The sequence below is a fragment of the Podarcis pityusensis genome (genome assembly GCF_964106645.2).
Source record: "Podarcis pityusensis genome assembly, chromosome: 13".
Lineage (NCBI taxonomy): Eukaryota > Metazoa > Chordata > Lepidosauria > Squamata > Lacertidae > Podarcis > Podarcis pityusensis.
Window position 1 is genome coordinate 51,472,833 of NC_138038.1, and position 271,137 is coordinate 51,743,969.

General features: G+C 49.4%; 7 protein-coding genes and 2 long non-coding RNA genes across 13 annotated transcripts; 5 read left to right on the top strand and 4 right to left on the bottom strand.

The window, feature by feature from the left end:
- Positions 1 to 6,476: 6,476 nt before the first annotated feature.
- On the bottom strand, positions 6,477 to 24,088 carry TNFSF12 (TNF superfamily member 12). The gene is made up of 7 exons (XM_080979990.1): positions 23,854 to 24,088; positions 17,568 to 17,606; positions 15,389 to 15,473; positions 11,943 to 12,005; positions 11,652 to 11,687; positions 9,821 to 9,945; positions 6,477 to 8,023 (listed from the first exon to the last, which is right to left on the bottom strand). The coding sequence occupies exons 1-7, from the start codon at positions 24,031 to 24,033 to the stop codon at positions 7,772 to 7,774; spliced, it is 780 nt and encodes a 259-aa protein (XP_080836116.1). The 5' UTR covers positions 24,034 to 24,088; the 3' UTR covers positions 6,477 to 7,771.
- Positions 24,089 to 39,920: 15,832 nt separating this feature from the next.
- POLR2A (RNA polymerase II subunit A) lies at positions 39,921 to 76,603 on the bottom strand. The gene is made up of 29 exons (XM_080979588.1): positions 76,264 to 76,603; positions 74,971 to 75,103; positions 74,635 to 74,771; positions 72,806 to 72,979; positions 70,578 to 70,859; positions 68,794 to 68,955; positions 67,609 to 67,829; positions 67,385 to 67,517; positions 64,726 to 64,850; positions 63,319 to 63,529; positions 62,157 to 62,366; positions 60,670 to 60,838; positions 59,473 to 59,567; positions 58,285 to 58,488; positions 57,891 to 58,113; positions 55,121 to 55,304; positions 53,992 to 54,163; positions 52,578 to 52,683; positions 52,086 to 52,291; positions 50,736 to 50,960; positions 49,140 to 49,386; positions 48,914 to 49,014; positions 47,352 to 47,456; positions 47,034 to 47,216; positions 45,388 to 45,591; positions 44,077 to 44,263; positions 43,433 to 43,546; positions 42,336 to 42,485; positions 39,921 to 41,993 (listed from the first exon to the last, which is right to left on the bottom strand). Exons 1-29 carry the CDS (start codon positions 76,351 to 76,353, stop codon positions 40,837 to 40,839), a joined length of 5,910 nt encoding a protein of 1,969 aa, XP_080835714.1. The 5' UTR covers positions 76,354 to 76,603; the 3' UTR covers positions 39,921 to 40,836.
- Positions 76,604 to 94,237: 17,634 nt separating this feature from the next.
- Positions 94,238 to 103,639, bottom strand: SLC35G6 (solute carrier family 35 member G6). 3 transcript variants are annotated; one of them, XM_080979879.1, is made up of 2 exons: positions 103,563 to 103,639; positions 94,238 to 95,851 (listed from the first exon to the last, which is right to left on the bottom strand). In XM_080979879.1, exon 2 carries the CDS (start codon positions 95,809 to 95,811, stop codon positions 94,744 to 94,746), a length of 1,068 nt encoding a protein of 355 aa, XP_080836005.1. In that variant the 5' UTR covers positions 95,812 to 95,851; positions 103,563 to 103,639; the 3' UTR covers positions 94,238 to 94,743. The 3 variants fall into 3 exon arrangements, with proteins under 3 accessions (XP_080836005.1, XP_080836003.1, XP_080836004.1); XM_080979877.1 differs by lacking the exon at positions 103,563 to 103,639 and adding an exon at positions 103,041 to 103,087; XM_080979878.1 differs by lacking the exon at positions 103,563 to 103,639 and adding an exon at positions 98,537 to 98,854.
- ZBTB4 (zinc finger and BTB domain containing 4) lies at positions 101,601 to 133,847 on the top strand. 3 transcript variants are annotated; one of them, XM_080979627.1, is made up of 3 exons: positions 101,601 to 101,764; positions 115,630 to 115,712; positions 125,279 to 133,847. In XM_080979627.1, exon 3 carries the CDS (start codon positions 125,294 to 125,296, stop codon positions 129,008 to 129,010), a length of 3,717 nt encoding a protein of 1,238 aa, XP_080835753.1. In that variant the 5' UTR covers positions 101,601 to 101,764; positions 115,630 to 115,712; positions 125,279 to 125,293; the 3' UTR covers positions 129,011 to 133,847. The 3 variants fall into 3 exon arrangements, with proteins under 3 accessions (XP_080835753.1, XP_080835755.1, XP_080835754.1); XM_080979629.1 differs by lacking the exon at positions 101,601 to 101,764 and adding an exon at positions 113,496 to 113,641; XM_080979628.1 differs by lacking the exon at positions 101,601 to 101,764 and adding an exon at positions 113,499 to 113,677.
- LOC308462422 lies at positions 107,215 to 195,131 on the top strand. Its single transcript, XR_013979139.1, has 2 exons — positions 107,215 to 108,519; positions 194,696 to 195,131. It is a non-coding gene; the product is annotated as an uncharacterized lncRNA (long non-coding RNA).
- SHBG (sex hormone binding globulin) lies at positions 138,748 to 163,438 on the top strand. Its single transcript, XM_080979822.1, has 8 exons — positions 138,748 to 138,920; positions 142,408 to 142,523; positions 142,964 to 143,153; positions 145,522 to 145,683; positions 151,611 to 151,779; positions 158,765 to 158,898; positions 160,194 to 160,413; positions 161,499 to 163,438. The coding sequence occupies exons 1-8, from the start codon at positions 138,819 to 138,821 to the stop codon at positions 161,675 to 161,677; spliced, it is 1,272 nt and encodes a 423-aa protein (XP_080835948.1). The 5' UTR covers positions 138,748 to 138,818; the 3' UTR covers positions 161,678 to 163,438.
- On the bottom strand, positions 167,700 to 188,254 carry GRK1 (G protein-coupled receptor kinase 1). Its single transcript, XM_080979792.1, has 7 exons — positions 187,541 to 188,254; positions 176,294 to 176,421; positions 174,746 to 174,903; positions 174,425 to 174,508; positions 174,142 to 174,266; positions 171,000 to 171,201; positions 167,700 to 169,092 (listed from the first exon to the last, which is right to left on the bottom strand). The coding sequence occupies exons 1-7, from the start codon at positions 188,228 to 188,230 to the stop codon at positions 168,797 to 168,799; spliced, it is 1,683 nt and encodes a 560-aa protein (XP_080835918.1). The 5' UTR covers positions 188,231 to 188,254; the 3' UTR covers positions 167,700 to 168,796.
- On the top strand, positions 192,534 to 193,415 carry LOC308462420. Its single transcript, XR_013979137.1, has 2 exons — positions 192,534 to 192,591; positions 193,091 to 193,415. It is a non-coding gene; the product is annotated as an uncharacterized lncRNA (long non-coding RNA).
- Positions 195,132 to 238,020: 42,889 nt separating the features above from the next.
- Positions 238,021 to 258,504, top strand: ATP1B2 (ATPase Na+/K+ transporting subunit beta 2). The gene is made up of 7 exons (XM_080979976.1): positions 238,021 to 238,344; positions 246,621 to 246,749; positions 248,436 to 248,540; positions 250,655 to 250,857; positions 251,944 to 252,000; positions 254,881 to 254,979; positions 256,446 to 258,504. Exons 1-7 carry the CDS (start codon positions 238,233 to 238,235, stop codon positions 256,608 to 256,610), a joined length of 870 nt encoding a protein of 289 aa, XP_080836102.1. The 5' UTR covers positions 238,021 to 238,232; the 3' UTR covers positions 256,611 to 258,504.
- The last annotated feature ends 12,633 nt before the right edge of the window (positions 258,505 to 271,137 follow it).

Here is a 271,137-nt window from a genome sequence, read left to right on the forward strand (position 1 = left end):
TTTCTCCGAAACTATTCCTTGAGTGTCTGTTGACTCCCACTTCCCTTTCCCGGGTGCAATATTTTTCCCACCCGAGGGCAAAGCCTCATAAGGCTACATGGGCACCCCCAGCTTCCCCTCACAGATCTACAATTCCCAGAGTGGTTTGACAACAAGTCCCTCTTCTCCAGGAACTGTGAGGGGGAACGACGGGGGTCTCCGAAAAACTCCGGCGCCCTCAGCAAAACTACGACTCCCAGGATTCCTTGTGTTATGTACTGAAGTTCTCACCCTGGGCCAGCAGGGGGATACTGTAGATAGTTATGCAAATGAAGAATCGAAAAGTGACGTTCAGTGATTGGATAGTTTTGTATGCAAATGAAGGATTGAAAAGTGACGTTCAGTGATTGGATAGTTTTAGAAAATGGCAACAGTTGCATTGTTCTGGAGCTCTATATAAGCAGGCTGACTGAGCTCCTCCGCCTAGTTCTGTTCTGGCATCTGAATAAAGAAGAGCTGTTTAAAGAATCGCTGTGTCGTCTGACATGTTCGCCCACAACATAACACCTGGGGGGGGGGGGAGCCATGGCTGTTTTAACAGTCCATTCCCAGGGAACTCTAGGAGCTGTGAGGGGAGGGGAAAGGGTTTTCTCCCAATTCTCAGCGCCCTCCTTAAACTACAACTCCCACGATTCTTTGTGGCGTTTAAAGGCACCGAATGTGGGGTTTGAATGCGGACTACGAAAGAGTGAGAGGCTCAATGTAAGGGATGAGGTGGGTGGGGAGGGGCAGGGTGAACGTTGCCCCGTGAAGGGCTGGGCACAGACGCAATTAATAAACGCCTATTAGTAGGCGGGCAGAAAATCCTGTGGCAATGAAAGAGGAAAGGGAAAGGAAAGGTAGCCTCCGCGGCGGCAAGACCTACAGACCCACTGGGTGCAAAGATCAGCAGAAGAGGCCCTCTTGTAGATGCAGCTCAGAACAGGGCCCTCTCTTAAGAAATATATATATTATTGGTTTTACATATACTGTAATCACATGATGTAACACCGTCTCCTCTTATTTTATCTTTTTGGCTCAACTGAGCCTGGCGGCTTCCCTCCCTCCCTCCCGTCTGACGGTTTACAAAATTAAACTTGGCATCTTTACATTTCGCTTTGTTTCCTATCCTTGTTATATCACTACCGAAAATATTGTATTACTCAACCCTGGATAGGTAGCAATTTCATCTTACAAATCTTTAGATAACCCTGCTAGTGATGGTAATTGCTGACAGTTGTCTTTCACATATAATATAAATAAAGAAAGAAAATCTTTAATGAAAAAAGAAAAAATATATAATATAAATTTGTTCCAGTCCTTTTGGAATGCTTGGTCTTGCTGGTTGCGAATTCTTCCCGTCAGTTTCGCCAGTTCGCCAGTACCTCTCTACCCATTATCCCCAGTAAAAAAGCTTCTTCTTCTTTTTAACAAAAGTGTTTTCTTTAGCTCATTATATTATATATATTTCCCAGAAAGCTTTTACCTCTTTATGTGTCCACCACAAAAGTATCTTCCTTTTCCTTACATTTCCAACAGTCATTTTTTGTTCTGTACATTTTGGCCAATTTAACTGGTGTTAAATACCACCTGTACGCCATTTTCATAACATTCTCCTTAAGTGTATGGCATGCCAAGACAGGGCCTTCTCAGTGGTGGCCCCTAAGCTTCGAAACTCCCTCCCCTCAGAGGTGCGCCTAGCACCATCGCTGCTCAGGATTTGGCAAAGGCTGAAGGCGCCCCTCTTTCCATCTTGGCCTTTGACCCCTGAGATCCTCAGCCTTTGAGGATCTCAGGGGGCCTGGCGTGTTTTGGTCCATGGGGTCACGAAGAGTCGGACACGACTAAATGACTAAAGAACAACAAACAACAAGAGGGCTGAGCTGGCTGTAGAGTGTTACAAGAATTATAAGGTCTCAAATATAGAATAAATATTCACAAATGCGCACATATCTAAATATATGAACCATGTGTCTGAAATGGTACGGGGGAACAATCCTGAAGCCATTTGGACTCTCCCAATGACCTCAGACATTTCTCTGCAGTAAGAGAGGCAAATGGGGAAAGCCTTCCCGTTGTCTTTTCGCTTTCAAATACTGTCTTAAGGGCGTATTTGTGTGTGAATAGGGTGAGCCTGTGACCTGGACTCAGGAACTAAAGTATTAACCACCACAAAAGAATGGCCAGGCTGCCCTGGTAATGCAGTCAGTGACCATTATCAGGTCTCCTGGCAGACAAGATTTCTGCTGTAGACCGCCTCCTTCTGTGATGTAGGTATGATGTCTTGGGCTACAGGGTGGGCAATTTCTAGAGTCTATATAAAGGCTTGTGCACCATTGTTCTGGGTTCTCCTCCCGAGTGAGGACCCTGTTGCAACAGTTCCTTGAATAAAGATCAGGCTTACGAGCCACTTTGCTTCTCAATATACTCTGGTTGGCGTCTGTTATTTTCTCCTACTGATAGGTACGTAACCCACTTAAGGACTCTATATGGGCTCCGGAATACCCCACAAGGGAAAGGGGCAGTTTTTTCTTTTAACAAGAGTAAATAACGCACTCAGGTTTATCCGGAAGAGTTCCTTTCCCCCCACTTGTGGAACAAAGATAGGGTATTCCACCCCTTCGCCATCCTCCAAACTGCCATCACCATCAGGGCAGTTTAACAACAAAGCAAAGAGGCGTCATCTGGCAGGACAGAGTCTCAAAAGAAGAGTCACAAAGAAAGGTGTTGTAATAAACATACCGGTAAATCTGCCCTTATTCCCTTATGGGGGACACAAGAGCCCTTATAGAGTCCTTTGCAGGTTCTCCAGCGGTCAGAGAAAAGAATAGAGGCCAACCAGAGAATATTGAGAAGCAAAGCAACTCGTAAGCCTGATCTTTATTGATCTGTTGCAACAGGGTGCCCCCTTCACACGCAGGAGAAGGAGGAGGACCTCAAACAAAGGTGTGCCCGCCCTTATATAGACATTTTAAATTGCCCACCCTGGAGTCCAAGACCACCCCCTGAAACATCATACATACATCACAGAAAGGGTGGTCTACAACAGAAATCTGAGTGCATTGTTTACCTCCTGTCTGGCAGGTTACCTGTTAATGCTCACTTGATTAGATACCCTGGGGAGCCTGGCCAATCTTTTGTAATGACAAATAGTTCCTGAGCCAGGTCACAGGCTCACCCTATTCATAGGCAGACATACCCTTAAGACGGGATTTGTGAAGGAAAAGACAATGGGGAGGCTTTTCAATTTTCCCTGACCTTGCAGAGAAAACATTTGGTCAGTTTGGGAGTCAAAATGGTTTCCGGGCTGTTTTCCTGTGCTGCTTCAGACATGTGGTTTATATATAACCTTAATTTTTTTATTTCAGTGTGTTCTCCCGAGCCCATGTTCTCAGCATGTTCCTACAGAATGGAAGACAGCAAGATCCCCACCAAGGCGCTCTATGGAGAGCTGGCTTCAGACGCCAGGCCTGTTGGCAGATCAACTCCGCATTCCAAAGAGGCAAATGGGGAGACTTCCGGGTTAGCGCCTCCGGCAATGGCGGATTTCCTCTGACTAGGAGGAATCCGCTTCGTGAGAACTAGGGTCTGGACCGCCGCGGCGAGGCGGAGACCCACCAAAAACCACAGGCGGGAGAAGCCTGTGGACGTGGGATTTGGCTGGCACCTTTTGCGCTTCCCCTACTGGTGGGGAAACCCGATTTCGGGGATCCGGAGCGACATGGGGTGAATGGCGCGGTGCTTCGAATCGACTGCTTCCTTCACGGAGTGAAGCCGCATTGCTGTTGCCGGAGAGCGCTGACTTTTTCCTGTGGACAATTGGATTTTAAACAACTGCCCTTGAGTAGAACGGAAAATTGGATTAAGAAACTTTTTAATTTGGCATCCGCTTTTGTAAATAGATTGAAGCAAAGACATTGCAAGCTAGAGCCTGGAAAGTCGTTTGTAAAGGACTAAATTTCCATCAGCTAAAATTACTAACCCCCCCTTGGAAGCAGGAGAAGAGGGGGGAATCTTTTTAGACTGTTTAAACCTGCAGGAGAGAGAGTAAAGAAAGATAAATTTCCACCGTCTTGATCCTGGGAGCGGGGTGTCAGAGACAGACACTTTGGGGAAGTTCATTGACTGTGGATAAAACGTTTTTGACAGATGGTTAAAAAAGAGAAACATATTGATTCCAATGTTCCCTTTTGCACTTAAAAGGAACAAAATATCTGGAAAACAAAAGGAACTTTGTTGCTAGATCTGCTTTTAAAAAGACGGATACAAATAGAAATTGTCTCCTCTAGAGGGAGCCTGTGAAACTGTTGCTGGAGTCGATCTGGGGAATTTTACAGCTGTAGAGATAAAAGATCGTGGGAACTAGACACCGACCTTGAACAAGAATGTGCCCAGAAGAAGCTTTAGTGCTTGCTCTTTGCAAGACAAGTGCTTTACTGGAACAGCTACATGAGAAGATGGATTTGATGACTGTTGCAGTTGGAAATTTTGGACAAACAGTGAATAATTATATAGAAACCACTCCGGAATTAATCCAGGAATATGCTTCGACAGAGCAAGTGGTGAAGAAGATAAAGGAGGAGGTAGTTGCTGAACCTCAAGTACCAGAAATGGAGAGAGCTGCGGCCTTGCAGGAACATAAGTTGCTGTTTTTGATGACTGAATCTGGAGAAAGTCAGATTTGGAGAGATGGAGTACTGTTTGGTCTGGAGATGGGAAGTTGGATAGATCCCCCTATGCAGGGATGTTTTGACTTTTCGGATCTGGCTTTGGGCCAGGGGGAGTTTGGAGTTGTGGGGGCCCTTAACCTTGGAGGGACTTTGAAACATGCCTTCAAATATCTTTTGGATCTCAGTGTTGACTATGGAGAATGGGCTGACTTGTTGAGAAGGGATAAAGATACTGCCAAGTTGGAGTCCCCCCGAGAGAAAGGAAGGAAATTAAGAATAAGATCAGCAGAAGATAAAGTAAAGTACAGGTATAAACATGAAGAAGACCTGCAGAAGGGACATGGAAAAGACTTAAGAGCCTCGGATAGAAGGTCACCAGGTTGATGGACTAGATGGATGGGACAGAAAGGACTGACAAAACCCGAGACCAGGAAGAAGAGACGACGGATGAAGATTGGAAGAAAGTTTTAAAAATTCATCTAGAAAATCATTGTAAAATTAATGAGTATTAGAAAAATGTTGGAATAAAACTATTTGGCTTTAGTAGAAATGTTAAAAAGAATTATGTATAAATATGTTTTGTTAAAAAGAATTAAGTATAAATAAGATTTAAGTTTTAAGCTTTAGGATTTTTTATGGTAAGATAAGGTTAAAATAGATTAAGGCAATTCAATGACAGAATATTGTGAAAGATGGAAAGGATTTGCTGAGATAATTAAAAACTAGAATACAAAAAAGGGAGGTGTGAGAAAGTCAATGAAACAAGTTAATGAAAGATAAAGATTTGGGAATATTGGATTTGCTTTTAATTTTTTTGTTTACAGTGGTGCCTCGCAAGACGAAAAGAATTCGTTCCGCGAGTCTTTTCGTCTTGCGATGTTTTTCGTCTTGCGAAGCACGGTCCGTCGCAACTGCGCCTCTTCAAGCGGCTTTTAAAAAAAAGCGCAAGACGTTTTCGTCTTGTGAAGCAAGCCCATAGGGAAATTCGTCTAGCGAAGCAACGCAAAAACGGAAAACCCTTTCGTCTAGCGAGTTTTTCGTCTTGCGAGGCATTCGTCTTGCGGGGCACCACTGTATTTTTGTTTTTTGATTCTGATGTATTGTGTGTTTTTTTATTTTTTGACTTTTGTTTTTATTGACTTATATTGTTTAATATTTCTTTTTGTCTATCTTTTTTTCTTTTCTTGTTTTTTTTCTTTCTTTTTCTGTAATTTTAAATTCTCAATAAATATCATTAAAAAAAAAAAAGATGCAAATGGGACAACCAAGGCCGGAAACATCAGCCCCGTTGTGTGGGAATCCCTTGGGGACGACTGGAGACAACCGACCATGAATCCTCCCTGTTGCCCCCTGAAACGTGGGGCTCTGTAATGAGGCGGCGACATGGAATTGCGGCATTTGGAAGGGCCCCAGAGAGCCAGCTAGTCCAACCCCCTGCAATGCCCTCTGCCCATGCTCCATAGCACTCGGAAGCTCCAAATCGTGTGGGTCTGAGGCATTTGGAACAAGCTCATCCTATTTGAGTGGTGTCCAAACTTTTTTCAAAGAGGGCCAGATTTGATGAAGTGAAGGGCCCGCGAGGGCCGACCAAAGGGCCAACCAAAGTTGTTGGCCTTTTTTTTAGGATTGGAGTTGTTGAACTTTTTTTAGGGTTTTACCCCAGGAAATAAACAGCCACAGGGGCTGGATTAGGCCCTCAAAACGGACTTTGGCCTGGGGGGGTGAGGTCTGAGAACTAAGCTATGTGTGTTTGTGTACCCCACTTTGCGACTGAAAAGGAAATAAACATGTTCATGTTATTTTTTTTTTAAGGCTTTTCTTCTGTTATTAACAGGTCATTAAAACCCCAGCCCCTCCCACTGCCCCAGGTATGAACAGGTAATGTAACAGCAGCATCTCTTTCCATTCAGCAGGATCAGGCCCTCCTCCCCCGCCCTCCAAGTCCGGCACTGGCTAGCAGAGATTATACTGTATATCTATCTATCTGCAGGGACAGAGACGTCAGCCTATGTGTTGTCCTTTGAAAAATCCCCTTTTGCTCTCCGCGGCCAATGGGAAGCTTCTTTGAATCCCATTGGCCCTCGACTGGCTGGAATGGGCGGGATCCACCAAAGCAGGCCGCTTCCTGTTCCTGTGTGTGTCTATGTCGCCTCCTGCTGGCCGCTACCCGAACTGCAGTCTCTATGTACAAGATGTGCCTCTAAACTTTGCGTTATATACTGCGCATGGCATGAAGCAGTATATATGTCAGAAGGGCTGAAGCTGGCAGGGTCCTCAGCAGCGTCTATTTCTCTCCATGCTAGCAGGACGGCTTTTGAAACAATCGTAGAATTGCAGAGTTTTTTGGGGGCGTCATCTAGCCCAACCCACGGCAAATGTCCAGCAGCTTCCAAGAAACAAAATCGGAAAACAAAACAGAAAACAAAGCAGAATAACGTCGGAAACACGAGGCATCGTAAACTTAGGAAGGCACAGATCCCGGCAAAGGCAGAAGTGTAGCAGCGAAAAATACAATTCCCAGAAGGAAAGGCAGCAATCGTCTAGGGAGCCCATGCAAATGACCCAGTTCCTCTTTCCTTTCTCACTTTTTGGTTTGTGGCTTCTGTTTTCATCGAGTTGGAAGGGACCCCAAAGGTCATCCAGACCAACCCCGGCAATGTGACGCAGGAATCACAAATCGCAACGGCTGAGGCCCACCTGTTCGCAACAACGGGATGCCAAGCCTGGGACGGGTGGCAAGGCGGCTTCTGGCCGCAGGGGGGTGATCAGCTTTCCCCCGCCGCAAAAATGGACCAAGGCGTCTTTAAAAGGAAGTTCCAGATCGGGAGCAGAGGGGGAACGAATCGTCGGCGCTGCTCCGATCTGGGAGCCGGGAAGGCCGAAAGACTGAACGCAGGGAGTCCTACAACCGTAGAAGTGAAAGGGACCCTGAGGGTCATCCAGTCCAACCCCGTACAACGCAGGAATCGAGTCCGTAGCGGCTCCTGCCCCCTTCCTCTCTGAACCCCCACATCCAGCTCCCCGAAGGGCGAGGGCGCACCATCCAGCTCCTCCCTCTCGACGGATCCCCAGCGCCCTTCATCTCAGTGGACTTGGAAGAGACCGAAGTAGGTGAGGTAACGGTCAGCCTTGAGGCGGACGTTGGCAATGGTGCGGACCCGGATGGACTCGTCGGGCCGGAGCAGGACCAGGCCGGAGACCTGGCAGACGCGAAGTTCGGGGTCCTGGGGCCCAGAGCTGGTGGGGGGGAACTGCTCCAGGCAGCGCAGGGCCAGCTCACCGTCTAACATGATGTCCAGCTTCATGTAGATGGTCTTCCCTTCGTTGAAATGGACCTGGCAAGGGGTGACACGGAGAATAAGCTCAGAATCGCAGAAATGTCTGGGAACCCCAAAGGCCATCCAGCCCAACCCCCCTGCAATGCAGGAATCTCAGCTAAAGAATCCCTCGCAGGCAGCCGCCTGAACTCTTGCCAGAGTGGTGCATGCTCTGGTTATCTCCTCCTTGGAGATAAAATTGAGGTGGAATCCTGACAAGACAGAAGTACTGTTCTTGGGGGACAGGAGGCGGGTGTGGGGGACTCCCTGGTCCTGAATGGGGTAACTGTGTCCCTGAAGGACCAGGTGCGCAGCCTGGGAGTCATTCTGGACTCACCGCTGTCCATGGAGGAGCAGGTCAGTTCTGTGTCCAGGGCAGCTGTTTACCAGCTCCATCTGGTACGCAGGATGAGACCCCACCTGCCCGCAGACTGTCTGGCCAGAGTGGCGCATGCTCTGGTTATCTCCCGCTTGGACTACTGCAGTGTGCTCTACGTGGGGCTACCTTTGAAGGTGACCCGGAAACTACAACTAATCCAGAATGCGGCAGCCAGACTGGGGACTGGGAGCAGCCGCCGAGACCACATAACACCGGTCTTGAAAGACCTACATTGGCTCCCAGTACGTTTCTGAGCACAATTCAAAGTGTTGGTGCTGACCTTGAAAGCCCTAAACGGCCTCAAAGACCCAGTATACCTGAAGGAGCGTCTCCACCCCCATCGTTCTGCCCGGACACTGAGGTCCAGCTCCGAGGGCCTTCTGGCGGTTCCCTCCCTGCGAGAAGCCAAGTTACAGGGAACCAGGCAGAGGGCCTTCTCGGTGGTGGCACCCGCCCTGTGGAACACCGTCCCAGCAGATGTGAAGAAAATAAGCAGCTATCTTGTCTTTAAAAGACATCTGAAGGCAGCCCTGTTTAGGGAAGTTTTTTAAATTTAATGCTGTATTGTTTTTAACACTCAATTGGGAGCCGCCCAGAGTGGCTGGGGAAACTCGGCCAAATAGGCAGGATATAAATAATAAATTGTTGTAGTTGTTGTTGTTGTTTTTTCCCAAACCTCTGAGTTCAGCTGACCCCTCGATCGGCTTAACCTACACCTTTCACCGGCCCAACCCAAATCCTCGCGAACTCGCAACAAGAAAGAAGTCAAGAAATGTCAGTACAGTGGTACCTCGAGTTAAGTACTTAATTCATTCCGGAGGTCCGTTCTTAACCTGAAACTGTTCTTAACCTGAAGCACCACTTTAGCTAATGGGGCGTCCTGCTGCCGCTGCACGATTTCTGTTCTCACCCTGAAGCAAAGTTCTTAACCCGAGGTACTATTTCTGGGTTAGCGGAGTCTGTAACCTGAAGCGTCTGTAACCCGAGGTACCACTGTATTTACAATTCACATTAATCACCCGTCGCCGTTAGCTAGCAATTATAAAATGTGTATTTAAAAAAGAAGGTCAAAAGAATGACGACGCTGTATTTTTTTTTTTAATCTCACCTAAAGAGATGGGATACGGAGGGTCCCTGTTGGCCAGACAGGGGCACTCTGTACATGCTCGTGCCCTTTATTGCTGAGACCTGTAAACCCCCTTTTGACCTCTAGACCTTTATTTGCCCCTACGCAGCCCACCAACTCCGGGGAGATCAATACTGACAACTTTGGGAAATGTTCTTTCTCCTTCTTCCCCCTGCCCCCCAAGAACCAAAGTTCACCATTTCCCAGGATGCCTTGCTCTTTTTACCCACAAGTCTCCGCTTCCTCCCCCCTGAGAACACCAAAACCACCTGGACCCTCCCTGGCCCCAGATTACCTTTCACGCCCTCACCTGGCAGTACAGGTAATATAGGCCCCTCTTGGCCACTCTGAATTCGCCCCGGCTGCTGTCGTAACGGAGGGGGCTGGTCGTGTTGAGTTTAGCTTCCACCCACCCGCGGATGGTCCCGTCAGCATCTATGGGGCAGGGTGGGGGGAGAAGGAAACGGTTGAGGAGTTTGTGGCTGGCAAAGCATCTCTCCAAATTGCCCCCCTTTGCCTCGCTACCCCGGTTAGATTACCCAGCGGGGTCCTTTGTTATGTGAATGGTGCCACACACACACACACACACACGTGTATATGTATGTATGTAACAACTGCATATAGGGACATGGGTGGCGCTGTGGGTTAAACCACAGAGCCTAGGACTTGCCGATCAGAAGGTCGGTAGTTCGAATCCCCGCGACGGGGTGAGCTCCTGTTGCTCGGTCCCTGCTCCTGCCAACCTAGCAGCTCAAAGGCACGTCAAAGTGCAAATAGATCAAGAGGTACCACTCCGGCGGGAAGGTAAACGGCATTTCCGTGCGCTGCTCTGGTTCACCAGAAGCGGCTTAGTCCTGCTGGCCACATGACCCGGAAGCTGTACGCCGGCTCCCTCGGCCAGTAAAGCGAGATGAGCGCCGCAACCCCAGAGTCGTCTGCGACTGGACCTAACGGTCAGGGGTCCCTTTACCTTTTTTAACAACTGCATATATAAAAAATAAGAACGGATCCACATGGATCCTCAGGATTTTTGCATTGGGTCACCCCAAATTCACCATCAGATCACATGTCTGTGTCCACAGAATGAACCGCAAAAAACATACATCTACTGTTTCGTTCAGAATATATATTTTTTCTTGTTTTCCTCCTCTAAAAACTAGGTGCGTCTTATGGAGCGAAAAATACGGTAAAACATTTGTGGATATTTAAAAAACTACACACACACACACATTCACAGCCGTACATTTAAAGTGCCTTGATACCCCTCTGAACGGCCGTGGCTTCCCCCACAGAACCCTGGGAGTTGTAGTTTGCCAAAGGCGCTGTGATACAATTATCAGAGAGGTTTAGCAGTTAATCCCTCTTCCCAGGGAATTATAGCTCTGTGTGGAGAACAGGATCTCCTATCAACTCTCAGCACCCTTAACAAACTACAGCTCCCAGAAACCTTTGGGGGAAGCCATGACTGTTTAAAGTGGCCTGGACGCTGCTTAGGGCCCTTGTATTTAAGGGACCGCCTCTCCTGGTCTGCCCCAAAGAGGACCTTAAGGTCCATGTATAATCATAGTTTAGAGGGCCCTAAGGAAGCCAGACTATCCTCCACCAGGGCCAGGGCCTTCTCAGTGGTGGCTCCGACCTGGTGGAATGCTCTGTCCCAGGAGACCAGAGCATGCAGGATTTAACCTCCTTCCGCCAGGCCTGTAAGACAGAGCTATTCCACCTGGCCTTTAATTTGAATCCAGCCTGATCTTTTATTTCCCTTCTCTTCCCTCCCCTTCCCCTTTTATGAAGATCACCTGCTCTGAGACCCCACAACTAATTCTCCCCTTGTCTCCTTGCTGGCCCAAGTAGGACCAATTCAGCCAGCTAGCCCTGGGGATTATTTAACTGATTTTTGAATTTTATTGTTATTCATGTTTTTATAGTGTATTTTATGCTGCTTTTATAATTAAGTGTTTTAAAGTGTTTTAAATTTGTTGTTAGCCGCCCTGAGCCCAGTTTTTGAACCAGGAAGGGCAGGGTATGAATAAAAATATATTATTATTATCATTATTATTATTAGGGTGCGGACAGGGTCTCAGAAGCCTTCCCCTCTTCTCCCCACCCAGCCATTAAAGAAGCCCCAGCCCAAGAAGTGTTACCTGCCTGGATCCCAGCTCGTCCTTCAGTGGGCTGCACTGAAATAATAAAAATAAAAGACGGGGGTCAGGCAGGACTCCTGGGTCCTCTAGGGGATCGCGAGCGGGTTCCTGAGGGCACGAGAAGCACCGTTTGGCGAGAAAGAAGACCCCCCCCAAAACCAAAGCAGTCCCTCCCAAATAAAAGCAGGGGGGGCTGTGGGAAGGGTCCCTGCTTTCTTCCCCCGATGGGTGAGCTGAGTGGGGCCAGATCTGGGCGCAAGGCGCAAGGGAGCGTGCCACATTTTCTCTCACCTTCGTAGTGCGCAGCTGAGACAGTGCTGGGTCTCCGAAGCCGGGAGCGCTTCCCTTTGGCTGCTGTGAAATGGGGAGAAATAATAATAATAATAATAATAATAATAATAATAATAATAATAATAAATTATTTATACCCTGCCCCACTGGTTTCCCCAGCCACTCTGGGCGGCTTCCAACAAAACACTAAAATACAATAACCTATTAAACATTAAAAGCTTCCCTAAACAGGGCTGCCTTCAGGTGTCTTCTAAAGGTTTGGTAGTTATTCTTCTCTTTGACATCTGATGGGAGGGCGTTCCACAGGCCGGGAGCCACCACCAAGAAGGCCCTCTGCCTGGTTTCCTGTAACTTGGCTTCTCACAGCGAGGGAACCATCAGAAGGCCCTCGGAGCTGGACCTCAGTGTCCGGGCAGAACGATGGGGGTGGAGACGCTCCTTCAGGTCTACTGGGCCTTTGAGGTCGTTTAGGGCTTTCAAGGTCAGCACCAACACTTTGAATTGTGCTCGGAAACATATTGGGAGCCAATGGAGGTCTTTCTGGACCAGTGTTATGTGGTCTTGGCGGCCGCTTCCAGTCACCAGTTTAGCTGCCGCATTCTGGATTATAGAGCGCATTGCAGCTGTCCAAGCGGGAGATAACCAGAGCATGCACCACTCTGGCGAGAGAGTTTGCGGGCAGGGAAGGTCTCATCCTGCGTACCAGATGGAGCTGGCAGACAGTTGCCCTGGACACAGAACTGACCTGCTGTGAGTCCAAAATGACTCCCAGGCTGCGCACCTGGTCCTTCAGGGGCACAGCTGCCCCATTCAGGACCAGGGAGTCCTCCACACTGCCCTCCTCCTGTCCCCCCAAAACAGTACTTCTGTCTTGTCAGAATCTCAATCTCTTAGCCGCCATCCATCCTCCAACCACCTCCAGACACTCACACAGGACCTTCACCGCCTTCACTGGTTCTGATTTAAAAGAGAGGTAGAGCTCGGTAGGGGACGTGGGTGGCGCTGTGGGTTAAACCACAGAACCTAGGACTTGCCAATCAGAAGGTTGGCGGTTTGAATCCCCGCAACGGGGTGAGCTCCCGTTGCTCGGTCCCTTCTCCTGCCAACCTAGCAGTTCAAAAGCACGTCAAAGTGCAAGTTGATAAATAGGCACCGCTCTGGCGGGAAGGCAAACGGCGTTTCCGTGCACTGCTCTGGTTCGCCAGAAGCGGCTTAGTCCTGCTGGCCACATGACCCAGAAGCTGTACGCTGGCTCCCTCGGCCAGTAAAGCGAGATGAGTGCCGCAACCCCAGAGTCGGCCACGACTGGACCTAATGGTCAGGGGTCCCTTTACCTTTACCTTAGAGCTGGATTGAGCCTTGCTAGGTCAATAAGGCACAGCTGTGAATGCACGATTCCAGCCAGCGCCTAGTTATAGGATGGCGGAGAGAGTTGCGGATTCCGGGAGCTGTAGTTTACTGGGAGTTGTTAGGAGACCCCTCCTGTTCCCCTCAGAGAGCTACGAATCCCAGGGTTCCCAGTGAAGAGGGACTGGTTTTTACGCCACTCTGGAAACTGTAGTTTCAGCAGGGGAACAGGGGTCGCCTTATGACTCTCAGCAAACCTTAAAAAACTACATCTCCATGTATGCCACAACTGCAGCAAGGATTTTGTTAGCTAAGAATTGGAAAACACAAGAAGTTCCAACAGTGGAAGAATGGCGGATGAAGATGATGGACTTTTCGGAGCTACTCGACCTGACTGGAAGAGTCCGCGACCAGAAGGAGGAGGAGGACCAGGAGGAATGGATGAAATTTAAAGACTATTTAGTTAAATATGTTAAGATAATTTAATTGGAGAAGCTTGCAATTATCCGATAGGCTTAGGATTTAAATATGTAATGTTAGGAATTAATATGTTTAAATTAGAAAGAAAGAAAGATGTTAATTTTAATTTTATGAGAAAGTTAATTTATGAGAAAAGTTAATTTTATGAGAAAATTGGTTTTGGAAAACTGTTAAAATGATATACACTGAAATTCAACTAGGGGGAAGCAAGGAAGTCACTTAACAATGTTACTAAGATTGGTTTAATTACGGTTGAGATTTATGTTTGTTTGTCTGTTTGTTTAAAATTTTTGGAAAATCAATAAAAAATTTTTGAAACAAACAAACTACATCTCCCAGGATTCTTTGGGGGGAGGTGGGGGAGTCCTGGCTGTTTAAAGTGGCGTGGTGCTGTTTCAGAAGTCCAGTGTGAATGCGGCCTAGGTCAGCCTTCGCCGTCCCGTCTCCCCTTGACTTCACCCCCCGAGGTGAACTCCATTGTTTTTCAAAACAGGTGGGTTTGAGACCCGTCGCCGACCCTCGCCTGGTTTCACTGGCCTGCTGAAGCCGTTCCTGGGATGTGAAGACTTTGCACCAGAACACCCTCCAGCCCCAGATGCCCAGCCACGTCGGACTACAACTCCCATCGTCACTGCACGGCGGTGCTAGCTGGGGGCGGCTGGGAGTTGCAGTGCGAAACATCCCCAAATCAACACAGACTGGGGAATCTTCACACTGGACTTCAAGCATCTGGCATTGTGTGTCTCCCCATTCTTCCTCCAGACTCTGGGTCCTTGGTTTCCAAGTGAGATGCAAAAGCTGCTCTCATCAGAAAAGAGATTTGGGGAGCCATGTCATCAGCTGGTGTTGGTCCACTGTGCTCCGTTAAGTCCAGGGTCAACACAGCCGTCTACCAGGAGATTTTGGAGCACTTCATGCTTCCTTCCGCAGACGAACTTTATGGGGATGCTGATTTCATTTTCCAGCAGGACTTTGGCACCTGCCCACACTGCCCAAAGTACCAAAACCTGGTTCAATGCCCATGGGATTACTGTGCTTGAATGGCCAGCAAACTCGCCTGACCTGAACCCCATAGAGAATCTATGGGGCATTGCCAAGAGAAAGATGAGAGACATGAGACCGAGCAATGCAGAAGAGCTGAAGGCTGCTATGGAAGCATCCTGGTCTTCCATAACACCTCAGCAGTGCCACAGGCCGATAGCATCCATGCCACGCCGCATTGAGGCAGTAATTGATGCAAAAGGGGCCCAGACCAAGAACTGAGTATATGTGCATGCTTCTACTTCTCAGAGGTCCAATATCGCTCTATTTGCAGCCCTTGTTTTGCTGATTTCATTTAATATTCTAATTTTCTGAGATTGTTAATTTGGGGATTTCATCAGCTGTGTGCCATGATCATCACAATTATAACAAATAAAGGCTTGACATATCTCGCTTTGCATGTCACGAGTCTATCTCATATATTAGTTTCGCCTTTTAAGTTGAATTACTGAAATAAACGAACTTTTCCACAATATTCTAATTTTTCGAGTTTCACCTGTACAACTCCCACATTCCCTGACCTATCAGGTGCCTCGCCTGCTCCCCTCCCCGTCCACTCCATTGAGGGAGACACTCACCCTGCCTCCTTTGCCGCAGTGCCCCCTGCTGGGCAAAATGGTGCAGGAACTTGCCTTGGCTGCTCCAGCCGGTAGACAGCACCACCTAGAGGGAGAGAGGAACAATGCAAGACACAGAGGGCAGGCAAAATTGCAGGTACCTTGGTTCTCAAAAGCTTTGGTTCTCAAACTCCAAAAACCCAGAATTAAGTGTTCCGGTTTTCAAATGTTTTTTGGAAGCGGAACGTCCGATGCGGCTGCTGGCTATAATTTCCGGGGCGCCTGCACCAATCAGAAGCCGCGCCTTGGTTTTCAAACAGTTCGAAAGTCAAACGGACTTTCAGAACGGATTAAGTTTGGCACTTTTGGTTTTGCTATTTATTTTGCGTTTTTGAGGTTTTTTCCGGTTAATTAGTTTTTTGTGACTGTGTGGAACCCAGTTCAGCTACTGATTGACTGGTTGTGTGACTGTGGAAATGGATAAAAGCCCCCCATCAAACAATGACCATCATCAGTGCAGGTAAGGGGAACAAAATTATTTAAATATTTATCACCTACAATACTGTCTTATTTATTTTATAGTACAGTACATTGATTATTGCTTTCATTTTATGGATTGATGGCCTCATTAGATAGTAAAATTCATGTTAAATTGCTGTCTTAGGGGTTGTTTTTAAAAGTCTGGAGCGGATTAATCCGTTTTGCGTTACTTTCTATGGGAAAGCGTGCCTTGGTTTTGGAACGCTTTGGTTTTGGAACGGATGAAGTTTGAGAACCAAGGTACCACTGCATCTGGGTTCTCTGTAAAAAGCAAATCCCTAAAGGATGGCAGTGCCAGGCTCACCTGAGGCATCAGCCTGCTGTCCCATTACCAGGTAATATTTGGATCAAACATTTTCTTTTCCAAAATCAGCACCCCCACCCCAGCGCAATCCATCCACCCACCTGCTATTGTAGAGTTGGGAGAGGGGCAGGGAAAGAGGCGTCCAAAATGACCGAGGGGTTGGAGCAGCTGTCCCACAAATAAAGGTTACAGAGTTTGGGCATTTTCAGCTTGCGGAAAAGGCAAGGAAAAGGAGACACAACAGGAGCTTATAAAACGTAGAAACGGGATAGAGGAATACTTTCCCCCCTCTCCCGTTACGCGAGAATTCGTGAACACCCAGCAACACTGAACGTTGAACGATTCAGGCGTAGCTGAACTATGGAACTCCCTGCCACTTGAGGCAGCAAAAAGAGGTTTAAATAAATTCACGGCGGAGGAAAGAGCTACTAAATTGATTTTTTATTTTATTGTTACTTACGCTTTATACTGTATTTTATGCTGGTTTTTTTGTAACATCAGTTAAGTGTTTTAAATTTGTTGTTAGCCGCCCTGAGCCTGGTTTCCTTAACCGAGAAGGGCGGAGTATAAATAATTTATTATTATTATTATTATTATTATTGTTATTACTAGCCAGGATGGCTGTTCTCTGCCTCCAAGGTCAGAGACATTAAGTACCGTATTTTTCGCTCTATAACACGCACCCGACCATAACACGCACGTAGTTTTTAGAGGAGGAAAATCCGTAGGCATGCCACCCATAGGCATTTCCTCCATAACACGCACAGACATTTCCCCTTACTTTCTAGGAGGAAAAAAGTGAGTGTTATGGTGCAAAAAATACGGTATTTATGTTTGACGTTCTCTTGTGTTTTTATTGGAAGCCGCCCAAATGGATGGCAGCATTATTATAATTACTATTATTATTATTTCTCTGAATACCAATTTCTGGGAATTGCAAGAGGGGAGAGGGCTCTTCGGCTCGGATCCTGCTGGTGGGTTTCCCGGGTGGCCGCTGTGAGAACAGGGTGCTGGACTAAGTGGGACCATGGTCTGATCCAGCCAGGCTCTGTTCCCTTGTACCAGGGACCCCCAGATATTCTTGGACTTCAGTTCCCATCATCCCCAGCTGGCCCATGGTGGAGGGTGATAGGAGCTGGAGTCTTTTCCAGAAAACACCCAGAGAGGGCTACTGGTTCCTCCCCATTGCCTTAGACAATCTGTTTTCCTTGCAGAAACCGCTGCAGAGGAGAAGGGGTTTTCTGGAATCCCTGCTCCAGAGCTGTTCCAAAACACGCGATGAAATGGAAAAACATACACCCCTCGTGCAGGCAGCAGTTCAACCGGGTCAGACCCCTGGGAGAGAGAGCCACATACCGGGTCCAGCTCTTCGGCGTCATCCTCAGACAGCAGCTCCTGAGGACCAAAGGGAAAGAAAAGTGAAATAAAAAATTTAAGGTCATATATACAGAGTCCTTTGTAGGTTCTCCATCGATCAGAGAAAATAACAGAGGCCAACCAGAGAATATTGAGAAGCAAAGCAGCTTGTAAGCCTGATCTTTATTGATCTGTTGCAACAGGGTGCCACCTTCACACGCAGGAAAGAAGGAGGACCCAGAACCAATGTGTGTCCGCCCTTATATAGACATTTTAAATTGCCCGCCCTGGAGTCCAAGACCACCCCTCCATACATCATACATACATCACAGAAGGGGTGTAACCCAAGACCACCCCCCACAAACATCATACCTGCATCACAGAAAAGGTGGTCTACAACAGAAATTTGAGTGTCATTGTTTTTCCTATCTGCCAGGTTATCTGATAATGCCCCATCTGATTGCCTTTCCTGGTAGTCTGCCCATTCCTTTGAGATGGTGATTACCCAATTCCTGAGACAATGGGAAGGTTCCCTCACCCCCTCCCTCCTTGCAGAGAAAACATTTGGTCAGTTGGGGAGTCAAAATGGTTTCAGGGCGGTCTTCCTGTGCTGATCCAGACATGTGGTCCCCATATCTATGCACATGCTTTTTTGGTACATTTCTGAACATTAAATTTTTTTTAATTTCAATATATAAACCTGCAGATTTAACTCAGGGATGTTAAGAAGATAGCGATGCAAAGTTCCAGGCTGATTTAGTGCTCCGTACCTGTGGGAGACGACGGTTTTGGGAAGGGTTCAAAAATGCAGCCCTGAGATGTAATTTTTTTTTGGAGAGCAGGGAGTTCAGCCTGGAGATGGTTGCCCCGGAAACCCAGAAAACACATCTCTCCCAACATCCCGGCTGCTAACGCCTTTCTTAAAAGTTGCATTTCTGATCCTCCTCTCTGCTGTCAAGGGGAACATCAGGAAGGGGGGAAATAGCAGGGTGGGGAGTACATTTGGGAGAGAGGAGGTGTGAGAACGGCCAGTCACCGTTTCAGGAACATAGGAAACCATCTGATATTGAGCTCAGCGCTGTCGAGTCTGCAGAACAGACACGCTCAAATTTAAAGAAATGGGAGTGCCTGATCACTTCACTTGTCTCCTGAGAAATCTCTATGTGGGACAAGAAGCTGCAGTTAGAACTAGAAATGGAACAACTGACTGGTTCAAAATTGGGAAAGGAGTACGGCAGGGCTGTATATTGTCTCCCTGCTTATTTAACTTATATGCAGAATTCATCATGCGAAAGGCTGGGCTGGATGAATCCCAAGCCGGAATTAAGATTGCCGGAAGAAATATCAACAACCTCAGATGTGCAGATGACGCAACTTTGATGGCAGAAAGTGAGGAGGAATTCAAGAACCTCTTAATGAGGGTGACAAAGGAGAGCGCAAAATATGGTCTGAAGCTCAACATCAAAAAAACGAAGATCATGGCCTCTGGGCCCATCACCTCCCGGTAAATAGAAGGGGAAGAAACGGAGGCAGTGAGAGATTTTACTTTCTACGGCTCCATGATCACTGCAGATGGTGACAGCAGCCACGAAATTAAAAGACGCCTGCTCCTTGGGAGAAAAGCGATGACAAACCTAGACTGCATCTTAAAAAGCAGACATCACTTTGCCGACAAAAGTCCGTATAGTTAAAGCTATGGTTTTCCTAGTAGTGATGTATGGAAGTGAGAGCTGGACCATAAAGAAGGCTGATCGCCGAAGAATGGATGCTTTTGAATTCTGGTGCTGGAAGAGACTCTTGAGAGTCCCCTGGACTGCAAGAAGATCAGACCTCTCCATTCTGAAGGAAATCAGCCCTGAGTGCTCCCTGGAAGGACAGATCCTGAAGCTGAGGCTCCAAGACTTTGGCCACCTCTTGAGAAGAGAAGACTCCCTGGAAAAGACCCTGATGGTGGGAAAGATGGAGGGCACAAGGAGAAGGGGACGACAGAGGACGACATGATTGGACGGTGTTCTTGAAGCTACCAGCATGAGTTTGACCAAACTGCGGGAGGCAGTGGAAGACAGGAGTGCCTGGCGTGCTCTGGTCCAGGGGGCCACGAAGAGGCGGACACGACTAAAGGACTCAACAACAAGAACAACTCAGGAAGGCCTGTTAATTTTACCCTGAGTAGGGCTAGCTTTGGCGGCACTCCAAATTTCTGAAGCGGGGTTGTGCACAGCCCACACCTGTCGCCACTCAGCACTCAGAGCATGCTCAGAGGTACCCTTGCAAGTGCCAATGCCACGATTTGCCCGAGGGAATCTCAGGACAAAAAGCAGCAGCATCCTTCATCAGTCAATTAAAACATTTCTGCTCCAGTATGGCTAGAAAAAAAAACACAGAAAAGACAAGCACTGTGCGAAATGTATGTTTTCTTATCGCATCCACGCAAACCTGTCTCTTACTGTAATTTTCAGAATGTAGATTCATCTTCATCCCATTAGAAAAAAGAAAAGTTTCCAAAGAACCAGTCAACTGCATTAACTGAGGAGGTCATTCTTGCAAAGTACTCCCAGATGAAGCTTCGTAGGATGTGACCTTTGACCTGGAGAAGAATGTCCGTCCGTCCGTCCTCATCTCATGGGCGGAGGATGAGCAAGACGCAATTGTTCTATTTTAAAGTAAAACAACTCTGCGCATGCTCAGAAGCTCTCTCTCATTTGCCATCAAGCATACAAAAGAGAAAACATTTTATCATCATCAGGACAGTTAAACTATTGGGATTCCAAGAGGCAGGGATGGCCACCAACTTAGAATCGGGAGAATCGGAGAGTTGGAAAGGGACCCCGAGGGTCATCTAGTCTGAAATATAAAAATTAAGGTCTTATATATATATATATATATAATAAATGTACCAAGCAAACACGTACATAAATATATAAACCACATGTCTGAAGCAGCGCAGGAAAACAGCCCTGGAACCATTTTGACTTCCAAACTGACCAAATGATTTCTCTGCAAGGTCAGGGAAAATTGAAAAGCCTCCCCATTGTCTTTTCCTTCACAAATCCTGTCTTAAGGGTATGTCTGTGTATGAATAGGGTAAGCCTGTGACCTGGCTCAGGAACTAAGTATTTATCATTACAAAACACTGGTCAGGATCCCCAGGGTATCCAATCAAGTAAGCATTAACAGGTAATTTGCCAGACAGGAGGTAAACAATGCACTCAGATTTCTGTTGTAGACCCCTTTCTGTGATGTAGGTATGATGTGACTGGGGGTGGTCTTGGACACCAAGGCGGGCAATTTAAAATGTCTATATAAGGGCGGGCACACCTTGGTTTGGGGTCTCCCTCCTTCTCCTGCGTGTGAAGGGGGCACCCTGTTGCAACAGTTCAATAAAGATCAGGCTTACAAGCTGCTTTGCTCCTCAATATTCTCTGGTCGGCCTCTGTTCTTTTCTCCGACCGATGGAGAACCTGCAAAGGACTCTATAAGGGCTCTTGTGTCCCCCATAAGGGAATAAGGGCAGATTTTCATTTATTACAAGTCCAGGAATCTCAACAAAAGCATCCATAACAGATGGCCCCCAGCCTCTGCTTAAAAACCGCCAAGGAAGGAGAGAACCCACCACATTGCAAGGGAATCCATCCCTCCATCAAATGGCTCTTGCTGTCAGAAAATTCTTCCCAATGTTTCGTTGAAATCTCTTTTCTTGCAATTTGGATAGATTTAAAAAGAGGATCGGGCAAATTCATGGAGGAGGGGAAGGCTATGGGGTGGGTTGCGGGGCTTCTGGGCCCCACCGTGGAAGGCAGCAATCGTTTTGCATACTAGTTGCTGGAAACCACAGGAGGGAAGAGAGTTCGAATCCTGCTTGCGGGTTTCCCACAACGCGCATCTGGTTGGCCGCTGTGAGAACAGGGTGCTGGACCAGATGGGTCTGATCCTGCAGCCAGGCTATTTGCATGTGCAGACAGGTGGGAGGGCTACAAAGAAGTCCTGGGGCTTCAGCACGGCCTCTGCGTTTTCGAGGACTCTGCTGGGCCTCGTTCGCGTCTAACAGATGGGAGCACTCAGCGATGGCTTTTTGTTTTTATTTGCAAAGGCCTGGGAAGGGAGCGATTGGGTGGTTGCTACGGAGAGGCAGCCAGGACAGGCCGGCCTCCAGCCTCAGGGGGGCCAGCCCAGCTGTTGGGCGTGTGGGTCCAGTGGGTGGGGTGGGAAAAAGGTGCACCAGAGGCTTCACCTCTGAACCACACGTCACACCCCACTCGTTTGGGGGTTTCGGCTCCAAACAAAAGGGACCATTTCCACAAAACCGCTGCTCCAACCCAGCCTGACTGTTTTATTACTAGTACATGGCAGAACCATCTGGAGGGCACAAGGTCGTCAAAGGATCCAGGCTGCCTAAAGAGATTTACTCGGTTTTCAGAGCATGCAGTTCTGGCAAGATCCAGGTTCGAATCTCGGGCCAACGACTGAGTCACTTGGGTGGGCTTGGCCAAGCTGTGAAGGCTCTCTGCTTTCCCCACCTGAAAGGCGGGCTGGGGCCGGGGAGATCTCTCTCGGGTGACCTCTCCCCACCCGAATCTGACCCCATCCTCGCGCCCGGCAGCTGGGGCGGCCTCAGGATTTCTCTGCAGCAACCCCCTGGCAGTGTTAAAACAGAGCCATTTGCACAGGGAAACACGAATGGGAGGCGTCAAGATTAGCATCTGGAACGCTGGTCTCTCCCAGGCCCTAGTCCAGTACTCTAACCACTACCCCACCCTGCCTCTCTAAGTAAACGCATCTGTTGTTTCAAACATGGTATGTTAAATGGGGTCCCCTGCTTTTGCCCGGTTTCTCTCCCCAACGCACCAGCATGCTGAAGAGAGGCTGCACCGGATGAATTCCCGCCTGCTGTGCAGCGGTTTCTGAAAGGTGCGGGAACGTGACCCACTTAGAGCTATTTAAAGGACTTGGAGGAAGTGTTATGCCCACTGTGCAGACCATAATAACTACTGGGCTGCTTCCCACAGCCCAGGGCTCAGCAGGGGTTGGCAGGCATGTGGCGGTCTGTGGTCGGGCGTTGCAAGCCCGCAAGGCGGCAAACAGTGTGCTTTGCCTCAGGGGTCTAGGAATGTTTCCCAGCAATGCAGAGCTGTGCACTGTTTACTGGCTGGGTACAGACCAGCCTGCTCTGCCAACCGGGCGCCCTCCAGAGGGGAGTCGTAGCCCCAACCCATCTGGAGGGCACCTGCTTGGCAGAGGCTGGTCTAGATCTTATGCCCATTGTTCTGCTCTGACCCTGGAGGTGCGGGCAGCCTCCTGACCATTTCCAGAGGAATCAGTTAGTGCCGGGCCTCCCAAAATGGGCAGCATCACCCGGGCAGGCGGCAGTGGGATTGCCAAGGGGCAAAGGGGCAGGCGTGGGGCACCGAAGTTGTAAATGACTTCCACAAGCTGGAATCGCTGGGTCAAATTAATCACCGCAGTTCAAGAGTTTTAATTGGGTTGCAATTAATCGTTGCTGTTTGGAATCTGAGAATTGCAGAGTTGGGGGGGGGCAATGGTCCCCCAAAAAGTTTGGTACCCACTGAGTTAATTTCTTCCTCTCCCACGACAGGATTGGAAATAGCAGAGCAAAGCTAAGAAGGTTGTGCCTTATCGCTCGCTGTCAAACGCTTATCTTGGGCATATTTGAGGTTTGCCTTTGAGCTCTTGCCTGGGCTGGCCTCTTGGCCTCACTTGTTTACAATCTCCCTCCTCCCTTCCATTTATTTATATATAGGACTGTAGAGTTGGAAGGGACTTCCAAAGATCATCCAGCTCAACCCTCTGCAATGCCTGTTCAGAATCACTCTTTGTGCGTGTGATTAAGTTCCTGCAACCATAAATCTGCTCACCTCCAAAGTGTCACACGTGTGTGTGTGTTGTTGGCAGATATGCATCTTGCAAGGCAGGCGCCCCTCCCCTCTGCCTTGGGTCTCCTGCTTTTACAGCAGGTGGCCGGATTATCGCCGACTTAAAGTGCGCACAGCGGAGCGCATTCCTCAGCCCTCCCGGACGCACGCCCTGCGCTGCTTTCGCCCAGCCCTGGGTGCGCCTTAGGGGTGCTGCTGGCTGCACCTATGGGTGCCTTCCCTCCCGCTACTCCCCGCCCGTCCGCCTCGCCGCCCTCGGTGCGAATCTCTCTGCAACTCTGCGATCTGGGGGGCCCCGAGTTGGGTCCCCCCTCCTCCTCCCCAAGGACCTTTCCGTGCGCCTCGCTGGCATTACGCGCGGCTGGAACCTTGCGCGCTGGCCGTGCGCCCCTCACCTGTGGCACCGCGGCGGCGGCGGGCGGCGCTTCTTGCTGGGCGGCGCGGGCGCTGGATCGGGGCCAGGCGGCCAGCAGGAGGCTGAGCGAGGCCAGCAGCAACGCCGAGCCGGAGGCCAGCGCCAGCGCCAGCAGCACCAGGCGGGCGGGCGGCTCCCGGGCCCGGCGGCGCCTCCCCATGGCCGGGGCAGGAGAGGGCGGACCAGGCCGGCGGCGGCGGCGGCGGCGACGGCGACGGCGAACGGCGATTGCAAGCGCGGAAGCGACCGGGCGCGGAGAGGCGGCGCCGGAGGACGAGCAGGAGGCGGCGGCGGCGGCTGCAGCAACAGCGAGGCCGTCGAGGGGAGGCCGCGCTCGGCCGCCTGCCAGCAGCAGCCCCGGCGGCGAGAGGCCGAGGCGGAGCAGCAGCACCAAAACAGCAGCATCCGGACAGGAAACGCCCGCCGGAGCTGCGGCGCGCCGAGGGCGGAGCAGGCCCGGCCGGGGGCGCCGGCACAGGAAGCCGCGGCCGCCGCCTACTGCTCCAAGCGCGCAAAGTAGAGCCTCCAGCTTCGGTGGCAGTCTATCTTAGGGAATGGAGACGAAGCCCAGGGACCGGTGCTGGTGGAGAACTATGGACTGCTTGCCTGGCTGCTTTCCCCACCCAGCTTGGCAGCTTTTGGATAGCCGAAGCTGCCGGGCTGGATTGATCTGCTGGGGACCACGCAGCAGGGAGTTCCGCAGGTTAACGCGTCCCGAAGAAGGAGAGCGCGCGCGCGCGAGTGTCGCCCTCTTTTCCCCCCCAAAAAAGTTTTTATTGGTTTTCACAACATTATAAACAAACAAACACATAAGACAAACAAACATCAATCATAGCCTTATTGAAAATTACACTTGTTAACATTGTTAAGTGACTTCCTTGCTCCCCCTTGGTTGAATTTCATTGCATGTCCTTTTAACGGTTTTCCAAATCACAGTTCTTATGAAATTTAACTTAAACATTAACATCCTTAGACCTTCACATTATGAAATTACACATATTAATTCAACACTTAACATAAATAAAATCCTAAGCCAATTAAGTATCTGCAAGCTGTTTTCAGTTAATTTAACTTAACATATTTAGCTAGATAATCATTAAATTTAATCCACTCTTCCTGATACTCCTCCTCCTCCTGGTCGTTAGGTCGGCTAGCTCCGAAAAATCCATCATCTTCACCTGTCATTCTTCCACCGTTGGTAATTCTTGGGTTTTCCACTTTTTAGCTAACAAAACACGGGCAGCAGTTGTGGCATACAAAAATATTTGAACATCTTTCTTGGGCAATTCCAAACCTGTTATTCCAAGAAGAAAGGCCTCTGGTTTCTTTATAAATGTATATTTCAACATTTTTTTCAATCCATTATAGAGCTTGGCAGCTTCTGGATAGCCGAAGCTGGCGGGCTGGAATGAACTGCTGGGGACCACGCAGCAGGGAGTTCCGCAGGTTAACGGGTCCCGAAGAAGGAGATGGCGCGAGTGTCGCCTTCTTGGTTGTGTGTAACTCCCGCACCTCTACCCAACACGTACTTAGATTGCCTGGGGGTGGTTTGCGAGGATGTAGCTTCACACGTTACGGGTTTGGGGTTTTTTTAGCGGCCGGGGTGGGACGTCAATTAAACAAACCCGGAGTTTCTGCCCAAGCGCGCGATCTCACAGGACTTGGGAATCAACGATCGAGCCTTTCCCCGCTCCACTTTTTTTCAAGGTGTAGGTTTAAAGTTGAGGCGTCGACACGTGTTAGCTATGGGCGTGTGAACGTCGCGGAATAAAGCACGGGTCACATCGGAAACAGCGAGGAGTCTTGTAACACCTTGAAGGCGGAACCGCTTAGTGGTGGCAATAGCTTTCGAGGAATACAGTCCGTCCCAAGAGGGAAGTGTTACCACGTGTGTACACACACACACGTGTTGCATGGAGGGGAGGTTGTCAACAGTGATGTCAGAGGGGAATGAAATGTCGTGATCGGAACCCGATTACGTCACTTTCCTATACATCCTGCGAAGTGAGGATTTGGAGTTGCAAATGTTACAAATTATCCTACTTCTCGGTTGAATCTTTCTCTGGGAGCGGACAACGTGGAAAAAATTAATTCATTTTTTAAAAATGCTTTTATTTCGGATTTTTTTAAAAAATGCACAATTCCTGCGCTAGCACGAACCGAACCCGGCTCACCCCGCGGCTCCATTCAGACGACCATCAACCCAGGAGAGAGATCCCAGCTTGAAAAGGGGCAAAATAAAATAAAATAAAATAAAGCAGGCAATTTCTTGCTTTCACTTCTGCCCAACTCTAGCAAAAAGACGGAGACATCCCGTGCAAAGGGAGCTTGCAAAAAAAATGTCTTTTGCTCCGGATGTTGCAAATGGTTATTTAACAAAAAACCCCGCAGCTTCTCCTTTGCTCAGCGTGCAAACCAGAAGGAAGTGAGTCCGCTTTCCTCGCACGGCATCCCTGTCTGGAAAGAACGGGGGCATCTGGGGTCAACACGTGTCGGCGTGTTCACACGTGCATAGGTGCATCTTCTCCTTTTTTTTAAAACCGCTTTTGTGGTTTCGTCTCCCTTTGCCCTCCCCCCACCCACCACTTAAGGTAGCGTGGCCGAGCGGTCTAAGGCGCTGGATTTAGGCTCCAGTCTCTCCGGGGACGTGGGTTCGAATCCCACCGCTGCCAGATGTTTTTCGCAGAGTTTTGCTGAGTCGGCGGCGCTTCCCAGGCTTGGAGGGGAAAGGCAGCTCACTGTTTTCCTGGCTGGCTCCTCCTCCCTCCACCCCCGTCGCATTCTTTTCCTCTTCTGCAAAAGGAAAAAAGGAAAGAAAGAAAAACCACAGGCGATTCTTCCATTTCTGGCTCCCGGCAGCCTCTTTAATCCCAACAAGCGTTGGTGGTATAGTGGTGAGCATAGCTGCCTTCCAAGCAGTTGACCCGGGTTCGATTCCCGGCCAACGCAGCAGATTTTTAAATTTTTATTTCATGTTTTTTTTTTTTAATTCCACTGCTCCCGTAGCCTTGATGTTGATTTTTTGCAAAATGCAAACGCCCCCCACCCTCCCGAGATGCAAACAAGGATAATCGAGGTTTTCTCCAACGCTTCCCACATGCTTCAATGAAACAATTGGGGGGGGGTGCTTATCTATTGTTAAGGAAATGCTAATAATAATAATAATAATAATAATAATAATAATAATAATAATACCACCCCTCTTCCCATCGCACCCGCAGACCCCCTGATGCATCAGGACTAAGCTCGCTTGGCCCAGGATGCAACTTGCAAAAAAGCCACACCATGCAGCCCAATATTATGGTTGCACAGAGTTGGGACACCCAGGGTCATCTAGTCCAACCCCTGCAATGCAGGAATCTCAACTAGACCATCCATGACAGATGGGCAGACAACTTCTGCTCAAAAACCTCCCAGGACCATTTGCTCCACTGCCCAGCTGCTTTTAACTGGCAGAAAAAGTCTTCCAGGTGTTCCCTTTTTATTTTAAGTGCTGATTTTTTAAAAATTGGTTTTCACATATTGCATTACAATACCAAAGCCAACACTATTTCCTCCCCATCCATTTCTATTTCCTCAATCCATCATATTATTCTTTTCTCCTTCCTCCCACTTCCCTCCACCCCCTCGATTTCCTCCACACTATACAATTTACAATAATCTTTGCATTCTACAATCTTCTCAAATCATCTATATATTCTTTCCTTACTAATTTTTCCTTAGTAATCTTTCCTTACTAATTTTTCTTCCATCCGTCTTTTCACATTTTAATCTAGGCATATTAGCGTATCTTTTTTAAAGCAATATTTTGCCATATATTCATCAAAACATTTCCACTCCTTTTTACGTTTTTGATTCGACTGATTTCTGATTATAGCAGTTGATTTTGCCGAAATTAAATATTCATTTAGTTTAAAAATCCATTCCTGTCATTTAGTCACATTGAGTCAAAGGTCTTCCTGTCATTTAGTCGCCTTTCTTGCAACCTGAATTGAGAAAGGAGATCATTGGGCACGAGAGCATTTCAGAGTACAAAAAGGACTCTGCCCTCAGGAGCTTACAATCCGCAATTCAACAAGGGAGGCTGCAGAGCAGGGATCAATTGGGAACCGGCCGGAGCGATAGACCATTTGTTGGACTTCTGCGGCCACTGGTTGCGGCCAGCATGGCTAACGGTTAGCGAGTTTTTGCGCATGGATGTCCACAAATCCCTGTCTAATAGGGATTATAAGAGGGTCATGTTGAGCCAGGGGGCTTTGAAAACAAGGAGAAGGAATCTGATCGCCGGATTTCAGGCGGGGTGTCCTGTGATCAGAGTGACAATAATGGTTTGGGGCAGAAGACTGAGGGGGGAAAACCACCCCATGCTAGATTACTTGTGTTCCGGGATAGACTGTTCCTGACTTTGAAGGCTCCATCATGGATTCGAAGTTAAATCCTTCGAAGACAGAGGTCCTCTGGCTGGGTTGGGACGGTATGGGATTGGGGGGGGGGGGCAACTCCCATCTCTTGCGGGGGTGCAATTAGTGCCAGCACCGTCCGTTAAGAGTTTGGGTGTCATCTTCGACACCTCCCTTTCCATGGAGGCGCAGATTGCAGCTATAACAAAGGCGGCATTTTTCCATCTCCGCCAAGCTAAGCAGTTGGCTCCTTACCTCTCTCGCCCTGACCTAGCCACAGTGATCCACGCGACGGTCACCTCCAGACTGGATTATTGTAACTCGCTCTACGTGGGGCTGCCCTTGAGACTGACCCAGAAACTCCAGCGGGTGCAGAATGCTGCAGCGAGACTCCTTACGGGGTCCTCGCCGCGAGATCACATTCACCCGGTGCTATACCAGCTGCACTGGCTCCCAGTGGGGTACAGGATCAGGTTTAAGGTGCTGGTTCAAAGCCCTATACGGCCTAGGACCCTCATACCTATGGGACCGCCTCTCCTGGTATGTCCCACAGAGGAACTTACGGTCTTCAAACAAAAACATCTTGGAGGTCCCGGGCCACAGAGAGGTTAGGCTGGCCTCAACCAGAGCCAGGGCTTTTTCAGCTGTGGCTCCAATCTGGTGCAACGCTCTGCCACAAGAGATTAGGACCTTGCGGGACTTGACATCTTTCCGCAGGGCCTGCAAGACAGAGCTATTCTACCAGGCCTTTGGCCAGGGCACAGCCTGACTCCCTCCTTTGGCAATCTTCACAGAACTTTAGCCTAATGGTTGCCATCAATTTGAGTTGAATTAATTTTATAATGAAATGATTTTAGAATGTTGTACTATTTTATTGTTGTTAGCCGCCCTGAGCCTGGGTTTGGCTGGGGAGGGCGGGATATAAATAAAATTTATTATTGTTATTAGCCTTCCTCACCGAAGGTGTTCAACTCGCTTTTAAAGGCTGCCAGCTCTTGTGCGTATATGATGTTACCGCAAACTCCTAAACAGAACAAGCATGTTTGAAGGAGACAAGCCCAGAGGAATTGGTTTGCAAAGAGATGCGACAGGCACCCTCCTTAGAAAGCGCACGACTGTGCCTATCTGGGCCAGGAGTTAAAGAGATGCTCCAATCTCTCCCAGCGTAGGGATGAAGGGAAATTCGCCACACTCAGGGGCACAGACTGATAGAAAGGAGCAGGGACTCACACAGAGACGCAACAAGCAGCCTCTTCCTTTTGGGGGCCCTTTGACCTCACAGAAACCATCCTTTATTTAGAATGATTGCATAGCCTGCTTTATACCCTATACTTGGGGTTCGTCCCATCCTTTTCTCAAAAAGAACCTGCAGCCACCTCCAGTTCTTCTATGTTACTTCTGGACCTGATTTCTTAACAAAATAAAAAATATTGGGTTTTCCACAATTATAACAAATATCACATAACAAGACAACAAACAAAAACAAAAAAGTACATCAGAGGAAAAAACAATACGAGAAACATTATCCTACCCACCACCATAACAAATAAACAATAAAAACGAACTTAATCCTTTACAGGCCCAGCTTTGTTTACATATTGATTGACTTCCTCTAGTCCTCCCTTCTGAGTTTCCTTGTATCTGCATGTAACAGCTTTCCAATATCGTTATTAAACAAAAATAGTTCCGATTGTAATCGGAAGTTTTCTTACTCTTCTGAATCCCATTTATTTAATTGAACCCTAATTCAGTCCTAGGCCTATGTGGTACTTTCAAGTGATTTCTAATTTTTTTATATTACAATATTTATTCAAATAATCCTTAAAATTCTTCCAATATTCTTGATATTCCTCTTCTTTCTGGTCGCGGATTCTTCCAGTCAGGTCAGCTAGCTCCGAAAAGTCCATCATCTTCATCTGGACCTGATTTCTTGACGCTCTCTTCTGAACGCACAAACACAATTTGTTGAACCTAAGGCCAACAGCTCTGGAAGTTCTGCAAATGCCATCTTGGAAGTCATGATAACCGTACAGTTAATTGGTAGCTGTTGTAACCATGAGCCAATGTAAGTTTATATCCCCTTGTTTTGATATGAAGGATAACATCAAAGTCAGCCAATTAGCTTGTCTAGGGTCTTGGGGAACTGGGCTCTGAGCCCAGAGAGAGGAACTATCTGTTATATTTGGGGTTTTGCCAGCAATGCCCTCATCTGGGCAGGTACAGCAATGGGAAGTTCTGGCCAAAGGACATGTTATGGTGCTCTGTGCATAATATACAGATGTTTGCTTTGTCTGTCCCGAGTCTACAAAGGCTGGGAAACTTGGCAGGCCGATTTGCTGCTAGATAAAGCACTAGATAATGTGGGTGGTGCTGTGGGTTAAACCACAGAGCCTAGGGCTTGCTGATCAGAAGGTTGGCGGTTCGAATCCCCGCGACGGGGTGAGCTCCCGTTGCTCGGTCCCTGCTCCTGCCAACCTAGCAGTTCGAAAGCACGTCAAAGTGCAAGTAGATAAATAGGCACCACTCCAGCGAGAAGGTAAACGGCGTTTTCGTGCACTGCTCTGGTTCGCCAGAAGCGGCTTAGTCATGCTGGCCACATGACCCGGAAGCTGCACGCCGGCTCCTTCGGCTAGTAAAGCGAGATGAGCGCCGCAACCCCAGAGTCGGCCATGACTGGACCTAACGGTCAGGGGTCCCTTTACCTAATGGGAAGGGACGACGAGTGTCATCTAGTCCAATTTCATGCAATGCAGGAATCTCAGCTAGATAATCCATCCAATCTCTGCTTAAAAACCTTCAGTGGAGGAGAGTTCACCAAAGGGAGTCCATTGCACTGTCAAGGAGCTATTACTGCCTGAAAGTTCTTTCTAATGCTTAGCTGGAATCTCCTTTCTCGTAACTTGAAGCCATGGGTTCGAGTCCTGCCCTCCGGAGCAGGAGAAAACAAGGCTGCTCCGTATCGTCCATGAGGCAGCCCTTCAGATATTTGAAGATGGTTGTCTGATCTCTGCACCCAACCTTTGGGTCCCTCCTAATTCTAATTATGGGTCCCTCCTAATTTATGATCTAAGGGCTGCTTTTGCAGAGGCAGAACATGAGGAGCCAAAGTCGAAACAAAATAATAATAATAAAAATTCCTTCCAGTAGCACCTTAGAGACCAGCTAAGTTTGTTCTTGGTATGAGCTTTCGTGCGCATGCACACTTCTTCAGATACACTGAAACAGAAGTCACCAGACCCTTATATGTAGTGAGACAGGGAGGGGTATTACTCAGAAGGGTGGTGGGAATGGGTGATTGGCTGATCCGTGTGGTAAACCTGTTGACTGCAATTGGTCTTACAGGAAAAAGCAAGGGGTGAGATGGCCAAAAATAGCTTTATCATGTACAGTGGTACCTCAGGTTAAGTACTTAATTCGTTCCGGAGGTCCGTTCTTAACCTGAAACTGTTCTTAACCTGAAGCACCACTTTAGCTAATGAGGCCCCCTGCTGCTGCTGCGCTGTCGGAGCACGATTTCTGTTCTCATCCTGAAGCAAAGTTCTTAACCTGAAGCACTATTTCTGGGTTAGCGGAGTCTGTAACCTGAAGCGTATGTAACCCGAGATACCACTGTACAGGGGTCAGCAAACTTTTTCAGCAGGGGGCCAGTGCACTGCCCCTCAGACTTTGTGGGGGCCCGGACTATATTTTTTTGGGGGGGGGAATGAACGAATTCCTGTGCCCCACAAATAACCCAGAGATGCATTTTAAATAAAAGGACACATTCTACTCATGTAAAAACACACTGATTCCCAGACCGCCCGTGGGCCAGATTTAGAAGGCAATTGGGCCGTATCCGGCCCCCGGGCCTTAGTTTGCCTACCCATGATGTATAATGAGAGAAGAATCCAGCATCTCTGTTCTGACCTGGTCTCTGCATGGTTTTAAGTTTGGTAATAAGTTGCAATTCAGCAACTTCTCTTTCCAGTCTATTTCTGAAATTCTTTTGTAATAAGACAGCTACTTTGAGATCTTGTATAGAATGTCCTGGGAGACTGAAATGTTCTCCTACTGGTTTCTTTTGTCTTGTGATTCCTTTGTTTACCTGGTGCATTATGTACCCAGCTTAAACGGACGTTACGGACAGGGCCGGATTTAGGTTTGATGAGGCCATAAGCTACTGAAGGTAATGGGACCCTTTATATGTCCAGCTGTCCTTTGTGAACAACAAATTGTCACTGTTTTTTGTGTCGAATGTACGCTATATGGTCATTTATGGACCTAATAGGTATCTAAAGCCATTTGCACATAACAAAATATGTATTTCATCAAAGTACCGTATTTTTTGCTCTATAAGACTCACTTTTTCCCTCCTAAAAAGTAAGGGGAAATGTGTGTGCATCTTATGGAGCGAATGCAGGATGAACAGCTATCACAGAAGCCAGAACAGCAAGAGGGATTGCTGCTTTCACTGCACAGCCATCCCTCTTGCTGTTCTGGCTTCTGAGATTCAGAATATATTTTTTCTTGTTTTCCTCCTCCAAAAACTAGGTGCGTCTTATGGTTTGGTGCGTCTTATAGAGCAAAAAATACGGTAATGGTTGAACTGAAATACAATTAAGAAGTATATTAATAGTGAAATACAATTAAGAAGTATATTAATAGTGAAATAATGATCAAGCTCTAACTTTAAATGATTTTTTAATTCATAACTAACTTAGTAATGCAAACACATTGGCATTTGGCAATAACAAAAGTTCCTTTAGAAACACCATTTACCAAGACTCATAATCTAGTCTCGGGAAACTTGTTATAACATGAAATAATAAGAGGTGTAAATATATGATGCAAACTGCTAACAATTATTAATAGCAGAATGTAGGCACCCTATATATAGAAAGGAGGAAACCAGTGATATTTTAGGGAGCAGGCTAGCAGGCGGGACCCATGACTTACATCATAGGAGCCTACACAACACAAAAAGCTGTTGCTGTATGTAGGTTTTATTTGTTTTTTATCTTATATTTTGGAAATGTACATCCAGTTTTTTCCCCTTTAATTTTTTGGGGGGCCCCCAAGAGAGTGGGGCCCTAAGCTATAGCTTGTTTAGCGTATACGTAAATCAGGCACTGGTTACGGATGTGAGGATGAACATGGCCAGTCCACTTCCCTATCCCGGGGAAAAATCTCTCTGCCCTCTTTCTGCCACAAAGCGAGTACAGTAGTACCTCGGGTTACACACGCTTCAGGTTATATACTCTGCTAACCCAGAAATAGTACCTCGGGTTAAGAACTTTGCTTCAGGATGAGAACAGAAGTCGTGCTCCGGCAGCAGCAGGAAGCCCCATTAGCTAAAGTGGTGCTTCAGGTTAAGAACAGTTTCATTTATTTATTTTAAAAGATATTTATTAAGATTTTCAAAATGTTACAAAACAGAAAGAAAAAAAGAAAAAAGTACGAAAATAAAAATGGCTAAAAACAACTCAATCTTTCCATTACTTATTTTTCATTAGCTTATTTCCCGGACCTCCTCACGCCTCCCTTTTTTGTATTCCAGTTCAGCTTGTTGGTTCAGCAAATCCTTACCCTCTTTGTTTATCCTAATCTTTAATCTTAAAATTAAAGTTTAATTTTAGGTTAAATTTTTACCTATTAATAATCCATTTTTCATATTCCCTTATAGTATTACAGCTGAAAGCCACTTAATTTCTATCCAACATCATTCTAACATTCATTAATTTTACAATATTTCTGTAGATAATCCTTAAATTTCTTCCAATCTTCTTCCACCGACTCTTCTCCCTGGTCTTGGATTCTGCCAGTAATTTCCCAGGTTAAGAACAGTTTCAGGTTAAGAACGGACTTCCGGAACAAATTAAGTACTTAACCTGAGGTACCACTGTATACGCAGAAAAGGAAATTTGATATAAGAGGGGAACGTATGCCCCTCCACCACTGCTTGGCACCCTCCCATGCCAAATAATAAATAATAATAATAATTTATACCCCGCCCATCTGGCTGGGTTTCCCCAGCCACTCTGGCTGGCTTCCAACAAAACACTAAAATACAATAACCTATTAAATATTAAAAGCTTCCCTAAACAGGGCTGCCTTCAGATGTCTTCTAAAAGTCAGATAGTTGTTTTTCTCTTTGACATCTGGTGGGAGGGCGTTCCACAGGGTGGGCGCCACCACCGAGAAGGCCCTCTGCCTGGTTCCCTGTGACTTGGCTTCTCACAGGGAGGGAACCGCCAGAAGGCCCTCGGAGCTGGACCTCAGTGTCCAGGCTGGACGATGGGGGTGGAGACGCTCCTTCAGGTATAGAGTGTACCTCGGGTTAAGTACTTAATTTGTTCCGGAGGTCCGTTCTTAACCTGAAACTGTTCTTAACCTGAAGGACCACTTTAGCTAATGGGGCCTCCTGCTGCTGCCACACCGCCGGAGCACAATTTATGTTCTCATCCTGAAGCAACGTTCTTAACCCGAGGTCCTATTTCTGGGTTAGCGGAGTCTGTAACCTGAAGCGTCTGTAACCCGAGGTACCACTGTACAGCTAAAGTGGTGCTTCAGAGAGGCACAAATACAAGATGGGGGACACCTGGCTTGAGAGCAGTACATGTGAAAAGGATCTAGGAGTCTTGGTTGACCACAAACTTGACATGAGCCAACAGTGTGACGCGGCAGCTAAAAAAGCCAGTGCAATTCTGGGCTGCATCAATAGGAGTATAGCATCTAGATCAAGGGAAGTAATAGTGCCACTGTATTCTGCTCTGGTCAGACCTCACCTGGAGTACTGTGTCCAGTTCTGGGCACCACAGTTCAAGAAGGACACTGACAAACTGGAACGTGTCCAGAGGAGGGCAACCAAAATGGTCAAAGGCCTGGAAACGATGCTTTATGAGGAATGGCTAAGGGAGCTGGGCATGTTTAGCCTGGAGAAGAGGAGGTTAAGGGGTGATATGATAGCCATGTTCAAAGATATAAAAGGATGTCACATAGAGGAGGGAGAAAGGTTGTTTTCTGCTGCTCCAGAGAAGCGGACACGGAGCAATGGATCCAAACTACAAGAAAGAAGATTCCACCTAAAGATTAGGAAGAACTTCCTGACAGTAAGAGCTGTTCGACAGTGGAATTTGCTGCCCAGGAGTGTGGTGGAGTCTCCTTCTTTGGAGGTCTTTAAGCAGAGGCTTGACAACCATATGTCAGGAGTGCTCTGATGGTGTTTCCTGCTTGGCAGGGGGTTGGACTCGATGGCCCTTGTGGTCTCTTCCAACTCTATGATTCTATGATTCTAGGTTAAGAACAGTTTCAGGTTTAGAAGAGACCTCTGGAACGAATTAAGTACTTAACCCAAGGTACCACTGTACAGAACTCCAGGGAGACATTTCCAGGAAACTGGGGAAGACTTGACCATCCTCCTCCAGAACACGAGAGATAAGTTCCGCTTCTCGGTCGCCAGCTCAGCAATATTCTTGCCATGCCACTCACCAGCTCCAAAACACTTCCCTCTTCCTTGGAACAGGGATGATCTCAAGAGATGCAGTGCATATGCACCCCCTCTCTACTTTTAGGCCGATCACGAGTTAACTGTTGCGTACATTGACCTCTCGAGCCGGGAGCCTTAAAATAGGACTTTGTGGAAGCAAATCGTCAGAAAAAGACTAGAGAAATGCCAGCTGTGTGTTTTGCAACAGCTTGGGGTTTTTTTTTGGGGGGGGGGCACATTATTCAGGGAAGTTTTTAATGTGTGACATTTTGATGTATTTTTAATCTTTGTTGGAAGCTGCCCAGAGTGGCTGGGGAAACCCAGCTATATGGGCGGGGTACAAACAAACAAACAAACTAATAATAATAATAATAATAATAATAATAATAATAATATCATCAAATCACAGGAGAACAGGAGCTGAGGACACCCCTCCCCAAAAACCCCCCCACACAACTCAACTGGAATGCTAAAACTTAAAAAATATCCTATATGCCACAGGAGGTAGGCCTGGAATCATATTTTGGACTGCAACAGTTTTTTCTCCTCTATTCAAAGTGCGGAAGTGGAAGAGAGAGGGAATCTGTGGTTCTTCAGGTGTTGGAAAACTACAACTTCCATCATCCTTGGTCACTGGCCCGTTTGCCTGGGTTGATGGGACTGGGAGTACAGCGGCACCAGGAAAGCCACACGGTCATTTTATAACGCTTGGTAGAAGGATAAAGGGACGCGGGTGGCGCTGTGGGTTAAACCACAGAGCCTAGAACTTGCCGATCAGAAGGTCGGAGGTTCGAATCCCCGCGACGGGGTGAGCTCCCGTTGCTCGGTCCCTGCTCCTGCCAACCTAGCAGTTCGAAAGCACCTCAAAGTGCAAGTAGATAAATAGGTACCACTCCGGCGGGAAGGTAAACGGCGTTTCCGTGCGCTGCTCTGGTTCACCAGAAGCGGCTTAGTCCTGCTGGCCACATGACCCGGAAACTGTACGCCGGCTCCCTCGGCCAGTAAAGCGAGATGAGCGCCACAACCCCAGAGTCGGCCACAACTGGACCTAATGGGCAGGGGTCCCTTTACCTTTAGAAGGATAAAAAAGCTAAAAAATATTGGACACAAATACATTCATTGACACAGGAGATTTTGAAGGTTAATGTTCAATGGAAACTAGAACTCTTTCTACTGGGACTAGTGGATATACAGTAAGGTTACCAGACATCCCCGTTTCCCGGGGGAAAGTTCCCGGATTTACAAATCAGTCCCCTGACAAAATCTATTTAATAGGAAGTTGAAAAGTGTCCCCAGATTCATTGGGGGGGGGGGGACTGATAACAACTAGAAAAAGAATATGGAAGGTTCTTGCAAGATATGATCAGAGAGGCGAGATTGTACAGTTATTTCCCACATATTCAATAAACATTTCCCAATCTTCTTTAAATGTATGTTCTTCTTGTTCTCTTATTCTATATGTTAAGTCTGCGAGTTGTGCATATTCTGTCAACTTAACTTGCCATTGGGACCTCGCTCATTTTCCATTTTTGGCCTAACAAAACACAGGCCGCAGTTGTTGCAGACATAAATAACCTTTCCCGACACCGGGGGATTACATTCTGAATTATCCCCAACAAAAAGGACTATGGGTTTTTTTTTAAAAGGTTGCCATACGCCCAGAATTGCTTCTTCCTCTTTTAAAGCTGTCCAAGTTGGGTGGTCACCACTGCCTCTTGTTTTAACTATTTGCTATGCGAAAGGCTAGGCTGGATGAATCCCAAGCCGGAATTAAGATTGCCGGAAGAAATATCAACAACCTCAGATATGCAGATGACACAACCTTGATGACAGAAAGTGAGGAGGAATTAAAGAACCTTTTAATGAGGGTGAAAGAGGAGAGCGCAAAATACGGTCTGAAGCTCAACATAAAAAAACCCCTAATATCGTGGCCACTGGTCCCATCACCTCCTGGCAAATAGAAGGGGAAGAAATGGAGGCAGTGAGAGATTTTACTTTCTTGGGCTCCATGATCACTGCAGATGGTGACAGCAGTCACAAAATTGAAAGACGCCTGCTTCTTGGTAGAAAAGCGATGACAAACCTAGACAGCATCTTAAAAAGCAGAGACATCACCTTGCCAACAAAGGTCCGTATAGTTAAAGCTATGGTTTTCCCAGTAGTGATGTATGGAAGTGAGAGCTGGACCATAAAGAAGGCTGATCACCGAAGAATGGATGCTTTTGAATTCTGGTGCTGGAGGAGACTCTTGAGAGTCCCATGGACTGCAAGAAGATCAAACCTCTCCATTCTGAAGGAAATCAGCCCTGAGTGCTCACTGGAAGGACAGATCCTGAAGCTGAGGCTCCAAGACTTTGGCCTCCTCATGAGAAGACTCGACTCCCTGGAAAAGACCCAGATGTTGGGAAAGATGGAGGGCCCAAGGAGAAGGGGACGACGGAGGACAAGATGGTTGGACAGTGTTCTCGAAGCTACCAGCATGAGTTTGACCAAACTGTGGGAGGCAGTGGAAGACAGGAGTGCCTGGCGTGCTCTGGTCCAGGGGGCCACGAAGAGTCGGACATGACGAAACGACTCAACAACAACAACAACGTGAAGAAGTCTTTCCTTCCTTTCCATCCTAAATCTTTCCATGCTTCACTGAATTTCCGTGATATTCTAGCGTTAAGGCAAGAGATGGTCTGCTGCTCTTACAACTGGAATCCAGAGGAACGGTGCATTTGATCCTGGAGGCTGATTTAAGAGTCGCCGTGACCGGCGAGGCAAAACACAGGCAAATCTTGTCGCTGGCGAATAACCTTTAAAAACCTGCCTTAACTTGGTGGCTGTCACACCAGCTTGCAGCATGGATTGCCATGTGTCTTGCCAAATGCAAGATGATTCTTTTAAAATTAAGATTCAGAAGCAATACTAACGCAAGTGGTGAGAAGGTTACAGGTTTTATTCCAAACAGCAAGCAGTATATACATTACCAAACTTCAATCTGCCTCAGGGAGACTATCCCCCAGATAGTCTCGGTCCATAGCACTGCGGCCAAACAGTCTATGTGGAGCGTTTTGCTTGGCACGCTCCAAAGCGAGATTTTTTTATAGACCTGTGTCCTTTTTTAAAAAAATATTTTTTTTCCCCAATGCAAAATTACAACAAAAATTACAAAAATAAAATCCAAAAAAACAAAAAAACAAAGCAAAAAACCCACACACCTAGAGAGAAAACCATGCCATCATCTTTACGTACATATATACATATACATATTGACTTCCTTCCTCTGTTTTGAGACCTCAACATTTTTAATCTTTCTGAATTGTTGTGTCTATATACCTTTTGCACTGTTTTTGAATTTCTTTAACCCTGCAAAACTTCGTTTCATACCAATATACTTACTCCAGAACAATGTTTTTTCATATATTCTTTAACAGAATCCCAATCTTTTGCTAATTTTTGGTCCGATTGCCCCCTGAAGAATGCTGTGAATATTGCCAAATTTATATATTCACAAAGTTTAATTTGCCGTTCTGTTATTGATGGGATTTCCCCCCCTTCCAGTTTTTTGCCATGAGCATCCTGGCAGCTATTGGCGCATAGAGAACTACTTTCGCGTAGTTAGTCCTATTGGACAACAACAAAAAATGCCAGGGTATATATCAAAGGCTTTGCTTAACAGCGTCATCAACACATAAAAGGCCTTTTCTGAAGGGATATTGAAAGCAATAAAACACAGAAACCAGAGTCAGGAAGGGATAACTAACTAACTAACCAACTAACTAACTAAATAAAATAATAATAATAATAATAATAATAATAATAATTATTATTATTATTATTATTATTTATACCCCACTCATCTGGCTGGGTTTCCCCAGCCACTCTGGGCGGCTTCCAACAAAATATTAAAATACAACAGTCAGTCAAACATTAAAAGCTTCCCTAAACAGGGCTGCCTTCAGATGTCTTCTACAAGTCTGATAGTTGTTTTTCTCTTTGACATCTGGTGGGAGGGCGTTCCACAGGGCGGGTGCCACCACCGAGAAGGCCAGAGATGGAAGCTGACTGCATCAGATCATCATCTCCTCAAGGTTACAATAATTCTTCCCCAATATCCCATACACCGTGCAGCTCTACGTGTGCAGAAGCCCGTGAAGACATGCTCAACTTAAAAAGAATCTGACAAAGGCACAAAGCTGGGAGTTTTTAAAAATTATTTTATTTTTTTGTCTTTCAGAAAGTTACAGAGTTTTTGAGCTCACAAGAAAAAGCAAGGATTCCAAAACACCCAACAAAATGACAACGGTTTAATTGCTGTGGCCCCGCTCCAGAGGCATACGCGACGAGAGCCAGGGAACAGTTCTGAACTTCCAAACATGCTGTGAAAAAAGGGAGGCAAGCATCAGCCCCCCGACAAAAGTATAAGACTTAAAAACAACTTCTCTCCAGAGGTTCTTAATCATCGGATTTTCCCCTCCCCTCGACCCCCCCCCGCAGAAAAGTGAACACGTTAATGCAATGCACTTTAACCAAGAAACTTTCTCTAAGGTTTTTAAACATAAATAATTCCTGACGGACACGTACGGAAAAAGGTACTATTATCGCCGAAGCTGGAAAGCTGACGGGAGTCGTCGCAGCTTCCAAATCTCGCGTTTTCGCCTCTCCCGAAGCACGGTTTGCGAGAGGTGGCAAGACGGGCTCCGTCTTGCTGGGGGGGGGGGGGGGCTGCGCCCCCAACCCCCCCTTCACATGTGAGCTACTCTCCCCCCCTCCGAAACAGGGTCCGTGTTTGCTCATTTCACTAGGTAGTCTATGCGATTATTTACAGTATTTTCTTTTTAAAGATAAAAACGACAAGAGAACGGAGATCAAAACGTTCTCTGTGGGTTTGCGGGATGAAGAGAGAGAAATAGAGAGAGAGAGATAGGTATTAGCATTGCAGAATTTCCTTCTGCGCCTGTGTTTTTTTTTTCCAGGCCCCTTGCAAATAGGAGGTTGCCAGGAGCTACCGGAGGTTTCGCCGCCTCCCGAAAGCTTCTGAACGTTTCATCCAATCGCGCCACTCGGAGGTCACCCGCCCACCGGTCTCCGTGGCAACAGGCGTCGCCCGCTCTCAGTTGTCCTCGTCGCTGTCGTCCGGGCTGATGGCCGGGCTGGTGAGGCTGTAGGTGGGCGACGTCGGGCTGTAGCCAGGGGAGGTGGGCGAGTAGGTGGAGCCCTTCGGAGAGGTGGGCGAGTAGGTGGGCGAGGTGGGGCTGTACTTCGGGGAGGTGGGCGAGTAGGTGGGGCTGGTCGGGCTGTATTTGGGGGAGGTTGGGGTGTAGACGGGAGAGGTGGGCGAGTAGGTGGGGCTGGTCGGGCTGTACTTGGGGGTAGTGGGACTGTAGGTGGGCGACGTTGGGCTGTACTTGGGCGACGTTGGGCTGTACTTGGGCGACGTTGGGCTGTACTTGGGGCTGGTCGGGGTGTACTCTGGGGAGCTGGGGCTGTAGGACGGGCTGGTGGGGGTGTACTTGGGGCTGGTGGGGCTGTAGCTGGGCGAGCTGGGGCTGTAGCTGGGCGAGGAGGGGGTGTATGTGGGCGACTGCGGGGTGTAGCGGGGGCTGGAGGGGGAGTAGCTGGGCGAGGTGGGGCTGTAGGAGGGGCTGGTCGGGGAGTAGCTGGGCGAGGTGGGGCTGTAGTTTGGAGACGTCGGGGTGTAGTTCGGCGACGTCGGGCTGTAGCTGGGCGAGGTGGGGCTGTAGCTGGGCGAAGTCGGGGTGTAGTTCGGCGACGTCGGGCTGTAGTTGGGGCTGGTTGGTGAGTAACTGGGCGATGTTGGGCTGTAGCTGGGCGATGTGGGGCTGTAGCTGGGGCTGGTCGGAGAGTAACTGGGGGACGTGGGGCTGTAGCTGGGGCTGGTCGGAGAATAGCTAGGGGACGTGGGGCTGTAGCTGGGGCTGGTTGGAGAGTAGCTGGGCGATGTAGGGCTGTAGCTGGGGCTGGTTGGAGAATAGCTAGGCGACGTGGGGCTGTAGCTGGGGCTGGTGGGGCTGTAGCTGGGCGACGTGGGGCTGTAGCTGGGGCTGGTCGGAGAGTAACTGGGCGACGTGGGGCTGTAGCTGGGGCTGGTGGGGCTGTAATTGGGGCTGGTGGGGGAGTACGACGGAGAGGTTGGGCTGTAGGAAGGCGACGTGGGGCTGTAGCTGGGGCTCTGCGGTGTGTACGCTCCTGGGGAACGAGGCTCGTAGGCAGGAGAGGTCGGGGAGTAGCTGGGAGACATAGCCCCACCTAGAGGAAGGGAAGAGGAACAGCCGTCAGTCCAGGATCCCGGTCTGTTTGTTTTGGATTTGATATCCCGCTTTATCACTACCCGAAGGAGTCTCAAAGCGGCTAACATTCTCCTTTCCCTTCCTCCCCCACAACAAACACTCTGTGAGGTGAGTGGGGCTGAGAGACTTCAGAGAAGTGTGACTGGCCCAAGGTCACCCAGCAGCTGCATGTGGAGGAGCGGGGAAGCGAACCCAGTTCACCAGATTACGAGTCCACCGCTCTTAACCACTACACCACGCTGGCTCCTTACACACACTGTTTTCCTTACAGCGCACTGAAAGAATGAATTCTCTCGCTCACCTGGTGATGGGATGTACGGGCTGGAGGGTCCTGGAGATCCAGGGGACCCCGGGGTGGGCGACCAGGCTGGAGAATAGCCGGGGCTGAAGCCGCTGGCGTCGGAGGCAGCGCTGGGTGAAAAGCCAGCTGCCCCCGGAGTCATTCCGCTACCTGCGCAACCGAGGAAGGAAAAAGGGAGTAAGAAACAGGTCCCAAGTCGGAGGGAAGAGTTGCAGCAAAAAGTTCAGGTCGGGGGCAACTTGTACAACTGCGAATGTCCTGAGTAATTGCTGGTGCGGTGGCAATTATCGCAACCCCGCTTTGGAAACTGAAGTGGCAAGCGCAGCCTATAAACAGAAATAATAAATAAGGAACCACGTGGTTTCCCCCCCTCCTGCCTGGGTTTTGACGCCATTAGCAGTTGGAATTTGTCTTCAAAGGCCAAACTGCAGTGTGTGTGTGTGTGTGTGTGACTGTGAATCAATCATTTGCTGTACATAAGATCCCCAACAGCCTGTACACACATGACGTTTCCTGCAGGTTATTTCCCTGCCTTTTGCAATTGGGGGTGCAAGGCCACACGACGCACGTGCGCAGCTGAGGAACCGAATCTCCAGTTTAGGAGCCCAGCCAATGTTTGCAAAGCAATGAAAGGTCAAACACACAGAGTTCATCTATGTGCCTTTTTTTTTTTCATTTGGCAGGAGAAAGAACATCGCAAGAAACCCACAAAACCTCTTGGGAGAATATGCAGGTCTCCTTACTTCCCCTAATTTGCGATTTCCCACGGCACGGTCCCAGAGATCCTGGGAAGGAGAGATCCCAAGGCAGGGAAGATTTAGCATCATGGGTTGGGAGCACTGGACGAGGGCCAGAGACAACCATGTTCAAATCCCCAATTCAAGCCATGAAAGCTTACTGGCCAACGGCTTGGCCTACACAACAGGGACTTTGGGAGATTAAAACTGGTGCGCGTCAAAAAACACAGGCATGTTGTTGTTGATCAACTTGGAACGTAAAGCAATATTCCAACCATCTGGGTCAAGCTCAAACCTGCAGCTAATAATTCCAAGAGGGGGCATTTGTGTAGGCGGAAGACCCCCCTCCCTGATACGTACCAACGCTAGGAGACCATGCCCCATAGGCTGGTGTTGCGCCTTGGTTCCAGGGGGTCATGGCGGGCGACATTCCCCCCATGGGGCTGGGAGCAGACCCAAAGAACATGCCGGTAGCTGTAAGGAACGGAATGGAGTTAGAGAGGAGAGGAAATTGGCCCCAACAGAGACCCTCTTGCTTTCACTTACCTAAATCTACTGCCCTAAACTCTCACTTTTACCCTTTGCTTTATAATCTGCAGAATCCTGCCCTCTCAAACACACACATTTCTAAAAAGAAGATGCCCTGCTTTCCTCGATATTCAGCCTCACGAGCCTGAGCACACCTCCCTCGCCCCAAAGGAAACGGCTGTGAAGCAAAGCGTCACACGCTTTCAGCTGCCGAGACGCGAGCGTCTGTTTCAGGGAAGCGAAGAATTCCTTCAAGGGAGGAAACGGTCGCTTGGAGTCATCTGCCCATGTCTGCCTCGCTCCTCTACTTAAGTCCTCTGTGGTGCTGGCTTGCGCATACCCTGTTGTGCCAACTCCCAGAATCCCCTGCTCCGCCCATGCGAAACCTGCCTCTCCCCTCTCAAGAGGACCCCAGATTTCCAGGCCTGCCGCTGCCTCCTTGCTCCCAGACCGGCAAGCGTGGCAGGTTGACTTACGTCCGCCCACGCCCAGCCCCGGGATATTGGTGGGGATCTCCATGCCATATTTGCACTTCTCAGCGTCCAAGAGGAGGTCGAAGCAGCCGGTGCCCGCCGGGGCCAGCTGGCCCAGCATGATGTTCTCCGAGACGCCCTTCATGGGGTCGCTTTCGCCGTGGGCAGCCGCTTCCATCAGCACGTCAACCTGCAGGGGGCAGCGGAGGGCAGGGCGAGTCAAAGGGTGGCCCGCTAGCTCACATTCTCCTTTCCCTTCCTCCCCCACAACAAACACTCTGTGAGGTGAGTGGGGCTGAGAGACTTCACAGAAGTGTGACTGGCCCAAGGTCACCCAGCAGCTGCATGTGGAGGAGCGGAGACGCGAACCCGGTTCCCCAGATTACGAGACTACCGCTCTTAACCACTACACCACACTGGCACAGCACAAATGTGGAGGCAGACCATAGAAGCATGGAATCGTGGAATTGGAAGGGACCCTGAGGTTCATCTCATCCAATGGCCTGCAAAGCAGGAATTTGCAGCAGCCTCATACGGGTATCAAACCTGCCACCTTTGGTGTGGTGAGCGCCATGCTCTAACCAACAGAGCCGTCAATAATAATAATAATTTTTATTTATTTATACCCCGCCCATCTGGCTGGGTTTCCCCAGCCACTCTGGGCAGCTCACAGCATACATCAGAACAAACTAAAAACATCAAACACTAAAACTTCCCAATACAGTGGTACCTCGGGTTACATACGCTTCAGGTTACAGACTCTGCTAACCCAGAAATAGTGCTTCAGGTTAAGAACTTTGCTTCAGGGTGATAACAGAAATCGTGCTCTGGCGGCGCGGCAGCAGCGGGAGGCCCCATTAGCTAAAGTGGTGCTTTAGGTTAAGAACAGTTTCAGGTTAAGAACGGACCTCCGGAACGAATTAAGTACTTAACCCGAGGTACCAGTGTACTGTGTTCCATGAAGTGGGACTGTTGTCCTTTGTTCTTTCCCTTTGCTGTCTGATGCTAGAGAGAGGGAGCCATGTTGCAGTGCTCCGTGTGTGTTTATATGTAAATAAAGTAGATTAGCCAAAATGCTGAGTTGCTGAGGTCTGTCACGCAAGATGAACAGACTCTGTGGATCCCTAAGTGTGCCGATGCCTGTTGGCATCGGTCGCTGTGATGTTCGGGCTGAAGAAAGCTTTTGAAGCTCCCAAACAATCGGCCAGGAGGGAGAGAACATGCCAGTCGGGCATGTGTCTCTGCCAGGGTCCTACTCGAGTGGAGGCTGAACCCGACAAATTCCTGGCCCTTTCCCTCCCCCAGAAAACTCACCGTCTCTTCGAAGGAGCACTTCATGAGGGGCCCCGTGTCCTGTCGGTTGACGCCGTGCCGGGTGATGGCCATCAAGTGGCCGCGGCAGGTCATGGTGTCGCAAAGCAGCGCCAAGTGGCGGTAGTTGACGTAGGAGCCGTCGAAGGAGATGACGTGGTACAGCTCCCTCTCCAGGGCTTTCCTGACGGCCTCAATGCCCAGCACCTGCAAGGGTGAGGAGAGGCAGGCTGCCACAGTTGCAAAGAGGGGCCCCCCAAAACTGCGCTCCCAGATCCCCTCCCTTAAATCTTCATCTTGGAGGGAGCTCCTTCTCCCTTTCTCTCTCTCTCACACAAACACGAGATCGCCTTGCCCCATTATGAGCCAACTTGGCCACTTCAATTGGTGGAATTGGCACCTGATACCCGTTCCACATGCGCAGAAGAACCATCTTTTAGTGCGCTTCGGAACTCCCTGCCTGTTGACTGCCTTTCACTACACTGCCTTCCAAAGGCATTCCAGTTTAGATAAGCCTAGCCAGAAAGCTGGTGCGAGAGCAAATCTGCTTTCGATCCATTGTTATTTTAAACACCTTAAATTACTGTTAATTTTGCTCTGCAATTATGTCAACCTTGCATCTTTTCTGTAAACCGTTTTTGAAGTTGTTATTGTTGCTTTTGCAGTCAAGTGGTTGTTATAAGAATTTTAATATAGAATATTCTCAATAAATAGTCTCAAATATATAATAAGTATTCATTAATGCACACATATCTAAATATATGAACCATGTGTCTGAAATAGTATGGGAGAATAATCCTGAAACCATTTTGATTTCTCCCAATGACCTCAAATATTCCTCTGCAGTAAGGGAGGCAAATGGGGAAAGCCTTCCCATTGTCTTTTTGGCTCACAAATCCTGTCTTAAGGGCATATTTGTTTAGGAATAGGGTGAGCCTGTGACCTGGACTGAGGAACTAAAGTATTAACCACCACAAAAGAACGACCAGACTGCCTAGGTAATGCAATCAGTGACCATTATCAGGTCTCCTGGCAGACAAGATTTCTGCTGTAGACTGCCTCCTTCTGTGATGTAGGTATGATGTTTTGGGGGGTGGTCTTGGGCTACAGGGTGGGCAATTTCAAGTGTCTATATAACAGCTTGCGCACCATTGTTCAGGGTTCCTCCTCTTTCCTGCGTGTGGTGAGCGGGGGACCCTGTTGCAACAGTTTAATAAAGATCAGGCTTACTAGCTGTTTTGCTTCTCAATATTCTCTGGTTGGCCTCTGTTGTTTTCTCCTACCGATAGGGAACCCACTTAAGGACTCTTGGATACACCATAAGGGAAAGGGGGCAGTTTTTCTTGTAAGAATAAATAACTGCACCCAGTTCTATCAGGCTTACTAGCCACTTTGCTTCTCAATATACTCTGCTTGATCTCTGTTATTTCCTCCTACCGATAGGGAACCCTCAAGGACTCTATACAGGCTCCACAATACCCCATAAGGGAAAAGGAGCAGTTTTTTTCTTCTAACATGCCGCAGGCATCATATAAAATTAATAAATGAATGAACATGCCCTATTGCAGAGGAAGGGCTGCTCCCCCTCTCGCGAGAAACCCCAGAACGAGCCCCCTCCTAGCCGTATATCCCCCCCCCCAGGTACCCACCGTGAAGATCTCCACAATGTCGTTGGAGGTCGTGCGCACGGGGTCCACATCCTTCTCACTCAGCACCCGCATGAGGCTGACGCCGTCCGTCTCCAGAATCCACTCCTGCAAGGCCTTGAACTCCCCGTCCTCCGTGATTATGATCTTCTTCTTGTTGTCTGTCTGGGGCAGGTGCATGTAGACCTAGAGGGGGAGATAGAGGGCAAAAAAGGGGGTCAGGGTGCGCTCGGAGGGAACCCCTCATCATGCCTAGGTGGGGAGGGGATTGTGGGAGCCAGCTAGGACCTCCCGAGTGCGAATCCCGCTGCCCAGGCTCACCTTGCTGATCTGTTCGATGCCCTGAAGCGTCATGTCCGTCAGCATGTTGGACTCAATGCAGCGGAGGAAGACGTCGTCGTCCATCTTGTCCACAACTTCCTCCTCCTATAAGCCGCGCAAGAGGGAGGGGAGGAGGCAGAAAGTGTCAGCCCTGTTGTGTTCTCAGGACCCCAACCCTGCCCCGGAAAGGCTGCTAGGAGCCTGAGGAGCCACTTTGCACCAGCGTGAGTGCATTTGTGTTTTGCAGGAGCTGTCTCCGGGGGTGTTTTTTGCCCAAAAAGCAGCATATTAAAAAAAGAGTCACAGAGCAATAGCGATAGGTCTGCCCGCCCTTATCCCCCTTGCCAGCTCCAGGCCTCGCAGGCCATGGCAAGGCAGAGACACTGCCATTTGCAGTTGGAGTGGCTTGGGTGTGACTCTGGAGAAGGGCAATCTCCTCAACCAGCCTGTGGGATAAACGTAGGACCCACTGGGCATGTGGCATGCCACTAACCTCTACAGATACTCTCCTGTATTTCTGATTATGTAAAAGGGCCTTCTGTGGCTTTCCCATTTTCCTCGATAATAATAATAATAATTTATTATTTGTACCCCACCCATCTGGCCTCCTTCCTTCCTTCCTTCCTTCCTTCCTGCCATTATAGTCTTCATTCTTGGATTTTGGGTGGCTCTCTAGTCCAGGGGTCAGCATACTTTTTCAGCAGGGGGCCAGTCCACTGTCCCTCAGACCTTGTGGGGGACTGGACTGTATTTTGGGGGGGGGTTGTGTGTGGGTGGAATGAACGAATTCCTATGCCCCACAAATAACCCAGAAATGCATTTTAAATAAAAGCACACATTCTACTCATGTAAAAACACGCTGATTCCTGGACCGTCCACGGGCCGGATTGAGAAGGCGATTGGGCCAGATCCGTCCCCTGGGGCTTAGTTTGCCTACTCATGCTCTAGTAGTATTAACTAGATAAAGGGACGTGGGTGGCGCTGTGGTCTAAACCACTGAGCCTCTCGGTCTTGCCGATTGGAAGGTCGGTAGTTTGAATCTGCTCTACGGGGGTGAGCTTGCGTGGCTCTGTCCCAGCTCCTGCCAACCTAGCACCCCACAGTCGAATTCGACTGGACTTAACGGTCCAGGGGTCTTTTACTTCTTACCTATTAGCTAGATGTATGCCTTAACACTTAAAAAATTGTATTTTTGCTGAATGAAGATACGTACAGGGAGCTGTCAGAGAAGAGGAAGGGGCAGTATGAGAGGCAAGTCAGAGGTGTTTTTCTCATGGTGTGTGACTGATTAAGAGGAATTAAGAGGTGGGAGGATTCAGAGAAGATTAAAACGCTGACTGAGGGCTACACAGATCTATTTATAATTTTGTGTTTTATGAAGATCATTGCTGGTGATCATTAATGCATCTTACTTTTTCTCTTCTGTTTGATATATTATTTTTCATTACTCTATTTTGCTTAGTTTGAGTTTTATGGTATTATCAGGTTCAAAACCTTTAATAAAGTAGATTTAAAAGGCTTCATTCAAAGCCATCTTCTACCAGGACCACCCCCCCTCTCACCTCTTGCATCTTGTTTTCGTCGCTGTTCATAATCCGGATCCGCAGCACCAACTTCTCTGCGTTGTCATCGTTGAAAATGCAGTTGAGGTCGTCCCCAAAGCCTGCAAAAGGAGGAGGGAAGAAAGGTTGAGCTCCTGGGCTGAAGAGGAAACCGCAACACCTTCTCTAGAATGGGGTTTTTTTTGGGGGGGGGGAACCTAATCCCAACTCTGCCCCTCCTTCTCACCAGCATTGATCTTCTCAGCAATCTGCTCCATAGTGAGCTTGCGGTCAGTCATGTGCTTGCGGTCCAGCTCCACGCGCAGCAGCCAGGGGGAGATGCGGGTGACGTCAAAGTCGGGCATCTCGTAGTAGACGTTCACCCACTCCTGGTCCTCGGCCACCACCGTGTTCTGCGGGTTGGGGTCGTAGTAGATGGCGGTGTTGGCAGTCACCTTGCGGAGGGTCGTGTGCTCCAGGCGGCAAAGGATGTCCTGGGAAGAAGACAGACCCCCAGGAGAGTAGGGGGTAGGGGAGAGAATGGGGTGAAGATGCCTGGCCATGAGAGCGCCTAGTCTTACCCTCCTGCCAACCACAGAGCTGCCCCTTTCCACTCAATACATTTGTTGGAGGGGAAAAAGCAAGCTCTGTGCATAAGAAGCTATACTTGGCACAGTGAGCTAAACTTTGGCCATCTCCTGCAATCCATCAGTCAACCTGCTGGGATCCAAGAGCGAGGGATCAGGCACACAGGGAAACCTCGCTGTCCACGAAACAGCAAATGGATAAAGGAGACCGCACAGAGCTTACGTGATGCTTCAAAATCCTTTGTGTTTGAGATGTATCAATAATAAAAACACATTCTATTTTATTGGGCAGTTTTGGAATGATTCTCCCAACCCTTGTTTCTTTCTCTGCTTACGGTACAATGTATTTCCGCCTGTAATGTGAATTTAACCCTGTAGGAGTATGTTTTTATTGATGTAGACCATTAAAAAAGTATTTTTTTAACGACACGATGGTACTAAAAAGTTTCAGTAAATACTAAAGGAACAGGAAGGTTTGCAGCTTCTACTGGAAAGGGACCCAGAAGCAGAAGGAAAAGACCATGAATGTGAGTGTGGAGTCGTTTGAGAAAAAGGTCTTTGGAGAGGCTACAAGCGGGTGCAGAATACCACGGCGAGACTCCTTACGGGGTCCTCGTTGCGAGATCACATTCACCCGGTGCTATACCAGCTGCACTGGCTCCCGGTGGAGTACAGGATCAGGTTTAAGGTGCTGTTTTAACCTTTAAAGCCCTATACGGCCTAGGATCCTTGTACCTACAGGACCGCCTCTCCTGGTATGTCCCACAGAGGAACTTACGGTCTTCAAACAAAAACATCTGGAGGTCCCGGGCCACAGAGAGGTTAGGCTGGCCTCAACCAGAGCCAGGGCTTTTTCGGCTGTGGCCCTGGCCTGGTGGAACGCTCTGTCACAAGAGACTAGGGCCCTGCGGGACTTGACATCTTTCCGCAGGGCCTGCAAGACAGAGCTGTTCCACCAGGCCTTTGGCCAGGGCACAGCCTGACTCCCTCCTTTGGCAATCCCCACAGAACTCTAGCCCAATGGTTGCCATTAATCTGATTTGAATTAATTTTATAATGAAATGATTTTAGAATGTTTTATCATTTTAGTGTTGTAGCCGCTCTGAGCCCGGCTTCGGCTGGGGAGGGCGGGATCTAAATAAAATTATTTATTTATCATTATTATTATGACGTGAAAAAGGCTCAGCCAACAGGCAAAGTCTCCATTTGCTCCACCCCACTCTTTTCCTGCCTTTTCTCCTCCTCTGGATCCGTACCTTGGCCCTCTCAGCATCTCGGGCGGACTGCCCCAGCAGGAAGACTGTCAGCGAGGGAGTCTTGGGCTTCTTGGAGATGTTGATCAGCTCCTTGAGTCGGGGCACGCCCAGCGTCACGTTCTTGGCCGAGACACCGGCGTAGTGGAAGGTGTTCAGGGTCATCTGAGTGGCTGGCTCGCCCAGGGACTGGGCAGCCAGCGCCCCCACCATCTCGCCAGGGTGAGCCTGTGGGAGGATGGGCAAAGAGGGAATGAGCAGCCGCTGACCTCAAGGGGCCGCCCAGCCATGGCTTTATACGGTAAGCCAGTCTGGACCCTGGCAGACCAGGGTTCCAATCCCTGCCCAGCCAAGAAGCCCAATGGGTGGACTTGGGCCAGTCACTCACTCACTCACTCTCAGCTTAACCTAGCTTCTAGGGTTGTTGTGCGGTTAAAATGGAGAGGAGAACCTAACAGTGATATTCTTATGGTGTGGCTACAAGGAAACCCTTTTTGCTCTTGTTTATCATTAACCGCAGTTTAGCGTTACGCCTAAACCCTAAACCACGGTTAACCTAAACTATGTTCGAACAACCTGCAACGCTGGGTGGATAAAAATCAATGATTATATATATATATATATATATGCATAAAAATGGATTTTTAAAATTTTTAATTAAATGCTTTTGGGGGGAAAATGTTTCTAAAGATAGTTTTCTATTTAAGTTACATTATAGTCAAAAGGCTATTCATCAGGAAATAAGGATTTGTTTTAAGTTTTTCATGTGTGCTAAAACTGTCTTAAGCTTTTTTTTATTAAAAAGTTTAACCCCACATCAGTTAGCAAACATGGATACATACGCTATAATGTTATTGTTTTAGTTAAATAAATTATTTAAATTGTAATTAAGGGAATGATTATTTTTCTCCTTCCAATAAAGTACAGCAGAAAAGTTGTCCGAATATAAAGCTAACTTCTTATACCTCACAATAATTTCATAAGTATTTCTAATAGCATAAGCAAATCAATAATTTTTGATACAACTGCAAAAACTACTCTGAAAATTTATTATTCCAAAAACGAAACCTTCATCTGGCTGCAAGTATTAAGGTTATACCGGCAAGCATGAGTCTTTCTGTAAAAAAATGATTTAAATCAAGTCTTGCTGACGAGTGATTTAAATTGATGTGATTTAAATCAAACCCACCCCGCTGCAAAGCCTTGAATTTCAAACATAGCTCGGCTATAAATCTGAAAACGATCTTGTTCAACTGGTTTGGGTTATGTCCCTCAAGAGTCCCTTTAAAAACATTTTAATTTTTCCCCTGGAGGGAGCCAAACATCCAGGACGGTCCCCAGCCAGGTACTCACAATGGCCTGGTTGAATTTGGACTCGATCTCGCCCAGCAGCCAGTCAAAGGCTTCCCCGCTGAGGCGGAACTCCTCAATCATGCGCCGGCTGCAGAGAGTGGAGCGCAGGTGGATGTTGAAGAGGAGCGTGGCGTTCTCCTGCGCCTGCTTGCTGAGGGGGTCGTCCCCGTTCACAATCACCAGTTTCTTGCTGAGCTCCTTGACGCCTGTCGCAGGAAGCAGAGAAGGGCAGGAGGGGGTGAGCTGAGAGATTGCGGCTCGCTTGTTCTCGGCAAGTTAATATATCCCGGCCTTGTTCCAGCCGCGTTCTACATCTTTCCCCCCCTCCCGGGAGACCCGGCTGAATCATTCACGTCGGAAAAGCGTCCCTGGATTTGGCAGCCGGCAAGAAAGGAGCCTGGCCGCAGATTTCCCCTGGCAGGCTGGTGTGTGTGTGTGTGTGATCCTTCCCTCCCCTTGCCACTGGTTTCTGCCCCTCCCTGCCAAACTCACCATCCACCACCTTGATAGGATGCAGGTCAGAGGGCAGGCGTGTGTTGATGTGGAAGATCTTCTGCGCGTTCCAAATCATGCGCAGCAAGTTGCATGGGAGAACCACCTGTGTGGGAATGGAGAGTTAGGAACTGGGCACTGCCAGGTGCGGGCGTCGACCAACGCTGCCCCCTCCATCACCAGCAAGACTCCTCCTTTTAACCTCTTCTTGCTTTTCCAGCAGGGCGTATCCTATGCCACCAAGCTTATGACGGCTTTTCATATGGTAAACAAACAGATAACCATGAAAATATTGTACAGTCGTACCTCCTAAATGTCTTCGGAGACAAATGTTCCGGCTCCCGAACGATCAAAAACCAGAAGTGTTCCGGTTTTTGAATGTTCTTTTGGAAGCTGAACGTCCAACGGAGCTTCCGTGGTTTCCGATTGGCTGCAGGAAGCTCCTGCAGCCAATCAGAAGCCAAGCTTGGGTTTCCAAATGTTTTGGAAGTCGAATGGACCTCCGGAACAGATTCCGTTTGACCTCTGAGGTACGACTGCACTGCCAATACGTAAGTTGATCTCCAATTTTATTAGTTTCTATGGTTTTCGTTGTATGGTTTTCTATGTGTGATTGCTGCACACCATATCCTGGATGTTTTTAAAAAATAAACTGTATATTCCTTTTTTTTTAAAACCGAGTAATAAATATTCCAGGGCAAGGCGAAGGAAAACAACAAAATGGGTTGATTAATTTTGCTATGGATTTATGAAAAGAGGGTGGTTTGGGGGGCGAGAAGAGAGGCATGAGTTAGAAAACCCTAATTAGGTCCAGTAATCCCTGCATCTTTGCATATTACAATTTATTACATGCCTTCATCCTAAGGTCCTGGGGGTAGGCCACAGCCATTAAATCACAGCATTAGCACTGAAACACAATTATTAAAAACAGCTTGAAACGACTTAAAATTAGTGCTCCAACATTTTTCTCGCTTTCAAAATCAAGATTTGCTCGTGCCACACCTAGTTTTTTTTTACTGGTAAGAAATATATTGGAAAACGCAACTAGGATGGGTCCTCGCTATCCCTGGATGCTTCTAGCTCTCGTTCTGAAAATCTATCCGTATTATGCAAATAAATGAAATTATCTTGATGCTATGCTACATGACACTGAAATGTTCAAATGCTGCTTTGACTGCCCTTGAATCTTCCTGCCACGCCAAGGTGGAAGACCACACCCTTTGAGAACCACGGAACTAGCGCATCCAGGAAGCGGAGAGGGAATGTCCACAAATGCAGGGTTGGGGGGTTTTTTGGGGGGGGCATCAAAAAAACACCCTGTTGAACCAGACCAGAAACACGATCTGGACTAGGAGTCTCCAGGGGTGTCTTCCTGCCCAGCCTGGAGGTCAAGACAAGGCCAGACAAGCCTCACCTTGCTGTCTCCCGTAGGGAAGATCACCCTCAGCACCTCCCGGTCAGCCTTCATCTTCTCAAACTCCCTCTCCAGCTCGTTCTGGATGTGGGCGTTGCTGAGAATGTCCTTCACCATCTCTTCCTGCAGGGTGCGCCGCAGAGCCCGCTCGTTGGTGTAGTCGAATTTGAACCTGGAGAGGGGGGAGAAGGAGGAGAAGAGACCTTCAAGAGGACAGCTGCGATGCTCTGGATATTTCCAGGACACCCAAAGCCTGGACCGAGCAACAAAGCGAAGCCACGGTCTACTGGGAACAGGGGCTCTTGATGCAATAGAGTGGCGTTGTGTTTGTTTCGCCAGCTGAAAATAATTCATTGCATGTGCCTGACTGTTGCAGCCCATCTGAGATTGCAGTAAGAAAAGACAGAATTTCAAGAGGCATCCTATAGCTTGGCCTTCCCCAACCTCAGTTCGTCTCCTTTACAGGCGACTCTACTGACACGGAAGCTGTTTGCACTGAGCTCCCTCGTTGCCCAGCGCAGATCAGGACTCTCCAGCCTCATAAGCAGGGGGCAGAGAGGAAATCCCACACAACGTGGGAGCAACGGAATAAAGGCGATGCACGCAGAAGAATGATGGACTACATGGAATTGGCGGAAATGACTGGCAGAATCCGAGACCAGGGAGAAGAGTCGGTGGAAGAAGATTGGAAGAAATTTAAAGACTACTTATAGAAATATTGTAAAATTAATGAATGTTAGAATGATGTTGGATTGAAGTTAAGTGGTTTCTAGCTGTAATGGTATAAAAGAATATGGAAAAATTGGATTTTCAATACGTAAAAACCTAATGCTATAATATATTAAGATTAAAGATCAGGATTAAAAAGGAGGGAAAGGAATTGCTGGACTAATAAATTGAACTGGAATACAAAAAAGGGAGGTATGAGGAGGTCCGGGAAACAAGTAAATGAAAGAGAAGTGATGAAATGATGGAATTGTTTTTAATTGGTTTTTTTTTTTGTATTTTGTATTTTTCTTTTTTCTATTTTTCTCTTTCTTATTTATGTATCCTTCTTTTGAAACCTTAATAAATATCATTTAAAAAAACACACAAAAAAACAGAAGGAAACCCCCGAGGCAAGACTCACTTCTTCTCAAAGGCCTTGTTGGAAGGCTTGAGCGTGGCCAGGTTCTGGAACTCCACACTCTCCCCCGCCAGCCCGTCCTCGCCGTAGCGCAGCTGCACCACCTGGTTGATGGAATTGCGCACCGTGGCGTCGTACTTCACCATCACGGACTCCATGGACTTGATCAGCCGCCGCTGGATGTAACCTGGCCGTGGGGCAGAGGAGGAGGTTAGCGAGAAACCCGGTGCGCCCCACAGATCCTCCGTATCTATCTATCTATCTATCTATCTATCTATCTATCTATCATTTTTATTAAATTTTCTGTTTTACAATTCAAAACACTCATTTAAGCATCCTTAAAATATCAACAACTTCCCTTCCTCTCTTTCCGTGGTTCATTTTGCGTATCACAAATCCCTGCATATTTTACAAAACTAAACCATTCAATATCCCATTATTGCATCCATCAAAACTTGTGTACACTGTTGAATTTATCTTAATGCTGCCAACGTTTTTCCAAGTGTACACAATTTACCATGTATTCAATAAATGTCTTCCAATCTGTTCTAAACGTATGTTATTCTTGTTCTCTTATTCTATATGTTAAGTCGGCAAGCTGCGCAGAAGAATATCACCGTTCTTCTTTAGTTGGGACCATGCTTACTTTCCATTTGGGGGCTAACAAAACACGGGCCACAGTAGTGGCGTACATAAATAACCTTTTTTGACAGCTGGGAATTGCTGTCTGAATCATCTCCAACAAAAAGGACTCGGGGGTTTCTTTTGGAAATGTACTTTTAAACATTTTTTTCAATTCATTACGGATTATTTCCCCAATACTCTTTTACAAGTCCACCACATTCAAGTCGACACAAGTGCTGCTTCTGTCAGCAGCTCAGACTTCTGGGTGAAGAGGGGAGCTGTTCTTGCCAGTGCTCTCTTTTTTTAAAAAAATGATATTTATTAAGAGTTTAAAAATTACAGAAAAAAGAAAAAAAAAACCAATAAAAAAGAAAAAAAACAATAATAAAACATATAAAACATATAAAAGCAATACAGTAATACAACAAAAAAGAAAAACACGAAAGAAACTAAAACAAACATCCAATATTCCATTCCTTTCCTTTCCTTTCCTTTCCTTTCCTTTCCTTTACTTGTTTCATCGACCTCCTCACACCTCCCTTTTTTTGTACAGTGGTGCCTCGCAAGACGAAAAGAATCCGTTCCGCGAGTCTCTTCGTCTTGCGGGTTTTTTTGTCTTGCGAAGCAAGCCCATTAGCGGATTAGTGCTACAGTATTAGCGGCTTAGCGGGCTTAGTGGATCAGCTGATAAGCGGCTTAGCATCAGCTGTTAAGCGGCTTAGCCATCAGCTGATAAGCGGTTTAGCGGCTTGGGAAAAAGGGGGGGGGGAGGAAAAAACCCCCGCAGGAACTCGCAAGACATTTTCGTCTTGCAAAGCAAGCACATAGGAAATTCGTTTTGCGAAGCACCTCCAAAACGGAAAACCCTTTCGTCTAGGGGGTTTTCCGTCTTGCGAGGCATTCGTCTTGCGGGGCACCACTGTATTCTCGTTCAATTCACTATTTCAGCAAGTTCTTCCCATCTTTCTCAATTTTTATTCTACAATTTATCTTAACGATCTAACCTTGAATTTTTTCATTTTAACCCATTATCAATCAGCTTTTACCTAATTCTTTGTTACATTTCTACTAAAACCATGTAACTTCATTCCAGCATCCTTCTAACACTCATTAATTTTACAATGTTTCTGTAGATATACTTTAAATATTTTCCAGTCTTCTTCCACCGACTCTTCTCCCTGGTCTCGAATTCTGCCAGTCTGTTCTTGCCAGTGCTCTCATGGACCACACCTGGGCTACAATATCTGTCCAAGAGCCAGAGAGCCCCACCTCTGGAAAACGAATGCCTGGACATCTCCCGGTTTAGGCCAGTTACTAAGCAAAAGTGTTTTAAGTTTCCCAGATTGCTCTCTGTGTGGCGACCTCTCGTCTTTACCTGTGCTGCATCTTCATGGGGCAGTGGAATCATTGGCATTGTATAAGGGTTCTTGGGTCCGGGTTCTCGAGTTCCCAAGGGGTCCCATTTTGCTAAAAGTATTTTCCTTTCCTAAATAGCTTTCATTCTACACTATGATTAATCCAACTAACTTCTTCATTTTGGGTTTGTATGTTTGGGGGCCTCCTGTGGGGCAACGGGTCAGTGCATTTGGCTGTTAACCAGAAGGTTCGTGGTTCGAGCCCACCCAGGGATTGCTGTGGGGAGAATTCTTGCATTGTGGGTGCGACTAGATGACCCTAGGGGTCCCTCCCACCTCTAGAATTCTGATGTGGGTTAAAGCCTTGGTTCTAAACCAGTGTCTCAGACACATCTTTGGTCACATCTGTGATTGTACAGTTTGTCTGCCTTGACGCCCCAGAAGCAGAAGGTGGCACTTTAACTCTTGCTCCTTGTGGGGTTTTGGGGGTGTACAGAGCATAGCCTGAGATCTCCTGGATCAGATTGGACGAGCAAAAGAAGAGTGGCGTAACAGCTGTCCTACCTAACAGGGTTGCTTTTAGCCCCTGGGTGCTGGCGCCCCGTCTAAACCACCAAGGAAACACTGGCCTGGGTTTGGGGGTCAGGTTTTCTGAATTCCTGGATTGAACCTGATTTTCCCAGGCAGGATGGGAGGATGAATCCCGGTTGCTGAAAGAACAGCACTAAACCACCAAGTGGAGCCATGTACCCCTCTCTCTTCTCCCCCCCCCGCCCCCTTCCCTCCAAACCCACCTGTTTCAGCTGTTTTGACAGCCGTGTCGATCAGCCCCTCTCGGCCTCCCATGGCGTGGAAGAAGAACTCCGTCGGGGTGAGACCAGCCAGGTAGGAATTCTCCACGAAGCCCCTGCTCTCGGGGCCGTAGTCATCCTTGATGAAGTGGGGCAGCGTCCGGTGCTTGAAGCCAAAGGGGATGCGCTTCCCTTCCACGTTCTGCTGCCCCACCACGGCAATGACCTGTGGGGAGCAGGGGGGAAGAGGCGGGGCAGTCACCCAAAGAGCAGGGGGGAAGAGGCGGGGCAGTCACCCAAAGTGCCTGGCGTCCAGCGGAACAGGAAGGCCGTCTACCATGCCTGGTGTCCGTTCAACCACCCACCGGGTTCCTGGAAGCGGAGGGGCGAGGCCTACCTGTGAGATGTTAATCTTGGAGCCCTTTGCTCCCGAGACCACCATGGACTTGAAGTTGTTGTACTCGGAGAGGGACTTCTGGGCGGACGAGCCGGTCTTGTCTCGGGCGTCGTTCAGGATCCTGTTGACCTGGTTCTCAAAGGTCTGCCTCAGTGTGTTGCCAGGGGTGGGCTCCAGTTCGTTGTTGTGGGCCTTCTCGATCACCTGGAGTCAGGCGGGGAAAAGAGGGGGAGAGAGTCTCAGAACGGGCCCCTTCCCCCAGGACAAAGCCAAGCCCACCCAAGGCTATGGGATTGCTCTCCCCTTCCCTCTCCATCCTACCCAAACACAAGCCTCCCTTCCCTCGCCAGTGTGGTGTAGCGTTTAGAGTGTTGGTCCAGGGTTCAAATCTCCACTCGGGTGCGAAGCTCACAGGGTGGGCCTTGGGCCTGTCACTGCCTCTCTCAACCTAACCTACCTCAGAGGGTTGTCGTGAGGGAGAGAGGAGGGCTAGGTAAGCCACCCTGAGGTCCTTGGAGGAAAGATGGGCTATAGATACAATGAATAAACAAACAAACAAACCCATCTCTGCTGGATCCCACAGAGCTCTGTGAAAACCATCTCTATAAAGAATAATAATAATAATAATAATAATAATAATAATAATAATATTTATACCCCACCCATCTGGCTGGGCCTCCCCAGCCACTCTGGGTGGCTTCCAACAAAATATTAAAATACAGTAATGCAGCAAACATTAAAAACTTCCCTAAACAGACAGTATCCCCCTAACTCCACCCTGACGCACCCCTTGAAAATTGCCAATGGTTTTGGTGAAGCACCTGGCAGTTTTTCTATCTGCTGTAGCAATTGTGTGTGTGTGCTCTGCTAGGTGCTGTGCGACTTTTCACCGCCTTGTTTTCTAACACACGCGCTGCAGGCCACCCAGATGAAACCTGCGGACCACAGTTTGGGAACCTTTGGTGTCGATTTCCCCCCAGCTCCCGATCTACAGGCCAAGGGCAACCAGCCTGAAGCACTGCTGGTGGAGTCAGAAGGAAGCACGCCGTGGCCTTGAGCTCCGGTCCTTAACTGCTGTGGCCAAATAATGATGAACCCCCACCCACTCTGCCCTCTTTCCCCAAGAGCTCCTATCCCCCTCGCCATACGTTCGTCGCTTTGGGTGCAGAGTTCTGCTCCCTTCCTTACCTCTATGACATCCTGCTTGGCCTTCTTGATGGTGTTCTGAATGTCTTGGTAGGTCTTGGCATCAGCGATGGAGTCCCCGATCCCAATGGTGTGGCCTGCCAAAGAGGGGGAGAGGAGGCTCAACACCAGAAAGGGAGAACAAGAAAGCCGGCGTGGCCTAGCGGTTAGCGTCGGGCTACAGCCTGGGAGACAAGGGTTCAATTCCCTGCCGGGCCACGAAGCCCACAGGGCAACTCATAGCCTACCCTACCTGACAGGGCTGTGGGGATTAAATGAGTACCACCAAGTAGGCCACTTTGAGCCCCTCAGAGAAACAAAGAGATTATACAGGAAATAAATGAGGGTTTCCCAAACTCGGGCCTTCATCTGCTCTTGGAATACGACTCCCATCATCCCTAGCTAGCAGGACCAGCGGTCAAGGATGATGGGAATTGTAGTCCAAAATCAACTGGAGACTCAAGTTTGAGAAATGCTGCATTTTAGCCTTTGGCAGTGGAGCTGGAGCACAGCCCTTGTGTGTGACTTTGGAGTTCCAACAAAATAAATACAGTGGTACCTTGGTTTACAACCATAATCCGCTCCGAAGGTCTGTTTGTAAGCCAAAACAGGTTGTAACTCAAGGCGCGCTTCTGCCAATGGACCTCCAAAAAGTATTTAGTTGCAATCCAAAAAAATTGGTTGTAATCCCAAAAAAGTTTGCAAACCGGGACACACACTTTGGGGTTTGACGTGTTTGTAATCCAAAACGTATGCAAACCAGACTTTTTGCAAACCAAGGTACCGCTGTAATGGCAACACAGGGAACCAGTTCATGCCTAACTGAGGAGGCCCAAGGTGGGTCTAGTCGAGCAAGTACAGTGGTACCTCAGGTTAAGTACTTAATTCGTTCTGGAGATCCGTACTTAACCTGAAACTGTTCTTAATCTGAAGCACCACTTTAGCTAATGGGGCCTCCTGCTGTTGCCATGCCGCCGGAGCATGATTTCTGTTCTCATCCTGAAGCAAAGTTCTTAACCTGAAGCACTATTTCTGAGTCTGTAACCTGAAGCGTATGTAACCTGAGGTACCACTGTAAAGAGTTAAATCAGAACCCCAATGCTGCAACTGCCAGACTCCTCTGGAGGAAGAAGAAACCACGGGGGGGGGGGGAGACACCCCCCCCCACCAAAACAGACCAAGTTGCACCGTCAAGCTCACCTTCAATCAGAAGCCAGTTGTTGATAACCGTCTGGATGTTGCTGTAAAAGAGGCGGGTGACGTCGTGGCCCATCTCCAGGTAGGAGATGTGGACCAGGGAGCCGGCAGAGGTGCCCAGCGACTTCTTGCAGAGGATGCCCATGATCAGCTCCCCGTTCTCCACGATGACCTGAGGAAGAGAGGGGAAAGGAGAGCGACAGAGGAGCGTGAGGCTGGTGGGGACGGCTAGCAAATCTGGCCACAGGCAGGAAACTAGGGAAGCTCAGCTGTAGAGACCGGTATATATATGTGTGTGTGTGTGTGTGTGTGTGTGTGTGTCTGCTGCAGCTTTGCATCTCCATCCACCAGCCTGGCACCCTTTGAGCCGTGCAATTTTGACTTGCAGCAGTGGGATGTTCTGCTTTGCTCAGTGTGTTGCTCTACAAACGTTCCATCCTCTACCTCCTCCCTTCTTGTCTCTGTTAGTTCCAGCTAGTGTAAGAGGGGAACTGAGGATCAGGTGGGGAGGTTTTAGGTCTCCACCCCCATCATTCTGCCCGGACGCTGAGGTCCAGCTCCGAGGGCCTAATGGCGGTTCCCTCCTTGCGAGAAACAAAGCTACAGGGAACCAGGCAGAGGGCCTTCTCAGTGGTGGCGCCCGCCCGGTGGAACGCCCTCCCATCAGATGTCAAAGAGATAAACAACTACCTAACATTTAGAAGACATCTGAAGGCAGCATGTCCTAGGCCATAAAGATAGGAGGTAACTTTGATGTAGATTTTGTTAATCTTTAGGTAGATCTTAAGGGCCAGCAAGAGCGTTCACAAGGAGATGGTAAATGCTATCTTTCCTTGCCATCCTTCCTTTCCTGCTTACTGCTTATGAACTCCGGGATTTGCTAAATGCATTCCTCCTCGATTCCTGTTTTATTTACCCTAAAAACATGTATGCATGCTCAAAGTAGTCTTTGTAGTTAAAAGGATTTCTCTGATCTAACTTTGTCCTATGTGGGGTTTGGTTTTTTTAATGCTCAGAGGACATCTGATTGGCCCTTACAAGTGCTGTGTTAAGAGTTCTTTTGTTAATAAAAGGGACCTGGGCCAGGGAGTAACAAATTATTATTCGCACTTCCTCCCAGAGTCTGGCTGGCCAAGCCTCATGTGTATTAATCAGGGTCTGATCCTTCCTTGGCCTTTGGAACGCACCAGGCCAGGCTGGTGAAGAAGAAGAGGTAGAAGAGTTTTGGATTTGATATCCCGCTTTATCACTACCCGAAGGAGTCTCGAAGCGGCTAACATTCTCCTTTCCCTTCCTCCCCCACAACAAACACTCTGTGAGGTGAGTGGGGCTGAGAGACTTCAGAGAAGTGTGACTGGCCCAAGGTCACCCAGCAGCTGCATGTGGAGGAGCGGGGAATCGAACCCGGTTCCCCAGATTACGAGTCCACTGCTCTTAACCACTACACCACACTGGTGATGTCTGCCTTCCCCCTGCCCCACCAACAGTACCTTGGTGTCTCCGGGAGAGATGTGCTTGTAGGGCCCGCTGTCCTCATCGTCCGGGTGGGTGCTGTGCGTACGGATGCAGTTAATGTGTCCTGGGATGATGAGGGAGAAGATCTGCTTCCCGGTCCAGAGCGGGCGAGGCTTGAGGATGGCCGGCTGGGGCACTTTGCCGTCCCAGGTGGAGAGGAACATCAACAGGTTCATCACCTCGCCCTGAAGGGGAGATCAGGAGAAGGGAAGCGGAGTGGTTATTGCCTGGGCTTTCCCCCATGAAAAGGGAAGATTTCATGCTTAGAACCCGACGTCTCCCTCCCCAAAACCACCAAGCCTTACTAAAGCAGGACTTGCTACAAGTACAGGAAAAGGGGAGAGCGAAATTGCCCCCCTTTGTGCAGAAAAATCTGATAAAATATGGCATGGTTCTAGTTCCGACACTAAAACCCGCCGGAAGATTCAGGACAGGTCAAAATAAAACCCTGCTTTACACAGTGCAAAGTCAAACTATGGAACTCTCTGCCACAGGATGGCCAACTTGGATGGCTTTAAAATAGGATTAGACAAATTCACAGAGGAGAGGGTTATTGAAGACTGCTCTCCACCATCAGAGGCACCAGTGCTTCTACAACAGCAGCAAGAGTATTGTTAGTCCAGCAACAGAAGCAAAAAGAAATTCCGACAAAAGAATGGCAGACGAAATTAATGGACTACGCAGAATTGGACAAAATGACAGGAAGGATTTGAAACCCGCGGGACCAGAGATTTAAGAAGTCTATGAATTATTTGAAGAGCAACTGTAGCCAACAAATTACGCAAGAAGTTTTGTAAGGAGAAATATACAAAATGTTACAAAGTAGAAAAAGAGATACTGGTTATGAGTCTGAAATGTAATAGGGAAAATAAGAAATGCATACTGAGAGATTAGATTGGAAAATTTTCAGACAGGATTGATGGAAGTCAAGAAAATTGAATAAGATGTAAAAGTATGTTCAATTACTGTTGAAAATGGTATGTTAAAAAACTAATAAAAATTATATTAAAAATGAAAGAGGCAGCGATGCTTCTGAAGGCCTGTTGCTGGAAACCACAGGAGGGGAAGGTGGTCTGGGGCTGGACTGGCTCTGAAGCCATGCGCAAGTAAGGCTGCCTCTGCAAAACCTGCCCTCACCCTCTCTAGGAAGACGTCTCTCTTGGTGAACTTGCGGACGGCCGTCAGGGTGTCCTGCACGATGCCCATGACGGGCCTGTTGGACTGAGGCGTGACAATCATACGGGGCACCATGGCCAGCTCTTGGATCTCGGCCCGCGTCTCCAGGGACTGGGGGAGGTGCAGGTTCATCTCGTCGCCATCAAAGTCGGCATTGTACGGGGTGGTCACACTGGTGGAGAGGAAGAGAGAGAGGGAGATTGAGAACAACGGAGGGCAGCGCTCAGGCCGAGTGCCAGGAAGGAAAGTGTACGGATACCTGCCTGAGTTTGCAGAGAGGGAAAACCAGGGATGGGGAGCAGCTGGGTCAGGCGGTCTTGGAATCACAGCTGTCAACATTTCCCTTTTTTTAAGGGAAATTGCCTTATTCCGAATAGGATTCCTCGCAAGAAAAGGGGAAAGTTGACAGCGATGCTTGGAATTGAGGTTGAATCCTGACAAGACGGAAGTACTGTTTTGGGGGGACAGGAGGCGGGCGGGTGTGGGGGACTCCCTGGTCCTGAATGGGGTAACTGTGCCCCTGAAGGACCAGGTGTGCAGCCTGGGAGTCATTCTGGACTCACAGCTGTCCATGGAGGCGCAGGTCAATTCTGTGTCCAGGGCAGCTGTTTATCAGCTCCATCTGGTGCGCAGGATGAGACCCTCCCTGCCCGCAGACTGTCTCGCCAGAGTGGTGCGTGCTCTGGTTATCTCTCGCTTGGACTACTGCAATGTGTTCTACGTGGGGCTACCTTTGAAGGTGACCCGGAAGCTACAATTAATCCAGAATGTGCCAGCTAGACTGGGGACTGGGAGCAGCCGCCGAGACCACATAACACCAGTCTTGAAAGACCTACACTGGCTCCCAGTACGTTTCTGAGCACAATTCAAAGTGTTGGTGCTGACCTTGAAAGCCCCAAACGGCCTCAAAGGCCCAGTAGACCTGAAGGAGCATCTCCACCCCCATCGTTCTGCCCGGACACTTAGGTCCAACGCAAAGGGCCTTCTGGCGGTTCCCTCCCTGCGAGAAGCCAAGTTACAGGGAACGCGGCAGAGGGCCTTCTCGGTGGTGGCGCCCGCCCTGTGGAACACCCTCCCACCAGATGTCAAAGAGAAAAGTAACTACCAGACTTTTAGAAGACATCTGAAGGCAGCCCTGTTTAGGGAAGCTTTTAATGTTTAATAGGTTATTGTATTTTAGTGCTTTGTTGGGAGCTGCCCAGAGTGGCTGGGGGGACCCAGCCAGATGGGCGGGGTATAAATAATAAATTATTATTATTATCATCCCTTTCCAAAAAGTAAGCCGAACCTTCCCCCCTCTTTTTCAAGCCTGCCCCTTATCCACGCACTCCGTGACACGCGCAGAGAGAACTGCGCCTTCTCCCCCACCTGAGATTGAGGCGAAAGGTGGACCACGGCAGGATGCGGACCCTGTGCCCCATCATGGACATCTTGTGCAGCGTCGGCTGCCGATTGAAAATGACGATGTCGCCGTCGCACATGTGCCGTTCTACCTGGAAGGGGAGATCAAGCAGGAGAACCTGCTGGTTTGCTGCCTCGAAGGATGGGCAGGAAGATTGGAGGGAGCCAGGGGGGAGGAAGACTGCGAAGCGCACATGGAATCTTCCGCAGCCAAACTTATTCAAGTGCTGAATCCGCATCAGCGCGAATTCTGAAAACTTTTGTCGTTTGCACAGATGCACGTTGGTATCGCACGAGGAAGCACCAGGGAAATAGGACACAACCCAACTTCAAGAAGCCTGCATATTTATTAAATAGCAACACCCTAGTGGTCCCGGGCCCTAAGGAAGTCAGATTAGCTTCAACCAGAAGCAGGGCCTTTTCAACACTGGCCCCGATGTGGTGGAACGCTCTGCCTCATGAGACCAGGGCCCTGCAGGATCTGATTTCTTTCCGCAGGGCCTGTAAGACAGAGTTGTTCCGCCTGGCCTTTGGCTTGGAGCCAATTTGATTCCCTTTCTTTTTTCTTTTCCTTCTCCTCCTGCGAGGAGGCTACATTTCAATATTTTAATGTTGTATTTTAATTTTGTTTTTAAGTTGTAGTCATTCAGCTTGTTTTTATTATTGCTTGTAAGCCGCTCTGAGCCCGGCCTTGGCTGGGGAGGGTGGGGTATAAATAAAAATTATTATTATTATATAATGGAGCGAAGGGGAAATATTTTTTCAGACCAAGGGCCATATTCCTTTCTGGGGGAAACTCCCAGGGGCCACATGCCAGGGGCAGGCAGGGCCAGAGAAAAGCTGGCAAAGCAACAAATTTAAGTATTTACCTTTTTAGGCTATGCTAGTTTCTATGCTCACTCACTCATCCCTCTTTATCCTCTCTCCAGGAAAGAAAGAGGCATTATCAGAGCTCAAGGGCACCAGCCCAGCAAGGCAAAAAGACCCAAGAAGCGGGAGAGGGAAGGTCAGTGACAGGGGTGGCCTGTACAGAGTCCCGAGGGCAAGACACCCGAACGCCCGCTCTGCTTGCTGCACTGATTTCTAGCTTACTACGTAATAATGTTAAGCAAAGCCTGGATTCTGGAGCAGGTCAAGGGCCACCCAAGCTGAGCAGTCTGTTCTCACAGTATCCAACCAATGCCTATTAATAAAACAACAACAACAATAATTTGCATTCCGCCTTTGATATGTAGACCCAGGGGTGCAAACCTGAATAAAATATTGGGAGGGCCCAGGGAAGCCCCACCCTGAATAACTGATCACAGCACCATTTGAATGGTAATGCCTATCATCTTTTGGGGGGGGGGCCTGGCCCCCTCAAATATTTTATTGGGGGAGGGGCCGAAGGAATGTCAGCTCCTGGGAGTTGGCTACTATGCGTAGACCGCAGGGTGGTTTGCAAAACATAAAAATACAGTATCAGATGTCAAAGAGATAAACAACTACCTGACAATTAGAAGACATCTGAAGGCAGCCCTGTTCAGGAAAGTTTTTAAGGTGTGACATTTTAATGTATTTTTAATTTTTGTTGGAAGCTGCCCAGATTGGCTGGGGAGACCCAGCCAGATGGGTGGGGTACAAAACAAAACAAAACAAAACAAAACAAATAAAATAAATAAAATAAAATAAATAAAATAAAATAAAATTATAAAAAACACAACGTTCATAATGAAAAAGGTAACAAAAACCAATAACCCCCTCCCATTTAAAAGGGCATCGGGTGTTAATCAGCCAAAGGTCTGGTTGAAAAGGGATGTTTTTGCCAGGCGCTTAATGTTAATTAAGTCACCAGATGAGCCTCCCTGGGGGGCAGCATTATCTTACCCGGCCTGCCCCACATGGGAAGGTTTGCAAAGAGCGATACGTCCCCAAACCCTTTGGTCTCTCTCTCTCTCCCCCTCTGGCATTTCCCAACTGTCCCATTTGCTGGAATTTGTCCAACTTTAAAGGAATGCTTGGCGTGGTCACTTACAAAAAAGGCCACTGGAGTCTATTGGAATGGAAGAGGCTACAAGACCTGAAGCTCACACAAGGCCTTTCTTTTAATGCTAGCAGATGAATCAAAGAATTGTAGGGTTCTGCTGGCGGAACAAGCAAGGCACAGGTAAGGTAAAGGGACCCCTGACTGTTAGGTCCAGTTGTGGCCGACTCTGGGGTTGCGGCGCTCATCTCGCTTTATTGGCCGAGGGAGCCGGCGTACAGTTTCCGGGTCATGTGGCCAGCAGGACTAAGCCGCTTCTGGCGAACCAGAGCAGCGCACGGAAACGCCGTTTACCTTCCCGCCGGAGCGGTACCTATTGATCTACTTGCACTTTGATGTGCTTCCGAACTGCTAGGTTGGCAGGAGCAGGGACCGAGCAACGGGAGCTCACCCCGTTGCAGGGATTCGAACCGCCGACCTTCTGATCGGCAAGTCCTAGGCTCTGTGGTTTAACCCACAGCGCCACCCGCGTCCTGGAACAAGCAAGAGGGCTCCCCAAATCCTTCTTTGGTCCAGTACCACTGTGGGCTTACTCCGGGGTGGGAAGGGACTGTGATTCTCCTACCCAACTTTGTGCCCTGTCCCGCCCCCAGCGGAACTGACCTTGTACCCTATCTGCAGGTGGAGGTCGCTGGGCTTTGGGTGGAAGCGGAGGTCAATCCGGTCGCCGTTGTCCCGAATAATGTATTTGGCTCCGGGGTACTGGCTGTTCCCTCTGCGCACCAGCTCCTGCAGCCTAGCGGAGGCGGAGAGGGGTTAGCCGGCATTCGGGGCGCGAGGCACCTGAGTACACCAGACGCGGGGTGGGGTGGGGAAAGGGGGCTCACCTGTCGATGTTGAAGGGCGTCACTATCTCGGCGAAGGTCATGTTGGCCGCGATGGAGCGAGGCACGCCCACCTGGTCGATGGAGAGATTGGGATCCGGGGTGATGACCGTCCGGGCCGAGAAGTCCACTCGCTTGCCCATCAGGTTCCCTCGCACGCGCCCCTCTTTCCCCTTCAGCCTCTGCTTCAGGGACTTCAGAGGCCTCCCCGATTTCTGCATGGCCTGGAAATCAAGAGGTTGGAGGAAGCAAAGCATTACTCTCTTGCAAAAGCTGGTGTGGAACATGAAAGTGCAAAGAATGGCTTGCTTTTGCCTGTGGAGCAAGGAGGAGCGTCCTATTCTGGACACTGGTCCTCCCACTGACTGGGAACCGCTCTTAAGACTTCTAGGTAAGGGAAACAGGTCAACTTTCTAATCTAATTCAAGGCAGGACAAGCCGACGGATTAAGAACCGAGTGAAATTCTGCTATCCTGTCCAACAGATATGTGATTTTGCGTGTCTCTGTGTATCAATCTCTTTCCTAATCAACTCAATGTATTTTTGTGTCTCAGGAGACAATGGAAGAGTTATGCCTTTAGGGGGTGAAGACAAACTTTTGGAGTTACAGCACTGCTGAGCTACAACTCCATGCCAACAGGGGCTGATGGGAGCTGTAGTCCGCGTGGGTTATCCCTGCCTTATGCGCTACATATATTCCACGTCAACCACCATCAACTCGACTGCCCTCCAGCTGCTTTGGACAACAACTCCCATCAGCCACACCCAGCACAACTGTGCCGTTGGCAGGGGCTGATGGGAGTTGTAGTCCGGAGCGCTGGGAAGGCAGCCAATCAGGTGAAGACTGCTCTAACGGAGCCTATTTGCTTCTAATGAAATGTGAATCAATAACAACCACCAAACTGAGACAACTTTTGGGTTCCCACTCCCCATTTCTGTCCAAACCGCAGAAGGGGGGGGGGGGCAGAAAGTCTCCTGTAATCAGAATGAACGTAAATATTGCTCCAGACCAGCAGACCTGGGGAGGCCTCCGCCAAAAGAAGCTTAACTGCCTGCACTCACCAAGATGGGTTTGCCTGTGGAGGGAAGTGTCGCAGCCACCTAGGGCTCACTGACTCCTCTGTGAAAGAGGGGCAGCTGCAGATTTCTACCCTGCTAGGGGCAGGCAGAGGCCCCCTAAGCACTTACACGGGGCAGCCCAGGCAGCTCATTGTCCACCATGGTGGCCACGTGGAACTGCAGCAGCTTGACGTCTTCAGCAATGACGTGGGCGGCTGCTCCGTTCTGCTCGTTCCTCCGCAGCTGGTTGTTGATCTTCACAATGTCAGCCAGCTTGTGAGTCAAGTCGTCCTGAGTGGGGAGAGGAAGGAAACAGCCTGTCAGGGCAGACAAAATCAGCCTACCTGGACCCCGCAATCCTCACCGGAGGCGCTTCTTCGCGTGCTCCCTCCACAGGAAGTCTGGAGGGTGGCCACACCACAGCAGGCCTTTTCAGTGGTGGCTCCCTGCTTATTGAACAGGGACCTGGCATGATCATTACGTATCTGCAGGTGCCCAGCAAAAATATTTCTTTGTGCTAGGCCTCTGGCTTTCATATATGGTCTCTCATAAGTGAGTTGGATGTTTTAATCCAGCTTCTTAAGCAACAGAATTGTCTTTTTCTTTTCTTCCCCCCAGTTTTAATAAATCTGGCTGTTTTCGTTTGCTTAACATTTCACATTGCATAAGAGTCACTTCATTAAAAAAAAAAAGTAACTAACAATTGGCAAAGATGAAAGCAGAGGAAAGTTGGCCCTTTGATACGTTCTCCTTGCAAGCCACTGGCTAATTGCCATTTGAATGGCTGCATATGACATACAAAAAAAGAACCCTGCAGGATCAGGCCAATGGCCCACCTAGTCCAGTATCCTGTTCTTACAATTGCCAACCAGATGCCTGTGGAAGACCTGCATGCAGGATTCGATCACAGGAGCCCTCTCCTGCACCTGTGGTTTCCAGCAAGCAGTATTTGGAAGAATTACTGCAGTTTTCCCCAAACTTAGGTCCCCGGCTATTCCTGGACTACAACTCCCTTCATGCCTAGCTAGCAGGACCAGTCATCAGGGATGATGGGAGCAAGAGCTGAGGACCCAAAGTTTGGGAAACGCTGCATTTCTGCCTCTGGCGGTGTGCCTTTTGAGTTGGAACGAGGCTTGCTCTCTTCCCCAGCCCCCGCAAGTCCACCCTTGTATCAACATCTCTCCTAGTCCACTCAATGTGTTTTTTGTGTCTCAGGAGACAATAGAAGAGTTCTGCCTTCAGGGGTGAAGACCAACTTTTGGAGAGTGAACAGCGCTGCTGAGCTACAACTCCATGCCGACAAGGGCTGATGGGAGCTGTAATCCGCATGGACCACCCCTGGCTTATGCGCTACATATATTCCACGTCAACCACCATCAACCTGGCTACCCTCCAGCTGCTTTGGATAACAACTCCCATCAGCCACACCCAGCACAACTGTGCCGTTGGCAGGGGCTGATGGGAGTTGTAGTCCGTAGTGCTGGGAGGGCAGCCAAGCAGGTGAAGGCTGCTCTTTCTGCAGGGCCTGCAAGACGGAGCTGTTCTGCCAGGCCTTTGGTCGGGGTTCAGTCTGACTCCCTTGCCCCTTTCATAAGAACTTGCATGAAAGCGGCCTCCCAATTTTTCTCACAGGCTCATATAAGTTCAGCACAAACAGTTGGGCCTCGTGAGCATTTAAGGTCATAGAATCAGAGTTGGAAGAGACCACAAGGTCCCCAACCCTAATCTGCGGGTTGCCATCTAATTGGATTTTATTCTGATCCTGATCTGATTTGAGGATGTATTTTAATTGATTGTCTGATTTTATGTTAATGTGTTAGCTGCATTTGATGTTAGCCGCCCTGAGCCCGGCTTCGGCTGGGGAGGGCGGGATATAAATAAAAATTATTATTATTATTATTATTGGCCCATACCTGATTCCTGGCAGAGCCCTGCATGACGACAGCGGGGCGGACAGACAACGGCGGGACCGGGAGCACCGTGCAGATCATCCACTCAGGCCTGGCGAACTTGGGGTCCATGCCCAAGATGAAGCACTCCTCGTCCGAGATGCGCTTGAAGATCTCGTGCACCCGCTCCGGGCTCAGCAGGATCTTCTTCTCCTGAGAGTCCTCGTTCACATGCTTCCACTCAGCGTAGAGCTCCAGGCCCGAGCGCCGGATCCTCGGCTGGTAGCGCCCGCAGCCGCCGTGACCCTGGATAAAGAGGCAGCAACGGGGCAAGGCTGTCAGGTCAATCAGGGGTCCCCTGCAACTGCCGTAAGCCTAGGGCAGTATTTCTCAAAACTGGGTCTCCTGCTGTTGTCGGACCAGAGCTCCCGTCATCCCTGGCTAGCAGGACTAGTGGTCAGGGGTGCTGGGAGCTGTAGTGCAACAACAGCAGGAGACCCACTGCCCTAGTGGCACATTTGAAACTCTTAAGGAACCGTCGGAGGTGGTCCCTTCCAACTCTACAATTCTGGGATTCTATGATCTGGGAGAGCATCCACAACGGTCCAGGAGGCAGAGAAGAAAAGCGAGTGTTAAGATAGCACGTAACATCTTACAAGCTCAACCAACCAAAGTGTTGGTGCTGACCTTTAAAGCCCTAAACGGCCTCGGTCCAGAATATCTGAAGGAGCGTCTCCACCCCCATCTTCAGCCCGGACACTGAGGTCCAGCTCCGAGGGCCTTCTGGCGGTTCCCTCACTGTGAGAAGTCAGGTTACAGGGAACCAGGCAGAGGGCCTTCTCAGTGGTGGCGCCCGCCCTGTGGAACGCCCTCCCACCAAATGTCAAAGAGAACAACAACTACCAGACTTTTAGAAGACATCTGAAGGCAGCCCTGTTGGGGGGGCCACTAGGGGCGCATCAGAAGATGGCTGACAATAACATCTCTCCGACCCACACGAGGTAATTTGGAGGCTGTGATGGGAATAAATAGCCTCCCTACCCCCCCAGGATTGTGGGGGGGGGGACTGCCCTTGCCTGCTGTGCCCTATACCACCCCCGAATTTGTGGGGATGGGGGCACTAGGCACAATGCCCTCCTGTGGGATTTCGGCGCTCCTGGACGCCGTCTCTGATCCGTGCCAATAGCTGCAAGAACTTCAAAAGAAACAATTTGGATGAAGCGAATGCACATATTTCAAGGAAGGAGGGGGAGTAAAGACTGCTAACAGAAGAGATCTCTGATAAAACAAGACGAGTCGGAGGAACAAGTATAAATCATGAGAAGATACGCCAAGACTCGGTATGGCAAAGGGACTGATGGGGGAAGGGGGGGGGAAACCTTTCTTTTCTTTCCTTTATGCGATTAAACAAGAATCCCCCCCCCCAGTCAGAAATGTCGTTTTAAGGACTTAAGCTGTGGATTTAAGGCTGTGTGGAGATAAACTTTCGAACCAAAGCATGTTTTGAGAAGAGCGTGGAATGTTTAAGGGCTTTGGAATGACGCAGTTAAAAGTGCCGTCGCCATATTGGGAAGTTGTGTCGGAGGACTTAAGTCTGGGAGGAGAAATAGAGCTGTTTTTATATTGTGGGTGAAACTCCTCAGAGGGACTTAAGAACGACAGTTCTGTAATTAAAGATGGAAAGAGCGATGTTATCTATGAAGGCGATGATATATGGAAACCATCTCGATTTGAGGAATGGAAGAACGGAAAAATTCACACAGGATTATTATTGGTGTTTATCGGCTTAAGGAGACTATCAGAAGAGATCATAAAGAAAAAAGAGAAAATATATGAACAAGATGTGATGTGGAAACAGCAAGATAAGACTGAATAGAATTATGAACTTTGTTTGGACTGATTTGGACATTAACGCAGTAGCAAGAAGATGATCAGAATCCCCCTTCGGATCTTGAAATATGGGTCCCCTCAACAAAATTTAAAATTCGGCTTTGTAATTCGGAATTTATGTGATGTGATTTGATTTGATTTGATTGGCCGGTTAATAAAATTTATAAAAAAAAAAAAAAAAGATGGCAGCCCTGTTTAGGGAAGCTTTTAATGTTTGATGTATTACAGTATTTTAATATTTCTTTGGAAGCCGCCCAGAGTGGCTGGGGAAGCCCAGCCAGATGGGCAGGGTATAAATAATAAATTATTATTATTATTACTATAACCCCAGTGGGCTTGCGCAGCCGATTTGCGGTCCTGACCTTTTCCTTCGTGATGTCCTCGTCGCCTTCGGTCTGCTCAACTCCAAACTTGTTGTCCATCTCCTCCCCGCCTTCGCAGATGTTCTTGCCTTTGCAAAGGTCGTATACGTGGGTCAAACGCTTCTTCGGTTGCCCTTTGGATTTAGCCAGGATGTCTTTGATCTTCGGGTTGTTCTGCGGCAAAAAGAAGAACGGGGCGTTCCCCCCAAATAATCAAGGGTGTGATCAACCGTGCCAGATTTTGGGTTCTTTTGAATGACCGCCCCACCCCAACATCCTCAATACTACGGGGTAATAGAAAAAGCCAATTTACACCTAGTGCAATTGTAAACGGGACTATAACTCCCCTTATCCACGACTACCAGCAAATGTGAGAATATCCCAATATTCGCCATAGCTCTTGGGAAGTAGGCCTCACATCAGAGGGGACATGGGCAGGCTGGGAAGGGATGCAACGGGCCTTTCTTGCTGCAATGACAAGAACACTCCACAGATACCAGTATTCTGTTCTCTTAGGATGAATCCATATTATTCTGCCTTCCTGAGCGGTTCAATGTGGGGGGTTCGTACACCCAAAGTGTTTGGAGTCAGAATAGGGGGAAACAGAAGACCTTTGAACTCAAGCTGAACAAAGGGAAGGGGAGGGCTGACACAAACAGGGCCTTCTTGGGAGTGGCACCTATTCACCTTGTGCCATAATGGCTCATTTTTCAGAACTAGGTAAAAAATGTTTTTATTTCCCCTATTTCTGGTTCTCAGTGGCTACTAACATTGATTATTTCAAGTAACCCTTAAGATTTCTGTAGCTGGTGGAACTGTTTTTTGAGTTGTAGGTTGGCGCTGTGGGGCAGCTTAAGAATTATATACTGAAAGGTGAGATTAAAAACAAAAATGGATGATTGCCCACAAAGAAGCCACACAAGGCTTCACTAAGAGCAGAATGTAGAGTTAGGATGAAAATATATTGGTCAACCCTAAGGCTTGTCAGCATGCACTCACCTGGTCACCTGTGGCAAGTAACCAAGAGCCAACAAGACAGGAAATTGTGGACAGAAAATTAGATTATTTCTTTTCTTTGAAAAGCCACAGGGCAGCACAGCCAGGAAAACTGGACAAAGCATTCCCAGTGTGGTCTGACCAAGGCAGAATAGAGTGGGACTATTACAGTGGTACCTCAGGTTAAGTACTTAATTTGTTCCGTAGGTCTGTTCTTAACCTGAAACTGTTCTTAAACTGAAGCACCACTTTAGCTAATGGGGCCTTCTGCTGCCGCTGCGCCGCTGGAGCACGATTTCTGTTCTCATCCTGAAGCAAAGTTCTTAACCCGAGGTACTATTTCTGGGTTAGCGGAGTCTGTAACCTGAAGCGCCTGTAGCCTGAAGCGTATGTAACCCAAGGTACCACTGTAGTAGCTAATGTCGCAGAAGGCAGAATCAGGATTCAAAATGACCTTTTGACAGATTGGAGAACTGCGCCCAAAGTAACAAAATGAATTTCAATTGGAAACATTTGAATTGAGCATCCTCTCAATTCCTTCATAATTTATATTGATGTTGAACAACAACAGGCCCAGGACAGAACCCTGCAACACCACACTTGTCACTCTCCCCCCCCCCCCCCGATGACCAGGAACCATAAATGAGTACACTTTGGGTTCGGTCAGCCAACCAACTACAAATCCACATAACAGTTCCCTCGTCCAGCCCACGTTTCACCAGCTTCTTTGTGAGAATATCACGGGGGACTTAGTGAAAAGCCATGCTGTTTTCGGCTATTCACTGATCTGAGCTTGTTTCTAAAGCTGTCCAGTAGCTCCAGCCATTACTCACAGAGTCAACCAGCAGCTTGGAGCAGAAAAAGCAGACGCAACGGAGAACCTTCATCGTCTTGCCCAAGAAGCCGACGTGGAAGACAGGCTTGGCCAGCTCAATGTGTCCGAAATGGCCGGGGCATTCTGTCATGTTGCCTGCCAGAGAACAGAAGGACGGGGAAATCATGAGCCCCTCCGACTCCCCAATTGTGAGACTGGCCCCCTCATCCCCTTCCCAAGAACCAGTTTTCCTAGTGAGGCCCCAGCATAGTCTCCCCCAGCCTGTTACCGTGGGGCTGGGGCTGCCGGGAGTTGTAGTACAAAGCGCCTGGCGCGCACTGCCCTAAGAGCCCACCTGCACAGGTCTGGCACCGTCCTGTCCTTTCAATGACACCCTGTCGAGGGTCCATCAGGCCCCCCAGCTTGGGGCGACCCCCTTCTGTTGTCTCAGGGTATTTGATCCCCCCTTCCGTCACCGACATCCGTTTCTAGAGGAAAAAAAGAAAGCAGACGTCAAGAATGGGGACCCAAACAGCATCAGAAGCCCTAGAAGAAGAAGAAGAAAAGAATGATATCTAGGTTTGGAGATACAAGGAACAGAAGCGCAAAGGGCGTTTTATTATTATTATGTCACGTCCCTAATGGTCCTCTAAAAACCATTGCTAGGAAAACAAAGCGTTTTTAAGTGAGTGAAGACTATCAGGAGGATACCTTCCATTCAGGAGAGAATTTACTGCGGGGATAAAACAGCTTCGCAAACTTTACAGCCTGCCCTAGCTCTCCACATCAACAAGATTACAGGCAAAAATGAAAGACGACAGCGAAGCTCTACTACGTACAGCAAGACCCATTTCATCGATTTTCTCTCCCCACACAGAAGGAGCTTTCTGAGATTTTAATGGGAGACAAGCAACAAATGCCACTTAAAACGCAGGATCTGTGAGCAAGTTTTAAGGAGAGTGAGGCTAAGGCCAGCTCAACCGAAACTTACTTGCTGTGTGTTTTATATGGAAACAAATAAAAACTGCAAAGTTCTTTCAAAATGCAGTTTTGGAGTCAGTGGAGCAAATGTGTGCATGCCTATAATAGTCTTCAGCATAAAGATGCCAACATGGACTGTGCTGCCACTCCTTTGAAAACAAATTGGTATCTTTTGCTAAAAGGCGGCATAAAAATCAAATTAATAATAAGAGTCCCAGCAGCAAAACTAGCCAATTATTAAGAAAAAAATGATAAGGAAATCCACTTAGGTACCCCGGGGGGGGGGGTCCAAGGAACAGAGTTTTGTGGCACTTTTAACATCTGCAAACTGGTGGGAAAATTTGTCTTGCAGGAGCGAGCACGCTTCTGGCTGCCTTCTTGCAAACCAACATTTTTTGGGGGGGTAGGGGGAGAGAACACTGTGCCCCCCCCAGGAAGGTGCAATCGATCTCCCTTTCTCCCACAGGAAAGCCAAGCACACCCGCCTTTTTTTCCTTCTTTATTTCAGCATTGCCCTTCCAAAATCCCAATGCGATAAAAAGTCTGGAGAAAGTTCTTCGAAAGACCCCCCACCGCCCACCCGGCACTCTTATTTTTCGCACCACCACCACACCTTCTTTAAATCATAAAGAAAAAGATATAAAAAGAGAGCGGCGCGCGAACCCACCATCTCATCCGGGCTCAGGATGCCGAATTGCACGCGCTTGATGGTGCGCAGCGGGCACGCGCTGTCCCCGGACGGCGCTCCCCCGTGCATCTTTGCACACTTTTTTTTTTTCCGCCTCTCTCCGCCTTTTGGGGTGTCACGTGACGCAGACGCGGCGCCGCCTCCGCCTCAGCCAGGAAGCAGCCGCGGCCCCTCCCCCACACGCTCCGGTTTCCACCGAGGCCTACCGAGCTCGCCGCGGGTTCAGGGACTGGGTCTCCCTCGCCGCCCCGCGGACCGCGAGTCGGGGAGGTGGCGGCAGACTCAGCCGCGTCCCCCAACTCCGCCCCACCCGCGCGCGCGCGCGCCCTCGCGACCACGTCCGGCCGCCTATCCCCTTCCCTCCCTTCTTCTCCCTCCGCGCTCTAAAGCGCGACTGAGCCAGCAGGCTCTCCGGCGCCGCCTTATATAGACTCTCCCCCCTGCACGGGGCTACAGGAGCAGAACGGCAAGGGCGAGGACGCGGAAGTGGGCGGCGCCGCGGCCTGCGTCCCCCTCCGAGCGGAGGAGAGACGGAAGGGGGCGTGGCTAGAGCGAAGGGGTTGGGAGAAGAGAAAAGCGGACAGGGAGGCGCCGCATTCGGTGGGGGTGCGGCCATACCAATTGAGTAAAAGGGGGGGGAGAGAAAGAGATAAAAGGCGTTGGGTGAATTGTCTGGCTGTTCGCCTTTGGCAAATCGATAGATCGCCTGTTTTTAGTTTGTGCATCTCGAGGCCTTACGTGTTTCCCCGGGGAGGGCGGGGGGGGAGGGCCATTTGGTTTCAATGGGGATTGTTCCCGAGTAAAACGAGTAAAACCAGCAGAGACATCATCTTGCCAACAAAGGTCCGTATAGTTAAAGCGCTGGTTTTCCCAGTAGTGATGTATGGAAGTGAGAGCTGGACCATCAAGAAGGCTGATCGCCGAAGAATGGATGCTTTGAATTCTGGTGCTGGAAGAGACTCTTGAGAGTCCCATGGACTGCAAGAAGATCAAACCTCTCCATTCTGAAGGAAATCAGCCCTGAGTGCTCCCTGGAAGGACAGATCCTGAAGCTGAGGCTCCAAGACTTTGGCCACCTCATGAGAAGAGAAGACTCCCTGGAAAAGACCCTGAGGTTGGGAAAGATGGAGGGCACAAGGAGAAGGGGACGACGGAGGATGAGATGGTCGGACAGTGTCCTCGAAGGGACCAGCATGAGTTTGACCAAACTGCGGGAGGCAGTGGAAGACAGGAGGGCCTGGCGTGCTCTGGTCCATGGGGTCACGAAGAGGCGGACACGACTAAACGACTCAACAACAACAACAAAAACGAGTTTAGGATGGCAATCGGGGTCAAGGAAATGGGGGAAGTTGAGGCTCGCCTCGACCAAAGTCAATCAGAACTTGTTGCAAATGTCAGTGACAGCAGGATTTTGCACTTGAAGGGGGTTCTGTTTCACACAGAAGCCTGTCACTCGTTAATGCTTTTTTGTTTCCAAAAATAAATGCAAAGCGTTTGCAAAACAAATAAAAGAGTAACCAGCTTTTTCCACAATTTTGAAACCTTACTGCTTCCAGCAGTGGTTTAAACTGGGAAATCTGACCTTACTGAGTTAGAAAGCTTTGTATGCGCAACCTCATCCTTTGCATCGGAATTGATTTCAATGGGACATGCTCCTAAATCGGATTGCAAATCCGAAATATACGTTTTCTTGCCGAATTACTCTCTCCTCCTCCCCCTACTAATGGTTCGGTCTGCAAAGAGGGCGGAACCTCGTCCCAGTTCCGGCTGCTTTCGCGGGGGACTCCGCGTTCGTCATTGACTATTCATAAGCCCGGGAGGGAGGGAGAAAGAAAAGAAGTGGGTGTGGTCATGTTCCGAAACTCGCCGAAAATGGCCGAAGGGGACCGAGGGTGGAGGAGCGGGGTTTCTCTCAGAGCCAGCTTTTGTCGAGAGCGAAGGGGAGGCGGATGGAACGCTCCGGGGAGTGGCCTTCAAAGCGCCGGGCTCGCGCATTTCGCTTGGCCGGGAGGCGGCGCCAGGCTGCCCCGCCGCTCACCCTTGGAAAGCCCGCGGCTTCGGGGCCTACCTCCGGAACTGAGGCCTTCGTGGGGGAGGCACCTAAAGCAGACTTTGGGGGTAACGAAGGCTAGAACTGACGTCGATTACGGGGGCGGGGGGGTTAGGAACACGGAAATTTTTTCCCGACTAGATGTTGGATGGGGGGGTTTCATAGTTGGGGTCGTGGGATTGAGTGGGGGGCCTTTACTTACGGGGGGCCCTTTAGCGACATGGGGGGTGAGCCTGGCCCTTGGGGGGGTCGGTGTGTGGTGGTGAATGGTTTAGATTCGGTGTGTAGGAGTGAAAAAGGGGGGAAATAATTGACTGGACGTGTGGTTTTTTTGGGGGGGGTATTTGTGTTTTGGGGGGCCTTGGGAGAGCGAGGGGTGGATCTTTAATGTGTGTGGGGGGGGTCAAATAAATGTTTAAAATCTAAAGTTTTTTATTGAGGGACGAAGGAGTATCTCTGGAGATACTTGTGGGGAGAGAATAGGGTGAGAAAATGAGAAAAATCGGGGGGGGGGAGCCCTGGAGAAATATTGGGGGGGGCAGGGAGGGGGAAAGCAAGGCAATTTCTCTGTGTCGGTGCCCAAGAAGACTTAAAACTTGGCATTTTGGACTGAGGAGATTAAGAAGAATTCATTAGATTTCTGGACCTTTTTTTGGTGGGGGGTGGGTAGGTAACAATGTGGGAATTTGTGGTTTTTAATGGGGAAAATTACTTGGGCAGTGATGGGGAAGGGCTTATGTGTGGGTATTAAAAGAATTCAGGTTGGCGGGGTTTTCGGTCTGGAAGCCAGCCAGCTTTTGGATGCTGCTGCTGCCCCCCCCCCCAAAAAAAAAATCAGGAGAAGGTGAGGTTTAATTGGTAGGGGAATGTACCTGTGGGTGGTGGTGCGAGAATGGCCTTTAAGTTTTTGTGGAGTTAAAAAGGCTCCCTTGAAAGTTCAGGGTGTGTCTTTTTTGGGGGAAGCCAGCTGCGTAAATGGGGATTTTGGAGACAAAAGCTGTGTGTGTAGGAAGCAGACTAAGAACTGCTTGGTGTTTTTGGTGCTGGGAGTGAGTGGAGGAGGGGATATTGGCTGAACATTTTGGATGGGAAGTAACACATCAAGTTTATTTGGATTTAAAAGATTATATTCCACCCTTCAGCAGAGCTGCCTGGGCAGGTTACAAAACTGATAAAATATCACATTGTTTTGGGGGTTTTTAATTACAAAAATACCAACAACAACAACCCCATACACATTCTGAAAGCCCGGAAGATTTAATAGCACCTTTTTGCATGGAACAGTGTTGGCAGTAGATGAGACTCACTGAAGTAAATTCACTGAATGGGCCATCGCTTCTGAGAAGGTGCTCTGTGGGCAACTGGAGGAGCGTGGAGATTACCTGAATGCACAGATAGGTTCGTAAAGGGGAGCAGGTTTTCCTTCAGGCACTTGGTTCCTACGCAGGTTTAGCTGAAAGAGTGATTGGTTGTTTACAGAACTGAGAAAACACTCCACATTGTCTGTTTATGGTAAACCTTTATAATCCTAGCTGATCTTCTGGAACACGTCTGGGTTTGGGGGGGGTGGGGAAGGAACTTGTGGATAACATACTGAGAATCAAAAGAAGTGGGTTGGTGTTGATGACATTGGAATTAAATATCTGGAGAGCAGAGAGACCCCAGAGGGAAGGAAGTAAAAGACAGGAAGGGAGATCTATGGTTGTGTAACTCAGGTGTGAGTGTTAGAAGCTGGGACTACAGATGAGGTAGGAAGAAGACAGTTCAGAATGTGGAATGCGGGTGATAGCAGCACTATCTACTTTTAAGATGCTACAAGTCTTTATTTTTGCTCTAACTTCCAGGGGTGGTTTCACTGTGGTTCCTGCACTGCAGGGTTTTTGAACTGGAGGGTCCCTTCCAACTCCACTATTTTATGAATGTGACTGCTCTTCTGGAAGAGCTTGCCATCCACTTGCACGCACAGGTTGTGTTCTTGCAGAATGCTTGCCTTTCCCAGGTGCCATACTTGTGGTCACCAGTGCAGGTTAGGAGCCTTGCTTGACACACAAATCTTCACTGGGGAAAAAATGGAGACGAACACTCCTTCCCCTCCACATATCCTCTTTTAATCTGTAGGGTGATGTCCTACAAATGTGGTTGGCCTCTGTCTCCCATCATGGAGAGGGCACCACATTAATTTCCCCTCCAATACAGCAGTGTGCTTAAGGTAAAGGTAAGGGGACCCCTGACCATTAGGTCCAGTCGTGGCAGACTCTGGGGTTGCGGCGCTCATCTCGCTTTATTGGCCGAGGGAGCCGGCATGCAGCTTCCGGGTCATGTGGCCAGCAGGACTAAGCTGCTTCTGGAGAACCAGAGCAGCGCAGGGAAATGCCGTTTACCTTCCCGCCGGAGCGGTGCCTATTTATCTACTTGCACTGCGTGCTTTCGAACTGCTAGGTTGGCAGGAGCAGGGACCGAGCAACGGGAGCTCACCCCGTCGCAGGGATTCGAACCGCCGACCTTCTGATCGGCAAGTCCTAGGCTCTGTGGTTTAACCCACAGCGCCACCTGCGTCCTTCTAGTGTGCTTAAAGGATGTTATTGCAAACCACCTTGAATATATTATTTGGGGTAAGACACAATGGATGGGGCCTGTAACAAGAAACAGGTCTGAGGGACAGCAGAGAGTGGCTTGCATGTGGTGGCAGGGAGTGTGGTGACAAGGGGGCAGTAGGAGGACTTGGGGTAGGAAGGGGGAAACTGAGGTCCCAGCTGGATGCAGTGTGTGTGGAGCCTTGAACACAGGAGCTGCTTTAGTTGGGGAGGCTGGGATAAAGGCAGGAAGCTTGCTTTGCTTTTAGCAAAGTGGAAATAGCTATGTCTGTGGTGCCGAAGGGGGTGGCAGTATCTCGGAGGGAGCCTAGGGAACAGGTGGCAGTCAGTGAGTCTTTGTGATGATGTCAGGGGGCTGAGTTGGTCGTAGCTTCCTTTCTGCCAGGCACCTCCTGCGCATGTTGCTGTCCGCTAGGTGGCGCAGCTCCACCGCTTCACCTCCGTGCTGTGCTCGCGGCCATCCCATCCAGATTGGGATTTGAGCCAGCCAACGCTGGAAATGGCTGCAAGGCCTTGGGCCTGCCTCAGCCAAAAGCAGGGGGCCGGGCTTCCTCCTTGCCCGAGTGACACAAGCGCCTCCTTTCCTCTCCCAGGCTGCCTTCATCTAGGCCGCTGGTAACGCCCCAGCTGGCACTGGGTCTGGCTGCCAGCTGTTTGGTAACGCGAGGCCGGCGGGGGCGTGGGGAGGCATTCGCAAACAGGGAGGAGGCTAAGCAAGCAAGCAGATCCACAGGGCGGGGCGAGAGCTCTCAGGCTGCAGAGGACTTGCTGAAAGTCAGAAAAGAAGAGGTTGCTAGGAATGGGGAATGTCCATGCAAATGTTAACGCTTTAAAAGAAAAACCCTGTTTGGCGTAACGTGTGCATGTTATGTGGGGGTGGTGGGGGGTTGTACATGATGTAAAAAATGAAATTGGCTGTTCAGCTCTGGAGGGTGAATTCCAGTTCGCTGGACTAGCAAGGTTCTTTCCCCCTAGAAAAAGAAGCAACGGCCTTAAAAAGTAATCTCTGTGAAGGGGCAGTCCCCATGCCCTGTTATGTGCCCTTTAAATTAAAGACAGAGTGATTAACCTGTGGCACCTGCAGACACAGCCAGATTCCAACACAACAGTCAGTCATCCAACAACATTTGGGTTCTCTCCCCATTCCCGGCTTACAGGTGATTCCGCAAAGGCTGAACGCCTTTTTGTTCCCTCGAGCAAACTCTCCCCCCCCCCGCCCTTCTCCATGCAAACTCTTCCATTCTCCTGAGGAGCCGAATCTGATTTGGGCTCATAAATACGAACGCCATCTGGTTGTCACCGAAGTCTGATGCCTTAAAGTGCCTCTGATTACATTTGCATTTTAATGAGCTGATTGGAGCACGAGAGCCTTCTTCTGGGGCCCCCGCGGTGGCAAAGCCCACTTTGCAGTTGCCCCGCCCGTGTCGGAGTCTGTTTTTATAATCAAATATTGTGAATAAATTGCCTTTAAAAAGGAAAAAACAACAACCTGACTTAAGTCTCCTGTGGTGTTTTTGCTTGCAAGTGTGTTTTTGCTGCAGAGAGTGTCAGCTTCCTGGATCACACCCTCAGCGTGCTGCTCATGTAAGAGGCCGTTGAGGTTTCTGGTCTTCACGCAGGAAAACAGTACTGCATGAGGCTCTTGCCATAAGTTTAGTTCCAGAGAACGGGGAAATGGAGGGCAACTGGAAGCCTTCGGATTCTGTGTTGTGTTGTTTTTCAGGTCTGAGCTGCTGAGTCACTGCTTAGGAATTTAGAAATATCAGCACTTGCGGTCAGCTCAGCTGCTGAAAGCCAGGCTGTTTGCACTGTGCAACCTGCCAGGAATTGTCTCTTAAAACTGGAAAAACCGCACACGATTTGCGGTGCATTGTGTTCTTACCGTCTGTCTTGACTCTCAAGCGACCAAAGATGGAAGAGGGCTTTTGTCAGGCCGCCCTCTTCAGCGTGCGTCAGGGGGCTCTGAGTGGAAGTGGGGAGAACACCTCTCACCCCAACAGCTGCTGTGCTCATAGAAGCTAGCCTCAGGTAGCGGTCAGGAGGGTGAGCGGAGCACTCCACTGTTGCTATAGACAGCCTTGGGCAAACCACTTGGGCATAAGACCTCTGAAGCTGCACTAGGTCAGGAGCCCATCCTGTTCTCACGGTGGGCGACCAGGTAACCCCCATGTGAAGCAGATCACCCCTGGAAGCAGGACCTGAGCACAACATCTCTCTCCCCACTTGTGGGTCCCAGCAGCCGGCGTTCAGAGGCCATTCCCCAGCCCCGAGAGTAAAACCATAGATCACATGGGCTAGTAGCCATGGACAACCTTGTCCTCCACGATTTTGCCCGTCCCCTTTTAGAGCCATCCATAGTTTATGCACTGTATGAATAAGTTTCTTTCAAGCTTGTTTTCTTCTGCTCTGGAGAGTGGGACCCGAGCCAAGGGATTAAAGCTACAAGGAAGGAGACTCCGACAGCAAGGAAGAACTTTCAGGCGGCAAGAGCGGTTCGCCGGAGGAACAGTCTCCCTCGGGAGGTGGTGGACTCTCCTCCTTTGGAGGTTTTAAAGCAGAGGTTCGATGGCCCTCCGTTATATGATCCGTTTGGGATTCCTGCATTGCAGTGGTTAGAACAGAGTTCCTTCCAACTCTAAAATTCAATGATCTGAATCTTCCAACATTCTACCTCGTGATCCCCTGAGTTCTTGTGCTAATTTTATATGCTGGCCCTCTTTATTTTATCACATTTACAGTCATATCTCATGTTGTGTCTGCTTCAAGCTGCGTTTTTTTGGGTTGCGGACTGCCGAAACTCGGAAGTACTAGAACAAGTTACTTCCGGGTTTCGGCAGTCGCGCATGTGCAGAAGCACAGAATTGCAACCCACAAATGCGTAGACACGGGTTGCAAACGCTGCGGGTTGCGAACATGCATCGCGCACAGATCACGTTCGCAACCTGAGCGTCCACTGTATAATGTATACCACTTTTTATCTTCCAAGGATCTCAAGTCGGTGCACGTGGTTCTCTTGCTCCCCATTTCACCCTCGCAGCAACCCTGTGAGGTCAGTTAGGCTAAGAGATGGTAACTAGCCCAAGGTCACCTAGTGAGCTTCATGGCCGAGTAGGGATTCGAACCCTGCTCTCCAAGCTCCTAGGGACCCAGCGATCAACTGCGATCCACCAAAACCTCCCCAGGATCTACCAGTAGATTGCGATTGACCTGTTGGACACCCCTGTCCTGGTCCAATACTCCAACCCTTATGCCACACCGGCTCTCTAAACTAAAAAGCCCCAGACCTTTCCCCCCAGTCTGTAATATGGGGGTAATACATACTGATTTCCTTTAAAGAAGGTGCAAAGGGCTTTGAGCCAACCAAGTAGGATAATCTGCACGTTCACCCCTTTAGCATTTTGTGCTGTGGAAACAGGAAGTAACTTCCTGCAGTTGCTAGAAAGGAAAAGTAGGCAATGTTTCCTGCTGAGATGACAAGCCTACCTTGCCTAGACCTGTGCCCTACAGTGAGACAAAGCTGCTCTTTTAAGGTCCAAATCTCTCTTCTTGCTGGCAGCCTCCAGACCACATCTTGCCCAGGAAGTATCACACTCTCCATCCAGCCTTGCAGCTCTTGCCCCTGGTGGGCAGTGGCTCTCCAGGGTCTTGGGTGGTGGTCTCCAACAGAAGATCCATTTTATTTACATTAACATCGGTGCCATTTTAATACGGATTGGAAATTCAAAGCCCAGGGAGCCAGAACGCCACTTGCTCAGGCGAAAGGCCATTTTACTATATACTGTTCTCCCAGTGGCTGCGATTCCTGCATTGCAGGGGGTTGGGCTGGATGACCCTCAGGGGTCCCTTCCCTTGACAATTCTATCACTCTTTACTGGATGCCTATGGGAAGCAGGCAAACAGCACTTGGGCGCAACGGCTCTCTTCCCCAGTTTGAGTTCCTCTGCAACTGCTTCTCGAAGGCCTTTTCTTCTCACGAAGCTATCCCTCAAGGCAGTGGAGGTTTAGGGTCCGAGTTTTTCCTTCTCTGACATGGGTGACCTTCCCAGGTGGACAAGCCCCATCTGCCTTTCATTTCCCTCTACGGCAGGTGCAGAAACTGCCTTCTTGGGCTCCTCCGCTCCATCCGCTGAAGCCTGTCTTTGAATGCAGAGGAAGTCCTTAACTCCCTGAGGGTTTGAAACCCATCGACTCCCCTCAACTGGTTTAGCCGGCCAGCGGAAGCCGTTTCCATGGTGTGGCTGCTGTCGCACGCTGACAGCTTCTAGGAGCTGCAGGTGAGAGCTGAGGGCTGATCAATTACAGAGAGGTGGATAGTGGAAGCTAGAAAGGTAAGGATGGAAGGAGTAGCAAGGAGGCCGGCAGGTGTGGCCTGGTGGTTATAGATTATCTGTGATGGCCTGGGATTCAGACTCTGAGGCTGAACCTGAGGAATCCCAGCCTGCGCAGGAGTCCCCGCCTCCAGAACCAGCTGAGCTGGGGCCTGAGCCTGAAGGGTCCTCACCTGTGCTGGATCCTCAGGTGCAGGCACCAGCTGAATCTGCTCTGGCTCCTGAGGTGATGGAGGACCCATTGCCTGCAGGTGCTCCACTCTCAGCCCCGTCAGGGGAAGGTGAGGTTGCCTCTGGGTCCGGTAACCCTCCAGCCTCTCCTGAGCTGCAGAGGCTCAGGGCAGAGAGGCGGAGGGAACTAAGTCCCCGCAGGAGGAGTGCTCGCCTCCAGGCCAGGAGAGGCGAGTCACCTGTGGACCGGGGCCCCCCTATGCCCTGGGGCAGATAAAAGCCAGCCAGCCCCAGTCCCAGGTTGCAGGAGCAACATTGTTGGTAGCCTGTTCCTGCCTGCACCCTGTCCTGCTCTCGTGCCAGAGTCCCTGACCTCACCCGACTCCCTGCCTTGGACCCAGCTTCAGCTTTGATGGACTGCCTCCATAGTGCACCCTCGACCTCGGACTGGACTCGGACCTCGCCGCACAGTTAACCCTCGGGACCAGCACATTGTCAGAGAGACTGGGGTTTGACTCCCCATGTGGCTGTGAAGCTCATGCCATGTGATCTTGGGGCTGGTTGCTGCCCCTCTCAGCCTAGCCCACCTCACAGGGTTGTCGTGAGGCTGCAACCAGGAGGGGAAGACCTGTATGCACCACTCGGTAAAGGCAAGATGTAGTAGTAGTAGTAATAATAATAATAATATAATAAATTTTATTTATACCCCGCCCTACCCAGCCAAGACCAGGCTCAGGGCGGCTAACACCAGGTATAAAAACAATTGATTAAAATACAACTTAAAAACAAGATTAAAATACAACGTTAAAATGCAGCCTCATTTCAGTAGAAACTCAAAACATTTTTGGGGATGAAAACATCAAATCTTCACCAAGGCCAACTATCCAGACTGGTCCTACATGGGCCAGAAGAAAGTCAGGGAAGTCCCCAAATAGGAGTTCCATCACAGAAGGAGAAAGGAAAAAGGAAAGAGGGGAAGGAGATCAAGTTGATTCCAAGCCAAAGGCCAGGTGGAACAACTCTGTTCCAGGCCTTGCGGAAAGAAATCCGATCCTGCAGGGCCCTGGTCTCACAAGACAGAGCGTTCCACCAGGCCGGAGCCAGTGTTGAAAAGGCCCTGGCTCTGGTTGAGGCTAATCTGACTTCCTAAGGGCCCGGGACCTCTAGGGTGTTGCTATTTATGGACCTTAATGTCCTCCGTGGGGCATATCGGGAGAGGCAGTCCCGTAGGTACGAGTGTCCTACCTAAAAGTAGCAAACGAGCTGTGCATGTAGCCGAAAGCCTTGCAATACACCGAGTGTCCTTGAGAGAGAGTAAAACCAAGGCCTGCACATCCCGTTCTCCGCCCCCTTGCTCAGAATCCGGATGCTTTTGCAGGACACCGACAGGAAAATGCCAGCGAGCTCTGCGAGGCAGGCAGGAGTGTGTGTGTCCTGCCTTGCAAGCTTCCAGGCCTCTGCCTGGCTTGGTCACTGCGAGGAGGGGAGCCCCTTCCCGTCCTGCTAAGTCCTGTTGCAGCCAGCGAGCCGCCAGAGGGCAGAATGGCGGCGAGACCTGAGTAGAAGGCGAGGGATCCATTTGCATGCAGCTTTTGCTGTGCAAAAGCAGAGCTGCCTCGGCTTTCCCTCTGCTAAAAGTTGGCCTTAACATTAGCAGAGTGAAGCCAAGGGGCCGAGCCTCCTTTAAAGGATCCTGCGTGGGTCTCGTTGCACGGCACAGGTGACGCTTTGCCTTGTCTGGGGTGTGCGATGGGTTGGGGCTGCTGCGAAATCTTCCCTATTCTCTGGAGCCAGCCAGTCGTTCCTTTCTCACTCGTCAGCCGCGTCGGCAGAGGTTTGTTTTCTCCGCCTTCCCGCATCCTTACAGTTTCCTGTTTTGTTTTTCAGGTTGTCAGAAAAAGCACACAGGCAGCTGGCAAAACACTGCAAATATCACCCCCCCCCCAAAAAAAACACCTCCCCAAGTCACATTTAGGTGGTCCCACGTGAATCGGGATGCGAGCTTGTTTCGCATCGCCTGTTCCCGTCTCGCTGGCAGAACAGGACAGTGGCAGAAAAGGGAGGGTGCGAGGATATGCAAGGCTTTGCCAACCTGGTGCCCTCGGGCTGCTTCAGGCTCCCACCTCAGCCCTGGCAGGGAGCAGGCCTTTGGAGCTGCTGTTGAAAACATCCTAAGGGCACCCCTGAAGGCAGATTTGCAGAGTCTGTTTGGTGTGGCGGAGCAGGGGAGTCGATTGAATGTCTCCCTCCGACGGGATGCCGGCCAAATTCAGAATGCTGCAAAGTTGGGAGGGACCCTCAAATGTCATCCATCCAACCCCCCCGCAATGCAGGAACGGGAGCTACAAAATCCCTGACAGAGGGCCACCCAACCTCTGCTTAAAAACCTCCAATGAAGTAGAGTCCACCTCCGAACTGCTCTTGCTGCCCAAAAGTCCTTCCAAATGTTCAGCTGGAATCTCCTTCCTTGTACGGTGGTACCTTGGTACTCAAACAACTTTGCTCCCGAATGCCGCAAACCCAGAAGTGTTCTGGTTTGCAAACGTTTTTCGGAAGCCGAACTTCCAACACGGTTTACGCTTGAGTGTACCTTGAATGGGGCAACTGTGCCCCTGAAGGCCCAGGTGCGCAGCCTGGGAGTCATTCTGGACTCACAGCTGTCCATGGAGGCGCAGGTCAATTCTGTGTCCAGGGCAGCTGTCTGCCAGCTCCATCTGGTACGCAGGATGAGACCCTCCCTGCCCGCAGACTGTCTGGCCAGAGTGGTGCATGCTCTGGTTATCTCCCGCTTGGACTACTGCAATGCGCTCTACGTGGGGCTACCTTTGAAGGTGACCCGGAAACTACAACTAATCCAGAATGTGGCAGCCAGACTGGTGACTGGGAGTGGCCGCCGAGACCAGATAACACCAGTCTTGAAGGACCTACACTGGCTCCCAGGACGTTTCCAAGCACAATTCAAAGCGTTGGTGCTGACCTTGAAAGCCCTAAACGGCCTCAAAGGCCCAATATACCTGAAGGAGCGTCTCCACCCCCATCGTTCTGCCTGGACACTGAGGTCCAGCTCCAAGGGCCTTCTGGTGGTTCCCTTGCTGCGAGAAGCCATGACACATGGAACCAGGCAGAGGGCCTTCTCGGTAGTGGCACCCACCCTGTGGAACGCCCTCCCACCAGATGTCAAAGAGAAAAACAACTACCAGACTTTTAGAAGACATCCGAAGGCAGCCCTGTTTAGGGAAGCTTTTAATGTTTAATAGACTATTGTATTTTAATATTGTGCTGGAAGCCGCCCAGAGTGGCTGGGATTACCCAGCCAGATGGGCGGGGTATAAATAATAAATTATTATTATTATTGAGTGCAGGAAGCTCCTGCAGCCAATCAGAAGCCGCGCCTTGGTTTTCGAACGGTTTCGGAAGTCGAACAGACTCCCGGAACGGATTTAAGGTCGAGAACCAAGGTACCACTGTAATCTGAATCCGTTGGTTTGGGTCCTACCTTACAAAGGAAGCTTCTGCTGTTTCCTTGGTCAGCAATGGGATGAGAAATTTGTGGCCTGGGTGCAGCAGAGTCCGTTTAGTGACGTGATCTCGGCCCAAGTTCCAGACTAATTTATAGACCGTTGGGCTAAGTGGACCCAGACCTGGCCAAGCCGTGCCCAAACTGTGTTCTTACGCTAGAGTGCAAACTTTGCATCAGATGTACCTCACCCCAGCCTTCCTCAGCTTAGTACTAAAGTAAAGGTAAAGGGACCCCTGACCATTAGGTCCAGTCGTGGCCGACTCTGGGGTTGCAGCGCTCATCTCGCTTTATTGGCCGAGGGAGCTGGCATACAGCTTCCGGGTCATGTGGCCAGCATGACTATGCCATTTCTGGCGAACCAGAGCAGTGCACGGAAACGCCGTTTACCTTCCCGCCGGAGCGGTACCTATTTATCTACTTGCACTTTGACGTGCTTTCGAACTGCTAGGTTGGCAGGAGCAGGGACTGAGCAACGGGAGCTCACCCCGTGGCGGGGATTCGAACCACGACCTTCTGATCGGCAAGTCCTAGGCTCTGTGGTTTAACCCACAGCGCCACCCGCGTCTTACTCCTACTTGCATGGCAACTCCCATCAGCCACAATAACGTGTACGATGCTTGCAGCCAGATTAGGTCAAGGGGACCCACTCTGGTCCTGCGCTGTGTTCTCTCAGTGGCCAGAAGCCCGCCAAATGCCCACGAGCAAGACTGGAGCATGAAACAATCGGCACGCCCATGTGTGGTGCCTAGAAAATGGTGTTATTCAGGGGCACATGAAGCCGCCTAAATGGGTGCCTGTCACTACCATCTTGTGGCAGGGAGTTCCGCAGTTTAACGCTGTGCGATGATGTCCCTCCTTTCGCCTGTCTTGCATTTTCCGCCATACAAATTCATGGGGTTCTTATATCACGAGAGGCCTATTCGTTTTCTCCACACATCTCGGTAGTGGCGCCCGCCCTGTGGAACGCCCTCCCTTCAGATGTGAAGGAAATAAGCAGCTATCCTATCTTTAAAAGACATCTGAAGGCAGCCCTGTTTAGGGAAGTTTTTAATATTTAATGCTGTATTGTTTTTAACACTCAATTGGGAGCCGCCCAGAGTGGCTGGGGAAACTCAGCCAGATTTGGGGGGGAGGTATAAATAATAAATTATTATAAATATTACAATTATTATTTTGACTGCCCTTTTCTGAACCTGTTCGCCAAATGGGAGGCAGAGTTTGGCATAATTGGCTGGGAATTGCAGGCACAGCCTTTCTGCTGATAAGTAACCCACCTCTGGAAAATGCCAAGTTCTTTTGCAGCAACATTTTCCTTGTGGCAAGGAGTTCCATAGTTCACAGTGCAGGCATTTTCTCTGCAGGACAGCCTTCCCATTTCAGGCAGGATTTGCTGATGCGGAGACTGTTAAGTAGAGGAGACCTTTTTCTTTTCTTTTCTTTTCCATTCTCCCCCTTCAGTAGCCACATGCCTCTCAAAGGTATTTCCACCCGTTTCCTGCAGTTTCCTCTCCCATTCTCCTTTCCTTGCACCTGGCCCAGTGCTTTGAGCAACGCTTTTGAGAACTTAGCCCAGAAAAGGGGGGCATCCAGCTCACGTTTTACTCAGAACAGACTCATTGAAATTGATGGGTGTGACTAAGTTATGTCCATCATTTTCAATGGGATTACTCTGAGTAAAACTTAGTTGCGCCCATCCACTGGGTGTGCTTACCACCACCTTTTAAAGTTGGTTGCAGAGTCATTTCTGCCCCACCATTTGGCTCATTTGGGTGGTATAGCCACACAGAATAGGTACCCCAGGGTGTCAGATAGAGCGGGGGGCGTTGTAGGAGCACCAGGAAGAACAGCACCTTCCTTTAATACACCCCACCCTGTTTCCTTCCGTGGCAGGATTTGGGTGCTCTTCAACTTCCTCTCCCCTGGCTTCATTAGCTACGAACACGCGGGTGGCGCTGTGAGTTAAACCACAGAGCCTAGGACTTGCCGATCAGAAGGTCGGTGGTTCGAATCCCCGCGACGGGGTGAGCTCCCATTGCTCGGTCCCTGCTCCTGCCAACCTAGCAGTTCGAAAGCACGTCAAAGTGCAAGTAGATAAAGAGGTACCACTGTGGCGGGAACGTAAAAGGCGTTTTCGTACACTACTCTGGTTCGCCAGAAGCGGCTTAGTCCTGCTGGCCACATGACCCGGAAGCTGTACGCCGGCTCCCTTGGCCAGTAAAGCGAGATGAGCGCCGCAACCCCAGAGTCGGCCACGACTGGACCTAATGGTCAGGGGTTCCCCCCCCCCAACCTCCTCTCCCCGTGGCTTCATTAACTATGAACACTCAGTCTAGCCAGGCGCTGCAAAGCGCAGGGGGTTTTCGCTGCAAAACGTTGCAACGCGATCGCCAAACTTTGGCACCGGTTTGAAGTGACTCGGACGCCGTTGGATTTTGGGGTGTTAACTACGAAGCCCACTTTTACGTATCGATTGCTCAATTGCGGGGCACGAGTTGCAAAACGTGGGGTTGCTGCTGCAAAACTTGGGCACGTCTTTGGAGGGGGAGGTCCCAAATTTTGGGGTTCGTCGTTAATCAGCCTCCTCCCTGCCTTGCCTAAAAAGACCTCAAATAATAGCTGGGAACGAAACTTCTGGAAGCATTCCGGGAACTAGAAGGAATATGCAAATTCGTGTATGATGTGCAAATGTCCCAAAATTCTATAAGCAACACCCTAGAGGTCCCGGGCCCTAAGGAAGTTAGATTAGCCTCAACCAGAAGCAGGGCCTTTTCAACACTGGCCCCGATGTGGTGGAACGCTCTGCCTCATGAGACCAGGGCCCTGCAGGATCTGATTTCTTTCCGCAGGGCCTGTAAGACAGAGTTGTTCTGCCTGGCCTTTGGCTTGGAGCCAATTTGATTCCCTCCCCCTCTTTCTTTTTTCTTTTTCCTTTCTCCTCCTGTGATGAGGCTGCATTTTAATATTTTAATGTTTCAATATTTTAATTGTTGTATTTTAATCTTGTTTTTAAGTTGCATTCATTCAACTTGTTTTTATTATTGCTTGTTAGCCGCCCTGAGCCTGGCCTTGGCTGGGGAGGGCGGGGTATAAATTATTATTATTATTATTATTATTATTATTATGCCTTCCAAAGTGCAGGCACTGTCTAGTTTTCATATGGAATTCAGAAAGATTCCAGTGTCGTGGTCCTTCCCCCCAACAAAAAATTGCTGGAGGCAGCCCCTGGCCACTTCCCTCCTGAAGCTGATTTTGGGGGTACTGTTCCTGCGGGCGGGGGAGGCGTGATGCAGTTTGGGGGTGCTCACCTCAGCGCACCCCACCGTTGCTTCCTCTCCCCATCCTCTGCCTCGCACCCATCAGGAAACGGTCCCAGAATCCGAAGGCTGTCCTCTCCTGCGGTTTTGTTTACAGCAAAGGTGTCCTCTGCTCAGCTGACCTGACTTCTTTTTCCACCTCTAAGAGGCCTAATGGGTGTCAGATGAATATGCAACACCAATCCCCCCCCCCATTTCCTGTGTGTGTGTTGCGGCCGGCCTACAAGGCGAGAAAGCTCCTCTTCCACTTTCGGGGATGCGATAAAAGCAGCGCTGCAAAAGGATGTGTTGACGGCCTGAAGCAACGTCACAAAAGCAACGCCTTTTGCAGGGAGTCGAGAAGGAGACATCTCTCCAGCATCCTTTCCACCCTCTCAAGAGGTAGGGGGAAAGACGACACACACCTGCTCAGCCCTTGGGTCTCCGGTTCCAGAGGGTTAGGCGTTTCCAAGATGAGGAGGTTAAATGTGACGGTCACCTCCAGGCTTGGCTACTGCAATTCGCTCTACGCGGGGCTGCCCTTGAAACTGTCCCAGAAACTCCAGCGGGTGCAGGATGCTGCAGCGAGGCTCCTCACGGGGTCTCTGCCATGGGAGCATATTCACCCAGTGCTTTTCCAGCCGCACTGGCTACCAGTGGAGTACAGGGTCAGGTTTAAGGTGCTGGTTTTGACCTTTAAAGCCCTTCACGGCCTAGGACCCTCGTACCTATGGGACCGCCTTCCCCGGTATGCCCCACGGAGGACCTTATGGTACATAAATAGCAACACCCTAGAGGTCCCGGGCCCTAAGGAAGTTAGATTAGCCTCAACCAGAAGCAGGGCCTTTTCAACACTGGCCCCGATGTGGTGGAACGCTCTGCCTCATGAGACCAGGGCCCTGCAGGATCTGATTTCTTTCCGCAGGGCCTGTAAGACAGAGTTGTTCTGCCTGGCCTTTGGCTTAGAATCAATTTGACTCCCTCCCCCTCTTTCTTTTTTCCTTTCTCCTGTGATGAGGCTGCATTTTAATGTATTTTAATCTTGTTTTTAAGTTGTATTTCAGTCAACTTGTTTTTATTATTGGTTGTTAGCCGCGCTGAGCCCGGTCTTGGCTGGGGAGGGTGGGGTATAAATAAAATTTGTTGTTGTTGTTGTTGTTGTTGTTGTTGTTGTTATTAATGATTAAGTGGGCACAACATATTAATGGAAGACTGGGAGAAATTATTGGAAGTGAATTTAAAATGTACTGGCTGTATACTGTTAAAAGTGAATTATATGAAAACGATGTACAGATGGTATATTACACCTGTAAAAATGGCAAAAATGTTTAGAGCAGGCTCTAATAAGTGTTGGAAGTGTAAAGAAAAAGAAGGCACGTTTTTCCATATGTGGTGGAATTGCAAAATAATTAAAAGTTATGGGGAAATGATTTCTAATGGAATGAAAAGAATGTTTAAGATAACTTTTGTTAAAAGGCCAGAAGCTTTTTTTACTAGGCATTTCAGGTTAAGAAATACTGTATTTTTTGCTCTATAAGACTCACTTTTTCCCTCCTAAAAAGTAAGGGGAAATGTTTGTGCGTCTTATGGAGCAAATGCAGGCTGCACAGCTATCACAGAAGCCAGAACAGCAAGAGAGATTGCTGCTTTCCCTGCGCAGCGATCCCTCTTGCTGTTCTGGCTTCTGAGATTCAGAATATTTTTTTTCTTGTTTTCCTCCTCCAAAAATTAGGTGCATCTTGTGGTCTGGTGCGTCTTATAGAGTGAAAAATACGGTACCTACGAAAGAAGAATGGCAAGAAAAACTGATGGAATACCCTGAAATGGCAAAGCTAACGAAAAGGCTTCGAGACAAGGACAACAGACTTCAAGAAAGACTGGGAACCATTTGCGACACACCTACAGAAACAATCTAAAGAAATGGACTCACTAGCAAGTTTCGACCAAACACAATTAACAGAATAAATACGGAAAATATGATGATGATGCTAAAATGATAAGAGAACAATAATTATTATTGTAAAAACCTTATAAGCAAGTTATAAGCAAGCAAGAGAAGTTAATACGTAAAAAACCCCCACGAAGTTTAGGGAAGTCGTGACGGGAGGGGGAAACATGGGAAATGTGTTTCCCCCCCTTTGGATGTGATTGATATTGTGACGATAAAAAATCGTAAAACTCAATAAAAAATCAAACCAAAACCACAGGCTTAGGCATTTCTCTGAACCCGCTTTCTGAGAAGCAGGCGAACCCAATAGCTGTCCCAGCCAAGTCCGCTGGCCTTTCCTTAGAAAAGGTAATTGGGTTTTGGGGGCCGTTTTCCACCCAGATGTCCAAAAGGCAACGGACGGCTACCTTGTCCAAAGCCTCACCACCATCTTGTCCGTTGGGGGCGGGCAGGCGGATTTTAAAGCTGCGACGCCCTCGCTGGTCGGTCCTTTGGAAGGTCCCTGCTTCCGGTCCGTCCTCCTGGAGTCTGCTCGAACCTCGTGCCCCGCCGCGGCTATGTGCTGTCCTTCAGTTGGACGCTGGCATCCTCGTCCTCTTCGGCCGCGTCACAGCTGATATTCTGGGCTGTGATGATGACTATGCTTCCGAGAATGACCCCCGCCCCCATGATGTCAAAGGGCGTGACGGCTTCGCGCAGGACGTAGTACTGGACCGCCAGCGTCACCACCACCTCGGAGTGCAACACGGCGCACACCAGGGCCGGGTGCGCCTTGGTGACGGCGTAGCTGGCACACAGGAAAGAGACCAACGCCAGAAAGCTGATGGCCGCCACGCAAGTCCAGGTCAGGGGGTCCAGGGGCATGACGGGCTGCTGGAGGAGGAACATGGCCGGCGAGCACACCAGGCTTCCCACCACGCCGAAGAGGAAGGCCACCGTCACCAGCTTGGCCGGGAAGTCCAGGGCCCGGAAGATGACCAGCCCCAGTGCCAGCGCCATCCCTCCGAGGCAGGCCAGGGCATAGCCGAAGGTGTCGTACAGCTGCGTGCTCTTGTCGAGGTCCAGGAGGTCGGGCACCACCATGATGATCAGGCCCAGGGTGCTGCCCACCAACCCGAACCAGTCGTAGCCCGTCAAGCTGCCGTTCTCGATGCACAGCGCCAGCAGGACGGAGCAGATGGTCGACGAGCCCTTGCGGACGGTGGCGGCGTTCCCGCTGGGCACCACCATGAAGGAGCTGTAGGCGCAGCCGATTGAGATGACGTTGATGGAGGCGTGCAGGACCGTCCGCTGGCGGGCCTCCCGCGGCCCGAAGCAAGGAGCCTTCTGGCAACGCAGGTAGCACGCAAAGAGGAGGTGCAGGATGCAGCGGAAGAGCAGGATCTCCAGCGAAGGGATGCCGGAGGCCTCGTTGGCCATTCGGGTGAACGGCGCCACGAAGCCGGCCGGGACGCCGCCCCCCAGGAGTGCTACCAGCAGGCCCTTCATGCTTTCCGACAGGCGGTAGCGGTTCCAAGGCGGGCGTCGTGGCGGGGGCGGCGGGGAACAGGGCGGGGGAGAGAACCGCAGCAGGTCGGCCACGGTCCAGGCCGCTCGGTCGGGGGGCCCCTGGGGAGGCGCCATGGGCAGGAGTGCCAAGGGATTGCTGGGAGCCAGCGGGTACCTGCAGGAGAGGGCGAGGGAAACAAAGGGAGGTTGCAAGTGAGGCCAGGCGTCTCTGTCCGAGTGGCATACCTCTGCTGCCACCTGCCTGGTTTCTAAACAAGCCTGCCTCGGGGGAGTATTGTGAAGCCGGAAATAAGTTGCACATAAGTAAGGGATGTGGGTGGCACTGTGGGTTAAACCACAGAGCCGGTGGTTCGAATCCCTGCGATGGGGTGAGCTCCCGTTGCTCGGTCCCTGCTCCTGCCAACCTAGCAGTTCGAAAGCACGTCAAAGTGCAAGTAGATAAATAGGTACCGCTCCGGCGGGAAGGTAAACGGTTTTTCTGTGCACTGCTCTGGTTCGCCAGAAGCGGCTTCGTCATGCTGGCCACATTGACCTCGGCCAATAAAGCGAGATGAGCGCCGCAACCCCAGAGTCGGCCACGACTGGACCTAATGGTCAGGGGTCCCTTTACCTTTAAGGAGAGACTGGGGCTGTTTAAAGTGATAACTTATTTCCCAAGTATCAGTTTAGGGTTTTAAGACAGATTCCCTAACTTGTAGTCTGATGAATATTCAAACCTGCCTGCTTGTCTACTCAGATGGGCAGTGAGTGTCAGAAATGGAGTCTTAGTTAACCAAGCAGTGGCGTAGCCATGGGCATAGTTGCAAAGATCTTAGGGGCAAAGATCTTAGGGGCACAAAATTTACAAAGGAAAAAAGAGACAATTGTAATAGCAACTAAAAATAATAACTAAATAATAACTGAAAAATAGCACGCCCTCCCTCTCACACAGAAAATCTCCCAATGTTTGTGCGGGGAGTGGATTTGGGCAACAGTCGGATGCGAGGGCGCCCTCTGCATGGGCTTTGGATAGATACCCGCTCCCAAACAATCCCCCCTCCTCTTCTCCGCTGTGCCCAAAGCTCACAGGTGCTGCAGCTGCCGCTTGTTTAGGTCGCAGAGCTATTGCCCCTTGGCTGCAGCCTATTGGCAGGCAGTGCTGAGGATCCTTGCCTTGCCCCAGGCCCAGGCAACCCACGCTATGCCACTGGAACCGAATGTGAAATTAAAACTTTTTTGTAATAGTAAGGAGAGTTGAGAGGACCGTTTTCAAATGTTAAGAGCATAAGAACGGCCTTTGGGTCAAGCCAATGACCCATTCAGTCCAGCATCCTGTTCCCACAGTGGCTACGCTGTGGGAAACCCGCAATCAGGATTCTAACGCAGGAGTGCTCTGCTTCCCTGCGTTTTCCAGCAGCTGGCATTCAGAAGCACGGCTGCCTTCAGTTGTGGAGACAGAGCACTGGCACTGTTGCTAGTAGCTCCCCAAAATAGCCTTGCTCCTCCAGGAACTTGCCCATTCCTCTTCTGATGGGTGGCCATCACTGCCTACTGTGGCAGGGAGTTCCACAGTTTAACTGCACCCTGCCAGGGTTTTTGGGATAGGTGGTGGATTCTGCAGCCAGTTCCCCAATGCTGTGCCTGGGCTAGGACTGGACCATTGGACCAGCTTTCTCATTTGCTTTCCATCCATGACCCCCCCATTGTCTATCTGCCCTCTTCCTAAAGGTAAAGGGATCCCTGACCATTAGGTCCAGTCATGGCTCTGGGTTTGCGGCGCTCATCTCGCTTTACTGGCCAAGGGAGCCGGTGTACAGCTTCCGGGTCATGTGGCCAGCATGACTAAGCCGCTTCTGGCGAACCAGAGCAGCGCAGGGAAACGCCGTTTACCTTCCCGCCAGAGCGGTACCTATTTATCTACTTGCACTTTGACGTGCTTTCGAACTGCTAGGTTGGCAGGAGCAGGGACCGAGCAACGGGAGCTCACCCTGTTGCGGGGATTTGAACTGCCGACCTTCTGATCGGCAAGCCCTAGGCTCTGTGGTTTAACCCACAGCGCCACCCACGTCCTGCCTTCTTCCTAGTTTCCCCTTATAATCTGTTTTTGTTCTTAATACAGTTTTCTTTATTCATTCCATTTACATAGCACCTTATCTCAAGGTGGGGCGCATCGTTCTCATCCCCATTTTATCACAACAGCGATTTCAGATTCATAGAATTGTAGAGTTGGAAGGGACCCCACGAGTCATTTAGCCGAATCCCGTGCCACTTTGTGACGTATGTTAGATTGAGAGACAGGCCCCGCGGTCACCCACTGAGCTTCACAGCCAAGAAGGGTTCGAACCATAGCTGTCAACTTACAGTTTTGAAAATAAGGGACCAGCAACCTCGAAAATAAGGGATCAGCAGCCAAAATAAGGGATTTTCCAGGCACAGGTATGTTCAACTTCTGAGCCCCTCTGAGCCAAAGGCAGAAAGCCCAGCCAGCAGCCAAACGAAGCCTCATCAATAAGGGACAGCAGCGGGACATGGCGCTGGGATAAGGGACTGTCCCGCCAAATAAGGGACACTTGACAGCTATGGTTTGAACCTTGGTCTCCCAAGCCGCAGTCCGACACTCTAACCATTACACCACATACCCCGTGGTTCTCTTTGAAGTCTACCTTTCCTTTCTGGAGCTCTACCACCTGCCTAATATTCCTGGGGTGGGTGGGTTTGGGGAGCAGTGAGCCAAGGGCATCTTGTGATCTTGCACGGGGCAGGGATTTTCTCACGCAGAAAGCTGCCCAAATTGGACCACAATGGTCTGTCCAGCTCAGTGTTTTCCCTGATTTCAGACGGGTTTCACCCCCAGCCCTACCTTGACGTGCCGTCCGAGTCTGAACCCGGGGAGTTCTAAATTCAACGCAGGTAAACCAAAGAATCGGAACTCTTCCTCCATGTTTCCTAGGGTCAGGAGTGGTGGGGTGTGACTATAAGCTACCCCCTTTCTCTCCCACACTGATCTGACCCTACCTCCCTTCCTGCGGTATCTGTCGTCAGGGCGTCTGGGTTCCATGCCTGAGTTCTAGAAGGGTGGGAATCTAGTGCCACAAAGTGGGGTGGGGCGGGGGGAGAGAGTCACCATTTCTGAAGTCCTCTTTTTCCCTGTGACTCGGGGAGCAGGGGATGTAGAAGAGGAAAGAGCGGGGGTTGTAGAAGGAGCCCTCCCCAACTCTCCCAGCCCCCACCTACCTTCACAGCCACCGTACAAACAAGCCGCCGCCTCAATCGCCTAGCCTGGCTTCCTCGCCCGGCAGAAATTGTGATGTCATCCTGCCTGCATGCGCCACTATGACATCACGCCCTCAGGGCCTCTTCCCCCAGGCTGGATGACACTAGGCACCTGCAAGGGATGAACAGGTCTACCCCAAAGGAAGTTATATGGGATGATGGGGGCGGGAATGGTTTTTCCCCTCCCCTCCAGGGCTCTGCAACCCAATGCCCTCCAGGTGTTTTTGGAATATAAGGCTGCGCTTGCCGGAGGTGTGGGCCAAAACATCTGCAGAGCACTAGGCTGGGGGAAGCTGTTGGAGAGGCTGTCTAGCAAGAAACCACTCGAGATCGGAGCAGTTAACAGTCCTGGAGTTAATTCGCTCCAGTCTGTAGGCCTCTGGAATCTCTGCTACTAAGGCCTGGAATATTCAAATGAGGACTAGGTCAAGGTAAAGGGACCCCTGACCATTAGGTCCAGTCGTGGCTGACTCTGGGGTTGCAGCGCTCATCTCGCTTTACTGGCCGAGGGAGCCGGCGTACAGTGTCCGGGTCATGTGGCCAGCATGACTAAGCCGCTTCTGGTGAACCAGAGCAGCGCACGGAAGCGCCGTTTACCTTCCCGCCGGAGCGGTACCTATTTATCTACTTGCACTTGGACGTGCTTTCAGACTGCTAGGTTGGCAGGAGCAGGGACCGAGCAATGGGAGCTCACCCCGTCGCGGGGATTCGAACCGCTGACCTTCTGATCGGCAAGTCCTAGGCTCTGTGGCTTAACCCACAGTGCCATCTGTGTCCCTTCCAAATGAGGACTAAAGTGCCTTAAAACATATGCAGAGTGCCTTTTCAATTGTTAATTGAAATTGTCAATTAATCAATTGTTTTGATACCTGCTGTTAGCCGCCCTGAGCCCGGTCTTGACTGGGGAGGGCAGAGTATAAATAAAAATTATTATTATTATTATTATTATTATTTATTTTGCTCCCCTCTGTTGTTGGCATCTGTCTGTCTCCAGAAACAATGGAGTGTGCCTTCAGGGGTGAGGCCAAACCGCTGCATTAGCAGCACTGAAATGACCTCTGGGGCACAAGCCTGGGCAGTGTGTGTGGAGGTCCTGGGCTGCTCAGACGACATGACCCCCCTGATGTGGTCCAAAGCAGAGCAAGATGTTTGACACCAGCTTCACTGCAGGAGTTGCCAGAAGGAGGCTTACAAGGCGCCATCCAACCATTTTAGGGACTCCGCTCCAGATCTGTGTGGGGCTTAGTCCTGAGACTTTTCTTCTCCCGAAGATATCCGCAAGGCAGAGGAGGCGGAGGATCAGAGTTTTCCTTCTGAGGTGGGCTCCCTTGACCCTCACTTCCCTCTACACCACATGCAGAAACTGCCTTTCTGACCCACACGGTCTCACCCGCTCAATCACAGCTTATGTACAGCTGGGATAAGAATAAAACAAGGATAAGAATAAATCCATGCTTGAGGGTAGATCATTGTGGTATAGTTGGTTAGGGTGTCGGACCAAGACCTAGGAGATCCAGGGTTCAAATCACTTGTGGGTCATGACATCAGTGTCTCTCAGTCTGTCCAACCTACTGTTGTTGTGGGGTTATTAAATGAGGAGGGGAGAAACTTGGCCAACGCCTTGAGCTTCTTGCATGAAAAAATGTGGGATATATAAATGCAATTAATAATAATAATGATAGACTTTGACCTCTGAATTTCCCTTGTCAGACGTTTGCACTGTGAGGCTGCAGTTTTATGCCTGGGAAGAAGCCCCATTCAAGGTTGTGCAGCTGGCTGAGTTTTCCTTGGGGCAGACCCATTGCCCCTATTAATTTCAGTGTGCCCATCTGAGTAGAACTGGCCTTGGATACAGCCCCAAGGGGCCCTATTTGCAGAGGGCTGCCCTAGAGAAGGGGTGGCACCTTCCACAAATCCGACTTACTTTCGAGAAAGCCCAATTTTACACTCACCCCCGTTTCTTTTCCTTTGTATCCGCATACGCCAGACGAGAGTTTGTGTCGTCCTGACGCGTGAAGGCGGAAAGGAACTCTGTACATGCTCAGTGGCACCTCCCAGAAAGCCCTACTTGCTTGCGAGTAAGGCCCAATTCACAGTATATTTGCCCCCTCTCCCTCTTCTTTTGCTGGCATCCCCGGAGAGGTTTATGCGTTGTGGTTACGCGCAAGGCGGGGGGCGAAAAGGCACTCTGCACATGTTCGGTGACCCCTTCCAGAAACCCTACCTACTTCCGAGCAAGCCCCGTTTCACAGCATCTCCCGCCCCGCTCTCCCCTTTATTCCGCTGCTATCCCCGGAGTGCGTCGCGCAAGGGCTAAAAGGCTCTCTGCACATGATCAGAGGCGCCTCCCTTTGCAGGGACCAACGCGGGGAGAGAGAGGAGAAAACCAGCGTTACGCGTAGTTGGAAAGCGCGTGTCTCCTCTTCCCACCTTCCCACCCCGCACCGCAACCTCCCCAGCCCCGGGATGTAGGCAAGCGCTCCCGACGTGCGCTGTCGCTGGCTGGCTTCTCCTGGGGGGCGTCCCGGGGGCCGGAGGGCTGGCCCGCACCGAGGGCGAAGTTGCGTGCGGCTGCCGTGGCTGAGCGGCTCCGAATCGGCTGAGCCTCTGCGATGATGTCAGAGGGGGAGGCAGCGGCGGCGGCGGCGGGCTGAGCGGAGCGCCGGAGCCAGAGGAGAGCGCGGAGCGGCGGCGGCGGCGAGCGAGGGGAGCGGCGTCCCGTGCCAAGCAGGCTGCGAGCATGAATGGCGGGGCGAGAAGACTCCATCTTGGGCTGCCTCGCCGCGCCGCTGCAGCAGCAGCAGCAGACACGCAGGTAGGGGGCTCGCCGACCCGACGCGGGGAGCCTCCCACCGGAGGCGCCCCGGTCCCGTGCGCTCCCCTCCGGGCGCGCAAAACAAGGGCGAGGCTGCCCGCGGGCGCTTGGAGAGGGCCCCAACCGAGCGCCCTTTTCCAAGGCGGCCTAGTCTCCGGGATCGCCAACTGGGGTGGGGTTGGGATCGGTAGGGGATCGTCCCGGGGCCCCGCGGTGTTTGGGGAGGGGGGTGTTCAAACGGGGCGCGCGGCGACGCCACTTTTCTCCCCGCGACGCGCGCCCAAGATCGCCGCCGGGGCGCGCCGCCCTCCAGCCAGCCGCGTAATTGGGCATCCGGATCTCCGGAGCTGGGAAGGGGAGGGAGGGGGTCCGCGCCAGTCCCGGGAAAGAACCGAGGGACACCCCCCCAAAAAAAACCACACACCCAGCCACCCAAGAAAGGGAAAGTTTTTTCCTCCTGCCAGGGCGGGGGTTCTAGAACTCTCCAGGCGCTCGGAAAGAGGTCGGCCCGGGGATTTAGGAAGGGGGGTGCGGAGAGCCTGCTTGGCTGGGTGTTATTTTTTTGGGGAGGGGAGGGGTGTAGCGAAAGAGGAGGCGAAGCTGCGCATTTAGCATCCTCGCCACGGATTGCATGTTTCGATCTCTCTCTTTTGGAGGGGGGCGGGGGGAGTGGACGGGAGACCTTGAAGAGACCCCCTCCCCAAACACCTATTCCGGAAATGACCCCTGGGCGATCCGGGATATTTTTGGGACCCCTGGGTCGAAAAGTCGGGCCTGTGGTGGTGGCTGATCTGGCTTCCTTAATTTTAATTCTGGAAGCCACCCTGATATAGATACATATAGAGAGAGAGATGAGGATTCCGCGGCTTTTCTGCAGCCATCCTATACACTGGATCTGGGATCCTAGCGCGCGGAGCTGCGCGCTTGTGGAGGCGAGCAGCGGCGGGTGCCTCCGGCGGCTTGGGGCGATTCTCTTTGGGTCCTGGGATCGCGCGAGGCTCACGCACTCCTGTGCTTCTCATGGGTTAACAGAGAGGCGATGGATCTCAGCGGGGGATCCTTTTTTGGAAGTGTTCGGGGCGACCTGGATATTTGGGGTTAGAAAAGGGATCTCCGCTTGCATGTTTTCCATGGCAGCAGAAATACAAAAATATTGGGAAAGGGCGAGTTTTGAAGAGGATCTGTGTTTGGGGATGGGGGTGGGCAGCCTCTAACAGCACCCCCCACCCTAACATGGAGGGCAGCGGGGAAGGGGGGGAGAGGCTGTGAGGGTGACCTCATTAGGAGAAGGGATCCTGCTCTCTTCATCTCTTCGCCTGGTCTTCTTCTCCTTGGTTCCCTCTTCCGCAAGGGAACGCTGAGGGTTAACGTGGCCGAAGCTTTGGTTGTTTTCCTGACCTAGTGGCGCTTATCCCATGCCCAAAACAGCGCAGGCTTGGCGCACCTCAGGAGTTTGCCTCTCGCTGATCGCCCACAGTGGGCCGTGGTCCCTGCTTTTGAGGCGCTGAGCACCCTGCCTCACGTACATGCCCATGTGCCGTTTCTCAAACCTGCCAGTCTGGTGCCTCCCGGATGTTTTGGACGACGGCTCCCACCAGCCCCATCGCTGCCCTCAAACACCCGGAGGGCACCAGGTTGGCAGAGCTTGCCTTATATCCCTGCGATCCCTGCATTGCAGGAGGTTGGGCTCGAAGACCCTCGGGGGGGGGGGTCCCTTCCGAGCCTACCACTTGATGGAAAAAAACCATTGCCCGTTAATGGCACGGACTCCTTCCTTCGTAACCTCCTGTTTATTTACCTCCAAAAGACATCTTGCGTGTCTTGGATGTGCGTGTCGCTATCCGCTGCCGTTCCTCACGACAACTTCGCCACACGCCTGTCAGAACCTTGTGTGCACCACAGACCCTTTCTGTTTCCTGTTATCCCCTCTCGCTTCGCCTGCCTTTCTTGTACGTGCCTCAGACCTGTTTCCCCTATATCCCTTTCTCCCTATAGCGAATTTCTCTCAGTGTCTTAACTCTATCCCACTCCTGCGACGGGGACATAAATAAGTGCCAAATCCTAAACAGAAACCTCCGAGCCACACAGGACATTTTTCTAGGCCTGAGGCAGAAAATCCACACTGGGTGTCACGCCAAACCTAGCTAACATCGTCATCCTACATTCACATTATTAATTGATTTTTATCCCATCTTTCCTCCAAGGTGGCATATGTTGTCCCCTCCCTTTTGTCCTCACAACAACCTTGTGAGGTAGGCTAGCCCGAGAGCCGGGAACTGTCCCAAGGTCACCCAGCCTTGCGACTGAGTAGGGAGTTGAACCCTGCCGTCTCTAACCACTATACCGCACTGCAGGGATGTCTGGCTTGTGTGAGGGCCCTGCCGGCCTGCCGTTTGTTCCTCCTCAGCCGAAAACACAGGACCGGCACACTTCCATATGCTGTCATGCCCTCCTCAGCCGGGGTTGGGGAAAATACTTCACATTTTTGGTGGCCGATCTCAGCTTTCAGCGGGAAGTAAAGTGGGAGGGAAGATCAGGGTCACATCCAGATTCCTTTTAGCGGCGCCGTTACGAAACCCTGAGGCTGGGGATTTCCCCCCTCTCAAACTGGCTTTAATAACCCCGTATCCCTTAGGCCATCTTTGCAACGTTATTTCCACACACACACACACGGCCACATCTTGCACGCAAGCTTGCACATAAACACACAAAATTCTTCCCCTCTCAAATCTTCTCTCTGCCACCGAACACACCCTCTCGACACGCCCCCCTGCCCTCATTCTCACACGTTTATTTCTCTTGTTTATTCCTTTTTTCCACCCCACCTTGCCTTCCAAGGAGCTCAAGAGCGTGGTCCTTCACACCCCCAGTTTATTCACCCCTGCAAGGTAGGGTAGGCTGAGAGAGGCAGTGGTTGGCCCCAAGGTCGCTTCGTGGCTGTGGGTGGCAGGGGGGAAAGGATTTGAACCCAAGCCTCTTAGCCCAACACTCTATAACCCAGACTTCCTCAACCTGGGCCCTCCAGATGTTTTTGGCCTACAACACCCATGATCCCTAGCTAGCAGGACCCGTGGTCAGGGATGATGGGAATTGTAGTTTCAAAACATCTGGAGGGCCGAGGCTGAGGAAGCCTGCTCTAACCACTGCACCACACTGTTTGTAAGCATCGTCCTCACCCGCGTTCCCCTCTCGCCGGCACCCTCTCCTGCCGCAATCCCTTAACGCTCTTCTCTGCCCCAATTCGATGCCCCTGCCTGCACCCCTCACTTAACACTTTCTCCTCTCACGACCTGGCTGTCTCTTTCGCACCCGGGGCTCCGCGCAGGTGGAGAGCGAGGGGCCGTCAAACGCACAGGCGCATGAGGTGACACGTATGAGGATGCGTGTTCCCTCTTGATCCCGTAAGAGCAGCCCTCTGCGCACGCATGGGAGAACGTGGCTGTGAGCGGATGTCCGAATTGAGAGCATAGCCCAGAGGCTTGTTTCGTTTTCTGGGTGCGCAGAGCTCTTTGGTGCGCACATGCTTACGAACGACGGTGTGCGTTTCTCCCCTGCTGCCGATGCACAGTGTGATTCCGGGTGCCCCGAATGCCATTGTGAGAAACGCCTGGGGGGCCTTGAGATACTGTGTGGGCTTCTCCGTGATCTGAGCATGTTGGGCAGCGAGGAAACACAGCGCGAAAACGGCCCCGTCCCTCGAGGCAGTGCTGTGGAGACCCCAGCTTCTGTGTTTGTCTGTGAGCTTTTGAAGGGTCTGCGATGCGACGGGGGAAGATTGCGTGCAAATCTACACCCCCCCCCCATTTTTAAAAAAGCACTTCGGGTTAGCTTCTTATCGGCAAAGGGTAGAAAACAGCTGCTTGCTTTTCCTTCGGTCGAAGGGACCTGTTTTTAAGATGCATGTTGTTGAGAATTTTTTTCTGGGGGAAGCGTGTGGCCCCTGCAGCCCTGCTCCCGGCCCGAGTGCGGCCCACTCCCCGGAGGATTGCAGGGCTGGCGCAGGCCAAGCGAAAATGAAAGGTTTGCCAAAGCCAGGCAGCTCGGTTGTGAAGCTGGCTGGGTGACCTTGGGCCCGTCCCTCGCTCTCGGGCCAGCCTGTCTCTCAGGGTCGTGGCGAGGATGTCACGGCGAAGAGCTGTCCGTGCCAGCTTGAGCTCTTTGAAGGAAAGGTGGGATCTAGAGGCAATGAATCGCAGATTTCCAGAGTTGGAAGGGACCCCCCGAGGGTCATCTAGACCAACCCGCTGCAATGCAGGACATTTTGGCCCAGCGTGAGGCTCGAACCCACAATCCGGAGATTAAGAGTCTCGTGCTGAACCGACTGAGCTAGAAAATAAACAGACATGACGCAGCCCCTTTTCAGCCCTTCGGGTTCAATGCGTTTTGGACCTTTTAACATTAAAAAACCCCAATCCTTTTAAAACAGGGAAAGGTATGCTTTAAAAATAAAGAACCGTGCTATAATTCTCACGAAAATGTTGCTGAACCAAATGGATACGCAGGTGAGGTAAGTCACTGTTATTGCTCTTCCCCGCCCGCCCCCATTTTGCAGGTGGGAGGACTGAGGACTGAGAACGGTTGGCCTCTGAGTTCACGGAAGAGGCGAGATTTGAACCCAGGACCTGCTGATCGTAGCTCAGTCGGTCACTTAGCCGCTACACCGGGGAAAGGATAATAATAATAATAATAATTTATTATTTATACCCTGCCCATCTGGCTAAGTTTCCCCAGCTACTCTGGGTGGCTCCCAATCGAGTGTTAAAAACAATACAGCATTAAATATTAAAAACTTCCCTAAACAGGGCTGCCTTCAGATGTCTTTTAAAGAGAAGATAGCTGCTTATTTCCTTGACATCTGAAGGGAGGGCGTTCCACAGGGCGGGCGCCACCACCGAGAAGGCCCTCTGCCTGGTTCCCTGTAACCTCACTTCTCGCAATGAGGGAGCCAATGTAGATCTCTCAGGACCGGTGTTATGTGGTCCCAGTGGCCGCTCCCAGTCCCCAGTCTAGCTGCCACATTCTGGATTAATTGCAGTTTCCGGGTCACCTTCAAAGGTAGCCCCATGTAGAGCGCATTGCAGTAGTCCAAGCGGGAGATAACCAGAGCATGCACCACTCTGGCCAGACAGTCCGCGGGCAGGGAGGGTCTCATCCTGCGTACCAGATGGAGCTGGCAGACAGCTGCCCTGGACACAGAACTGACCTGCGTCTCCATGGACAGCTGTGAGTCCAGAATGACTCCCAGGCTGCGCACCTGGTCCTTCGGGGGCACAGTTGCCCCGTTCAGGACCAGGGAGTCCTCCACACGTGCCCACCTCCTGTCCCCCAAAAACAGTACTTCTGTCTTGTCAGGATTCAACCTCAAAGTGTTTTTAACACTTGATTGGAAGCCGCCCAGAGTGGTTGGGGAAACTCAGCCAGATGGGCGGGGTATAAAGAATGGGTGCCAAGGAAGCTGGCCTGGCGAGGGGCGTGGCCTGGAGAAAGGGGGTGTGGCCTGGGAGCGTTTTGTGGGCCACATAGGAGGAATTGGAGGGCCGCATTGCTCTCTCATTTCCACATACTATCTGTTTTAACACCAGTATTTCGGAGCAAAACAAGGCCTAAACCCAGATTAGGGAACCCGCCAATCTAACCAGTGTGCGTGTGTGAATATTTCTGTAGGGAGAATAGGCCGGGTACCACAAGATTTGCCCGTGGTTTCCATTTTACACGGAGGGGCCCCTGCGTGGCCGGCCAGCAGCCATCTTGTCCCGGTGCCAGCCCTGGCGGAGGGCATTTCCAGGGGACACTGGGGCTGGGCTGGGCTATGTTTTCCCTGGAGGGCTTCCAGCCTCCTTCTGATCTCCATTGTTAGGGCTGGCTTCTTGTTGTTTTTCTCCTCGGCCGTCGGTTTCATGCTGCCTCGCTGCTGTGTGAGGCCGGCCGGCCTCCCCCTTCCTTGCTTGTTTGCTAGCTAGCAGAAACATGCTCTGCCTCTCTCTCTGAAAAGGTCATTCTTCCAGGCAAAGCATCCCAGCCCGGGGTGTGTGTGTGTCTTCCAGGCCTTCGCTCAAAACCGAAACCTTGCATGACGGGCTCCTAGGACAGGAGTCAGCAACCTTTTTCAGCCGGGGGCCGGTCCACCGTCCCTCGGACCTTGTGGGGGGCCGGACTATATTTTTTGGGGGAGGAAATGAACACATTCCTATGCCCCACAAATAACCCAGAGATGCATTTTAAATAAAAGGACACATTCTGCTCATGTAAAAACATCAGGCAGGCCCCACAAATAATCCAGAGGTGCATTTTAAATAAAAGGACACATTCTGCTCATGTAAAAACAAGCTGATTCCCGGACCGTCCACAGGCCGGATTGAGAAGGCGATTGGGCTGGATCCGGCCCCCGGGCCTTAGGTTGCCTACCCATGGCCTAGGTCAGGGGTCAGCAACCCGTGGCTCCGGAGCCGCATGTGGCTCTTTTACACCTTTGCCGCGGCTCCAGGGCGGATACTAGCGAGGGGAGGAGGCGCATTGTGCGCCCCGACACTCCCCACTGTGGCGGGCGCTGTACTGGCTGTGACGTCGCATGGGGGCGGTGCGTGCGTTAGTCATGCACCGTCCCGACATCACCTTCCCGCCCGCTGTCAGATCGCGGCTCCGGAGATATATTTGTTTTAAAAGTCGCAATGGTTTTGCGGCTCCCAGTTTTTTTTTCTTTGGAAACGGGTCCAAGTGGCTCTTTTTGTCTCAAAGGTTGCAGACTCCTGGCCTAGGTCTAGGACATGGAACGCAACTTTAAAGCTGGGTGTTAAGAGGATTTGACGCAGATAAGGTGCTCCTGAACCAACCTCCGTGGTCCTGGATCTACGTGCCTCTGAATCGGAGCGCCTATTCCCAGAATCGCTGCAGGGATGGAATTTGGGGGTCCAGCGGGGTCATCTAGTCCAGCCCCCCCGCAATGCAAGATCGTTCCCCGCCAGGGGTGTGCCGCTCTTCCACACGCACACCCTGGTTACTCTTAAAAAGTTATTTTAAAGGGTTGGGTTTCACACACACACCCTTCCTGTCATCCGTGTGTTTTTTTCCGAGGAGAGAGTTGGGAGGGTTTAATAATAATAATAATAATAATAATAATAATAATAATAATTTCTTCATATCCCGCCCTCCCCAGCCGAACCTGGGCTCAGAGCGGTTAACAGCAATAAAAGTAACACAGGGTTGGGGTTCAGAATGGCGAATCTGCTTGCAGGCTTTCCCGTAGGGTGGAGATTTTGGGGAGACTGTGGGAGACAATGCCCCACAACCCGTGTTAGTGATCAGCTGGGCGTGTTCTGTGACTGGTGTGGGTCCAATTGCAGCCCCGTGGAGATCTCTAGGCGCTAAGTTGGCGGCGGACCTCCCCCTCTGGCTGGCCCCTCCAGCTTTCTTAAACAGGTGAGCAGAAGAGCTCATTTACTGCTCTCCCCCCAGCTAAGTTAATCCCCACAACGACCCTGAAAGGTAGGCGAAGAGGCTGCGACTGAGTCCCAGGTCCCCCAGGGAGCCTCATGACTGCGTGGGGATTTGAACCCTCATCTCCCAGGTCCCAGTCCGACACACTAACCCTGGCTTCCTCAACCTTGGCCCTCCAGATGTTTGGAAACTACAATTCCCATCATCCCTGACCACTGGTCCTGCTAGCTAGGGTTTGTGGGAGTTGTAGTCCAAAAACATCTGGAGGGCCGAGGTTGAGGAAGCCTGCAGTCTAACCCATGGGAAGGCAAACTAAGGCCCAATCGCCTTCTCAATCCAGCCAGCGGACAGTCCGTGAATCAGCGTGATTTTACATGAGTAGAATGTGTCCTTTTATTTAAAGTGCATCTCTGGGTTCTTTGTGGGGCATAGGAATTCGTTCATTTTTATTTATTTTTTCAAAATATAGTCTGGCCCCCCACAAGGTCTGAGGGACAGTGGACCAGCCCCCTGCTGAAAAAGGTCGCTGACCCCTGCTCTAACCACTACACCCCACTGCCTTCCTAGAGTCCTTCTGCTATGGGGAGGCTCTAGAAATTAAGTAGGTAAATGAATATGGGGAAAGCAAAACGCCACTTAGAAAAGATCTGGAATATTTTCCTTGACGCTTGCAGTTGCTTTATTCCAGATGGTTTTATTTGATGTTTAACGTGCTGCAAACCGCTTTGAGATCGTTTCGTTAAACTGTACAGGGGTATAGAAATGAAATGAAAAACAACAACAACATTGCTTTGGAGCTTCTGTTTGTGTGTTTACCTTTAAATATTGTCGCGCCGCTTTACTGGCTCTCAAAGTACAAGAGGAGAAAGACGATGGGTCGTCCTACTCTGAGTAGCCCCATATAAATTACTAAACCCAAGTTAGCATTGTCCCTTAATTTCAGCAGGCGTATTCGAAGAAGCATTGGCTGCCACCCAAAAATACAGAACAGAACAAGTCGTTTTTTGACTTTAAAAACAACCTCTGTTTACAAAACAACATGTTTTGTTACTTATAGGTATAGTTGTTAATTGTGCATATTCAGTTGTTCAGAGGGGCAATTCAGTGCATTATTGAGTTGTGTATTTTGGCCAGGGGTGTGTGTAACCTGGTGGCGTGGGTGGTGCTGTGGGTTAAACCACAGAGCCTAGGACTTGCCGGTCAGAAGGTCGGCGGTTCGAATCCCCGCAACTGGGTGAGCTCCCGTTGCTCGGTCCCTGCTCCTGCCAACCTAGCAGCTCAATAGGTACCGCTCCGGCGGGAAGGTAAACGGCGCTTCCGTGCGCTGCTCTGGTTCGCCAAAAGCGGCTTAGTCCTGCTGGCCACATGACCCGGAAGCTGTACGCCGGCTCCCTCGGCCAATAAAGCGAGATGAGCACCGCAACCCCAGAGTCGGCCATGACTGGACCCAATGGTCAGGTGTCCCTTTACCTTTACTTTACACACCCCTTAGGGATGCAGGTGGCGCTGTGGTCTAAACCACAGAGCCTAGGACTTGCCGATCAGAAGGTCAGCGGTTCGAATCCCTGCGACGGGGTGAGCTCCCGTTGTACGTTCCCTGCTCCTGCCCACCTAGCAGTTCGAAAGCACGTCAAAGTGCAAGTAGATAAATAGGTACCGCTCTGGCGGGAAGGTAAATGGCGTTTCCGTGGGCTGCTCTGGTTCGCCAGAAGCGGCTTAGTCATGCTGGCCACATGACCCGGAAGCTGTATGCCTGCTCCCTTGGCCAATAAAGTGAGATGAGCGCCGCAACCCCAGAGTCGGCCACGACTGGACCTAACGGTCAGGGGTCCCTTTACCTTTACCTTTAACCTGGTCTGGAGGGACTGGGAGGCGATGATTTTGCTTGAGGGGGGTGTGGTCCTTGCTATTTCAAGGCCCATGCCCTCCCCACCACCATCTAGTTGCACAAGGCAGCAGGTTGTAGCTCAATCCCAGTCGCCTTTCAGAGCGTTTCTGGGTCACTCTCCTTCCCTTTATTCCCACGCCCAATGATGGAATGCATGTTTCTGCATCCTTATGTGCTGTGCTCGCGCATTGCCGCTGGGTGAAGATTTTGGGTCCTGCAAGCACCTTAAGACATTCCAGTACGCGACAGCATCATCTGCGGGTGCTCGGGAGACTTTTTGTGGCAGAGAAATCTTGCAATCCCTGTGTGTGTTTTTTTTCATTTTTAGCACATTCTTTGCACTGGGTTCGCTGTGGGGATTGCCTGTGGAAATGTGCAAACAGGCCTTTTGCTGCGGTTTTTATTTTTAACACTGCGTGCATCCGTAGAACGCCGAGTGTGTTTTCTTAGGCAGTTTTTCTTTAGTCTCTGTAAAAAACCGGGGGCCGTGGTGGCGTGTTGCGTTGGAGGAGACGAAGGAACTGGCATGACGTCATAGCCGACTTGGCCATTCACAGCTCAGAATCGCTTCCGTGCCTTTGCTTGCTGACGTACCCATTGGCCATGGTTGTCATGAGTCTGCGCTGACATTTGCTTTTATTTCCCCCCAAATAAGCAGTTGTGTCAATATCCTCAGGAGCCTTTGATCCCTTTTTCCAGGACCTGAGTTCGAGATCTTGCAGCTATGCAGCAGGACCTCTCCTGCCCCCTCTCAGAGCTGTTGGCTTTTGCCCAGGAGGACTCCAAGCCGCTGTCAGGGTCGTAAGCGACTTCCTTTGCCGAGGAAAAAGAGCCGAAGTGTTTGGTGTTTCTATGACGACGCCTGGTGTTGTTTTTCGGTTAATGATTTGCGAGCGCTCGGCTACTTCCTTTGGCTTTGGAAGCGATTTTCTTGTCTTTGCTTGAAAGGGAAAAATAATCCGTCAGAGTTATTTATTAGCTCCAGAACAGCTTCGACTGGACTCTGCCTGACGCACAGGCAGCTGTCCATCAACACCCCCCTTCCACCTTAACTACAGCTGACTTGCACCCCTTGCGATTTCCCCTCTGATGCAGGCAGAGGCATACTTGTTTTTTCACACACACACACACACCCCGATGTGACTCGTCGCTTCGCCAGAATTGTACCCGACTGCACCACATAGCACGTGCCCTACCACTTTTTCTGAACCCTTGCCCTCTGCGCTGCAATGAACTCAGATCTAAGACCTCTCCCATCAGACTGTGGCTGTAAGATGCGCAGAAAAACCCCCGACGGCCTTCTTTTTGTGTGGCTCCGATGACGCACATTGTTGTTGTTGCTGAGTCGTTTAGTCGTGTCCGCCTCTTCGTGACCCCCTGGACCAGAGCACGCCAGGCCCTCCTGTCTTCCACTGCCTCCTGCAGTTTGGTCAAACTCATGCTGGTAGCTTCAAGAACACTGTCCCACCATCTCGTCCTCCGTCATCCCCTTCTCCTTGTGCCCTCCATCTTTCCCAACATCAGGGTCTTTTCCAGGGAGTCTTCTCTTCTCATGAGGAGGCCAAAGTCTTGGAGCCTCAGCTTCAGGATCTGTCCTTCCAGTGAGCATTCAGGGCTGATTTCCTTCAGAATGGAGAAGTTTGATCTTCTTGCAGTCCATGGGACTCTCAAGAGTCTCCTCCAGCACCAGAATTCAAAAGCATCCATTCTTCGGCGATCAGCCTTCTTGATGGTCCAGCTCTCACTTCCATACGTCACTACTGGGAAAACCATAGCGCCGTTATATTCCAGATTTCCTGCAAAATCGACGCAGGATGCAACCCTGTCACCCTCCTCTTTTCCTCCAGTCCCCAAGAAGCGCACCCTCCGAGATATCTGCCTGTGCCGGACACACTCCATCCTGGCCGTCGTCATCTCGCACTCCCGACCACATTGCCCGTTCTGGAATCGCATCATGCCCGCTGCGCACCAGGCGTAGAAACCCCGCTTCCTTCGCCGCTGCTGAGGGCTCCCCGCGCAGGCCGAATCCAATTGGGTGACGCCTCTCGGCCTCCTGGCCTGACCCACATACCGAAACAGCGTCTGGCTTGCTCCCGATGGACACACAACACCCGCCGTTTTGCTGAGGAATGCGTGCCCACGCAGGCCCCCCCTTCTGCAGCTGACCCCCAAGACACCTGAAGCTGCGGTGTCGGTGTGGCGGATCGCGTCCCCGTCTTCAGTTACGCCCATCTGTAACACCCGACAACAGATCCTGACACACACAGGCTGACGCAGGCCAATTGCAGCGATCCTCGCGCCCCGGCCCTGTTGCTCAGCAAAGGTTACGCTGCCTGGACCCGTCAGGCAGTGACTTTTGGAGGCTGTGGCCTCTCTCCTCTTCCGCCCTCTCTGCCCGCCTGCCTTTCTGCATTCTCCTAGTGCTAAGCTGGGGAGGAGGATGTTAACACAAGGCTGCTGAGATCACAGGCTCTCCGGAAATGGCAGAGGATCGGGTTCCTTTGGCTGAGCAAGCTCGGAGGCTCAGCTCTCCCCACCGCTCGCGGGGAAACATGGTGGGGGCTTCGATTCCGGGAGGGGAAATCTGTGGGGTAGGCAGCACCTAGGATATCCCTTGACTTTGGGGTTTTCTGAAAGCGGAGTCTGGTGGGAAGGGAGCCAGGGCTTGAGATCACACAGCAAAAGGGAATTTGCATCTTGTGTTTACAAGCAGAATTGAACCCAGGCCTGCTGGAGCCGCAGCAAGGCCTTCTGAGGGTTCTGGATTCGAATCCAGGGCTTCGTTTTAGAGGGGCAGGCAGTCGTTTGTGGCCCAAAGCTAGTGGAAAACTGGTGCCCCCTCCTCCGTGAATGTGCGCAGAAGAGGCAGCCAGAAAGATGGGGAAAGGGGGGGCCGAATTTCCCCCTGCTCTGAGCCACACAACCTTAAAAAAAAAAGTCCGCAAATCTGTGCTCAAAGGGGAACAGAAATAGCAACTCGGCAAGCTGGTGACATCCTTTATTTTATTTTAAGGTTTCTGGATTTTTCAGGAGGCGGAACGTAAGAGCAATTGAGGCTTGGAGCCTCTCTCGCTGTTCGCTCCCAGTATCTACCATTTAATTAGACATCTATACGTGACTCTTTTTTTGAGTAATCTAAATGTCCTGAAACCTGTAAGTTTGGGCTGGAAGGTGTTAATCACAAAGTCCTTTTAATTGTGCGAATAGGGCCAAATTTTCCATGATGTGCGTATGAGGAACGGATACGACTTTTCTGCCGAAATGGCGGGCAAGCGTTCAGGGAAAGATGATGAAAGCAAGGGTTGGTTGTTGTTGTTTTTAAAAAAGAGTGACGCTGTGGAAAAATACGAGCATTTAATTTTTTTTTAAATGCAGTGGGTATTGTTTTCGATCTTATATCTCTCTTCACTCAGAAGTAACAGGAATGGCATGTTAAAAAGATAAGTCCTGGTTGATACTGCTAACTGTCATATTTGACAGAGGGGAAACTGAGAATTTCAGACATTTGTAAGCTTTTTCTTCCTTGGAAGGATAGTCAGTCATGCACTCGGTTTGTTTTTTTTAAAAAAAATAAAGCAAGTTTCTAGTTCTGATGAATGGGGGGGGGGATATTTGAATTCATTCCTGCGCCTTATAGACCACGGCTTCGGCTGGCGGAATATAAATAAAATTTATTTATATTATAGAATCAAAGAATCGCAGCTAGATTGAGGGGTGGGTGTGTTTTATGGAGGGTGGCAGGAAGTGGCTACAGTCATACCTCAGGATAAATGTGCTTCAAGTTAAGTATTTTTGGGTTGCGCTCCGCGGCGACCCGGAAGTAACGGAGCGTGTTACTTCTGGGTTTCGCTGCACGCGCATGCGCAGATGGTCAAAATGATGTCTCGCTTCAGGATGCGAACACGGCTCCGGAATGGATCCCGTTCGTATCCCGAGGTACCACTGTATTCCAGGGGTCAGCAAGGTTTATCTTGCCTGGGCCGGATTGGTCCCGCGGAGATCTGTCCGTGAGCCGGATCATGTGTGCTTGTGAGCACGCGATTTCCGGCACGTGCGCAGATGCAATTTCCGGCACCGCGGAAGTGAGTCCCCGTACCGCGCTGCATTGGTTTAGCACAGCGCGTGAGCGGTCAGCCGGTCAAATGACCTCCGCAGGCCGCTTTTGGCCCATGGGCCTTTGGTTGCTGACCCCTGGTCTATTCTATCCCTTCTTGAGGCCTGGGATCCTGTTCATAGCTGTCAACTTCCCCCTTTTCTTGCGAGGAATCCTATTCGGAATGAGGGAATTTCCCTTAAAGAAAGGGAAGCGTTGACAGCTGTGATCCTGTTTCTGACCCCAAATGCAACAGAGCCTCAACTCTGCCCGCCGTTTGACCATTTCTGCCCTCTTTTTAGAAAAATCCAAAACTGAAACGAAAAGCTGCATAGGTTTTAATGGAAGATTCCTTTTCTAGCGGCAGAATTTAAGGTGTGTTGGGCACAGGGATAACAAACAGTTTAAATTTGGGCTAACACATCGTCTCTTTCTCTCCCCCCCACCCAGACGGTCCTGTTCAGGCAGATTTGGAGACAGCATCTTGAGCAACAGGGACACAGACACCCAGTAGATGTGGTCTACTCGTGTAGGTAAGGCTGAGGTCCATCACCCTTCCTTTGCACTTGTTCTCCTTGGGGTGCTGTCAAGAGGGAAAGAGGTGTTGGCCGGGGCTTCTGGGAATCGTAGTCCTAACCCCTAGGTGTGGGGATGAAGGCCTGCCGTGGGTCTCCATGGAAACGCCACCGCGCTTCCCCTCTTCCGGTCGCCATAGCGACAGCGGCTGTATCTAGGCCAGTCACCACCCTATCTGTGTCTCCGCAGCAACGGTGCCTGGATCTAGGCCAGCCCCTGCTTCTAGCTCTGGTCCCCATGGCAACCGCCGTCGGGTTGCCATGACTCGGCTCGGCCTCTTTCTAGAGCCTTCGCTTTGGCTCGTCGCCTCCTTCTAGAACGTTCCGTTTGGCTCTCCATTTTTAAACCCATGGGTTGGTTTCCAAGTCCGCCCAGCTTGAAAGTTGCCTTGCAAAACAGCCTTGCCCACATTAAAAGTCTCCTTGGCAGGGCGGTCTAGGCCACAGAACTGGCTCTGCTAATAATAATAATAATAATAATAATAATAATAATAATAATAATTTATTTATACCCCGCCCTCCCCAGCCAAGACCGGGCTCAGGGCGGCTAACACCCGATATAAAAACAAGTTGATTGAAATGCAACTTAAAACACAAGATTAAAATACAACATTAAAATATTAAAATACAGCCTCATTTCAATGGAAACTCAAAAACTTTTGGGGGGATGAATGTTGGACACCATCTTCCGGGGCCGCACTCCCGCGGGAGTCACGCGTCTTCCATTTTGCGACGCCATGCTTTTTCTGTGCGCTGAAATCGCGGGAGAGCACGGTGCCCAAGACGGGTCTCTGTGCTCTCGCAGGGGGGAAAACAGGATGCCTTGGGGGTTTTTTGTCCAGGACAATTGTTGGGTATGGACTCCCATCAGCCCCATGGCCAGTAGTTAGCAAAGATGGGCGCTGGAGTCTAGCCATATATGTAGAGCCACACATTCCCCCTCTCTGGTCTAGAAACATTTGCTTCTTGAGATTGTCTGGGCCAAATTTGGATTAACGGAGTCCTTCCTATGTCCCTCCAGGCATCTAGCCCCTAATATATTTCCAGTGTTGGGACCTCAACCCTTTCTGCTGGCCTTCATACTTCCACAGAGACTGAATTGTCTGGTTCTTCGTTGAACTCTGAATTGCTCAGTTTTTAGGGGGGTTTTTGAAGAAAATGATGAGGAGTAAAAGTGCTTTTACTGCTTTTCTGTGCCCTTTAAGTGCTCAGAAATAATAATAATAATAATAATAATAATAATAATAAATTTTTATTTTTACCCCACCCTCCCCAGCCAAGACCGGGCTCAGGGCGGCTAACACCAGATATAAAAACAATTGATTAAAATACAACTTAAAAACAAGATTAAGATACAACATTAGAATCCTAGAATTGGAAGGGGTCCCAAGGGTCATCTAGTCCAACCCCACGCAATGCAGGAATTCTGCCCACAGTCGTCCCTGGGTGGGCTCGAACCACCAACCTTCTGGTTAACAGCCAGATGCGCTGACCCACAACATCCCAGATTTTTTTGTTTCTCTGCCCTGGAGGGTCCCCACCCCAAGTTTGCAGCCTCTTAATATTTACCGTATTTTTTGCTCTATAAGACTCACTTTTTCCCTCCTAAAAAGTAAGGGGAAATGTGTGTGCGTCTTATGGAGCGAATGCAGGCTGCGCAGCTATCCCAGAAGCCAGAACAGCAAGGTGGATTGCTGCTTTCACTGCACAGCGATCCCTCTTGCTGTTCTGGCTTCTGAGATTCAGAATATTTTTTTTCTTGTTTTCCTCCTCCAAAAACTAGGTGCGTCTTGTGGTCTGGTGCGTCTTATAGAGCGAAAAATATGGTATTTGTTCAGCCTCATCAGCATACAAGGCCGATCTGTTAGAGTTGCATAGATCCCTTTCCTCCCGGAGCTAAATTAAAAACAGAAATGGACTTTAACGAGAGGAACCTATACAAATTAAATGTTTCGTGTGGGACCTGGAGTGAGGTGTCCACAGGCTCTGACTCCAGTCTCGGCCTTCCTATCTTGATGAGACATAAGGCCGTTTGGCGGCCGTTTTTATTGATCTGTTTTGGTTGTCATGCTGTTGGCTGCAGGGTGGCAATAGCCATCTCAGCCCTTCCCAATTGTACGAAGAGCTTGCCTTTTCCTTTTCAAAAAAGAACGAGACCTCGTTGCATTTGGGAGGGTGACTGCTACATTTGGGGGTTTTTTGTTTTGTTTTGTTTTTATATATATATATACATTTTTATTGGTTTTTTTAACATATCATTTCCAACAATCATATAACATAACTTCTTATTTTATACAATATTTTAGACTTCCGTCAACTCCTCTGATGATTTTTCATTCTTTATCACTTATTCTGCATTTCTTAATTTCTCTGTTACTCTTAATTATCATTAACTAATAACTCTCCACCCGGGATGCGGGTGGCGCTGTGGGTCAAACCACAGAGCCTAGGACTTGCCGATCAGAAGGTCGGCGTTTCGAATCCCCGTGATGGGGTGAGCTCCCATTGCTCGGTCCCTGCTCCTGCCAACCTAGCAGTTTGAAAGCACACCAGTGCAAGTAGATAAATAGATACCGCTCCATCGGGAAGGTAAACGGCGTTTCTGTGCGCTGCTCTGGTTCGCCAGAAGCGGCTTAGTCCTGCTGGCCACATGACCCGGAAGCTGTACGCCAGCTCCCTGGGCCAATAAAGCGAGATGAGCGCCGCAACTCCAGAGTCGGCCACGACTGGACCTAATGGTCAGGGGTCCCTTTACCTTAATAACTCTCCTCCTAGTCTTTCTTGCAATATTTCAAATAGCCCTCCTTACAAAACTTCTTGCAGTCCTACTAGCGTAATCTGTTCATTACAATTACTTTTGTTTTGTTTGGGGGAAAACTGAGGCAGAGAGTAGAGGGAGGGGGAATGAATTTTGAGACGGCAGCAGCGGGAACTTGTCCGAAAGGCTCTTGAATTTATCACCTCCTAAGGCTGCAGTGTGCCTTGTGAAAAGGGCCTCTGAGCATGTGTGAATTGCATTTCCCATTTCCACAAGCCTGCGCACGTCTGGGATTTCTAGAGGGTGAGGCTGCCTCCACCAAGACACTTGGAACAAAATATACAGATTTTTCCTGTTTCATCCTTGCAACTTCCCCTGCACGGCAGGCTTGGCAGAGATAGAGATTCCCCAAGTGGCTGAAGGTCACAAAGGGGGGATTTCAAACCAGGCTCCTAACATTTTAGGAGATTAAAATTAGAGCAGAGACTTGGTGGCAGGTCTCAAAATCCCTCGGAACCTGCAGCAAAACGTAGGAACCTGTGGGTTTTCCAGCTTCGGGACAGAGGTCTTTCTCCTTCCACTGAGCACAGTGACTTTGGTAGGTTTTTAGAAACCCGCACGCAAGTCGGAAAGGCAGATTTGCCAACTCGGTGCTCATCGCGGGTTTCGGACTGCAACTCCCAGCCAGCACAGTGGACGAGAGTTGCAGTCCCAAAATATCTGGTGGGCAAAGGTTGCAGCAGTAGGCTGGTCCAGGCGAGGGTCTTTTTTCCTATCCTGGCCTTTCTCGTTCTCTCTCTCCAGTGCACAGACCCAGTGCACATTGCAGTCCTCCTCTTTCCACCCCCCCTCCAGCCTCTTCCAGGCTGCCGTGCCGTTCCCTGCAATCTGCTGACCTCAGCCTTCGTGACTCAGACCCGCAGAAATCCATCCTGCCTCGCGTCTTGTTTACGATCCGCCAGCCTTTTCCCTCTCCCCACCGTTGCAGAGCCCTGTTTCGGTTGCAGCACCCTGGACTGCAGGCGGGCGGAAGTGGCGGGCGAGGCAAATCAAGTTTTTGCTCCCCCCTTCCCTTCCTGCGACCGTTCCATTGGGGGGGGGGGAAACACGCATTCATTTCCACATTCGGGGCAGTGTCCATGGAAGGGTCTGCAACAGTCGCCCTCCAGATAGGATGGTTACGGGGACCCTTGTTCTCGTTTAGTCGTGTCCGACTCTTCGTGACCCCCTGGACCAGAGCACGCCAGGCCCTCCTGTCTTCCACTGCCTCCCGCAGTTGGGTCAAACTCATGCTGGTAGCTTCCAGAACACTGTCCCACCATCTCGTCCTCCGTCGTCCCCTTCTCCTTGCGCCCTCCATCTTTCCCAACATCAGGGTCTTTTCCAGGGAGTCTTCTCTTCTCATGAGGTGGCCAAAGTCTTGGAGCCTCAGCTTCAGGATCTGTCCTTCCAGTGAGCACTCAGGGCTGATTTCCTTCAGAATGGAGAGGTTTGATCTTCTTGCAGTCCATGGGACTCTCAAGAGTCTCCTCCAGCACCAGAATTCAAAAGCACCCATTCTTCGGCGATCAGCCTTCTTTATAGTACGGGGACCCTACGCAACCCTATTGAATATGCGGACTTTATTCTCCTCTACCTTTCTCTCTCTCTGATGTATTTACAGATGTTCTCGGAGCTTCAGGTCTCAGGCGCTGGCAATATAATGGCATGTTCCGAGGGCATGTGCAGAATCTATTTCAGCCCTGAAGGCAAAGCCTACCAGCTCCTGTGGGGCAGGGGTCAGGGAGGCAGAGTGGTTCTGTGTTACTCTCACCCTAGGTCTCTTCAACATCATCATCATCATCATCATCATTAATATTTCCTGCCCATCTGGGGTGGCTTCAAGCACGTATAAAGAACATAATAAAACATCAATCCTTAAAAACCTCCCAAAATTATAATAATTTTAAGACCCAGGATGCAATTTTGACGCTGCTTCTTAAGCTTTCGCCCACATATACAGTGGTACCTCGGGTTAAGTACTTAATTTGTTCTGGAGGTCCGTTCTTAACCTGAAACTGTTCTTAACCTGAAGTACCACATTAGGTAATGGGGCCTCCTGCTGCCGCTGCGCCACCAGAGCACGACTTCTGTTCTCATCCTGAGGTAAAGTTCTTAACCCGAGGTACTATTTCTGGGTTAGCGGAGTCTGTAACCTGAAGCGGATGTAACCTGAAGCATATGTAACCTGAGGTACCACTGTAATTGCCAGGTGCTCCTGTTGCAACGCACCTTGGATCGGGCTGCGACCCGCCCGTTCTGTCAGTCGAAGGTGGGGGGTCAGGTTTCCCCAAGATAACTCTGGGATCCCTCTGGGACGCTGGGATCCCCCTTCGATGCTGGGGGACAATAGGATAGATCTGTGACAGCTGTTTTGGCCCCGGTGCCAGATAGAAAGCATGGTTAAAGGTAAAGGGACCCCTGACCATTAGGTCCAGTCATGGCCGACTCTGGGGTTGCGGCACTCATCTCGCTTTATTGGCCAAGGGAGCCGGCGTACAGCTTCCGGGTCATGTGGCCAGCATGACTAAGCCGCTTCTGGCGAACCAGAGCAGTGCACGGAAATGCCATTTACCTTCTCGCTGGAGCGGTGCCTATTGATCTACTTGCACTTTGACGTGTTTTCGAACTGCTAGGTTGGCAGGAGCAGGGACCGAGCAACGGGAGCTCACCCCGTGGCGGGGATTCGAACCGCCGACCTTCTGATCGGCAAGTCCTAGGCTCAGTGGTTTAACCCACAGCGCCACCTGCGTCCCTTGAAGAAAGCGTGGTTAGAGTCAGGCTCAAGAGATGGGAATGAAGGGGGCTGCCTAAGGACGTCTGGATAACCCCCCAGGTGGGTTCCAGGATCTCCTGGCCAGAGAGATACCCTGGCTGCTGTACCTGTCAGAACGCCATCGCGTGTCTTGCCCTTCCCGCATGCCCCCTCTCTGCGTTTACCCACATACAGCCGGTCCCACATGTCTCCCCCCTCCTCAAATTCTTGCTCTGTGCCACAGAGCGCTGCCTCTTCCTTCTCCCTCCCTCCCCAACCCTTCTTTTTTTCTCTCCCTCCGTCATCCAGGCTGGTTTCCATAGAAACTCCCTTTCCGTTTGGGTACTCCTGTCGCAGCCGGGAAGGGAGTTTATATATATGCGTGTGCGCGAGAGAAAGAGAGACCCTCAAGGAATTGTTGCCGCCGTGTTATACGCACGCACACTCGCCGTGCACGCAGGCACAAGCCCATTTGCACACACGCACACCCCCGTGGCCTGAAATTGCGTCGTGGGGACGGTCCCACCCAGGTCGAGGGAGGAGGGAAGTTTGCGAAAGACGGGCTTGGAAGAAAAGAAAACATTGTGGGCATCCCTATTGTTCTGTCTCTCTCTCACACACAAGATTTTCTCTGCAGCGGGGAGAGGGCAGAGCGTGCCTTCGGGGGCCAGCCCTTGACACGAGGGGGCCGGCCGGGCCAAAGGAGGCGCCTGAGCGTCTGGGGGCAACGAGGCGAGCCTCTTGGAGCGGCTTCCGCGCTGAGCTCCGGAGAGCGGGCCGGGCCAAGGCATCAGCTGCTTAATCGGAGCTGGCACCGGGAATTTTTTCCCTTCAGCCATTTTAGGCTTGCCAGCTGGAGGAAGGAGCTCCTTGAGCAAAATGGCTCCCCAATGGGTGGAGTGGGGAGGGGGTGGGCGACTGGGGGGGCCCTGTGGGGAGGAGGGCTGGGCTGGGGGCTTCTCCGCTCGAGCCAAACAGGCCGCTCTCTCTTCCCCTGTTGGCCTTCGGCCTGCCCATGCCAGCATCAACCCCGCTGCTTCCCTCGGTGTGACTCATGTCAACGGCAGCCAAGTGACTTTTCGGGACTGACGGGAAGCAGAGCCCTGTGGTTCTCCTGGCTGCCTTCTCCCAGCCCTTCCTAGGCGTGGGTTCGAATCCGTACTCGCTGGGGGGCCTCACTCGCTCGCTCTCGGCCTGACCTGTCTCACAGGGTTGTGGAGCAGGAACTATGCCTGCCACCTTGAACTCTGGGGGGGGGGAAGAGGTGGGATTTGAATGTAATAAATAAAGCAGGCATTCCTAGCTGTCAGACAGACCCCCACACCTGAGACCTCTCCCCCAGCTGTGGCGCCCCTCTTTTCGAGAGGTCAGGGGTCACGGCTCCTAAGCACCATGGCCATGTGTAAGAGATGGACCTTTCCAGGCACAATTCAAAGTGTTGGTGCTGACCTTGAAAGCCTTAAACGGCCTCAAAGGCCCAGTAGATCTGAAGGAGCGTCTCCACCCCCATTGTCCAGCCCGGGCACTGAGGTCCAGCACCGAGGGCCTTCTGGCGATTCCCTCCCTGCAAGAAGCGAGGTCACAGGGAACCAGGCAGAGGGCCTTCTCAGTGGTGGCACCCGCCCTGTGGAACACCCTCCCAGCAGATGTCAAGGAAATAAGCAACTATCTGACTTTTAGAAGACATCTGAAAGCAGCCCCATACAGTGGTACCTCGGGTTAAGAACTTAATTCGTTCTGGAGGTCCGTTCTTAACCTGAAACTGTACTTAACCTGAAGCACCACTTTAGCTAATGGGGCCTCCCGCTGCTGCCGCGCCGCCAGAGCACAATTTCTGTTCTCATCCTGAAGCAAAGTTCTTAACCCGAGGTACTATTTCTGGGTTAACGGAGTCTGTAACCTGAAGCGTATGTAACCCGAGGTACCACTGTATTGGGAAGTTTTAGTGTTTGATGTTTTTAGTTTGTTCTGATGTATGCTGTGAGCTGCCCAGAGTGGCTGGGGAAACCCAGCCAGATGGGCGGGGTATAAATAAATAATTATTATTATTATTATTGACGGCTCTGTTGGTTAGAGCATGGCGCTCACCACGCCAAAGGTGGCAGGTTTCATCCCCGTATGGGGCTGCTGCAAATTCCTGCTTTGCAGGCCGTTGGATGAGATGAGCCTCAGGGTCCCTTCCAATTCTACGATTCCATGCTTCTATGGTCTGCCTCCACATTTGTGCATTTGTGCTGTGCCAGTGTGGTGTAGTGGTTAAGAGCGGTAGTCTCGTAATCTGGGGAACCGGGTTCGATTCCCCGCTCCTCCACCTGCAGCTGCTGGGTGACCTTGGGCCAGTCACACTTCTTGGAAGTCTCTCAGCCCCACTCACCCCACAGAGTGTTTGTTGTGGGGCAGGAAGGGAAAGGAGAATGTTAGCAGCTTTGAGACTCCTGAAGGGGAGTGAAAGGCGGGATATTAAATCCAAACTCCTCCTCTTCTTCTTCTTCTTCTTCTTCTTCTTCTACTGAATCATTATTCAGACACAATCTGCGTCTGAAAGCAATCCATTCAATGAGGTGTTGTCCTGTTGTCTATGTAATAATAATAATAATAAATTTTATTTATATCCCGCCCTCCCCAGCCGAAGCCGGGCTCAGGGCGGCTAACAACAATAAAACAGTACAAAAGTACAGCACAAACAACACTAAAAAATCATTCATTATAAAATTAATTAATTATGTATAGATCAAGGGGGCCAATAGTAGCATCTTTCCAATGAATCAATACCAGTCTTTTGACTACGTGGAGCAGTTGTCAGAGCCCCCTATAACTGGTATGTTTTTCAGGATAATAAATTAATAATAATAATTTTACTACTTATTCCCAACCTATCTGGCTGGGTTGTGCCAGCTGCTCAGGGTGGCTTCCAACACATATAAAAACACAGAATACAGTAGTACCTCGGGTTAAGAACTTAATTCGTTCCGCAGGTCCGTTCTTAACCTGAAACTGTTCTTAACCTGAAGCACCACTTTAGCCAATGGGGCCTCCTGCTGCCGCCGTGCCGCCGGAGCACGATTTCTGTTCTCATCCTGAAGCAAAGTTCTTAACCTGAAGCACTATTTCTAGGTTAGCGGAGTATGTAACCTGAAGCGTATGTAACCTGAAGCGTATGTAACCCGAGGTACCACTGTAATCGTAATTATACATAGTCATAGAATCATCATAGAGTTGGAAGGGATCCTGGGGTCATCTAGTCCAACCCCCGGCAGTGCAGGAATAATATGCAGGTGGCCCATATGGGAATTGGTGTTACCAGCACCACATGCCAACTAACTGAGTTGACTGGCCTATCATACGACAACTTTAAATCCCCCCCACCCCAATTCATAAGTGTCGGACATTCATAAACACATGTTTCAAAGAGGCAGTCTCTAAATCGAATTATTATAACAATAATAACAACGGCTGTCTACCAGCTCCATCTGGTACGCAGGATGAGACCCTCCCTGCCCGCAGACTGTCTGGCCAGAGTGGTACAGGCTCTGGTTATCTCTCGCTTGGACTGCTGTAATGCGCTCTGCGTGGGGCTACCTTTGAAGGTGAACCAGAAACTGCAATTAATCCAGAATGCGGCGGCTAGACTGGTGACTGGGAGCGGCCGCCGGGACCACATAACACCGGTCTTGAAAGACCTACACTGGCTCCCAGTACGTTTCCGAGCACAATTCAAAGTGTTGGTGCTGACCTTGAAAGCCCTAAACTGCCTCAAAGGCCCAGTATATTAATATTCTGTTGTATTTTAATATTCTGTTGGAAGCTGCCCAGAGTGGCTGGGGAAACGCAGCCGGATGGGAGGGGTATAAATAATAAAGAATTATTATTATTATATAACAATAACAGCAGCAGCAGCAACTAAGCCTGCATGTTCCCCCTCTTTGCTGAGAACTTCAGGCATTACTACCCCATTTTCTCTCTTTCTTGCAGGTCTGAGGCAGCTGAATGGCTGCAGCAATGGAGCTCACGGACATTGGCCACTCCAGCTCCCTCCTGGTCCAGCTGAACGAGCAGCGCCTCCGCGGCCAGTTCTGCGACATCACCATCATTGCTGAAGACACCAAGTTCAAGGCCCACAAGAACGTCCTCGCAGCCTCCAGCCCCTACTTCAAGGAGGTGCTGTCAGAGGAGTCCAGCTGCCAGCAGCCCAGCCAGATCCTGGAGCTCCCCGACGTCCAAGCCGAAGTCTTCTCCGACGTCCTCAACTTCATCTACAACTCCCGGCTCTCCGTGCCCAGCCCGGCCGCCGCCAAGGAGATCGGGGCCGTCGGCCGCCGCCTCCGCATCTCCCGCCTCGAGGACCTGGACGACCCCTTGGCGGGCACCAAGATGGACGACTCGGGCGGGGCCTCTTCCAGGCCGTGCAGTTCGCCGATTGACCTCACCTGCCCTTCCCGCTCGGCCGAGCCTTCCAGCCCCCTCAGCTTCCACGATTTGGCCAAAGCCTCCAGCCCGGCCAGCGACGGCCAGCCCGACCCTGAAACAGAGACCGCCAAGATCCTGTACAACCTCAGCTCGGTCGCCGCCGTGCCGCCACCCCAGCCAGACCTGGCTTATGTGCTGAAGGGAGGCGTCAGCTGGGACCACGACGATTCCCCCGGAAACCCCTCGGCCGCCAACGGCGAGGCGGACCACCAAGGGCCGGCTTCCTCTCGCTCGCCCCCGTCTGGAGCTTCCTACCCGGCCGCCAGCTCCTTCTGCTGCGGGAGCTGCAGCCGCTCCTTCACCACGTCGTCGGCGCTCAGCCTGCACATGAAACTGCACCGGACGCGCCGTTCTCTCTCCTGCCGGCACTGCGGCAAGAGCTTCATCCACATCAAGCGGCTCCAGACACACGAGGTCTTGTGCAAGGAGATGGAGAAAGCCGAGGAGGGTGTCCCCGCAGGCGAGGCGCTGCCCAGTCCCGGGCTGCCTCCCAAGCCGCCTCCGCCGCTGTCTTCCAAGAAGAGCGTGCTGTTCCGCCACCGCGGGCTGCAGCGCATGGACTACATCTCGGACCAAGACCACTTTGTCAAAGTGGTCGACGGGCACATCATCTACTTCTGCACCGTCTGCGAGCGCTCATACATGACGCTCTCGAGTCTCAAGCGCCACTCCAACGTCCACTCCTGGCGGAGGAAGTACCCCTGCCGCTACTGCGACAAAGTCTTTGCTCTGGCCGAGTACCGCACCAAGCACGAGGTGTGGCACACAGGCGAGCGCCGCTACCAGTGCATCTTCTGCTGGGAGACCTTCGTCACCTACTACAACCTGAAGACCCACCAGAAAGCCTTCCACGGGATCAGCCCCGGCCTGATTTCTTCCGAGAAGACGCCCAACGGAGGCTACAAGCCCAAGCTCAATGCCCTCAAACTCTACCGCCTCCTGCCCATGCGCTCCCAAAAGAGGCCCTACAAGACCTACAGCCAAGGCCTGGTGCCTGACAACCTCCTTCTCCCGGCTCAGCCCATCCCCATGGCGCTGGGCGACGGGGACTCCTTGGACGGCAACCTGGTCTCCTCGCTGGGCAACGGCGACATTGCTTCCGTCTTCACTGCCAACGGCGGCTCCCTGGAGATGCCCGAGCCAGAACGCTTTCCACGGCCACAGGAAACTGCGGCGGGACCGGAGATCCCCGCGCTCCCAGCCGCGGGCGAGAACGCTCCTTCGGACAAGAGGCCGGGGCCCCAGAGCGCAGAGGCCGCCTCCGTCATCGCCTACGGGCGGCCCGCCTCCTCGGTCATCGTCCACAGCACGTCGGTGTTGTCACAGACGCCCTCGGTGATCACCTACAACAGCAAGTCTTCGGACGCAGGGCCTCTGCCCCCGACACAGGTGCCATCTTCCGCCACAGCCAGGCCTATCAAGAAGCAAGTGTTGAAGGAGTACATCCAGTCGCAGAAGGCAGAGGGGCAGACTCTGGAAGAGAGTGGGGAGTCCAGGGCCAGGGGGCCGCGGTCCGGGCGGACTATGACGTACATGGCAAAGCCGGCGTACGTCGGGGCCGCCTCCGAAAGCCGCGCCGCGCCGCTCTGCCAGATCACGGTGCGCATTGGCGAGGAAGCCATTGTCAAGCGGCGGATCTCTGAGACGGACCTCATGCTGGACAAGGGCGGCCGCGTCGGGGGCAAGCGCTTCGATTTCGGCAGGGAGCAGAGCAGCAGGAAGGAGGCGGCGCCGGAAGCTCCTCACAGCAAGCATGCCGGCAGGGGGTATGCCAACGAGAGCGGTGAGGAGGAGAGCGACAGGGGCGATGCAGAAGACCAGCTGTGGCGGCCCTACTACAGCTACAAGCCCAAGCGGAAGGCCGGCGCCGGTGCCAACACGCTGCCCAAGATGAAAAAGTCCCGGTGGCACCGCAAGCTGCGCTCTCTGCGCTGGATGAAAAGGACGGAGAAGGCCGGGGAGGAAGAAGAGGAGGAGGAAGAAGAGGAGGAGGAGGATGTGGGGACCAGTGAGTCGGTGCCGCCGGAAGTGTCCGCTGGCCGCGGGGCCGCCTCCGAAATTGAGGGGCCAAGCCAGCCACCCAAAGCAGGGCGCGGCTCCGAGTGGAAGCACGAGTGCGGCGCCTGTGGCAAGCTGTTCTCCGCGCTCAAGAAACTGAGGAAGCACGAGCGAGTGCACGGGCGCCTCGCCAAGGACAACCCGCCCCTGGCGCCCTCGCAGGCCCACCGCGTCGGCCGCAAGCCCCTGGTCAAGTTCACCTGCGCCCGCTGCACCAAGGTGTGCAAGACGGCTGCGGCCCTCAGCCGCCACATGAAGCGCCACGAGGGTGAGCCGCCCGAGCCACCGCCCTTGCCGGCCCTCACCACCGTCATCACCTACTCCAAGAAGGCGGCGGAGGCTCCTCCCGTGGCTGTCGTGCCGGCGCCCGTCGTCAAAGAGGAGACCATGCAGGAGATGCAGGTGTCGTCCTCCAGCGGCGAAGCGCCCTTGTGCCCGCAAGAGGTCCCTGAGGAGGAGGAGGAGGGGCCCGTGGCGGTGGACATGCAGCCTTACGGACGCTGCACCCCGGTGCCGGAAGAGGAGGCCGTGCCCCTGGCAGAGGGCAACAAGTCTCCGTTTCCGGAGGAGCTCAGCGCCCACCCGCCCGTTCTGGAGGCGGCCACCAGCCTTGCTGAACTCCCGCCAAGATTACCACACTCCCTGCAGGACCCCGTCATCTCACACACGGGTCTCGCTCTGAAAGAGGCCTTGGCGCCCGAGCTGGAGGAGGAGCGATACCCTGTCCAGGAGTACCCGCTGCCCTTGCTGGTGCCGGGCAGCTGTCGGACCCGGAAGGACCTGGAGGACAAGCCGCCCTCGTTCCTTGCCTACCCCAGCGCCATCCAGTTCAGCGGCGTGGGCAAGGCGGGCGGCGGCGACGGCACAGACGGCGGCAAAGTCTGCTTCTACCCAGACCCCTACCCTCTGATGTACGGCCACCAACTGCTGGCGGCCTACCCCTACAACTTCACCCTCCCGGTGGCGCTGAACATGGTCGTCCCGGACGAGAAGGGGCAGCCGCTGCCGTTCCTCCCCGGCGTCTTCAGCTACTCGGTGAACCCGTGTCGCGGCGAGGTCCACGACGGCTCTGCCGCTGCGGCCTCCAGCGTGGCCATGGCGATGGGGGCTGGCGCCGCCCACGAGGGCAGAGGGGAGCTGCCCACCCCAGAGAGGCTGAAGAAAGGGAGCCTTCTCTGAGGGGGAGGACCAAGGGAGGTTGGGGCGGAGGGGGTCAGCTGGAGTCGAGGGGCGCCGCCATTTCCGCCTCTCCCAAGATGGCACCCTCTCGTGGCTTTGGACACCAGCTCCTGCCCAGCCAGTGGAGGGTTTGGGGCGCTCTGGGGTTGTGGAAGTCGGCCCCCTCCTCCCCGAGAAGGGATGTTCGGGGTGGAGGGGTGGGGGCAGATTGCAGTGGCAGCGCTGTGGCAGAGAGAGAGACAGAGCTATGGAAACCAGAGGTGAGCATTGATGGCGTTGAGGGGATGCATAGCGCAGCCCCCTGACCCACAACTTCACATCCCCGTGTTTTGTCGAGTGGGGCACATCGTAGATAAGACTTTTTTTTTTTTAACAAACAGACAAAAAAAAGACGTAGCAGCGAAAATAGGTACAGGGTAACCCCTCTCCCCCCCCCTTCTCCCAACCACACCCCCATATGAATGTCTTCTTGCTCCGTATATATATTACCAGAGTGAACTTGCACAAGCAAATCTTCGTCGTCATCTCCCCCCCCCCCAATCCTGCTCCCCCCTCCCCGTCTTGGCTCTCCCTGTTACCCCTGCCTGGGAAGGGACGGCTGGGAGGAGGAGCCTCTGCTTTGGGGGCGGAGCTCTTTTCCGGCTGGGAGGAGGAGCCTCTGCTTTGGGGGCGGAGCTCTTTTCCAGCTGGGAGGAGGAGCCTCTGCTTTGGGGGCGGAGCTCTTTTTCAGCTCCTCCCACCAGCCGATGCCCCTTTTATCTCTTGCCTTCCAGGTCTCTTCCTTCCCCAAATCGCCATTTTCCCCCCTGCCAAGGGGAAAAAGGTCTCATTCCACAGAACTGTCTCCCCCCTCTCCCCCCTTTTTTGGGGTTTGTGTGCCCTCTGGCCCCCCCTCCTCCGGCCCAGCGCCTCGGATCTCTAACCTCTGCTTTTGGCAGCTGCGTTATTTCTCCCTGTTCGTTTTTTTTGTTTTGCAGCTTGAAGGGGATGAATCACATTTTCCTTTCAGCTGGATGGAGGAGGAGGAGAAGGAAGGGGTGGGGTGGGGGGAGGAGGAGGAGGAGGAGGGCAGGGTGTCCTGTTGAGATGGTGAGGAGGGGAGAGGACGGTTCTGTAGGATCTGGTCTTCCAGGGTTTTTGCAACAGCCACAAAAGAGCAACAGCAGCTTTGCATCACATATGGACACACTTTGCAGGAGTGGGGGCTGCCAAGTTTGCTGCCATCCTGGTAGCATGCCCTTCTCTCTCTCTCTCTCTCTCTCTCTCTCTCTCTCTCTCTCTCTTTGGGGGGGGGTGCCCTTTCAGCCGGAGTGGGGTGGGCAACCAGACCGGATTGCACTGTGTACTGTGATTTTAATTTCCGCCAAACTCATCCCACTTCTGCCGCCTTTGCAAAAAACAACAGCACAGCACATAACCCCACCCTCCCAGTAACACACATTCCCTCCCACTTCTTCCATACTGGGATTTACCCCCCCCCCAAAACACACACACCACCTAAACTCAGCAATAGGGCAGTTGAGTTACATTTCACAGTCCAGGAATTAAAAACCCAAACCCCTCTCTCTCTCTTTCTCTCTCAATAAATAAATAAACTAGTCCTAGTGCAAGAAAGCATTTTCCAGCTGCGGCTTAAGCGAGCTTTGAGCCTCCTGAGGATTAAAAGGGGCACAGGCATTTGTCATGCCAATGAGCATTCTGGACCACTTAGGTTTACATTTGCATCAGGAAAAAAAACTCCCTTTTTTTTTAGCCCTGTCCATAAGGCAGCTGGGCAAGTCTTCAAAACGGTTTTAAGATATGGAAATGTTCCCTTCCTCTCCAGGAAGGCGATCAAAATGCTGTTCTTCTCCCCCCCCCTTCCCTTCTCTTGCTACAAACCCAAATAAATAAGTAATGGAATGTTTTTTAGGATTTAGGGAGAACTGAGTGCTGCTTTCCAGAAGGCCACTCTGCATATTTTGGGGGGAGTGGGTTTATTATTATTATTATTTTAGATTAGAGAATATGGGCAGGGTGGGGTTAGGGATGGCAATCGCCCCATTATTTTAAAAAGCCTTAGGTGTTTTCTAAGCCTGGGGGTAATGCGTTCTGCCTACTTCCAAGATGAAAAAGCAGAACAAATTTAAATTTGTGGATATTTTTTTGGCTTACAAAAGGACCAAAACAGTGGGGATTTTGTTTTTTCCTTTGAAAACAAAAACACAACAACCCCTAATTAGTAGGGGGTGGCGAAAGAAAACTCGCCTTTCTAGGGAAAACGGCATGAACTTTAAAAAGCAAGCAGAAGGATTTTGAAGAAATAATATGTGGAGGTTTTCGATATCGAAGATTTTTAAAGGGAGGGGCAAAGTTTTGCCAAAAGGCTTAGGACAAGGGGAGTTATGCATGCCAGATGTTTTAGCGCACCTTTCAAAAAATGGGCCGGTCCCCTCCAGGTTTTTGTGATTCAAAATATCTGAAAAGCCCTAGGTTGGGGAAAACGCAGAACTCCAGACGATAGCAGGGTCCTGCTGCTAAATTTCTGGGTGTGATGAGCTTTCGGACTTCCAAAGGTTCCTGTTGAACAATAGGAGCAAAATAGCTTCCGCCCTCCTCCAAAATATAAGATAACTGAGATTCCTGCGTTGTATGGGGTTGGAATGGATGACCTTTGGGTACCTGCGACAGTTCTGCGCTTTCGATAAGCTTGCAGAAATGGAGAACGTTAACCCAGGAGTGGAGTTTTCTGCAAAGAAAGGGACATTCAATTCCTTTCTGGAATCGAAATCACTCCTGACCACCCCCTTACTGCTAAAATGAGCTTCAGCTTTCCCCCCACCCCCGAAACTTGCAGCCTTCGCTGCGTATTTTTGCCTCCGCAACCTCCTTCCGGAAACTAGAAAGTTCTGGCCAAGGGAGGTCGTTTTTGGGGAGGGGGGTACCTTAACCCACCCTGCCTCCGCTAGCCTCCATTCTCAGCTTTAAGTGTTAAAAAACCCTCTCTAGACTTCCCTTAATATTTTAAGGGATGCAAAACGCTTCCTTCATTGCCCCCAAAGGCCGCCTGTTGAATTTTCCCGTCTCCCCCCCCCCCAGTGGAACCAAGGCATCTCCATCTTCTGTGGGCCTTGCCAGGCCTGTTCGGAGACTGGCGCTTGAACAAGGGGGGGGGGCAAGGATCAGAAGGGCTTCCAAAGAAAGCTTTTGCTTGGGGGGGGCGGGAGCTGGTGGTGCCTCTCGCCCCCCCCCCCCCCGTTTGGAGACTCCGAGGGGGGACAGGAGGGAGAGAGAGAATTGCGGCGTGCAAAATTTCACCAATTGCTCCAGTGCAGGGAATGTGCTACGAGCCGCCTCTCTCGCCTTCCCCCCCTCCCCACGCACTGCAGCAAAGCTGCCCCCCCCCCCAATTTCTGTTTGCAGCAAACCGAGGTCTGCAAAAGGAAACCACAGTCTTCTCTCTGCAGCAGCAGAGCGGAAACACGGCCTTGCAGATTTCTCTTCTCTCTCCCCCCCCCCAAAAAACCCACCCCCGTTTTTGTCCAAGCAGAGCCGATAACGCCTCCTTCTCCCCCCCCCCATCACAACGCAGAGTCTCCTCTAACCCCCCCCCTCATCGCCTCCAGCACTTTAGCGAGCCTCCCCATGCATTCCACCTGGCCGCAACATCCCTACTGCGGCTCACCTGCAATGCAGCAAAAAAAATGCACATTCCTCCTTCTCGTCTGCCGCTGCTGCGCCACCGATAAGAAGGCACTGCTTGGGGCGAGGGGGGTGCGTGTTTGTTTGGGGGGGGGCGACTTCCTGACTCTTCCTCTCCTCCCACAACCCCACCCCGCATCACGCTCGCAAATTCCTCCAGCATCATAAAAGACGCATTATTCCGGAGACCTGGAGTCGATTCCTTGAAAGGGCAGGCCCCTTGCGCTCGCACCCGGCCCTCCAGGCCCCCTGTGTAACTCCCCCCCCTTCCGCTATGGGGCTGTTGGGGTACAGGACCCCCCACCCCGCCGCTCTGACCCATCCCTAGGATGGCAACCGGTCAGCAGGCCTGGGGTGGTTTTTTCGGCCTGCAAAGGTTGAAAGGTCAAGCCGGGCGGCTAAGCAGAAAGAGGCTGCGCCGAGGGATTTGCCCCACGGTTTGGCAGTGGGGCACGATTCTGGTCGTGATCCAGTGTCGCCAGCGAGGACCCCTGCGCACCTCGCAGCAGATGCGTTGAAAGAGGCCGGTCAGGGTTGAGAATGGGGAGATAGAGAGATCACCAAAGTTATTTTTTGGGGGGGGTTGCACTCCGGACCACCAGGGTGGGGAGGGCACGTGGGGCAGTCTTGGTGGGGGGCAGAAGGGCGGTCACTAACGTGTACATAGCTGTCCGTCTCTCTGATCTTTTGCACTTTTTCGCCACTGGGGGGGCTCTCGGTGATTGTTGACCGTTTGCTACTGAATGTAAACTTGTCTCTCTTTCTCTCTCTTTTTGGTTTTTAATTTTTTGTTACTTTTTAGAAGCACCTCTAGGTAGTTTTATGGCACTTTAGAAGATTTGCTGAAACCGTTTTAAAAAAGGAGAGGGGGGGGGGAACGATACCAAGGGTTTAAAAACAACAACAAATAAATACAGTACGCGGGCGGGTGGCGGGGTGGCCGGATCCGTACAAAAACGTTAAATGACGAGGATGAAATAATAATAATATTATTATTTTTTGCCGCTTTCTCCTGGTCTCTGTTCCAAGTGTTCAAAGTGTGAAGAGTCCGTTAGACAAAAAAAAAAAAAAAAATACTGTATTTATCTCTCTGCATCTGTGTGTAACTCAAATAACTTCTTCAAAATAAAAAGACAATTATACGCTCCACGAGAAACTGTTAAGAAAGCAGCAGCGGCGAGCGCCCACCACGTATTCCAGCTTTGTGAAAACGGGGGTCACATTTAGTCTTTTGTTACCTCCCAATTGGTGGTTGCGGCTAACAATATGTAAATATTCCACCTTTTTCTGTCTCTTAGGAGCTCAATCTGGGACATACATGATTCTCCTTGAATCCCCAACACAACAACCCTGCCTCCACGGGGGATAGAATTCGAACCCGGCTCTCCCAGGTCCGTGTAGCCTGACACACTAACCCACGCTTCCTCAGCCTCGGCCCTCCAGATGTTTTCGGCCTACAACTCCCATGATCCCTAGCTAGCAGCACCAGTGGTCAGGGATGATGGGGATTGTAGTCTCCAAACATCTGGAGGGCCGAGGTTGAGGAAGCCTGCTCTAACCACTAACACATACTGCCACAGTTACATTGCCTCCTGTTGCCTTGGGAGTGTGGGGTGGCCTCCGCTGCCTGGGTGTGCTGCTAAAAATAGCAGGATTTTTTTTGGGGGGGGCCTTATTCTTCAGAGTTGTTCTTGGCCTGTTTGAGAAGAGTATATAGAATCAGAATTGTAGGTTTGGCCCCTAGGGACCCCTGAGGGTCATCCAAACCAACTCCATGGCCCTCGGGGGTCCCTTCTCCCAACCCTTCGCTTCTGTAATTCAGAGGAGAGAAAATGGAAAGATGAAAGCCTGCGTTGTTGCTTTTTTCCTGCTGGGATTTTAACCTTTTGGGAAATAGCAATCCTGTTAAGCAGCTAATATCTTTTCTGGATTTCAGGCTGACCCACCTTGGGGGTGTTTGTTTGGCCTTGTGGGGGGGGGGAACCAGCTGTGGGGTGGGTGGACTTCAGCAAGTTCCCCCCACTCCGCCACCAACCTGTCTCTGCCCAGAAAAAAATAAATCAGATTTTGGGGCCTCTGTGTGTGTGTGGGGAAACCACCCTCCTTTTGTGCCGTAAACCTGCTCCCTCCAGCCCCTGGTTTTAAGATTGGTTCCTGGCTTGCTGGAGGACCAATCCTGCCCTAGATCTTTGCCCCACTGACACTTAATCCTTTGCTTCTGTTGCAACCAGCAAGTAGACAAACATAGCCTTTTACCTCTGCGGATGATGACCGATTCACCTTGCTGAGAAAGCAAGGAAGGCGTGGGGTTGCTGGCCCAGAGGTGACCCCCACACCGGCCCCTCTGTCAAATATATCTCCCTAGAGTTTGGGGGGGTGGGGGCACAGCCTGGCCATACAGGGCAAGGGTCTGTCCCTATGTGTACTTTAGCGCTAGGGGAATCCAAAAAAAGTTAGGGGGAGAGGGAGGCGAAAGCAATATCTGACCGCTTTTGGAAGGATTCTGAATGAGAAGCAAGGTGCCTCTGGGCATGTACAGAGTGCAGGACTGCACACCTGTGCCAGAGATCCTCTAGCTGCGGTTCCTGCGTCAGACTGGACTGGATGACTTCTTCCATCTCTACATTTCTATGATTATAGCCAAGTGTCCCAACTTCTGCCAAACTTGTTATTTGCCCTCTGCCAACAAGAATAATGTTGGCGCCTTCACACAGCTAATCGGTTGATGGATCTATGCCTTGCCTAATCCCTAACCCGATCCTGGAGAAATTCCTGAATGGTCCACACTCCTCATCCTTAGATAAGAGAGATTTTTTCTATACCACCCTTCATCTGAGGATGACAGGGCAGTTTACAGTATAAAAGCACCAAAACAAACAAACGAAAAACATCGTAACAAAACAAAACAGCAGCTGCTGCCCCCAAACAGTTTTAAAGGCCATCGGTGGTTTAATTGACCAATGGCCTGGTTGATGAAGAATGTTTTTGCCTGGCGCATAACGTATAATGAAGGCACCAGGCGAGCTTCCCTGGGGAGAGCATTCCACAGATGGGGAGCCACCACAGAGAAGGCCCCGTTCTGGTGTTGACACCCTCCGGGCCTCTCATGGAGGAGGCACACAAAGAAGGGCCTCAGGAGATGATCTCCGGGTCGGGGTTGGTTCATATGGAAAGAGGCGGTCCTTGAGGCATTGCAGTCCTGAGCTGTTTAAGGCAGGGGTCAGCAGCCTTTTTCAGCCATGGGCTGGTCCACCGTCCCTCAGACCATGTGGTGGGCCAGGTTATATTTTTTTGGGGGGGGGAATTAACAAATTCCTACACCCCACAAATAACCCAGAGATGCGTTTTAAATAAAAGCACACATTCTACTCGTGTAAAAACACGCTGGTTCCCAGACTGCGGGCCGGATTGAGAAGGCAATTGGGCCAGATCCGGCCCCCGGGCCTTAGGTTGCCTACTCCTGCTTTACGGCTTTATAGGTCAAAACCAGCACTTTGAACTGGTCCCGGAAACTAATTGGTAGCCAGTGCAGTCAGACCAGGATCGGTGCAATATGCTCAAACTGTCTGCTCAGGTGAGCAACCTGGCCGCTGAATTCTGAAGTTTCCGAACCATCTTCAGAGGCAGCCGCTGTGGGTTAAACCAGAGCCTAGGGCTTGCCGATCAGAAGGTCGGCGGTTCGAATCCCCGCGACGGGGTGAGCTCCCGTTGCTCGGTCCCTGTTCCTGCCAGCAGTTCGAAAGCATGAAGTGCAAGTAGATAAATAGGTACCGCTCCGGCGGGAAGGTAAACGGCGCTTCCGTGCGCTGCTCTGGTTCGCCAGAAGCGGCTTAGTCCTGCTGGCCACATGACCCGGAAGCTGTACGCCGGCTCCCTCGGCCAGTAAAGCGAGATGAGCTAATGGTCAGGGGTCCCTTTACCTTTACCTTTAATCGAGCCTAGAGGTTGCCAGAGCATAGACAACAGTAGTTAGGCTATTCCTGTCCCGATAGGGGTGCCGCTGGGCTACCGGCTGAAGCTGATGGGAGGCCCCCATCACCTCCCAAGGGAGAATGTCTCACTGTCAAACACCTCTTACTGCCAGAAAGTTCTTCCGAATGTCTCGTCGCAATCTCCTTCCTTGTAACTTGAAGCCACGGGTTCGAGTCCTACCCTCCAGAGCGGGAGAAAACAAGCTTGCCCCCTCTTCTATGGGACAGTGCTTCAGCTATTTGAAGATGGCTGTCAGATCTTCTCCTTTCTAGGCTAAACTCACCCAGCTCCTTCAACCGTTCCTCATCAGGCTTGGTTTCCAGACCCTTGACCGTCTTGTTCGCCTTCCTTGGCACACCTTTCAGCTTGTCAACATCCTTAAATTGTGGTTTGCAGAACGGGACACGGTATTCCCAGTGTGGTCTGACCAAGGCGGAACGGAGCAGTCCCGTTACCTCCCTTGAGTTGGACACTATATTTCTGCTGACGCAGCCTAGAATAGCGTTGGCTTTTTCTGCCACTGCATCACACTGTTGGCTCACGTTGAGCTTGTGGTCCACTCAGACCCCTAGATCAGGGGTCAGCAAACGTTTTCAGCAGGGGGCCGGTCCACTGTCCCTCAGACCTTGTGGGGGGCCGGACTACATTTTGAAAAAAAAACAACAACAAACGAATTCTTATGCCCCACAAATCACCCAGAGATGCATTTTAGATAAAAGCACACATTCTACTCATGTAAAAACACACGGATTCCCGGACCGTCCGCGGGCCGGATTGAGAAGGCGATTGGGCCAGATCCGGCCCCCGGGCCTTAGTTTGCCTACCCATGGTCTAGATCCTTTTCACATATATAAACTGGCAAGCCAGGTGTCCCTCATCTTATATATGTGCAGCTGGCTCTTCCGCCCTGAGCGCAGATTTATCCGTGGCCTAATCCTAATGGGGGTACCCTCCATTTCCCTCTGAATGGGGTTCTTAGGGTCTCGCACTCGCCCCCAAACCGTATGGGAGACGAGAGGGATCTGTGACTCCTCCCCTCGCAATATGCAGGAGGGTGATAACTCAGTTGGTAGAGCGTGAGAATTTTAGTCTCAGAGTTGTGGGTTTGAGTTTTACACCAAGGAAAAGATTCCTGCGTTTAAGGGGTTGGGCTACATGCATGGGGTGTAAAAGGTAAGGGTAAATGGACCCCTGACCATTAGGTCCAGTCGTGGATGACTCTGGGGTTGCGGCGCTCATCTCGCTTTACTGGCCGAGGGAGCCGGCGTACAGCTTCCGGGTCATGTGGCCAGCATGACTAAGCCGCTTCTGGTGAAGCAGAGCAGCGCATGGAAACGCCGTTTACCTTCCCGCCAGAGTGGTACCTATTTATCTACTTACACTTTGACGTGCTTTCGAACTGCTAGGTTGGCAGGAGCAGGGACCGAGCAACGGGAGCTCACCCCGTCGCGGGGATTCGAACCGCCGACCTTCTGATCGGCAAGCCTTAGGCTCTGTGGTTCAACCCACAGCGCCACCCGCGTCCCATATGGGGCGCGGTTTGAGGTTTGCCTTAAATGGAGCATCTTTCACTTTTGTTGCGATGCAGCTGCTTGCCATAATAAGACTGCAGTTGTGGGCCTTGCGGCGTTTTATCGCGCCACCGACGTCTCTCCAAACGAGCTTCTTGCAAAGCGCATCTTTGCAAAGGAGCTCTTTGGCTTGCAAGAGGAGAGAGAGAGAGAGGCCTTGTTTCTGGTTTGGCCAAAGCTCCCTTCCCTCTTCGCTTCGAAGCTTAGACAAGGCTTACCTCTCCTATCGTCTGTTCAAATAAAACAATTTAGAACAAAGGGAAAGAAACGCCGTGGTCCGGGGAGACTGGCGCACGGAGAAGACGGGTCCAGGTGGCGATTTTTGGAACCGGGATGGAAGATGCAGGAGCACACCTGGATGTGATGTGGAATTCCAGAGAGCCGGGCTCAGACTCCGGGCCCCCAAACCCCGTCTCCCTGCCCCCATGAATTTCTGCTGCGTCCATGCAAGCCTTGACCCCGATGAGTTTATGTCAACAACTTTTCCTGACAGTGCAGAATTATCGCTGTTTGCCCACCGCATATCCCGGCTCGCGGCTGCAGTCTCTGCCAGACACTGTTGCATCTTGACACCCTCCGGAGAAATGATCCCCATCTCGTCTTGGCTGGTCCTCCTGGTGGTCTCAGGACCCCCTTGGGCGGCCGGGGAGGGGCTCCAGGACATATTGGGTGTCCACATTCCCAAGGTGAGTTTGGGAGATTTGCCGGGTAGCGGGGAGCAACCGTCTGGGAGAGGGGTGTTGGGAAGATTTTGGGCGCACACCTGGGCCCCGTATACCCCAGCCGTGCCTGGATTCGGCCTCAGGGCGTTTCTCGCCGGAGATCCCTCTGAGCACGTCCAGAGTGCTTGCAGCAACGTCGGAAGCAGGGAGAACGCCGTCTGCGTCATAGGATGGCGCAACGTTTATAAAGGTAAGCCTGTCCGGGAGAATTTCCTCCCACTAGAACTTGTGGATATACAATGAAGGTGAGCATTGGAAGAGTCAGGCCAGGCCAAAAGAAGTCCTCTTTTGTGCACTTAAACTGTGGAACTCCCTGCCACAGGATTCTTCTGATGGGAGTGGAGGACTCCTCCTCCTTCCCAGACAGGAGACTGGGCTCCGGGTGGGCTGCATTCAGCCCCACATCTCCCGCTGACGCTTTGGGTTTGGCTTCGGGGACATTTCGTGCTGGAGATCCCTCTGAGCATGTCCAGAGTGCCTTCAGCAGCGCCAGGGAAAAGAATGTCTGGCTCGTAGGATGGGGGGGGGGGATTAAGCTCTCTTTAAAGAAGAGAGGCAGGGGAAATAAATATCAGAGGCTCCTTCGTGAAATGATTGCTCTGCCCTCACAAAATCCCTGGCGCCTTTTCGCAACTACGCCACAGGCAGGAGCTCAACAGGTGAAGTTTTCCCTGGAGGCTGTCTTTGCAAAGCATCATGGGGTTTGTAGTTTCCTCCCTGCAATGGAGAAGCAGTGGGTGATGGGAAATTAGTTTTTAGAGTTTGGGAAGGGTTTCCCACGCCCACAGGTCACCTAATATTTTGAAAGTAAAGAACTGAATTACTTGGTCCCTGCTATATTTTTTTCCTGATGGGCTCCTAGCCTCTTTCAGAGCTCTATCTGAAGATCACTGGGCAGTTTACAATATAAAAAGACAAAAATACATGCCGTCATAACAAACAAAAACAATACCCGCCCCCAAACACACTGTGTGTTTTTTAAAAAATAATAATTGCCTTACAGCTTTGTGGAGGGGGGGAGAAGGAAAAAGAGAAGAGGAAGGAAGGAAGGAAGGAAGGAAGGAAGGAAGGAAGGAAGGAAATAACTAAAAATGTTGAAGTAGTACCTACCTACCTATATAAAATAATAAAAGTAAAAATAAAAGGGTATATAAAAAAAACCCTTTGGGAGAATGAGGGGAAGGAAAAATATATTGTTATTAAATAATCTGTTTTATTTTGTGTGTGTGTGTGTCTTTAAAAACAAAAAAAGGGAAAAAGAAAAGAAAAACAATAGCAAAGGCAATAAGGTGAAATAGTAAAAAATAGTGATGGTAATGATTAAAGGGCGGGGTTTTGGACACCAATATATCCCCCCCAATTTAATTTTAAAGATAATGATAATAATAATAATAAAAAGAAGAGGAAATCAGGGCTGAAGCAGAGGTCCCAGGAAGTGGCTTGGGTTGGTTCACGCCTCCTTCATGGGTGCCAACATTTTAATTCCTCAGAGATTTTGAAGAAGAGGAAGAAGAGGAAGAAAGTTTGGGTCTTGTGTCCCTCCCCCTATTTCCCTCTCTTCTCTTCCCAACCCAATACTGCATGCAACACTAACGTCTCGCAACACATGAAACCGGTCTGTAGACAATGCAATGCATGTGTTTTTGTAAAGTAATAAATTGCGGGTGGTGCTGTGGGTTAAACCACAGAGCCTAGGGCTTGCCGATCAGAAGGTCGGCGGTTCGAATCCCTGCAACGGCGTGAGCTCCCGTTGCTCGGTCCCTGCTCCTGCCAACCTAGCAGTTCGAAAGCATGTCAAAGTGCAAGTAGATAAATAGGTACCACTCTGGCGGGAAGGTAAACGGCGTTTCCGTGCGCTGCTCTGGTTCGCCAGAAGCGGCTCAGTCATGCTGGCCACATGACCCGGAAGCTGTATGCCGGCTCCCTCGGCCAATAAAGCGAGATGAGCACCACAACCCCAGAGTCGGCCACGACTGGACCTAATGGTCAGGGGTCCCTTTACCTTTACTTTACACACCCCTTAGGGACGCAGGTGGCGCTGTGGTCTAAACCACTGAGCCTAGGGCTTGCCGATCAGAAGGTCAGCGGTTCGAATCCCCCGGACGGGGTGAGCTCCCGTTGCTCGGTCCCTGCTCCTGCCAACCTAGCAGTTTGAAAGCACGTCAAAGTGCAAGTAGATAAATAGGTACCGCTCCGGCGGGAAGGTAAACGGCGTTTCCGTGCGCTGCTCTGGTTCGCCAGAAGTGGCTTAGTCCTGCTGGCCACATGACCCGGAAGCTGGACACTGGCTCCCTCGGCCAGTAAAGCGAGATGAGCACCACAACCCCAGAGTCGGCCACGACTGGACCTAATGGTCAGGGGTCCCTTTACCTTTACTTTACACACCCCTTAGGGACGCAGGTGGCGCTGTGGTCTAAACCACAGAGCCTAGGGCTTGCCGATCAGAAGGTCGGCGGTTCGAATCCCTGTGACGGGGTGAGCTCCCGTTGTACGTTCCCTGCTCCTGCCAACCTAGCAGTTTGAAAGCACGTCAAAGTGCAAGTACATAAATAGGTACCGCTCAGGCAGGAAGGTAAACAGCGTTTCCATGTGCTGCTCTGGTTCGCCAGAAGCGGCTTAGTCCTGCTGGCCACATGACCCGGAAGCTGTACGCCGGCTCCCTCGGCCAGTAAAGCGAGATGAGCGCCACAACCCCAGAGCCGGCCACGGCTGGACCTGGTGGTCAGGGGTCCCTTTACCTTTACCTTTAAATCTTTAATAATAATAATAATAATAATAGCCTTACAGCTAATACAGTATAACTGCTCATCCGCACAGCAGGAAGGGGCTTTGATTGACTTACATCTAGTGGCCTCTGTTTATAGGGCCCCAGGGCCTTTCACAGCTGCGCCACAGGCAGAAATTCAACAGGTGAAACCCGCCATCTCCACTTCCAACTGACCAAAGCTTTATAGGTTGAAATTGTGCCTATTGCACAATTTAAAAGCGTAGATTCCCCCTTCCGGGTGGGTGGGTAAATAAGGCGTCTATTGCAGATCCTTATTTATTTATTTAAGGCAAATAGGACGTAATTCTGTTATTTTTCTTCCCCCGCGGAATTAATCCAGATTTCATTCCCACGAGACGCCAGCGCAAGAAAGAAACGCCGAATTGACAGTCGCTCGGAGCTGCACCAAAAACAAGCCCTGCTATTAATTAATTACAATTGGCTTTCTAAAGCAGTTTACGCAGGGGAAAAAATATGTATTAAATTTCAACGGGGCAACAGCGCCACCTTGTGGCCTTGAGGTGTAATGAACTGTGAATATTCTTTATTTGCAGCAGCAGCAGCAGCAGCATACCACCTACCGGTCAGTTCTGGTAATTCACCCGTTCCCTATTTCTTTTCCGGGTCGGTGCTGCCACCTAGTGCCCAATGATGGTAAATGGCCATTATATCTTTTCCCCCCAGTACGGCCAGTGCTTCCAGTCCGTTTCTGGAGAGGCAGGTGCTTTGAACGTTGGGCAGAGATGGGGAGACCCCTCCCCAACGGCCACATTGGTCATCGATCCACGCACGGTGACAAGGTAAGCGCCTGAGTCATGCTGCGAGGTCCTGAGAGCCATCGGGACAGTGGCGTAGCAAGGTCAGGGGGTACCCAGGGCAGAAAATTTCTTGTCAAAACCCCACTGCCCACTGAAATTATTAAAAGAAGGGAAAAACCTGAGAACCTGAGAAAGTTTCTGGATTTTCAGTGAGTTTATAAAACTGGTGGAATAATAATAATAATAATAATAATAATAATAATAATAATAATATTTGTGCCCCACCCATCTGAATGGGTTGCCACAGCCACTCTGGGCAGCTTCCAACATATATAAAAACACAAAAAATCATTAAACCTTGAAAAGCTTCCTGCATTTCGGGGGTTGGTCTAGATGACCCTCAGAGGTCCCGTCCAACTCTACCATTCTGGGATTAAGTGGGGCCTGGCTGATCTCAGCAGCTTCTGATTCCGTCTCCCCAGTGCCACCTCCTATTTCGACTTCCGCACCTTCGACCCGGAAGGCGTGATCTTCTACGGGGACATGAGCCCCGGAGTCAACTGGTTCCTCCTGGCTCTGCGGAATGGCAAACCCGAAATCCAGATCCACAACACCTTGACGAACGTCACCGTTTCCGGGGGGCAGCGCCTCGACGACGGCCAGTGGCACCGGGTACGGTGTGTGTGTGTGTGTGTGTTCCTGTGACAGATGCAAAGTTTAGGTAGATGAAGACGCAACTCACTCTACACACACAGACGCCCCTCGAAATGCCCCAAATATTGGGGAACGACCCACAAGTGGTCTCGGACTGGGAGGTGCCAGGGAGGACCTAAACCGGCACTCCCCAAACTATTAGAAGCTCCTGACCCCTTGGCTTCATAAACCAACCCCACATTTGTTCAGGTGAAGGTAAAGGACCCCTGATGGTAAAGGACTGAGCTCCCGTTGCTCGGTCCCTGCTCCTGCCAACCTAGCAGTTCGAAAGCACGTCAAAGTGCAAGTAGATAAATAGGTACCGCTCTGGTGGGAAGGTAAACGGCGTTTCCGTGCGCTGCTCTGGTTCGCCAGAAGCGGCTTAGTCATGCTAGCCACATGACCTGAAAAAGCTGTCTGCGGACAAACGCCGGCTCCCATGGCCTGTAGAGCGAGATGAGCGCTGCAACCCCAGAGTCATCCGCAACTGGACCTAATGGTCAGGGGTCCCTTTACCTTTAACAATGGAAAGGCGGCATGCAAAAAAAGTGATTGATTGATTGAGCGCTGTTAAACAGGAGGAATATGAGGCCTTTGTGTGTCAAGGTAAAGGGACCCCTGACCATTAGGACCAGTCGTGACTGACTCTGGGGTTGCAGCGCTCATCTCGCTTTACTGGCCGAGGGAGCCGGCGTACAGCTTCCGGGTCATGTGGCCAGCATGACGAAGCCGCTTCTGGCGAACCAGAGCAGCGCACGGAAACGCCGTTTACCTTCCCGCCGGAGCGGTACCTATTTATCTACAGTCATACCTCTTGTTACGTTTGCTTCAGGTTAAATCTTTTCAGGTTGCGTCCCACGGCGTCCCAGAAGTACTGGAAAAGGTTACTTCCGGGTTTTGCCGCTTGCGCATGCGCAAATGCTCAAAATGGCGTCATGCGCATGCACGGAAGCGGCTAATCACGACCCGCGCAGACGCGGGTTGTGTTCTGCTCATGTTGCGAACGGGGCTCTGGAACGGATCCTGTTCACAACCGGAGGTACCACTGTACTTGCATTTTTGGCATGCTTTCAAACTGCTAGGCTGGCAGGAGCAGGGACCGAGCAACGGGAGCTCACCCCGTTGTGGGGATTCGAACCGCCGACCTTCTGATCGGCAAGTCCTAGGCTCTGTGGTTTAACCCACAGCGTCACCCGTGTCCCACTTAAAACTGTTGAGTTTAATTCAGCAAAACGGATCAACTCGATCCAGGGGTGCCAGCTTTCCAAAGTCTGGGTGGCCCCTTCAGTCCCATTGCCTCTTAGCGCCCCCTAGGTAAGCCCACAGTCCTCCAGGGGCTGCCACCCATTTTGGGAACCTCTGATCTAAGGAAGGGGGGCGGCTGGAGCTCCGTGCGAGAGCATCTGGGTCCCGGGTTCAGTTCCTGACAACTGCAAGTAGGGCTGGGAGAGGTCTTGCCTGAAACCCCAGAAATCTGCAGTCAGTGTGCAGACAATGATCTGCCTCTGAATAAGGCAGCTTGGCCCCTTGAAAGCACCCCAATAAACAGATGCTCTCGCACGGAGCTCCCTTGGCTATTTGCTTCTGCTCAAAAAGCCTCTGTGTTAATTGAGCAACACTAAAGCGCATTGAAGGGCATTGTTCATTTTAAATTCAGAGCGCTTTTGTTCTGCTCTTCAGGGGGAAAGGGGGCTCCCAGAGATGTCAGTGGCAAAGCACTCCCTGCTCTCAATCTTACAATCTCAAGCTGCTTTCACGGTTTTTTGTCTGTTTTTGAGGCGGGATCTTTGCCTTAATTGAGCAACACTAAAGCACATTGAAGGGCATTGTTCATATAAAAATCAGAGCGCTTTTGTTCCGCTCTTCAGGGGGAAAGGGATGTCTACAAATGTAAGGCAAAGTACTTCCTGCTCTCAATCTTACAGTCTCAAACTGCTTTTTTTGTCTGTTTTTGAGGTGGGATCTTTGCCTTTCACGCCCATGTGTGAATTTTGCGTAGTGTCTGCATGTCACAACTGACATTCCAGTACATCCGTGCTTTAATTCAGACCTCCCTTTTTCTGGGGGAAACCTGCTACGTTAAAAAACAACAACCCGTTTGCTGTAGCTCAGCGACCTGTTTGTCGTATTAAGCCTCCCGTGTGGAAGACACGACACTAGAGGGAAAGGAGTGTGGAGGGAGGAGGAAAACAGAAAACCCCAGCACTCTTCCTGAGCTTGCAGAGCGATGCGCCTATATGATATCAACCGCTGAATGGACGCCCTTGTTCCTGCCAGAGTAGAGAGACAAGGAAGGGGGCATTTTGAGCCTTTCCTGTTCCTAACGCCTCTCTGCTCTGCCCAACAGATCATGGCGAAGAACGAGGGGCACACGGTCCTGCTGGCGGTGGACGGCGTTGACCAGCTGACCCTCAACCACGTCTCCGAAGCCATCGTGGAGGCCCCTGTCTTCGCCCTGCGCATTGGCGTCGGGGGCTTGCTGATCCCCACGGAGGAGCTCCTTCTCCCAGTAAGAGAGCCTGTCCCCCTCCTTGTACGCTAGAAGGGGCTGCAGGTGGGGGCTGGAGCTCCTTGGCACAGGTATGGCTGGAGGAGCCAACAGTAGGTGGCGCTAGAGGGCACTGTTTCTGCATCAGGACCCCCGTCTCCGGCAGCATAGAGCGGTTTGTTGGGGCTGCAATATCTGGAGACTGGTCCTCTCGCAGTGTCAAGCATCGCTCTGGAATTACTCTTGAAAATATTGGGGGGCTGCCCCCGGCCCCCCCAGCTGGTGAGCTTGGCTCCCTCTGGTGGTGGAGGTTGGAAAGAAACCAGGTCACCAATAATAATAATAATAATAATAATAATAATAATAATAATAATAATTTATTATTTATACCCCGCCCATCTGGCTGGGCTTCCCCAGCCACTCAGGGCGGCTTCCGACACAATATTAAAATACAGTAATGCCTCAAACATTAAAAGCTTCCCTAAACAGGGCTGCCTTCAGATGTCTTCTAAAAGTTTAGTAGTTGTTTTTCTCTTTGACATCTGGTGGGAGGGAGTTCCACAGGGTGGGCGCCACCACCGAGAAGGCCCTCTGCCTGGTTCCCTGTAGCTTTGCTTCTCGCAGTGAGGGAACCGCCAGAAGGCCATCAGAGCTGGATCTCAGTGCCTGGGCTGAATGATGAGGGTGGAGACGCTCCTTCAGGTCTACTGGGCCTTTGAGGCCGTTTGGGGCTTTCAAGGTCAGCACCAAGACTTTGAATTGTGCTCAGAAACGTACTGGGAGCCAATTTAGGTCTTTTAAGACCGGTGTTATGTGGTCTCGGCAGCCACTCCCAGTCACCAGTCTAGCTGCCGCATTTTGGATTAGTTGTAGTTTCCGGGTCACCTTCAAAGGTAGCCCCACATAGAGCGCATTGCAGTAGTCCAAGCGGGAGATAACCAGAGCATGCACCACTGTGGCGAGACAGTCCGCAGGCAGATAGGGTCTCATCCTGTGTACCAGATGGAGCTGGTAGACAGCTGCCCTGGACACAGAATTGACCTGCGCCTCCATGGACAGCGGTGAGTCCAGAATGACTCCCAGGCTGCGCATCTGGTCCTTCACATGGATAGAACCCCTGTTTGATGGATGGATGGAGGGTTTCTAAGAATCCTATACTGTTCTTCTTCCAAACAGATCCCAGGGCAGCGTGCAAGAACCCACCATTCCTGTCAGTTTAATGTTTATTTATTTTATTAAACAAAATATTTTTTTTTAAATGATATTTATTCCGAATTTAAAGTTACAAAAAAGAAAAAGAAAAACCATACAAAATACAAAGAAAACTTTAGCCATAACAAAGCAAAAAATAAACGAGTAAAAAGAACAATAAGATAGAATAAAAAAGAAGACTTAACAAAAAATATAAAAATACATTAAGTTGAAATAAAACAAAAGCAGATTAAACCTTTACATAACCTTTTCCCTTTACTTATTTCCATGACCTCCTCTCACCTCCCAATTTTGTATTCTAGTTCAGATTGTGTTTCCAGCAAATCCCTCTAACCTTATTTTCATTTACGTATTTTAAAATTAAAATAATGTAATTAAACCTCCTCTATTTCATCAGTTTCATCAACTCATTTTTGCTTATTCCATTATATCATATCTACCAAAACGACCTAATATTCTTTTTCCAACCTCCTTCTAACAAATTTTATTAAACAAAATAAACCCAAGACAAATCGCATGGAGAAATATGGTTTCAGCGCAAGGTTGGACGTTATCGTTGAACTTGCTCTTCCAAAACAGTACAAAAAATACCCCTTTTTCCATAGCTCAGCCAGTGGAACATTTTGGAGTTGTGGGTTCGAGATCCACGTCGGGCAAAAGATTCCTGCATCGTAGGGAGTTGGGCTAGATCAGGGGTAGGCAAACTAAGGCCCGGGGGCCGGATCCGGCCCAATCACCTTCTCAATTCAGCCCGTGGACGGTCCAGGAATCAGCATGTTTTTACACGAGTAGAATGTGTGCTTTTATCTAAAATGCATCTCTGGGTTATTTGTGGGGCATAGGAATTGGTTCATACTTTTTTTCAAAATATAGTCCGGCCCCCCACAAGGTCTGAGGGACAGTGGACCGGCCCCCTGCTGAAAAAGGTTGCTGACCCCTGGCCTAGATGATTCATAATCCCGTGAGGCTGGTTTATATGTATTCTTTCGTTGTAAATCAGCTTAATCAAATGGACAACGTTTTCTCCATCCATTCAGATATAGCAGGAAATACGCCCTGCACCCCCGCTCCCCAAATTTTAGCTTTTACAATCTTAGCAGCAGTTGTACGGTTAAACATTATAATTGTACTAAAGCGTCATAACAAATCTCCTCACGTACCATCGAAGCAGCAGAAGTCAGGTTTGAATTTCTGTCGCCCCAGCTGCCTCCACAGAAACAGAGTTAGCTGCAGCCTCGGGCGAAGAAATCTGAACGGCAATAACATCCCTTAATCTCTACGGTGCAAACCAAAACACACTTTCCTCCGGCAACTTAGCTGGGTACGAGAGACAGCTGTCTATCGCAGGGGTAGGCAACCTAAGGCCCGGTGGCCGGATCCGGCCCAATCGCCTTCTCATTCCAGCCCACGGACAGTCCGGGAATCAGCGTGTTTTTACATGAGTAGAATGTGTCCTTTTATTTAAAATGCATCTCTGGGTTATTTGTGGGGCATAGGAATTGGTTCATTCATCCCCCCCCCAAAATATAGTCTGGCCCCCACAAGGTCGGAGGGACAGTGGACCAGCCCACAGCTGAAAAAGGTTGCTGACCCATGCCCTATCACAACAGACCCACAAATATATGTGTGTGGGGGAAATAGATTACCGTATTTTTTGCTCCATAAGATGCACTTTTTTCTTCCTAAAATGTAAGGGGAAATGTCTGTGTGTCTTATGGAGCGAATGCGTGGTCCCTGGAGCCGAATTGCCCAGGGGCAAAAAGCAGATCATGCTTTTTTTTTTTTTTTTGAAAGAGGGAAGTGGGTGTTGAAACAAAGCCGCTGATCGTTCGCCCAATTGGGGAGAGAGATAAGGGGCGCTAGAGATAAAGGAGGCCGCCTGGGAGGGGGAGGTAAAGACAGCAAACTTGCAAAGGGGGGAAACAGGAAAACTAAAGCAATAAGGAGAGAAATTGGAAGAAAAGGAGGAGCAAAAAACTGCTCCAGTTAAGGAAATGACACTAAGGCAAACAAGAGGGAAGGGAGTGTTGAAAGGAAACAGCTGATCGGTGGGATCGCAAGAGAAATAAGGGAGGCTAGAGGAGGCTGCCTGGGAGGGGGGAGGTAAAAGCCCATGGATCCTCAAGATTTTTACATTGGTCACCCCAAATTCACCATCAGATCACATGTCTGTGGCCACAGCATGAACCACAAAAATCATACACCCAGTGTTTTCCTCCTCTAAAAACTAGGTGCATCTTATGGTCAGGTGCGTCTTATGGAGTGAAAAATACGGTACATGAAACTAGGAGTGCAAATCAGTCTAGAAAACCCACACTCAGAAGAGGGGGGCTTATTTTGAAATGAATTGCAATTTGCAATGTGCCCCACGGTCATCTCGTCCAACCCTGTACAATGCAGGAATCTCAACGACATCTGCTTAAAAATCTTCAAGGAAGGAGAGTCCACCACTTTCCAAGGGAGTCTGTTCCCCTGTTGAACAGCTCTTGCTGTCAGAAAGTTCTTCCTAATATTTAGTCGGAATCTCCTTTCTTGAAACTTGAGGCCATGGGTTCGAGTCCTACCCTCCGGAGCAGGAGAAAGCAAGCTTTCTCCATCTTCCGTGTGATACACCTTCAGATACTGGAAGATGGCCCTCATATCTCCTCCTGGTCTCCTCTAATCAAAACATACCCAGCTCCTTCGACCGCTCCTCATCAGGCGTGGTTTCCAGACTCCTGGTCATCTTGGTGAACCTTCTCTGCACATCTTCCAGCTTGTCAACATCCTTCTTAAATTGTGGCTCCCAGAACTGGACACAGGATTCCATGTGGGGTCAGACGAAGGCAGAGTAGAAGAATATTATGACTTCCCTTGACTTGGAGTCAGGAGTCAGCAAACTTTTTCAGCAGGGGGCCGGTCCACTGTCCCTCAGACCTTGTGGGGGCCGGACTATATTTTGAAAAAATAAATAAATGAACAAATTCCTATGCCCCACAAATAACCCAGAGATGCATTTTAAATAAAAGCACACATTCTACTCATGTAAAAACACACTAATTCCCGGACCGTCCGCAGGCCGGATTAAGGTGATTGGGCTGGATCTGCCCCCCGGGCCTCAGTTTGCCTTCCCATGGGTTAGATCAGGCTTCCTCAACCTCGGCCCTCCATATGTTTTTGGCCTACAGCTCCCATGATCCCTAGCTAGCAGGACCAGTGGACAGGGATGATGGGAACTGTAGTCCCGGGCCTTAGTTTGCCTACCCATGACCTGGACACAAGGCTTCTGTTGATGCAGCCTAGAATAGCTCTTTATTCCGTAGCACAGCTGTTCTCAACCTGTAAGTCCCCAGATGTTGTTGGACTACAACTCCCATCATCCCTGAGCTCCGGCATCGCTAGCTAGGGATGATGGGAGTTGTAGTCCAACAACATCTGGGGACCCACAGGTTGAGAACCGCTGCGCGTAGCACCACACCACTGTCTCACGCTCCCCTGGGACCCCTATATCCCTTTCCACAAGCGCTGCTGTCGAGTTGGGGGGTGTGATAGGAATTTTATGGTCTTAGATATATGGTAATGTTCATAAGTGTACCAACCAAGTGTTAGGATATTTCCGTTCCACCTTAAAAGGGAGCAGGCTTTGTGAGTCACAGAGTCTGCGTATTTCCTGTTCACAGGAAGTTTATGTTGTGTCTATGCTTTCGTTTCTCTCTGTGTGTCAGAGACACTGAAGCAGGCAGTCATGTTTTCTTTGTTCTGACCAACGCTGAATAAACTTGTAAATAATACTCTCCTGCGTGCATCTTTCGCTGTGCATTATCTGCTGATAGAGCGTGCATCGGCTCTGGAATGTGGCAGGCTATTTCTGGAGCTTGTGTCGCTAACTGCTGATACTGTGTATCTACGGGAGATCGATGGATCGTCCGGGGGCGGCTTGGGGGCCATGATGGACTTTGTCTCCCTGGCAGTATCCCAACACCAGCACATACATAGATCAGCACAGGAAGGCCAACCTGGAACCATTTTGATTCCTAAACTGAGCAAATGTTTTCTCTGCAAGGTCAAAGTGGAAAAGCCTCCCCATTGTCTTTTCCTTCACAAATCCTGTCTTAAGGGTATGTCTCTGTTTGAATAGGGTGTGAGCCTGTGACCTGGCCCAGGAACTAAGTATTTATCATTACAAAAGACTGGCCAGGCTCCCCAGGAAATCCAATCAAGTAACCTGCCAGACAGGAGATAAACAACAACAGGAGAAAAACAATATTAAAATGTTCCACCTTTTTTGTGATGTAGGTGTGATGTATCTGAGGGGTGGTCTTAGGTTACACCCCTTATGTGATGTAGGTATGATGTTTCTGGGGGTGGTCCTGATCTACAGGATGGGAATTTCCAAAGTCTTTATAAGGCCTTGCACGCCATTTTTCTGGGTCCTCCTCCTTTCCTGCGTGTGAGGGGAGCACCCTGTTGCAACAGATCAATAAAGATCAAGCTTACTAGCTGCTTTGCTTCTCAATATTCTCTGGTTGGCCTCTGTTATTCTCTCCTACCAATAGGGAACCTATGTAAGGACTCTATATGGGCTCTTGGATACCCCATAAGGGAAAAAGAACAGATTTTGTTTACAACAGGGGCTCACACCCTATATCTCCACCCCTAGTTTTTCCTCCCTAAGTGCAGAACCTTGCATTTGTCCCTGTCGAATTTTGGTTTTCCTCTCCCTGCCCTTCACCCTCTTCGCTCTCTTTCCCTTCCAGCTCAACCCAGCCATGGACGGCTGCATGAGGCGATGGAATTGGCTGAACAAAAGCACCGAGTGGCTAGAAGGGACGTCCCTGGAGGACAAAGACACCAAGGTCTGCTTCCCCACCATCCGCAGGGGGAGTTTCTTCCCAGGGAATGGACTGGCCACCTTCTCCCTATCAGGTACCAGCCGGGCAGGACCCCACGAATGTCTCGCTCCCCCAATTCTGCAACCCAAGCCTAGATCTCTGTTCCTTTGAGCTGAAAAGCAAAAGCCACAGACCTTCCATTGTGATGCAATCCTGACACCGGTTGCCTTAAGGCCAGACTGCCGCAATGCCCTCACTGTGGGGCTTCCCTTGCGGTCGATCTGGAAGCTGCTGTGAGTGAGGGATGCTGAGGCCCGGTTCCTGAATTATGGGCAATTAGACTTATGAACCTTAGTGGTACACCCAGCACAACTTTGTTGTTGTTTAGTCGTTTAGTCATGTCCGCCTCTTCGTGGCCCCCTGGACCAGAGCACGCCAGGCCCTCCTATCTTCTGCTGCCTCCCGCAGTTTGGTCAAACTCATGCTGGTAGCTTCGAGAACACTGTCCCACCATCTTGTCCTCCGTTGTCCCCTTCTCCCTGTGCCCTCCATCTTTCCCAACATCAGGGTCTTTTCCAGGGAGTCTTCTCTTCTCATGAGGTGGCCAAAGTCTTGGAGCCTCAGCTTCAGGATCTGTCCTTCCAGTGAGCAGTCAGGGCTGATTTCCTTCAGAATGGAGAGGTTTGATCTTCTTGCAGTCCATGGGACTCTCAAGAGTCTCCTCCAGCACCAGAATTCAAAAGCATCCATTCTTGGGCGATCAGCCTTCTTTATGGTCCAGCTCTCACTTCCATACATCATGTCAGGGAACTGCCATCGGAAGGAAGGGAAGTGAAAGGGCTCACACAGGTTGGGAGAGACTCAGCAGCTGAAGAGGGAACCAGTAGGGGGAGAGGAGCTGAGCTGAGGGAAAGGGAGCTGGAGGGATGGCTGAGAGACACTTCCAGCGAAAACAGTGGGGAGGTTTCAGGACCTCCTGTAGGGACACCCACTCCTCGCCGGAAACTGTCACGCAGAGAGTCCAGAAGACGTGTTTCCGTTAAGGAGCTTTTATGTTGGAAGCGATTCCGAAAGCAACCACTGTCGGAATCTGCCAGCGACTGACGGAGCCATGTTTAAGGGGCTCCGTTACAGACAGAGGTTTGCAAACTTGACCAAACTCTGAGGGACTAGGATTTTACACACAAGCAGCTCATCGTCCCCTCACAGCATTCCGACAGTCTCCGTGAGCAGCTTGTGCAGGAGAAGGCATCATGAGCAACCCAGCCGGAACCGGAGAAGCAGGAGCTGGAGCGGGTCCAAGCCTGGAAGAAAGGTACCGGGTGTTGGAGGTCCAGCTAGCGCTGCAGACGGCGAGGCTTGAGGAGAGGAGGGCTCAGGATGCAGACAAAAAGGGGAAAGACACCCAGCTCGTCAGAAAGGTACCAGGATTGGTGCAGAAGTTTGGGGGGGAGCCCAAAGACTATCATGGCTTTCGGACAGAGATGCAATATGCCCTCAATCTGCAGTTTGATGAATTCCCTGACGAGGAATCACGAGTGGCTTTCGTGATTGGGCATCTTGAAAAGGGGGCGAGAGACTGGGTTAGACCCCTGATGGCAGCAAATAGTGACGTCCTAAAGGACACGATGAAGTTCTTTCGCGCCATGGATCTGATGTTTTCCAGCGATATTGAACAGGGAGTGGTCCGCAGACAGTTAATGGCTTGCAAACAGGGGAGCCGATCTGTCCGTGAGTACTGGACTGAGTTCACCATGTTGATCCATAAATTGGGGTGGGATCTATCGGCGGAACCCATTCAAATGCTCTTTGAAGAAGGGCTTTCTTCGGCTGTGAAAGACGAACTTGCCCGGGCGCCCAGGGCGGAGTCTATGGACCAGCTGACCAAATCAGCGCTGACCATAGGAGCGCGCCAGGAGGCGAGAGCATTGGAGAGGCGGGAAGGGAAGGGGGAACGTTGGAAGGAGTTCCGCATTCCAGACATTCCAGAGCCAACTTTCCCGCCGGCAGAGCCGATGGAAATCGGAACAGCGCGCGCGCAGTTTCAAAGCCCAGTGAGGGGGGAAAGAAGGAGGGAAAAGGCGCCCGGAAATGCTATCTCTGCCAACAGCCAGGTCACTTTGCCAGAGTCTGCCCCCAGAGGAAGGAATGGCAAGGGATGGTAGGAGCTGTGGAGGGAAGAGAGGAAGAAATACCGAAGCAAGTAAAAGCCAACGCCTGGCTGCCACCGTCGGGGCACAGCAGCCAGGCCAAAGAGCAGTGAAAGTGCCCACGCCAGAACCTCCTAAACCCGCCCTAGTGATAGAAGTGGCGCTAGAGCTGCCAAACGGACACCCTCTAAAGATAAAGGCGCTGTTGGACTCGGGCAGCTCCTGCAACTTCATGAGCAAAGAGTTTGCAGCTGAACACCAGATACAGACGATCCCTTTAAGCAACCCCCTGCAGGTGACCACGATCGATGGCAGGGAGCTGTTGGGAGGAGAAGTCAGCTTGCAGACCGTCCCAATGATAATGAAGGTGGCAAGGCACACCGAACTGATAGCGTTTAATGTGGCCACCTTGGGAGGAGCTCCCATTATATTGGGGATGAGCTGGCTAGCGTTACATGATCCGCTGGTGGGCTGGCATCAGAGAGTGGTTTCTTTTGGTTCAGCACATTGCTTAGAACACTGCAAAGAGGGAAAGGGTTTGGCAGGGGCCCAAGCCACCCTAGCAGGGACTGAAGTAACGGAGAACGTGAAGGTACCACGACAATACGCAGATCTCCGCGACGTCTTCAGCGAAAGGGAAGCTGACCAACTACCCCCGCATAGACCCTTTGACTGTCAAATCAATTTACTCCCTGGGGCACAGCTCCCTGTAGGCAAGCTGTACGCCATGTCAGACAGAGAGATGCAGGAGCTAAGAGAGTTCATTGACAAGAACCTGAAGAGAGGGTTCATCAGAGAGTCCAGGGCGGTGGGGGGCAGCCCAGTGTTTTTTGTGGATAAAAAAAACACGAACAAGCCGAGGCTTGTGTGTGACTTCAGGGCCTTAAATGCAGTGTCAGAACCAGTGGCTTTCCCTATGCCCAGGATTGACGACATTTTGACAAGGGTCAGGAAGGGAAAGATTTTTACTAAACTGGACCTAAGGGGGGCGTACAACCTGATACGAATAAGGAAGGGGGATGAATGGAAAACCACCATGTTCACCCCTTTGGGGGCATTTGAATATTTAGTTATGCCCTTCGGCCTACAAGGAGGCTCCGCGTGCTTTCAATCGTTTATGAACCACGTCCTGGGGCCTTTGCTTTACAAGAATTGTGTGGCCTTCTTAGACGACGTGTTGGTGTATTCTGAGAATGAGGAGCAGCATGTGAGAGACGTCAGAGAAGTGTTGAGCAGGCTGCAAGCCAACCAGCTGTGGGTGAAACTGGAGAAGTGTCAGTTTCATACCAAGGAGGTGGAATTCCTGGGGTATCGCCTGTCAGACAAGGGATTGGCCATGGATCCCGGCAAGGTCCAGGCGGTGCTGGAATGGAAAACACCCAAAACAAGGAAGGATGTGCAGAGGTTCCTAGGATTTGGGAACTTCTATCGTAAGTTCATCCGAAACTTTGCCCACCTGACGGCGCCCATTACGGACTGTCTCAGCAGTAAGAAGAAGTTCGTTTGGACTGAGGAGGCGGAGCGAGCATTTGAGGAACTAAAAAGGGCCTTCGCCTCGGAACAACAACTCCTGCATGTGGATTTACAAAAACCGATGAGAGTGGAAACTGACGCATCAGACAGAGCGATTGGGGCGGTGCTTCTGCAGCCAGGGAAGGAGGAGTCAGAGTGGAGACCGTGTGCCTTTTTTTCGCGAAAGCTGAACAAATCCGAGAGGAACTACACGGTGTATGACCGAGAACTACTAGCCATTCATGAGGCGTTCCGGAGATGGAGGCACCTGCTAATTGGCGCACAACATAAGGTGCAAGTGTGCACTGACCACAAGAACCTAGAGTATTGGAGGACGGCACGAGTGCTCAACCAACGGCAAGTGAGATGGGCCCAGGAGTTCTCCAAATTTAACTTTGAGATTTGTTACGTGCCAGGCCCAGAGAACATTAGGGCGGACGCTCTCTCACGCAAACCTGAATATTTGGAGGGGGAGGGAGCACCCGAAGAGAGACATGTCATTCCAGAGGACCGCTGGGTGTGTGGGGCGGCATTGGTGGGACAAAGAGAACTGGTAGAGGAAACAGAGAATGATGAATACGCCCAGAATAAGCTCAGAGGTCTTAGGGGTGAGGGAGAGGAACCAGGGGGTTTCGAGGAAAGAAATGGAGCTTTGTATTACAAAGGGGCACTGTATATCCCTGAAGGAGACTTAAGGGGGAGGGTACTCAAGCAGTTGCACGACAGCCCCACGGCGGGGCATTTTGGACAACACAAAACCATGTGGTTGGTCACCAGGGAATTTTGGTGGCCTAAGGTGAGGGAAGATGTACGGGAGTATGTAAGAGGGTGTGAGCAATGCCAGCGAGCCAAAGGGGAGAGGCGGGCACCGGCGGGGCTATTAGAACCCTTACCAACCCCAGAACGACCTTGGGAGGCAGTGTCGATAGATTTTATGACTGATCTGCCGAAGTCCAAGGGGAAAACAGCCATCATGGTGGTGGTAGACCTACTAACAAAGATGTGCCACTTTGTAGCCTGCTCACATGCAGTCACGGCGGAAGAGACAGCGAAGTTATTTGTAGAACACATTTTTAGGTTGCACGGGGTGCCATTGAGGGTGGTCTCAGACCGAGGAAAACAATTTACTTCCAGGTTCTGGAGGAAGCTCATGAGCTTACTGCAGGTGGAGGTCAACTTTTCGACTGCCCAGCACCCTGAAACCAACGGGCAGGCGGAAAGAGCAAACGGGGTCCTCCAGCAATACCTGAGGTGTTATGTCAATGACAGAGAGAATGACTGGGTAGAAAAGTTGGCGCTGGCGGAATTTGCCTACAACAATGCCGAGAATGTGTCCACAGGGATGAGCCCCTTCTTGGCTAATTATGGGTGTCATCCCAGGGCTTTCCCAGGGGGAGAAGGGGAGAGATGGGGTGTCCCGGCAGCCGAGCATTTTGTAGAAGAAATGGAAGCAATCCATCGTCAGCTCCAACTCAACTTAGAAAGGGCGAAGGAAGAATACAAGAGGCAGGCAGACAAGAACCGAAGGGAAGGTGAAACCATAAGGGTGGGAGATAGGGTGTGGCTGTCAACCCAAGGGTTGCCGTTCAAAGGAGGTTGTAAGAAATTAAGACCCAGGAGATTGGGTCCCTTTGAGGTCATTCAACAGGTCAACCCAGTGGCTTTCAGGCTCCGGTTACCCAACCACATGAAACTGCACCCAGTATTTCACAGGTCGTTACTGTCACCGTATGAGGGGGGACGAGAAGGGATGGCCACTCGGGGACCGGTCATAGAAGAAAGGGAATGCAGCAGCCATGTGGCAGAAATCCTCGACGCCAGATGGAAGGGGGATCAGGTGGAGTATTTGGTAGCGTGGGAAGGAGAACCGGAGTCAGAAAACACTTGGGTAATGGCAGAAGATATCAATGACGAGGTATTGATAGAAACGTTCCATCAAAGGTTCCCAAGGAAACCTCAGCCTGTGGAGAGGTTCCGGAGGGAATACTTTGGGACCACCGATGAGGAGGAGGAGTTGGAAGGATTCTCGGAATCGGAAGGGGAAGGGGAGATGGACTCTGAGGAGGAGGAGTACTTCGAGACCAGGAACCGCAACAGGTGGAGAGAAGTGTTCGGGACATCGGAAGATGAAGGAAGTTCATTCCGGGGTTTTGCCTCCTCACCGCCCGTAGAGGAGGGGGCGAGAGGGGATGAAGGGGGCCCTGGAGGGGAGGTGGATGTCAGGGAACTGCCATCGGAAGGAAGGGAAGTGAAAGGGCTCACACAGGTTGGGAGAGACTCAGCAGCTGAAGAGGGAACCAGTAGGGGGAGAGGAGCTGAGCTGAGGGAAAGGGAGCTGGAGGGATGGCTCAGAGACACTTCCAGCGAAAACAGTGGGGAGGTTTCAGGACCTCCTGTAGGGACACCCACTCCTCGCCGGAAACTGTCACGCAGAGAGTCCAGAAGACGTGTTTCCGTTAAGGAGCTTTTATGTTGGAAGCGATTCCGAAAGCAACCACTGTCGGAATCTGCCAGCGACTGACGGAGCCATGTTTAAGGGGCTCCGTTACAGACAGAGGTTTGCAAACTTGACCAAACTCTGAGGGACTAGGATTTTACACACAAGCAGCTCATCGTCCCCTCACACATCACTACTGGGAAAACCATACCTTTAACTATACGGACCTTTGTTGGCAAGGTGATGTCTCTGCTTTTTAAGATGCTGTCTAGGTTTGTCATTGCTTTTCTCCCAAGAAGCAGGCGTCTTTTAATTTCGCGGCTGCTGTCACCATCTGCAGTGATCATGGAGCCCAAGAAAGTAAAATCTCTCACTGCCTCCATTTCTTCCCCTTCTATTTGCCAGGAGATGATGGGCCCAGTGGCCATGATCTTCGTTTTTTTTGGTGTTGAGCTTCAGACCATATTTTGCGCTCTCCTCTTTCACCCTCATTAAAAGGTTCTTTAATTCCTCCTCACTTTCTGCCATCAATGTTGTGTCATCTGCATATCTGAGGTTGTTGATATTTCTTCCGGCAATCTTAATTCCAGCTAGGGATTCATCCAGCCCAGCCTTAGTCTTTATACTATCAACTATCAATCAGAGATCTGCTGCCAGAGTTCAGGGTGTTCCTATGAGTATACCTTGGTTCGCGAACGCCTCGCGACTCAAACGCTCCTGAACGCCACAAACCCGGAAGTGAGTGTTCCGGTTTGCGAACGTTCTTTGGAACCCGGACGCCTGACAGGGCCTCTGATTGGCTGCAGGAGCTTCCTGCGTGCAATAATTATTTCTCCATATTTTTTCTTCCCAATTCTTTTTTTGTGTGGTTCCAGTCGTTCTCTCTCCTCTCAGTTATGATACAATGAGGACTGTGTAACTCTCAATAAGCTTATAACCCCCCCCCTATTCTCTCCCCCCCCGCAACTCTCCCCCTCCAGGCCTCCCTACTGGAGTCATCTCTGCCAACCGGAGCTGGTCCCTGACTGTGGAGATGTGGATCGGGGCCGCCCCGCAATCAGCGCCCCTGCTGGCTACCTCCGCTTTCCCCCTGCGCTTAAGCCTGCATCGCACGGTGAGGGCTGCAACACGTAGACCCCCGGGGAAGGTGGGGACGGAAGAGGCGTGGCCCCCAAAACAGCCCCACCAGGACCCCAGAGAACCTGAAATAATGGAAACAGGGGTGTACAAAATGCAAAAAACATCGAGCGCATGTGAACCGCATGTTCAACAAAGAGTTTTGATGCAGGGTGAACTGTCATGGCTTCCTTCTCTTCCCCCCCCAAAGAATTCTGGGAGTTGTAGTTTCTTGAGGGTGCTGGGAGTTGTTAGAGCTACATTTCCCAGAGTTCCCTGGGAAGAGCGATGGGTGATTAAACCGCTCTGGTCCCTGGCCAGCGTGGCCATTCTCCCATCAGCCCTTGCAACACAGGTGTGCTGGAATGATGGGAGTTGTAGTTCAAAATGGATGGAAGACCCCAGGTTGCCTGTCGACCAATCGCTCCGGTCTGACCCCACCAAGCATCTGGCCAAAGATGGACGGGACAGCCTACCCTCCTGCAAACGTGGGTTGGAGGGGAATTTGGTATACCTGAAGGAGCGTCTCCACCCCCATCGCTCAGCCAGACACTGAGGTCCAGCTCCGAGGGCCTTCTGGCGGTTCCCTCCCTGCGAGAAGTGAGGTTACAGGGAACCAGACAGAGGGCCTTCTCAGTGGTGGCACCCACCCTGCAGAACACCCTCCCACCAGATGTCAAAGAGAAAAACAACTACCAGACTTTTAGGAGACATCTGAAGGCAGCCCTGTTAAGGGAAGCTTTTAATATCTCAAGGACTATTGTATTTAAAATTTTGTTGGAAGCCACCCAGAGTGGCTGGAAAAACTCAGCCAGATGGGCAGGATATAAATAATAAATTATTATTACAGTGGTACCTCGGGTTACATACGCTTCAGGTTACAAACTCCGCTAACCCAGAAATAGTGCTTCAGGTTAAGAACTTTGCTTCAGGATGAGAACAGAAATCGTGCTCTGGCGGCGTGGCAGTAGCAGGAGGCCCCATTAGCTAAAGTGGTGCTTCAGGTTAAGAACAGTTTCAGGTTAAGAACGGACCTCCGGAACGAATTAAGTACTTAACCCGAGGTACCACATTATTATTATTATTATTATTATTATTATTGTTGTTGTTGTTGTTATCATCATCATCTCTGGTCATGGCACCAGCCAACACCCACCTTTGGGGAAACATCAGATTTCGCCACCACCCACCTTTTTTCCTGCCTGTCATGTGTCTGTGAGTTCCAGAGATCTCTCTTGGCTGGCCAGGTTCCTAACCTCCTGCCCTTCTCTCTCCCCCCATTTCATACTCCAGGATCTGATGGCTCACCTGGGGAACAAGACGGTCCTTCAGGTGCCCTTCCCCCTGGGGGGCTGCCTGGACGCCCCCCTACTCCTGAGCATCACCCCGTCCCACGCCACTCTCCGCCTGGGTGACGCAGAGACCTCAAAGCCCACCCCGAAACTGGATTTCGAAAGCCTGAAGCACGTCTGGCTGGGGAAAAAGGGGGATTTCGTCGTCGGGGGGCTGCCTGGTACGTGTCCCCATAAGAATTGTGTGTGCCCCCCCTGCAAAGGGTGGGGAATCTCAGCTCCAGGATGTGGCCCCCAGACCTCTCCACCTGGCCCTCTGAACCTTCCCCCAGGCTGCACCCCTTACCATCCTCCTAGAGAGGTTTTGTTGTTGTTGTTTAGCTGTTTAGTCGTGTCTGCCTCTTCGTGACCCCATGGACCAGAGCACGCCAGGCACTCCTGTCTTCCAATGCCTCCTGCAGTTTGGTCAAACTCATGCTGGTCGCTTCGAGAACACTGTCCCACCATCTCGTCCTCCGTCTTCCCCTTCTCCTTGTGCCCTCCATCTTTCCCACCATCAGGGTCTTTTCCAGGGAGTCTTCTCTTCTCATGAGGTGGCCAAAGTCTTGGAGCCTCAGCTTCAGGATCTGTCCTTCCAGTGAGCACTCAGGGCTGATTTCCTTCAGAATGGAGAGGTTTGATCTTCTTGCAGTCCATGGGACTCTCAAGAGTCTCCTCCAGCACCAGAATTCAAAAGCATCCATTCTTGGGCGATCAGCCTTCTTTATGGTCCAGCTCTCACTTCCATACATCACTACTGGGAAAACCAGAGCTTTAACTATACGGACCTTTATTGGCAAGGTGATGTCTCTGCTTTTTAAGATGCTGTCTAGGCGGGTGGCATGGTGGGTTAAACCACAGAGCCTAAGATGTGCCAATCAGAAGGTAGGCGGTTCGAATCCCCATGACGGGCTGAGCTCCCGTTGCTCGGTCCCAGCTCCTGCCCACCTAGCAGTTCAAAAGCACACCAGTGCAAGTAGATAAATAGGTACCGCTCTGGCGGGAAGGTAAACAGTGTTTCTGTGTGCTGCTCTGGTTCGCCAGAAGCGGCTTCGTCATGCTGGCCACGTGACCCGGATAAACTGTCTGCGGACAAACGCCGGCTCCCTCGGCCAATAAAGTGAGATGAGCACCGCAACCCCAGAGTCGGTCATGACTGGACCTGATGGTCAGGGGTCCCTTTAGGCCATTGCCTATAAGTGCATATAAATCATCTTTCCTCCATTGTGATACCCACCCATTCCGTTCCACTTCTGTTTCATTGCAGGACAGGAAAAATTCCCGGCAGCCCAGGAGAGGAGTTTCTTCCGTGGCTGCCTGCGTGGGATCCGGGTTCAAGGCCACGAGCTGGACTTTGACGAGGTGCAATCCAGAAGCAACTCTATCTGGCCCCACAGCTGCCCCGGAGCCGACGTAGGGCAGGCCAAGGCGGACCAAGAGGAGTAGGGAGTACGTCGGTGCATCTTTTCCCGCGGAGCCGCCCTCCTTCTCCCAAGCAAAAGCACCCCCCGTCTCCTGGCCCCCCCCCAGGCTCACTAAGGCCCCCTTTGCACATTTAACGCTCTCAACAGGCATGGCTTCTCCCCCAAGGGATCCTGGGAAATGTAGTTTGCCAGGGGCGCTGAAAACAGGAGAGACAGGATGCTGGCGCGACCTGTCTGGCCCAGCTTCCTGTTTTCATGGCGGCCGCGCCCACGAGCAGGATCCAAGTGCGAGAGTCGCTATCCGAGCTGTGGGGGCAGTGCATAGCCATTGCGGCAAGGAGCCTGTGACAGCTCTCTCCTCCATGAGGGTTGTAAGGCCGTCTGTCATGGTGCTTTAGCTGGGAATCCTGCATTGCAGGGGGTTGGTTTGGATGACCTTCAGGGGTCCCTTCCGACTCTACGACTCTGTGATTCCAAGGAGACCCTATACCCCTCAGCGACTTACAATTCCCATAGCTGGTGGTTAAACTACTCTGCGAATGGTTCCTCCATGAACAGAGGACTCTCCTCTTTTTTTCCCTTTTAAAATTTTTTTATTTTGACAAAGTAATCATCACAAATAAATAAGGATAAAAATGTGCACCCCACGCCCCCGAGGCCTTTCCATTATAACCATCCAACCTCCCAAAATTTCGACACCTCCAGCAATGGTTTGACCCCTTTCCGTTTTGACAAATTCTATTAACACCTTCCCTATCGCCTCAAAATCATTTCTCCTGTGTATTCCCTGTCTTAGTAAGGGCAGATGTTAATTTATCATAAATAGCTATATCCCACACCTCTTTATAGCATTCTTCCATTTTATATTCCCTTGGCCCTTCCGCTTCCTAGCTATCATAATTCGTGCAGCTGTCAATAAATTTGTGAACAAGTCCTTCGTAGCCTGCGAACTGTCCGCCCCATCATAAATTGATAATAATGCAACCTCTGGACTTTTGGTCAGCTTTAAGCCAGTGATTTCTGTTATCTCTTTAAACACCCTTTGCCAAAAAATTGTACGTATTTACACATGTGAACATGATTCCCTGTTTCCTGGCATCCCAGAGGAGTTTCCGAAGGACTCCCAGCACCCTTAACCAACTATAGCTCCCAGGATCCTTTGGGGGACGACGACACACTGTTTAAAACGGCATGATTCTGCTTTAAATGCGCAGTGCAGACGAGGCCTCAGTCCGAGGCGTAGTTGTGCGATTGCTGAGTGCCTGGGAACGGCCTGACCAGATTTCGGTTGTGATTGCGGGCGGTTGTGCGAGGTTTTGCGTGTGTGTTGTGTGTAGGGACAGGGCGGCGATTGAATCTGGCAGTCTCAGCTTCCTTTACTTTCATGTTGCTGTTTTCCCAGTCCTAAGCGTGGTGCTTCCCATTTTTACGGCAGTCTGCCATTTTTAAACAGAAAAGAAATCCTTGTGAAAGTTCATCAGCATCTTGGCGCAAATTTATTTTCATGTACGCATTTTTTTTTAATGCTGTTTTGCTTGATATAGACATTTTTGCAAAGCGATTTTCCCTAATTTAGTGCAATTTTGGGGTATATGTTTTATATATACAGTATAGATATAAATATATACACACACACATATATATACACACACATTTATGTATATGCATTTATATGCACACTTTAGCTTAGTACAGTACGTACGCATTATTTCTCCTGTACACATTTCTTGGCCGGAGACAGCTGCATTGGAAACTCAAAAAGAGAAATACAAATTTCAAAGGATGGATGTGTTTCTGTTTGCATAGCGTTTTTGGAGTAGCTAGGTTCTGCTTTAAATACAAACTGAACTGAATCTCCCCCCAGTCCCTTCTGGGTGTGGGAACTTGCCCCTGGCAAGTCAAAAATTCTCCTGGTTTTGACTGAACTTAGCTTACCCAAGAGAGCCAAACACCTTGTGGTAAGTGACTTTATAAAAAAGGAAGTAAAGGGCCGCTGGAGATCACCCCCCCTATTTACTCAGGAGTAAGCCCCGCTGTTCTCAATGGGACATGTAGGGTTGCAGCTAGGCCAGGCACCCCCAAACTCGGCCCTCCATCTGTTTTGGGACTACAACTCCCATCATCCCTAGCTAACAGGACCAATGGTCAGGGATGATGGGAACTGTAGTCCCAGAACAGCTGGAGGGCCGAATCTGGGGGTGCCTGAGCTAGGCAGCACAATCAGGTTGTCTGTTTGCTCAGAAGTAAACCCTGGAGTGGGGCTTTCACCTAATAATAATAATAATAATAATAATAATAATTTGGACCACATCCGCCAGTCTGAATGCAGTGCTTTAGCACCCTTTGGCCCAAAAAGAGAGAGCAGGTTATAAGTTCTAAGAATGAAGGCAGGCCATAAATGTAAAGGGCGTGTGATGCTCACTTTTGTGGCATGCCTGATTTGGAGTTGGCTGTGTGTGGTAATGTTGTAAACAAAATCTGCCCTTCTTCCTTTATGGGGTAGCCAAGAGCCCGTATAGAGTCCTTACGTGGATTCCCTATTGGTAGGAGAAAATAACAGAGGCCAACCAGAGAATATTGAGAAGCAAAGTGGCTAGTCAGCCTGATCTTTATTAAAGCTGTTGCAACAGGGTCCTCCCTGAGGAGGACCCAGAACAAAGGACTCTTGGATACCCCATAAGGGAAGAAGGGCAGATTTTGTTTACAACAGATGGCGACCACGAAGGGACCAAAAAACTAGTTGCAGCCTGGATACACTTGCCCAATTCAAACTGAGTCCAGTTAGAATTTATATAGCCCCGTGGTTCTCAACTTTTCAAACCCATGTGTGAAAAACCATTCTAAAAAGGGTACTTGTCCAAATTAGTCAATTTAGCTCCATAAGGGTCTTTGTGTGTGTGTGATTCTTAGTGACAGAATGGGAGATTGCAAGGAAGGCGTCCCTTTGAAAACCTGAGCAACAGGTGAAGAGAATATGCAGCGTGGACCAGCTCTGGCTGTTGGTGGCGGACAACCCCGCAAGATTGTTGTCGTTGGGACCCAGATGTGCGATTGCGGCTGCAGCCCCTTTTGATTCAAACTCTGTATCTTTCCTAGGACTGCAGCATTTAACTGAGCAACCCATGTACGTAATAAAAGTAAAGGTAAAGGGACCCCTGACCATTAGGTCCAGTCGTGGCCGACTCTGGGGTTGCGGCGCTCATCTCGCTTTACTGGCCGAGGGAGCCGGCATACAGCTTCTGGGTCACGTGGCCAGCATGACTAAGCCGCTTCTGGCGAACCAGAGCAGCGCACGGAAACGCCGTTTACCTTCCCGCCAGAGCGGTACCTATTGATCTCCTTGCACTTTGACGTGCTTTCGAACTGCTAGGTTGGCAGGAGCAGGGACCGAGCAATGGGAGCTCACCCCGTTGCGGGGATTCGAACCACCAACCTTCTGATCAGCAAGTCCTGGGCTCTGTGGTTTAACCCACAGCGCCACCCGCGTCCCATGTACGTAATAGGAATGATAAATCTGTTGCAAGAGTGTTCCCAATTAACTGGGCTGTTTTTAAAAAACAAGAGTGTTCCCAATTAACTGGTGCTTTTTTAAAAAACAACAACATGCAGTTATTTCTAATGCAGGTCCTTAAACTGCTCTCACAGTGACTATTATGGGAAACCCACAAGCGGGATTCGAACGCAAGATCCCTCTCGCCTCCTGTGGTTTCCAGCAACTGGGATTCAAAAGCATTGCTGGCTCTGACCGTGGAGGCAGACCATAGAGACATCCTAGCTTGTAGCCGGTGATAGCTCTCTCCTCCGTAAATTTGTCCAATCCTCTTTTAAATCCATCCGAGTCGGTGGCAGGGAGTTCCACGGTTCAACTTCAAGCTGCGGGAAGGACTTTCTTGGAATCTTCCAACAACAGGAAAATGGAGGGTGCCTTAAAAATAGGATGCCTCTATTCTCTCTCTCAGGACGCGGGTGGTGCTGTGGTCTAAACCACAGAGCCTAGGACTTGCCGCTCAGAAGGTCGGCGGTTCAAATCGCCGCAACGGGGTGAGCTCCTGTTGCTCGGTCCCAGCTCCTGCCAACCTAGAAGTTCGAAAGCACGTCAAAGTGCAAGAAGATAAATAGGTACCACTCCGGTGGGAAGGTAAACGGCGTTTCCGTGCGCTGCTCTGGTTCGCCAGAAGCGGCTCAGTCATGCTGGCCACATGACCCGGAAACTGTACGCCGGCTCCCTCGGCCAATAAAGCGAGATGAACGCCGCAACCCCAGAGTCGGCCATGACTGGACCTAATGGTCAGGGGTCCCTTTACCTTTTTTATTCTCTCTCAAACACACCACAGGGAACTGCTACCCCTCTAAGTCGCTCTGTTAACGTGTAACCCCGAAATTCTGGATGCCCTCAAACCAATGCCAAAATTTAGTGCTGCGAACCCCGTACTTCACCCCAAACTGCGCAGTTGACACTTCAGGGTCACAAGTTAATGCCCCAAAAATCCAACCTCATCAAGTGCCGAGGTTTTGTGTTAGTTCTGTGCCGCAAACCCTGTGTTTGGTGCCACCACCAAAAAACCCCCGAGTTTTGCTCTGCGTTCCTTTGCACCACATCCGCCCGGCCGAGAGGCAAAACCATTGAGCTTAGATGAACCCTCGTTGTCCCTTCCAACTCTGCAACTTGTGGGGAGAAGCCGGAAGTTATCTAGGGCACAGATTCCCTGTCCTGTTTCCACCCCGGATCCCTCCAGCCGGACGTCCCGGCTTTGGAAAGGCCAGCAGACGTTCGCCGGCAAAGCTCAAAGCCCATAAGGACTAGAAACCTGCGTTGGAAGGGAGGCAAGAGCAGGGGCGGAGCAAGGTGGGTGTAGTGGGGGTGGGCTGCCCCAGGTGTCATCACTGGGGGGGGGGGTGACATTTGGCGCGCCGCCCGCCCGCGACTCCCGCCTACCCTGAGCTGTCGGGAGGGAAGGGGGGGTAGTTTCACGCTTTTCGCTGCTTTGTTCTGACAGCCCCGCACTCCCAGGCTGAACCGGGAAGGGCAGGGTATAAATAAAAAAATATATGATGATGATGATGATGATGATGTAGATCACAGCCAGTCTTTTTTTACTGTGAGTAGATCGCAGTCTCGGGACGCGGGTGGCGCTGTGGGTTAAACCACAGAGCCTAGGACTTGCCCATCAGAAGGTTGCTGGTTCGAATCCCCGCGATGGGGTGAGCTCCCGTTGCTCGGTCCCTGCTCCTGCCCACCTAGCAGTTCGAAAGCACGTCAAAGTGCAAGTAGATAAATAGGTATCGCTCCAGCGGGAAGGTAAATGGCGTTTCCATGCGCTGCTCTGGTTCGCCAGAAGCGGCTTAGTCCTGCTGGCCACATGACCCGGAAGCTGTACGCCGGCTCCCTCGGCCAGTAAAGCGAGATGAGCGCCGCAACCCCAGAGTCGGCCATGACTGGGCCTAACAGTCAGGGTTCCCTTTACCTTTACCTTTTAGATCACAGTCTCTTGGGAGTCCAACTAGATTTCAATGTGTGGAGGACAGGGCAAGAAATTTTCTGCCCCGGGTACCACCTAACCTTGCTACGCCACTGAGCAAGAGAGCTAGGCTTGCCAGGATCGTGAGCTTGGCACTCGGTCCCAGTTCCCTGCCTGTTGCATAGAAAGCCACCGTTTCGGATCAGACCGTCGGTCGACATCGCTCAGTACTGTCAACACTGACTGCGGGCATGTCCCCCGAAGATTTAGAAAAGGGGGTCTCTCTTCAATTCCTCCGTTTTTAGGCCAGCCTGGGAGGGATATTAAACACTTCTTTCCCTTGGAGTAAATGAACCAACTCTTTGATGATTCCGTGACTGGATGCTTTAGATTTTCTAGAATGCGAATGGCACCCGCTATTACTAAAAGAGTTTTTTGGCGGGGCAGATTTAACCCTTTCCTGCTGCGGTTCGGAGAGAGTGAAAAATACCCTCGGAAGCTGCTACTGCGTTGCATGGGGGGGGAGAGACTCTGCTGGTGCTAAAGGGGGCAAAAAGACGAATTAAGCACCCTTTTGGGGGGGGGAGTGGTCCTATGACCTCCACTGGCAGGACCCGATCCAGTGGATACATATTATAAGGAGATTCTGGCTAGCCATCGGGAAGAACTTTCTGTTTGGCTCCCTCGTTAAGTGGCAGGTTCTCCTTCCTTGGAAGTTTATAAGCAGAGGTTGGATGGCCCACTGTCAGGGATGCTTTAGCTGAAATCCCTGCATTTCAGGGGGTTGGGCTAGATGGCCGCTGGAGGACCCCTTCCGACTCGATGATCCTTCACCCGTTGCGGTGCCCACGCAAAGAAGCCCGCAGCGTTCTTCAGCTACACAGGAAACCCTGTTTAATGTCGTCGGGTGCGAACTGCGGCTTCACAACAAAGAGTTACCTTGCACCCCCGCCGGACTGAAACCCCCAAACTGCCCCCGTTTTGGGGGTCCCAGACCCCTCCCAGATACCACCCCTTCTCCATAACCTCTAACTCTCAAGGGGGATATAGGTGAGAGAAGTTGTTAAACGACCGAGGATAAATGCCGGTGATGGGATCAATTATTCCGTTCGTTCAGCACCATAATTATTCACCCCCCCCCAAGTAAAGTGCTCCAGCGTGAAACAGGGAGGAGGAACTGCCCCCCCCACACCAGATGCCTTGAATGTATTTGATGTGCCCCCACCCCAATTTCTTCAGAACGCAAGCCCCCCTCCCTTGTCCGTCTAACCAATAGCTGTTGCTTCCTATCAAAAGCCAGGAGTCTCCAGTGTGGGGTGTGTGTGTGTGTGTGTGTGAACCTCCTTGCAGACTGAAAATTTAATTAAAATAAGGGAGGGCCTCCCGGGTGCCCTAGGAGGGTTGCAGAGCCTAGTGGTCAGAGCAGGCCGGCCAGAACCCAGTTCGAGTTCCCCATTGCCCCTGCCACGTAGTGAAGCAGAGTCCTGTCTCTGGTAGAGAAAGCGAGGGCCCCGGTGGCTTACAATGCCCAGCTTCTTTCCACTGCCACCCAGCTCTGGAAGGGCAGCGCAGCCTAGTGGGCATCGCCCGCCAGCCGGAAGCTGGTCCCTGTTGCGAGTCCGGCAATGGCCGCCGCAGCGGCCGGAGTCCTGGTGTCCGGAGACACACCTCCCCGCCTCTCTTCAGAGCAGCAGGCAGGTCCCCGATTTGCTGGAGGTGCTTGTTGGAGGTGCGTTGCGGTCCAGATCCCTGGGGGTGGTGCCCTTGGCCCAAGAGACGTTGAGCTCTCCGAAGACGCCCGTCTCGACCATCTCCTCCTGCCAGGGGATGGGGATGTTGCCCGTGGAGAAGTCGTCGTAGAAGGCTTTGTCCGTCTCGTCAAGCACGACGCCCTTCACCGTGGAGAAAGCGCCCACCTCACCAATGTCTTTGGCGTAGACCACCTTGGGGTCCGGCACGAAGGGGGGTTCCACCAGTCCTGAAGCGGAAGGGGGAAGGGAGTGCGAGAGGAATTTGGAGGGCTCAGATATATGGTAATGTTCATAGGTGTACCAACCAAGAACGTACAGTGGTACCTCGGGTTAAGTACTTAATTCGTTCCGGAGGTCTGTTCTTAACCTGGAACTGTTCTTAACCTGAAGCACCACTTTAGCTAATGGGGCCTCCCGCTGCCGCCGTGCCACCAGAGCACGATTTCTGTTCTTATCCTGAAGCAAAGTTCTTAACCTGAAGCACTATTTCTGGGTTAGCGGAGTCTGTAACCTGAAGCGTATGTAACCTGAGGTACCACCGTAAATGGTTCAGCACAGGAAGACCGACCAGAAACCATTTTAATTCCCAAATTGACCAAATATTTTCCCTGCAAGGAGGGAAGGGGGTCAGGGAGCCTTCCCATTGTCTCAGGAATTAACTAATCAGCATTTTAATGGGTGACAGACTATCAGGAAAGGCAATCAGATAACAGGAAAAACAACAGGAAAAACAACATTCACATTTCTGTTTTAGACCACCTTTTCTGTGATGTAGGTATGATGTACATATCTGGTGGGTGGTCTTGATCTAAAGGTAAAGGGACCCCTGACCATTAGGTCCAGTCGTGGCCAACTCTGGGGTTGCGGCGCTCATCTCGCTTTATTGGCCGAGGGAGCCGGCGTACAGCTTCCGGGTCATGTGGCCAGCATGACTAAGCCGCTTCTGGCGAACCAGAGCAGCGCATGGAAAAGCCATTTACCTTCCTGCCGGAGTGGTACCTATTTATCTACTTGCACTTTGACGTGCTTTGGAACTGCTAGGTTGGCAGGAGCAGGGACCGAGCAACAGGAGCTCACCCCGTCGCGGGGATTCAAACCGCCAACCTTCTGATCGGCAAGTCCTAGACTCTGTGGTTTAACCTACAGTGCCACCCGTGTCCCTGGTCTTGATCTACAGGGTGGGAATTTCAAAAGTCTTTATAAGGCCTTGCGCGCCATTTTTCTGGGTCCTCCTCCTTTCCTGCGTGTGAGGGGAGCACCCTGTTGCAACAGATCAATAAAGATCAGGCTTACGAGCTGCTTTGCTTTTCAATATTCTCTGGTTGGCCTCTGTTGTTTTCTCCAACCGATGGAGAACCTGCAAAGGACTCTATGTGTCCCCCATAAGGGAATAAGGTCAGATTTTGTTTACAGCACTTAGAAAGCTGGTGCGAGTTCTAATCTAAGCCTATTGCACTTTTAACTCCCGGAAGTTTTAAACCTTGTGCCCTCTGAGACATTTTGGACCACAGCTCCCATCAGTCCTGGGCTAGCGTCATAGCTGTCAACTTACAGATTTGAAAACAAGGGACCAGCAGCCTCGAAAATAAGGGATCAGCAGCCAAAATAAGGGATTTTCAGGGCACAGGTATGTTCAACTTCTGAGCCCCTCTGAGCCAAAGGCAGAAAGCCCAGCCAGCAGCCAAACGAAGCCTCAAGCGGTGGTTCCCACAGCGCAGCAACCCGGCAAAGGGGATGCAGCAAGGAAAACCACCGCCCCCTCTCCGCTGGGAAGCGCTGAGCAAAGGCGAGTCCCCAGGCAACGCGGCCGATTTGATTGGCACAAGGCATGCAAGCTCCACCCCCCAGTCGTTCTCAGACTCCTTATTGGGTGAGCAACGCAGCCAAGCAACACAGTTGGAGCCTCCCTCCTCCCTGGCCGGCAGGGAGGGAGGGAGGGAGAGGAGCTGCTTCCTTTGAAACCCGGGAAATTTAAGGGACATCATCAATAAGGGACGGCAGCGGGACACGGCGCTGGGATAAGGGACTGTCCCGCCAAATAAGGGACAGTTGACAGCTATGGCTAGCGTAATGGCTCAGAAGTCGGGTAATCCCATTTAACCCCACCGCAACCGCCTGGCCTGGAGGTCCTTACCTGCCTCGAGGCGGCCCCAGTTTATCTTCTGGAAAACGGGGTGCTTCTTCAGCTCTGCACATTCGTTGTCCTTGAACCCCAGGCGAGCGGCCGGGTCTTTCATCATCAGCCCCTCGCAGCAGGCCTTGCACTCGGCGCTGAACTTATCCGGGTACGTGACAGGATCGTTCAGGATGCGACGCGTCACTTCCTTGTTCTCTACCTGTGGCAGGAGGGAGAAAGGTGCTGGACCTTGTTCTAAAAGGCTTTTTCTGCTGCCCCATCGCATGCAGAAAGGCGGAAAATCTTTATGTGAGATATAAAACAAACACACGGTCTCGTTTTTTGTTAATAATAAGTACCATAATATTCGTACCCATTGGGAATATTAAGGTCCAGTGCTTTTTTTCCTGGGGGTACACACACCCCTAAACATTTTGTGAATCTAAGTTTGGCCTCATTGAGGGGCAGTATTTTTTTTTAAATGCTTTTTATTAAGTTTTCATTTTATATGCACAAACAAAATACACTAATATTTCATATCCTTTTACATCTACCTTTCTTTTTGCTCTACAGAGCATTGACTTCTCTCCCTCCCTTCCGCAGGTTTTCTTATTCCGATCTCTGATCCACAGTTCCTTAGTGATATCTAGACCATGACATAAGATTTATTTCAGCCCTGCTAACATCTTCAACGCGGGTGGCGCTGTGGGTTAAACCACAGAGCCTAGGACTTGCCAATCAGAAGGTCGGTGGTTCGAATCCCCGCGACGGGGTGAGCTCCCGTTGCTCGGTCCCAGCTCCTGCCCACCTAGCAGTTCGAAAGCACGTCAAAGTGCAAGTAGATAAATAGGTACCGCTCCGGCAGGAAGGTAAATGGCATTTCCGTGCGCTGCTCTGGTTCGCCAGAAGCGGCTTAGTCCTGCTGGCCACATGACCCGGAAGCTGTACGCCGGCTCCCTCGGCCAATAAAGCGAGATGAGCGCCGCAACCCCAGAGTCGGTCACGACTGGACCTAATGGACAGGGGTCCCTTTACCTTTACCTAACGTCTTCAAATTTCTACAGTTCTCACTTATATAGTCCATAAATTTACTCCACTCTTTTTGGAACTTTGTTTCCTCCTGATTGCGGATCCTGTGAGTCAGTTTTGCTAATTCCGCATATTCGACCATCTTCATCTGGTTAGTAATTCCTGTGTTTTCCATTTTTGGGCTATCAAAATTATGGCAGCAGTCGTAGCATACATGAATAATCTTTGGTCAACTTTCTTAATATTGAGGGGCAGTATTTCAATATGGTAACGGTAAAGGACCCCTGGATGGTTAAGTCCAGTCAAAGGCGACTATGGGGTTGCGGCGCTCATCTTGCTTTCAGGCCGAGGGAGCTGGTGTTTGTCCACAGACAGCTTTCCAGTTTATTTGACTAAACCGCTTCTGGTGCAACGGGACACTGTGACGGAAACCAGAGTGCACGGAAATGCCGTTTACCTTCCCGCCGGAGCGGTACCTATTGATCTGCTTGCAGTGGTGTGCTTTCGAACTGCTAGGTTGGCAGGAGCAGTGACCGAGCAACGGGAGCTCACCTCGTCGTGGGGATTTGAACCGTCGACCTTCCGATCGCCAGGCCCAAGAGGCTCAGTGGTTTAGACCACAGCGCCACTCATGTCCCTAATTCAATATGAGTAGAAAAATGAGAGTACCCCTAAACATTTTATATATATAGAAAAAAGCACCGTTAAGGTCCCAATGATTATCACACTCTTTGTACACGTCCAAAATCTTTTCTTCTTTATTACCTAGTAATTCATAGAATCATAGAATTGGAAAGTTGGAAAGGAACTTGCGAGTGATCTGGTCCAACCCCCAAGAATCTTTTGCCCCATGTGGGATTCGAACCCAGGACCGTGAGATTAAGAGTCTCGATCTCTACCAACCGAGCTTTGCAATAAACTTGGCACCGCTTCTCATTTATGGTGGGAATGCAAGTTGGTGCAAGATTTCTGGAATTTAGCTTTGACGCTAAATGTTACTAAAAGGAGCTATTGTCTGTCATCCAAAATCGATGCTGCCAAATATTTTTGATGACACCGACGTAGGTATGTTGTCAAAAGAATTGATCATGCATATATGATCTCGGCAGCTCAAATAGTAATTGTGGCTCAACGGAAACAGACCAAAATATTACAGAGTTGGTGCCCCTCACTCTGGAATAGAGCAATAATGGGGGGAAACTATGCACGTTTTGAGATTTCGACAACGGCTGCAGACAATTTAAAGATGGTTTGGCATTCCCTTATCACATATACAAGAGGATCATTTTCAATACAAGCCTGGGGAATCTGGAACTAGACTTGATAACTAGAATAATAATCTGATAATCTGTACTTGGACTTTGCTATTTCAACCCACGTGCGACTGAACTCGTTCTTCGTGCTTGTTTTATAGTTTCGTTTTTCATCTGTTATGATTGTTAGCTCTGTTTTATATACATTACAACATTAAGAAAAATGGGGGGGCAAAGATGCTATTGGCTAATATCAATAATCTAAGCACCCAAACTTTTTCTCTCCAACTCCTTGGAGGAGAACAAGGTATAATAAGCGATCAATAAAATAAGATCTGCTTTTAGCGTTAGTTCAACTTTTCAAAAGTCTTAAATTATCGTCTACCAGTCTTGCTATTGTTGTATCTTCTGTGTAAATGGGTTGCTATACATCCAGAATTTCCTGTACTTGCCCGGGATTCAAATGTCGAAATTAGCATCCTGGGGAATTTTTGGGAAATCAGCAAAATGTCCGGGTTTTTGCCAACAGAACCAGGAAGCGTGTGTTTGAGTATCATTCGCTGCCTTTTTTTGCGCGAATTCTAACTTTTGAGCTCAACAACTTTTTGGGCCATTTCCCTAGAAAAGCTCAATAACTTTAGTGTGCGGATTTTTACTTCTTGAAATATGGCAATTGCTTTGATTTTCTGTTTTCCACAGTCTATAATTTTTTTTTAAATTTTTTTTTATTAAAGATTTTCTTGTTTTACAGAAGTATGTGTAATGTCTCTTGTATTTTTTCCCATGTAACATTTTTACAAATCAGTTTCATTTGTTGAGACATTAGGAAGAAAAGGAGTGTATAAATCTGATGGCATAAAATAAAATAAATGCCGTACTTTTTCCCCGCGGCTGCGGAAAGGTCCTTTCGCGGCGACCATCTCATAGAGGGTTACTCCCAGCGTAAAGTAATCCACGCTCGAGTCGTATTCCTCTCCCTTAAGGAGTTCCGGGGCCATAAACCCTGCAGGGAAAGGAGAGAGGAAGAACCGCAGAATCACAGAACTGCAGAGCTGGGACCCCCCAGCGGTCATCTAGCCCAACCCGCTGTGAAGCAGGAGTCGCAGCTAAATCGCAGGAACTGCAGCTGAAGAGGAGGACCCTGAATAACGGTGTGCCCACCTGGTGTGCCCGCGTAGCCCTTGGTCTTGTCTTTCCCTTCTGCCAGTTCCACCGCCAGGCCCAAATCTGACAGCCGCACATGTCCTGAATTGGGGGGGGGGGGCGGGAGGGCGAGAGAAATAAGAAGCCATCATAAGGAACTAATTGACAGGCTGGGTGCGGCATTTGGAAACGGAAATGAAAAGTTACACTTATTTGGGAATGTTGGAAGCCATCGGGTTGGAGGCCACTCCTGTGGCGGGGAGTTCCGCAGTTTAACCACACATGGAAAATTCCTCGCTTTCACCAGTCCTGGATCTTTCAGTGTGTTACTTCCATTACCTGCATCATCCAAAAGGACGTTTTCTGGCTTGAGGTCACGGTAGATGATGCGGTTTTGATGGAGGTGTTCGAGGCCGCAAATGATCTGAGCCGTATAGAAGATCGCCCTAGATTCCGAAAAGCCGGGGTTTTTCTCATCGACGTTGTAGACGTGGTACCTGGGAAGGGAGGCAAAGTCCCAAATCGAATCCCGTCGCATGTTTCCGAAACGCAGAATGTCCACAGAGCAAAATATCCACCGGGATATTTTGGTCAGAACTGAATACAGTGGTACCTCAGGTTACATACGCTTCAGGTTACAGACTCTGCTAACCCAGAAATAGTACCTCGGGTTAAGAACTTTGCTTCAGGATGAGAACAGAAATTGCGCCGTGGCAGCAGCAAGAGGCCCCATCAGCTAAAGTGGTGCTTCAGGTTAAGAACAGTTTCAGATTAAGAACGGACCTCCAGAACAAATTAAGTTTATTAACCAAGGTACCACTGTACAGACTTCCAGAGTTAACATTAAATACATTGCTTCTGGTAAATGAGCCATGGCTAGAGGGCCGTGAAAATTTGTGTCCCTTCCTGTGTACTATCTGAAATGAAAGAGGTGCGCTGGTTTTCAGACTGGGAGCGGCTGCCGAGACCACATAACACCAGTCCTGAAAGACCCACATTGGCTCCCAGGACGTTTCTGAGCACAATTCAAAGTGTTGGTGCTGACCTTGAAAGCCCTAAATGGCCTCAAAGGCCCAGTAGACCTGAAGGAGCATCTCCACCCCCATCGTTCAGCCCGGACACTGAGGTCCAGCTCTGAGGGCCTTCTGGCGGTTCCCTCCCTGCGAGAAGTGAGGTTTCAGGGAACCAGGCAGAGGGCCTTCTCGGTAGTGGCACCTGCCCTGTGGAACACCCTCCTATCAGATGTCAAGGAAATAAACAACTATCTGACTTTTAGAAGGCATCTGAAGGCAGCCCTGTTTAGGGAAGTTTTTAATGTTTGATGTTTTATTGTATTTTTAATATTTTGTTGGAAGTCACCCAGACTGGCTGGGGAAACCCAGCCAAATGGGCAGGGTATAAATAATAAATTATTATTGTTCTTGTTCTTGTTCATAACAATAATGTGACCCCCCCCCCCAATCCTACCCCACTAAGATCTAAGACATGGGTAGGCAAATTAAGGCCCGGGGGCCGGATCTGGCCCAATCGCCTTCTCAATCCGGCCCGCGGATGGTCCGGGAATCAGCGTGTTTTTACATGAGTAGACTGTATGCTTTTATTTAAAATGCATCTCTGGGTTATTTGTGGGGCATAGGAATTCATTCACCCCCCCGCCCAAATATAGTCCGGCCCCCCACAAGGTCTGAGGCACAGTGGACCGGCCCCCTGCTGAAAAAGTTTGCTGACCCCTGATCTAAGATCTCCGGTGGCAGAATCTGTAAAAATGACCCGGGACAGAAGCGGTCTGTGTTGTATCTCTGTGTTGGCCGCAGTACAGGCAGAACATTCCGGTCCAGTTTGGAGAGCACGACCCCGACATTTTTGCCCCGCAAAAGGGTCTCCCACCTGAGGTCTCCTCCGTTCATCAGCGTCATGACGAGACAGAGGTCATTTTTGGTTTGGAAGGCGTACGCCAGGGTGACGATGAATCGGCTGTGGACTTTGGCGAGAATCCTCTTCTCCACTATTGCACCCTGGAAGAAAACGGGCGAGAAAAAGACGTTTAAATATACTTTTCCAAAAAGCTAGGCTTGGTGGGAGAAGATATTAAGAAGACAGACCAAAGATTATATTTGTATGCAACAACAGCAGCTAGAGTTTTGATAGCCCCAAAGTGGAAGTCACAGGAGATTCCGACTGTAAGGGAATGGCAGATAAAGCTGGTTGAATACACTGAAATGGCAAAATTGACACACAGAATTCGCAATCAGGAGGAGACGACGTACCAAAAAGAATGGAGTAAATTCATGGTTTATATAAGTGAGAACTGTAGAAATATTAAAACGTTGGCAGGACTGAATTAAGTCTTATGTCACGGTGTAATTTTTAACCAATGAAACTGTGAATTATAGATTGGAATAAGAAAACCGGCGGAAGGGAAGGACGGAAGTCAACGGCTCTATGGAGCATAAAGTAGGATATATGTAACAAGACTTGATGTTTTCGTTGGTCGGTGGTGGTGTTCTTAAATCTCAATAAAAAGCATTTGGGGAAAAAAGAAAATGAGCAAGAAACAGGGGGCGCAGGTCAATGAGGGTGTTGGCACATGTTTTGGCTCAGACTTCAAGTCTTTGTATCATTATTTTTATTAATTTCTTTTTTTATTATTCAAAATTAAAACAAAACATATTATCCAAAAACATATCATCCTTATTTCCCCCACCCATTTCCCATTCCTCCCGCCACCTCCCACAAAGGATGCGATATAAATAAAGAAATCTATAAAATAAAATAAATAGATTTATTTATTTATATCCCACCCTTTCTCCACACCAGGGCTCAAGGCGGCTTACGCAAACTCAAAAAACAATGCAAATGCAATGCCGAAAGCTAAAAACATACCAAGGGAACGGCTAAAAATCACTTTCGCAGAATCAAAATGATATATTTTTATTTAAAAAATCTGTTAAAATGCAGATAATAGCACAGCGCTTTTAAAAGCCGTTTTCTTAAAAAAGAAGAAGAGTCCGTTCCCCAACGGCCTGCGGGAATAAAAGCATCTTCTCTTGCCAGCAGAAGGACAGCAAGGAGGAAGCCAGTCTGGCTTCTCTTGGAAGGGAGTTCCAAAGTTGTCTAGGAGGAGCCACCACTGAGAAGGCCCCGTCGCACGTCCCCACCAAGCAGGCCCTGTGAGGGTGGCGGGACTGAGAGAAGGCCTTCTCCTAGGGACCCCAGATCTCAGGCGGGTTTGTTGTCCTTCAAATAGTCTGGGCCTCAGCCCCATGCGACCCACGGAATCAGGAGGCAAAGGGGGGTGTTCAACTGGTTCCAATAGACTAGCTCCAATGGACTTTGACAGTCACCACTGGGGAAACCCAGCCAGATGGGCAGGGTTATACATAAAATTATTATTATTATTATTATTATTATTATTATTATTATTATTATATCATGGCCACTGGTCCCATCACCTCCTGGCAAATAGAAAGGGAAGAAATGGAGGCAGTGAGAGATTTTACTTTCTTGGGCTCCATGATCACTGCAGATGGTGACAGCAGCCACGAAATTAAAAGACGCCTGCTTCTTGGGAGAAAAGCAATGACAAACCTAGACAGCATCTTAAAAAGCAGAGACATCACCTTGCCAACAAAGGTCCGTATAGTTAAAGCCATGGTTTTCCCAGTAGTGATGTATGGAAGTGAGAGCTGGACCATCTAGAAGGCTGATCGCTGAAGAATGGATGCTTTTGAATTCTGGTGCTGGAGGAGACTCTTGAGAGTCCCATGGACTGCAAGAAGATCAAACGTATCCATTCTGAAGGGAATCAGCCCTGAGTGCTCACTGGAAGGACAGATCCTGAAGCTGAGGCTCCAAGACTTTGGTCACCTCCTGAGAAGAGAAGACTCCCTGGAAAGATGTTGGGAAAGATGGAGGGCGCAAGGAGAAGGGGACAACAGAGGACGAGATGGTGGGACAGTGTTCTCGAAGCGACTAACATGAGTTTGGCCAAACTGCGGGAGGCAGTGGAAGACAGGAGTGCCTGGCGTGCTCTGGTCCAGGGGGTCACGAAGGGTCGGACACGACTAAACAACAACGATTAATTATTCTTCCACAGCTGGAAGAGGTGGGGTACCATGGCCCGTCTGAATTACGTAGATCAAGAAAGCTTTCATAATTTTAATCTGCTTCTGCCACTCACGGGGCGGCGAGACCAGAGTCATCTGAAACCGCCAAATGCTGGGAATTCAACATGGACCCCATTGGAATAGTGGTCTATTGGCAGAAGACAAGGGAGGCCAACAGTAGGTGGCGCCAGAGCAGAGCCAACTCGTTCTAGTTTTGCCCCCAGCTTTGCTAAATTCTACAAGGGCAACCCTGAGACGAAAGAAGAGGGAGTTGAAACAACTGGGCAGGTGAATTAAGGAGAGGGAGGTGGAGGCTGGCTGAAGCACCTTAAGGTCTAGAAACTTGCTTTTGTTTAAGCAAGCAAGTTGAGAATGCTGAATTTGGAACTTTGTCCACAGAATTAGGGACGACACATAGCCAGGGAAGCTGGCCAGAGCTGATAAGAGCTGCAGTCAGATCACCTGGAGGGCACCTGGTTGGAGACAGCAGCCATTCTTTTCCCCAGCCTCTTCGCTGACTGCAAATCAAGCCAAATATGACATATTTAGGCAAAGGCAATGGTCCTTCCCTCACTCCTCCTGCTACCCCTAAAGTTGCCACCAAACTTGCCATTCCTTAAAGCAGAACGTTCTTCAGAGCAGGGGAAGGTAATGAAACAGCGCCACCTGCTGACAGTTAGAGGCAGCACCCCAGCAATCCTCTTCAATGCACTTTGGTGCTGTTCAACTAGTTCCAATGCACTTTGACAGCCACAACTAGAGTAGCTGTGTTGTGGGAGGGCGAGAACTACAATTCCTAGGATTTTTTTGGGGGGGGGGGGGACTCTGTGCATGCGGCACTGAACGCTGCTTAAACATTCAAAGAGTGCTTTAAACGTATTATCTGTGTTTGCAATTTGCATAATTTGTTAATTCATTTGTGAAAAGGAAGCCTTTTTTGCATGAAAATAACCCTGGAAAGTTTTCTGCTGGGGCTGCACACTTGGGTGAACTGCGGGTTAGGAAGACGGTCTGGTGCCACTTTGCTGATGGTCACCTGTCAATCATTCACAACCCAGGATCTGTTCTGGGGTGGCTGGTTCCTCTTTCCCGTTAGAGCAGCCATTTCTCCTGCTGCAATGCTGTCATTTATTTATTTTTGTTGTGAACTGCCATCAGATCTATGGGTGTCTATGGGCACCGCTTGATGGAGCAAGGGTCACGGGTTCGAGTTTCGCACTGGGCAAAAGGGGACCCTCGTGGCCCCTTCCGATTCGACAGTTCCACGGTTCCTATCTTACACACCACCCTCCCCGCTGCGAAACCACTGACGCTGATGATCTCTGACACCTCTTTTGCCAGATCCGCCATCGCGGCCAGCAAGCGGCTAAACGGCAAGCTTCTTTACGGGGGAATAATTGGCCCCGGTGGGGATTAAGGTGGCTAATTTGCTTCATCTGAAAATAATCCCGGGATGGGAAGCAGGCCGGTTCGCCTGAGAGAGGGAGACACGGTTGTCGTGAGCCGGCAGCGCACGTGGCTCAGCCAGGGCTGAACTGATACTGCCCTTGCTGGTACCTTTCCCGGGAAAATCAGAGGCTCACTATGTCAGGTTCCTATTGGAAGACCGGACAAACGCTAGAACATTAGCAGTGGCGAAGTTTTTATCGGTGGTTGCAAGAACCAATGATCCCTATATTCTGAACAAAATGCTTGTTTAACCTGCAGGTGGGCTGTATGAATTGTGTATTGCTTTGTAACAATTTGTTGCGTCTCTGGACTGTAATAAAGATTGATATGATTATATAGGTAAAGGTAAAGGGACCCCTGACCATTAGGTCCAGTCGTGGCCGACTCTGGGGTTGCGGCGCTCATCTTGCTTTACTGGCCGAGGGAGCCGGCGTACAGCTTCCGGGTCATGTGGCCAGCATGACCAAGCCGCTTCTGGCGAACCAGAGCAGCGCAAGGAAACGCCGTTTACCTTCCCACCGGAGTGGTACCTATTTATCTACTTGCACTTTGAGGTGCTTTCGAACTGCTAGGTTGGCAGGAGCAGGGACCGAACAACGGGAACTCACCCCGTCACGGGGATTCGAACCGCCAACCTTCTGATCGGCAAGTCCTAGGCTCTGTGGTTTAACCCACAGCGGCACCCGTGTATATATATGATTATATATTTGACACAAAAAGGTGTCAATTTGTTGTTGACAAAGGACAGCTGGACATATAAAGGGCCCCATTGCCTTCAGGAGCCTAGGGCCTTGTCAAACCTAAATCCGGCCCCGCCACCGCCCAGCCAAAAACTGCTCTCGCACTTTTTCACAATTGGCTGCACGATGTGACAAAAACAATTATGCATTTTGGGGCTGCAGCTCTGCAGCGGAGCAGTTTGATTCCTTCTCCTTCCTCAGAGAAGGAGGTTGGATGGCCATCTGCCCTGGCTGCTTTAGCTGAGATTCCTGCATTGACGGGGGGTTGGACTAGATGATCGCTGGGGTTCCCTTTGAACTGAAGTTCTACGATTCTATGGTTTCCAGCCTCGCCTGGTAGGGCTGGGGCAACATCCTGCCTGAAACCCAGTACCCCAGTAGCCTTGGAGGCAGTCTATGCCTCTGAATGGCGGTTGGAGGATGGATGGCGGCTAACAGATTGAGATTGAATCCTGACAAGACAGAAGTGCTGTTTTTGGGGGACAGGAGGCGGGCTGGTGTGGAGGACTCCCTGGTCCTGAGTGGGGCAACTGTGCCCCGGAAGGACCAGGTGCGCAGCCTGGGAGTCATTTTGGACTCACCGCTGTTCATGGAGGCGCAGGTCAGTTCTGTGTCCAGGGCAGCTGTTTACCAGCTCCATCTGGTACGCAGGATGAGACCCTATCTGCCTGCAGACTGTTTTGCCAGAGTGGCACATGCTCTGGTTATCTCCCGCTCGGACTACTGCAATGCGCTCTACGTGGGGCTACCTTTGAAGGTGACGCGGAAACTACAACTAATCCAGAATGCGGCAGCTAGACTGGGGACTGGGAGCAGCCGCAGAGACCATATAACACCAGTCTTGAAAGACCTACACTGGCTCCCAGTACGTTTCCGAACACAATTCAAAGTGTTGGTGCTGACCTTGAAAGCCCTAAACGGCCTCGGTCCAGTATATCTGAAGGAGCGTCTCCACTCCCATCGTTCTGCCCGGACACTGAGCTCCAGCGCCAAGGGCCTTCTGGCGGTTCCCTCACTGCGAGAAGCCAAGTTACAGGGAACCAGGCAGAGGGCCTTCTTGGTGGTGGCGCCCTCCCTGTGGAACGCCCTCCCATCACATGTCAAGGAAATGAGCAACTACCAGACTTTTAGAAGACATCTGAAGGCAGCCCTGTTTAGGTAAGCTTTTAATGTTTGATGTATTATAGTATGTTAATATTTTTTTGGAAGCTGCCCAGAGTGGGATTCACAGTAAGGGAGAGCGACTCTTGAACTCGAGACCCGCTTGCAGGCTTCTCACTGGGGGTCTGGTGGGCCTCGCTGAGGGCAGGATGCTGGAACAGACAGCCTCAGGCCTGATCTAGTCAAAGGGCTCTGTTGTCCTCACGCACTGCCTCTCAGCCTGGTCTACCTCAAAGGGTGTGTTATTAGGATAAAATCAGAGGAAGAACACTCTTGGCTCTGAGTTCTTGGGAGGAATAATGATATCACACGAGCATATTTTCTTTTCTTGTGATTTTGGCATTTATGCCCGAAGACAATTATTAGAGGCCTTACAACTCAATAGGCTGAATTCACAGAATCATAGAATCATAGAGTTGGAAGAGACCACAAGGGCCATCGAGTCCAACCCCCTGCCAAGCAGGAAACACCATCAGAGCACTCCTGACATATGGTTGTCAAGCCTCTGCTTAAAGACCTCCAAAGAAGGAGACTCCACCACACTCCTTGGCAGCAAATTCCACTGTCAAACAGCTCTTACTGTCAGGAAGTTCTTCCTAATGTTTAGGTGGAATCTTCTTTCTTGTAGTTTGGATCCATTGCTCCGTGTCCGCTTCTCTGGAGCAGCAGAAAACAACCTTTCTCCCTCCTCTATGTGACATCCTTTTATATATTTGAACATGGCTATCATATCACCCCTTAACCTCCTCTTCTCCAGGCTAAACATGCCCAGCTCCCTTAGCCGTTCCTCATAAGGCATCGTTTCCAGGCCTTTGACCATTTTGGTTGCCCTCCTCTGGACACGTTCCAGTTTGTCAGTGTCCTTCTTGAACTGTGGTGCCCAGAACTGGACACAGTACTCCAGGTGAGGTCTGACCAGAGCAGAATACAGTGGCACTATTACTTCCCTTGATCTAGATGCTATACTCCTATTGATGCAGCCCAGAATTGCATTGGCTTTTCTAGCTGCCGCGTCACACTGTTGGCTCATATCAACCAAGACTCCTAGATCCTTTTCACATGTACTGCTCTCAAGCCAGGCGTCACCCATCTTGTATTTGTGCCTCTCATTTTTTTTGCCCAAGTGCAATACTTTACATTTCTCCCTGTTAAATTTCATCTTGTTTGTTTTGGCCCAGTTCTCTAATCTGTCAAGGTCGTTTTGAAGTGTGATCCTGTCCTCTGGGCAGAATTCTATGTTACCAATGGTTCAGGACCTACTCTCGGACAGGAACGATCAAATTACTTTAATAGTGGCTGAATTTTTGAGTGCTGTCCATGTGGAAAGACTGGGCCATTATAAAGAGATTTAGTGGTTCTTAACTGATCGGTGATGGGGTAGTGTTATATTGTATTATTTACGCAAATTGATTTCCTCTGGAGTTAAAGATCTGACTGGGACAAACCTTGTTATGCTGAGCTCGTATTTTGCACAATTTCTATACGGCGCTTGTTTGATAACGTGTGGTTTGCTATGCCTAATAAAGGACATTTGATTGGAATGATATCACACGCAACATCACACACGTTTCTGGTCCATTAATTCCTCGCCTCTTCTCTCATTCCTGCATCTTTCCAGAACCTTCTCAAATGGAGGTCTGTGGTTGAGCAGTGGAAGGTGAAGGAGAATATCAAAGTGGGTTTCAACATGTTTTTAATTTATTATTGATTGATTGGATGAATTTATATACTGCCCCATACCTGGTGGTCTCAGGGCTGTTATTGCTGGTGTTAATTTTTTAATAAAATGTTTAAATGGTTGCTTTTAACTGTTTTCACTAATAATGTTATTTATTTTATTCTTGCAACCAGGGGTGCACTTTGGTTATATGGTGCCCTGAGCAAGGACAACATTTGGCAGCCCCACCCTAAATATTTCTTATTTTCCTAATGGTTCCTTTGAGTACAGTTGTTTTTTTTTATACATCTTCTGAGGAAGTACCCGTATAAATATGGTGGTGTTGTTTTGCAACCCCTCGACCACCCTGGGTTCAAGGTGCCAGCCAGCCCCAAAGCCCACCTTGCTGATTGCTCCCCACAACCAGAATGGCCACCTTTGGGAGTGGCCCAAGATGCTTATATAGGGCTCTCAGCCAATCAGAAGGCTGGATGCCTGGTAGCCAATCAGCTTCAAGGGCCTTAAGGAAAGACCCCATTGCTTTCTTTGCTTCTCGGTGGTTCAAGAAATGACTCAAAATGGGCAAAAAGAAGCAGATATTAGGCTGTGAATTTTGTACCCACTTCCTGCCTGCAGGAAAAGGATTTACAGTATTTTTCGCTCCATAAGACGCATCTGACCATAATACACACCTAGTTTTTATAGGAGGAAAACAAGAAAAAATATATTCTGAACGAAACAGTGGATGTGTGATTTTTGTGGTTCATGCTGTGGCCACAGACATGTCATTTGACGGTGAGTTTGGGGTAGCCCAATGCAAAAATTATGAATTCTGGTGCTGGAGGAGACTCTTGAGAGTCCCACAGACTGCAAGAAGATCAAACCTCTCCATTCTGAAGGAAATCAGCCCTGAGTGCTCCCTGGAAGGACGGATCCTGACGCTGAGGCTCCAAGACTTTGGCCACCTCATGAGAAGAGAAGATTCACTGGAAAAGACCCTGATGTTGGGAAAGATGGAGGGCACAAGGAGAAGGGGACAACAGAGGACGAGATGGTTGGACAGTGTTCTCAAAGCTACCAGCATGAGTTTGACCAAACTGCGGGAGGCAGTGGAAGACAGGAGGGCCTGGCGTGCTCTGGTCCAAGGGGCCATGAAGAGTCGGACACGAATAAACGACTAAACAACAACAACTAAAGGAGAAAGGTTTTTGGTAGCTCTCAAGGAAGCCTTCCCTTACTTCTTGCCCCTCTGGTCTCCTAGGACCAGAAGAGGCATGAGAAGGGCGGAGGATAGGTTGGCTGCAGGCAGACACAGTCTCCGATTGCTTGGGGTAATCTCTAGAGAGGAGGGGACTGAGATGGCTGTGGGGAGGTGGGAGCCTTCATTCTCAGCAACTGCTTCATGGGGCAAGCTGATGAGTTGCTATGAGTTACTGTGCTCACTAGGCCTCACTGCCCTGCGTCAATTGTGTTTTGGCTAACAAAGAGTTGCACATTGTGATTTACTGCTGCCGCGCTGCTGACATGATGTAATTTTAAAAACATGTTGCAAGCAGCCTTTGGCACGGTTCTAACTTTGGAAACCACAGAGCCTAGGGCTTGCTGATCAGAAGGTCGGCAGTTCGAATCCCCGCGACGGGGTGAGCTCCCGTTGCTCGGTCCCTGCTCCTGCCAACCTAGCAGTTTGAAAGCACATCAAAGTGCAAGTAGATAAACAGGTACCGCTCTGGTGGGAAGGTAAACGGTGTTTCCATGCGCTGCTCTGGTTCGCCAGAAGCGGCTTAGTCATGCTGGCTACATGACCCGGAAAAACTGTCTGCAGGCAAACGCCGGCTCCCTCGGCCAATAAAGCGAGATGAGCGCTGCAACCCCAAAGTCGTCCGTGACTGGACCTAATGGTCAGGGGTACCTTTACCTTTAACTTTGGAAAGGCGACATGCAAATAAAAGGATTGATTGATTGAGCGCTGTTAAACAGGAGGAATATGAGGCCTTTGTGTGTCAATATCTAAGGTGTAGTGGTTAGTAAAGGTACAGGGACCCCTGACCGTTAGGTCCAGTCGTGACCAACTCTGGGGTTGCGGCGCTCATCTCGCTTTACTGGCCGAGGGAGCCAGCGTACAGCTTCATGTGGCCAGGAGGGACCGAGCAACGGGAGCTCACCCTGTCGCGGGGATTCGAACCGCTGACCTTCCGATCGGCAAGCCCTAGGCTCTGCGGTTTAACCCACAGCGCCACCGGCGTCCCGATGTAGTGGTTGGTAGTTCAGACCAAAATCTGAATCCCCCAGTCAGCTATGAAGCTCACCAGGTGAAACCTTGCAGCCCATCCCTGCCTCTCTCGACCTGGCCTACCTCACAGGGGTGTTGTGGAGATAAAATGAGGAGGCCAGAAGAACGATGCCCATTCCACCTTGAGGAAAAAATGTGGGATAGACATGCAATAAATAAAATAGCTGAGGGCGCCCTGATCCCCCACAGCCACTGTACCGCGGACCCCATTTTCGGAGAAAGTTTGCAGACACCAGAATGTCTGGTGGAAATTTGTGCAACCTGGTTGAGTTTGCAGAGGGCGTTCTGGTGGCGGGAAAAAGTTCTTCCGTGTTGCTGGAGCGACCCCTGAGAGTCATGCGGCCTAGGACCCACGTACCTACAGGACCGCCTCTCCTGGTATGCCCCGCGGAGGACCTTAAGGTCCACAAATGACAACACCTTGGAGGTCCCAGGTTGCAAAGTGGTTAGACTGGTCTCAGCTAGGGCCAGGGCCTTTTCAGTACTGGCCCCGACTTGGTGGAACGCTCTGTCCCAAGAGACCAGGGCCCTGCGGGACTTGACATCTTTCCGCAGGGCCTGCAAGATGGAGCTGTTCTGCTTGGCCTTTGGTTAGGACTCAGTCTGACCCTTATGTTTTCCCTCCACTTATGGTCTTGATCTATGGGCTGCTTTTAAAATGAGGCTGCATTTTAAATTGCATTTTAGCCTGTATTTTAAATTGGTTCCCCCACCCCCCTTATGTTTTTTCTGTAATTTTACTGGTGTTAGCCGCCCTGAGCCCAGCTCTGGCCAGGGAGGGCGGGGTATAAATAAATTTTATTATTATTATTATTATTATTATTATTATTATTATTATTATTTAGTCCAACCCCCTGCAAAGCAGGAATCTCAGCTAAAGCATCTATGACAGATGGCCATTCTGAAAAACCCCCAAGGTGTTTAGCTTGGGAATAGAAAGAGGAGAGAGATGACAGCCATCTCTAAATATCTCAAGGGGTGTCACGTGAAAGAGGGAACAAGCTCGTTTTCTCCTGCTCCAGAGGGTAGGACTCGAACCCGTGGCTTCACGTTACAAGAAAGGAGATTCCGACTAAATATCAGGAAGATGGCAAGAGCCGTTGGACAGTGGATCGGTCTCCTTTGGGAGGTGGTGGACTCCCACCCGTTGGAGGTTCTTAAGCAGAGGTTGGGGGGCCATCTGTCAGAGGTGCTTTAGCTGAGAATCTTGCATTGCAGAGGGTTGGCATAGATGGCCCCTGGGAGTCCCGTCCAACTCTATCATTCTATGGTTCTATGACATGAACACCATGAAGAACCTAAGAAGAGCTCTCCTGGATGCTGCCAGTGGTCCACATTTTCCAGCATCCTGTTCTCACAGTGGCCAACCTCAACATTTACTCTAAGGCCACCAAGAAGATCTCTTATTTACTCTAAGCTCACCAGGAGCATCTCTTATTTAAGGCCACCAGGAACATCTCTTATTTACTCTAAGGCCACCAGGAACATCTCTAATTTACTCTATAAGGCCACCAGGAACATCTCTTATTTACTCTAAGGCCACCAGGAACATCTCTAATTTACTCTAAGGCCACCAGGAACATCTCTTGTTTACTCTAAGGCCACCAGGAACACCTCTAATTTACTCTAAGGCCACCAGGAACATCTCTTGTTTACTCTAAGGCCACCAGGAACACCTCTAATTTACTCTAAGGCCACCAGGAACATCTTCCACCACAGAGCCCTCCTCACCTCGTATCCCTTGCGCTTCTTTAGCCTCTTCTTGTTGAGGCGCTTGTTGGCGTACATTTTGCCGGTGGCCTTCATCTGGCAGGCGCACACCTCCCCGAACCCCCCTTTGCCCAGCACTCGGAAGTCCATGAACCACTCGTCCGTCACGCTCTGGGCCTCCAGCCACTTGAACTGGAGGAAGCGGTAGAAGAAGAGGCTCTCCTTGTAGGGGGCGTAGGCCTTCTCCTCCAGGTGTTTGAGCAGCTGCTTCTCGGACTCTTTGAAGAGGTCTCCGTGGCTGTGCTTGCTGTCCTCCTTGACCCGCATGATGGCCTTCTCCTCCAGGAAGGAGCAGAACTCCTTCGAGGCCGAGTCGAAGTATTTGTTGATGGTCACCTGGGCGGTGGAGCCCCTCATGGCCTCCTCAGATGTGTTGTACTCCTCAATGCTCTCCCACAGTCCCGCTGCCGCCATGAACTGCGGCGTGTCCTCCAGGAACTGCTGGAAGATCCTCTTCCCGATGGGCTGCCTCAGGCAGATGAATTTGAAGTCCAGGTCCAAGGTGTCTTTGAGATGTTCGCATTGTGTGATGTGCGGCAACTTCAGCTTGGCTCGCATCTTCTTGTCGCGCCCTGAGGACGGGCCGCCGTCGCCCCGAGCCGACACATAGGCAGAATTGGCCACCACCGTCTCCAGGCCTCCGATATCCATGGTGGCTTCGCGTCACCTAGCACGGCAAGCAGAGGGGGTTAATTCCAGACCCTCCAATTTTTACGATACAATAAGATACCTTTATTGTCACTGTCCCATACAGAACAATGGAATTGAAAAATCTGCGTAAGACATTCAAAAACCCCTAAAAACTCTGAAACCCCATTTTAAAATACAATATACTCCTATAGAGACTCCTTATACAGTGGTACTTCGGGTTACAGACGCTTCAGGTTACAGACGCTTCAGGTTACAGACTCCGCTAACCCAGAAATAGTGCTTCAGGTTAAGAACTTTGCTTCAGGATAAGAACAGAAATCATGCTCTGGCAGCGCGGCGGCAGCGGGAGGCCCCATTAGCTAAAGTGGTGCTTCAGGTTAAGAACAGTTTCAGGTTAAGAACGGACCTCCAGAACGAATTAAGTACTTAACCCGAGGTACCACTGCACTGTGTTTAAAAGGGACGCGGGTGGCGCTGTGGTTAAACCACAGAGCCTAGGGCTTGCCGATCAGAAGGTCGGCGGTTTGAATCCCCGCAACGGGGTGAGCTCCCGTTGCTCGGTCCCTGCTCCTGCCAACCTAGCAGTTCGAAAGCACGTCAAAGTGTAAGTAGATAAATAGGTACCACTCTGGCGGGAAGGTAAACAGCGTTTCCATGCGCTGCTCTGGTTTGCCAGAAGCGGCTTAGTCGTGCTGGCCCCATGACCCGGAAGCTGTATACCTGCTCCCTCGGCCAATAAAGCGAGATGAGTGCCACAACCCCAGAGTCGGCCACGACTGGACCTAATGGTCAGGGGTCCCTTTACCTTTACAGTGGTGCCTCGCAAGACGAAATTAATCCGTTCCGCGAGTGTCTTCGTCTAGCGGTTTTTTCATCTTGCGAAGCAACCCTATTAGCGGCTTAACGGATTAGCGCTATTAGCCGTTTAGCGGCTATTAAAGGCTTATCGTCTTAGCGGATTAGCTGCTAAAAGGCTATTAAAGGCTTAGCGACTTAGATAAAGGGGGGGGAAGCGAAAAAAAAATCTCAAGACTCGCAAGACATTTTCGTCTTGCGAAGCAAGCCCATAGGGAAATTCGTCCTGCGAAGCAACTCAGAAACGGAAAACCCTTTCGTCTAGCGGGTTTTCCGTCTTGCGAGGCATTCGTCTTGCGGGGCACCACTGTACTTTATACTGCGTTTAAAGCCAGAATTGCATTTGGGTAGAAACTGTTTCTCAGACGGCTAGTCCTAGTCTTTATAACCCTGTCCCTTCTTCCAGAAGGCAGAAGCTGAAAGAGATCATTTCTGGGGTGCGCACTGTCCTGCGCTATCTCTGCAGCTTTCTTATGACACTTGGAAGCGTAGATTTGATCCAAGGTGGGAAGAGTGCACCCAGTTATTCTCTCCGCAGTCTTTACAACCCTGGACAGCGTTTTTCCCCTGACCGTGCAAGTCCCAAACCACACACACAGACCATAAGTTAATACACTCTCCACAGTACAATGGTAAAATGCCATCAACAGGTCCTTTGAGAGATTGTTTTTCCGGAGGATTCTCAGAAAATATAACCTCTGCTGTGCTCTCTTCATCGGGTCTTTGCTGTTTTCTCCCCAGGTTAGGTCATCTCTCAACTCCATTCCAAGAAATCGAAATACCGAGACCTGTTCCACGCACTTCCCCTCAGTAATAAGTGGCTGAATATTCAATTTACATTTCCTAAAGTCCACAATAATCTCTTTTGTTTTCTTTAAGTTAAGGAGTAAGTTGTTTTCCTGCACCACTCCCCCAGCTGCTTAACTTCCTTCCTATAGGCCGCCTCCCCCTCTCCAGCCATGATTAAACCAACCACCGTTGTATTATCTGCAAACTTAATGATCTTATTACTGGGATATTTGGGGGCACAGTCAGCTGTATAGAGCGTATATAATAGCGGGCTCAACACGCAGCCCTGTGGCGTCCCCGTATTCATGATGAGATCCGCAGAGACGTGGGAACCCAACCTGACCCTTAGGGAACGGTTTGATAGAAAATCTAATATCCACCTGCACAAACACGGTGGAAGTCCCAGGTCTAATAATTTGGGCACCAAGCTATGCGGAAGAATAGTATTAAATGCAGAACTAAAGTCTACAAATAACAGTCTCGCATAGTTCCCTTGCTTCTCCAAATGAGTCAGGACAGCATGTAAAGCCATTGCCACGGCATCATCCGTGGATCTCTTGTACGCAAACTGGTAATTACTGGGGAATTATATATAATGAAGTGAAAAGGATGTTGAACAGCCTTCAGAGGGTGGAGGTACATGGATCCACATGTGGTGGAACTGTAAAAAGATTATAGACCATTTTGGGAAATGATTTACAATGAATTCAATAAAATGTTCCCATGTTCCTTCCCTAAAAAACCCGAAGCCTTCCTGCTAGGAATTATGGGTAATGAAATCCAAAAAGAGTTTAGGAAAATCTTCATGTACGTTACAGTAGCAGCCAGAATTTTAATTGCAAAAGGTTGGAAGGGAGAAACCATCTCATCCAAAGCAGACTGGCAAAACAAACTAAGAGAATATGTAGAATTAGCAAGACTATCAGCAAGGCTACGAGGTGTCACAGAGGGGAAATTTGCCAGAGAGTGGGATATATACAGAGTCCATGTAAAAGAACATTGTCGAAAGCTTCTGTGTGTACAACTTGAAAAATCTTTAAGTAGGGTGAAAATAAAGTTAAGTGCATATTTAAGGAATTTGACTCAGAACACAATGAGAAGATCGGGGGTTACGTTAAATTGAATTTCAGAATGATATACAAAACAAGTATCAACCAAGGAATGAATGAATGTTTGTTTTTATTTTGATAACAACTTTTATTGATCATTTCTGCTGTACAGTTTTCAAAACCAATCAAGCATAAAAAAGAAAGGAAAGGATGTTCAAAATAACTTTTGTAAAAACAAACAAACACCAGAAGCTTTTCTTTGGGCAATTACAGTCAAACCTCGGTTCTCTCATACATACATCACATAAGAAGGTCTCCAACAAAAAATTGAGAGTGGCTTCTCTCCTGTCTGTCAAGGCTCCTGAGAATGCTCAGCCGCTGCATGACCTGGGCAGGAATTAAGGATTATATAATATCTATTATATGACCCAATACATAAACGCCGTGAAGAAATTTTGGAGGAAGTAAAGAAAAGGATGGGATGTTTCCTAGTATTGGAGGTAATGTTGTGGTGTTCGGCTGGATGAGAACTACTGTTAATTCTTATTTGTTGTTTAGTTGTTTAGTCGTGTCCGACTCTTCGTGACCCCCTGGACCAGAGCACGCCAGGCACTCCTGTCTTCCACTGCCTCCCGCAGTTTGGTCAAACTCATGCTGGTAGCTTCGAGAACACTGTCCAACCATCTCGTCCTCTGTCGTCCCCTTCTCCTTGTGCCCTCCATCTTTCCCAACATCAGGGTCTTTTCCAGGGAGTCTTCTCTTCTCATGAGGTGGCCAAAGTCTTGGAGCCTCAGCTTCAGGATCTGTCCTTCCAGTGAGCACTCAGGGCTGATTTCCTTCAGAATGGAGAGGTTTGATCTTCTTGCAGTCCATGGGACTCTCCAGAGTCTCCTCCAGCACCAGAATTCAAAAGCATCCATTCTTCGGCGATCAGCCTTCTTTATGGTCCAGCTCTCACTTCCATACATCACTACTGGGAAAATCATAGCTTGATTCTTATATACAACAACAATTGGAGAATCTTCTTCTGGACCTCTTGCATTGAAAGTAAGGAATGAACCGGAGAGTCCCAGATTGAAGACCGGGGAAAATGTCATTTAGCAGAGGGAGGAATAAGTGGATATTAATCTACATTGAATATTTGACTTCCTTCTACTGCAGAGAAAATATCTGGGGTCCTTTAAGAGAGTCAAGATGGCTTTGGGATTGTTCTCTGAATGTAGTGTCTATTCCCCTCCCAGGGAATATTCCCTATTTTTTGAAGGGTTAGTTTTTTGTGGAGTGTGTGTCCTTAAAATTTGTGTAACACGCCCATATGGGGTGTATGTTGTTAAATGCACCCCGCACCGGGCTCACAATGCTCTCACAGCCGGGAACCAACACCAGTCGGAAGCCATGTTTATCAGCTCTTTAGTTCACCTCAGAAACCCTTCTTGTCCCATAGCAGCAGTGCCGGATTTAGGTATAAGCTAAACAAGCTATAGCGTAGGGCCCCACTCTCTTGGGGGCCTCAAAAAAAATTAAATAAACCCCCCCGGATGTACATTTCCAAAATATAAGATAAAAAACAAATCAAATAATATTGGGGAAATGAGAGCCCGAGAGCACCGAAAACTGGACAGCTCCTTGACTCAAAAGAAGATTAGTGGGCGGGTGAGGGCAAAACAGGTGAGGCTATAAAGTTGCCAGGAATATCTTAAGGAGAGGGGGGGTTAAAGGAGGTGGCCGGGGAGGGGAGGAGAACAAGCTGCTCCAGGATTTAGAAGATTGGCATGTTTTCTTATGCTTCCGGGCTTCTCAGGGATGCTGGCCAGGCGATATCTGCATCCCCACTGCGCGCATGCGTTCCGGGGAGGGAGCTGCACCGGTTGAACTTCCACCCGTCCCGCAACTTGTCAAAAGCTGCCTCGCGCATTAAAAAGGAAGATCGGAAAACTGCAAATTAGGAGAAATTCTATTTTTTAAAAATAGAATCGCCATTCAGATTTTTAAAAACTCTGGTTTTCACATATGCACGAGTTTGCTTTTTGCCTAAAATGTTGCACGTCGCTTTGAGTCGCAGTGGAAAAAGGGACTGATATATTGAATCGACCAACTAATAAAGAGAATAGCAATAATAAAATACTGATGAATTTACAGGAGGATTTTTAAAACTTTTTTTTTTCAGGAGCAGGAATGCAAAGAACTGAATTTAATATTGGGGGACTGAATATTGGGGGACTTGTCAAAAGCTGCCTCGTACATTAAAAAGGAAGATTGGAAATTTTTCCTGTATGCCACAACAGCAGGAAGGCTACTCCTCGCACAGAGATGGAAACCACAGGATATTCCGACAACTGAAGAATGGCAACATAAAGTATTGGAGTATGCAGAAATAGCAAGGCTAACTTGGAAGAATCCGACAGCGGGACGATGAGAAATTCCAAAAAGAATGGTCCAAATTTATGGTATACGTACGAGAAAACTGCACATAAATAAAGACACTCACAGGACTGAAATAAAACTCGTAACGTTTATCGTGAATGTTTGGTTAGACCGCAAGATGTAACGCTGTAATATAATAAGGAATGTATGTCTAAAGTATAATACAAAAATTTATGAAGGAATTATAGACGTTTATAGAATGTATATATTGTTGTTGTTGTTGTTGTGTCCTCTTCTTCGTGACCCCCCGGACCAGAGCACGCCAGGCACCCCTGTCTTCCACTGCCTCCCGCAGTTTGGTCAAACTCATGCTGGAAGCTTCGAGAACACCGTCCAACCATCTTGTCCTCCTTTGTCCCCTTCTCCTTGTGCCCTCCATCTTTCCCAACCTCAGGGTCTTTTCCAGGGAGTCTTCTCTTCTCATGAGGTTGCCAAAGTCTTGGAGCCTCAGCTTCAGGATCTGTCTTTCCAGTGAGCACTCAGGGCTGATTTCCTTCAGAATGGAGAGGTTTGATCTTCTTGCAGTCCATGGGACTCTCCAGAGTCTCCTCCAGCACCAGAATTCAAAAGCATCCATTCTTAGGCGATCAGCCTTCTTGATGGTCCAGCTCTCACTTCCATACATCACTACTGGGAAAACCATAGCTTTAACTATACGGACCTTTGTCGGCAAGGTGGTGTCTCTGCTTTTTAAGATGCTGTCTAGGTTTGTCAGAAGAGGGGTGGAGGGAAGCTAATTCGGATAAGATTTATAGATTGAAAGGAGAATAATATTGTTAAGCTGTGTTGCGGTTAAGATATTTGGAAAAAATTACTAAAAATTATGGAGGGGGGGGGAGATGCCTCATGCATGCAGAAATCTTTTCTAAGGCCATGCTAACACTCTCACCTTGCCCTAAAAAGTCCCCAAAATGTCACTAAGAACCAGGGCTGCAGTGATACACAGGAGATGGTTTTGCCAAGCTGTTGTTCATTTTTGTTTGTTTGTTTATATCCCACCTTTCCCCCCAGGGAGCTCAGTGTGGTGTACATGGCTCTCCCCCCCCCATTTAACCCCCGCAACAACAACCCTGTGAGGTAGGTTAGGCTGAGAGAGGCAGTGACTGCTGCCCTGAAGTCAGCCAGGGAGCTTCATGGCCTAACAAGTGTTACCGGAAAAATCCGAGGGCTCCCTTGGACAAAAACAAAGACACCAACCAGGATAACTTGGAGCAAAACAGCAGCCTGTAGGCTTGGCCTTTATTGAACTGTTGCAACAGGGTGTTCCCCTCACTTGCAGGAGAGAGGAAAGACCCAGAAAGATGGTGTGCAAGACCTTATAAAAACTTTTGAAATTCCCATCCTCTAGGTCAAGCCCACCCCCAGAAACATCATGCATACATTACAGAAAGGAGGGGTTGACATCATGCATACATTACAGAAAGGAGGGGTTGAGGGAGGAGTTGTGGTGGTAACCTGAGTGTCCTGTCACCTGGCTGGTTCCTCCTTTCCCCCTGCCCATGAGTCACTTCCAGGAGACAAAGGGGAGTTGGCAGTTTCCTGCCCCCAGAGGAAAGATCTGATCATTGTCCTTTGTTTCAGTCCATGCTGAATCCGCTCCCATATGCAAGTTCTTTGTGATCTTGATGGTCTTCTGTCTAGGACCATCAGGATTGGCATAGCAACTGGGCAGGGCTCCTGTGGATGTGCTGGGATGGTGAAGGGATTATGGCTGACCAGAACCAAGCCACCCCCCTTTGATAGTCCTTGTCATATGGAGTAAAATAAAAATGGAACAGTGCAAATCCGATGTATGGTTGATTTTTCTATGAATTTATAACAGAAGTGTGGCATATGTAGTGTGTGAGTGTGAGTGTGAGTGTGTGAAGTTTGTACAAACTGAATGATTGGGGTGGGGGGTTCCTGCTACAAGGATTCAAGGATTTGAATCCAGGTCCTAACAATTTGACACTCTAACCTATGGGTAGGCAAACTAAGCTGCGGGGGCCGGATCCGGCCCAATCGCCTTCTCAATCGGGCCCGCGGACGGTCCGGGAATCAGCGTGTTTTTACATGAGTAGAATGTGTCCTTTTATTTAAAATGCATCTCTGGGTTATTTGTGGGGCATAGGAATTCATTCATCCCCCCCCCGCTTAAATATAGTCCAGCCCCCCAAAAGGTCTGAGGGACAGTGGACCGGCCCCCTGCTCAAACAGTTTGCTGACCCCCCTCCTCTAACCACTATGCCACACTGCCTACTGGGAGTTCGGAAGGAAGGACAACAAAACACATCACAACATAACAAGGCATCCTGTTATCGCAGGAACGGTCTCCCTTGGGCAGTTGTGGACTCTCCTCGCCTGGAGGTTTTTAAACAGAGGTTTGAGGGCCATCTGTCCGGAGTTCTTCAACTGTGGGGGTTGGACTAGATGACCCTCTGGGTCCCTTGCAATTCTATGACATGTGGGAGCCTTCTGAGACCCGTGCACAGCTTAAGAGTCACAGGATGCTTTGACCCTAGTGGCCTTTAACCCTGCTAAGATACTGTTTTTTCACAAGAAAGGAGAATGAATTTACCACCTAGCAAGGCCCACAATGTCCACCTCAGCAAAGATCCTCAGTATGTTTCCGAGCACAATTCAAAATGTTGGTGCTGACCTTGAAAGCCCTAAACGGCCTCAGTCCAGTATACCTGAAGGAGCATCTCCACCCCCATCGTTCTGCCCGGACACTGAGGTCCAGCTCCAAGGGCCTCCTGGCAGTTCCCTCCCTGCGAGAAGTGAGCTTACAGGGAACCAGGCAGAGGGCCTTCTCGGTGGTGGCGCCCGCCCTGTGGAACGCCCTCCCACCAGATGTCAAAGAGAAGAACAACTACCAGACTTTTAGAAGACATCTGAAGGCAGCCCTGTTTAGGGAAGCTTTTAATGTTTGATGTATTAGTAAAGGTAAAGGGACCCCTGACCATCAGGTCCAGCCACGGACGACTCTGGGGTTGCGGCGCTCATCTCGCTTTATTGGCCGATGGAGCCAGCATCCAGCTTCCGGGTCATGTGGCCAGCAGGACTAACCCGCTTCTGGCAAACCAGAGCAGCGCACGGAAACGCCGTTTACCTTCCCGCCGGAGCGGTACCTATTTATCTACTTGCACTTGCTTTTGAACTGCTAGGTTGGCAGGAGCTGGGACCAAGCAACAGGAGCCCACCCCGTCGAGGGGATTCGAACCACGACTTTCTGATCGGCAAGTCCTAGGCTCTGTGGTTTAACCCACAGCGCCACCCGCGTCCCATTGTTTGATTTATTACTGTATTTTAATATTTGGTTGGAAGCCGCCCAGAGTGGCTGGGGAAGCCCAGCCAGATGGGCAGGGTATAAATAAATTATTATTATTATTATTATTATTATTATTATTATTATTATTTCCCCTGCAACATTAGTTAGGAGCTTCCTCCTTGCATTTTCTATCCCATTTATTTATTTCTACTGGTTCTCCTGAGAGCAGCCACTGAATTGCTGCCAAACACCTTAATCATCCCAAAGTCAGTTGGGTGCATCCAGTGTCAGATTTACGATGTAAACAAGCTATAACTTAGGGCCCCCAAAAAATTTAAAGGGGGAAAAACTGGATGTACATTTCCAAAACATAAGATAAAAAATATTTTGTTAAGTGCAAATGGCTTTAGATACCTATGAGGTCCATAAATAACCACATAGCATATATTCAACACAAAAAACAGCGACAATTTGTTGTTAACAAAGGACAGCTGGACATAGAAAGGGCCCCATTACCTTGCTTAGGGCCTTATCAAACCTAAATCCGGCCCTGGGTGCAGCTTTGATTCCTGACCACTTCACCCTCATTTTAATTCTTTTCATAGTAAAAGCAGTGTTGTTTTGCGGGAAGAAATAAAACAGTCAGAAGTTTCCAGGGGGGAAAAACGAAGGGCGGTGAGGAAGGTACTAACTAAAGGTACAGGAGGGACAATGAGGTTCAGTAGCAATTTGCCTGCTGACACTCTACAGGGTGCCACTGGAATCAGGTCTGGGAAAAGGCAGGAAAAGAAGGTAGAAAATTCTAGAATGCAAGAAGCTGGCAACGATATCAACTAGATTCGCTGGTGGTGGTGGGGTGGATGAAGGCTATTTGTTCCAGATTAAAATTATTTTAATTAAGATTGCTAAGAATATGATGAAAATACATAACTGAACATAAATATAGATTGGAAATGGTTGTGTATAGTGAATAATCTACTTTTAAAATTCTCATTCTTGATCTTATTTCTTCCTTTTCTTTATCTTCTTCTTCTTCTTCTTTTCTTTTATGTTTTACCTTTCATTTCTTTTCTTTCTTGTGAATATTGTTTTGTAGAGGTGTAAATAATTGTAAATATGAGAAGAGGTAAAATGTTTTCTAATTTTCTCTTGGTTACATGTACGGTATTTTCCTTTTTTTTTTTTTTTTTGTATATTTGTATCTCACTTCCATACATCACTACTGGGAAAACCAGAGCTTTTACTACACGGACCTTTGTTGGCAAGCTGATGTCTCTACTTTTTAACCTACGTAGACAGCATCTTAAAAAGTAGAGACATCACCTTGCCAACAAAGGTCCGTATAGTAAAAGCCATGGTTTTCCCAGTAGTGATGTATGGAAGTGAGAGCTGGACCATAAAGAAGGCTGATCGCCGAAGAAAGGATGCTTTTGAATTCTGGTGCTGGAGGAGACTCTGGAGAGTCCCATGGACTGCAAGAAGATCCAACCTCTCCATTTTGAAGGAAATCAGCCCTGAGTGCTCACTGGAAGGACAGATCCTGAAGCTGAGGCTCCAAGACTTTGGCCACCGCATGAGAAGAGAAGACTCCCTGGAAAAGACCCTGATGTTGGGAAAGATGGAGGGCACAAGGAGAAGGGGACGACAGAGGGCGAGATGGTGGGACAGTGTTCTCAAAGCTACCAGCATGAGTCTGACCAAACTGCGGGAGGCAGTGGAAGACAGGAGGGCCTGGCGTGCTCTGGTCCAGGGGGTCACGAAGAGGCGGACACGACTAAACGACTCAACAACAACAATTTTTTTCTAATTTGTACTCAATAAAATTAATAAAAGAAGAAGAAGGAGGAGGATATTTGTTCCAGATTAAATGGCTGATGCGTAAGCAACCATTCTTGGGTGGAAAAGAGTCTCCGACTGATGGTTCGCCTCAAATGCGGCCCCCCAATCCTCTCTATCAGGCCCTCGGGACTTTTCCCAGGCCACACACCCCTCTCCCCTCCTTGAATGTTTCTGCCTGGCTGGAATGTGTCCTTGATATCTCTGATCTTCTTATTACTTGCATGGATGGGGGACAGAGTAGGCCATGGGAGCTGAGATGCCTTGCTCCGCCCACAACCACCTTTGGCCCCACCCACCACTGGAAGGGACCCCGAGGGTCATCTAGCCCAACCCCCCGCAATGCAGGAATCTTTTACCCAACATGGGGCTCGAACCCACAACCCGGGAGTCTCGTCCTCCGCAAACTGAACTCCAACAAGATTTACTCCCAAGTAAACGGGTGCCGCTGTTGCATGGGCAGAATGGCATAGGATTCCCCACCCACCCCAGTTGGATTGTCCACTTGATTTCGCCAACCCGGCGCCCTTCAGATGTTTCGGACTACAACTCCCATCAGCCTGAGTCAGCACCAATGGTTGCAGATTATGGGAGTTGTAGCCCAGCAGCAACTGGGGACCCAAGGTTGAAGCACACTGGCTCAGAGCAGCCTTCGCCAACCCGGCCCCCTCCGGATGTTTCGGACTACAACTCCCATCATCCTGAATGAAAGGTTTGATTTAAGCCGGGCACCCCCAAACTCGGCCCTCCAGATGTTTTGGGACTGCAACTCCCATCATCCTGAACGAAAAGTTTGATTTAAGCCAGGCACCCCCAAACTCGGCCCTCCAGATGTTTTTGGGACTACAACTCCCATCATCCTGAACGAAAAGTTTGATTTAAGCCGGCCACCCCCAAACACGGCCCTCCAGATGTTTTTGGGACTACAACTCCCATCATCCTGAATGAAAGGTTTGATTTAAGCCGGCCACCCCCAAACTCGGCCCTCCAGATGTTTTGGGACTACAACTCCCATCATCCTGAATGAAAGGTTTTATTTTAAGCCGGGCACCCCCAAACTCGGCCCTCAGGATGTTTTGGGACTACAGATCCCATCATCCGTGACCACTGGTCCTGTTAGCTAGGGATAATGGGAGTTGTAGTCCCAAAACATCTGGAGGGCCGAGTTTGGGGGTGCCTGATTTAGGCAGAAAAACTGGAAGTCACAAAGCAGCTGCTCTGCTGCAGAGAAATGGGGCCCCGTCCCCGTCACACAAAACCATGAGAAGAATTCCTTTCCCGCCCTGCGGCTTCCTGAAATTCCCACACTTGTGGGGCTGAGATGCCAGGTAAAGGTCAAGGGACCTCTGACCACTAGGTCCAGTTGTGGCCGACTCTGGGTTTGCAGTGCTTATCTCGCTTTATTGGCCGAGGGAGCCAACGTACAGCTTCCGGGTCATGTGGCCAGCATGACTAAGCCGCTTCTGGCGAACCAGAGCAGCGCACGGAAACGCCGTTTACCTTCCCGCCAGAGCGGTACCTATTTATCTACTTGCACTTTGACGTGCTTTTGAACTGCTAGGTGGGCAGGAGCAGGGACCAAAGAACGGGAGCTCACCCCGTCGTGGGGATTCAAACCACCGACCTTTTGATCGGCAAGTCCTAGGCTCTGCGGTTGGCAATTACTCCCACCACTGCCCTGGGGAAATAGGTACTTTGGAGAATAGCTGTTAACCCAAAGGTTGGCGGTTCGAGCCCACCCAGGGGCAGCTGGGGGCAAGGTTCTTGCATAGCAAAGGGTTGGGCTTGATGACCCCTGGACAGGATTTGTGTAAATCCTACACAAATCTGAAGCGGAGTCCCTAAGGCAGTTGGATGAGGCCTTGTACACCTCCTTCCTGCCACTGCAGCCAAGCTGGTGCCAAACGTCTTGCTCTGCTTCCTTTTGGACCACACCTGCGAGGCCGAACTGCGAGGATTACAAGTTCCATCATCCCTTGCTAACAGGACCAGCAGTCAGGGATGATGGGAGTTGCAGTCCCAAAACATCTGGAGGGCCGAGGATGCCTGATCTAGTAGGTATCTCAAGCCATTCGCACATGCAGAATGTAGGCACCCTATCTACAGAACTGAGCAAACCAGTGATATTTTAGAGGCTAGCAGGTGGGGCCCATTACTTACATCAGGGGTAGGCAACCTAAGGCCCAGGGGCCGGATCCAGCCCAATCGCCTTCTCAATCCGGCCCACGGGTCGTCCAGGAATCAGCGTGTTTTTACACGAGTAGAATGTGTCCTTTTATTTAAAACGCATTTCTGGGTTATTTGTGGGGCATAGGAATGCGTTCATTCCCCCCCCCCCAAAAAAAATATACTCCAGCCCCCCACATGGACTGAGAGACGGTGGACCTGCCCACGGCTGAAAAAGGTTGCTGACCCCTGACTTACATCATAGGAGCCTATACAACACAAACACTGTTGCTGTATGTAGGCTTTATTTTATTTGTTTTTTATCTTATATTTTGGAAATGTACATCCACTTTTCCCCCATTTAAATTTCTTGGGGCCCCCCAAGAGAGTGTAGCCCTAAGCTACCGCTTGTTTAGCTTATACAGTGGTAACTCGGGTTACATACGCTTCAGGTTACAGACTCCGCTAACCCAGAAATAGTGCTTCAGGTTAAGAACTTTGCTTCAGGATGAGAACAGAAATTGTGCTCCGGCGACGCGGCAGCAGCAGGAGGCCCCATTAGCAAAAGTGGTGCTTCAGGTTAAGAACAGTTTCAGGTTAAGAACGGATCTCCAGAACGAATTAAGTACTTAACCTGAGGTACCACTGTACCTAAATCAGAGTTTTCCTTCTCTTAAATGGGCTCCCTTCCCAGGTTGGATGACCCCAACATGCCTTCTAGGAACAAATTTTAAAAATGGGTCCCGAAAACCGTGATGTGAGTGATGGGGTGATTTTAGACACTTGTTTTTGCAAACCTGGTACTCTCCAGATGTTTGGGACGGCAATGCCCATCGTCTCTGGCCGGCTGAACATCTGGAGGGCTCTGAGTTGGGTGGGGGGAGGCTGTGCGATCACTTTGCGCATTGCAGGGATCTGGGACGAGAGGCACTCCTTTTGATGCGCAGCTAGAATTAGCCTATGCTAAAAACAGCCTCTAATGCAAATAGACAACCTGGGCTGGTTAAGAATAGCCTGCTTCTATTCCACCCCCTCCCCCAACAGGACTAACTCCTCCTGGCACAAGACCAGGGAAGATTATTTCACGTCTTTGGCCCATTCCTCAAAGTCTGAAGCCTGCTCAGAGATCCGGGACCAGATCTTCTGATTTATTAATAATAATAAAAATTTAAAAGAAGGTTTAAAGCGGCGACACCGGGGGAACAAGAGTGTTTGTTTAACCTTCTCCCTTGAATGCTGAACAAATAAAGGAAGGTGAATAATAATAATAATAATAATAATAATAATAATAATAAATTTTATTTATACCCCGCTCTCCCCTGCCAGAGCCAGGCTCAGGGCGGCTAACACCAATAAAATCACAGTGAAAACATAATAGGGGGGAACCAATTTAAAATACAGGTTAAAGTGCAATTTAAAATGCAGCTTCATAGCATAGTTCATTGTCAGAGCACCTGTGAAATCCTGCAGGATGGCCAAATATCACGTCTCAGTGGCCAAACTGGGTGCCTAAGGTCAGAGCTTGCAATAGAAACTTCGTAGCAATGTACTACTTTGTGTAGTGTGTATGCACTGTGTCATAAGGACATAAGAAGAACCTACTGGATCAAGCCCGTTTATCCCAGGATCCTGTTCCCACAGCGGCCACGCAGAATTGGATAAGATGACAGGGAGAATTTGAAACCAGAGGGACCAGAAATTCTTGAAAAATTGGAGTAAATATACAAGTTATCTGAAAGACAATTGTGACCAACCGGCTACGCTTGTAGGACTACAGGAAGTTTTGTAAGGAGAACGATCTGAAATATTGCGGAAAAGATTTATGAGAATGGATTTTAAGCTACGGGTTATTAAAAGTTAGTTAGGATAACAAACGTAAGATTCAGAGATGAGGTTTGGAAATCATTAGACACGGTTGATGGGAAGTCTCAGGCTAAAATAGCCAAAATGTCGTATCAGGTGAGATGAGATGAGATGTTCTGTTTGGAAAATATATGTAAAAACTAGTAAAAATGTATATTAAAAGTAAATAAATAGATGCCCATTATGCGATGCCTGGAAGCAGGATTCGAACGCAAGATCACCCCCTCCCCTCTGCGTTTTCCAGCAACTGATATTCAGAAGCAATCCTGCATCCAACTGAGATGGGAGAACATTGCCACCTTGGCTAGGAGCCAACCATAGCCCTCTCCTCCTCCAGGAATTTGCCTCATCCCTTTGAAAGCCATCCAATTTGGCAGCCATCCCTGTGCCATCTGGTGGGAGGGAGTTCCATAGGTTAACTCTGCTCTTCTTTCTTTTACCCAGCCTGAAACTACCAGCAAAGTATTGCTGGACAGGAAGGTTTGGAGTGACTTTCTCCAAGCACAAAAGTGTTTTGACCAAGAGGAGGCGAGTGGGAATCTAGCCTGGAATGTGGACTGCTGGGTTCTTTCAAAAGGCAAGGCTACTTTTGCGGGCCAGAGGTGATCGGCCCCCTATATCCCGAAGGAAGAGCAGGGAGCAAAAGCTGTCGGGGTTCTTCTTCTTGTTGTTGTTTAGTCGTTTAGCTGTGTCTGACTCTTCGTGACCCCCTGGACCAGAGCACGCCAGGCACTCCTGTCTTCCACTGCCTCCCGCAGTTTGGTCAAACTCATGCTGGTAGCTTCGAGAACACTGTCCAACCATCTCGTCCTCCGTCCTCCCCTTCTCCTTGTGCCCTCCATCTTTCCCAACATCAGGGTCTTTTCCAGGGAGTCTTCTCTTCTCATGAGGTGGCCAAAGTCTTGGAGCCTCAGCTTCAGGATCTGTCCTTCCAGTGAGCACTCAGGGCTGATTTCCTTCAGAATGGAGAGGTTTGATCTTCTTGCAGTCCATGGGACTCTCAAGAGTCTCCTCCAGCACCAGAATTCAAAAGCATCCATTCTTTGGCGATCAGCCTTCTTTATGGTCCAGCTCTCCCTTCCATACATCACTACTGGGAAAACCATAGCTTTTACTATACGGACCTTTGTTGGCAAGGTGATGTCTCTGCTTTTTAAGATGCTGTCTAGGTTTATCATTGCTTTTCTCCCAAGAAGCAGGCATCTTTTAATTTCGTGACTGCTGTCACCATCTGCAGTGATCATGGAGCCCAAGTAAGTAAAATCTCTCACTGCCTCCATTTCTTCCCCTTCTATTTGCCAGGAGGTGATGGGCCCAGTGGCCATGATCTTCGTTTTTTTGATGTTGAGCTTCAAATTTCCTTCAGAATGGAGAGGTTTGATCTTCTTGCAGTCCATGGGACTCTCAAGAGTCTCCTCCAGCACCATAATTCAAAAGCATCCATTCTTCGGTGGTCGGGGTTCTAGGATCCACTAAAGGACATCTCCCTAAACTGTTCTAGATTTATCCTCTAATGCTTTGGCGAGCTACAACCTTACCTCATGCTTAAACCGGCGTCTCTGAATGCACATATTATTGTTTTTTTGAAAGCGACAAGGAGAAGCTGCTGGTTAAATGTGTTTGGGTCCTGAGAAAATGCGCTCTGTGGTCGCATGTGGATGGCAATGGCTTGAGAGGCGCATTCCCCACAGAAAGTGAATATATAAATCTGGCAAGACTCACAGCATTCATAAGGGGACAGTCGGACCAAAAATTATTAAAAGAATGGGGATTTGCTAAAGAGTATATGAAAAAAACATTGTTCTGGAGTAAGCATGTCGGTATGTAACGAATAAGAGTGGGACGCAGGTAGCGCTGTGGGTTAAACCACAGAGCCTAGGACTTGCCGATCGGAAGGTCGGCGGTTCGAATCCCCGTGACGGGGTGAGCTCCCATTGCTCAGTCCCTGCTCCTGCCAACCTAGCAGTTCGAAAGCACATCAAAGTGCAAGTAGATAAATAGGTACCGCTCCGGCGGGAAGGTAAACGGCGTTTCTGTGTGCTGCTCTGGTTCGCCAGAGGCGGCTTAGTCCTGCTGGCCACATGACCCGGAAGCTGTACGCCGGCTCCCTCGGCCAATAAAGCGAGATGAGCACCGCAACCCCAGAGTCGGACTGGACTGGACCTCCTTCTTTGGAGGTCTTTAAGCAGAGGCTTGACAACCATATGTCAGGAGTGCTCTGATGGTGTTTCCTGCTTGGCAGGGGGTTGGACTCGATGGCCCTTGTGGTCTCTTCCAACTCTATGATTCTATGATTCTATTCTATGATTCTAATGGTCAGGGGTCCCTTTACCTTTACTAATCTACATTAGACACAACAACTTAGAAAGAGTAAAAATGTTGAAGTCTTAGAGCAAAGGAAGTAAGTCAATATGTATATATGTATGTAAGGATTAGATTAGAATGATGATATGGTTTTATTTGTGGATGTGTGTTTTTGTTTTTTGTTTGTTCTTTTTTCTCTCTTTTTTATTTTGGATTCAATGTTTGCAATTTCTGTTGCAATTTTGCACTGAAAATAATAAAAAATAAAAAAAATAAACGAAAGTGGATTATAATGGCAGGATGCGCATTGGGCGGGCGAGTAACATAGGACTGGGACGGCATTGGGGCGACATCATGCGCACAGCACCGCCAAAAAAGGCATGTTGGGCAATTCAGGTCAGATTAAAGAATTTATTCACGGAGCGCAACTATGGAACTCCTTTCCACAGGAGACACAGATGGCCATCGACCTAAATGGCTGCAGAAGAGAACTGGGCAAATTCACAGAGGAGAGGGTTATTGGTAGCTGCTATCTCTACCTCCACACGCACCCTGGTACGGCCCTCTGAACGACTGCTCTAACCACTACACCACACTGCCTGCTGTCTGGCCAATGTGAGAACAGGATGCTGGACTAAGTGGGTTACTGGCCAGATCCTGCAGGCTGTTCTTGTGTTCTTAATATGAAAGAATCGGGCAAATTGGGAAGCCTTTGTACGCCGATAGGTATCAACGCAACTCTCTTTTTTGAAAAACTGCAAATATGCGAATATAGATGCAGTTGCTGTTTTAGATGGCGTTACCATGCGAAAGCATGTAAAACTGCAAACCCCTGTGTCCCAACAGCTCCCTGCGGAAAAGCAAGAAACCCTGTCCGTTTTGAAGGGAGAGCGCCGGGTTCAGATCCCCACACAGCCCCAGGGAGCTCACAGAGAGCCTACCTCAAAGGGTTGCTGTGAGAATAACAACCCTTTGTTAATGGAATAATGGAGAGCTTGAGGACGGTGACCTCTCAAGGTGGGATATACCGTATTTTTCGCTCCATAAGACGCACCTAGTTTTTAGAGGAGGAAAACAAGAAAAAAAATATTCTGAACGAAACAGTGGGTGTATGATTTTTGTGGTTCATGCTGTGGCCACAGACATGATATGTGATTTGCTGGTGAGTTTGGGGTAGCCCAATGCAAAAATCCTGAGGATCCATGCTTTGTAACCACGTTTTTGCGCCACTGCGGCCCCACAAAACAGTGGGTGCATGGGTTTTTTGGTGCAGGCTGTAGCCATGGACATGCTGTGTGATCTGATGGTGAATTTGGGGTGACCCAATGCAAAAATCCTGAGGATCCATGGGCTTTTACCTCCCCCCTCCCAGGCAGCCTCCTTTATCTCTAGAGTCCCTTATCTCCCTTCCCGATCGCTTACCAATCAGCTGCTCAGCAGCTTTGTTTCAACACTCCCTTCCCTCTTTCTAAAAAAAAAATTAAAATTGCCCCTGGGCAATTCAGCTCCAGGGACCACACACCATAAGACGCACAGACATTTCCCCTTACTTTTTAGGAGGAAAAAAGTGTGTCTTATGGAGCGAAAAATACAGTAAGTAGCCATCTTCCAATACCTGAAGGGCCGTCAAGTAGAAGATGGAGGCGGCTAGTTTTCTCCTGCTCTGGAGGGTAGGACTCGAACCCATGATCTCATGTTACAGGGGAGGAGATTCCGACTAAACATCAGGAAGACGTTTCGGGCCATAAGAGCCGTTCAACAGCGGAACAGACTTTCTGGTCGGAAGGTGGGGGAAATCTCCTTCCTTGGCTCTCAGCCGGGACTGTGATTTCTGCACTGCAAGGGGTTGGACTAGAAAACCTTTGGGGTAGTATATTACACCAGTGAAATTAGCTAAAATGTATAAGACAAATCATAAATGTTGGAAATGTAAAGAAAAAGAAGGAACATTTTATCATCTGTGGTGTAAGAAAGTAAAGAACTTCTGGGAAACGATGTATAACGAGATGGAAAAGATGTTGAAATATACATTTAAAAAAAAACAAAAAACCAGAAGCATTTTTACTTGGTATTATAGGTCAGGGTATTAACAAGCAAGACGTTAAATTGTTTTTATATGCAACAACAGCGGCAAGAGTATTGTTAGCCCAGAAATGGAAGCAAGAAGAAATTCCGACGAAAGAAGAATGGCAGACGAAATTAATGACTAGGCAGAATTGGAGAAAATGACAGGAAGGATTTGAAACCTGCGGGACCAGAGATTCACAGAAGATTGGAAGAAGTATATGATTTATTTGAAGAGCAATTGTAACCAACAAACTACGCTAGTAGGACTGCAAGAAGTTTTGCAAGGAGAAATATATGAAATGCTACAAAGTAGATAAAGAATAGAGACATTGGTTGTGAGATTTAAAAGTAAGAAATGTATACTAAGAGATTAGATTGGAAAATTTTCAGACAGGATTGATGGAAGTCGAAAAATTGCATAAGATGTAAAAGTATGTTTAATTACTGTTGGAAATGGTATGTTAAAAAACTAATAAAAATTTATAAAAAAAGAAGAAGACCCTCAACACTACAATTCTATGAAATGTGTGTTTTTATAGGCCTTGCTCCTTCCCTGTTTCCCCTTCCGAGTGCTGGCTGAGATGGTCTCCGGTTTGCTGCCCCCCCCCCCTTCAAATTTTTTTATTCATTTTATAACACAAATAAAGAACACATACAAAAAAAACCAAACAATACAAACAAATTCTTGTCCTATCCTTATTTTTCTAAACATTGTTAATTGGGCTTCCTCAAGTCCCACCTATCTGATTTTCATTTTAACTTCATCTTTAGCAGTTTACATATATCATAGTTTCTAACCATCTTTTTTAAAAAAAGAACTTCACATTTTATCACTTACAAATATTACTGTTTTAAAGTACACTATCTTCTACTTCTAACCCTACAGCCTATATCCATTTCCAAAGCTATTCAAAGGTTTAAAGTCTCTCTCTCTCTCTCTCTCTCTCTCTCTCTCTCTCTCTCTCTCTGTGGGGGGGGGGCAGCTGCGGGAGACCCTCACGTGCCGATCTTGGTGCCCCATGGATCTGGGGAAGGGGAGATCAAGGCCACCCCCAACTGCTTCAAGCCTTCTGCACCTGAGTTGGAGGTTGTGAAGGAGCTGTCCAAACCCATTATCTTACAGCCAGCGAAACGTTTGATAATCCCCACCCTGTAAGCTGCTTTTGAGGAGTAAGCCTGGCTCACGCCCTCTCCGGGGGATGGGATTGCCTCCCTGAGCGAGGTCTCCTACTGAGTTGGTCTTGCAAAGGGTTCTGGGGGATGCTCGTCTCGAGTCGCTGGCCTGCGTCCCACAGAGACCGTCTCCTGCATCTCTCTGTGGCCCAAGTACCACTGCAAAGGCTTCTGGGAAACTCCCTCCTGGCTTTGCATCCCATCCTCATTCTCTTCTGCACTCTCTCTCTCTCTCTCTCTCCACATATCATTCCCAACAATCATAGAACATACCGTATTTTTCGCTCCATAAGACACACTTCTTTCCTCCTAAAAAGTAAGGGGAAATGTCTGTGTGTCTTATGGAGCGAATGGGGCCACAAAAACGTGGTTACAAAGCACGGATCCACATGGATCCTCAGGATTTTTGCATTGGGCTACCCCAAACTCACCGTCAAATCACATATCATGTCTGGGGCCACAGCATGAACCACTAAAATCATACATCCATTGTTTCGTTCAGAATATTATTTTCTTGTTCTCCTCCTCTAAAAACTAGGTGCGTCTTATGGAGCAAAAAATACGGTAATTTCTTATCTTATACAGTGTTTTGGACCTCCATCAACCACATCTGAAGATTTTTCAGTCTTTATCACTTAATCTACATTTCTTTATTTCCTTATTACTTTCAATTATCCTCAACTAACCGTTCTCTTCACAATCATCTCTGCAATATTTTGCATAGTCCTCCTTACAAAACTTCTTGCAATCCTACTAGCGTGATTTGTTTATTACAATTGCTTTTCAAATAGTTCAAATATTTATTCCAGTCCTCTGAGAATCTCTGGTCCCTCGGGTTTCGGATCCTTCCTGTCATTTTATCTAATTCTGCATAGTCCATTAATTTCGTCTGCCATGCCTTTGCTCTCCCTCTTAGTGGGCAAAAAAGGGGCTGCCCTGGAAAAGGCCGCGCTACCCAGCTCTCGCTGCCCTGGAGGACTAAAGGTGTATCAGAAGAGGGCAACAAGTGAGGCAGTTTCCTGCTGGGCGGGCAGCACGTTCTGGGTTCGAGAAAAGGTGGCAGAGAGTGAGAGAAAAAGAGAGAGGGAAATGGAGATCCGGCTGCCGTCACGCGCACACACCATCAGAGTTCTCCTTCCCTGGCCTAGTCAAAATTATTTTTCATTTATTTATTGTGATCAAGGGTTCGAGCCCCACCTTGGGCAAAAGATTCCTGCATTGCAGGGGGTTGGACTAGATGATCACAAGGGTCCCTTCCAAATCTACACTCCCGTGATTCTATTGCATTTATTTGTTGTTGTTGTTTAGTCGTGTCCGCCTCTTCGTGACCCCCTGGACCAGAGCACGCCAGGCACTCCTGTCTTCCACTGCCTCCCACAGTTTGGTCAAACTCATGTTAGCTTCGAGACCACTGTCCCACCATCTCGTCCTCCGTTGTCCCCTTCTCTTGTGCCCTCCATCTTTCCCAGCACCAGGGTCTTTTCCAGGGAGTCTTCTCTTCTCATGAGGTGGCCAAAGTCTTGGAGCCTCAGCTTCAGGATCTGTCCTTCCAGTGAGCACTCAGGGCTGCTTTCCTTCAAAATGGAGAGGTTTGATCTTCTTGCAGTCCATGGGACTCTCAAGAGCCTCCTCCAGCCCCAGAAATCAAAAGCATCCATTCTTCGGCGATCAGCCTTCTTTATGGTCCAGCTCTCACTTCCATACATCACTACTGGGAAAACCAGAGCTTTAACTATACGGACCTTTGTTGGCAAGGTGATGTCTCTACTTTTTAAGATGCTGTCTAGGTTTGTCATTGCTTTTCTCCCAAGAAGCAGGCGTCTTTTAATTTCGCGGCTGCTGTCACCATCTGCAGTGATCAAGGAGCCCAAGAAAGTAAAATCTCTCACTGCCTCCATTTCTTCCCCTTCTATTTGCCAGGAGGTGATGGGCCCAGTGGCCATGATCTTCATTTTTTTGATGTTGAGCTTCAGACCATATTTTGCACTCTCCTATTTTTTCTGATATTCTTTTTTTTTTTTAAGGGAAACGTTCAATGCATGCTTTTCAAGCTTTGCATATAGATTTTTACATTAGCAGAACTTTTAAAAGTCACTTGTAAGAAGATGAATAAGGTTTAAAAATCGGATTGTTAAGAATACAAGGTGCATGAATAAACACAAAACAATGGAAGCAAGAGGGGGAGTGGAGGGAAAACAAGGGTTTTTTGAAATCCCAGGGTATGGTGATGTTATGATTTGTTTATACAGTGGAATTAAGGATTATGGTTTGCATTTCTGTTTGCGATGTTTTTGTTATTGTTGTTGTTGTTTAGTTGTGTCCGCCTCTTCGTGTCCCCCTGGACCAGAGCACGCCAGGCACTCCTGTCTTCCACTGCCTCCCGCAGTTTGGTCAAACTCATGCTGGTCGCTTCGAGAACACTGTCCCACCATCTCGTCCTCCGTCGTCCCCTTCTCCTTGCGCCCTCCATCTTTCCCAACACCAGGGTCTCTTCCAGGGAGTCTTCTCTTCTCATGAGGAGGCCAAAGTCTTGGAGTCTCAGCTTCAGGATCTGTCCTTCCAGTGAGCACTCAGGGCTGATTTCCTTCAGAATGGAGAGGTTGGATCTTCTTGCAGTCCATGGGACTCTCAAGAGTCTCCTCCAGCACCAGAATTCAAAAGCATCAATTTTTCGGCGATCAATTATTCGGCAATTTTTGTTATTAGAAAATTAATAAATTGAATTTTTTAAAAAAATAGCCCACCTTTTAGGAGCTGACAGCGGCATACATGGTTCTCCTCCACAACAACAACCTTGCGAGGCGGGCCAGGCTAATAGAGGCAGCAACTATCCCCAAGGCTTGCACCCAGCGAGCTTTGGGGACGAGTGGCAATTGGAACCCCTGTCTCTCCCAGGTCTTGATGCAACATCGTAACCACTGCACCACACTGCCTAGGAAATAGGTGTTGTGCCAGGCAGCGAACCTCAGCTCACTCTGTTTCGACAGCTAAACCAGTGGGGAACTGGTAGCGCGTTGGGCACATGTTTCAGGCCCCAAAAGTGGTGCCAGTAGCGGCACATGATTAGCACACATGCATGCATTTAAATGCATGCAAATTTAAGAAGAAGAAAAGCATTCGTTTGGAATGGCTGCCGGTTCCCTCCTTCCTCGTTTAGCCTCGCTGGCAACCCACCCTCCTCCTTCTCCCCCATTCCCAGCAAACGTCTCTCTCTCTCTCTCTCTCTCTCTCTCTCTCTCTCTCTCTCTCTCCCCCCTACTTTGCCCGACTCCTGTCAATGGGTGTTCAAGAAGTCTAGATGGACCCAGGATCTCACCCCGCTTCTCTCCCCACCAAGAACACAGGAAGAGGAAGAGGAAGGTTTTTGCAATGGTGGGGGTTGGGCTGGATGACCTTCGGGGGTCCCTTCCAAAGAAGAAGGGCATATTTCAAAGACTCGCCCTGTTTTTGCTATTGCAATTCAAACTGTTTTTAAAAGCGGTGTTTTAACTTGCCACGGCCCGTTCTGGGACCTCAGGGCAAATCAAATTATTACTACTATTACCGTTATTATTATTATTATTATTATTATTATTATTATTATTATGGCCCCGCAGCTGCCAGCCAACCTGCCAGTCTAGCCTCATTGCACAAACCGTTTTGCACAAATATTCTCCGAGTTAGCGAGGTTCGTTTGACACCAAAAGAGAAACCGACCTTGTAGCTCCATCAGAACAGCCTTGTGGAATATGCCACCAGACTGAGATCCAGCAAGCGCCTTTTAAACGCCTGGGGAAAACTTTTCTGTTCTGCCAGGCAATGAAGACTGCATCTTTCCATCCGAGTGAGCTGATTTCTGATTTCAACTTTTATCTACCCATCTATCCGTCTGGTTTTAGTGGTACAGTTTTACGCATAACGGCCGCAAACCCCCTCTGCTTTCCTTTTATGAACGGCGGCGTAGAATTCTTATTTTTTATATATATATATATAAAATGAAGACAATAAAATAACTCTGAGCGGCTTGCGACATCACTAAAATGTGGCATATATAAACCCAGACATATAGACACGCAAGGTTTCTGTCCAAGGACTCACAAGGTATGCTGGGAGTTGTAGTGCCAGAGGTCTGGAGGGCGCCGGGTTGGCAAAGGCTGCCCTAGACATTCGCTCGCACTCCTCAGAAGTCTGGAGCCTTTTACCAGCTGCCATCCCTTAATTTTGCTAGATTTTGCCCGCATAGCAAAGCATGGTGTTTCCTGCTTGGCAGGGGGTTGGACTCGATGGCCCTTGTGGTCTCTTCCAACTCTATGATTCTATGATTCTATGATTCTATATGCTAGCATTTGATTGACATTGGCGTGAGACTGAGTTGAGAAATAAGACTAAGAGCACATATTGATATAGGAATGTATTAGATAATATGTGAAGAAATATACAATAATAAGAGTACATTCATTTGTAAAAAAGGAATATACAATGGGAAAGACAGGAAGTCTAGTGTGTTGGTATGTATATTATTTTTTTGGGAGGGAATTTGTTTTTGTTTTTCCTCTTTGATCTTTCTTTCTTTTTTGTTTCATTTTCTTTCTAGGTATATAATTTTTGTATACGTGTTGGAAATCATATTACAGCAAGTCCTGTAATGTAATATGACGTTTACCAATGTAATGTAAGAAGGTTGACAAATAAATAAAATGCAAATTCAAAAAAAGAAAGGAAAAGATTTTGCTTGATTTTGCCAACAACACACCCTTCCCCAATTCCCCAACCCCCCTGCCCCATTGAAAATACCTGGGTATCCCTCCCAAACCAACGTCTCACCTGACCCACATGCCCAATAATTCTTCCTGACTTAACCTACCATAACCCTCTCCCCCATAGCTGTCAACTTTTCCCTTTTCTTATTTGGAATAAGGGAATTTCCCTTTAAAAAAGGGAAACGTTGACAGCTATGCCCCCCTCAAATCCCAATTCTCCCCAGTGGCCCCCCAAGGTCCCAGTGACCCTGCCTTTGGCAAAAAATCTGCCCCTATCCGTGACCCAAATGCACAGGTGAGGGTCCCTCCAGAGAAGAACTGGGTGGGGGGGTGTCCCCCAAATTACTTACCTGTCAGGCGTCGCAGGGAGAGAAAGCGGCCTCAGATGGGGAGCCCTGCGTTGCCCCCCCAAACCCCCACCCCGGGGCGTCTCACGCTTTGACAGGCGCTGGGTCCGAAGTGTCAGGCTACATCCCAGGAACGTCCAGCAGTCGGACTTGGGAGGGTGGGGGCCTTTGCAATCCTCCAGGGCCAGGATTATCCCCCCCGCCAGCCGCTGTGCCAAGGCAAGGCTGGGAAGGAGCGTGGTTTGGGGGGGGGGCGCGAGCATGAAAACATCACCAACCTGTCAAGGAGCATTAAGCAAATCCACCTTGCTTTGTCAAAGAGTCAGAGGGCATTTGTTGCTTAGTAGGCGGCTTTGAAATGTTCCCACAGCCCGGGGTACAGGCCCGGATTTGGGACTTCTCCATAGGCCTTGCCCCCCACCCCCCACTTTCCGAGTTGGAAGGGACCCCGGGCGATCATCTAGTCCAACCCCCTTGCAAGGCAGGGACCGCGGCTGAACTAATAATAATAATAATAATAATAATTTATTATTTATACCCCGCCCATCTGGCTGGGTTTCCTCAGCCACTCTGGGCTGCTTCCAGCAGAATACAGCGGTACCTCGGGTTACATACGCTTCAGTTTACAGACGCTTCAGGTTACAGACTCCGCTAACCCAGAAATAGGACCTCGGGTTAAGAACTTTGCTTCAGGATGAGAACAGAAATCGTGCAGCGGCAGCAGTGGGAGGCCCCATGAGCTAAAGTGGTGCTTCAGGTTAAGAACATTTTCAGGTCAAGAACGGACCTCCAGAACGAATCAAGTACGTAACCACTGTATTAAAATACAATTACCTATTAAACATTAAAAGCTTCCCTAAACAGGGCTGCCTTCAGATGTCTTCTAAAAGTCAGATAGTTGTTTATTTCCTTGACATCTGGTGGGAGGGCGTTCCACAGGGTGGGTGCCACCACCAAGAAGGCCCTCTGCCTGGTTCCCTGTAACCTCACTTCTCGCAGGGAGGGAACCGCCATAAGGCCCTCGGTGCTGGACCTCAGTGTCCGGGCTGAATGATGGGGGTGGAGACGCTCCTTCAGGTCTACTGGGCCTTTGAGGCCATTTAGGGCTTTCCAGGTCAGCACCAACACTTTGAATTGGGCTCAGAAATGTACTGGGAGCCAATGTAGGTCTCTCAAGACTGGTGTTATGTGGTCTCGGTGGCCGCTCCCAGTCACCAGTCTAGCTGCCGCATTCTGGATTAGTTGAAGAATTCCCCAACAGAAGGCCGTCCGATCGCCGTTGGAAAATCTGCAGCCAAGGAGAGCCCGCGATCTTCCGAGGGGGTCCGTCGAACAGCTCTAGTCATCGGAAAAGTCCTGATGTTTTTGAGGAGCTGTTGCAAGTTTCCCTTGGTCCGGATTACACTGGGCTGCAAGTACTTAGCTCAAAATACAAAGACCAGGAAAAAATGCATTTTTAAAAACCACCGGCCTGAGTTTTGCGAGAGAGGCAAGCTTTTGAGTTCCACAGGACTCTTCATCAGGCAGAAATTGAGTTCTGTGTGACTCAAAAGTCTGCATCCCGGGTGGTCAAAAAGAGCAGAGGATTTTGCCTACATTTTCTCTCCTGAGTTTGGGGGGCAAATTCACCCATCAGAGAACAGTGGCTTAGAGCAGGAACCATGAATCCTTGTCTCTCTTCCTCAGATCTTGGTGGGGAAAATAATCCCAGCTGCTTATAGGGTTGCCAGTTTTTCCCATCTCAATCAGCTCCTGTGCCTTGATCAGCAGCCTGTTTAGAAGCATAGCAGCAGTTCCAGTGAGGAAAAGCTGGTATTCTTAGCTAGCCAGTGCTGAAATTCAAAAGCACCCGGATTTCCCCATTCCTCCTTTCCAGTCTCAAAAGCAACGTTTGCCTTTTGAATCTGAAACATCTGAGCTCTTTAAGACCTGCTGGCAACTCTTGAGTATGCAGATTTCGTCCAGGTCCAGTTATAAGAATTCACCAGACGCCAGGTTTTCACGCATCAATTGAAATTGCACGCCAACCGCGAAAAGCCAGAGACTGCATGCCATTGCATGTCAGCTGTGAAAAGCTAGGTCCCGGATGCCATTGCATGCCGCCCACCAAAGACATGAATTCTCCCTTGCTAAATTTCAAGCTGCGAAATGAAACGGCGTTGAGGACGGAACAGGAAATACCCAGCGACTGTCAGGCTATATTTGCAAATATCTGACATTACCATTTGCCATTTTATTCCTCTGGTTAATTATGCTGCTTTAAATGTGCATTTTATATTTGACTTCACTTAGCAATGGTGGGTTGTTGTTTAGAAATGCTAAAGTTTTTTTTTGTTTTTGTTAACTTTGTGTTAAATATGCATTCGGTAGTTGACCTCCTTTGTGATGTTTCATTTTGAAATCTTTTAAGACAACATTTTAGTTATTTATGTTAATTTACGTTGCTGTGACCGTATATGCTCTATATTTGACTTTCGTCAGATTGTTTTATTGATGCTTTTATATGCTGCAAGCCGCTTTGAGGTTTTTATTGAAAATACCAAGCAGTATAGAAATGAAATAAATAATAATAAATAATAATTCCTGCTTCTCCCTGACATCACCCCGTCCTCTATTTATAGGGTGCCATTCCTGCTGCTGTCACCAGGGGGCATGTCGACACCCTGCAGTGGCAGATAATCTTGCCTCTGCCAGTCTGTGCCTTTAGATGCTGGGCATGCAGCATTTGGCCGGGGAGGGGGGCAGATTTGGCCCTGGCGCCCAGCCCAGCCTGGCGCCCTTCCAGGGACAAACAGTCATCCTTAGCGAAGGCAGATGGTTACCTGGGAGCCCACAGGAGGCTGTTTCTCCCCAGCAGCCTCCTACCAAGCTCTAGGGAAACCCTGATTTCCTTGGGGCAGGTCCCTGCAGGCAGAAATGCAGCGCGGCGCAGAAACACCCACCTGTTGGGTTTCGGCCTGCAATGCATGCACCCATGCAGATTCAGAGGAGGCCGTCGATTCCCCCCCCCCCCCCCCGTTCCCATGCTAGGCACAAAACCAACAGCAGTGTTGTCCTGAATCTCGGAAGAGCGAGGGAAGGAGACGGAACCAGAGAAAGAGAGAGAGATTTCTCCAGGCCTCGATCATTCTCTCCTCCACTCCTCTCTCGCCTGTCAGAAGCATTTCTGAGGTTGGCTGCCCCAAAACCAGCCTGGCAGCAATCCTCAGATGAATCGAAAAGTCTGGGCAAGGCTCCATTCTGTTTCGTAAGAACCTTGCAAGGTGGCGGCAGCGCTTCGCTTTGTTTTTCCTGGGGAGCCTTCTGGGAAATGTGTTGATCTGTCAACATCCCACTCCTCTCCTGCCCTTTGGGCTGATTTTCATTTCAGGGGCCGGGCCCAAGCCACAAAACCGGCCTTTGGCAACCCGGTGCCCTCTCCAGATGTGGAAGAGTGGCAGTTTAAGGTTAAGGGGTATGCAGAAATAGGCAAACTCACACCAAAAATTCGACATCAGGGTGATGAAACATATCAAAAAGAATGGGGAAAATTTGTGTTATATATAGAGAAGATGATGTGAAATAGGGAAACCACTAGAACTGAAATAAACCTCATAACGGGAAAATACAAAGAAATTTACTGGACAATAATATCAAAATGAATTTAAAAATTACCGTATTTTTTGCTCTATAAGACTCACTTTTTCCCTCCTAAAAAGTAAGGGGAAATGTGTGTGCGTCTTATGGAGCGAATGCAGGCTGCACAGCTATCCCAGAAGCCAGAACAGCAAGAGGGATTGCTGCTTTCACTGCGCAGCGATCCCTCTTGCTGTTCTGGCTTCTGAGATTTAGAATATTTTTTTTTCTTGTTTTCCTCCTCCAAAAACTAGGTGCGTCTTATGGTCTGGTGCGTCATATAGAGTGAAAAATACGGTATATTATGACCAAGGTTGAACAGTATTTGTAGATGAATACAGACAGACAACAATAATTGTATATATAGAAAGATTTATTTGTTTACGGACATTTCATGGACAAAAATTGAAGAACAACAACTATATACAAAATGGATAAAAACAACGAGAAAAGTTAAAGACGACACAAAAAAGCTGGAAGAAGGAAGGAGGGAAGTCAGCTCTTGAGAGAAAGAATAAATGTAAAATGTAATAGGCGCTGTGGGTTAAATCACAGAGCCTAGGACTTGCCGATCAGAAGGTCGGCGGTTCGAATCCCCACAACAGGGTGAGCTCCCGTTGCTCGGTCCCTGCTCCTGCCCACCTAGCAGTTCGAAAGCACGTCAAGTACAAGTAGATAAATAGGTACCACTCCGGCGGGAAGGGAAACGGCGTTTCCGTGCGCTGCTCTGGTTCGCCAGAAGCAGCTTAGTCATGCTGGCCACATGACCCGGAAACTGTACGCCAGCTCCCTTGGCCAATAAAGTGAGATGAGCACTGCAACCCCAGAGTTGTCCGCGACTGGACCTAATGGTCAGGGGCCCCTTTACCTTTTTAATGTACAGTGGTACCTCGGCTTACATACAGTTCAAGTTACAGACTCCGCTAACCCAGAAATAGTGCTTCAGGTTAAGAACTTTGCTTCAGGATGAGAACAGAAATTGTACTCCGGCGGCACGGCAGCAGCAGGAGGCCCCATTAGCTAAAGTGGTTCTTCAGGTTAAGAACAGTTTCAGGTTAAGTACAGACCTCCAGAATGAATTAAGTACTTAACCCGAGGTACCACTGTATAGTATGTAATTATAAAAAACCAATAAAAATAATCTTTTTTTTAAAAAAAAGAATGTTAGGAGATTGAGGGTGGATAAAACGCCGTTTACCTTCCCGCCGGAGCAGTACCTATTTATCTACTTGCACTTTGATATGCTTTCGAACTGCTAGGTTGGCAGGAGCTGGGACTGAGCAACGGGAGCTCACCCCGTCACAGGGATTCGAACCGCTGACCTTCTGATCGGCAAGTCCTAGGCTCTGTGGTTTAACCCACAGCGCCACCTGCGTCTCTTTATCGAGGGGGGACTAGGCAGGAAAATCTGTTGCTGGACGTTGACCCCCCTTAAGCTGGCTCCATGGCCAGGTCACCTTTGAACTCCTGCGGCCAGCATCTCCTTTTAAGACTTAGCAAGAGAATTTGCACCCATCTGTTCTCTCCCCCAACTGTTTATCCTTTAGCCAAGAGCTGGTCTCTTGACCTCTCCACCCCGGCTCCCCAGTCTCCAAGCAGATCCTGTAGACTTTGACCCAAGGAGCCTTCTTCCCTTCGAGACCCCCCTCTTGAACTTTGCAACGGCCACCCATTTATTGAGGCCGGACTTGTTTACTCTGAGTTGGGGCTGCAGGGAGAGAAGCTTCTAGGCAGGATCTGAAAGGAGAAACAGGGATCTCTTAGGGAGAGAGAGGGAAGCAGGCCCAAAATATGTTGTCTTCGCAGGTACGCCTTCGTAGTGGGATGTGCAAAACCAGAACAGGCTCTCCCCCGAGTGCGGCGCTATGCTTACATATATGTTGAGAAGCAGAGAGGGCTGACAACAAGATAATAATAATAATAATAATAATAATAATAATAATAATAATAATTTATTTATACCCCGCCCATCTGGCTGGGCTTCCCCAGCCACTCTGGGCGGCTTCCAACAAAATATTAAAATACCATAATACATCAAACATTAAAAGCTTCCCTAAACAGGGCTGCCTTCAGAAGATAGCGTCTTTATCAAGAAATGGAGTTTCTTTTATAACGTACCGCAAGAATAAGGGACAGGCTAATGTCAACCCATTTGTGTTGCACGGAACCTTGTGGTATTCATTTGTTGTGTTTGATTTTGGTCTGGAAATTTGTTCCGATACAGGATCACAGAATTGTAGCATCGGTAGGAATATCAGCTAAAGTATCCATGTCAAATAGCCACCCGTTTGCTTCTACTGTCTACTGTCATCTCACTTGGCATCCGTTATTATGCTTGTCATGTTATAAATAAATATCTGGCAATTTAAAAAAATCTAAAGACTTTCGGACATTTTATGGCAGAACTGATGAAAACTGTATTTCCCAACTTTAAAGAATCAGGTGAGGGAACAGTTTTGTCTCATCCAAAAGCATATAGCCTGGGGGGTGGGAACTATTATGGGTTCGTAAAGGTAAAGGGACCCCTGACCATTAGGTCCAGTCGTGGCCGACTCTGGGGTTCACAAATTCCTGCATTGCAGGGGGTTGGACTACATGACTCTGTGGGACCCTTCCAATTCTGCAAAATGTTTCTCATTGTTTATGTATAGGTTGAGGGGGGGATGTTTGCCCTCCAGAATATATTATGAACATGCAGCCCATTACCAAAACCAGCACAGTCACTTTTCTGACTTCTGTGATTTGTCCCCACAAAACACTTCATCACAGTTTCTTCCTATCTCTTCAAAGGGCCTCTGCTGCACAACACCAAATGTAAGAATTCACTGATCAATGGATCTGTGTACTGGCTCACTGGGAAAACTTCAGAAATTCATTTAGACATGTGAGCTCAGCTCCTCAGCAGCCCCTCTGCCTGAGTGATAATCCCTGGCATCCTGATACCTGAGTGCCATTCCAGAAATAACAAACCCAGATGAAGACAAAAGGGTGTGATTAACTTGGCTGGGAAACAGGGAAATGTAAATATCTCTTTTGCTTCACTTGATGGGTGTTTGGTGGAGGGCAAGGGGAACCATGGGGCAGGGTCCAGGATGCTCAGATTCCTGCCACCAGACCTCCCCTTTCATGATGTATAAGTGATGTATAAGTGATGTAGTTTGGGGGGGGGGGTAACATGGGGAGGGGTACCTTTACCTTTACCTAACATGGGGATTAGCAGCTAATAAAAGTTTGGGTTCTCTTTTGTTTGGGGCTTCCATCTTGTTCCACTTTGTGGCAGGTGGGAGTCCTGTCCCACAGTCTTCAATAAAAACCAAGCCTACTGGCTGCTGTTTTGCTCTGGTATTCCTGGCTGGTGTCCTTGTTTTTTGTCCAAGGGAGCCCTCAGATTTCTCCGTTAACATCATCAAAGCTCAACCTTACAAGGGTGTGGGACCTGAAAGGTTAAAGTTGAGGAGGTGGCCTTGGAGAGCTCTGGGTTCCAATCCTGACTCCCCTCCCCACCCCCAGGGAACTCCAGTTCCTGATTCCTCCATAAGGGAGAGGAGGGAGGCAGCCAGTTTTGCAAAAAACGCTCGACCCAGATTCCCCGGGAAGGAAGGAAGCTCTGGCTAAATGTGTGTCACCCTGTGCAGTAAATGTATCACCGCTCCAGGCACCCAAAGCCATTGCTCAGCTCCAAAGGCCTTTGCGAAAACAAACACCGGGAAACCTTAGGCTTTTTTGCAAGACGGCCAGCGAGGTTCAGAGACCCAAATTCCCGCCTCGGATGCCTGGGTTCAGATTCCTTGCCTAGGCACGTCGGCAGGCAGGATTGAACACTTTTATATAATTTTTTATTGAACACTTTTATATAATTTTTTATTAGTTTTTTAACATATCATTCTCAACAGTAATTATACATACGTTTACATCTTATGCAGTTTTTTGACTTCCATCAATCCTGTCTGAAAATTTTCCAGTCTAATCTCTCAGCATGCATTCCTTATCTTCCCTATTACATTTCAAACTCATAACAAATATCTCTATCTTTTTCTACTTTGTAACACTTTGTATATTTCTCCTTACAAAACTTCTTGTAGTCCTACTAGCGTAATTTGTTGATTACAGTTGCTCTTCAAATAATTCATATACTTCTTCCAATCTTCTGTGAATCTCTGGTCCCGCAGGTTTCAAATCCTTCCTGTTATTTTGTCCAATTCTGCATAGTCCATTAATTTCGTCTGCCATTCTTCTTTCGTCGGGATTTCTTCCTGTTTCCATTTCTGGGCTAACAATACTCTTGCCGCAGTTGTTGCATATAAAAACAATTTAACATCTTGCCTATTAATGCCCTGACCTAGAATACCAAGTAAAAATGCTTTTGGTTTTTAAAAAAATGTATATTTCAACATCTTTTTCATCTCATTATAAATCGTTTCCCAGAAGTTCTTTGCTTTTTTACATTCCCACCACATATGATAAAATGTTCCTTCTTTTTCTTTATATTTCCAACATTTATTATTTGTCTTATACAGCTAATTTCACTGGTGTCTTATATAGCTAATTTCACTGGTGTAATATACCTGGGAACTGTAGTTTGAGGGCGCCGGGCGTTCTCCCAGAGCTACAGTTCCCAAGATTCTTTGGCCTAAGTGTGCTTCGTTTATTACGGATTTTCTTTCTTCGTTGTATTTATGGAATCATAGAATTGCAGAGTTGGCAGGAGCCATGAGCGTCATCTAATCCAGCCCCCTGAAATGCAGGAATCTATTGCCCAACTTAGAACTCGAACCCAGAACCCTGAGATTAAGAGTCTCATGCTCAAAGGGCCAAGTTCCAGCCCAGGAGTTCTCTGACTCCTCATGTCATCCCAACAGCAACCTTGTGAGGTAGGAGAAGCTGAGAGAAGGCAAGGTCTGGCTCCCAAGGTCACACAGTGAGCTTCGTGGCCGATGCGGATTCGAACCGTGGTCCTAGCCCGACACTCGAACCCAGCCCTTCTCAACCTTGAGTCACCAGACCTTGTGGTGTCAAAAACCCCGTATTTCCTGGACGTTGGGGTTGTGCAGGCAGATTGGGGCTGATGGGAACTTTATTTTTATTATTATTTTCGGTGCTTTTTTCTGTGGAGACAACGCATACCCCTAAACATTTTGTGAATCTTAAGTTTGCCTCGTTGAGGGGAAGAATTTCAAAATGAGTAGGAAAATGAGAGTAAAAACATTTTTTAAAAGAAAAAAGGCACTGTTTTTTTTTTAAAAAGAAGAATATTCCATTTATCGAAAGATCTCGTGGCGGTTCAGAAGATAAAAACGGGTAGTGCAAAGACATCTGAAGACCCCAGGGTGGGAAAGTCAGCTCTAACCACTGCGCCACACTGCCTCCACTCAAACCAACACCCTAGCAAGACTCCTGTACTCTTTAATAGGTGAACCAAACAGGCATGTAAGGAGAGGAACTGACCCAATCTCTCCTCTCTGCCTAACCCCTAATCAGTTTTTCCAGTTGGCCTCTTGCCTCTCTTTTCCCCACCTGCGAAATGGGTCCTAAGGAATTATGTAGGCGGGGGAGAGATGACGACTCAAGGCGTCTGGCCCAGTGGCCTGACCTGGTTGGAGCACAGTTTCTAGGTGAGGGCAACACAATTGAAGCTTCGGCAACACACGCCTGGGCACTGACTCACCTGTCTCTGAGGAATCCTTTCACAAGGGACACCTGTTAAAATGAAATTATTCTTTTAAACCCTCGCCCGTAACCCAGCAAGGATTCAGACCCAGTCAGCCAGCATTCCACAGTTTCATTGGCAAAATAACTTTGGCCATTGGAATATCCATCTGCCTGTCTCCCTAATCTATCAACTTCCCCTCCAAAAATCTGTCTTATGTAGATTTTTTCAATTTCATTGTTCTGTGTGGGACAATGACAATAAAGATATCATATTGTAAGGTGTGAAATTGACTCCTGGAGGAAAGACCTGAAGGCGGAATAAGCCTGCAATTTTCCTAGGCAGAATGAGAAACAACATAATAAATTTGTAAATACCCCCCTCCGCCTTTTAATGGAATGAAATGGGCATATAAATCTCTGCACTTTGTTTTGATCTTTTTTTTAACAGCATTTGCCAGACACACTTAGAGTCATAGAATTGGGGGAGTTTGGAAGGGATCCCCCAAACTCATCCTGTCTGCAGTGCAAGAATCATGGCTAAAAAAGCCCCCAGACAAATGGCCATCCATCCTCACTTTTGCAACCTCCAGTGAAGGAGAGGCCACCAGCTTCTGATGCCACAAAATCGTAGGATTGTAGAGATGTGAGGGACCCCTGAAGGTCATCCAGCCCAACCCCCTTTCGTGGAGAAATCCCAGTGTCAGAAATATATATATTTAATAATAATACAGTGGTACCTCGGGTTAAGTACTTAATTCGTTCCGGAGGTCTGTTCTTAACCTGAAACTGTTCTTAATCTGAGACACCACTTTAGCTAATGGGGCCTCCCGCTGCTGCCGCCGCCTTCTTGCGATTTCTGTTCTAGTCCTGAAGCAAAGTTCTTAACCCGAGGTACTATTTCTGGGTTAGCAGAGTTTGTAACCTGAAGTGTATGTAACCCGAGGTACCACTGAAGAATAATAATAATAATAATAATAATAATAATAATAACAATAATAATTTATTTATACCCCGCCCATCTGGCTGGGTCTCCCCAGCCACTCTGGGCGGCTTCCAACAGAACACTAAAATACAATAACTATTAAACATTAAAAGCTTCCCTAAACAGGGCTGCATTCAGATGCCTTCTAAAAGTTTGGTAGTTATTTTTCTCTTTGACATCTGGTGGGAGGGTGTTCCACACGGTGGGGGCCACCACCGAGAAGGCCCTCTGCCTGGTTCCCTGTAACCTCACTTCTCGCCAGAAGGCCCTCGGAGCTGGACCTCAGTGTCCGGGCAGAATGATGGGGGTGGAGACGCTCCTTCAGGTCTACTGGGCCTTTGAGGCCGTTTAGGGCTTTCAAGGTCAGCACCAACACTTTGAATTGTGCTTGGAAACGTACTGGGAGCCAATGCAGATCTCTCAGGACCGGTGTTATGTGGTCCCAGCAGCTACTCCCAGTCCGGCTGCCGCATTCTGGATTAATTGCAGTTTCCGGGTCACCTTCAAAGGTAGCCCCACGTAGAGCGCATGGCAGTAGTCCAAGCGAGAGATAACCAGAGCATGCACCACTCTGGAGAGACAGACAGCGGGCAGGAAGGGTCTCATCCTGCGTACCAGATGGAGCAGGCAGACAGCTGCCCTGGACACAGAACTGACCTGCGCCTCCATGGACAGCGGTGAGTAATGTCAAGGTTCTGTTGTGGAACATACAATGAGGAGGGGAATGATGAGAGTGCCTTTTGCTCATCGCCAGTCCACTCCTAACTGGACAGGAAAAAATTCCAGGGCGCACCTGCCACCCACACATATGGGGTGGGTGTCAGAAAACTCCCTCGCACGTGGGCTGGGGTCTGTAAGCAACCAAGGACGTCAGCATAGCCTGTCTGCCGGATCTGGCCAAAGGGGCCCATCTAAGCCCAGCATCATTGCTCTCCCGGTGACCCAGAAGCTCCCAAGGGAAGCCCCCAAGCACCATTGTCTAATTCCCTTTCGGAGCCATCTAAATGGGCAGCAGCCGTCACTTCCTCTTGTGGCAGGGAGTTCCGCAGTTTAACAGCGCCGAATGAAGAAATGCCGTCCTGAATCTCCCAGCGTTCGTCTTCTGTTGGATTTAGTCTCATGAGGGAGGGGGGAAAGTTCTCTCTGTCTGTTTTCTCTACACACAATGCAATTTTACGAACTGCTGTTTTTCAAAACTAAAAAAAAAACAAAAACCCTACAGATTTTTCATAGGGGAGCTCCAGCCTCTGGGATCATATTGCCTGCACCTTTACAATATCCTTTTTTTGAGGGCTAGGCATATTTTGTTGATAACCCTTTGCAGAGTGTCTGTTGGGGATTTGGGGTTGGACTGGATGACCTCTGGTGTTGTTTTTTTCTTCTTCTTCTTCTTCCAAGCCTGTGATTCCAAGAGACCAGGAAATAAGAGGGAGGGAATGAAAGCCTTGAAACTGGGGTGCCCAAAACTGTAACTTGGGTCACAGTTAATAGCAAGGACCAGTCGGACTGGCTTTGTATTGGAAAAAATGATGCAGGTACGATGGCTCAACACTTAATTGGAAATAACAACCACACACCTGGAATCCTTTTAATCCCTGAGCTTCTAACTAGCTCCAGGAGAAACGAAGGGTGGAAAATGCAGGGGGCAGAACAATCGCCAAAATTCCCGGGTCCTTCCCAGTTCTAGGGAAGGGAGTGTATCTCACACAGATTTCTTCTTGAGATAAGGCATAGCAGATCATTTAGGGAACATGCCTTCCATCTCGCTCACTCGTGTGACCCAAAAGCTTGCACACTTCTCCACCGACAGAGGCTGCTCCTTGCTGAACAACCGTCCGTGCCTGTTTTGTCCAGCAGACAGGGCCGGATTTAGCTTTGATGAGGCCCTAAGCTACTGAAAGGGACACGGGTGGCACTGTGGGTTAAACCACAGAGCCTAGGGCTTGCCGATCAGAAGTCGGCGGTTCGAATCCCCGTGACGGGGTGAGCTCCCGTTCCTCAGTCCCTGCTCCTGCCCACCTAGCAGTTCGAAAGCACGTCAAGTGCAAGTAGATAAAGAGGTACCACTCCGGCGGGAAGGTAAACGGCGTTTCCGTGCGCTGCTCTGGTTCGCCAGAAGCGGCTTAGTCCTGCTGGTCACATGACCCGGAAGCTGTACGCCGGCTCCCTCGGCCTGTAAAGCGAGATGAGCGCCGCAACCCCAGAGTCGGCCACGACTGGACCTAATGGTCAGGGGTCCCTTTACCTTTACCTTTTAAGCTACTGAAGGTAATGGGGCCCTTTATATGTCCAGCTGTCCTTTGTCAACAACAAATTGCCGCTGTTTTTTATGTTGAATATATGCTATATGGTCATTGATGGATCTCATAGGTATCTAAAGCCATTTGCGCATGTTGCCCTGCAAGCAGTCCATGCAGAATGTAGGCACCCTATATATAGAAAGGTGCAAACCCGTGATATTTTAGGGAGCAGGCGAGCAGGCGGGGCCCATGACTTGCATCCTAGGAGCCTACACAACACAACACAAAACGCTGTTGCTGTAGGTAGGTTTTATTTTATTTGTTTTTTATCTTATATTTTGGAAATGTACATCCAGGTTTTTTTCCCCCCTTTACATTTTTTACCCAAGAGAGTGGTGCCCTAAGCTATAGCTTGTTTACCTTATACGTAAACCTGGCACTGCCAGCAATAAATAATAATAATAATAATAATAATAATAATAATAATAATAATAATTTATTTATACCCCGCCCATCTGGCTGGGCTTCCCCAGCCACTCTGGGCGGCTTCCAAAAAATATTAAAATACCCTAATACATCAAACATTAAAAGCTTCCCTAAACAGGGCTGCCTTCAGATGCCAGCAGATTATTTTGGCCCCGAAAGACGGGAGAGGCAAAGTTCGCAAGCTTTTCAGCTTCACGGGACTCTTCAGAAACGGTTTCAGCCTGAGAAAGCGATCTGTGTTCCTAAAAAAGCAACATTCCTACTTCTAGGGCGGGGTATTGTAAAAATGGGAGGGTAAAGGGCAAGATTCCCAGATTTTGCATTCTGATAGCAATATGCCAAGATAAGCCAGATCCTAATCATTTAACCCCAGGGCTAAATGGGGACTTCAAAGCCCTTCTGCAAACAGACCCTCTTTTAAACCTCAGGCAAAGCACATTCCAGCAGGATTGGACCCTGCCCTCTGGCAAGCGATGGGCAGTGGAACAGTCACCCATGGCAGGCTGTGGATTCTCCTATTTGGAGGTCCCATCACCTCCTGGCAAATAGAAGGGGAAGAAATGGAGGCAGTGAGAGATTTTACTTTCTTGGGCTCCATGATCACTGCAGATGGTGACAGCAGCCACGAAATTAAAAGACGCCTGCTTCTTGGGAGAAAAGCAATGACAAACCTAGACAGCATCTTAAAAAGCAGAGACATCACCTTGCCGACAAAGGTCCGAATAGTAAAAGCTATGGTTTTCCCAGTAGTGATGTATGGAAGTGAGAGCTGGACCATAAAGAAGGCTGATCGCCGAAGAATGGATGCTTTTGAATTCTGGTGCTGGAGGAGACTCTTGAGAGTCCCATGGACTGCAAGAAGATCAAACTTCTCCATTCTGAAGGAAATCAGCCCTGAGTGCTCACTGGAAGGACAGATCCTGAAGCTGAGGCTCCAAGACTTTGGCCACCTCAGGAGAAGAGAAGACTGCCTGGAAAAGACCCTGATGTTGGGAAAGATGGAGGGCACAAGGAGAAGGGGACGACGGAGGACGAGATGGTGGGACAGTGTTCTCGAAGCTACCAGCATGAGTTTGACCAAACTGCGGGAGGCAGTGGAAGACAGGAGTGCCTGGCGTGCTCTGGTCCAGGGGGTCATGAAGAGGCGACTAAATGACTCAACAAGTTGGATGGCCACCCATCGTGGATGCTTTAGCTAAGATTCCTGCATTTCAGGGGGCTGGACTAGATGGCTTTGGGGGTCTCTTCCAAGTCTACAATTCCACGATTCTATGAATTTCCTCTCTTCCTCTTCCCAAGGCACTTGGGATTGGGTTCGATTTCAGATGGAGGGTGTGTGGAACTTAAGCACTCAGGATTAAGTTGCAAGGAAAGCAACAGGTTGTTGAAAACATTTGCAATGGTAATTTCCTTTCATGGTATCCTAGCGATGATACCAAGGCTATCAAGGCAGGCCAAATATTCAACCTTAAAAAGAAAAAAAGAAAATGCTTTTACCAATGTCTCACAACAAATGTAGCAGATCTGTAGAAAAAAGAGAGAAAACGTGTGTTCTTTTGTAAACAAGGGAAACCTTTAATAAAAATTATTTTTAAAATAAAATAAAAATGCTTCTGTGTCTTTGGAACACATCTCAAATACAAGGGTCTCAATAATAATAATAATAATAATAATAATAATAATAATGAAAATAAATTTTATTTATACTCCGCCTTCCCCGGCCAGAGCCGGGCTCAGGGTGGCTAACACCAATAAAATCACAGTAAAAACATAATAGAGGAAAAAGCCCCAAAATACCAATTTAAAATACAGGTTAAAATGCAATTTAAAATGCAGCCTCATTTTAAAAGTAGCCGATAAATCAAGACCATAAGGGGAGGGAAACATAAGGGTCAGACTGAGTCCAAACCAGAGGCCAGGCAGAACAGCTCTGTCTTGCAGGCCCTTCGGAAAGATGTCAAGTCCCTCTTTTATATGTGAATACACATATAATTTTATCTGTATGCCCCCTTTCCACAATTCAAAGCATGCTCAAGGTGCCGCAAGGCGGTGGTTCTTGTTTATAATTTTATTATTTTGTTTTATTTGTCTCCGATCGCTCAAGATCTCGACTTGCAATTTTAAAAGAAGAAAAGAAAGAAGAAAACGACACCAAATGAAAACGCAGCGCGAGGTTTAAAAGCATTATTAGAGGACGGTTCTCATCCTGTACTGACATAAAAAAAGGGCACAGCCTGGCCCACTCGACCAAAAGAGGGAGACCTATTGCGAGGGAAACCCCTGGGTGAATCAGAACATCTTCACTGGGCGCCTAAAGGTTGATAGTGACGATGTCACCTGCCTGGCGAAAGTGTGCCACAGCAGGGGAGCCACCACCGAGAAGGCCCCGCTCTGTCTACCGTATGTGGTGGACGTGCAAAATAACAAAAGCATTCTGGGAAATGATATATGATGAGTTGAAAAAAACGTTAAAAATAATGTTGGGGGGGGCAGAAGCTTTTTTTATTAGGAATTCTAGCTGCAGAAATACCAAAGGAGCAGAAAAGTTTATTTATGCAGGAGACGACAGCAGCACGGATGCTACCGGCCCAGAGATGGAAAGAAGATAAAGTCCCGACCGGAGACGAATGGTTGATGAAGATGATGGATTATGCCGAAATGGCGAAAATGACTGGGAAAATCAGAAACCAAGACGATGGAAACTTCAATAAGGAATGGGAGGAAAATGTAAGTTGCCTAAGAGCACACTGTAAACAACTGAAAATTTTGGCAGGATTATAGCAACACTTGTAATGTATTACAGACTAAGGTAAAAAGGGATTTTTAAAAAACATATCTTTATTAATTTAAAATAAATACATTTATGAAAAAACAGACGTACATACAAATAAACAAGCATACAATCAAACAAACAAATCACAGAAGAATCAAATTCTTCTGGTAAAAAGGGATTTTTTAAGAAAGATGGAGAAAAAACTTGATAATGGAAACCATGGAGGGCTGGAGGGGAAATCCTACATGTTTATGATTATTGTTTGAATTCAAATGTATGCTGTAAAATTGAATATTTTTTTTTATTAAAAAAAAGAAAGAGAGAGAGAAGGCTCCATTCTCAAGCAGTGTGGAGTTGGACTATGGAACTCCCTGCCACAGGAGGACACCAACCTAGATGGCTTTAAAAAGAGAATCGGGCAAAATTTATAGAGGACAAGGCTATCGGCAGCTACTAGCCAGGATGCCACAGTCGGAGGCAGAAATTCTTCTGGATCCTAGTTTTTGGGAACTGCAGGACGGGGAAAAGGGCTCTTGTGCCCTGCAGATGTGATAAGAATTAGATATATAATAAATGTTCATAAATGTACCAAGCAAGCACATACATAGATCAGCACAGGAAGACCAACCTGAAACCATTTTTGATTCCCAAACTGACCAAATGTTTTCTCTGCAAGGTCAAAGGAAAATGGAAAAGCCTCCCCACTGCCTTTTCCTTCACAAATCCTGTCTTGAGAGTATTTGAATAGGGTAAGCCTGTGACCTGGCTCAGGAACTAAGTATTTATCATTACAAAAGACTGGCCAGGGTATCCAATCAAGTGAGCATTAACAGGTGACCTGTCAGACGAGATAAACAAAGCACTCAGATTTCTGCTGTAGACCGCCTTTTCTGTGATGTAGGTATGATGTATCTGGGGGTGGTGGTCTTGGGTTACACCCCTTCTGTGATGTACGTATGATGTATGGAGGGGTGGTCTAGAGCTCCAGGGTAGGGAATTTAAAATATCTATATAAGGCCTTGCGCGCCATTGTTCGAGGTCCTCCTCCTTTCCTGCGGGTGAGGGGAGCACCCTGTTACAACAGTTCAATAAAGATCAGGCTTACTAGCTGCTTTGCTTCTCAATATTCTCTGGTTGGCCTCTGTTATTTTCTCCTACCAATAGGGAACCTACGTAAGGACTCTATACGGGCTCTTGGATCCCCCTAAGGACATTTTGGACTACAATGCCCATCAGCCAGTGCAACGCCCGAGGTGGACACTTGATGCGAATCTCCCCCCAGGCAGTTGCAGTCAGGGGAGTCTCTAGCCCTGCTCTGTTATCTGCCAGAACTTTAGCCTCCGGACGAGGGAGTAAATTCATTTTTTTTTTCCACCATGGAAGGGTGGGGGCTGGTGAGGACGGATCCTGTCTGACTAGTCCTTCAGGGCTAAATACCCTCTCTGTGCGGCTGAGAGCGGACAGTCCCCTCCAGGCTGTTATCGGGCCTTTCTTTCCACACCTGCCCATTAAAGACGACCTGGAGGCTCCAGGTGAGCCTCAGAGCCCCACTTCAGGGGGTCGCCCCCCCTTATCTTCAAGGGCGAGGGGAAGGCAGATCAGTTGCGCAGCCCGGGTCAACTCTGCCAGCTTTGAAGGCTTAGCCACGTGCAAATCTCTGCATGCGCCTTGCCCTCAGGACCGCCCCAGGTGACTTTCTGTCCGCAACACCTTTCTCTTCGAAGGCGAAGAGAGAGGGTGCCTTTGTTTTTCGCTCTTCCTTTTTTAAATAAAGTTTTTTATTAACAATTTCAACATATCAAAATATCAAAACATATCATATTCATTATTTCCCCCCTTTCCCCCCACCTCCCCATCGAACGCTCCCTCCCCCACCCCCAGACTTCCCTCAGTTCCTCTCTCTGATTTCTCAACACATATGGTCCTGAATGGGGCAACTGTGCCCCTGAAGGACCAGGTGCGCAGCCTGGGAGTCATTCTGGACTCACCGCTGTTCATGGAGGCGCAGGTCAACTCTGTGTCCAGGGCAGCTGTCTGCCAGCTCCATCTGGTACGCAGGATGAGACCCTCCCTGCCCACAGACTGTCTCGCCAGAGTGGCGCATGCTCTGGTTATCTCCCGCTACTGCCATGTGCTCCACGTGGGGCTACCTTTGAAGGTGACCCGGAAACTGCAACTAATCCAGAATGTGGCAGCTAGATTGGTGACTGGGAGTGACCGCCAAGACCACAAAACACCAGTCCTGAGAGATCTGCATTGGCTCCCAGGACATTTCCAAGCACAATTCAAAATGTTGGTGCTGACCTTGAAAGCCCTAAACGGCCTCGGCCCAGTATATCTGAAGGAGCGTCTCCACCCCCATCGTTCTACCCGGACACTGAGGTCCAGCTCCGAGGGCCTTCTGGCGGTTCCCTCCCTGTGAGAAGCCAAGTTACAGGGAACCAGGCAGAGGGCCTTCTCGGTGGTGGTGCCCGCCCTGTGGAACACCCTCCCATCAGATGTCAAAGAGAAAAACAACTACCAGACTTCTGAAGGCAGCCCTGTTTAGGGAAGCTTTTAATGTTTGAGGCATTACTGTATTTTAATATTGTGTTGGGAGCAGCCCAGAGTGGCTGAGGACACCCAGCCAGATGGGCGGGGAATAAATTATTATTATTATTATTATTATTATTATTATTATTATTATTAGGAGACCGTGTCTGTGTGGAAACCAGGAAAGCCGGGTGGAAAGGAACCAGGGAATGACATTGGCAGGGGGTTGGACTGGATGACCCCTGGAGCCCTACAGTTCTGTGGTTCTATAAGCAGGTAAGGACATCAGGGAGAGCCCCTTCTCTGCCTTTGATGGAGGGTATTGATTCATCTGGCCGTGGACCAACTTGAAAGTGGCTTTACTCCTCACCCTGTCTGGCTAATGGACCCCCACGGACCCCCGAGCCGCCCCAGTCTTCTCGGCTACCCTTTCCCGTTATCTACACCGCAGACCCCGGAGGCTTTTTGTGGGCTGGTGAAATGGCTGGCATCTTGATTTGCCTCGTCATCATGCCACCCAACCTCTCCAGGTCCATCTTGGCAGAGACCTCGGTGCCCGGCTGCCAGCTTCCCAGGTCTTGCTCATCGTCTTTGTTCAAAGATAACCAAAGCAATCCGGAAAGGAGTGTGTGGGAGGCCATTATATAAATCTCTCGTCCCCGTGCCGATGGCATAAGCCGGAAGAACGGGCGGGGTTTTTCCTGCAAGGCAGGCAAGAAGTGGCCTCGATTTCCATAGGTGGTTCAGTCCCGAAAGAACTGTACCACTTGCCATATTTTATTTTATTTTTACTTTGCAACCCTATAGGGAAGTTAGCACCACTGAGTTTTCCTCCTTCATGCCTCTCCATCGGACATGGCAGGGATTTGGGGATGCTTGGAAAAGGATGACGTCTCACCTGGAAGCCTTACTTTTAAACCCGAGGTGCCTGGAGGCTGCAGTAGGATGGCTGAAGGCACTCTGCACATGCTCAGGGCACCTGCTGTTGTTGTTGTTGTTTAGTCGTGTCCGACTCTTTCGTGACCCCCTGGACCAGAGCATGCCAGGCACTCCTGTCTTCCACTGCCTCCCGCAGTTTGGTCAAACTTATGCTGGTAGCTTCGAGAACACTGTCCCACCATCTCGTCCTCCGTCATCCCCTTCTCCTTGTGCCCTCCACCTTTCCCAACATCAGGGTCTTTTCCAGGGAGTGTTCTCAGGAGGTGACCAAAGTCTTGGAGCCTCAGCTTCAGGATCTGTCCTTCCAGTGAGCACTCAGGGCTGATTTCCTTCAGAATGGAGAGGTTTGATCTTCTTGCAGACCATGGGACTCTCCAGAGTCTCCTCCAGCACCAGAATTCAAAAGCATCCATTCTTCGGCGATCAGCCTTCTTTATGGTCCAGCTCTCACTTCCATACATCACTGCTGGGAAAACCATAGCTTTAACTATACGGACCCTTGCTAGCAAGGTGATGTCTCTGCTTTTTAAGATGCTGTCTGGGTTTGTCATTGCTTTTCTCTCAAGAAGCAGGCCACAATAAACCTACCATTAAAATTATGGACTGGTCATTTCTTTGTCAGAGGGGAAATGGGCAAATTTAGCAGGAGATGAAATACTTTCCCCCCTCACTGTATAATAATAATAATAATAATAATAATAATAATAATAATCTATTATTTATACCCCGCCCAATCAAGTATTAAAAACAATACAGCGTTAAATGTTAAAAGCTTCCCTGAACAGGGCTGCCTTCAGATTTTTTTTAAAGATAGGATAACTACTTATTTCCTTCACATCTGAAGGGAGGGTGTTCCACAGGGCGGGTGCCACCACCAAGAAGGCCCTCTGCCTGGTTCCCTGTAACCTTACTTCTTGCAATGAGGGAACCACCAGAAGGCCCTTGGAGCTGGACCTCAGTGTCTGGGCAGAACGATGGGGGTGGAGACGTTCCTTCAGATATACTGGACCGAGGCCATTTAGGGCTTTCAAGGTCAACACCAACACTTTGAATTGTGCCTGGAAACGTACCGGGAGCCAGTGTAGGTCTTTCAAGACCGGTGTTATGTGGTCTTGGCTGCCACTCCTAGTCACCAGTCTAGCTGCTGCATTCTGGATTAATTGCAGTTTCCGGGTCACCTTCAAAGGGAGCCCCACGTAGAGCACATTGCAGTAGTCCAAGCGAGAGATAACCAGAGCAAATATTCTGACTCTCAGAAGCCAGAACAGCAAGAGGGATTGCTGCGCAGTGAAAGCAGCAATCCCTCTTGCTGCTCTGGCTTCTGGGATAGCTGCGCAGCCTGCATTCGCTCCATAAGACGCACACACATTTCCCCTTACTTTTTAGGAGGGAAAAAGTGAGTCTTATAGAGCAAAAAATACGGTATTTCAATACAGGGCACCCCAGGCTGCAGGAAGTTGAGCTATGCGTCTCAGACCGTTGAGGATCCACCTGGATCGAGACCGTGAAGAAATCAGAGATCCGGGATGTTGCAATCTAGCATTCATCCCTGAAACCCTTGGTTCACGCCCGGAGCCCGGATGAATGGGCCTCCACCCCGACAGCAACAGACCGTTGACCTCTCTGCTTGATGGATGTCAACTTCCTGATAGCCATCAGAAGCTTTCAGGACATCGTGTTCCTATGCGCAGAAACTCAGAAGCCAGCCACAGGGAAATTTGTGTCTGCGCAGAGCAGATTCGCCCAACCTGGCGCTCTCCAAACAGAGCGGCGATCTAAAACACCTGCCTTTGTTACGATGAAATTATCCGTCAAAACAGCCCCGTTGGAAAAATAAAATAAAATCAACAATAAACTTTAAAAAGAGAGAGAGAGATTGACAAAGAATTTACAATCTCCTACTACGAAAGGAAAATTAAAGAAAAAAGAATTAAGAAAAAAGAAAAGAAAATATAGAAAGAAGAGAAAGCAAATTTACGTACATAACAAAACGCTTAATCTTCCTGATTAATACTTAATTAAACACTTAAATAAAAAAGGCTTCTGACAAAACAAGTCTTCCAGTCATTCTCATTGTACTGTTTGTAAATTCTTTGTGATTTAAATTAATAAAGATTATTTAAGAAAATAAAAATAAAGAGAGAGATGAAAACACACATCAACATTGTTCATTTCTGGGGTGGCTTGTCAAACAAGAATGTTTCCAGCAAGCTCCGAAACGAGCGCTTTGAAGGCGCCGGCTTGGTATCAATTGGCAGGGAGTTCCGTAGGAAAAAGAATCGATTCCTTTGCAAATGCCAAATGGGTATGGACCTGGAACAGGGCCAGTTCCGCAGGTCAAAGTGCATTTTGGGGAGTGAGGCAATCTTGCGGTAAAATGATCCCAAGACGTTAAGGGCTTTATACACTCATTGAACTTGGCCAGGTGGTAAGTTGGCAACCAGAGCAGCTCTCGCACACATTATATAAGGACTTCCAACCTGTAAGTCACGGCAGGAAGTAAAGGGAGCTGAGAGAGAAGTGAAACCCATCAAGTTCATCAAAGGATACAAGGAAGGATAAACTGACTTTCCTGCTTGCAAAATCTCCCTTTTCCTCCTAGGAGAGCGTAGGCTGCGTGAGAGAGCAGGTTTATTACTTCATTGCACCGGAGATAATTACCGTATTTTTCGCTCTATCAGACGCACCAGACCATAAGATGCACCTAGTTTTTGGAGGAGGAAAACAAGAAAAAAAAAAATCTGAATCCCAGAAGCCAGAACAGCAAGAGGGATCGCTGCGCAGCGAAAGCCTACCTGCATTCGCTCCATAAGACGCACACACATTTCCCCTTACTTTTTCGGAGGGAAAAAGTGAGTCTTAGAGAGCAAAAAATATGGTATATCGCGGTCGTTCAGTCCCAAGATGCTTACAGGAGCCACACTTCCTCTGCTGGTTGTGCTACCGGAGAAAGGCCCTCTGTGTATGCTCAGGAGACCCTTTCTCTCGATATAAAAGCTCAAAGCACATAATAATAGCCTCGAAGGACCAGGCCAGCGGCCCGTCAAGTCCAGCATCCTGTTCTCACAGGGGCCGGTGACCATATGCCTCTTCCGGAAAACCCCGCAAGCAGGACCCGAGTGCGAAAGCAGCGCTCTCCCCTCCTGTGGTTTCCAGAAACTGGTATTCACAAATATTGCTGCCTTCAACTGCAGAAGCAGAGCGTGGCTGCTGCGGCTAGTAGCCACCGAGAGCCTTTTGAATTTGTCTCATCTTTTAAAGCCCTCTATTTCATGGCCAGGGATGCGGGTGGCGCTGTGGGTTAAACCACAGAGCCTAGGACTTGGCAATCAGAAGGTTGGTGGTTCGAATCCCTGCGACGGGGTGAGCTCCCGTTGCTCGGTCCCTGCTCCTGCCAACCTAGCAGTTCGAAAGCACGTCAAAGTGCAAGTAGATAAATAGGTATCGCTCCGGCGGGAAGGTAAACGGCGTTTCCGTGCGCTGCTCTGGTTCGCCAGAAGCGGCTTAGTCATGCCGGCCACATGACCCGGAAGCTGTTTGCCGGCTCCCTCGGCCAATAAAGTGAGATGAGCGCCGCAACCCCAGAGTCGGCCACGACTGGACCTAATGGTCAGGGGTCCCTTTACCTTTACTTTATTTCATGGCCATCCCTGTGGCAGGGAGTTCCACAGTCCAACTCTGCTTTCTTTCCTCTGTCCCAAATCTTCCCACATTCTGCAACAGTGAATGCTTATTACAACAGAGGGAGAAAAAAACTTTTCTGTCTCCACTTGCCTCGCGCCAGGCGTCATTTTTATAAGCTTCTACCATGTTGCCTCTTCCTGTTCTTTTGTCAAAACCCAAAAAACCCCAACGCGGCCAGATTTCTTCCCAGCGGAGCGTCTCTCCATCCATCCATCCCTGGGATCGTTTGCCCTTTTGCAAAGCATCAAAGCGCATTATGCATTCATTTAAATATTAATAAACTGCACTTCATAAATAAAAAATGACAAGGTGGAATATGACATTTAAAAACAACCGCAACCCATAATCTTACAATGATAACGTTCAGTTAAAAAAACATAACCAGCAGCTCCAGGTTAGCAAAAACTGAGTGGTAAAGAAAAGTCATCTTCCCAAGGCCAAATTGTACAGATTTCCTATTTGCCAGAACTCGGTCTTTCAGCAAAAGTTACACTTTGGAACTCCCCGCCAATTGATTATCAGGAAGACGCCTTCAACACACTCTTTTCAACGCCTGCTCAAAACACTGGACAAGCCTACCCAGATGTTTAGAAAGCCGACGAGAGTTTGAACCTGTTTTTCTTATTTTAATTATTTTGGAAAGTTTTAGGCTATGGTCTCTTATTGATAATTTCATTGTTTTATCTTTTATTGGGGGTTTCCTCACCCTTACAACCAAGCGGTATATAAAGCAGTGTGGTGCAGTGGTTAGAGTGTCAGACCTGGGAAAGACACGGGTTCAAATCCCCTACTCTCTGGGTGACCTTGAGCCGGTTATGGCTCCTCTCAGCCTGACCTGCCTCACAGGGTTGTTGCGGGACTAAATGAGGAAGGGGGAGAAGAATGTAGGACAGGGGGATATAAATGCAACAATTAAAATGTCAGCAACGTTTCTGCTTTGCAGCGCAGGGCGATGCATTTGCAATCTGCTTCAGGGCTCAGAGACCAAGCGCGTTTTCTGGGCAGAAAGGAGAAATCTTTTTTATTTTTTACGGCACATCATGTGGCAGGGAGTACCACAGGCTCCTGCCCCGGATGTCAAGGAGACGGCAAAGTAGGCAAGACGTTAAACTGTTTTTATATGCAACAACTGTGGCAAGAGTATTGTTAGCCCAGAAATGGAAACAAGAAGAAATTCTGATAAAAAAAGAATGGCAGACGAAAATAATGGACTATGCAGAATTGGACAAAATGACAGGAAGGATTCGAAACCTGCGGGACCAGAGATTCGCAGAAGATTGGAAGAAGTATATGAACTATTTGAAGAGCAATTGTAACCAACACATTACGCTAGTAGGACTACAAGAAGTTTTGCAAGGAGAAATATACGAAGTGCTACAAAGTAGATAAAGAATAGAGATATTGGTTATGAGTTTTAAATGTAACAGGGAAAATAAGAAATGTATACTAAGAGATTAGATGGGAACATTTTCAGACAGGACTGATGGAAGTCAGAAAAAATTGAATAGGATGTAAAAATATGTTTAATTACTGTTGAAAATAGTATGTTAAAAAAACTAATAATAATAAAAAATAATAAAAAAATAATATGTATATATAGACAAGGAGACGGCAAAGTGGAAATGAGTTTGCCAACAGCAATTCCGAAGGGTGGCAGGTAATGCCATGCCCATGCAAAGGCAATAAACTCCATGCAATGCAAAGGCAGCAAATTCCACGCAATGCAAATTTTTAAAAAGCGCATTTTCCCACCCACCCCTCTCTAATTGGGGGTTGACCCAAACCTAGCAGACCTGAGAAACCTGATGGGGGCAACTCCTCTCCCCCTTCCCCCCTCCCCAAACACCCTTCCCTCTCCAAATGGGGCTCAGCCCAACATCTCTTTCAAGAAAACCGCCCAGCCCCGATGGGAAAATCCTGAATGGGGAAAAGGGGGCGGAGGCGTCAAGCGTGCATATTCATGAGCAGGGGGCGGGGCGAGGGCAGGAGGGGGCGGGGCGAGGGCAATAAATAGGAGCCCTCCCTCTCCTCCAGCCTCTTTCCCTTTGCACCAGAGGAGGAGGCGCTCTGAGCATCCTTTCAAAGAGCTTAGTTTTTGCGCCTGCATCTCTCTCTCTCTCTCTCTCTCCTGCTTCCTTCTCCCTGGGCATCCTTGTTTTGGGGGGAGACCTCCGACGACCCAGCCCCCTATTTGCTCCCCACCCCTTGCCAGAATCTGACCCCCCCACTTTGAAGCCACCATGGCCGTCGAGAAGGAGAAGAAGACCTGCGGGCAAGTGATGACGGAGTGGAAGGAATTTATCTGGAACCCGCGCACGCATCAGTTTATGGGGCGCACCGGGAGCAGCTGGGGTGAGCCTGTCTTGTCTGGGGTTTTTTTTTTGGGGGGGCGCACGCAGGCAGGGAGTGGGGGGGGGGGGCTGATCCTGCATCTTGAGGCTGCCCGCCGCCTCCTCCTTCCCCAGGGCAGGATTTAATGACAAGATAGTTCAAGGACTCCTAGCCAAGGGAGATTATTTAAAGGGGGAGATTAGTGGAGATGGGGGGGGGGGAGAGAGAGAGAACAGGGCCACGAAAGGGATTATTTTAGGGATGGGGGGCGACTATGAGAGCCAAAAGCAAAGCTTTGGCTGAAAATCGGGGTCCCCCTCCTTGGAAAGGAGATTCTGAATATTCTCATGTCTCCCCCTTATTTTATTTCTTTAATAATAAAATAAAATAAAAGGGGGCATCGCCCATGAGATTTTCTAACCTTGGTTTTTGAAAGAGGGGGGTGCTTTGGGGAGGGTTATGTAAGGGGGAGTTTTGTGATGGGGGGCGGTCTTTCTGGAGGGGGGAAAATGGGAAATTTCTCTAGCAGATCTCAGAGTGCTTTGGTGGGGGGACTAGAAAAAAAAGGAGGGGGTTGTGATGGGTGATGCGATCCTGGAAGGGGGGGGCATGCAGATATGGCGGACTGCTGGGGTGCCCCCCCCCCGAAAAGGGAAACTGCAGACCTTGAGTAAGATAGGAAATGCAAGGGGGAAATTGGGTTTCGTGTGGATTTTGTTTGGGGAGGGTGGTTAATATGGAAAGGGTCCTTATGGGAAATTTCAGTAGGTGGTTATTAGGTGTCTATGTTAAAAAAATAAAATAAAAATCTATATATGTTAGATTAGTGTTTAGGGTGGAAGAAAAGCAGGGAGACTGGAATTCAAACAGGGCCCCATTCTAAAATAATTCTCAATTTTTGAATTTGAAGGAGGGGGGTGGGTGAGATGATCTAAGTCCTTGAATAGCAGCCAAGGCTGTACCCTAAAAAGGAAAGGGGGAAAAAACCATATTGGGTTATTTACACCCTGGGCAAAGCACCCCCCCCAAAAAAAAAACCCATCGCCACCCAGGCCATGAAGTGAAATTTGAAGATGGATAAAACTGGATTTCCCCTGGGAGTCTGTTCTGCATTTGTGGGGTAGAATGGAAAGGGGAGAGGATCTCGCCTTTGCAATGTTCTAGAAGGCAGGTTGATAAACAGGGGAGGGGGGGTATATCTGGTTCTTTGGTCAAAGATTGACCTCAACCCCCCCCAAAACACACACACACACACAAACACATAACCTACAAAATGGAGAGATACGAGACTATTAGACATGCACCGGTCATGAATGCAGGTGCAGAAGAGAATTAATTTTGGAGATCTTGCTGCAGTTTTTGCGAATTGGGAGGGGGGAGACAGCACCCCTTGGAGAAAGCAGATGGGGGGGGAAGTGTGTGTGTATATTTGACAGAGCTAAAAGACCCCAATTTGAAAAGAGAACAGACCAGAGCGTGGAGGCTGCCCAGGAAACAAAATCATTATATGCTTTGAAGAAAAAATTTTGGGGGAGCATTTGCTGTGTTTGGGGTGGGGGGAGGAGAAGTGGGGTGCATAGGGAGTCACTGCATCCCTGAAGATTGGGGGCCCCCCGATCATTTGCTGAGGATGAGAGGCGATATTAAATGTGTGTGGGAAATGTGGCAGTAATGACAGAGTGGAATAGGCCTGAAAAATATATATATTTTTGTGGGGGGGGGGCTTATAGTCCCAGCGATCAGGTCCTGTATAGGGTCTGTGTCCCCCCAAAAAGGGCAGAGATTGTATGGGGCTTTCTGTTTCCTGATGTTCTTGTTTTTTGGGGGGGTTGACGGTGGGCTCTCTCCTCCCCCAGCCCCCAATTTTTAATATCGATTGATGCAGGGAAGAAGGGTGTTGTAGGCAACAGCAGAGGCCAGAGCAGCAGGAAAAGTAGGTCATTATTTTCCTTCTGTGGAGTTGGCTTGCGAGGCCCCCTCTCTTCCCCCCCCACCGCCTGCCCAGTCTGTCAACAAGCTCGCCCCCCCCCCCCAGTCTCCTGGCACCAGAGAGGAGGGGGCTTCTCACAGCCTCTGTCGCTTTGTCCTGCTTCGAAAAATAATCAGGCTTGCAAAACATTGATTAAAATGCCCCCCCCCCCTTGGCAAAATGCTGGTTTGCTGGCAAACCTTTCCTTGCTTCCCATCCTCTCTGTGTTGCGCCCCCCCTCCATAAAAACTAGATGCGTACCTAGATCTGCTTTGAGCAATGAACCCTCCCTTCCAATGGTGACCCCCTTGATCTGTGAGACAGTTGATTTATAGATCTCTCTATCTCCCTGCCCCCCCAGCAAGCTGACATTATGAGATTTCTTCTTCAAACCACCCGTGTAAATGTGGCCAGGCCTTTCTAGATCTCCCACTGCAGATTCTTGAATTCTCCCCTTTCCAGACTTTCTACCCCCCCTCCAAGTCTGTGTACCTCTTGATCCCCCCCCCCCAATTTTACCCACCTTACTGGCAGCCCCAAGTCGCCTTTTTGGGGATTGCAACAATATGTAGATGGCTGGGAAGCGAGGTGGTGGTTCAAACTGGGAAAGGGGCAGCTGAATAATTTCTGGAGGGTGAGAGGGAAGAAAATTTGGGGGGGGGGGGCGTAGAGAAGGACTTGCCACCGTTTGACAGAAGTCCAACCTTTGGGTCTGTCGCATTGCAACTCCTGAGGAACCTGGCAAGCTCTCCTTCTCCCTTGGAAACCTTGTTTGCCTGTGGGAAAATTCCTTTCCCCAAAGCTTGCAACCTCTCTGTCAGGCTCTGGCCCCCTCCTTGCAACCCCCCCCCACAAATCTGCTCCCTCCCTCCCTGCTTTTGTCAAATCCCACAAGTCTCCCACTCTCCTAAACTCGAATCTCTTGCAGTTTTCCTTGCCAGAAAATTGCAGCATCTGGTTCAACAGCAGCCTTTTTCCTGCTCTGTTTTATTTTTTGGGGGGGGGGTCATCCCCTTTGATTGCGAACCAAAGCTGCGTTGATAATCTGGTTCCCCCTTCCCCCCTCCACCCCCCACCAATTTATTGCAATTTACGACTCTCTGCTTTTGTGCACTCTTGAGACCCGGCGACGTGCGGAGTGGTTTTGGGGGAACAAGACCGCCCCCCCCCCCGATCCTGGCTTGCATTTCACTGCAGAAAGCTGATGGCACTTCACCCCCGCTGCAGTAGCTGATCCTGATCCGGCGTGCGGGGGAAGGAAGGAAACCAGGCCAAGATCTGACAGCACTTTTTTTGTGGAGGGGGGGTTCCATCTTGGCTCGGCTCGGGGTTCAGTTGCCTTTGGCACTGCGGAGCGAAGACGTTGGCAAGCGGTGTGGAGAAGAGAGAGTTGGCGCAGCCTTTTGCCCTGCCTAATACAGTTGGCGGAGGAGACATCGCTGCCTCGATTTCTCCATGGGGCAAAAGGCGGTCTTGTGGGGAAGGGGGCACCATTCCCACATACTTCTTTGGAAAAAGCATTTTAGCGGCAGGTGAAAGGATGCAAGCTTTGCTTGCGGGGTTTATTTTAGGGGGGAGAAGCAGTTATCTCTGTAATAAGGTGATGGTTCAGGAACCTCATCGGTCACAGATATGCCCCCCATCCCATGCCAATGTCTGGGGGGGGGGGAATGGTACCCAGTGGTGCCAGGAAGTGGAGGAAACAGCAGCAGGAAGATGGGTTTTGGTGCAGAATGCAGGCAGTCAATATTGGGGACCCCAAAAAATTGGGGTTCTCTTTAGGCAAAAGAGCAGGGATGGGTGAGCCTGAAAGAGTTATGGGGTCTTCTCTAGGGTGGAAACGAGGCCTGATATTTCAGCATTGGGTGAGGGAGAGAGAGACCCACACAGCAAGCAATGGGTGCTCAGGATTTTAATCTGAGATGTCTAGTTGTGGGAGTTTTTTGGGGTGAAAGGGACTCCAGGGGGGGAGAACGGTAGGAGGCCTGATCTGAGGGGCTGGACGTTTCTGGAACGAGAAGAAGGGCAGTGGGGGCTGGATTTGGCAGGATTTGGCCAACCATGGGGAGGCTGGGAGGGGAAACAGGACAAGGCAGGTGCTTAAATGTAGCAAAGAGAGAGAGAACGTGAAGGAAGGGGGTAAAAGGGGGCAGCTTTTACATTGGGGGGCTGCCTGAAAAAAAAACTGGATAATTTAAAGGGGCTGTTTAGAGGGCGGGGGAAGAGACTGTGGATTCTTCGAGGGAGTAAGAAACCCATCATTTTTAAAATTTTGTAATCTCATTTCTGCTCGTGGGAATATAAATTTTTTTTTTTTGAGGGGGTGGGAGTTTTTTGGGTGGCAGGCAAAGCCAAACGCCAAAAGGAGGAGCAGACACATTTCTCACAAAAACTGCCAGGAATAGGGCTTCCATGTTCTGCCTTATATCCTGGGTTCTACAAAGGTTATAAATGCATTTTTTAAAAAATTAAAAGGCTGGGGATCTGGGGGTTGTGTGTGTGTGTTTGGGGGATGGGGGGACTGCCCCCTTGCTCCCCCTCTGTGGATGCCCATATTTCTTTTGCTATAAATGCCTGTGTGTTTTGGAGAGAGAGCAAGAACTCCAGACACAGCAAACAGGATTATCTCTTGTCTGTCAGCTCAGCTTTGGCTTGCAAGGCCCAGAGGTTCTGGGGTTAATGTCTTGCAAGCTGCAAGTTTTCCAGCTTTGCTCTCTCTATGTGTGTGTGTGTCATTGGAGAGGGTGCTTCAGAAATGCACTTTATTACTTATTTATTGCACTGGCATCCCAACTCTCCTTTTTTTTTTCTTCCTCCGGAGAGCTCATCGATTTTCCCCTATCCTCATTCAATTCCACAACAGCCCTGCCAGGTAAGCTGGGCCCAGAACGACAGTGACTGGCCCAAGGTGGCTGAGTGGGGAGGGTATTTGAACCCTGCTCTTGTGTAGTCCGACTCTCTAACCACTACACCGCACTACTTGGTGCCTATGGAGGTGATGGGATATCCAATTCCAGGCTTGGCTCTTGAGTAACTTTAAGCATTGGCTAACACCCTGGATGTGAGCTTTGCTCTGTCTTGTCTCTGTGCGTTGAAAAAACGCCGCAGGATGTGTGCGATGGTGACCCCTAGACCCCGCTGCCAGGAGTTGCTTATTTTAACACTCAGCTGGGGGGCAGGTTGTGCCGTGGGTTCCTGGGGGGCAGCTGGATAAGAATTTGCCCTGAGATTTGTTGAGTTTGTTTCTTTGAATTGCCTGGCGAATTTCAAACATACAGGGATGTATTTTAAACAAAGCATTGGGCAGCTCTGATATTATCCTAACTGTCTCCATATTTTCGTACACAAGTTTGAGGCTCCTGCGCACAAACACACAATGTTTCTGTCCCTCCTAGCCTCTGTTTACTTTCTGACTTGTGCCGAACTGTGTCTCTTGATGGTTCCTTCTGATAGCCTACTTATTCCATCTGCGTGGCCTACATTGAATGAAGGTGTTGCAACCTGGATCTGGGATTCCTGTGGGTCAGATTCTCTCGCCGGGTGGAGTCTCTAGCTAGTCACTTCCTCTTGGCCTCAGTTCCCCAATCTGCGAAATGGCACCAGCGACCCACTTCAGTAAATTACACAGTAAACGGAGAGCTCCGCTGACCTGAGTTCGGAGTCATCTTTGGGATTAATGCAACTGCTTATTTCCACAAAGGGGCCTGTGCTCGGACATCTTAGGAGACCTAGGTGTAAACTTTGAGTAAAGCCTGTGCAGTTCTAGAGAACAGCTTGGATCCCACCTGGCTTTATATGTCAGGCCGAAGGCTTCAGTTTGCAAGCCCATGGCCTGGACTCTGGGCTTTTTTCCTTCGCTGACTGTTTTGGGAGACTCTCCTTGTCTTAAATAATGAGATAAGGAATAGTTGGAAGTTAATAATAAATAAAAAACCCTAATCATTGGCTCCTGGGGGATTAAAAAAAAAACAACCACCCGGTTACTTGAATGTTCCACCATGTTGTCAGCAGTATTTTAGTCAATTACAAATTAGCAGAGTGGCTGTAAAGTTGACCACCTTTTGCACTTTTCGGGGGCTTCCAACTGATTATGAATATCCCCCATTTCCTCCATGCATCCCCTTTTGAAGCCCCCCCCCAAGTTGTTGGCCATCTTGTGGCAGGGAGTTCCATAGTTCAGCTATGCACCGTGAGATTAAGGGCCCTGCCCACTGCGAACTCCTTGTGCCTCCTCAAATTTGAGTGGTTCTCCCCCCGCAACTCCTGCCACCCCACACTTTCTCCTCCCTAAAGTGGAAGAATCCCGAAGATTTGAAAAACCGAATAGCTGGGAATCTGTGGATTTAGGGAGGTGAAAGTGCAGGGAAGCAGGAGGGAGGAGAACGAGGGTGAATTAAAGGAGACACAGATGGGTTCATAATCCACATTAAGCAGAAAGGTACCACTGAGGGAGAGCAACTGGGGCCGTAGTACAAGGTTCCTCAACCTCAGCCCTCCAGATGTTTTGAGACTACAATTCCCATCATCTCTGGCCACTGGTCCTGCTAGCTAGGGATCATGGGAGTTGTAGGCCAGAAACATCTGGTGGGCTGAGTTTGAGGAAGGTAGGTTTGCCTAGCAGTAGAGGAGAGGAAGGGGATGATATTAGGGGCAGGTCTGCTTTGGCCGGCGCTGGGACTTTCCAATGAAAAATATACAGTATTTACTCGAATCTGGGATTTAGAGGTTGGGGCCTGGGAAGCGTTAAAAACATGCCTGGCGCATTTTGCCATTGGCCACTTGCGACCAAATTAAAATCTTCATTTTTGGAGTTTCAGGCAGGGAGGGGATCTCCTAGCCGGATCGGGAGGTTATCGTAGAATTGGGATCCCTGAGGGTCATCTAGCCCAACCCCCCGCCATGCAGGAGTCTTTCGTCCAATGTGGGGCTTGAACCCACAACCCTAAGATTAAGAATCTCTTGCTCTACCAAACAAACTGTCAAAGACTGATCCTGGGACCTTTTGCAGACACTGTACCCCTGGCCCTTTAGCATGCAACAAGCTAAAGGAGTGTTAAAACACGCTAAAGGTGTATCAAAGATTTGGGGGGGGGTTGGGGTTCAGTCCAAGCCCCCCTTTTTAATTCCCTGGCCCTAAAGCCTGCCTGCCATGTATATCCCAGCTGCCCTCTTGCTGAACCTCGTGGGATATCTGGCGACTCTGCCGAAGTGTGTGTGGGGGCCATCTCTGGTTTCCTTCGCTTCGTCAATCATCTAATTAAATTGGCACAACGCCCTAGCGAGGCAGGCAGGTGCTGCAGAGGAAAATTTCGGGATGGGCAAAAGACGTTACGGTTTCGTAGGCGTTTCAAAGGCAGGGCAGACATAAGGCGGTAGCAGTTTGCAAGCTCTTTTTCTGGAGCGGCCTTTGTCAAACCGGCGCTTCTTTTGGAATGTGACACAGGTGTGCTGGCTGCGGCTGATGGGAGTTGTAGTCCGAAACCACCCTGTTTAGCTGGGGGCTGGTGGGAGTTGTAGTCGGGTATAGAAATGAGCTAGGCGTGTTTTGCGACTGGCGTGGGTCCCATTGCGACCGTCGGCTGACCGGCTGGCGACTGCAAAATGTCTTTTAGAGGAGGGTTTGAAATATTTCACTTGAAGTTGTTGGGGTTTTTTTTCTATTTTATTTTATTAAATGTTACAAAAAAATGGATAGAAAAAAATAAATAGAATCAATACATAACCATAGATAAAAACATTTTATCTACCCAGTTTTCCAGAATGCAAACTAGAAAAGAAAGACAAAAGATAAAAGAAAGAAACAAGAAAAAAAATAGTCAACTTCATATGAAGTTGTTTTAATCTGGATTGTGTTATGTGACATTTTTGTGTGACATTTTTGTGAGATTTGTTCTTTAAAATATAAAGCAGTATAGAAATGAAATATAAAATAATAATAATAATAATAATAAAATAATAATAATAATAATAATAATAATAATAAATAAAAATATTCCTTGAGATAACTTGCTGTGGCAACCGAAACCTAGCTTTAAGGTTTGCGATTAGCCTATATACCCGAGTTTCTAATGCTGTCATAGTCCAAAATGGCAGTTTTGGGTGGAGGCTGGTGAGTCCCAATAGCCCTGGAGGGCGCCACGTTGGCAAAGGCTGTTCTACAATATTCATTTGCAGGCCTAAGAACAGCATCCCCTCTGGCAGAGGGGAGCATGAGGTGGGGATCTGATAAGAAAACAGAATGGGGGTCAATTCTAATGGCTACAGTTTTTGGACCTCACTGCCTGACTCTTTCCTCAATTTAATCTATTTTTTTTCCTGCCCCTTCCAGCTCTGATCCTGCTGTTCTACCTTGTCTTCTACGGCTTCCTCACGGCCCTCTTCACCCTCACGATGTGGGTTATGCTGCAGACGGTGGACCAGTTCAACCCCAAATACCAGGACCGCCTCTCCATCCCAGGTGAGGCCTTGACTTCCAACCTTGTGTGCAGATCGTGCGCAAAGTCCCCGCAGGCAGAAAGCAGGCAGAAAGCAACAAGGAGAGGGGCTCTAGCCTGGCGTTCTCCCTGAGGTGTTAGCTTTCTGCTTGAAGGGTGGTTTTCCATAGCTGTCAACTTACAGATTTGAAAATAAGGGACCAGCAGCCTCGAGAATAAGGGATCAGCAGCCAAAATAAGGGATCAACAATTACTTTGGTAAAATACATATTTTGTTGCGTGCAAATGGCTTTAGATACCTATTAGGTCCATAAATGACCATAGAGCATATATTCAACACAAAAAAAACAGCAGCAATTTGTTGTTGACAAAGCACAGCTGGACATAGAAAGGGCCCCATTACCTTCAGTAGCTTATTTAAGAGACATCATCAATAAGGGACAGCAGCGGGACATGGCGCTGGGATAAGGGACTGTCCCGCCAAATAAGGGGCACTTGACAACTATGTGGTTTTCACATAAGTGGTGCTGTGTGGAGAGGGGCATGTTTAAATGGTTTTGCATGAGGCACTGGTGTCTAAAGAAGTGCCTTTGAAGAATCATAGAGTTGGAAGGGACCCCTGCGGTCATCTAGTCCAACCCCCTGCAATGCAGGAATCTCAGCTTAAGCACCCTTGGCAGATGGCCAGCCAGCTTGCACTAGGAACTGCACTGATGTGCAGAATCTGGCTAGGGTCGTTCATTGAACTCTGTACATGCTCAGAGACGTGGGTGTTCTCAGGGGAAATGTCCCCCTGCCGCCCCACGGTACCACCAAAATAGAAAAGAAGGCTAACACTTTGGACTTAAAAGCTGGTTTTGAAAGTCGCTCCCTCTTGCATGGAGCCCTGGGAGGGGAGGTTGAAGCTGTTAAACGGGCTATTCTTGGCACTCTCACAAACTACAACCCCCAGGATCCTTTGGGGCAAGTCCTGGCCGTGTACAGGAATGTGTAAACCCAGTGTGGATATGCCCAGCTGCTTGCTAAACTCGCTTAAATTAGGAGCTCCCCACTGGTCTTTGTCACAGATGAGGGGCTTGCTGGGGCCATCTAATAATAATAATAATAATAATAATAATAATAATAATAATAATTTATTTATACCCCACCCTTCCCAGTTCAGAAAACCGGGCTCAGGGCGGCTAACAACAAATTTAAAACACTTAATTGATGCAACAAAAACAGCATAAAATACAGTATAAAACATGAATAACAATAAATTCAGAATTCAAAAATCAATTTAGGGGGGAAATCCATCCAATAAACATTAGATGATCACCAGGGCTAGCTGGCTAAGTTAGTCCTATTTGGGCCGGCGAGGAGTCCAGGGGAGAATTAGCTGTGGGTAATCTTCATAAAAAGGGGAGGGGGAGGGAAGGAAGGGGAATAAAAGATCAGGCTAAGTTCAAATTGAAAGCCAGAAGGAACTCTTACAGGCCTGGCGGAAGGAGGTTAAATCCTGCAGGGCCCTGGTCTCATGGGACAGAGCATTCCACCGGGTCGGAGCCATCACTGAGAAGGCCCTGGTGGAGGATAATCTGACTTCCTTAAGGCCCGGGACCTCTAAACTATGGTTATTCATGGACCTTAAGGTCCTCAGGGAGGAGTGTGGGCAGGCGGAGCTCTGAAACTCAACCATTTCTCTCTTTTTCTCCCTCCCTGCCTTGCAGGCGTGATGATTCGCCCCAAGACGGACGCGCTGGACATCACTTACAACATGAGCCAGACTGAATCCTGGGAGGAATACGTGAGGATGCTAAATAAGTTTTTGGAGGGTAAGTAAGATGGGGGAAGGAGCAACACCTTTCTCCTCCCCCCCGGCCTTTCTGCCCAATGATGCTAATTAACCACTTAATTAGGGAAGGAACGGCTGCACGCCCCCTTTTCCCAAGCTTCTGCAACATTCCCTTTCTCGTCGCCGGAAGTTGTTGGACTACAACTTCCATCATCCAGGGTCCTGGGAGGAATGGATGATGGGAGTTGTAGTCCAACAGCACCCGGGAACCCAAGTTTCAGAGGGGCTGGGGCAAGCATGCGCAGCTGAGGCCCCCTAGAGGTGGCAGGTGTGAAAAACGAGCTGGGCGCGTTCACCAGCGGAACTCCTTGCTGGGTGAAACTCCACGGTGTCCTTTAATCCAGGTTCTATATAATCACCTGCCTTCGGTTTCTTCCAAGGGGCTTTCCACTCTCTTATAAAATCAGACGTAATTTAAAATATACCGGAATTCTTTGCGGATTGTTAATTGGAGACGGGGGTGTCTGCCTGGCGCTATGTGGGGAAGAGGCGACAGAACCAGAGAGTGGATTTGCAAAGATCTGAGCAGTGCAGGAAACTAGACTCCAAGACGGTGTCCATCTAGGCCAGTGCTGTCTACACTGACTGCCAGCAGCTTTCCAGCTTTCAGACGAGAAACGAAACCATAAAATAGCTGCATAGAACAAGTGCATTTGCAAGTAGTTTAAAATAGCAAAGTCCCAAGTAAAAGGCTATCTTATTATCAAGTCTGGTTTCAGATTTGCCAGGCTTGTCTTGGAAATGACTGTTCCTCTGTATATCTAATAAAAGAATGCCAAATCTTATTAAAAGGTGTCTGGAGGTTGCAGCCCTTGTCGAAATCTCAAATTGTGTGTCATTTTCTCCATTAGATCTGTATGCCAGAGCAATGCAAGGATAATACTAACCTCCTCCGGAGGGTCATTATCAGGATTACAGCTGCATAATTTAGACGTGTGTGTGCTGCTTTTTAAAAAGGGTCTCGCTATAAAAACGCAGTGTGCTTTTTGGAGCTGGCGCTGTAAGGATTATTTAGCCTTTTTTGATCTGTGCTTCAGTAGACACCTGGACTGTCGATTCCCACTTGTTAGTGGATGGGGAACGACTTCAAAGACACGGTTTCTGCACCACAAATAGCCCCCAACAAACCTCATTAAGATTGAACCTGGGCTATTTGATCTGTCCCATCATGGTTTTTAAATTTCGTTTTATTCCGTGTACGGTGGTGCACCTGCAGTCCTTCCAGATGATATTTTGTGGCCAGCCTTTATTTATTCGCCTCTTCCTACAAAACATTTTTTACATGGGGAGATGTGGAGGCAGCTGGCCCTGTCTCGGATGTGTTTTTAAAAGGGGGTTGGAGGGAAAATATTAAATAAATTCAATAACAACAATGGCCTGCATTTGCACTAATAAAATGAAAATCATGGGAACTGTAGTTTACCCCTCAGAGAACTACGTTTCCCAGGATTGGGGGGCTTTGGGTATATGAGCTTTAAAAGAAGCTTGGGCCTGCTGCTCAGCTCTTGGCCTAACCTCACAGGGTTGCTGTGAAGCATAAAACAGGGCTGCTTGGAGGAAAAGTGAGATCAAATGTAAAAATAAACAAAACAGGTTTTTTTTAAAGTACCCTCGCTCGGTTGTTGCGCCGGAATTGTCTTCTGTGGAGTCTCAAAAGGGTCTTTCCCTTTGGAATATATGAAAAAGGCTATAATGCAAAGCTGTGCGATAAAACCATAGCCATATAAACAGTAAAATGAGAACGATTGGAAGTTTTAAGCATAAGTTTTTATTTGACGGATATGCTTTGGTATCAATTTTTGGCTTTTTCTTTTTATCTTTTTCTTTTGTCTTGATTTTTCTTTCTCTATTTCTCTCTTTTATATTTACCTTCGTTGTAAATGATCATCTGTATCTGTATTTTAAACTAATAAAGATTTACCATGGAAAAACATAATCAAAAGGGTCTTTCCCTACCCTGGAACTCCCTGAGACTGGGTCAAGGAGATGTTCTGTTGCCGAGCTACGTTTTCCTCCTGCTGCATCGCCGGGGGTTGGACTAGATGACCCCCGGGGTTCCTTTTCGAACTCTTACGATTCCTCCTTCTCTTCTAGCTTATGACAACGCCAAGCAGGTGGCCAGCAACCGGGACTGTATCCCGGGGCAGTACAATGAGCAGGTGGACAATGGGGTGTTGAATTACCCGAAGACGGCGTGCCAGTTCAACCGCACCATGTTGGGCGACTGCTCGGGCCTCAACGACACCACTTATGGGTACCGGGACGGGCGCCCCTGTATCCTCGTCAAGATGAACCGGGTAGGCTAAGAAGCCCTGACTCCTCTCTTGTCAGTTGAGGGTCTGTTCAGTCTGCAGAAGGCAATAATAACAGTTTATAATAATTTATTGGGACGTGGGTGGCGCTGTGTGTTAACCCACAGAGCCTAGGGCTTGCCGATCAGAAGGTCGGCGGTTCGAATCCCCGCAATGACGGGGTGAGCTCCCGTTGCTCGGTCCCTGCTCCTGCCAACCTAGCAGTTCGAAAGCATGTCAAAGTGCAAGTAGATAAATAGGTACCGCTCCGGTGGGAAGGTAAACGGCATTTCCGTGCGCTGCTCTGGTTCGCCAGAAGCGGCTTAGTCATGCTGGCCACATGACCCGGAAGCTTTACGCCGGCTCCCTTGGCCAATAAAGCAAGATGAGCGCCGCAACCCCAGAGTCGGTCATGACTGGACCTAATGGTCAGGGGTCCCCTTTACCTTTACCTTATAATTATTACCTATACCCCACTTATCTGGCCGGGCCTCCCCAGCCACTCTGGGCAGCTCCCAGCAGAAGATTAAAAACGCGATAAAAGACTTGAGTTTTTCATTATTTCCTCCTGCTCCTCGCGGGCAGGCCTGAACCGATGAATCCAAACGGCAAGAAACTAAATATTTGGGAGACAGTGCAACGGACTCCCTCGGAAGGGGGGCAGCCCAGGCAAGATTTAAGAATTGCAAGTCTCTATCCCCACATCCGAGGATTAGGAGGATAGGTCGCAGGAGCACAGAAAAACCTCAGGCTGCCTAACCTTTTCTTCTGCGGAGATGGAAGGAGTTCTGTTCCCAATTCTGCTGAATTGCAGCCTTCGCTGACCCGGTGGTTTCGAACTATAACTCCCATGGGAGTTGTAGCGCGGAACCACCGGACGCCACTGAGTCGGTGAAGGCTGGTGTTTTGAAAGCAGAAGCATCAGCCTTTCCCAGAGTGGGGCAAATTCCACCCCGTCTTTTTGCAGATGGTGGTGTCGTTTCCCCCCTGCCCAGCTCCCTTCATTTTTTGTGGGGTGGGGAGGGCATAGTGAGAGCCATTTGGAGGTCCTGAACTCTTTTCTCTCCCCCCCCCCATTTTGTGTCTCGGCAGGTCATCAAGTTCTACGCGGGAGACGGCAAGCCCATCAACGTCTCTTGCCTGGCAAAGGTAAAAGCCTCTGATCTGCCACTGCTCTGCCGGTTTTTGTCTCTCCTCCTTCTCTTCTTCCTTGTTTTTTTCTTTCTTGTTCTTTCTCATTCCATTTCATTAACGCTCCACTTTCCCCTCTCCTCCTCCTCCTTGTCTCTTTCCAAAAAAAAAATTATTATTCTGTGCATTCAGAGACCCCGGTCTAAGCACGAGGTAAGGTCTTGCCAAAGCATTAGAAGAGAAATCTAGAACCGTTTAGGCAGATGACCTTTAGCGGATCCTAGAACCCCGACAGCTTTTGCTTCCTGCTCTTCCTGCAACGCTTCGGGATATAGGGGAGAGAACCCATATAGGGGGCTGATCGCCTCTGGCCCGCAAAAGTAGCCTTGCCCTTTGGAAGAACCCAGCAGTCCGCATTCCCGGCTAGATTCCCACTTGCCTCCTCTTGCCCAAAACACTTTTGTGCTTGGAAGAAGTCGCTCCAAACCTTCCTGTCCTGCAATACCTTGTTGGAAGTTTCAGGCTGGGTAAAAGGAAGAACGTCTTTATGCAAAGCAGAGTTAACCTGTGGAACTCCCTCCCACCGGAGGCGCTGGGATGGCCGCAAAATTGGATGGCTTTCAAAGAGGATCAGGCAGATTCCTGGAGGAGGAGAGGGCTATGGATGGCTCCCAGCCAAGGTGGCGATGTTCTCCCATCACAATCGGAGGCAGGGTTGCTTCTGAATACCAGTTGCTGGAAAATGTGGAGGGGAGGATCTTGCGTTCGCATCCTGCTTCCAGGCGTCCCCTAATGGGCATCTAGGTGGCCACTGTGAGAACAGGATAATGGACTAGATGGGCCACAGGCCTGTTCCTGCAATTTTGTCTTCTATCCCCCAACTCGAACCTCTTCGTTGCAATGTGAATATCCCACAAAAGTATTAATATCCAAAGGGGAGACATTCTCCCCTGGCAGTAGCTATGAATATTGCAGAATTCTGTTGGGGGTGCCCCCTTTTTTATATTTAGCAGGGGTAAATCCATATTGGCTGGGATATTTTTTAGAAATATCCCCAAGGACACTTCACAGCCTCCTGTGAAAGAATAATACTAAAAAAAAATTGTAATCATAATAATTTCTTGTACCCTGCCCATGCGACTGGGCTCCCCCAGCTGCTCTAGTTTGTTAGGGCTGGGGGGTTATTTAAAAATGTTGATTTGTTAGCCTCTAAATTCATTGAGCATTGCTATATAGGGGTCACAAAATCACATGTAAACATTTCTCCAGGTCGGTTCCATCATTTGGTATCCCGATAGACATCGGGATAGCTAGCCTACCAAGGGATGGCTCAAAAAAACCACCCCAGCGATATTTAACAGCTTTGACGATGCATTTAAATACTGCTTGTCATGAAGTTAAGAACATGGAGAACTGCCTTGTTAAGTTATTGAGCATGAGTCCATCTGGTTCAGTGCTGGCAGTGGCCCCCCTGAAATTTCAGAAAAGGGCCTTTCCCCCAGCTTTACCTTCAGATCCTGTCGGAAATCGAATTTGGGACTTTTTGTATGCAAAGTAGATGCTCTCGCACTCAGCCACTTTACTTCCTTTACCTCTTGCCTCCTGCAGTAGTTTTTCCCTTTGTGAGTAATCGAGGCAGCACATACCCTTCTGAAAAACCAGTTCAAACTCTTGCGCCAAGGGATGTTGACATTTGCCGCGCCTTCATGTTAAGCAATGTCAAACGATTTCCTTGTTTTTGCAATACGAGGAAGAGGCGGAGAGGTAGTCCGGGTTCTGAGTACCTTTTATCTTTCCCTATCAAATCATGGCTCAATCGCCAGCGCCCAGCTTCTGAGATCTGTCACCAGACTTGCATTCAGGTTCATCTTGTTGAATTTATGAAAGCTGGAGCTTCCAGGTGTCTTTGGTTTGAGTGTACAATTCAGATTTCCGGATGGTGCTAGATCAGTGTTTTTTCTAAAACACACACACCGTTTTGCTGCTTTTTCAAAAAGAGAAAAAATTTACACCAACAATATCATTTGATTTCCCTCTTACTCCCCTCCCCGCTTCCCTAACAATACTTGAAGTTGTCTCGTCATCGTAAGGTAATATAGTGGTACCTCCGGTTGAGAACGGGATCCGTTCCGGAGGCCCGTTCACAACATGAAAAGAGCGCAACCTGAAGCACCGTATCTACACAGGTGCGCGGCGTGATTTGGTGCTCGTGCGCATGCGCGATTTAGCGCTTGTGCACATGCGCGAGCGGCGAAACCCAGAAGTAACCCTTTCCGGTACTTCCGGGTCGCCGCGGGACGTAACCTGAAAGAACGTAACATGAGGTATGACTGTACAGAGATAGTGTAAGAAAAGGATCACAGTCGTGTAAAATACAGTCTTGATACCCTTGGTTTTGTTTGTTCCTCTTACGTTTTTTGTAAAAATGGCTGTCTCCCTCCTCTGTTCATTTAGCCTTTCCTTTGTTCACTTTATTTTCTTCTTTGTCTCTCCACGCGTTCACTCTGTCTTCTTCTTCTACGTTTCTGTCTTCAGAAGAAAAAAAACCCTAAGGAAGATCTCATAGTAAGGACAACGTTGGATGCGGTTTGGGAAAAGCGGGGGCAGGGGTGGCGGCCTTGGAGGCTGTGTCTTAGTGGGAGGGGAGATTTTTGATAATTGAATGCACATAGCGGATGGCAGAAGAGTTGAATGGGGCAGCGAGCGAGGACCGGGAGTAGGGGGCAGAATGACCACTGGCGTAGCCAGCCAATAGGAAAGGGAGATATCACAGTTAGTGAAAGTGAGTTTGGAATAGTGAGCATTAAGGTGAATGGGGGTGGCATGTTGCTAGCCGCATGTCAGGGAGGGGGGGAGGGATAAAATATGTTTTGACACCTGTCTTTTCTCCTCCCACAGAAAGAGGAGGATGCCCAGAAACTGGGGGAGATAGCAATGTTCCCTCCCAATGGAAACATTGACCTAATGTACTTTCCTTATTACGGCAAAAAAATCCATGTAAGTATTGCACACTCCCCAAGCCTTTTCTTTCCTCCTCTTCAACCCAAAAGGGTGTTTCTTGGGGCCATCTTTTGCTAAAGGGAAAGGACTCCTGACAGTTATTTCCAGTTGCAAATGACTGGGGTTGCGGCGCTCATCTCGCTTTACTGGCCGAGGGAGCCGGCATTTGTCCGCAGACAGTTTTTCCGGGTCATGTGACCAGCACGACTAAGCCGCTTCTGGTGAAACCAGAGCAGCACACGGAAACGCCATTTACCTTCCTGGCAGAGCAGTACCTATTTATCTACTTGCACTTTGACGTGCTTTCAAACTGCTAGGTTGGCAGGAGCAGGGACCGAGCAACAGGAGCTCACCCCGTCGAGGGATTCGAACTGCCAACCTTCCAATTGGCAAGCCCTAGGCTCTGTGGTTTAACCCACAGCGCCACCCGCGTCCCGCCATCTTTTGCTAAAGGGATGTACAAAGATTGGGTGGGAGGACAAAGGTGTGTCGCAGGCTTGGACTAAACATTTATTGTTCCAAAGTAGAAACTGGAAAAGCATTAAATCCCAAAATAGGAGGAAGCTCTTCAAGTATTCGGCCATCATAGTCAACGATCCGCTTGCAATATTATATTTCAGAGGGACTGTCGCATATCACATTATTTATTTCTATAGTCCTACATACCATTTTGACCCGATTGCTCCCGCTCACGTTGATGCGGGATGTGTGATTTCCGTTGTATATTTTGCCGTTCCTGTGGCTCATAAACCGCTTTGTAGATAGCGGTACAGAAAGTCTGTGCACAGATTAAAAATGAAACGAGAGCAATGTTAAAGTGCTAAAGCACGGGTAGGCAAACTATCCGGCCCAATCGCCTTCTAAATCCGGCCTGTGGATGGTCCGGGAATCAGCGTGTTTTTACATGCGTAGAATGTGTCCTTTTATTTAAAATGCATCTCTGGGTTATTTGTAGGGCCTGCCTGGTGTTTTTACATGAGTAAAATGTGTGTTTTTATTTAAAATGCATCCCTGGGTTATTTGTGGGGCATAGGAATTCGTTCATTATTATTTTTTTCCAAAATATAGTCCGGCCCCCACAAGGTCTGAGGGACAGTGGACAGGCCCCCTGCTGAAAAAGTTTGCTGACCAGTCTCTCCAGTATTTAGCAGCTAGGCAAGAAATATAAATTGATATGATTTTTTTTTTTTTTTTTTAAATCGGTTTGTGATTTAGCAAGTTAAGGTTTGGGGGGTTTTCGGCGCTGAAATTTTCGGTAGATTTGGAAGCCGCTCACGAGTCGGACCTCTTAACTTTTGCCAACCTGACGCCCTCCGGACGTTTCGGCTGCTGCCTTAATCCGAGCCCAAAAGCTGCCTTAGTGTTTTTGGAGGAAAAGCGAGAGTTTTGGGGGGTGCGAGACGAGATCCGTGGGTTGTTTCCCCGGCTGATTTTTTGCCCCTCGGTCTCCCCCACTTCCGCAGGTGAACTACACGCAGCCCGTCGTGGCCGTCAAATTCCTCAACCTCACGTTCAACTACGACCACCACATCGAGTGCAGGGTCAACGCCGCCAACGTCAACACGAACGACGAGCGGGACAAGTTTGCCGGCCGCGTGGCTTTCAAGATCCGGGTCAACAAAGAATGATAGTCCCCCCCAAATAAATCCTCGGCCCGTCCTCCCCTCCGCCCCATCCCCTTGCACCCCTGCACCCTAAAAAAGAAAAGAAAGCTAACTTTTTTCTTCCATGCTCAGAAGAGGGTGGCGCATTGATGTTGAAGGAAGAGCAAGGCGGTTGTGGGGTGCAGGGGGGGCACATCCTTAACCGTTGCTGTTAGACAATCCCCGAACCCCGAAATCGACGGCTTTGCTTCTTCCACCTGCACCCCTTCATCTGGCCCGCATTTGCCCCCTTTACCTCTCTCGAAATATTTGGGAATGCTGCTTTGGCTCGTTCTAACGACATTTTTTCTCCCCCTTCTCGCCCCACATATGTGGGGAGCTCAGAGGCTGTGATCCCCCCCAAGCCCAGGTCCCACGAATCTCCCCCCCCCTTTCCCATCCCGGAGATATTTCCTAATATAATAATAAATGTATATAGATATTTTTTATATATATTAAAAATTAAGGTACTGCTGAGTCCTCCGTATTTTCATCCTTTTCCAGAGCTCTTTTCCTTCCCCCTCCTCTCACCCCTCGCCATCTTTTCTACCAGTTTCGCTCCTGCCACGAAACCCTTGTTATGAAAATGGCTACGGGCCCTAATGGGGTTAGCGGTGGGCCATCTTGGTTCCTAATTTGGGGGGAATTGCTGCGGTTTGGGGCCTCCGACTGTTGACCGTTGGGAAGCCATTTTGTCTCGGCCGCTCCGGAAGCTTCCGGCGGCCGTGACTGCGCGGAAGAACGTCAAAATATGCGTTAAACATGGGGTTTTTTGGAGGGTGTGTGTTGCTGCACTCTCTAAATACACTTAAGGAAGGATTAAACCCAATTATTCCCTCAGAATCTTGGCCACCGAGCGAAATGGCTGCACTCTCTCAGTTCTGCATGATGGACAAAATGGCCGCCGCTCTGTTTTTGGATGGCAGCCATTTTGCTGCTGGCCGGTCCTCTCAGTAAATCAGTAAACCCTTCTTCCCGGTTTTAGAAAGCGCAGAATCTGTGGCAACCGTCCAAAACGGCTTCAGGGGTTGAAGCGTTCCCCGTCCCCCCCTTTAACTACTTTTGACTTCTGTGTGGCAATAGCTTGCCATCTCTCTCTTGACTTGCAAGCAGCTCTTTTCTAAAAAAATGGCAGACAAAAGGCTTTTTTTGGGCATGGCGGCTGTTCTGATTCCCTCGCAGAGGAAACGGTCGCGGCGGCTGTGAAAAACGAAGCTTGTCAGTCTTAATTGTCTCACCCCGCCATCCCTCTTTTATTCCCTCTCTCTCTCTCTCTCTCTTCTAAATAGGATCTACTCTGACCCTGTTCGTCCTTTAGTGTACAGTTGTTTTAATCTGTTATAATAGTGGCACACATTGCACTAAGATGATGATAGAAAAGAAATTTTAAAAAACGAAACAAAACCACTGGTTCTGCCATAGTTGAGGGGGAAATATTGACTGAACCCAATAATGCCTCTTTAGTCACTTTAATTAACCAATGGAGTTTTTTTTATTTTATTTTTGTTTTCTCTTAGATTCTCGCTTGCCTCATCTCTCACTTCCTGATTAATAATTTGTCGGAAGAACAGAAGCGTTGTTTTAAAACGAAAGCGAACTTTAATTTTTTGGCAATGGGTGTTTTTTTTTAATTTAAAAAAAACCTCCCTTGCTTCTTGTTTTTTCAATAGTTATTAAATTTCACCCCTTTCACCTCTTTTAAGGCTTGCATCGAAGTCGATTATTACGTGTATGAATGGAAGACATAACTTAAAAATTCTTTGGCTTTTTAACTCTTTTGTTTTTATCTTTGTTTTTATTTGCAGAATTATTTAATTGCCTGTATCAGATTTACTGTAAAGATGAGAAATAAATAAATAAATAAAAACTTTAAAAACTTTGGTTGCCTTTTGGGTCAGAGTTTTTGACTGTGCATTTAGATACGTTATACGTTAAATGGAGCTGTGGGAAGCATCCCCCCCCCCCCTGGAGCGAAGGAAAATTATATTTTTTCTCAGTGGTTGCTATTATTTTGCATTTACCCAGCTCACGAAGTGCATATATTCCTCCCTTCCTCTCCATTTAGCCTAACGACAGCCCTGCTAGGTCGGTTCGGCTGGGAGGAGGAGTGAGTTGGCCCCCCAAGGTCATGGAATGAGTTTTATGGCCAAGTATGTTTCAGAATTTGAACTCGGGTCTCTCCAGGGTCCTAGCCTGACACTCCAGCCGCCAAACATCACCTTGCCTCACCTTCCAAGTTGCCCATGCATAGTTGGCAGCAAACTCTGCAGGTCCAAAATGCATTAACCCCCCAATGAGGCCGAGATGCATTTTGCACTTTTAATTAAAGAGCAGCCTTTTCTTCCTAAATGTGCATCTGTCCTTAGAAATTAGCATCTGCACAGCTCCATATTTTGGCCTTTTGCTGGCCACGAAATTAAAAGACTTGGGAGAAAAGCAATGACAAACCTAGACATCATCTTTAAAATGATGCATTGATTTTTCTCTCTTTTTTTTGGTGAAAAATCAGACTGGAATCCAGAATATTGCATTGTAGCAAACTGGACTAGAGCTGTAATTCTATGAAATAAGGGCAGCTCTTTCGAATAGAGGGGCATTGAGGGGGGGCAAGCAAGGAAAGAGAGGGTCCTTTTTCACTGAACGCGTAGCTTTTTAAAAATCTGGCCGAGTTGAAGCCAGGAGTGGCACAATAAATAGCCCCTGGTAATTTGGGGCTGCCCTTCGAGGGATGGGCATCCCACCCCTAAATCACTTAGCATGTCATGGGGGGGGGGGGAGAGATGTTGGCAGAGGCTCCCTGGTCTCCTCCGAGCCAGACCGAATGAATGGCTTTCATTAAGGCCTTGCCTGTAACCCTTTTTCTTTTCTTTTCAGTGAGCTGACAGGGAAAGGAGGAAAGGGGGGTGGGGAGGAAGCCATTGGCCTCCTTTCTTGGGCTCCACGATCACTGCAGATGGTGACAGCAGCCACGAAATTAAAAGACGCCTGCTTCTTGGGAGAAAAGCGATGACAAACCTAGACAGCATCTTAAAAAGCAGAGACATCACCTTGCCGACAAAGGTCCATATAGTTAAAGCTGTATGGCCTTAAACGGTTGGTTCAAAATTGGGAAAAGAGTACGACCAGGCTATATATTGTCTCCCTGCTTACTTAACTTATATGCAGAATTCATCATGCGAAAGGCTGGGCTGGATGAATCCCAAGCTGGTATTAAGATTGCTGGAAGAAATATAAACAACCTCAGATATGCAGATGACACAACCTTGATGGCAGAAAGTGAGGAGGAATTAAAGAACCTTTTAATGAGGGTGAAAGAGGAGAGCCCAAAATATGGTCTGAAGCTCAACATAAAAAAAAACGAAGATCATGGCCACTGGTCCCACTGGAGGCAGTGAGAGATTTTACTTTCTTGGGCTCCATGATCACTGCAGATGGTGACAGCAGCCACGAAATTAAAAGACGCCTGCTTCGTGGGAGAAAAGCGATGACAAACCTAGACAGCATCTTAAAAAGCAGAGACATCACCTTGCCGACAAAGGTCCCTATAGTAAAAGTTCTGGTTTTCCCAGTAGTGATGTATGGAAGTGAGAGCTGGACCATAAAGAAGGCTGATCGCCGAAGAATGGATGCTTTTGAATTCTGGTGCTGGAGGAGACTCTTGAGAGTCCCATGGACTGCAAGAAGATCCAACCTCTCCATTCTGAAGGAAATCAGCCCTGAGTGCTCACTGGAAGGACAGATCCTGAAGCTGAGGCTCCAAGACTTTGGCCACCTCATGAGAAGAGAAGACTCCCTGGAAAAGACCCTGATGTTGGGAAAGATGGAGGGCACAAGAAGGGTACGACGGAGGACAAGATGGTGGGACAGTGTTCTCAAAGCTACCAGCATGAGTTTGACCAAACTGCGGGAGGCAGTGGAAGACAGGAGGGCCTGGAGTGCTCTGGTCCAGGGGGTCACGAAGAGGCGGACACTACTAAACGACAACAACACCCCTCTTGCCAATGAAAAGCGAGACTGTGACAAACTCTGTGCGCCAAAGCAAGTGGAGTGAAGTGGGGGGGGGTTTCGGGGGGGAGGCACCCCTTTGCGTTTTGCTAAGACAAGGGGATCTTGAGTGTGGGTGCCATTAGCGAGGGGAGAAGCTGACCTGGGCACTGCGACAGAAATCTGCAGGCATGGGGCTGGTATCAGCATGCTTGTGGATGACAAAGGATTCGCGAAATGAAACTATGAAGCAGCCTTCCCCAGTCTGGTGTCCTCTGGATATTTTGGGCGACATAGCCCACAGCTGAACACGATTCTGGCGATAAACCTCTGGCTTCTCTCAGGGCAAACCGAGGAGGGTAGATCCTCAGTCTCGTTCTGCTACGGTTGGAGCAATGAAATTTCTCTTCCCCAGCACAACTAGCAAGAATAAAATGTTCCTGAGAATTCCTGCGTAGGGTGCAGGCTGCAGCTTTTGCAATGTACTTCAGGACTTAAGATTTTCTGGACCAAGAAGGTCACTGGGCAGAAATTGCTTCCCCCCACCCCGGTGCATCTTGTAGCAGGGAGTACCACAGGCCTCTGGCCCAGCTGACAAGAGAAGGCTAGGTGAAAGAGCAGTGACTGAGCGTGGGGGTCCACTACCCGAGTCAAAACATTCTTAAACCACCTGTTTTTCGCTGCTTGTTTTGGATTACAGGAGCGAGGAGGAACGTTGGGATCAGAGTCAGGCCTCAGGACGGCCTATCCTGGCTGGCAGTGACTCTCTGGGCCTGCCTGGCCTTAATCTGCACACAGAACAGCTGCCCAGGCCATAATTTGTGCTGTGGGGCCCGGTGGTGATGGCAACGCGATGCAGAATCCGCTTGAGGCAGCAGCAACAGCACCTGAGAAGCTCCCCAAAGTGATGCGGTCGCCATGGCGACCGGGAGCTGCATCTCTGCAGAAGGGAGGGTTGCCGCGGCGACCAGGAGAGCTTCCCAGTTCATTGCAGAGGGAGCAAAAAATTGTGTGTTTTTCGCAAAAGACCTGCAGGTACCTCCCCCCCCCCAGTGCCACTGGAGGTAACAAGCATAAGAGCAGAGACAGTGTTGCATAGTGGTTAGAGCGCTGGACTAGGGTTCAAATTCCTGCTCGTCCCTGAAGCTCACTGGGTGTGGCAAGGCAAAACGATCTCCTTGCACACCTAGCCCCCCTCCTGGGGTCAACAGGAGGCACCCCCCAGGTGTCAGCACCCATTTCCATCCTGGGAAAACAGGCGCTGCGGTCTGTAGCTGCTAGCTTTCTTGCAGCGGGGTTATCCAACAGTCTCATCTACCTGCATCCATTGCTTTCATCACTGTAGTGGACACTTTTGTGGAAGGGGGGAGGCGGAGAGAATATATCTTTCGCCAGCCTCCTGTCGCTTTCCCCTAGTAACCTATATTTTCACAAACCCCTTCAGCTATATTAATTTATCTTCTCGCTCTCCCGATCATTGGTCCTTTGCTGGTCTCCCCCCCTCTCCCTCTCAAGGCCGGATCATCCTTAATCCTTCCCCCACCCCGCCAGCCAGTCTTGCATCAGCTGCTGCCGCAACGAGACAGATTGTATTCTTCTAATCTCCATGAGTAACGCAGTAGCTCCATCCCGGGTCTCCAGCACGATCAGCTTCTGGCAGGGCGCTCTCTGCAGCCCCAGCAAACCCGATTTGCAGCGTTCAGCGTGTGAGCAGCTAGACATTATTTAGGAGTGGATCTGCAAGCCCCTCTGCAAAGTACTATCTGCTTAAAAACATCATACATAGGCAGACACATGCCAACAGCAAGAAATCACACTGTGCCAGTTATAATAATAATAATAATAAATTTTATTTATATCCCGCCCTCCCCAGCCGAAGCCGGGCTCAGGGCGGCTAACAACACTAAAATAGTGCAACATTATAAAAACATCAAAGAATTAATTAAAATCAAAATTGATGGCAACCATAAACTAAAGTATTGTAAAGATTGCCAAAGGAGGGAGTCAGGCTGCGCCCTGACCAAAGGCCTGGTGGAACAGCTCTGTCTTGCAGGCCCTGCGGAAAGATGTCAAGTCCTGGAGGGCCCTTCGAGTTAACTCTTTATTTTTCCACCTTCGCCGCATCAAGCAGTTGGTCCCTTACCTTTCCCGCCCCGACCTGGCCACAGTGATCCATGCGACCGTCACCTCCAGGCTTGACTACTGTAATTCGCTCTACGCGGGGCTGCCCTTGAAGCCGTCCCAGAAACTCCAGCGGGTGCAGAATGCTGCAGCAAGGCTCCTCACGGGGTCCCTGCCATGGGAGCATGTTCACCCAGTGCTTTACCAGTTGCACTGGCTCCCGGTGGAGTACAGGGTCAGATTTAAGGGGCTGGTTTTGACCTTTCAAGCCCTTCACGGCCTAGGACCCTCGTACCTACGGGACCGCCTCTCCTGGTATGCCCTACGGAGGACCTTAAGGTCCATAAATGGCAACACCCTAGAGGTCCCGGGCCCTAAGAAAGTCAGATTAGCCTCAACCAGGGCCAGGGCCTTCTCAGTGATGGCTCCGACCTGGTGGAACGCTCTGTCTCTTGAGACCAGGGCCCTTCAGGATTTAACTTTGTTCCGCAGGGCCTGTAAGACAAAGTTGTTCCACCTGGCCTTCGGCTTGGAATCAATTTGATTCCCTCCCCCTCTTTCTTTTTCCCTTTCTCCTCCTGTGACAGAACTCCTATTTGGGGACTTCCCTGGCTTTTTTCTGGCCCATGTAGGACCAGTCTGGAAAGTTAGCCTTGGTGAAGACTTGACGTTTTCATCCCCCAAAAAGTTTTTTATTTGAGTTTCCATTGAAATGAGGCTGTATTTGAATGTTTTAATGTTTTATTTTAATCTTGTTTTTAAGTTGGATTTCAATCAATTTGTTTTATATCGGGTGTTAGCCGCCCTGAGCCTGGTCTTGGCTGGGAAGGGTGGGGTATAAATTTTATTATTATTAGTAGTAGTAGTAGTAGTAGTAGTAGCAAGAACAGGATAGGCACAGACTTGATGGGCAGTCAGGCCTAATGAGCACAAGAACTTGCCCCCCCCCCACCCATGGATCAGTTGCCAATATTATAGGTCCCTGTCTCCCCACAGCCATCTCAGTCCCCTCCTCTCCAGGGTTTTCCCCAAGCATTCGGAGACTACACCTGCCCGCAGCCAACCTCTCCTACGCCCTTTTCATGCCTCTTCTGGTTCTGGGAGACCAGAGGGGAAAGGAGTTGGTCGCAGCAGGAGGGGGAGATACTCGCGACTCTTCCCCAGCCGAACTCCTCTCTGCCTCTCTCCTTTCTTGCTTTGTTCTTCTGCCTCCGATTCTCTGCCACAAACTCTCCCAAACCCTGTGACCTCTTCGCCTTCCGATGTCTCCCCAGTCTTCTCCCTCTAACCGCTCATCACCATCCATGTCTTGGGCTATCTGAAGGCAGCTATCCTCTCCCCACTTAGGTGTTGTTGTTGTTGTTTAGTTGTTTAGTCGTGTCCGCCTCTTCGTGACCCCTGGACCAGAGCACGCCAGGCACTCCTGTCTTCCACTGCCTCCCGCAGTTTGGTCAAACTCATGCTGGTAGCTTCGAGGACACTGTCCCACCATCTCGTCCTCCGTCGTCCCCTTCTCCTTGTGCCCTCCATCTTTCCCAGCATCAGGGTCTTTTCCAGGGAATCTTCTCTTCTCATGAGGTGGCCAAAATCTTGGAGCCTCAGCTTCAGGATCTGTCCTTCCAGTGAGCACTCAGGGCTGATTTCCTTCAGAATGGAGAGGTTGGATCTTCTTACAGTCCATGGGACTCTCAAGAGTCTCCTCCGGCACCAGAATTCAAAAGCATCCATTCTTCGGCGATCAGCCTTCTTGATGGTCCAGCTCTCACTTCCATACATCACTACTGGGAAAACCAGAGCTTTAACTATACGGACCTTTGTTGGCAAGGTGATGTCTCTACTTTTTAAGATGCTGTCTAGGTTTGTCACTTAGGTAGGATCCCACTTAGGTAGGATTGCCGTATTTCGCGAAGTGAAAACCCCAACGCAACCGTTGCAGAGCTTTTCTTGGCAAAGCTGTTGAGCATCTTTTTGCTTTTACGGAAAAATCAGCAAAAACGACACTGACAATTAGCCAGCTTCACAGACATTCGGCCAACTTCCGCACATACACTGCTTCTGACTGCAGTATTCCGGATTATGTCTGTGAAATTCCAGACGTATGGCAGCTCTTCTGTGTCTCCTCTTTTCCAGGTTCAAGACACCTCCAACCCTTTTCCAGGATATTCCATTACACCCCTTGCTTCCTATTTCCCCCTCTATCCCTGCATTGGCAACAGACCACATTCTGCACATGCTCAGTGCTCCTTTTGCCGCCTGGGGTTTCTTTTTTTCCTTTTTAAAAAATGTTGTATTGATTTTATTGCATATTACAACAGATCACAACACAGAAAAGATATGAAAAACAAAGAAGGAAAGAAAAAGAAAAATAATAAGATACAATGCATATATTAACAAAAACAAACTTTAAACAAAAATGGACTTCCTTTCATCAAAGTGTGACTTTGTTGTTATTACTATAATTTTAATTGTTGTGTCATTGACATTAGTAAAGGGACCCCTGACCACTAGGTCCAGTCGTGGCCGACTCTGGGGTTGTGGCGCTCATCTCGCTTTACTGGCCGAGGGAGCCAGCGTACAGCTTCCGGGTCATGTGGCCAGCAGGACTAAGCCGCTTCTGGCGAACCAGAGCAGCGCACGGAAGCGCCGTTTACCTTCCCGCCGGAGCGGTACCTATTTATCTACTTGTACTTTGACGTGCTTTCGAGCTAGGTTGGCAGGAGCAGGGACCGAGCAACGGGAGCTCACCCCGTCGCGGGGATTCGAACCGCCAACCTTCTGATCGGCAAGCCCTAGGCTCTGTGGTTTAACCCACAGCGCCACCCACTTCCCTTGCAAATAGCTTTAGATACCTATTAAAAAGGTAAAGGTAAAGGACCCCTGACAGTTAAGTCCAGTCGTAGACGACTCTGGGGTTGCGGCGCTCATCTCGCTTTACTGGCCGAGGGAGCCGGCGTTTGTCCACAGTTTTTCCAGGTCATGTGGCCAGCATGACTAAGCCGCTTCTGGCGAACCAGAGCAGCGCATGGAAACGCCGTTTACCTTCCCACCGGAGCGGTACCAATTTATCTACTTGCACTTTGACGTGCTTTCGAACTGCTAGGTTGGCAGGAGCAGGGACTGAGCAACGGGAGCTCACCCCGTCGCGGGGATTCGAACCGCCGACCTTCTGATCGGCAAGCCCTAGGCTCTGTGGTTTAACCCACAGCACCACCCTTTTGTCATTGACATTACTTTGCCTTTATTTCTCTCATTTCTATTTCCCCCTACACTTTTCCCAAAAGTGGCCGGCTGGGGTTTCATTAGGACGCAATGAGAGACCTGGATCAGGCCAACGGCCCACCTGGACCAGCACCCTTTGTAGAGGGTTGGACAGGACCTTCCAACTCTACAACTCCACGAAAGTTTGCTCGGTGGCCTCCTGTGGCAGGGAGTTCCACAGTCGAACAACCGCACCGCACGAAGAAGGGCTTTCTTTTACCTGCCCTGAATTTCCCAACGTCCGGCTTCGCCAGGTGTCCCCTTCCAAAACCCTGCCATTCTACAATCCTAGGATGCGGGCTGGCACGCCCTCCCCCCACTGCGCGCTGCAACATTTCGTTGCAGGCCTGGTCCGCCTGCAACCTTCCAGATTGCGAGACAGACAGGCAGCTTGTTTGTGTGTGTGTTTGTGTGTGTGTGCGTTTTAATGCGGCTTGCGCTTTACCAACCAGCCTCCCCGCTTGCCTCCAGCTTATATTCCCCAGCGGCTTTCAGCCTGCATTTCTGTCCGACTGCCCACCTGGCCCCTTGCCACCCTCTGCTTCTCAGCCGCGGTGCTGCTTGATGCCAGACTGGGGGAAAGAGAAGGCAGAGAAGAGGAGGAGGAGGGGGAAAAGCTCTCATTTTGCTGCGGCCTCACATGCCCTCGGCTCTGCGGAGTCATGAAACGCATTTCGACTTGGCGCTGTGCCCTGCTGCTAGTCTCCCGTTGCCACGTCCGCCCGCCCAAATCTCTGCCACCAACATCCCTCCTGCATCAGACACCCCCCTCTCCTTCGCAGTCAAAACTCCTGCCCCACCCAACGCGGCAAAAACAAATAAATTAAAAAATCCCCTGCCAGGGGCAGATCGATGCCAACATAAAGCGTCCTCGTTCATGAGCAATTACCCAATCGATTTCACCCCAGACTGGCTAGCAGGAGTCACTAGCGGCTATGGAGCCCAGCCTGGTGGGGAGGGGGTCGTCTTCTGGGGGCCTGGGCAGATTCATGGGGGAGAATATGGTCCTTCAGAGAGCCTGCCAGATAGGGATTTGTAGGTCACAACCAGAGCTCAGAATTGTGCCCAGATTTCTTCTTTGGCGACCCCTCGTAGCTGAGTAAGATTGTCTTCCATAAACATGGTTTTAACAATGAGTCCGTAAGTGACTGGGGAGGCCAGTTCAGGATCCACACGTCCTTCCACAGTGGGGACATTGGTTTCCAGGCGGGAGTCCATCACGGTGTGGATTTGCCAAGCGTGCCTTCCTCTTAGGATGTTTCTCCCTTGTGTCCTGAGTTCGAGTATCTTCAAAGCCCACAACACCTTTGGTAAAGGCTGTTCTCTAACTGGAGCGCTCGCAGGCCAGTGTTTCCCAGTTGTCAGTGTTTATACTACATTTTTTTTTTAGATTTGCTTTGAGACAGTCTTTAAACCTCTTCTGTTGACCACCAGCATTACGCTTTCCATGTTTAAGTTTGGAATAGAGTAGTTGCTTTGGAAGACGACAATCAGGCATCCGCACAACATGACCGGTCCAACAAAGTTGACGTTGAAGAATCATCACTTCCACGCTGGTGATCTTTGCTTCTTCCAGTACCCTGGTATTAGTTCGCCTGTCTTCCCAAGTGATGTGTAGAATTTTTCGGAGACACCGCTGATGGAATCTTTCGTGGAGTTGGAGATGGCATTAATAATAATAATAATAATATTTTATTTGTATCCCGCCCTCCCCGGCCAAGAACGGCTAGCATCATAAAAACAACACAATATGCATAAAAACGGACATCAATTAATTAAAATACATCTTAAAATTAATTCAGATAAGTTAAAAGCTTGTGAGTGGTCCATACCTCAATGGAGGGGAGCGGTTATGGGTTGCAGGGCAGCGGATCCCGGGAAGAGGTTTAGGGGGCACCAAGCCCTAAGTTCGATCCATGATGGCCTCCCTAGGTAGGGCTGGGGAAAATCACCTGAGTCTCAAAACTGCCGAGCCACCCCCAGCCTGTGTAGACCTTGCTAAAACTCAAAACTAATTCCTCTGGGTTTCTCCCTGAAGGAGGAGTCCTATTTCACGATAAGAAAAGCATCAGTTGTGAAAAGTCACTTTGTAATACTAATAATAATAATTTGTTATTTACACCCCGCCCATCCAGCTGGGTTTCCCCAGCCACTCTGGGCAGCTCCCAACAAAATATTAAAAATACAATAAAACAGCAGGCATTAAAAACTTCCCTAAACAGGGCTGCCTTCAGATGTCTTCTAAAAGTCAGATAGTTGTTTATTTCCTTGACATCTGGTGGGAGGGTGTTTCAGAGGGCGGGTGCCACCACTGAGAAGGCCCTCTGCCTGGTTCCCTGTAACTTGGCTTCCCACACTGAGGAAACTGCCAGAAAACCCTCGGAGCTGGACCTCAGTGTCTGGGCAGAACGATGGGTGTGGATACGCTCCTTCAGTTTTGAGGCTGTTTAGAGCTTTCAAGGTCAGCACCAACACTTTGAATTGTGCTTGGAAACGTACTGGGAGCCAATGGAGGTCTTCCAGGACCGGTATTATGTGGTCTCCCAGTCCCCAGTCTAGCTGCCACATTCTGGATTAGTTGCAGTTTCCGGGTCACCTTCGTAGAGCGCATTGCAGCAGTCCAAGCGGGAGATAACCAGAGCATGTGCCACTCTGGTAAGTAAAAGAAAGACTGTGGGTGTGTGAGTGTGCAGGGGGGATGGACATTTTGTTAAGGCTGAAGTAGAAGCTGCAACAAAATGTTGCAGCATGGGATGAGGTGATTATTGCCAGCCAGCCCTTGCCTCGTCCTGGATATCCAGACCTCCCTCCCTCCCCTGGCTTTCCAATAATCAGTATCTCTCTCTCCCTCTCTCTTTCTCTCTCTTTCCCAATACAGTGGTACCTAGGGTTAAGAACTTAATTTGTTCCGGAGGTCGGTTCTTAACCTGAAACTGTTCTTAACCTGAAGCACCACTTTAGCTCACGGGGCCTCCTGCTGTCGCCGCGCCGCCGGAGCATGATTTCTGATCTCATCCTGAAGCAAAGTTCTTAACCTGAGGTAATATTTCTGGGTTAGCGGAGTCTGTAACCTGAAGGGTCTGTAACCCGAGGTACCACTGTACTAGGCATTCAGTGAAGCTGAACGCTGCAAGGTTCTGGCCAGAAGAAAAAATAATGTCCTTTTTCACGCAGCCCAGAGTTAGGGTCTTATTCTTTTCCCGCTGAACATGCTCAGCCCTCGCTAAATATTTCCCGTGCTTCTGCAAATCTTGGGGTCCCATCCTCCCCGGAGCCTCGCCTGTACGGGGATGGCACTGTTTGCACCACGTAAATGAAAATAAAATCCTTGCAGAATCAATCTCTCTCTCTCTCCTGGCACCTGGCCCAGGAACCGCCAGGCTTTTGTGAATGGAAGGAGCAAGACCGCTTGGGGAGGGGGGTGTTGTGGCTAGGGGTGTCGTCAAGGCTTTCGGCACAGAATGTTCCCAACTCTTTCCCTGGGGAAACAGTATGGCTATCGCCGCCGTCGCCTCTCCTGCTCCAACAGGCTGAAATTCATCTGGTGGAGCTTACCCTCATTGCTGCTGCTGTGTTATAAACAGAACCTGTGGTATTGACGCCTGCCCTGCTGCTCCTCAAGGTATTGAGTCATATTACCACAGAGCCTAGGACTTGCCGATCAGAAGGTCGGCGGTTCGAATCCCCGCGACGGGGTGAGCGCCCATTGCTCCGTCCCTGCTCCTGCCCACCTAGCAGTTCAAAAGCACATCAAAGTGCAAGTACATAAATAGGTACCGCTCCGGCGGGAAGGTAAACGGCGTTTCCGTGCGCTGCTCTGGTTCACCAGAAGCGGCTTAGTCCTGCTGCCACATGACCCGGAACCTGTACGCCAGCTCCCTCGGCCAATAAAGCGAGATGAGCGCCGCAACCCCAGAGTCGGCCACGACTGGACCGAACGGTCAGGGGTCCCTTTACCTTTACGTCGGCGTGAGATTTTTGGGATTCAATTCTGACAGAAAGCGAGAAGTATTACCAGAGGAGCGTCTGTCTGCTGTCCAAAATGAATGCCGCTGAAGATTTTGGACGATGGCAATGTTGATGCGTTGTCAAAATAACTGGTATTACACTTATCTTGCCGGCTCAAATAATAATTGCAGCTCAACACAAAACAGCCGGAAATCGTACACTGAGCCCTTGGCGCCACTCATTCTGGTATAGAGCAATAATGGAGAAAATCACACATAATTCGAGATCATGACTAGATAATAATTTGACAAGACAGTAATTCTCTCATTATACGATTGGACATTCCTTTATATTTGTATTGTGGATATGTGCCCTATTCTATTATCCTAATACTATGTTTGTGGGTTGCTGAGTTGCAAAAAAAAATCACAAATGGCCGTGGCCTTATTGATTGATTATTGATTATTACTTAAGCAACAGAACCATCATTTTCAGACTGCCCTCGTCACAAGCTGGGCAAACCTGAAACTACATTTGACGATCAGAAAATGCCAATATTATTTCCTGAGACATTTGTTCTATGAACCCATGCGCAACTGTACTCATGTTACGTTTTACATTTTCACTTTTCCAGAAGGATAGCTCCATCAGTAGAGCACAAGGCTCTTAATCTCAGGGTTGTGGGTTTGAGCCCCGCCTTGTGCAAAAAAAATCCCTTCATTTCAGGGGGTTAGACTAGATGACCCGCGTCGCCCCTTCCAACCTGATGCTATGATCTCTTAATTTCCACCTGTTATAACTGTTCTCTGCAGTGCTTTTTTTTCAGGGGGGGGCGACGCAGGGGGACGCATACCCCCAAAAATTTTGTGAATCTAAGTTTGGCCTCATTGAGCAAACTTTTCCAGCAGGGGGCCGGTCCACAGTCCTTCAGACCTTGTCAGGGGCCAGACTATATTTTTTGGGGGGAAATGAACAAATTCTCAAGCCCCACAAATAACCCAGAGATGTGTTTATTTAAAAACACCAGGCAGGCCCACAAATAACCCAGAGATGCATTTTAAATAAAAGGACACATTCTACTCATGTAAAAACACCCTGATTCCTGGACCGTCTGCGGGCCAGATTTAGAAGGCGATTGGGCCGTATCCGGCCCCCGGGCCTTAGCTTGCCTACCCATGTCATTGAGGGTCAGTATTTCAAT

Coding starts and splice junctions, on each gene's coding strand:
- TNFSF12 (XM_080979990.1), bottom strand. CDS start 24,033: ATGGGGAGGCGCCGCCGGGCCCGGGAGCCGCCCGCCCGCCTGGTGCTG. Junction 15,474..17,567: donor ACGCCGAAGAGCTGGACCCG/GTATGTGGCTCT, acceptor CTCTCCCTCTAG/GTGGTGCTGTCTACCGGCTG. Junction 12,006..15,388: donor ACTGCGGCAAAGGAGGCAGG/GTGAGTGTCTCC, acceptor CCCATTTCACAG/CAGCCAAAGGGAAGCGCTCC.
- POLR2A (XM_080979588.1), bottom strand. CDS start 76,353: ATGCACGGGGGAGCGCCGTCCGGGGACAGCGCGTGCCCGCTGCGCACC. Junction 49,015..49,139: donor TGCTGAGAAGATCAATGCTG/GTGAGAAGGAGG, acceptor CTCCTTTTGCAG/GCTTTGGGGACGACCTCAAC. Junction 42,486..43,432: donor GGCATGGTCTCCTAGCGTTG/GTACGTATCAGG, acceptor TCGGTTGCGCAG/GTAGCGGAATGACTCCGGGG.
- SLC35G6 (XM_080979877.1), bottom strand. CDS start 103,072: ATGAAGAGAGCAGGATCCCTTCTCCTAATGAG. Junction 95,852..103,040: donor GGATCCCTTCTCCTAATGAG/GTCACCCTCACA, acceptor CCTCTCCTGCAG/GTACCCGCTGGCTCCCAGCA.
- ZBTB4 (XM_080979627.1), top strand. CDS start 125,294: ATGGCTGCAGCAATGGAGCTCACGGACATTGGCCACTCCAGCTCCCTC.
- SHBG (XM_080979822.1), top strand. CDS start 138,819: ATGATCCCCATCTCGTCTTGGCTGGTCCTCCTGGTGGTCTCAGGACCC. Junction 138,921..142,407: donor TGGGTGTCCACATTCCCAAG/GTGAGTTTGGGA, acceptor TTTTCCCCCCAG/TACGGCCAGTGCTTCCAGTC. Junction 151,780..158,764: donor GGCCACCTTCTCCCTATCAG/GTACCAGCCGGG, acceptor CTCCCCCTCCAG/GCCTCCCTACTGGAGTCATC.
- GRK1 (XM_080979792.1), bottom strand. CDS start 188,230: ATGGATATCGGAGGCCTGGAGACGGTGGTGGCCAATTCTGCCTATGTG. Junction 174,509..174,745: donor CGTCCTTTTGGATGATGCAG/GTAATGGAAGTA, acceptor CCCCCAATTCAG/GACATGTGCGGCTGTCAGAT. Junction 169,093..170,999: donor CTGGGGCCGCCTCGAGGCAG/GTAAGGACCTCC, acceptor CTTCCGCTTCAG/GACTGGTGGAACCCCCCTTC.
- ATP1B2 (XM_080979976.1), top strand. CDS start 238,233: ATGGCCGTCGAGAAGGAGAAGAAGACCTGCGGGCAAGTGATGACGGAG. Junction 252,001..254,880: donor ACGTCTCTTGCCTGGCAAAG/GTAAAAGCCTCT, acceptor CTCCTCCCACAG/AAAGAGGAGGATGCCCAGAA. Junction 254,980..256,445: donor ATTACGGCAAAAAAATCCAT/GTAAGTATTGCA, acceptor CCACTTCCGCAG/GTGAACTACACGCAGCCCGT.